At 41.7% G+C, this 235,943-nt stretch overlaps 3 protein-coding genes and 1 pseudogene across 12 annotated transcripts; 1 reads left to right on the top strand and 3 right to left on the bottom strand.

Annotated features, from left to right (window-relative positions):
* Positions 1 to 1,779: 1,779 nt before the first annotated feature.
* On the bottom strand, positions 1,780 to 14,679 carry sh3glb1a (SH3-domain GRB2-like endophilin B1a). The gene is made up of 9 exons (XM_010891174.4): positions 14,372 to 14,679; positions 12,452 to 12,593; positions 10,796 to 10,924; positions 10,038 to 10,171; positions 9,265 to 9,357; positions 5,215 to 5,304; positions 3,939 to 4,039; positions 3,616 to 3,844; positions 1,780 to 3,441 (listed from the first exon to the last, which is right to left on the bottom strand). Exons 1-9 carry the CDS (start codon positions 14,432 to 14,434, stop codon positions 3,334 to 3,336), a joined length of 1,089 nt encoding a protein of 362 aa, XP_010889476.1. The 5' UTR covers positions 14,435 to 14,679; the 3' UTR covers positions 1,780 to 3,333.
* A 5,247-nt stretch (positions 14,680 to 19,926) lies between these two features.
* On the bottom strand, positions 19,927 to 25,865 carry LOC105022606 (annotated as a pseudogene).
* A 9,882-nt stretch (positions 25,866 to 35,747) lies between these two features.
* On the top strand, positions 35,748 to 114,386 carry LOC105022605 (guanine nucleotide exchange factor VAV3). 3 transcript variants are annotated; one of them, XM_020041781.2, is made up of 28 exons: positions 35,748 to 36,230; positions 48,230 to 48,346; positions 70,201 to 70,259; positions 70,346 to 70,414; positions 70,559 to 70,670; positions 70,990 to 71,091; positions 71,660 to 71,728; positions 72,006 to 72,109; positions 72,252 to 72,351; positions 73,362 to 73,457; positions 78,295 to 78,363; positions 79,986 to 80,072; positions 80,472 to 80,557; positions 80,896 to 81,028; positions 84,553 to 84,662; positions 86,237 to 86,338; positions 87,312 to 87,403; positions 90,277 to 90,299; positions 91,250 to 91,283; positions 94,362 to 94,492; positions 96,638 to 96,703; positions 97,882 to 97,916; positions 98,260 to 98,376; positions 100,530 to 100,617; positions 103,034 to 103,163; positions 106,681 to 106,761; positions 108,230 to 108,369; positions 110,400 to 114,386. In XM_020041781.2, the coding sequence occupies exons 1-28, from the start codon at positions 36,024 to 36,026 to the stop codon at positions 110,442 to 110,444; spliced, it is 2,604 nt and encodes an 867-aa protein (XP_019897340.1). In that variant the 5' UTR covers positions 35,748 to 36,023; the 3' UTR covers positions 110,445 to 114,386. The 3 variants fall into 3 exon arrangements, with proteins under 3 accessions (XP_019897340.1, XP_019897339.1, XP_010889475.1); XM_020041780.2 differs by having other exon boundaries at positions 108,230 to 108,381; XM_010891173.4 differs by lacking the exon at positions 106,681 to 106,761 and having other exon boundaries at positions 108,230 to 108,381.
* Positions 114,387 to 134,730: 20,344 nt separating this feature from the next.
* On the bottom strand, positions 134,731 to 230,631 carry ntng1a (netrin g1a). Of its 8 annotated transcripts, XM_020041979.3 has the most exons (8): positions 230,052 to 230,631; positions 194,870 to 195,513; positions 168,057 to 168,229; positions 152,523 to 152,549; positions 145,443 to 145,610; positions 143,234 to 143,368; positions 141,893 to 141,952; positions 134,731 to 137,467 (listed from the first exon to the last, which is right to left on the bottom strand). In XM_020041979.3, the coding sequence occupies exons 1-8, from the start codon at positions 230,295 to 230,297 to the stop codon at positions 137,220 to 137,222; spliced, it is 1,701 nt and encodes a 566-aa protein (XP_019897538.2). In that variant the 5' UTR covers positions 230,298 to 230,631; the 3' UTR covers positions 134,731 to 137,219. The 8 variants fall into 8 exon arrangements, with proteins under 8 accessions (XP_019897538.2, XP_019897539.2, XP_034145285.1 ...); XM_020041980.3 differs by lacking the exon at positions 141,893 to 141,952 and having other exon boundaries at positions 134,732 to 137,467; XM_034289395.1 differs by lacking the exons at positions 141,893 to 141,952; positions 143,234 to 143,368; positions 145,443 to 145,610 and adding exons at positions 147,448 to 147,507; positions 149,027 to 149,071 and having other exon boundaries at positions 134,733 to 137,467.
* Between the last annotated feature and the right edge of the window lie 5,312 nt (positions 230,632 to 235,943).

Genomic DNA, 235,943 nt, shown 5'->3' with positions numbered 1-235,943 from the left:
AAAGATTCTTAGAAATTGACCCAGATTTAGCATCTGTCCTACTACCTTTACTCTGTCTAGCTTGCTAACATTAATCTGAACACTGGCTGAGGATACTGAAGTTCTTATGAATGTCTACTGGATGTTTATCTGACTAAATAAAGTATAACTGACTTCTTACATCACATAGGTACAGCAGATCTTGAGGCCTGGTATGTGCAATGCCAAAATGGTGGGTTTGATTTCCATTGGGGTTTAGCAGTCTCTCTGGAATGGAGTGCCTGCTGAATGACTTACATGTAAAACATTTTTTTTTATTATAGATTATTTTCATATTTTAGAGATGCACAGTAGCAGAAAGAAAATGCATCAAGTGTATTATATTACACACGAAGACAAAAATGCAACAAATTATTTTTGACTTAACATAGACATGCTACCAAAAAGAATGTACAGAAACTATGACAAAAGTTGATATCACCCATGTTTTATAAAAATACATACATCTAAAGAGGAAGTAGAATATTTTAAGCATGCGTTCTCTTTCAGTCTCTGCCATCTTCTCGAAACAATGTTAAGGTTACAACCTTTTCCTTAATAATGTGGTCAAATTAACAATAGTAGAAAGACTTGCAGGAAAGAGATTGTGTGAAAGGCAAATTTGTGATGAAGGTATTTATTTAACCAGAGGGCTAGAGTGATTTACCATTAAATCCAACAGTTTAGATGTCAATGGTACAAATGTTGTACTTAAACTGCTTCTCAAGTAGATTGTTTTCAATGTAGAAAATATGAGGTTTGATCTTAAATCCAGAGTATCATCCTAAAAAAATTAATTAAAAAAAGCTGGTTACAATTTCTATTTAATTCCCAGAAACAAAAAACGATTACAATAACGGATACTTAAGGCACAATCCTTATTATACTTCATAATTACATTTTATTTTAGACAAAATATTAACGTGGAACTGCAAATAGCTGGATTTTTGATGGCCACAGTCTATGGCACATTATAAAAAAATACAAAATGTTACATCATATTGCATATTATATTCTTCAGTTGTACGCTTTATTCAACACTTGAACACTAAATTATTATTTTAAAAAACGCCATGTTAGGATGTTATGGGCATACAATCATCTCAGTGACGAATATTTTGCTTTGAAGAAACTGAATAATTTCTGGTATTGCCTCTAGCTTGTATCTAGGTTCAGGTTCAGGAGCGACAATGCATGTGTGTTGAGACTCTTTGGACTTTTTATAATTTTGGAAAGGCGTTTGCTCTATCTTATCTTATTATTTCGTTAGCAAGCGAAAGAGCGTTGGCGCAAGCGAAAGAGCTACGTCGATCACAGAACCCCTTCGAATCAACTGTGATTTTACTGGAGAAAAGCATTCAGTTTGAAAAATAATGTTCCAGCACAAGTTATATTTTTACAAATATTTATTGATTCCACGGAATGTACCTGATGAGTAGACCATGTCATTATAAATTATACATTGCTGTCCAAACTTTTCTCATCTCCTTTCCTTGATTACCTTTGACCTTTTGTAAAATCCAGTCAAGAGAACCGATACAAAAGACACAAGTGTCCTCTCATCGGTTTCTCCATGGAGTGGAACCTCTAATTGTATCATCGAATGCATTTAAATGAGGCAAAGAGCGAAAAAGAAAATAATTGAGATTAACACTATGTAGTCACAGAACAGTCACATTATTGCCCTCTAGTGGCAAACATGAAATGACACTAACGTTAACAACTTCAGATGTTATGACCAATAAAAACAAAACACTAAAGCAAATTGTTCTTACTTTATTTCATCATATTGCATATATTCTTTACAGTTCTATGATGATAGTTTAACAAATTCCAATAAGCAGCAACAAGCCATTGTATAATTGACCCCCCGACCCCCATAGAGGTGCATGTGTTATGTGAATGTTTGAGGTCATAGGTTTAACAGGGAACGTGGTTGGATACTCACTACATGTTAGTAAAGAAAACTGAAGACCGCCTCTTGCTTTCCATTAAGGCACTGTTACCCATCAAAGTACTGTAAACAAAAGTATTGTAAGCAAAAACACAAGGAGCAAGGACATTTGAACTGGTTTTTCATTTAAGGGCATAATCAAATCAGAATCGGTAATCCTAACAGATGAAACTCCTTCACGTTCTACTACTGAAAGTTTTTAAAAAAGCATTGTGGCTTACCTAAAGATTCTGTGATACTTAAAGTTCATAAAATACTCCAATGTTCCTGGTGAAATTGTTGGCCCGTTTACCAGATCATGTAGATGAAACATTGATTATATTTGGACATTAAAGAGGATTGTTAGAAATATTTTCTCATTGACAAATACTTTATTGTGTAGTTAAAGTACAGGCATTTGTAACTAACACTGACCATACTCTACCCCAGATATTCATCTCCCGATGTCTTCAATAGAAAGTTTTTAAGTAGCACAGAAAACCGTAATGCAATGTCAAACCTTTCCCATTCTGACTGCACACTGTAAATCAAATGGAATTTTCCAGGAAGGTTTTGGAATCCTGAATGTCATAATGGTTCAACTGAAGAAGGTTGTCAATTTCACATGGCACTGGAATTGACACATAGGCAACCAATAGCTAAACCAACAATGACACAAAGGCCATAAAATCCAACTTTAAAAAAAATATATCTTGATTTCCAGTCATTCTAAGCAAATTCAAGTGCTTTTTGTTATGTTGCAAAAACTAAAGAAAACATGCCTACTAGCATTTCAACCCTATAACAAATTGAGACAAAACTGGCAATGAGAATCCTTTCAAAAAGCACTTTAAGATCATCCAAGTTAAGTATATTGTAAACAAAAGGATTGAATGTAAAAATGGCACGTATTGAAGAAGGTTAGCATTTGTCATAAGCTTAGTTGTGGAGGCAGCTCTACTCCAATGGCAGAAACAATGTGACTGGGGAAGGATCAAGGCGAAGCTTCCTGCGGAACTAGATCAAGAGAAATGCTAACCTGCCAAATGCAATGAAGACTGCATTGAGAGCAAAACAGAGACATCGAAGCGGCTTGTATAAACATATTTCCATACATGGCAGGGATAGGATCAGTTCAGTTAATCCATCCAACTAACTGATATTCAATTCAAGATTTTTCATTTTCTGAGAGTTTTGTATGGATTTAGAATTGTCTTGATGAACTGAATAGACAAAATCAGCTCCCATCCCCTAATATACAGTATAAATAGGAGATCCCACTGCCACTTCACCAGGGGCAGGTTGGCTTTCTCCATCATTATAATATAAACTGTGAATCTGCTACTCTAGGATTTTCTCCCACCGACAGCTTTCAGTTAATCTCAGTTCAACAGTTCCAGATAGGTGATGGGCACTTTTCCTTTCTGGCTGCCCCTCTCGCCCATCAGCCAATCAGAGTCCATACCTGGGACACTGCTCACCATAATGACCTGTACCAAAAAGGAAAAAACATCAAATACAGCCATTTGAGTCAGCTGGTAGCAACAATCGAATGGAACAATGGAAAAGAGCAGAGGGGGAGACAGAGCTAACAGACAGACAGACAGGCATGACCACACAATACAGGAGCTTTGGAAAGGGTTCAAAGGTCCTACATTACCCACCTCATCAGCAAGCAGGGAGAGCTCACTGCTGCCTGCAGCGTCATAGTCGTACAGGACGCGGGCCTTGCGGCTGCCACTTGAGCTCCGCAGTTCACTGAAGCCTGTGGAGCCCCGACCAGCGGAGGGACTTGGCAGGGAGGCAGACACTGCGATGGTGGGCACGGAGATACTGGCCCCCCCCGAACAACCGGCCGACTGGTTGTTGTTGGAGGAAAATGTAGACGGGAAGCTGAGAAGTGGAGAGAAGCACCGTTGGTAAAAAAAAAAAAAAGGCGACATATCGTGCCAACACAGAAGAACAAAACGTCCCACTCAGAACATACCTGCCAAGCTGTTTCTGAAGGTCTACCATGTACTGGTAAGACTGGGCATAGTATATTGTCTGGGCCTCCACAAAATCATTCAGACAGCGGAGGTGATGTGCCTATTGTGTGAAAAGGGGGAAGAGAGGGGAGGAAGGGGGTCAGAGGGGGAGAGAGAGACAGCTGTGTCCACCTAACAGGAAAACTCATCTGTAGCACCAACAGGCCTTTAGGAACCCCAAAAAAAGCTGCATTGTTGGCACAGTAAATGACCCTTTCGAGTAGAGACAGCGACTAGATCATGCTTGGGTCTTAAGGTCATGGCCTAGGAAGACAGATGACACCTTGGTCAATGTAGGGCACCAACTATCCTCAATGTCAATTTCTGCTTGCTCATTTTCCTGCTTGTGGATCTTGAGTTAATTACATTTTACCTGCTCTGCAAATTGGGACAATACCTCTGCCTCTCCCAAGTTGTATTGGGGGAGAATCAATGGAACAACTTTGCCAACGAGACATAACATTTTTGCAACAGACATTTTAATACAGAGGATCGTGACCCATGTTCACTTAGAAAAGGAATCAAGGCAAATGCAATTCCACCAAGTTACCCAGTTCAACCTGTGAAGCCAGATTGTAAGTAATACCTCTGACTGTTATGTTATAATAAACAAAGTACACATTGCCTGGATATTCTGGGCAAGGGTTGGGGATTAACGCGTTGACCATCACCGACGTGACTGTCCAAGGTGAATATTAAAGACGAAACAGGTAACTTGCTAACTAGCGAATACTAACTTTTGTTCACTATGTGTCCAATTTTTTCTGAACAAACGCGTGTATTGACCAGTAAACACAGGATGTACCGGTTTATTTGAAACGAGAATTATATAGTGAAAATTCTAACTTTATTAGTTTGGAGTGTTTTAGAGTAGTTTTCCGCTTGCAATGCAGCTTTGCGATAGGGGTACGTACAGTTTCCATTCATGAATTTGTACGATGCTAATGCTAATTATTAACTTAGAGCTGAATAATGGATTGTTTCCAAAAATGACTATGTGCCTGAAGGACCAACTGGTGGTAATGGGACTGTAACCGAAATATGATTTTTGGATGAACGATCCCTTTAAAAGAAGTGCCCCAGTTTGAATCCTTCTTGTTGGTTCTTGAGTTGATGACATAAAGCACGGCCTTAATCACACATGAAATCGTGGAGACAAAACGACAGGAAAAAGAAGGTGCACCATCATGGGAATAGTGTGACGGACTCCGAGAGGTCGGATGAGAGGCTACGTACGTGGGTGCTGCTGACACCCTCCAGGAGCAGCCTGGTGATCTCAGCCTGTCTGTCAAACTCACTCTGCGACATCCTCAGGTCCTGCTCTGCCTGGGGGGAGAGAACACACAGCGTCGGCAGCAGACACAAACACCTTTCAGAGCTAGAGATTCAACTAAATACTTCAACAACACAGTATTTGCTTTGGGAAGCCTAGAACGTTGGATCATGAACCAGTGTGTCAAGCCTGGGTCAAAGGACGTTTCTGAACTTTTATTACAAGCCCATTTTAAAAATGTAAACAACAGAGAGAGAGAGAGAGAGAGAGAAAGACTGACAGACATGAGATACACACCAACAGCTGTAAACCATGTGGCCAGCAGGAGGTAGTGGTCAGTTCAAACATTCCACCCACTTCCTGTGGTCACATCTGTTACATAGCAGTGTGAAAAAGCAACAAGGGTTCTATTAGATACACAGCTGCAGCATCACAACCCACTACATGGAGACCATTAACAGTCCTTCGGTTTTTTTATTGAAGCTATCAAGGTTCTGGAAACGAACGTCAGAAAATATGTGTGCATTTTTTCCAAAACTAAACAGCAAAAAAAAGACAACCTGCTGTCCTTAGTGTCTTGTGTGTGTCTGCTCATCACAGCAGAATAACAGAGACGTAAACACACGGTCACAGTGCCTGTCAGTGTGTTAGTATTCACAAACTGACCAACCAACTGTACCCAAACCACACGACACAATTCCACGACAATGTCAAGCTTCTCTTCATGTTGGCAACGTCCTTCAGGGAAATAGCCAAAAGCTGTACTAACATTTTGCTGGACCCTCATATAGTACAAATACACTATGCTAGGCTAAATGTAGCTTTAAAAAAGGGGCAATAAGGGATTGGTGCCACATTGTTACATTCCTCAAGCCCCCATAATAATCAAAGCTATTTACCCCAAAAAATTTAGAGTTGACTGACCATTGCGTTGTTCGAATCCCAGACTCCCCTCTCAATGTGAAACTTATTTTTATTTTTTTTTCACAAAATGGGTTATTATTGTGCAATCCTCTGCAGGACGTGGTCAGTCAGCCAAATTAGCTGACCAGTCACACTTTTACCAACAATGCTAAAAGGAGGAACTGTGGCCTGCTAAGAAAAACTAGTGTCAAACCGGTGTCAGACCTGTGCTCCGTGGCCATGCAAATGCTTGACTATAAAAAGTTAGCGCTATTTAGCATGTCTCTCTCGTTTTAACTTTTAGTTTGGTCGTTTTAATGACCAGATCTCTTTTATTGAGTAGCACACGGAGGCTCTAACGTGAATTGATGTTGGGATTTGGTTAACACGCTACATGTGACAGTTCATTTACCATATACTTTCTTAGTTTTAACAGAACATACATTTAAACGTCAGGGAAGTTTGTCCGTTTGTGCCATCCCTAATACCTACCTGAAGTTGTCTATTCAGTTAAAATGCTGCCATGTAATATTACCAGTAAACCAATTGTTCCTTGTTCCATTTTGGCCAATCGTGGCTTCTGTTAAGAAGAATGTAAAAGAGATCGCCAGTCAACAATAAAGAAAATTGTACATCAATTCCTGTGCCGACACTTGAATGATTTCACTCCTTTCCTGACAGAATGCAGCAGGCCCGGCAGGAGTCCAGTTCCTGTGTCAACCGCTAATGCAGACACTACAGTGTCACACCATATAATTAGGGGCCCTCTTTACTATACATGGGTCTTATTCCCCTGTAAGACATTCCTTATAAGAACAACCTTGGTTCAAGCAGGATGTGACATCCAGTTGTCTTGTAGAAAAGGCTAGAACTTTGTGCTGCAAAGTACAATAGTACGCATGTCCTTGGCAGAGGATAATCAGTATTGCACTGCACACCTACACTAAGTATTCCACAGACCACCCTGTAGTTTCAATTAGAGCTGCACAACGAGTCAAACTTGACATTGGGCTACATTTATATCAGGACAGACCGCAATATATTCAGATCTTATTGTTGTCTGTTTAAAAAGGTAAAACACAGTCAACCGACTGCTTGCCACTTTGCTTTTCAATCGTCATATTTCTAGGATTCCAGCAGTTCACAAAATAGTTTGGATCTAAATGGCATAAGAATTGCAGGCGCAGTATATTTTGTGCAGAAATCACAATTAGATTTGCAAGTCATGCAACCCTAGTTTCAGTGATACAGGCCGACACACGTGATTCACCTTGAAGAAAAGGCAACTGACCTTCAGCCATGTGACCGGCAGGTCACTGAACATGAGATCGGATTAAACGGACTGAGCAGAAAACAGAACAAGGAGAGGACCACCGGGCTAAAGGAGTCCAACAGGAGAAAGACAAGGGGGGGGAGAGGTGTAGATAGAGAGGTCTAGGGGGGAGGAACCATAGAGGAAGATGAGTTCCTGAGAAACTGGGATGAGGAACTGGCCCCTGTCAAAGTGAGCCATGTGACACTGTGTGTCGGTCATGAGAGGAAAGGTGTAGCCAATGTGAATACCAAAACACAGTGTGCCAATCTAGTGACTGTTGTGGGTCAGGAAACTAAACCAGTCACATGACATCCAGATAACTTTGACCCTACAGAGAGTGCCTCTTGATTAGTTTCTTCTGGCAAGGTTTTTTTGTTTTCGGAAAGGATTAGGGACAGCTGGGCATTTTTTATTAATACAATTTGTCCAAAACAAACTATCAAGTATTTCGATTAACTTGCGAGTCCGCAATAATGAGCAGAACATCTCCCTCTGTATCAAATCAAACCCAGGCAAACCATTTTAAAAAACACATTTACATATAATCTTTCCTCATAATCAGAAGGAATTTTGTGATTTTAGGGACCAGTCCAGTTGAACTATAGGGGGTGCTTAATATTTGTGGGCACCAAGCCCATTGGCCTTTCTATGTGTATATAATATAACATCACCATGGTGTCTCAAACAAACATTTTGGTCTACCAGGCACTGTGGCAGGTTGCTAGATAAAGAAATCTAATCTAACTTTGGTGACTGTGTCTCTTGACAAAAACTGTAGATGTGACAAAAATGTCAGCCACCGCTAAAATCTGACTAATAATAGCAGTTGCCGTTTAAACTACTCTGAAATAACACAAAGTCTGTAAACAAATCAATATCAAAAACCGAGGTGAGGAAATATTCTTCAGCCCAGCTCTTCTATATTTGAGCACTCTCCTATTTCTGGTAGCCTACAAGCAGCCTGGCTGCAACGGCATGCTGTTAAACAAAATAAAACCCAGCTTTAAACAAACGGCAGAAATCCTTTGAACACAGCTATGGCAGATTCTGTGTGTTGCAAATTGCAACGTGCATATTCATTCTTCAGACAAGGTGATAGAACATGGGCATGAGAAACTTAACACAAAGGAAAAGTGCTGACAAACGCTGGACAACAGACAATAGATAAGACGTGGTGGCCGTTACAGATAGATCCCACATACCCTGTCCACACCTACTGCTAGGAACTGTCCATATGACTGTCATAGATTATGTTGATATACCCATGGACCATAGGGGAGGTTGGAACAAACCATACAAGCGTTCCATGTAGAATAAACCTTTCTTATTGGAGGATAATAGACTGTGTAATGGTTGGCTACGATCCCTGACCGCCTACTATGTGTATTAGCATAAAAGACTATGTTAACTTCGTAATTATTGGAGAACTATGGAAGATCAACATCTTGGACTCGTGCTAAATAAAGATTCTCCCCTGACTACGGGTTGCATTCATTTTGTTCATTGATAAAAAATGGACAGAATCTAACAAAGTGTTACCATCCGCTACCGAGCTCTGGGAATCCAATGTTTGAGAATGTTAACTGGTAAAATGTGCAGGCACACACACAACACACAGAGATCTTTTGACAAAAAACAGACTGTAAGAGCTACCAACTTGCAGTTGAATTCAATTAGCCCATGCAATCGCATTAATCGGTGCTAAAGAAACTTGTGCAGTCTAGATTCTCCTTGTCCCGGACAAAATGACAAGCTTTAATATCAAGCCCTGGGTGCAGTAAATCAGACTACTCACCACTGCTCTAGCATCGCCCACTCTGGCTTTCTTTAGTCGGGTTTTTGCGGCGTCCAGATCTAAGCGCTTTACCTGCAGAAGCTTCCGTTCTTTCTGAACACAGAACACAAACAAACAATGAAAGGTTAGATCACAAACTGAATTCAGACATTTGGAATCAAAACGTTTGGCCTTGATAAGACTGTTGATGCCTACGGTATTACCCATGAATCTAAAACAAGTCATCAACAGGGACTAAGTTGAATACATTCTGTTTATTGAACAAATTATGCAGAACTTAGTTAATCTTCAAATATTCTCATTACAGGGTCGATTGATGGACTCTTTGGCCAAGGATTGTGTCTGGCAGTACAAGTGTACTGGGGCCAACAAGCTTCAATCAAATCTGCATGTGAATTATACAATCATGGACATGTCTAGTCTGGTTGACACCCACTCAGTCCTCCTGATTGCAGAGTCTGGAAAGTTCTTTTGATGTTGTCAGCAGTAATTCTAAATGCCTCGATAATGAAGGGAATGTGTTCAGATTGTTGGATAAACCCTTTACCATCTGAACCAAAAACTTTTGAGTGAATATCACCTGAGTCATAACAGTCAGGGAAGGACATGGCTTCTCTGCAAAAAAATATATCAGCTAAGGCCAATTATTCTTAGGACTAAGAAAACTGATTCAACTAATCTACTAATCAAGTTTGTTAGTGGTCAAGCAAAAACAAAAAAACAAACAAATCTGCATAACTTCAGAAATACCAGCTCTTCCCGTCGACACTCACCAGGATGGTTTTGTAGTCGCCTTCTAGAAAGTTCCGGAACGGTGTAAGAAAGTTAACGGCAGCACTCTGGATGAACTCTCTTTCAGCTCCTCCAATCTGTTTCTCTGTCTCGCCACATTTTATAAGAGCGTTTCCTGTAGGCACAGGTCAACCAGTGAGTGGAAAATATTTAACCACACACAGACAGTTCCAGGAGGACACAAACCCAACACGTAAGCTGCTAGTTTTACTTTTCTTTTGGGAAGATGGTGACAGATAACATTTCATTGTTGTTCGAGACATAGACCAAATTGTACAGTCCTTGAAAATAAGTTCCCAAATCAACCCAATCTGTGTTTTTAAACCAAGGACTAGCTTAACTATTGTGCAAAATATGTTTACACAGGAAACTCCACAGGATATCGGGTTTTGCAGCAATCCGTTTTCTTAACAGACAATTCTACCCAAATGCACATAAGGTCTGATGGAATGATTCATAAAACATGCCCGTTATTAGCCAAAAGTTATTCCCAGCCTGCCAGGCGGTAGCTTAGTCGGCTTATTTTACAAACCAATGATCTCCCACTTGTACAAGCAAACACCATTCGCTATTTTTGAATGTTGCTGTGGGACAGCTGAGCGTGCAGTATAGCCGAGTAGTCTTATTTTGCACTGACTGCATAATGGACCCGTCTGGTTACTTTCAGCCCAGCTCATTTGAAGACCAATCTGCATGTTGTTTGCAAATTACAGGATTTCAACAGGTTCAGGATGCTCACCGTAGGCTGTTCCTGGCCCAAACTCATTGCCGGATTCTATCATGGACTGACCAAGCGTCTCATGGTTGTTCATCCGCGAGGGGACCTTTTTCTCCAGTTTCTCGTACAGAAATTCCTCTATTCTGACATCTGAAAATTGTTTAAAGAAAATTCAATTAGAGAGAAAGGAGAGTCACGAGGCAGCAGGACAGAGGAGAAACCCCGTGCTTTATGAGCTGACAGTCAGTTAACAGCATAATCTCCCAGCCATATCCAAGTCTGCCATCTACAAATATATTTATTGGGTTTAATGAGCTGCCTGACCTTCACAAGACCATGCACTAAAGTCATTTTGACAGCGCCAACTACAGAAGTGTGTTGTGCTTTGTGTGGTGTTGGGCCTAGGCCTAACCCTGCAGCAAGCTGTCCGACCCAGCACCAAGGCCTAACCCTGCAGCAGGCTGTCCGACCCAGCACCAAGGCCTAACCCTGCAGCAGGCTGTCCGACCCAGCACCAAGGCCTAACCCTGCAGCAGGCTGTCCGACCCAGCACCAAGGCCTAACCCTGCAGCAGGCTGTCCGACCCAGCACCAAGGCCTAACCCTGCAGCAAGCTGTCCGACCCAGCACCAAGGCCTAACCCTGCAGCAGGCTGTCCGACCCAGCACCAAGGCCTAACCCTGCAGCAGGCTGTCCGACCCAGCACCAAGGCCTAACCCTGCAGCAGGCTGTCCGACCCAGCACCAAGGCCTAACCCTGCAGCAGGCTGTCCGACCCAGCACCAAGGCCTAACCCTGCAGCAGGCTGTCCGACCCAGCACCAAGGCCTAACCCTGCAGCAGGCTGTCCGACCCAGCACCAAGGCCTAACCCTGCAGCAGGCTGTCCGACCCAGCACCACGGTGTGAAGTCAAACAAGTGTCCACAGCTGAGCTCACAGTCACACAGACCCCCTACTGCTATTTCAGTCAATACCCATGAAGAGCACAGCGCGGTTGCTTTGAGGTATTGGCAATGTGTAGCCTAGGCTTAGAATTTATAGACGTTATTCGCATCCAAACGCAGCTCAAAAGCCCAACAACAGATGCCAGGCCTTTAACCTAGGCTAACCTAACTGTCTGGGGCCTTCTTTACTTAGGAGAAACAGGCCATTCAGCCAGTTGTTATTCCTACAACCTGTTTAATGCACATCTGTGTATACTAGATTTCCTCCTGCCGTGATACGTTTTGGGCTACAAATTCAAACAATAATGCTAAATAAAAATAGCACTGTTTACTCTGCAGCATTGTTAACAGCTGAAGTAGGTTAATCGACAGGTCGGTTGAATCCCTTTGAGGGGTGAATTTGTACTGCATTCATGGCTATGTTGCATGCAGTACATACCACTCTACATTGCCATGACAGGATCATCTTGTAAGGCTACTTCACTTTGCAACACCATTTCAAGTTCAACAGTGAAGTTGAATGGAGCTGATTATGGGGGTTAAATCATTTTACCAGGAAAACAATGTTATCAGCATCCCTTGTCCATGCTTTACCCAAAAAGGAAAAGTTATATATAAATTACCATTTCAATACCAGCACTTCATAATAAGCAGTAAAGACACTTAATGTGCCCTACGGTTTAAAATACAGCCAGCCAGCCAGATTACATTGTCAGTTAACATCTAAAGTCTTACTTGGGTTTGGCTGTAGTAGAACCTCGGTCTGCTTCAAGATCCTCTCTGTATTTTGCTTGGTGGATTCTGCTCTGCATAGCAGGTTCTCCAGATGAGCATCCAACTCTGTCTTTTCAGCTTGCCCAAGCTTTTCCTCTGTAAACTGACAAGGAAAAATGACAGGGTGAATCTTTACAGAAGCTATCTGATTAGCTAAACAACAATAAAGGCTTTTGACAAACACACATGTTACTGACTTATTAACCTTGACCAAGTTTTTTAGCAAGCTATTATACCTAGCTTATCCAACAACCAGTGTGTATGAAGTGGCTTGAGCCTTCATCAACACCCTCTATCTTCCCATTTATCCCACTGTAGGACCGCAAGCATGGGTTTGGAAATTTGATTCTGTGTTAATTGCCAAAGCAATATCGCTGTACAATATATGTTGTACCTTCGCTCGCAATTCCAAAACCAAGTACGTTAAAGTAGCATTCGCTGGCTATGAATGTTTCAGCCACTGGGTTGAAAAACTTTGCTTTTAGTATCTATTTTTAAAAAGACCCAAAAACTACTCTAACCACAAACCTTGTGGTCCGTGTTGTCCATTCAAATAACAGACAAGTAATGTGATCTTTTAACGAATGCATAATTTGTTCAATAACTGATCACCTGACTTGTACCTGCTCAGACCACAATGCAGTATGGACTGAGTAGTTGGTAGTCCCACTAATGCTGAGATACACAAAGAGAATGATGAAGAATACATCCCTATACATTAAACATCATAATAGAGTCTATGAGAGCATGGACAAATGCCACAGATGGACAGAGAACCAGATAGCCTATCATAATTTCCACCTCCAACGAGGAAAGGAAGCCCAGTGTGTTCAAGCAGTGGATGCCTATGGAGCGTGAAGGAACTGAGACAATTTTCTGCCAATTTTCAGATTGATGAAACATCTGTACATCAATAAAGTTCTCTGTTCCTAAAACTAAAATGTGTTGTAATAAGCGATTAAAATGGTGGTTAGGAGTGCAGAGTTAACTGAATGATTTCACATAAGCACTTCTGTAAGTATAGCCATTGCTTAACAATATTGCTCAATAGGATGAGACAAGCTCATGTTTGGCTCTGCCCAACCTCTTTCCTAGGTTCGGCCCATTCAGACTCACTAGCCTCCTATTAGAAACAGCTTGTTGGTTACCCTGATAAAATTATATTTTGACTACTTTGGCATAGTCATTGAAGGCTTACACCATTTCAATGAATTCATCTGGATGAGGCTTCCAACCGATTCCTTCTGAAGAACCAGTGTGACATGACTCCAACAGGCTCAGCCAATAAAATTGCAAGTTCCACCCAAGTGACTACATTAAAATGGTGGATGCTTTAAACGGCCTCTAAAACTGTTTATAAGAACTACAATCATTGTTCACCAAGGAGATGGCACAGACTACGTATTCAACGTTCAATGTACAAACTAATTGTGGCCATGTTAGTTCAGAAACCATAACCCGGAAAGAGGGGCGCGGCCCGTAGCAGCCTACACAGACGTGCTGAGTTTGCTTTTCATAACTTTCCGTTAACAGACCTTTATTTACCTGGGAAGTGCACCAAATAAAGTTAGGAATGTAGCTAGAATTAGACGCATCATTATTTATTTTCTAATGAAAAAAAAAATCCAAATGAACTATGTGGGTAGTTAGCTATGCGCTACAGTATCTGCCAGGCCCTAAACAGCATCGGAGTTTCCAAAGTTCATGAGAGCCTCTCAACGTTGTTAGCTAGCTAGCTAGTCAAATATGCGTTACTAACCGTAGTAGTAATTATTAGGACAACCTTTAGACGGCAAACTAACATTAGCACAAACTACGTATTTGACGTTAACTATTTTAGTTAACAATTTTCCACAGAGAAAATGAGAAATGTAAACTTACTTGAACCGCACGACTAAATAAAGTACCAGCGTCGGCTGCTAACCTTTTGACGTTGAAATCCATATTTAGTACTGTGTAGTACTGGTCTGTAGATTAAATTTACGCTATGCTCGAAAGCAGTCCAATTAGTTATCCATATAGAGGAATGGCAAATAGTTTTAAACAATATTTCTCTTGCTACGTAAGTTTCTTCTGGCTTGATTTTTGAGAAGCAGATGAGAATTCAGTGTTTTAGGGAGTTTTCCCGATTGTCGAAGTGTAGCGTTCGTAGGCGGGGATGAATCGTCTTGTTGTCAAATATTTGTTTCAAAACTTTTTTGTACCACTAGGGGTCAGATTTGCCTCAGAGTTCGGCTGTTGCCTTCAATGCCTTTGGCGTCCCAATATTCTTCTGTTGGTCACGTGTACACCTTTTACAACTTCTTAAAAACAACATTTATATTGTGTAAATAGGGCATGTGGGACTTTCCACCATATTTCTTTTATTTCTTTGCAGATTATTGAAGGGGTGCGAAGGAGAAATAATTGGAACAAAGCTCTTTATCTGGGACCAGCAAAAAAAGGTTTTGAGCTGAACTATTGCAAGAGTACATTTTCTGTATTACTTCTAGCACTGACTTTGCTGATAGCTACTTTAATTAGTAAAGTGTACCTCCTACTTGTTTGTGTGGTTGTCCCACCTAGTTATCTTCGTATTTATGCCTTAACTGTAAATCAAATTGGAAAATAACGTCTGCTAAAGGACAAAACAATGTACACGTAAAGGCACTGTGGCAATGCATTGGGTGAATACACTTGATAGGCATCATGCTTCAGCCATATATCTTTGAACAATCAAGACCAGTGCTTGAAGTGAAATGTTAAAGGGGCCAGTGATGTACTGGGGCCAGTGATGTATTGTACAGGTTGATTGATCAACACTGGCTTACCAAATGAATAGACAGTTGCATTGGCCTCAATATCTACCATCAGGAGTAAGCAGGCTATGTGGAAAATGACACGTTGATCATGCTATGTAGAGTCTGTTTCTCATTGTGAGTCTGGTCTAGGCTGAAGTCGGCGGTTTTGTTTGCCCTTTCATCTTTTACAGTGTTTGTGTTGTGGAATACAAAACTCATACACGTATTGTACACGCTCACATCTTTGTTTTTTCCATCCTTGTTGGGACTTAACCCATACTTATCCCTGTTCCTTATTCCTTATAGCCCTAAACCTAACCAAAACCTTTACTATAATCTTAACCTAACTATAACCTTAACTCCATTAACTGAACCTTTATTCCTGAACTTAACCTAACTCTAACACCTAACCAGTAATATATAAACCTAAATGTAACCCCAATTCTGACACTGTGATCAGCTGTTCCTTTCCTACACTGTAAGCTAGAGATGTTTTCCCTAGTGGAGGTTTTTGATTCTAGTATCTTTGTGAGGACCTCAGGTCCCCACATGTTCACCCAGACTTTGATCCCACACCCACCCCTGTGGGTGGACTTCTTCTATATAGGCAGGGTCTCTTTTATGACACAATGGTTCAGCAGAGGCTTCCTGCCAGACAGCTGATAAAGCACAATGTTTTCACTATGGCCATGCCAGGAATACAGGAAGGAGAAGCTCCACAAGATAAGTTTTCATGGAAATAAACCTCTCTGTGTTGCTGGAAATGTTACTAGTATTGGCATAGACTACATAGTGGTCCCAACTCTATTCTTTGACTCTGTTATGGTTTGATTTTGAATACCATTGAGCCTGCTTCAGATGGTGGATATTGAAAACTAGTCGAAATGGACACTTCACATTCACGTACAAGCCCAGGTATAGATTTAGGTGTCCCCTGAAAAAATAAGTACCACGCAATTGAATCTACCACCGTTTTACAGCCAACTCTAGCAACTGTACAGCCAGTAGGAGCTATGCCCAAAGAGATTGCTGTTTTAGCTGAACAGAGCTGGAGGGGAAACAGCCTCCAACCCATTTGAGAGACCATGATGTCTACCCCCACACAGCCTGATCTCATGAGAGATCATCCACGCAACCATTTGTGGCAGCCTACCTGGTTGAACATTTCCAATGAAAACCCCCTTTTTCATCACAGCTTATGGAGATTCTAAAACACAAGGCTCTTCACCAGTCTCTGGAAGATGCCTCACATAGGAGGTACCCCGGGGATCAGAGTGATGCTCTGTTAAATCTCTCATATTGTCCTAGTCATTTAATTAAAAAGAATGCTGGATCGTTCTTCATATCAGTCATCTCAAAGCAGTGGGAGTGGATGAAGCCGAGTCCCACCAGAGGGACTGAGTGACACACAAGCTGCTTCTTTAAGGAAGCTTTGGAAGCCAGTGAATACAGGATGGTGATGCTTAACAGTTTAAGCATCCTGAACGGATCCCATCAATACATTTTTTTTTTTACAGAAAGTGCACATATGATAACTTCACACAATGGAGGATTACTTTTGGATTACAATCTACACACCTTTGAGACCACCAAACCTGATAATTACAGCACTAATTCCCCACCAAACCTACATGCCACAGATGACTGAGCTGGCAATGCACAAGAGGAAGGTGAAGCTACACAGCCTGCACTACCAATTATTTTGTTGGCAATTGTCACTGGTTGGAGAAAATCATTTGCAAACTAATGCAAAGGCTTCAATCACAGGAGAACGTGAAAGACTGCTGTGCCTTTACTCTCACTGAAATATGGCCTGATGAAAAATGCTCCTGACAAAGCTTTAGAACCTGGTGTACCTGGAGGTCCAGAATGTTGCAAGGTAATACCCACTCTACCTGTTGAGAGAATGAAGCTGCATTTATTCAACCACAAGATCAAACTTAAAATGGCCACTACTAAAATATCACCAACATGTATCACGCCACATTAAAGGAAAAACAAATACTGTGTGATGCGTACAGAGGTATCCCTCAACCTCTATTTGGCCAATCAGTTCAGATCTCCCAGTTCCTCTTCCATGCCTATAAACAGCAACTCAGTTGAGAGCCACCCACAGTTAAGACATTGAGTTGGTGGGGAGATAAAGTGAGTGCCAATTTACTATTTATCCTACCATTTCCACAGTTATGACTTTCATATGCGCATGTCTAATTACAAAACTGAAGCATTGTCAATTAATTGCCACAAAACTTGAGGCAACCGATGAGATGTTGATTCCAGCACAGATAGAAAAAGTATTTTTCTATTGCAGGCAACTTTGTAATCTACAATATAATCGATGATGTTAAAAGGTATAATGTTTAGCTGTTTTTTGAGAGCGATATAATGTGAGAGTTATACTTTACAGGGCCAACTAAGAGAAGTTACTTAGGCTATGTTGGATGTATCCTGGAAATATGTAGCTGATTCTTGCATAATTATAAACGAAAAATGAAGGAAGATTTTTGCCATTTATTTTGATTGTGGATTCAATTCCAGTGCCTTTTATATGCCATTACATGAAAGGAACATTTAACACTTGTAAGTGTCATGTATTTCTGTTGACTTAAAATAGGCATTTGCTTTCAAAACACTTTAAATGACACAAGCATACTGGACTCCAAATGGACAGTATCCTATTTGAAATATCAGACGTGCTCCAGGCCTAAGGGGTTTATAATTCTGAAATGCTACCGTGCAGTGGGCATTTTAGTGGTATTTCTCTCTCAAGGCTTTGTCCCTGCTCTAAACATATACTGTACGTTACAACAAGACTCAGAGCTTGAGTTGTAACCTGGAAACTCTGTGCTTACTAACTGCAAGTAGAGCATCAAAAGAAATATTGTCTAATTCTCTGTCATAGCAGAAATGCTTTGAAGCAGTAGATGGATCCGACTTGGAAAAACACCTTTAAGGTCTGGTTACAATTATCTCTGATATAGCCTGTTACCTGCTGTGGCACCTCCTGGGTAAGTGGAAGCGGGTGAGAGGGATCAAATGACTTCCTCTCATTACTCCCTCCCTCACACACCTTTCTCTTTTTACTATTTTTGTGGGACCCTAAACATTATTACCATTCAAAGTCTCAAACTCTAAATCCCCAAAAATTATAATTTTATTCTACTCCTACCCCAACTGTAAGTTCTACCCTTATCCTTAAGCAGAAAATATTATTTTACTCAACACATTTTCCTTGTTTTACTATCTTTTCAAGGGGTTTTGGTCTCAGGAATGTAAAACCTGGACACACACACACAAATTGTGAAATACAAATAAATATAATGAGTTTTAAGATCTTTCTTAAAAATGTCCAGGTTTTTGGAGGATGGAATGTCCAAGATTTCTCTGGATCATTTTGTCAGGTTTTACTATCTTTATTAGGACTTTTGGATCCCACAAGAATAGTAAAACCAGGATCAAACACCCACATACACACACACATAACAGCAACAATGTGATTATGTACAATTTGACCAGTAAAAAAATTGGCACAAACTGATGCTCTTCATGATAACTGGCCTGTGTAGTGCTGCCTGAGATGATTGTTTAGTAGTAACATACAATAAGATACCTAGTGAAATATTTAACATATTTAAAAGATACTGTCAACAAGAAAGTCAAATAGGCAGACACTAATTTAAGCAACCTGAAAAGGAAATTAGTATGATATTAACACACTCTATGTGCCATCAAAATTGTGAATTTCCTCAAGTGATGCAAATACAAGTGTTTTTTAACATTTAATTGGTAGAAACTCTTCAGAATTCATAGCGATTTCCAGTCTTTAGAAGCAACTATTGTTTTACAATCTCAAAAAGACTAGATAGCTAGGGGTTTTTGTCGTTAAATATTTCTGTGTTGCAAGTGTATATCTGAAACACCTGCTATCATTCATAGTTATCTAGGGAGACATGTCTAGCAGTGGATTGACTCATTAAAAATACATGATTTTAGATTTCAATTCTGTTCTAACTACTTTAGCCATGGCCTGTAGATAAAAAGCAACATTGCTTTCTTAAGTCATACCAATCATATAAATAACTCTTACTGAACGATAGTACAGAATCTATGAAATCACATCTGGTAAGTCTGTCGAAAGTATTTCAGTCAAACTGCCCTAAATTACAATGTTTATTGGTAAACCTTCACCACATCTTAGACACCAAAACATGCAAACCAACCATACTATTTACACTGTCTTATATCCCTGTTTTTATATCATCACTCCATGTCAACCATATTTAGGTAATGGCTTCATTTTATGTGGAGAGTATATTCTAAATTATCAGGGGCGACATTGAGAACATATTAATATGAAAGTCAGCAGTTTTAGGAAAACAGAGATAGTCCTTTGAGAGAGGGATAAGTTGCAGTCCTTTTACTTCACCTTCCTGGTAAATCATTGTGTCTCTGTTATTTCACTTCAACAGAACCTATGCCAGACACAGAGAGTACTGAAACCTACTGAAATTCACTTCCTCTTTTGCAAAATAGGTTTCTGTTCTTTAAATCATTGCAAGCCCTCCGTTTCTCTTATCATGGCAGAGATGATTTAAATTCAAACCCAACACAAAACTGGAGGTCCAGTGAGGTGTAATAAATATGTTTATACAACATTTCCTGCACACTGTATGCAAGCACTGAAACAGACAACTACTCACCTTCCCCTTTTTCTTTTATTGCTCTGGACATTTATTTTATTCATTTTAACACAACTTCCATATTTTACACATCCAAACAAATATATTTTGCAACCAGCTGCAGCTTTGAAATAGCAACAAAGTTCCAGCTACATCAGTCAAACTTTATAATGTAACTTTCATAAACTGCTTTCTCAAAGTACAACTCTACATCCAAAGGCCTTACAAAGCCCTTGTTGAAAAACAAACATCACCACTCACATAATTAATTGGCCCTTAAAATGATCCATAACTGCCTTTAAACTGAAGTGAAGAAAATCTAGGACCGCTGTGAGGCAACACATTTTTTAGCCAATTCCAGCAGCACAGGATATCTGAGGGTCCTGCTCTTCCAAGACTCTGGGATTCCCTGAAGACCGGTCTGGACAGACAAGACAGGAGGAAAAGACAAAAGATGTGTAAAACCGCTGAGCTTTCAGAACACACCGAGGTCAAACTCATTACCCAGATGGCAACAATGAACTGGAGACCCAGACCAATAAAAATGTCAAGAAAAGTCATTGTTCTTTTATTGCTTTTTCATTCTGTAGGCTAAACCTTACTGCATATTTGATTGTTTGTCGATGAATAATAATGTATTACTAGAACAAACCGTAATTTAATTATTACGTTTAAATATCCAATTTGAGAAAGAAATACTCAAAATACTAGCTATTTAATTTTCGGACATACTGTATTACTACGCAGTGTTTGGATTAAACTCGATGACTATGCTTTACACCAACCCTACCTGCGCTCCCAAACAGGCCCCTATGAACGAGGCCCTGCTAGCAGTGCATCCCCCGCAGCGCATGGTTCCCCTGACTGCCTCCTCCAGCTGGCTCTGCGTCAGGACTGCGTGCAGCGCTCCCTGGAACGCACCCGGCAGGGCTGGGAGGAACCAGAACAGGTAGAAAGGGAGGGAGGGAAAGGGAGAGGAACTTTAGTCATGTGCCAGGCGGTCGGGGGGATGCCTGGGGAAAACAGAGTCTTCTACCCGTCTCTGTGGAAGCTGTTGGTCCTAACATGTGTTTTAGCTTCAGCCTTACAAGAGCTCCTGCTTCCCACTTCAGACGGAAAGGAAATAAAAGGACGGAGTCATTAATGACAGGATCAAAGGAGAGAGAGGAAGCACCTTCATAGACCAGGGCTAACTAACTAGCTAACGGATGTGCTGATGGAGAGGGTGTGTTTATGTTGCCAAGTCAACAGATTGAACACCCGCTGCTACCACAGTCGTGCTGGCAACACAGCCACCGTCATGGTGTGTGCGCTTTTTAATGTTTGTGTGAGTGTGTTTTGGGCCATTCCCCAGTAGGGACAAATCGATTTCCACTTGAGGGTTTAAGATAAGGGAAAAATATTGGAGTTGTGGTCACTTTCAGGTTTAGGCATTCTCAGGTTTGGTATAATCATTATGGCTTGGTTACATTTATGCATAAAAGTTAAGTTATCGTGGTTAAGGTTAGTGTATAACTGTTAATCTTAGTGTATAACAGTAAGTACATGTATAAGGTGAGGTTTATGGCTAGGGAATAGGCAACATGGATTTCTACTTCAAGGTCAGATCTCAGGTCCTCACAAGGATAGAAAAAGTGTGTGTGGGAGTGTGTGTGTCTGTTATGTGTTTGTGTGTGACATACTGTACCTCATGTGTTGGTGAACACAGCTGGTATCAGTTCTGGGGAAGTCTTATCTGAGTTGTCCTTCACCTGATGGATGTGTGCTGCAGTTGTGAAAAGCAGAGGGAAATGCAATTTGCAATACAGTATGTCTCATATGCAATATTTATTACCTCACTGGTGAGCAAAATCACCCTTCTTCATTAACCATTGAAGATGTGATGTCCATTTACACGCACAGTCCCCACAGTCTGTTGGCAGAGGCAGGATAAGGTTTTCACACTTCTTTACTAATTTGTGTTTTTTTTGCACCACCCAGACACATTTTGTCCACCAGCGCCGTGTCAGTGTCAACCAGCCCACAGCTTCTCACGTAGAATAGGGATGTTTTGTCAGCAATAACTGAACCAATTTACTTAAAGTTTTTGAAAAAGTACAGTATGTCCCATATGTATGTCCCATATGCATTATTTATTACCTCACTGGTGAGCAAAATCACCCTTTCTTCATTAACCAATCGAAGATGTGATGTCCATTTACACGCACAGTCCCCACAGTGTGTTGGCAGAGGCAGGGTAAGGTTTTCACACCTCTTTAATAATTTGTGTATTTCTTAGCACCCACTCACATTTTGTCGACCAGCCCACAGTGTCAACCAGCCCACAGCTTGTCACTTAGAATAGGGATGTTTTGTCAGCAATAATTGAATCAATTGACTTAAAAGTATGCACGTATGCAAGAGAGAGAGAGTGAAGGGAGTTCTTAAAGTAGAAACACAAAGGTTGTCCTTTGCATTGATGTTTTTCTCTCTTTCTCTCTCTCTGTCTCAGAGAAATGCCATGATAAGTTGTTGTGTCCTAAATGTTGCCGACTCCGGAACAGGTGTATTGTGCGCCCGTATCTCCCACAGTATGAACTGCATTACTTTTGACTGTCCTGAATTACACTGTACTGCACTTTTCTTCACTGTACTGGACGGGTCTATGCTGTACTGAGTTCAAATGGGATTGTGAACAACTGAACAATGGCTCTCACCGCAATGTTTTAAGATCCTGACCTGACCTGACCACATGATGATCTCTCCCATGGAGAACAAACATTTCTATGTTGGAATGATTACGCAGCCTTCTGTGACAACCCACCCTGTTCTGCATAGAGCCCTACAAACATATGCACTAAATGGGACACCGGAAGCCATTTGGAATAAATGCACAAACAGAAAGAAGTGTAATGTTTAGAAGCCGGAGTGGCATTAGACACTTACCAACAACAGCCCGGTCCAGATGCTGGGGGTTTTTTCTCTGCGGATCATTGAGCTGGGCCAACACTGAGTCCAGAGCATTTGGGCCAGGACCATTTAGAATGAAATACTCCAGAAACCTTACAACACAAATGCCACAATCTCATATATTATACAATTTACTCAAAATGACTCTGTCACTAAAGACCCCAAAAGGTTCTGTACATGTGTTTATTATGTTCTGATGATGACTTTGTTGTTTTTGTGCTTTTTATGTAACTAGGCACATTTCTATTTCTCTCCTTCAATGTAGGTAGGAGAGCTTGAAATTGTATTTAGGAGGCTTTTTCCGGGTTCATATTTATTTTATTTCCTATAAAGCTAGTACCTTGCTGCAGCCAGAGTCATGGCCACACAAAAATCATTGTTCTGAGTGACCCGTATGGCTGTCTCCACCTTCTCCAGCATCTCAGATCTCCCAGCAAACATTGCCACAACGGCAGCCATCTTAGCGATCCCATCCATCTGACAGTCTACCTCGCATCCTGAAATGGAGAGGTGGCGTAAGAAATGTACCAGGAACATTTAAATATTGATTCCTTTCATCCTTGATCCTGCAGTTCCATTCCATCAACGTCTCAAAGCTCATTAGATGAGGGCCTTTAAGGGCAAGTACCTTGAAAGAATCTCAGAGAATAATATTATGGTACCTGTCTCTTCTTTGCCTGCATCCACGTTTCTGATGAAGGCTTTGAGGCTTGCATGCCTCCAAGGACCATCAATGGGGAGGATGGCTTTAGGACCTGTAAAATTAAATGGGACCTGTAAAATTTGCTAATTAAGTTGCTAGGCAGCAGAATGAACTACAATGGAGATTAGATTAAAGCCATGGCTTTATAATATCCCAAGTGGGAAGTCTCAGTGTATGGAAGATCATTGTTTTTAAATGGAGGTCCCCTGTAACCACAGGGAAAGCAGGGTCTTCTACCCGTCTCTATGGAATCACATGTCTAGTCAATGATAGATTAGCTTTCTTTGATTTTGTTTCTCATCAATTTAACACACAAGAAATGACTGCAGATTGGCCTACCGTGCTTTGGTCTATAAGGATTATTGAGGGGGAGATCATACACAGTGTTTGGACCAAAGAACTTGTAGGTGCGCTTCTTTATGTCCTCCACACACACATCTAGTGATTACACAAACAGAGAGTATGTTAATATACTCCATCATTGACAGGGTAAACACAACAAAACAAACATATATACATATATACAGAAAAAATGAAGAGACCACTGCGCCTTTTTCTTTCCTTTCCAAATAAGATGAAAAGGAATGTTTTGAGTGAGAAACAGAAGGGTTAAAATTAAGAGACCACTGCAATTTCTGTTTCTGTTCCTCACTCAAAACTTTCCTTTTCATATTATTTGGAAAGGAAAGAAAAAGGTGCAGTGGTCTCAAAATGTTTACTGGAGCTGTATATATATGTATACATTTATACATACATTTATATTGAAGTGATATAGAGCAAGATGGGCGGCAGTAAATGGTTGCTGGTTCTTATTCCCAAGCCAACAAGCACAAGATTCCCTGTCGTTCAGCCCCTGAGCAAGAGTAAAGCCTAATTTCTCCTAGATTGTTGTCGTGAAAAAATCTTAGAGTACTTATCTGGTAAAATAACGGATACAAAATATGGTAGCCCATTTGGTATTTGTCCAACTATGCCTCAGTAAGTTACCTCCACATTGGCTGAGTGAGTCTAGCAGTACATAGGCCTGGTCACCGTAACATGTCTGTTCTCCTGTATCTCTGCGGTAGAAAGGGTTAGCAGACTGAGGACGGAACTCTGGACACGGTTCCAGATCGGACAGAACATTCTTCAGTTGCTCTGGGTTGTAGATCCAATGCATGGGCTGAGCTGTAAGAGGGGGATACACAGAAAATGGAGAGTTACTGGACTCATTTTAGTCTTGGTTTTCTCATTTTATTTGGATACATATCTAATCTAATACATTTTAGCTATTTATTTTTAAATATTGCATTTTCTTTATCCCTTGTTGATGGTGGAGGTGGTATACAATATAAACAACCAGCTTGGATCCACTCCACTTATTCACATATTAATAATATTATATATAATATTATATTTAATATATAATATTCAGTCAATATGTATTATTATGATATAATCAGATATAATGATGTTGGACACAAAAAATCTGGGTTTCAGATATTCCATAAAGCAATAATATAATGTTTATTAATTGATTGAACATTGATTATATTTAAAAATAAGGTATCATTTCTATAACAGTTTGTCAGAAGGTTATACTTGGTAAACATCCTCCTGCACTCACCAAATCATCAGTAGCAGATCCTATGCTTAGCAGATGTCTCATAGTGATTAGCACCAAGGCATTACATCAGAGCTACATGCAAGCCAGTCCTGCAGTATCTTATTGGGATATTGTTGTAAATTCAGATATATTATATTATTCACTCTGAAATTAAAGTAGTTTACCTGCGGCGTCTGCCACGGCTGCTCCAATAATTGCCCCTATGGCTCTCTCTGCCACAGCTGAAGCCATCTGTCATTTAATCAAACAGATACATTGGGTGTTTAAAATGGCTTATTGCGCTTTTCTCTTGAAACTGTTTAGCATTGTAGTATTTCTTCTGTTCCATTGTACCAGATGACAAAATATACATTTGTAGTAACTGAAATCTAAATTATTCTGAAGCACTACATATAAGAAAAGGGTACTAACATTTAATATTATTATTTAAAAAACAGGTAATAATATTTAACTCTTTATTTTATAAATTGTTTAATAAAGTAACACGTGTTAGATTCTCGGTACCGTGTCATTAATTATCAACAATATGAATTAAAAACAAAATTGTTCTTACAGTTCTTGACTTGTTATTCTCTCCCCAGAATCTCTCTCATGTTGTGTTTTTGACGTTGTGTGTCATTGGGTTCTGGAGTCCCGCCCTGACTTACAGCAACGGTTATTAGACGGCAGTGATGACTCATGAAAAACGCTACAGTTAAAGAGGTCAAGAAAGGCCTGCAGGGGGCATTGACTCTAGACAGCTACTGTATATTCTATGGCTCGGGGCAATGACTATGAAGTAATAACATTAGATTTACACTCAGCCCCGACACCCATGATACTGACTGTTTACATAAAAAATATGCTGGCTAGTCGACAGAAAGCATGCTGGGTAATTTTGACCCTGCCAGTTGGATTACATAAACAAATTATTAATTGAGTGCATTATTACTTTCATGCTGGGTGGACTTAGCATCTAGGTGGATCTCAGTATTTGGGTTATTTTCTGGAGGCGTGTCTTATTAAGTGCATTGACTTCAAACAGAACCCACTGGCCACCTGTGAGAGAAAATCTAATTCCTGTTCATCATGTTACGATGTACATTAAAATGTTCCTTTGAACCTACTCTCAAACAGCCAGTCGAGCATGTTTTAACAATGTATTTAGAACTACTTTTGTGAGACTCACTCTTACGCTCAAAACATAAATTATCAGATAATCGGCTGGATTTAAGTGAGATATTAATATTGCACCTTTCCTGTAAAGACCATGAAGAGTCAGAGTATGAATAAATAGTAGAAATGTTGAAAAGAAAGCAAGTTTTATAAAGTTCTATCCAGTGCTTCAGTGAGGAGGAGCCAGTAACTGTGCGACGTAACTCTTGCATTAGTTTGACCCTGCTCTCTCTGAGTGAGCAAGCTGCATGCTTAAACAGTCCAACAAACACTTAAGGGAATATATGAGCCAAGACAAATTTTGTCATATTTACCATTATTACCCATAACATTTTACCCATAACATTTTACCCATAACATTACCCATAAAACTGTCTATAATGGTAATACAAAAAGGGGACATTCTCATTTTCTATGTCAAAATCTATTCTGAACATGTGGATAACATACTGGAAGAACCAGGATTATTTGAAATTCATAAAAATGATTATGAAAAAACATTCATTTATGGGGTTTGTCCCCAGTGGGGAAGCATTGCAAGAATATTATGCCACATGACAAAAAAATCTCATGCTTGATGATTTCTACATTGGCTCTTGCCCCAGACGTTAAATCAAAACAGCCCCATTGCCCTTTTTGACAACAATGCTGAGCTGTGGTTGAGAAATAAACAGGGGAATATCGCAGCCAATCACAGCATTAGCGGGTAAGTAATATGGTGAAATATCATCATTTCACTATTGCTGCAGAGACACTTGGCATTTTATGAAATAATCCCATGTCCCCTTCAAACCAGGACCTTCAGCATGCACTGGGACGGTTTGCAGCCGAGTGTGAAGCAGTTGGGATGAGAATCAGTACCTCCAAATCCGAGGCCATGGTCTTCAGTCGGAAAAGGGTGGCTTTCCCACTTCAGGTTGGTGGAGAGTGCCTCAAGTGGAGGAGTTTAAGTATCTAGGGGTCTTGTTCACGAGTGAGGGAAGAATGGAACGGGAGATTGACAGACGGATCGGTGCAGCTTCTGCAGTAATGCGGTCGATGTATCGGTCTGTCGTGGTGAAGAAAGAGCTGAGCCGCAAGGCGAAGCTCTTGATTTACTGGTCAATCTACGTTCCTACTCTCACCTATGGTCATGAGCTTTGGGTCATGACCGAAAGGACAAGATCCAGGATACAGGCGGCCGAAATGAGCTTTCTCCGCAGGGTGGCTAGGCGATCCCTTAGAGGTGAGAAGCTCAGTCACCCGGGAGGAGCTCAGAGTAGAGCCGCTGCTCCTCCACTTCGAGAGGGGTCAGCTGAGGTGGCTTGGGCATCTGTTTCGGATGCCTCCAGAACGCCTTCCTGGGAAGGTGTTCTGGTCCCGTCCCACCGGGAGGAGACCCCGGGGAAGACCTAGGACACACTGGAGGGACTATCTCTCCTGGCTGGCCTGGGAACGCCTCGGTGTCCCCTCAGAAGAGCTGGAGGAAGTGTCTAGGGAGAGGAAATTCTGTGCATCTCTGCTTAGACTGCTGCCCCCGCGACCCGGCCCCGGATAAGCGGAAGATGATGATGATGATGAATCCCATGTTTAGCACATTTATAGTGACAGTTGATGCTTGGACATTGACAATTACCATAATTGGTTAAAACAAATCTGTTTTCATTGACTTGTGGTCTCCTTACACTATGGACAGCCGCAGTACTATCCAGCCGCACTAAACCTGTTTATTTTCCATGTGAAATGGTCATTACTATTCTGGTCATGTTCGGTAAGAAAATGGGAGGAGGAAAGTGGCGCCATTGTTTAAAATTTAGTTTAAGTGTCATGTTGACAGGTCCCAACCCATACCTCAGTTCTCCTTCCTCATGTTGATCAGATGTGAACATCGATCCAAGCGCACAGCAGACGTGTTTGAGTGTTAAAGTAACAACAACCTGGTGCTGTTGGCGTATGTCCGGTCACTGTTCCTCTCTCTGTTGACTGTGTCCCACTCCACTGGTTATTTCAACCTGAAAATTGGATCTTTCTCTCCAGCAAAGTGCCTTGCGGGACAGCATGGTTTCACTAAATCGTTGCACGTTGCGAGATGAACCGAAATTGTTGCTGTATTTCTGGGTAGTAGATCAGCCCGTCTCCCTTCGAGCATGGGCCTCAGTGACTGCAGGCACGTCTGTGCATGTTCATCCACATCGGGACACCTTTTTGCTCGATTGGACCTATTATAGCCTGTGGATCATATAAGGATCCACTCTTACGTCCTGCTCATGGCTCTAGACATGGATGGGCAGTATTATTCATGCATTCCTGTATGGATTTTGCCGTGGCCTACTCCACACCAACACTGTGCCTAAAGTCAAGTCTTTGTCCTACAGGGCTTAAGCTCCCGAGCCAATTCCCTTTTCGGTTCCCCTATTTGCATCTGAGGACTGATGGAGGTTACATGCCAACTGCCTGCTGCTGTGTCATACACACCGATGAACGGCCCTCAAGGGTTCCGGTTATGCAACTGGCTCTTTGTGTTCCTGCCATGCCAGCTCGGGGTAGGAAACCAGGATTTCTGCGAACGCTATCGCCTTGGCAACGGTCGAGGCTTGCCTCACTGGGAACTGTTCAAAGTGTTGACTGCGTACATTCACACCGTGTTGAGCTGGACATCACCTCACACGTGAGAGGTTTCTGGTCAGAATGCATCAACTCCCGGCCCGACATGTGGTGTGCCGTGTCGGCCGGGGCAGGAGCGAGTGAACTGGTAGGCTGCATAAGCCACGTTGCTCTCGGAGTACACTTGTCAGTGCAACCGTTCTCCCCTTGGGGAAGCTGCCAGGGCTGCCACGTTCAATGTTCTGCCTGGCATTTGTGCTCCGATGTGGCACGGCCGGTCCGACAGCTGAAGTTACACCCATCCAGTCACGGAAACAATTTTGCCGCGTGTGCATCATCTCTTCGGGGAGCTTAGTGATTGGCGATTGGTTCGCCCCAACTAGGTGCTGTGTGTCAGGGGCACGAGTTGCACCACCTAAGAGCGTATTTTACGTGAAAACGCTAAGATATCATCTCTATTTTGCTAGAGGCAGACCTTCACCAAAATCATTACTAGCCCAGTTGGCAAAGGGTCGCTTTCCTACAGAATACTGACACAGAGGTCTGGAAATAACGCATGACATGGTCAAATTGGAGCCTTTTAGGGTTAGTATGAAAAGGTTAGAAGGACTGAGATTCAGCCAGTTGAAATGATGACCAAACAGCCCTGTGCAGAACCCTCCCTCTCCTTTTCTCCCTCCCTCACTCCATTTCAGTGTTAGTGTGCTTTCCACCCCGCTGCTCCCCACCTCAGTAGTACACAGCTGATCCCCTCAGGCCACGTAGTTAGGAGACCCTGTATCCCTCTTCCTGAACCCCTCCTATGTCTCCCAACCCACTGGTTATACGGGCTCCTATGGACCAGCCGCATGCTGAGAGCGTTAAGGATACATCAGCACATGACCAATGAGGAGAGAAAACAGAGGAGAGAAACCAATGGCCTCCGTCGTCATGTGTAACACTGCAAGCTCGCAGAGCCATTTAAAACATTATCTGCCCCGTACGACCATGTTTTTAAGAAAGAATGGGAACCGTTATAATAGCCACAGATAAAATATTTTATTTCAATACCAAAAATGTGGTATAATGGAAGATACACACAACATGTTCGATTTTGGATGTAGCTTCGATGAAACCATCCAACCGCCGACCTGTCTGGTGCCCGCGTTCCAGGTTGAGGAGTGAAAGACAAAAAGAGCCGTGCGGTATCGGGTATCAAGACATCATTGTCACTAGATGAAGTATCAGTGTCAGCAAGCGCCAAGGTAATGGTCTCCTTACAGACACAATGCCCAGCTCGGTGGAGAGATGGGTATTGCGGGAATGTGGGCAATGTGACAAGGCCCTGGGGCTCAGGACGACTGAGCTTTAGGGCTTTGATCATCTTGGCTGCCTAGGGGTATGCCACTATGCCATCCTGTGCCAAGCCTCCGACATAGTGGCAAAGACTAAGAGGGACAGCAGAAGGAGAGATCACTGCACATTGACCCTGGTAGGACCATGTTGTGCTCCTCTCTCCCTCTCAGTCTGTCCTTCATGGGCTCTCTGTGTGCCTCAAATCAAATTGTATTTGTCACGTGCTTTATTAACAGGTGGGAAAAGCTAAAACAACTAAGTTTTAAGGTAATAAAATGAATTAATTAGCAAAAGGTAGGTCAGTATTAGGTCAGTTTCACAGACATGGATTAAGCCTAGTCTAGGACAAAAAAATCTAATAAAAATAGAAAACTCCATAGGCTCTGTGCATCAGCGTAGTGAGGAACTTCCGCTTTTGTCTAGAAGTCGGTATTGCAGTTTCCGGTTTACTTACTAATACTCATCCGCATTAGTGAACACCTAAACTCACAACAAGATGAGTGATGCTGTTGTACGAAAAAAATAATAATAATAATGTACGTGACTCATTTAAGTTTCAAGGTACAAGTGGGGCATCATTTTAATCAGGAGAATGTCCTCTCTTTAATAAAATATGGCTTGCGCCATTCAATGACTTCAAACGCTAGACTAGAAATAGTCAGAAAAGGTGATTTTTTTTATATACTTGACAGTAACGCAGGTTTAAGCGCAATTAATACCATATAGGACCAGATGTTTACTTCCTATGCCAGTTGTTATTTTTCAGTTTCGTTGTGAAATGAGGTTACAGTAGTAAAATAAAAGAGGAGACCTGTTTTGGTGCTTTTGTGAGGCTATGGAATTTTAAGCTTCATTCAGGTTAGAAGAGGCTGAACGAAGGTTAGTTTCAATTCACTTGCTATGGGGACGCGCTAGCGTTCCATCTAAGCCAGCGTTCTTTTGCCGTTTTTGAGGCTAGGGTGAATTTGTATGCATTCTATTGTCCTGCCTAATACTACACTAAAAAGGAACACGTTGCTAACTAGCTTAGCCAGTAGCCGGCGTGCACACCACAGTAAACTACTTACCCTTGTAGTTGTGCAGATAACAGATTACTTAAGGCGTGTGATCGCCTTAAGTAAACCGGAAAATGATATGCCGACATCTGGCTAAAGCGGAAGTTCGTCCATACACTAGTGCACAGAGCCAATTGAGCTTGTTTTTTTGGTCCTAGATCTATGTCTGAAAAACCGGCCCTATTTGATTAATGTATGAAGGGTTGTCTTTACATTATTGGGCACAGGGACTGTACCTATTTACTTAGTTTTGCTTATCCCAGTGGATATTTAAACTAGAGGCAGTGGTTTCAAGCTTAATCAACCCAAGTGAAACAATAATGTAACCGAACCTCACATTGTACAGTTTGAGTCTGTATACTTTTGGTACAATAAATGTTAATTTCTTTTAGATAGACCGGACTACACAATTGCATTGGAGTAGCTAAGGCAGAAGTGTAACAATAACAGACAACCTGGACGTAGTGAGGGAACGTCATCCCATGGACTCATGGACCCAGGGAATACCCGGTGTGAGGGCTGAGTAGGGCAAAGAGAATTCATTTCACCTGCTGTCTTGTCTCTGCCATAGTTAAGCACATTCAGGTCAGGAATCCAACAGTGTAGGAACTTACTCTTTGAGAACTGATATGGGGAGAGCAGACGTGAGACACGAGGAGAGGAGAACAACAGAAGCAGCAGTCAATGATCCTCTGAATCGAGATCAGTCCTCCTCAATTCCATTAAGATCATGTGTAGGAGTAGTTAAAGCAGTTTTAGTTTGATTGCCTCTTTCTGATTTCCTTTGTTTATTTTACACAGTTTAGGACCTGAATATTTTGTTATCCTTTTGCAGTCCTGTAGACTACTCCATTGTTTTGAAAATAATTTTTTACCTTAGATATGTCTCTGGACTTTCATTTTAGCCATCACATTTTATTTTGATGTCAACACGGTACTGTGGAAAATGTCTCAGTAGCTAACGTTATCAAGTATCAAGAAACTGCAGAGATTGAACTAAAAATATCACAGCTGCAGAGCTGAAATAAATAAAATCTGTAGACATTACATTTCATTACAGTTCAAAAAACACTCTTGTCCAGAACATCTTACAGTAAGAGGATCCTTTATAATATAGCTAGGTAGGACAATCATAAAATCCAATGGTAGTAAGTAAACCTCAGTGAAGTAGCTATGAGTAAAGAAAGGCACTGCTAGAAGGAAGACAAACACAAATAATGAAAACAAATGTATGCATGTAATCCATCTAAATATTTCCACCTTGCGAATTAATAATTTGTTGAGAAGACAAAGCGATGGCTGTAAACTTAGAAGTAAAAAAAACCTGCAACACGAAAACAAAAATGTTACATTGGTGCAGTAACCAAATTATGACCAACAGGATACATTAGGGAAGAAGGAACTCAAACATGGACATTGATGCGGAACAAAGCTGAGGGCAGTTACAACAAACAGGTGTTTGTGCTCCCAATGAAAGAGCGAGGACTTTGGACCTCACTGGTACGGCAGGTCTACCATGCCGGGATGTGAAAAGGACTTTACATACACATGAAATTCCCCTTGATTTGAGCTGTACTGATGATTTGTTTGTGAGACTGTCAAATCACCTTCTGAGAAATGTTGTTTTTTGAGTGAACATAAGACTGAACTGGACCTTATTAGCCCCACTGAGCCCAAAAAAAACCCCCATTTGTTTCAAATGAGAATTAGGCAGGTCTGCTGGCAATAAATGTAGGCAATTACTGTCAATTTTCCAAAAAAGAGAAGTTTATAGTTCCAGTGGTTAACTATACCACTACATTGCAAAAAGGTTACCCATTACTGAAAACACTATCTACAGTAAGTTTTAACAAAGGTTCACAACTATCAAACTACTGCAAAAGGTAGTTTAATTACTATGTGAATAACACTTAGTTCACGTCTCCCACAGTTATTCTCTACATAGTGCACTATTTTTGTCCCAACAGTGTTGGGATTGTGGTGCCGTTTGGGACTGCATATGGATCACCTCTCCAGTCATCCTGCTTGGCTGCTCTAGTCTAGGGATCCAGAGTCCTTCATACCACTCTATGACATGTAATGCCAGCTGTCTACTGTTAAATGACTTCCCACCCAATCATATACATCTTCATCACAAATGATCAGCGGAGAGAAAGGCAATATTGTTCATATGATTACATTCACTCATCTAGATACATTGGTTATCTTTGTAAAAAAAACGATTTATTCACTGAAAATCACATTGACCAGTGAGATACCTAAACGTTACATGTTGGAATGAGAAAAGAATTTGGAACTATATGGTTTCCTACAACAGGCAGATTCAAGGATTGCACATTTTGTCACAACATTGTTTTGAACATTCGTTTTTGGGCTGGTGATCAATGAAGCATTTTACAAGAAACATCTTTGATGACTCCTGATAAAGATTTTTGTCTAAACTGCATAACTTTGGCTTGAAAATAAGATCTCTAAAGATCTCTAAAGATCTCTGTAGACGGCAAAAAAGTAGCTAAACCCCTTATCATAATTTGTGTATCATCAGATTAATTTTAAAAGCAGTAATGGTTATTATCTAGCTAACACTGTATGGGGGTCCACATAATACGAGTTATAGCAAACATTAACGTTTTTGACAGGTTACCTGTATATTCTAATTTAGACTGAACAGCCATTGGTTCCTTTTTAGTCATTGTCTGTAGAACAATATCGATAACAATGTTGCGACTGTTAACAGTGTTGCAACCATGTATATTGAATTCTTGGTTAACCAATCCCCATACACAATGTTTGCATAATAAACTGTTACCTAGCAGATTTGAGAGCCATGTCAACCTAAATATATTCCCCCAGTAAATAATAGCCTAATATAATGAATTTCACACATAGCAATTATTGGGGGATTTTGGACCTTTCTTTACAAGTCATTTGAACATTCAATATGAATTTGTGCCAGTTTCTTCAAATTTTTCCAAGGCTTAAATGTTACAGCCCTGGGAGAACATTTTTGGTTTTATACAGTGCTGAGGTCAAAACAGTACACACTCCATTATATGTAGCATTGCAGGTCTCGTGAATGATTTAGCTAAAATGGAAGAAGAAAGGAAAGGGAAAGGGGTGCCAAGAGTGACTGAGTGAGAGCAAGACAGACAGAGAGTGGAAAAAAGGGAGAGAGCAGGTGTGTGAGAGAGATGCGTCCCAGAGTTAACTGTGACAGCAGGAACACAGACAGGAACAGGATATCCATGACATTGTGCCTCTGAGCCTATGCAATTTCAGTCTTATCTGAAGAATGACACAGACTTTCCAATACTTCTCAATGCATCACACATACAGTGCTACAGTATTTACTATTGGAGCATTAATTCACCACACAGAAGAGATGAGTAAACTAAAATTCTTAAGTAAAACAGAATCATTTAGTTTGGATCTTGGCTGGAGCCTGTACATTAAAGGTGTTTAACCACATGCGAGAGATTGGCATTTACAGGATCTCCTAGCCTACTAATAAACATCTTTTAATGATGCAGACTTTGACGTCCCCCCCACTGAGTATAACAAATCACCCCATACCTCATATTGACCAACAAACTGTAACATGGTTTGTATATTTAATGTAAATCATTTCCCAGGCCATTAGTTAATAGGTAACAAGGGATGACATCTGAAACAGCAATCTATAGCACAAATAATAATTCTACAATTGTGTGTGCTTATATTTCTCCTATTGCACATTTAACTGTTTGCACATCTCAATATCCCTTTAGACGCCCTCAGAAAATCAGGTCGCAGCCAGGGTCATGGGGTACGGAGAGCCAAAACCTACTTATATTTATTTATAAGCAGCATGCAAATTATTCAAATTAAGTAAAATATATTTTTATTTTACAGATCATCAAATTAAATAGAGTCTCTAGGTCTACATACACTGGTTGTGCCTTATTGGATTATTCGTCCAAGCAAAGATATTCCGCTGACTGATAAGAATACATTCATCCATTGCCATCCATTATTTATAGCTTGATGTCGGACACCAGTGCTGCAGCTGATCAATTTGAATATTTAGCAAAATATCTCTAAAATCAAGGTCTTTGTTGGCGTTCAATTTAACAGACAAAACTCATCCGTAGTAATAATTAAACACATTTTATTAAATTATATTTGTCAGAATGAATTCAAGTAATACAAAATTCAAGCCTAACCAAGAGTTGCGCCTACATTTGTATTGTCACAAGTACATTTTCCAAATCACTAATTTCTTTATGCATGAGTGTTATAATGAGATAATACTGTTACCGTATACAGTAAAAGTCTATAAACTACAGAACACGAGTGGCAAGCGGAAGATGAGAGGCGGGGTGGAAGTCCTATGGAGCAAGCGAGAGAGAGAGAGGAAGAGAGAGAGAGAGAGCACCGACAGTGTTGCGTTACTGTCCGCTATGGAATGGTAGGCTACAGTCATCAATGGACAATAGCATTCACTAGCCTAACCTCTTCCCTTTTATCTTTATTTCTGCTATGACTCGGAGGGAAGCGGAATCAAATTCGGCATAGTTTCGCTTTAATCGTTCGTTTGGTAGATTGAACATGGAGACAACGTTGTTTTAGCGCACTCTATTGATTAGACTCCAGTTGGTTTTCTATTCCTCTCATAAGATTTGTTTGATCGGAAACCTATTGGACTCATAATGATGGAATATTGGAGGCAGTGTGCATTATGGCTGATCAACTGCAAGGTGCTTCCACCCAACCATCGTGTGACATGGGAGTCAGCTCAGGTATTCGACCTGGCTCAGACCCTCCGAGATGGAGTGCTTCTGTGTCAGCTTCTTAACAACCTCCGACCCCAGTCCATCAACCTTAAAGAGATCAACCTCAGACCACAGATGTCTCAGGTAAGATAGAAACGTGTTCATACGTTAATAACAGAGAAAAAGTAAATGGGCTACGCTACAATGCCCAAATGTTTAGGGTTACTGATCATTAAACATGTTTTGCACAAAAGGATAACATGTTGGATCTTCGAATCAAATCAATTGAATTCACTTAGTTTGTTTTCAGTGTTTTGCGAATTGTGTCATATCAGCGACAGTATTATATATGGCAACATCGGAAGTTGTAATCATTTGGGGGCTCAAGGGAAAGCTGTACCGTTATGAATTGCGAGTCCGACCCTGCCTGCCCTCTATGGGTGATGGGAGTTGCACGTTCAGCTCGAGTAGTAGGCATGCTTTCAATACACGCACAAACAAAACTTTTTTGTTAAGTAGTGTAAATAAGTTAAAATACATTTTTATGCTCCACCCCATAGTTTTTTAATATGTCATTTAGATGAATACATTAATAGTGCAAGGAATGGGTTTGCAAAGGGAGGTAAAAGCTTTTTTCTCTCTGACAGTGACTAACATATTTCGTCTTCGTTGTTTTTATCTTCACATTTGTTGTTCCAAATTTTTTTCATGCTTTCATATTAAATTAAGAACCAGTAATGGTATAGCATGACAGTATCTACATGACAGTATCTACAGTTCTTGCTATACAGACTACACAGGTAGCCAGACAGGCAGACAGGTAGTCAGACAGACAGGCAGTCAGTCAGACAGGCAGTTTGACTGTCAGGTATAGATGCTACCCAGTGTGTTGCGTTATTAAAAACAGGCTCCTGGCTACTGCCACGTGTTTACTTCCTCTCTTGGTTGTCAAAGGCCATCTGCTCCAGTCCTGTCCCACTCCAAGCCTGTCACAGCCAGGTCTGGCTCTGGCCTGATTCATTAGAATCCTTTATATCATGGCTAAATCTGTGATTTGGCTAAAAGACAACTCTCAGGGGTAAGAGAGACCAGTCACTCTATGTGACTGGTCTGGATAAACCTTTAGTGCACCTGACGGCCACACACACAACGAAACAAACATCACACACGCTGGCTTGCATGCACATACACAAAAAGACAAACAAAGACGTACAAACTCTCTATGGACTGTGATGAGTGACTAGACCAAACATCCATAAGAGCATTCAATGAATGAACCGCTTTCCACACCAACTCAATGCGTGTATAGGTAAATGACAGACAGTGTAGCTGACAGAATCCATTCAACAATTCTGATCAATATGATATGCTTCTGCAACAGTTTCATAATCGAGCCTGTTTTTGAAATGGTCAGCGTTGACCAACATTTTAGACCATTACAATGTTGCAATAGGGCTGGAATTGTTACTGGAATTTTTATAGCTTTTTATCAAATTTTTATTGATCTAGATTGAGGGAAGTTGAGCTGTGTATTACAGTCAGTGTTGGACAAAACCAACATCTTTATTTTCTAGCTTCTGCATTGTCATAACATAATGACACAGTTTAACAGGCAAATGGGTTGTCTCTTAAGTTTACCCTGCAACATTTTTAGATGTGTGTCTTGATAGATTTAGGCCAGCTTGCATTTCTGATTCAGAAGGAATGATAATGATTCAACAAGGATTATGCATGTTCACAATTAATCTCAGACTACTTTCTGTTTATTGCAAATCGAGAGTTGTTAATATTTCCCTCTCCAAGGCTACACACATACTAGTGTACGTCCTTTTACACATCACACTCAGGGGACCAATCCCCTTTAGTTGGACAAGTCTGTTCAACAACAGAATTTTTAAAAATTTTCTTTGAAGGAGAAAACACAACTTTCTGCCCCAGCCCTGAATGCTCCCTTCTCACAGGTGAAATTTACATAACGGAGGGTTGGTTGAGATGCGTGAAGCCCATAGTGAATAATTAATGAATTCACAGTGGCAGTAGCTATTTTATCATTGGTCGATTAACCCCACATGGGACACTAGGCCTCCCCTCACCCAGTGGGACCCTGGGGACCGGGGAGACACCAAGACAAAGGCCTTGTAGGGCCCAGAGCACAAAGAACCTGTCTAGTGCATCGCCACACCAGAGCCCCCTTCTCTGAGGACACAGAGGCTCTGAAAACAGCAGGCCTGTGGCTATACTAGACACATAATTAAAGCAAAATGTATTAAAGCCCCTAGAGAGTTACGGCAAATTATGAGATCTGGGATAGAGTTATGCAGTATTACAGATTTAGAAACGTGTATTTTGACTGGATTTTGCCTTAACCTGGAAACATATGGCTTGTCCTGAAAGCAGGAAATGGAAACAGAGAGCTTGACTAAATAGATATGAGACTTATTGACATTGCCGTTCTAAGAAAAGCAGAAGTAAATCTGACGTCCACAGAATAACTGAAAGAACATAGAAGTGGTCGTAGATTTTGTTTTCTCATGGGAATGTGTCTGGGTGTGAGAGGAAAGGAGTCATCAGTAACAGGTGCAGGAGAAGTGAGTCAAAAGTGTCCTGTGTCAAAATGTGTGTTTATGTGAGTGTTCCTCTATATGTGTGTGAAAATTAAAACAAGGCTGTGTCAAACTGTGTCTACTTAGAGGAAGTGTAGATGGGCCAATGTCTTCTGACTATGACTTTTACATTTTGTAAGCTGTGGTTTGGTTTCAGCATGAGCAGTACAAACACACACGCATGTGCGCCTGCACACACACACACACACACACACACACACACATACACAATCACACATTCGAGAACATACAGAATAGACCTCTCTTTTTCAGAGACAACAGACTGTCCCTAAGCTTTGACCCGCTGAGGAAGTGAGGAGACTAGAATAGAGGAAGGAAGTGAAACATTGGCCCTAGCTAGGCCCCTCCCACTCCGATTACCACACCAAAAACATTATTTTGTAAGACGACCCAGCTTCGGAGTTGCCATTTGAACATAACTTATCCCTTCAGGATGTATAGAGAAAGAGCAATAGGTTGAAGATTAAAGAGAGAGAAGTAAAGATATAGAGGAAGAGATGATGTCATTACAGGCTGTTTCTGATAAACGTAGAATTCTCCTAAAGTGACAAATTCCAGATTCATATGTTTTTCCGTTACTGAAAGTTTTTGCACTTTTCATTTTAAAAACACCCCGAGAAGCCTTTCATTTGAAATTATGTTGTTTAATTTACTAATGCCAGTTTATTTTGCAATGTCATTATGATATAATGTTGCATTTCTGTAATTCACGACTCATCTGGAAATCAATCAATTAATAAAATGCATTTTACCCCAACAAAGTGCATTTATAAACACCCAGCCTGAAACCCCAAAATGCAAGAAACAACAGGGTTGGTGCCCAGTGACTAGGAAAAACTCCATAAAAGGAGCTTAGGAAGAAATGTAGAGAGGAACCAGGCTCTCAGGGGTGGCCAGTCCTCTTCAGGATGGTGGTGGGGGGTCAGCGGAGTAGCAGACAGAATTGTCAGGTATTGGACAGGGGACAGCTACATGTCCTTCAGACCTGGTAGTCCTGAGATGTCGCCTTTCCATTTAAATCACAGAAACAAGCAAATGAAACAGCACAACATGCCTAAACATAAAACTAATCCTATTTGTATATTTCACTGGATTGACTACTTCGTTGTGGGGTCCCCTTGAAAACAGTGTGGGAACAAATTGCAAGATTTTACTATCTTTTTGGGGACCTCTGATGCCCACATGTAGAATAAAACCAGGATCACTCTCTATTTCTCTCTGTCTCTTTCTCTCTTTCTCTCCCTCTCTCACACATACTGGCCTCTTTCCATCTGACACCAAGGTAACAGGTTCTCTCAATTGTATAGATGGAATACAAATCATGCAGACAAACTTTAACCATTGCACTCACCAACCTCCATTGACCTTAAAGTCATATTACTGCTTCCAAAAATGGGCAGTCATCCTTCACCGGATTTAATTTGGTATTAATCTCTTACCAAAAGTTGCCATCATTTTACTGTCATCTGATAATCCTATGCCATTCAATATATAATATGCAGTATGTATGCCTGTAGCAAGCCAGTTAAATAAATTGCTATGCAATATGAGGAATTATGTACTGTTATTCAATTACATAATTATCAAAAAGGCAGAGGGCTTGATTTGTCTCCAGTCAATGTTTATTGGGTTTTTAAAGCCTACCAGACTGGTTCATTTAATCAGTAATGTACTGAGTGCTTTGTGAAAGCTTTATGTCAATACTGACATGGTTACATTGGAACAATGGATATTGATAATAACAGTTAACTCTATGCACGTCCGTGTCTGTTCCCAATCTGATGGGAAAACACTGAATGAAATACATGACTGTCAGTAGATGTTTTTTCAGTCCATTGACTTCAGACATGGAAGCTCACGCACTGTGTTGGCTGAAAGAATGGCCACCCGCTCTTCCCTAATTTAACATTTATCCAATTATTATTGCGAAATAAACAAAAAGTATTGTTTAGATCAGTGGTTCCCAACCAGGGGTACTAGGACCCCTGGGGGTACTTGGCCTTTCCACAGGGGGTACTTGGAAACACTCATGACACCATAGACTTACTAGTGAAATGAACATGAGGGGGTACTTCAGGGGTACTCCAAGCAGTGCAAATTCTTTTTGGGGGTATGGTAACTGAAAAAGGTTGGGAGCCACTGGTTTAGATTATTGCTATAACAGCCGTCTCTAAGGCTGTGTTTGGTTGTCATCTTTGCATAATAAAATGAAAGTGGAGGCTTTTTTTGCGGGTGTTCTGTGTGAACTCCCCATGTTCTGCCACCAACGTGTTATGTCGTATATAACCCTTTGACACCAGATTTTTGAGGGTTTTATAAGAATCACCAAAAATAATATTTACAAATTTACCAGCAGTGTTTTTTTTCTACTAAACTGAATTGTTGCAGAAAGTATAGAAAGCAGTGCATGATGACCTAGAACAGATTAAAGTTACTTTTCTTACGTTATCGCAAACCAAATAATATACAATTCTACCAATAGTTAGTATTCCAAACAGATCTCAGATCAGTATTTTGTCTGAGATGTCCAGATTATACTTGACAGGGAGAGATGGGGCAAAAGCCTGCAGCGCCACTGCAACCTTTTCTCCACTGGATCCTGAAAAACTTGAGCCAAATTAAATGGGCATCATTTTCTATCCAGCTAAAAATAGATGTGAAAGTAATCTGAGCAGTCAGTGATGGTAATGTTTAAAGCGAAGTGCACTTTAGAGAAGCCTCTGCCTTGCAGTGTGTGCCTGGTGTTTCAAGATGTGCGCTAACACGCTTTCATATCGTGTTTCTCCACTAATTGTGAATGAGGAGGTTCCACTCATAATGGAGGTGATTTACATTTGGACATGTCTGCGGTACAAACATGCTCTATTTAAATAGCTTTTCTGTTTCTCTGGTTGCACTACAAAAGGACAGCTAAATATATAGAGGGACACGTAGGAGTGGTAATAACTACTTACACACACAACACACAGAAACACACATAGACACACAGACACACACACACACACACACACACACATATACACGTACACAGGACATGACACAGAAACACAGACACAAATGCAAGAACACGGGGTCAGACACCAGTTGACCTGTCTGTCTCTCACACACTCCGCAGCTGGCAACACAATTTATAACATTTTATTACGTTGAGAGGAATAGAATGGAGACGGTAGAAGGGGAGGAGTTGGATGAGGATGGAGGATGGGGAGGAGTAGGATGGAGACGGGAGATGGGGAGGAGTTTGATGGAGACGGGAGATGGGGAGGAGTTTGATGGAGACGGGAGATGGGGAGGAGTTGGATGGAGACGGGAGATGGGGAGGAGTTGGATGGAGACGGGAGATGGGGAGGAGTTTGATGGAGACGGGAGATGGGGAGGAGTTGGATGAGGATGGAGGATGGGGAGGAGTTGGATGAGGATGGAGGATGGGGAGGAGTTGGATGAGGATGGAGGATGGGGAGGAGTTGGATGAGGATGGAGGATGGGGAGTTTACTGCATGTGTTTATACATGTGTGAGAATATTCTGGTCGTACTTCTCCCCTTTATTAGAGCGCAGAGGGATTACAGATTGCAGATATTGCATATGTAGTACAGGTCCCTTCATGTAGAACTGAACAGCACAGTGTGAATGGCTACATACCCTGGCCTGGCCAATGATCTACCGTCCTGTACAGTTCTCCATGAAGGACCGTCACTCATTTACAATTTAATTCAAAAGACCATGTACGCCGCATAGGTTAGGAACGCATCGGACCTCTTCTGGCAGTGTGACCCGCAAAGGGGGGAAAGAAAGTGTCATTCAGAATCTGGTCAGGGGTTGCTGATGCTACGACGTGGGGCTGCCTTCAGCACCCACAGCACCCCTGCTTGGGACCTCTCCGTCTTTACTCTTCTAAAGTACTTTAGGCTATAAACGACAAGCACAAAAGAGGCGCTGGAGAAGCACAGTCCCTATATAGAACACCGCTAATGTCAAAGCTAGTTGACATTTACGCAGAATAGGACCCATTTTGGGACACAGTTGATGTACCTGGCCTCAGATCAGCTGACGGAGGCTTAACACTTATCTCTCATTAATAATGTATCAAAACATGGCAGGAAGAGACGTGCCCTGTGGTGCTGTATTAAAGAAGCCTGTACGGTTAAATAAACAACTCAGGGCGAAAGTGATGATCTCCCTCGACCCCCTGTCCTTTCCAAGGTCTCCCTCCCTCCTCTCTCTCTCTCTCTCTCTTTCTGTCTCTCTCCATCTCATTTAAATTCAGCTGTTTTATTGGCATTAGAAATGCCTTTACATTGCTAAAGCAACTAGGCATGAGACAGATATAATAAGTAACAGAAAAAAAAACAAGATTAACATGAATAAAAATGCAATATTGTAAATCAACATTACATTTTCAAGAGAATAACGATGATTCATATCCTATAATGTACAGTGTGGTAATAATGAATGTATGAATAACTTGGGGAAATAAACGAAGAGATCTACAATGCTGTTTGTGCTCCAGTGGTTGTCCTTTAATAATGGCGCTGGCTCGCACGTCTTGCTTCTGTGATTGCAGTATTTCACCTGACATGGTATTATCAATGTTCTATTGGATCTCTGTGGGTCTGTATGAAATATAGGTTTCTAATGTGGGCATATGTTTTGCAGCAAGTTCATTTCCATCTTGTTTTGTGGGCAGTCTGCACACAGAATGTCTTCTCTTGAGTGTCAGGTCTGCCTCTCGCTCTGTAGCCACACGCACAGAGTCTGTACACAGTCAAGGTCTTTGTTAATTTCCAGTCAGTCACAGTGGAGTAGATTACAAGCCATGGCCTAGGAGTGTTTATGGACAGAACACCAGCTGAGGGGGTGTATCTCTGGATTGTGGATCCTGCTGTTTTCGCTCTCGGTCTTCTGGCTGTTTTTGACCCTAAGCTGGACAAGGCTGTAAAATGTGGACAGCTGTTTCTCTGCTGTCAGCACATATTCATTCGCCTACACTTCAGCTCAGGTTTCCTGATCACACAGCTGAGGACAAGTCCCAATGACACTTCCAGTGTATGTAGAGCCGCCCAGGCCTGGGTCCCACTGTAACACAGCCCGTGAGGCCTTTGGAGATCTGGTCCACAGTAGTGCCCTACGAATGGGGTTGAAAGGGTGTCATTGCGGACGTAACCTTGGTGACATGCGGTATATAACTCTAATATGCTCCTACATTATGCCTGAGCAGCCCAACCATGTTCCCTGGGTGTTACCGTCCTTTAGGTTATCTGGCCAGTCCTAATTCAGCACACCTGTATTAGATGGATGAAATCTCGGGTGAAGAATCTACACAGGACTGCCCCGAATTAGGATTTACATGACCATGTACCAACCCTGAACCTCTGCTATCCACATATATTGGTCCCTATGTCATGTCTTGACCCAAACATCTTAAGAGAGACTCATAACACAGTGCGTGTGTGCTAGACGCAGGCATTATGTGATTCCGATTCAAAAACCTGTTGAATGATATGGTGGTAGGCCTTACCGCTGTCGTTGTTCTGTCTGCCTGTGTATTGAGGTTTCACATCCAAACACACCAGGATCCAACACTCCAATATGGCGTATTCATTATGATTCCAGGCTAGAATATCACAGTGACTTGCACTGACTCTTTCTCTAATAAGCTGGGTTGGCTTGTTTAGATGCGTGTCAGAATGACCGGATGGGCAGACAGAACGCGCTCTCACCGGACTCTAATCGCATTCCCCGTAAGACCTCCACATCCTCTGTTCCAGTAGGCCATTTAATCACTGTTAATTGACATTCATTAACCAATCAGAGATCATGTGAGCCTAACTCAGTGTGGCTTTTAATGTGGGAGATCTATGAGAAGATTGAGTGGGATTTGATTAGGCAGTAGCCGATATGCCACGCTGCAACACAACACACGCTGGGGTTTTACAAGGCCCTTCAGACAGGTACTGTGCTGTGGTTGCCATGGAGCTTCGTGGTGTATTGAAAGGAATACATAAGCAGGAAGAAATAGGATCCGCGTTGTGTAGCTGAAGCACACTTCAACTCAACTCATTCAACAGAGCAATAACACATGACTTGAAAAAGCACAATCGGGGACAGCGGCTGAGAGCATTTCACTTTCTCATCGTTTCCGCACGGTGCTTCACATATAAAACAGTACACCTCCGTTCTAAATTGTTGTGCTGAATGCTCTCCAACCAACCACATACAGTACACTCACACGCACACAGGAAACGCTAGTACATTAACCTGGTAAATACACTGGCCCAGTTCTCTGAGAAGTGGTGATGTACCCTGTAATGTAACCAACATTGAAGGCACTAGCAGAAACAGTTCTTTCAAAATAACCCATTTCGTGGCCTAGACATGCATGTGTCAGAGACAAAGACATCCAATTCTGTTATAATGTTACAGCATTGGTCTAGGTCAGAGGGCCTCACTCGTCTGTGGCGCTTGTCCCTCAACTGATCTGCCAGATTCAGATTATAATGACTGGCCAGCCAATTGACTTAGCATCTCTGAATCCTCCCAAAATAAAGTGGGCCAGATAATGCTTGAGGGGAGAGAGGTCAAAAGATGGCAGATGATGAAGATGGAATATTCTAGACAGCAAGTTTGGGAAACTGATGTTAAAGCTGCTGTAATTCTCCTGAGCCCTTCTTTTGACACCAACTTAGCAACTTTCAACTGAACGTTCAAAGTAGCCAAGTTTCAATACATGTCTTAGCACTCAACTCTTCAAGGGTCTCAGAAGACCATGAACTGGCGGCCTAATGAAACAGAAGCTTTTTTCGCAAAGAACAACATAAAGTCACTTGCCAAGCCAAAACCTTTTTACCTGTCAGTTGATGCAAGTTGTTAAAATCTCAGATACAGTGGCCACCAAGTATTGGGAAAGTGAAGACTAATATTTGATGTAGTCACTCATTGCATAAGATTGATGAAACTATAAATAGAGGTAAGACGCACATTAAACATCTTTAGTCAATCTATGTGGCAAACCTACGGTTTACGAGGAATTCATTTTTTAAGCTTTTTCCCAAAACTCTAAACTAAACGCTGCAAAATCTATCTTGCCACACTTTATGTTCTTAAGGCTCATTTGTTTGTCATGACTAGAGAGACTAGCACACAAATGTCTAGGCATGTACATCAAACAGGGCTGTCTGGTCCAGTCTGTTCAAATGTTAAAAATGCTACAGCTCTACCCATGGAGCACTTCTTTAGGTCAAATTACAAAAGGCCTATAGATATGGCCTGGCAAATTACAATTGTACTGCTCACATTCTTTTGGCATTCGAAAGGAACATTGTAATAATGCCAAGGAAAACGATCCTTCGCGGATTCCTACGGCTTAGCTTATAACATTTGATGACAGTGGCATGATATGGGCCTTAGTTTAAACCATAGTTTGAAGTGGGGCTCTCTATACAGCAGGTGACTCATATGGATGAGTTTCCAAGGCAGGAAACAGCTCGTGGTTTGCACTGATCTGGAGCCTCTCTGGTACTACTTACCATAGATTTGCCACTTGCTCTTATAAACACCCTTCACTAACTCGCGCCAGCCTGCTTCACCCCAGCGCTACAGAGGATGATTCAGCCCACTGCGGATGCCGAAGCTCCTCAGGGATGCTCACCGGAGTCTGGGCGGCCGTCTCCAAGATGTACTCGTCAGATGAAACGCCACGCTTACAAGTGTAAACATTCAGTGTTATTTACTGGCTGCCTGTGTGCTCCTCGCTCTGCTTGTCTTATCTGTGTGTTTTCAATCCCAAGGCCTTTCTTGTGAACTTGTCTGTAATGCCTGGTGTGATTTGAGTGCAGCAGAATTGAATATTTCAACGTTTACGTCAGTCGCCATCTTCACAGACAGCTCTGAGCTCATGACGCAGTTCAAAAGGATAGCTAAACACCGGATGAGATGTTACGCGTCCGTGCCTCTCTGAGTGGTTTGACTTTCATGCCGTTTCTAACAATGCATTGTTTACTAGTACTGTAACACTGTTCCACTAACAGAGCCAGTACAACATTGTGAGGTTTGCTCAACATTGACTCCATCTACTGTTGTTGACAGCAGAGCTACAGCATCACACAGAAATGACTGTGATGTTTTAAAAGGAGAATGACTGACAAACACCACTTCCTGTGAATGCCTGTTTGTCAGTCAAGACAAAACGTGAACTGACACCATAACTAGCGACATCAAAATCTGTTTCTGAACTGCTGCTGGGTTACTGCCTGGTACAGGATCTGCTGAACGCAGAGGGTTTGGAAGGTTTGCTGTCATTTTAACAGCCTGTTGTGATAAAGTATTCTATTGTAATGTCTCCATCAGCATAAACCATAAGAGGACTCAATTTCATTAGGATCATAGCCTAGTTAGTGCTGTAGCTGAATGATCTACTGTGCTGATCGGATGTTAAGGATAATCTGTGCTGAGTGACTTGAGTCCATTATTTGACAATGTAGTTGACATACAGTATTGCATTCATTTAAAATAAGGTCGGTTATCCTGCCATTTCCCTAACCCATGTGGAGAAATAATGTGGCAGTCTTCCTTCTTAAGAAAACAGCTTGTACAAAATGCATTGTTACGGAACATTGGAGCTAGTTCTGGTTAATTCTGAGTGTGGTGGATACGCCTCTTCTCATCAGTCGTGTCAGTGTTTGAGCTTAATTAAATCTTGTTTTATTCAGCCAAGGTTACGTGGCACGGTGGCAGGGTTCAGTTCTACTCACTGTCTTAATGTGATGCTTTATGATCAAAGAGGCTTAGAACAGGCCTTGTCTGCATATTGATCTTCATTGGGTTTATTACCTCCAAGGTGGGATGCACACTAGGCAGAAATGTGTGGCAAGTCACAAAAAAAATAATTTCAGCAATAATAATGGACGGAGTGTTTACTTGTTTTTCTGTCAGGATGTCCGGCTGGGGTTTTGAGTAGACAATTGCCCCATCCATTTACAAAACCAAAAAAAGGTCTCTGGACTGTTTATATGTAACTTAGTCATTTTGAAATATACAACAATGGCAGTATGTCTATTGTTTCAGCCAGAGTGACTGGGAATGTTTTCTGGGGCAGCCAAGTTGAAGTGTGAACCAGACGTGAATTTCTCTGAATGTAGTTCAACATTGTTCAAGTTTAGGCCTTCTAGACAGCTTGTTGCACATGGGACCAAACCAGGTTTGGGAAAGTGAGATTGTCTTCTTGGTTCATTTAATTGATTAACCAAATTATTTCTTAGAAAATATGCACAAAAATACCCAAAGTATCAGTATTTCACCAAAGGAGATTCATTCAGTTATTTTGCAAATCTGCTTACATTTCTCAACTTCAGCAAATCCACATTTAATATGAGTACATGCTACAGTATGCAGTGAAGCTAGTCTGTTATCAGAATAAATGGACTTATTTTACTTTGTGTGACTATACTGTCATTGTGTAGAGACAGAATGGTCAGTAATAATCTGTTATAATCTAACAATAACACTGTCCCCTGTTCTCCAGTTCCTGTGCTTGAAGAACATCCGGACATTTCTCTCGGTGTGCGGTGACACGTTTGGCATGAAGAAGAGTGAACTGTTTGAGGCCTTCGACTTGTTTGATGTGCGGGACTTTGGAAAGGTAAGCAATGGGGTACATTCACTGTTCCTTCCTTTGTGAATACCATCTAGGTTCCTATATGTTTTGTTTTGGATATTCAGTCTCTCAAGAAGAAATAATAATGTTATTGCTAGCTGTTCACTGCTTGGAAACACCTAGAGAAGACATGTGCACACTGCAAATGATTATGTTTGGAGATTAAAATGTACTGTAGTTCCTGTTTTATATAAACCATCATTGACTGTACAAGACAATACATGTCACAGTGGATTACTTAAAGAGCACAGTATTGACATTCAGCAGTTGGCTGCTCTTTCTATGTGGACACATCTTCTCTATATTTAGTGACACCGAACTAAACTCAGCTTTCCAGTCATTAAATAGATAACCCTTCAGTTCTGTTGTCATGGGCTGAGCGACCTAGGTTCATTATTGTGAGGTGTGAGTAGCTGTGTTAATAGGCGTGCTTTAATGAAAGAGTTGGGAAGGAGGCTTTGAGATGTGGTCTGGTGTCTTCGGTGCCGAAGCGGACAGAAAGACTTACAGGATGTGTGGCGTGTGCTTCCTTGATAAGGATATGATGTGTGACATATCGGCACGTTTTTTATGTGTGTGTTTACTGTATGTGTAAGAGAGAGAGTTATACAGAGATACTTAGAGCAACAGAGTTTACCAGACAGACAGACAGACCGACAGACATGACTCAACATCTGTCAGGCTCCAGGCAGCACAGCATGCAATGCCTCTATGATAAATAGGGTCCCTTTGCTACAGATGGTTCAGACGAAGTGACTCTACTAACCTTTAACCTCATATGCCACCCGGCCCCACAACCTCTCCCAACCACCCCCAACTTCTCCCAACCACCCCCGAATTCTCACAACCGCCCCCAACCTATCACAACCTCTCACAACCGACCCCAACCTATCACAACCTCTCCCAACCCCCGCCAACATATCACAACCTCTTACAACCACCCCCAACCTATCACAACCTCTCCCAATCAACCCCAACCTATCACAACCTCTCCCAACATCTCCCAACCTCTTAGAATCTTTTTTAATTACATAACCATTATAAAACAGCTTTGCTGCAGGTTATTTGCAAAATAGGATTAGAAAACAAATCCTAAAATTGGTCAGAATCCACATGGTTTTGGATGTTCAATTCAGGATGTGACAAGGTCTGTTGTGATGGTTGTTAAAGTGTTTCAATGATTACTTCTGGGGCTATGATTGTGTGGTTGAGTTAAGTAATTTATAAATAAAACACAATTGGACTGCTGCCAGTCACAAAGACATAGTCTTCCGTACTTCACACACCTACAAGATACAAATCCCCAGAATATTCCATACATGAATCAACAGCTTATTATTAAATATGTATATGCAAATGTGGTTCTTCTTAATCCTTTTCTGCCATAGAAAATTTAAAATGTATGTAGGGGCTGCAAGTAAGATTGCGATATAACCATTCAGGTGTGTAGTGAGATTTCAGTTGCTGTATAAGTAAGGCCATTTTTTTTTTTTTTCATGGAGGGCTGATAGACTGATTAGTTAATTGATCCCACACCCACAATTTCTCCCTGTCTCTCCTCTCTATCTAACCCTTTTCCCTTTCTCTTCACAGCTCCCTCCAACTCGGTCTCTCTCTCCCTGCCTCTCTCCTGCGTTGTCTCTAACTCCCACACTTTCCTTTCCTCTCTACCTTTCAATCTCCCCCTCCCTCTCTCCTTTTCTCTTCTTCACACACTCCCTTATTCAACTGTTACCGTTGGTCGATATGGAATCCATCTGTAATAAATAGCTTTTTTTGTGTGCGGGCACAACTTCTTTCATTCTTCATTCCTAGACAAACAGTTGGGATTGTCTCCCCTACCTTATAGTGCAAAATAGATTTCATTCTTTTGTCTTGGCCCATACATTTAAGTTTAACTCTCAGCAATGCAATATTGATTTTGATCAAGTATAAATCTTCTCCCTTCAAGTCATGTGCGTTGATGGAATTGGACCGCCATTAAAGTAAAAATGGTTGCCAAGGCTACGATCCACGCCGTGCCAGGCTATGGGCGGTGGAGCGTTCCCTATACAGTGCACGTGTTTTTATCCGGGGGTCCAGAGGGTTGTGGTCAAGCGTTGTGAACTACTGTGGGATTAGGGTACCATTTGGACTGCAGGATCTCGGGGGTGTTGGGGGTGGTTGGGAGAAGTTGGGGGTGGTTGGGAGAGTTTAATGGAGCGGAGAGCACAGCAGATAGAACAGGCCGCCTGTCATTCTCCTGTTCCAGGAACCCTGGGAAATTAGGGCTTTAGGTGTTGTCTTCACATGCTGAACAAAAAAGGAACAATGCAAACAGGACAATGCTATTGAATAAAACATCCTCATGTCTTATGTAATTCATAGTAAACCGTGGTTTTGACTGCCTTCAGGACCAAATCTGTGTCTCTCAGTCTTGAACATGGGTTTAAAGGGTTTTCACATGTTATAACAGGACAGTCTCTCTTTACGGGGCATACATGCTTGGTTGAGCATTGCAACGTCTGTCAATTAGATGGACATGTTTGTCATGAACTGTAGCTACAGAACAGAACCATGTTTTTGGGACTGTTGTCTCAGTGCCTGTACCACAGCTGTATGTGCTCTGTGGAAACCGTGTTGGCCTGCTAAAATGAGCTGTTTGTATTTACCATGCGCTCACATCCAAGGACTGGGAAAACACACGCCGATGCAATCTGCAGTTGTTTTTTGGTCTTCATTGCAAAACATCTGTTTAGCACATCTGTCATGTAGAAATACTGGTGTGTATGTGCATGGTATGTGTGTGTATCAGTGGGAGTAAATGGGGGGGGGGGGGGGGTTGAGTCCTGTGTAGCACAGTTGGTAGACCATGTTGCTTGTAACGCCACGGTCATGGGTTTGATTCCCATGGGGGGCCAGAGGGGGAAGAAAATGTATGCGCTCACTACTGTAGGTCCCTCTGAGCTCTGTTAGATGAGTTAACATTAATGCAAATCTAGACATATGGGGGAAGCTCTGAGGGAAGATTTGGAGAGATGAGAACGCTGCTCCAAGATTACCTGTTGAGGATGGTTAAACATTTCATATTGGAGGAACTAAGTGTACTTTAAACCGGTGCTTCCCAACCAGGGGTACTAGGACCCCTGGGGGTACTTGGCCTCTCCACAGGGGGTACTTGAAAACACTCATGACACCATAGACTTACTAGTGAAATGAACATGAGGGGGTACTTCAGGGGTACTCCAAGCAGTGCAAATTGTTTTTGGGGGTACGGTAACTGAAAAAGGTTGGGAGCCACTGCTTTAAAAAAATATAAATACAAGCCTACCATTTTTGCCACATTCATTTCATGCTTGCCAGTTACTATTTATATGGAAACTATCAAACTCCGTTTCACACATACTTTCTAACGTTATCTTATGAGTTATCCTATGAGTAGACTTAACCTTAAGCTCATCAATCACAAGATTCTTTATATATATCTACATCCCGTCAACACTCTCACTTCTTTCTATTTAAAACATCAGCTGATCTGAGATGACTCGTTAGAGCAGCAGAGAACCCAATACCTCAAAGGCTTTGGGTGAGATGGTGGTGTAGACTTTTTTTTTTCAGACACATAAACCACAGCTGCTGATGACGTAGTAGATGATTCAGCCTCTGTAAAACAGCCACAGTTCAGCAAGGGACAGTGATTTTTTTTTGGACATCTTTAAGATGTTTCCTATGGTAGGGTGTGCTGTACTATAGAAAAGGCTACAAAGTTTCCATGCTGTTGTTAGGTCAAACAGTGTTGTGTAAGAATTAAAGATATTTAAATTGGCGACCGTTAAAAAGAAAGGGGTGCAGAGGCACATAGAGACACATTTCCAATGAAAGCGGATGTATTTTTCACTAGATCAAATTCATTATTAGCATTACCTATGCTGTGTTATTTAGTCTTTTTTGCGCTCACTCCACAGTTGTTTCTCATGAGTTGGAATATATTTCATTAGGACGTGCAATAGATATTGTATGTTTACCATTGTTGTGTAAATCTACTCAAACTCTTGCGTTGTCCACGCAAGCATCATTCAGGAAACAAATGGACAGTTCCAGAAGACGGCACATCACCAGCCCTGTCCTTTCTTTTCCTTCTTTTCTCACTTCCTCAGTCCAGTGACCCTGCCACCTTGGTCCTCACAGACACTCAACTGTCACAGAAGACATGAGCGGAATTGTGGACTTGCTAAAAATAAAATCTACGGAGGAGGGATAATTATAAATGTCTTCTCTTGCTTCCTCTTTCTGTCAGTCTCCTGACCACTATCTCATTGACGGGGGCAGTGGTGCCCTTCGACTAGACCTCTACCCGGCACGGTGGGGCCAGCGAATGCTCAGGGGTTCAGTATCAGATAACAGCTGCTGGGTAATGGATACTTATGGGACGGCAAGTGCCATGTGACCCAGCTACTGGGGAGGCAGACAGGCAGGCAGGTAGGTAGTGGGAGGAACAGACCGACAGGCAGACAGACAGGCAGGTAGAAGGTGGGAGGAACAGACCGACAGGCAGACAGACAGACAGACAGGCAGGTAGAAGGTGGGAGGAACAGACCGACAGGCAGACAGACAGGCCAGCAGTGTTGCAGTCGGGGTGTACTGTACACACCCACGTGAGGGACTCACTTATATGGTTCTACACTTTCTAGGAAAAACGCCACCTTAATTATGACCTATTCGTGTTTCATGTCTACAAGTGTTGAGAATTGATGAGCCTCCTATTGAGTGAAGTCATCTTGTTTGCAGTTGATATGGCAATGTCTTTGTGAAAGTGCAAAACATGGGATGACACTGTTGCTGAGTGGTGTCACACAGCAGGACATTTGGACATCTATATTGATCTCAAGGCTGCTTATGTATCAGGTGCGGCTTTTAAAGCATGTACACACACACACACACACACACAGATTCACATAGATACACAGTCACACACACACACACACAAAGCTAAACCCAAAAAGCTTGTGTGTTTTTTCTCTCTGTCCTCCTTCCCAGCTGTGCTCTAGAAACCCAGTCAGTCAATCTGCTCCGGGGCTATCTTCTCTCCTCTTTTCTTTGGTGTTTCACGTCATCAAAGCACCACTCTGATAAATCCTGGATGAGTCCCTCCTTGATCTTTGAGTGAGATATTCTGCTGTCTGTCCCTTAACGTTCTTTCAGCATTCCAGTTGTGTCAAAGCATGGCTGAGAAATTACCAGATGACGGGGAGTGGATTTCACTTCTCACCCTGTATCCATGGAAGACACGGAGTCGAGCGGGAGAAACAGTTGTCATCGGGTAGACTAGACAATAAATCAGGCAGCAGAGAGGAGACCAAGGTCGCCGTGCTCATTTGGAGGCCAGGACAGGGGTGTTAATCCTTGTTTAATGTACCCGGTACAGAGAGGTGAAGGGTAGAGGGGATTCCGAGAAATCTTTCGTCCCCAGATGAGAGCTTTATCGCTGGACAGAGAATCGTCTCATCTCCTCATGGCAGGAAATGGCCAGGAGAGAATTGGAAACTCTCCCTAAAAACGACCAGTTGCACCACTCTGTATTCAGAGACAGAACAGAACACAGTCACATATTACTCCTGTCAGAGTCTAGTTTATTAGGTACGCCCATATAGTTCTGATCACCCTTGGCCTCCCAAAAAGCCTGCCTTAATCTCCAAGGTGTTGGAAACATTCTGCAGGGACGTCCATCCGTGCCGAACGCCACGAAAACATCCTCCACACCGCTACACCACCCCCACCAGCATGTAGCAATGACACCAGGCAGCCATTGTTTTTTGGGGTTTTATTAGGCACCCTGGCACACTCAATAGCTTTCACGATTCCTGACATTCTCGTTCCGATCTCTGTCCATGCTTTTTGTTTGTCATATCGTTCTCGGTAAACCCTAGACTCTATCTTGGATGAAAAGACCAGCAAGGTAGTTGTTTACTGGAACCTGTGTGCCAGGCACCAACGGTCACACCACGGTCCAGGTTGCTTTGGTCACTCATTTTGACCATTGTGTAACCCGGCGACCAGGCTTCATCTCCTGCTTCTGCTTTTCACCACGGTCTCCTCTTCACCTGTACCCCTATGGCACTGAATGTCCATAAAAGCCTGGATGGAAAGCCAGTGAAAATATTTACAGAGTGCGTCCACTCTCATTGACAAGATGTAAGCGACTGGTAGCATTGGGGGTATTTATTTTGGAGTCTACATGCGAGCTGCATGCCTTGATTCATGTATTCTTGTTTTTGTGTCAGTCTGTGTGCATCGTCCGTAGTGGAGGTTTCAGACATGACTAATGCCCTCTGGCTCTATCCTGTCTCCCGTTCCAGGTCACGCTCTCCCTCTGCCTGCATTACTCCTGTATATTGATGTGCATGCGCACGCACGCGCGTGCACGTCTGAATGCGTGTGCCTGCGTGTGCTTCACGTACACACGGTGTGTGCTTATGCTGGGTGTTGAACGTGTATGTGTGTGTTTCACCCCGTTTTAGTCAGCAGGTCAGTGGAACATGGATGGGAATAAACAGTGTAGGAAAGGCAGTTGGACTTCCTTCCTTCCTGACCCAGGCAGTTCTCGCCTGTGTGTGTGTTGTCCTGCTTTCAGGGGGTTTTCTCATGCTTCCTTTGGCCAGGCTGAGGCCCTGGAGGAAAGATGTGTGTGTGTGTTTGTGTGCCTGTGCTGCTCACACACGTGTGAATAAAGACAGGGCTGCTGTCCCTATGATGTAAGGCGGAGCCTTACATCATAACAGCAAACTGTATGCATGATCCATGTTTCAGACATGTTCTCTGATGACAGCAGCAAGCTTTTTTATAGATGAAAATAGCAGTTGCCCACAAACGTCACGAAGAACACAAGATATCCATAGACATTCTTTAAATGATACAAAACCATTTCCATTTGAATCAGTGACACAACATCTTAATTTGCCCAAGAATGTTGAAGAATGTTAACAATTTCAGGGGGTCTGTGCTGCACTGTTCTCTGTGTGGTGAAGACGTTATGGTAGGCTATCTTTCAAAACCTCTTAACAAGTAGCTATGCTGCACTCCCTATTCTTCTGTGACTGTATGTTTGAGTGTGTATGTGTGTGTGTGTGTGTCTGTGTGTCCGTAAAATTGTCACAAGAGACAAGGTTACATCACTGTACACTTTTTGTAGTACAACAATGTTCAACCACTTATTAGGATGTTGGCAGGTTTGTTAGATACGTATGTAGTCATTCTAAGGCAGAGCTATGTGTATTTAAGGAGGGCATAGGATCACACGCTTAAGCAATATTATGACAGAACATAATATTTAAAAATCCATCCAACTTTTTCTGACAGTAAATTTAAGTAGCTTGTTCCTGGCAAATGAAGGATTGGGTAGGTCATGATGGCATTAGCTTTCCAGCTTTCCAATTTTCATTTTATTGTATTATTGTTCTATAATAATGCAGCTATATTAAATGTATATTCTATCAAATCTTGCTATCCAACTTTCACAGTATCTCAATCAATCAGTCAAATGTATTTATAAAGCCCTTTTACATCAGCAGTTGTCACAAAGTGCTTTTACAAAACACCCGGCCTTAAACCCCAAGGACCAAACAACAGTAGTGTTGAAAATCTGCTAATTACCTCACCATCGCTAATGTTTTTATAGAGTTTGTGGTGAAAACCTTGAACAAGAATTGACAATGAGCTTTGCCTCAAAGTGAGCAGAACCCAGTATAAGCCATGTCCATTAATACGTTTTCCTGGTGAAACACTGTGTTTTTAGTGAGTCAGCTCCTGGACAATCCATAGACTTGATTAGATTGTTTCCTTCACTTTCTCTGTACTCCAAGATCTACCGGCTCAGGCTCCATTCCACCCTCCCCTCCTAGATAAACTTGTGAACCAAATAAACAATTTAATCTCCAACATGTTCAACTCCTCCAAACATCTTAAATTCCTTCTGAAGAATCTGTCATGAGGGACACTGGCTCCTCTCATCTTTAAAATAATAAAGAACAGACAAACACAAATGGGATATTACTGGAAACATTTATGCTTTTTGATGAGGTTTTAGAGTCCAGAAGTCATCTGATGCCAATCGTTCCAGGGAGTAGAATAACATCCTACAGGGAACACACTTCTTTAACACGTAGACTAGGCCTACTGCAGTCATGTTTCTAGGATGAGTCTTTTGTCGGATGTGTACTGGTAATGTGGGGATTACTGTGTGCACGTGTGTAAAAGGATGGGGGCTGGTTGGTCGGCGCTGTGTTTGTTCCCGATGTTGGAGCAGCAATGGGTGGCTCTGCTGTCAGTTGAAGTGTGTGGGACATGTAATCCAATCTGTAGCTATTGCACATACTGTAAGCGCCTGCGGTGGTGCTTGGAAGTTTGTGAACCCATTTGAATATTCTATATTTTCTGCATAAATATGACTTAAAACCTCATCCTAAAAGTAGATAAAGAGCCCCTAATTAAACAAACAAGAGAAAAATATTAAACTTGGTGATTTATATACTGAGGGAAATGATCCAACATCTGTGCGTGGCTGTGAGTCTGTGAGTATTTTTGTCAGGTGTTTTCAATCAGGTGTTTTCAGTCAATGGGATGACAATCAGGTGTGTGGGCACCCTGTTTTATTTAAAAAACAGGGATCTATCAAAGTCTGATCTTCACAACACATGTTTGTACAAGTGTACCATGGCATGAACAAAAGAGATTTCTGAGGATCTCAAACATCTCAAAAAGAGTTGGTGATGCTCATCAGGCTGGAAAAGGTTACAAAACCATGTCTAAAGTGTTTGGACTCCACAATCCACAGTCTGACAGATTGTGTACAAACTGAGGAAACTGAAGAGCATTGTTACCCTCCCCAGGAGTGGTTGACCAACAAAGATCACTCCAAGAGCAAGGCATGTAATAGTCTGCGAGGTCACACAGGAACCCAAGGTTACTTCTAAGCAATTAGAAAACACTGCATTCCAGCATAAGAACCTTATTCCATCTGCGAAACATGGTGTTGATAGGATCATGGTTTGGGCCTGTTTGGCCACATCTGGGCCAGGATGGCTTGCCAGCATTGATGGAACAATGAATTCTGAATTATACCAGCGAATTCTAAAGAAAATGTCAGAACATCTGTTCGTGAACTGAATGTCAAGAGAACATGTGTCATGCAGCAAGAGTAAGGTCTGCCTCCAACTATCGTCCTCGACCTTCCCACCAGGCTGGTGAATGCACCTCATTCGCCCAATCCCTTGAACCCTTTCTGGGTGCAAAGTCCTGAACTTAAATATTGAAGAGGGACCTGAAGCAAGCTGTTCATGTGAGCAAACCCAACAACGTCCCAGAGTTTAAGCTGTTTTGAACCAAGGAATGGGCTACAATTCCTCCAAGCCGATGTGTAGGACTGATCAACAGTCACTGGAAACATTTTGTTACAGTTATTGCTGCACAAGGGGGTCACACCAGATACTGAAATAAAATGTTCACACCCTTTTACAGATACGTAATATTAGGATCATTTTCCTCAATAAAGAAATTACCAAATATAATGTTTTTGTCTCATTTGTTTAATGGTGTTCACTTCATCTACTTTCAAGACTTCTGACAATTTACAAGAACATTTTCAAGAAAAACTGACAATGTTTTAGGTCATTTATGCAGAAATATAAAACATTCTAAAGGGTTCACAAACTTTCAAGCACCACTGTATAAACATGAAAGCAGGCAAAAAAGCATATTATGAGGTTGTGTACCACTGGTATGACATCAATTATCCCTTTTGTTTTTAGCTTGGTAGCTGGTTTATAATAGGAATAAGGCATCTCAGGCTTTTGTGGTATATTGCCAATATACCACAACTAAGTGTTGTGCCTCAGAACAGCTCTTAACCGTAGTATATTGGCCATATGCCAATTTTTTTAAAGGAGTAAAAAGCAGTTGGACAACGGATGAAAATACTCTACTGGTGTATTTATTTAGTGAGATAATAATGCTGTTATAATACAATGCTGAAAACAATCCAGAAATATAGTGGTAACACGTGTATTCTGTACCCTTCACCCACAGGAAATAGATTCTTGAAAAAAACTGCCGTTATTTGAACAGCATGCTCATTGCTGATACCATGTGTGACTGCATTAGCACAAAAAAAGACATTTTTGGAGCCTTTTGGTTTAGCATAGTATAATTACATTTTATAGACCATCTTCACTGGTTATAAATGAGCTGTAGAAATAGTTTTAAAATAATAAAATAAAACAAATTAATATTTGAGAGGAATGCTGTGTATTCAGAAGTGAATTGTGAAATGAATGTGGACTAAACTACAGTATCTAGGCGTGTGCGTAAACTATTGAGTAAATGGAAGGGCCGAGGTGTCATGTGATTATGTCTTAAACAAAACATGCTGTGCCAACACAAAAAGCATTCCTCATTTTTTAAGTATTTGGTTTTGGTTTCCCAATTTGACCTTCCTCAAAATAACATCACAAGGTCCATGTGTTTATTCATATTCACTAGTAGTTCCCTCGTGTTCCGAACACAAAAGGAAGATGGAAAATGCACATACATATTTCCATTGCTTGTTTTCTAGTAAAACCCTAACTCATGGAGAAAATGACTCACCTTTCGTGGTGAAAACCATAAAAGCTCTCTTATTAATATGGACGGGCACCCAATCATGACCAACAGAAATGACTTGTACTTGGCTGCAGTGCGTCTGTCCTCTCTGTTTCTTCCAGAGGGCTTCACAGTGTGTCAAAATATGAATGTCTATCCCATAAACAGTAGTAAGATAAGCATGGTGTGGACAGACCTGACCAAACATGGAGAGGCCTTGGTTTTCACTGTCTACCATTGAACAGGAAGGGTGAGATCATCTTTTTCTTCAGACTCAGCAAAGCAAAAAGGGACAAAAGGCAAATGTTGACTTGTTTCTTCTCACACGGCGTTTGCAGTGCACTGAGCCTGGCGAAAGAAACTACAGCGTGACTGAAACATAGCACCTTTTCATTTAACAGTGTTCGCTCTCAACTAAACTTACATAATGGAAATTGCTTTAATGGACTCCCCTTAAGTAGATTGCGGGAACAAGGTTTTAATGAGCTCTCATAAGTCTATACTAATTGCTGCTAACCCAAATAGATTCTAAAATTGACATTGTTATTTTTTGTGAGTCCATTACTTAGTATGTGTTAGAAGTCTAGATTGACCAAGCAGGCTATTCTATCCAATTGTATAATTCTACAACAAAGAATGTTACAAAAATATGTATATACCTACTGTCTATTTACACGCACCAGATTAATAATGACAGAAAATGATCAAAGTCGCCATCCCAGGCTTTAGTCAATAAACTGTATCACACTGTTGTCTTCCATGGATGGTTTTGTAGACTTTAGGATTTATAGGCGTATCCAGCAGTTAGTTCTGACAAACACTGTTAGTGGGATTGACAGATGAGGCTCGTAAAACATTTGACATGTTAACTACCATGAATAACTGCTTCCCAGACAGTGTGAATATCGTATAGCTCTGAGTTGATTGGCTGCTCCCTGGCCGGGGTTAACACTGACTGACAGCCTGACAGCCTGTAGGGAGGTAGAGAAAAACCGATAGGCGGAGAGACAGATGGATGGATGAAAAGATGGAAGGTCGGTCAATGGTTGGACACTCTTGTCGACCCACATTATATTAATTCTAAAATGTCAGGAGAGACCTCTGTATCGAATGAGTGACCTCCCGGCATTTTCAATGTACAGTAACACTTTCCCCCAAAATGTGTTTGTTTCGAACCAAAAAAACAGTTGTCTCTCTGACCTTCATGTCTTTGTGTTTGACTTGGATCTTGCAGACCGTTGGACACATTGTGATCCACTTAGCCACTTACCCACACCCTGACATAAAGGCCTCTGGACTGTCATGAGATAAACCCAGACCTAAATTAAAGTGCAGAGATCCATACTCAGCACTACAGAATCAAAGCCCCCTATAGGAATACACCATATGGATTTCTACTGTACTAACCCTTAAGGAGATGAAATGAATTGTGTAGTCAGGATTCGTGCTCTCTCTTGTTCAGTTAGAATGTCAGTATTTCCACCTCCTCAAATCACTCTACAAGAAGCTACATTCTTGTGGCTTTAAAACAGCAGTACACTAAGTACGCTACTAGAGTTAGTGGTCGTACTGGGATATGGCTCTGGACACAAAATTCTTAAAAAGTCTGTGATTTTTTTTTTTGTACCCCAAATTCCCCTCTGAATAGCCAATTGTTCCATTTGTTTAATGCCGTCCTACAGAGTATAACGTATGTGCTAATATTTCAATCACAGGTTTCAATGAGGATAGAGTTGGGAGATTCTGTAAGACTGGAGATAGTGGTCTTCATTGGATCTGGTGGATGTCCTTAGGGTCTTTTGCATGATCACAGAGCAGTGCTCTTAATGAGAGAGTGATTACTGTCAGCTGTCTGCTTGGTGACTACAGCACAATAGTGAACCGTACTGCTATCATATAATCAGCCTTTCTTCAACAAGAACGCCTAATGTTGTCTCCTGGCAACAAATTCAGAGCCATGAGCCAATCACCAGACTGGATCACAGCAGTATCATACAGAAAAGAGCAAAATGGAACTCAACCCAAACATTTGATACGCCATGCAAACGCATGGCGTATCAAATGCAAATCTCCTTATTGCCCCCCCAGCTAAATTAGCTGAGATTTAGGCTGTTTGTGTGTGTAATTCACATTTTAAGGTGAAAATCTGAATATGATACCAATATATGATACATGTTTATGTTATCGTGATCAATCAATCATTTATTTGAATGGGATGTTTTAGTGTTGCCGTCTAAACCTGAAACGTTTGAGTTGTTGTTTGAACCGGATACACAAGGTACCTCAACAAACTTCTTGCCAGTTACCTCATGAGTGATATGTTGTGTTTTTCCCATGTTTATCTACGCACCATAATCTGTCATTTACTCATTTAATCGTACCTTCTTTCTTGAGTGCCCCAGTCCCTCATGATAAGGAACATTTCCATATTTTTCATTTGTGATTTTCATTTCACAATTATTAACAACTATCCCTTGAATGTGTGGAGTATGGTGTGTTGATGAGTGAAAAACATGTTCATTTAAATGCAAGGAAGTGAGGCACTAACAGTGAAAAATGCGCGGTGTAGACCGTCTATAGGCACTTCACATATTTTGTTGTGCTGGCCTCCCGTTGGAATAGAGTGAATGAATAAAGGATTTCCTGATAACACTTGTTAAGATGGTAATGATAGTAAACAGTGGTTGTGAGCAGGCTTGGAGTTTCGTCATTTTAGGGGCAAGGTCATTTGCCCTTCAGTATCACAAAAATGTTTAAGGCACGAAGGCCACATGCCAGGGCGCAAAGGCCATTGAGTGAAATAAGAAGATCTGGAGCTTACAAATAAACAACTTGAATTGTTGATAAGAAAAAAACATACATAAAGACATGAAAACATACATTATTCACTACTAATATCATATTTTGAATAATAAAGTATTATAACTAATGTTTTTTTTTTTCACATTACCTCAGTTACTCAAACATAAACCGCTAAGTACCCTTTAACATCACAATCACCTGGGCAAATGAGTACGATCTAAAAAAATAATAATGTAGTGACTTATTTGTGCGCGGAGCAAGTCATTTTGGTTTTTGACTCTTTCGCCACAAACGCTGCCATGTCGAGTGATGTTAAACCTAACGTTACTTCTCGAAGCTCTCAGAAAGCGTTCAGGTGTATTCTCTCACTCAGAGGTCGGAACTTTCCCACCTCCCAGTTGCTCATGGTGGCCGTAGGGCGTACAATGATTTTTGAGGCCCCCGAAAATCATTGGAAACTTATGATTGACGGCCATGGCCGTCGTGGCCATCGTGAAATTCCTTTGCTGGTGGTGAGTATAGTACATGTAATCTGTGTGGAAGTGCATATGTTCAAATTGTGCAATACTAAATAGTAACAGAGACAGAATAGTAAATGAATGGTAAAATCTATCAAATTTCAATAAAATGTATTCATGAAGCCCTTTTTACATCAGCAGTTGTCACAAAGTGCTTTTATTAAACACCCGGCCTTAAACCCCAAGGAGCAAACAACAGTAATGTTTTGAATTTCAGTGGTTATGAAAAACCCCATAAGAAGGCTAACATTTAGGAAGAAACCTAGAGAGGACCCAGACTCAGAGGGGTGACAAGTCCTTTTCTGGCTATGCCGGGTGAGATATTACAAATTGTAATAATTAATAAATGCATGTGGGCTGAGTCCAAAGGTGTCAGCACAGTGGCAGCTGAAATCATCAGGTATCGTCTTGATCTGCAAAAAAAGCATTGAATGAATATTAAATGAATAGTAAAAATGCAGGGACAATAACAATAGATTTCCGTGGTTGCCATGGAGTTTGGTAGATGAAGGTTACAGGTCTCCTTATGTAATCAGTTGTTTCATCTGTCCTTCTGTACACCATACTAATTATGTATGTATGAGAACAGCTATATGTACTAAGGAGGTATGTGGGTTTATAGTTGCCATGGAGAGCTCAACAGGTTAACACATTTGGGATTGAGCCCACAAACATGTAATACATCCATTAATGCTCCACCCTCACTAACATGATTACCGAAAAGGTTTTGGAACTTGTTCCTCGTCAGCATGTGATTGAAATCCTGTCCTGGAAGATGGAAGGCTCAAAGGCCTGTGGGTATTTTCACTGTAAAGGAATAGTTCAGTACAGCTCTCCACGCATGTCCACATTGGAATCAGCCGTGATATACAGTCCAGTAGTTGCACAGTAACTTGAGTAATCCCTGCAGACCCAGCGACTGCTACTGATGCAGAACGTACGTCTTCCTGGCCCTCTAATAGCATTCATGGAAACACAATTGTCCTTCTCCAAGCATTATAGCCAGGGTCATTGAATAATGGAGAAAGGAAACTGTCACATGGCTACCTGGTGAACAGGAGCAAAACTCATTAGACAATGGCTGGCTCTGACAGGGCACATTGTCTTCTCTGCAGTGCACTACTTTATATCACAACTCTCTAATGCCCAGATCTAAAGGAGGGAATAATGTGCCATTTGGGATGCAGTTAACATGCCAGTGCAGTTGGGAGAGAAAACAGAGTTAGTCTGCCCTCAACGTTGCTATTGGCACACGCCGCCTGAATCCCAAACAAGCCTGTGTGTGGATCTGAGAGGATTACAGTCAGAGCTAGTGTCGTTTTTACACCGTATATATTCTGATTATTTCTCTGTTTTATTTGGCAGAGAGAAAGCCTCTATCTGGAGAAAGCCTGTGGGCCGGGTCAAACCCATACTGCAGCAGAATATGTTTAACAAAGTCACCTGCCCCGACTACATGTTTCTGGCGTACTATGTCATCTGTGATCATAGCCTTAACACACACAGTGACAGGACTTTATCCTAAATGACACACTATTTCCAGGACTCAAAAAGTAGCAGTAGGGAATATGTAGGAAATAGGCTGAAATCCAGGACAAAAACATCACCACAGAGGTTGAGGGCTGAGTACTCTGTCGTTTCACAGGCGGATGGTTGAGTGATCTCATGTGAGAGGTGGAGTGCTGATTTCTGTAATGCAAGAGGTGTTCTCTCTTGTTCATTATGGAGTGTTGCAAGATGTAATGTTAAGTGTTTGGTCCTGTTGGAGATGTAATGTTAAGTGTTTGGTCCTGTTGGAGATGTAATGTTAGGTGTTTGGTCCTGTTGGAGATGTAATGTTAAGTGTTTGGTCCTGTTGGAGATGTAATGTTAGGTGTTTGGTCCTGTTGGAGATGTAATGTTAGGTGTTTGGTCCTGTTGGAGATGTAATGTTAAGTGTTTGGTCCTGTTGGAGATGTAATGTTAAGTGTTTGGTCCTGTTGGAGATGTAATGTTAAGTGTTTGGTCCTGTTGGAGATGTAATGTTAAGTGTTTGGTCCTGTTGGAGATGTAATGTTAGGTGTTTGGTCCTGTTGGAGATGTAATGTTAGGTGTTTGGTCCTGTTGGAGATGTAATGTTAGGTGTTTGGTCCTGTTGGAGATGTAATGTTAGGTGTTTGGTCCTGTTGGAGATGTAATGTTAGGTGTTTGGTCCTGTTGGAGATGTAATGTTAGGTGTTCTCGCGTGTTAAAGACGGAGTGTCAATGGTCCCATCATATGAGAGGTGGGGTCGACTGTTCTCATGGAAGCTGACAGTAGAATCCAAGTACATGTACGCACAGTGAGATGCTGGTCTCATCTGTTACCAGGCCAAGGGTGTGGCAACGTAGTCAGGCGGGTCCTGCTCTTAAGTCTGCTTTGATGTGCCGGCAAGAATCCTGGACTATGGAGGCCCTGTGCACTCAGACTGTAAGTGGCCCCCTAGGCTGGTTAGATTTCCCCCATTTTGAATTAAATAAACCATTTTTCGCTTTACCACACTTGCATGAGTCGCCCATCTCCTTCCCTATTTACGTACGTGCTGTGATTGCGGTCATCTTAGTTAGTGAGAGCAGACAACTGTAATAGCAGTGGGAACAGTGTGTTAATGTAATATGAATCTAATAAGAAATGGTACGTAAAGTGTTTGACTTTAAAAATGAAGCAGATGAAGAAACCCATGCCACTAGCTTAACTAAACCGGAGTTGAAGCCACTGCTTTAACTTTGTGTGCTACAAAATATTACTTAGAGCTCCTGCGAGTGGCAAAGTCATTAGCTACTCTTGCCATTAGGAAAGCAAAGATAGCTTAAGAAAACAGCTGTAAATGTATATACATCTTTTCTCTACCTATATATTTATAGAAAATACAATTTGAAAAAAAAATAACATTCATTGCCTGTATAGCAACGAAGGATGCAACAAACCAGGAAAGCATTTTGCCAAAGTGTGGGGCGTTGCGCATGCAAAATTCTGGCCAGATACAGCCTCCTTTCCAGACCAGTGAGCAACAGCTCTTTGCTATGTAGTCACACGGTTGTTCTACCCAGGCTATGTTCAACAGCATTTGGTCAGTGGATGTCATGAACAGTCTGAGAAAATATCTGCAGCTTCGCTTACTGTTGTTCTGTGAGAGCTGAAAGCACTGGGTCTGGTTGTGGCAGTGAATAAAGAATACTTGCTGTTTGACCATATTCTAGCTGTGCTTTCTGTCCAGACTGTACAGAACAGTGTTAGAGAACAATAAAGGCTTGGCACTGATGAATGCGTGTGCAGTGTTAGCTGCCTGTGGCTGTCAGAGTGTGTGTTTGGTAATGTTTGTATGCCTTTTTTTCCCCCCAAGATTGATGCTGGGAATGTGTGCCATATGAGAGAGTGTACACTCTGTACAAGTGTCACTGGGTGTGTCTGTGTGTGTGTGTGTCTCTGTGTGTGTGTGTGTGTGTGTCAGGGCTTGCTCCTAGCTGTCCTCTGGGGAAGTAGTAGTCAGTGGGGGATGTTGTGATGCGCCTTGGCGGTGTTGGCGGTGTTGGCGGTGTTGGCGGTGTTGGCGGTGTTGGCGGTGTTGGCGTCCTTGTCGTTGACCTTTAGGTGTCAGACGGGATGGAGTTATTAGCTTATCACATCCCAGCACTGCAGAGAGAGAGTAAGAGAGATGTAGGGAGAGACTAGGGGGATAGTTGGGAGGGTGAAGAGGGAAAGCCAGATGGAGGGAGGGAGTAAAAAGAGGGAGGTAGGGAGAGTTTAGAAGTGCAGGTAACTGAAATTATGTATATTATATATTATCCCAACAACCCTATTGGCTAATGAAGTACTATGGCAATGAGGTGTGACCTGATTGGCAAACACTAGCTCAGTTCTTAAACGATCTTGTTGTAATTGGGCAGCTTATGAGGATGGAGTAGGTTCTAAACAGGAACACACAAACACACCTGCTGAGGCGAAATAAGCTAGTTTTATCACAGTCTCTGGGCATATATGTCTGTGAAAGTCATTTAATCCTGTTTTTATTTCGTTTGGCATTTATTCAAACTGCATGAAATTAAAGGTCAATCATCGGAACCCCTATTCAAGAGTGTCATACCCTGCTCTTGCAGTTACAATGAGACTGTCTGACTGACTATCTATGACTGAGGTCTTCTACTGTCCTGATCTTACTATAGATTAAAGTACTGCATGAGTCAGTCTCTTGGAGCTGCACCCAGAATGCGTAGGCTACATCTGTTCTGAGAACCACCCGATAACCGAGAGACAAACAGACTTCTTTCCACACTCCAACCCAGCCGCATTTATTTAGTTGAGAATGCTGAACCGTTAACCGTGTAAAACATACATTTATTCATACCTCCAGACATATAGTAATTAATCTATCATATTATCAAATTTAGTGTCCTCATTAGAGTGCCTGCTTCTTTGAAGGAGCTTGCATTACAACCCTATGTACAGTATGCTTATGCATTAAAAAAGTGTAAGTCCTCCAACTAATGAACAAATAGCACACATTTCCTCTTTTTTTGTGTGTGTGAAAATAAATGAAATAATCTGTATGGATGTCAACCGTAATATATGTTCATGTCATCTTAGTAATCAACGGTATTACACCTAAAACACATTTTTGGTTTACTACCAGCTTATACAAACATGGTAATATTTAGCAATCACCTTAGTCTGAAGGAAAAATTCAGGCAGCAGAATATTTAAAAATATACATTATCCAAATTGGGCTTGAGTAACCATACTGTTGGCCTCATACAATAAATAAATCATGACATAATATTTATTTGACATAATAATTGACAAATAATGTTAGATCAGAGTCTTTGATTATATGCCAATGACGGCATCCGTCTTCTGTCATCTGTGGTCTGCATTCCATTGACCTCTGAACCACATCTACGATGCTCTGAGATTAATTGTATTCACTGTGTTAATATAACAAGGCCTATCTGAAAGTGCTCTAGTCACGGCCATCTTCTGGCAGACCGCTTTCAAAATAGATAATAACAATATTTGATAATACTGAAACAGCAGATGTGTTTATTTTTTTTTACATTCAAAGAATATGAAAAGAAAACAGTATTCTCTTGTCTGTATAGAAGTGTTGTTTTGTAAGAATGTGCTCACCATTGAAGACACATGGATTGACTCCCAAATGACTCTAGAACATTTGCCCATAAACTGTCCCCAGATCATTCTGAAGAACAGCTCTGAAAACATCCAGCAGCTCCAAAAAAAACCACGCTAACAGCTCTGAAACACCCAGCCTGTCTCAAAAAGGCATTCATTCATAACACCCGATTGTGCCGACACGTACGCACACACACACACCACCTGCTACATAAAAATAACTCCAGCTGGTCCCATGAAGCCCCATTAACCATCCATTGGTCCTATGACATCATTTCCTGTCCGTCAGTCAGTTATTGTCCATACTAATGTGGGGACCTACAGGCTAGAGATGACCTTAAAATCAGATCTTGGATCAGTTCATTGCTGACTTCCTAGTCTTCCATCCCGGAGGAGAGAAGCAGAGCTGACCTTCATAATTTGGCCGAGGGTGTCTCCCAGGACAGGTGCATGCCCTAGAGATGCCAGGTGGACTATTCTGGAGAGATTATGGGTTCACAAAAAAGGAAATGCAACAGAACAGCCACACAGGGTGGGAGAAGAGAAGTGGTGAACATCGCAATGGGGTCCCAGCTTGCAACCTCTTCCCTCTTTCATACCACTGGGTGAACCAGCCGCTGCTTTCAAAGGACACATGCAGACACACTCCAGTGATCACATCTGACGGTCTGACACGCAGCTTCCCCCATCAGCGACCGCGTGGTGTGTTAGTTGCACCCAATTTTACAGGGCTTTCTTCAATGGTAGATATGGTCTGGAGTGATAGTAAAAGAGGAAGCAGTTTTTATTCATAATCTTCTCTTTCCTTCCCCCTCTCGCTCACATGCAGCCAGTCTCTTAACATCTCACGCTCTCTTTCTCTACTGCTCTACCTCACTGTCCCTCTCTGTCCATCTGGTCACCACAGAGGCCACAGTCATGTTGGGGGATGCACTAGACGCTGACATGTCACACACCCAAGAAACCTGACTCATCCCTGTGACCGCTAAAGCATCATCAAACTAACTGCAGGATGTACTGCAAACACCATAATGCACTTCTCTCAACTTCGAGGAACAGAATAGTTCAACTCGTACGGGCTCTAATCTGACTTTTGCACAGCTGTGGAAAAAAGGCCAATTAAAAACTATTGATCACTAAAGATCACAGGGCCACCAACTGATCCTGTGTGTGTTTGTGTGTGTGTGTGTGTGTGTGTTAGAGGTGGGTATTGGCAAGTACCTTGCGATATGATATATATCACGATACACATGTTGTGATTCAATATATCACAATTCATCACAAAATCACAACTGAATCAATATTACTTACTGAAGTGCTAAAGAAAACCTCAAACAATATTAGGCTATATTGTTGAAAGGGCAATAATTAGCTAATCCCCATGAGCAAACCATAATAAAAAAGAACAACTCAATTTGAAATGACATAGAACTTCTAAATGTAACCCTTGAGACCCCAATATAATTCTAGAATGCTGCTGTTGATTACTGAAAATTCACAAAATAAATAATATTTTCTCACACATTTCAAAAACCAGATATAGCACAAAAAACAAAACCAAATTACAATTACACATTAACCTTGTTTTAAAGAGCACGTACTATTCTTTAATTGGACAACACATGAATGTAACTTGGAATAATATAATTAGTTTTCTCCCATTAACAGTCAATAGAAAGAATTAACGTCTAAGTTTGCATAAAACGATTTATTGCGACGAGATTGAGCCAGCAGTCAAATTAGGTCCGTACAGCTAATGATCATTATAAAGTAAGCACAAGGCAAATCTCAAGAAACACGCGTTTTTATAAATGATGAGCAGAAGTATGTGGCGTACATCTTTTGGCAGATGCAGGACATCATCGCGATCAAGTGACAACGTCGTCAGCGAAGCACAACTTAATGCTTTTATGTAATTTAAAAGACGGCAGTCGACAGCATAATAAATAAAGAGAGATCAGAATATCGATACAATATTGCGAAAAAAGGATTCGCGATTTTACATTAAATCGTTGTATTGGCAGGGCACTTGTGCGTGTGCGTGTGTGTGTGTGTGTGTGTGTGTGTGTGTGTGTGTTTCTAACGTGATTTTTAGTAGCGTGGTTGGGAGGAGGGGATGTCTACAGTAGATGAGCTGTGGTGTGACGGATATTGATCAATAATATCTGAGGGGTATTTTATTGTAACTATCTTTGTTTACAGGCTACAAAGATAATAGAAGATATTCCAATATGAACCAAGGACATATATATATATATATATATATATATATATATATATATATATAGCCAATTTAAAAAGCATGTATACTAGGCATTGCATGAAGTTATATATTTGTATACTTCATGTTGGAAAGGCGACAGGTCAATGGCAATGTCATTACTGACAATGTGAAATTACATGTAAATCATTATTATTGACCCCGAGAGTCCTGATAGTAATTATGTTGAAGATAGGCTAACTCCATCAGGTTTTATTTCTACATTTTTACACTAATGTATTTTACCATTTAGATTTTCATTTCATTGCTCTTTTTGATCTACTTACAGTTTTTATCTGAAAAAAAAAATCTTAAATATGTTATGTTATATTTTAAATTATATATACGTGCTTAACTATATGAATTATGCTGGAATGTCACAATCACAATGTACAGGTCTCATTTGATATGATCTAGAACACACTGCCCCCTACTGGCTGAAGTACAAAACTATAAAGATCATTATCCAAGTCTATAATATTTCCATTCATTTCCTTTGCAGGTTATGGACACATTGTCCAAACTGTCCCACACAACGATTTCAGAACAGACTGGAATAAAGTATGTTTTATTAAGCGTTTATTCCAATTTCCATACCAGTAGAACAATGTTTTGTATCATTGCTGATGTATGTTGTTTTTCCACAGGCCTTTTCCTTCAGAGGAGAGTCTGGAAGAAGATGAAGACATCTATAACCACCTGGAAGACCTGATAGAGTATGTGTCTCTTGGTTATTACAGTCTCAATCCTTTTATTTGTTATGTCTCCACACATTTGTGTTCCTGCCTTCCTGACAAATAAGTTCAGGTGTGTTATTATAGCTAATGTAATAACGTGTTGCTCCTGGCTGTGTTTGACAGTGAGAATGGCGTGGAAGATGAGGAGGATCTCTATGACTGCGTCTATGATGATGAAGATGGAGGAGAGATCTATGAAGATCTGATGAAGGCTGAGGCTGTCCCTCCCCCTCAGGTAGATGTTCTATCTGTCTGTCTGTGTAAAAGAGAAATAGTAATTGTTCTCACAATAGGTTCAAAAGGAAAACGACTTGTTAAAGTGTTCTGTTATTAGCTATGTACAATGCATAGCCAGTAATCTTTCTCTCTTTGTCTCAGCTCAACCTCTGCTGTTATATACATTAGTGTTCGGAGAGAGATGTGTAGTATTAGTGGCAGTTGGAGTGTGTCCTTGCTCAGGGGTTCTATCAAACCACATATGGTGTCCATGGATTAATGCTTAAGGCTCTGCTATGACAGCTGTGTTTTGTGTGTGTGTGTGTGTGTTTGTGTAGTTGTTACAGAAGCAGGTAGAGACGGACATCAGGAGCTGCTGTCTGGCGGAGATCAAACAGACTGAGGAGAAGTATACAGAGACTCTAGACTCCATAGAGAAGGTAGTGACCTGTGTTACCGCCAAATATCTCCCCTATCTCTCTGGTGTAGGGTTACCAACAAAAACTTCCCCTATCTCTCTGGTGTAGAGTTACATCCAAACACCTTTCCTTTAGGGCCTCAGGTAGCCAAATGGTTAGGAGTGTTGGACCAGGAACACATTTATGTATTTACCAGCAATAAATCTGTTATAATGACCTTGATCAATTCTCCCCCTACCTCACCAATTTGGAGGTGTTGTGTTCCTGTTTTGCAATTGATACAAAACAATTGAAGACATTTTTAGATTAACATTTCCGCAATTGCTAACTTACATTAACGTAATGGCTGCCCGAAACATTATCTTCCTTTATTCAAGGAGCAGATACAAATATCCACAAGTTCATCGGACTCTAAAAATATAGCTCAAGGAACTCATTTTCAATCATCTCTCAAAGCTTAAGATTTTTCGAATAAATCGCTTGTGTTGTGCCTAAAGTAATTCTGACCTAAATAAAACGCGTGAACTTCCCTGCTTTAGTTGAATCAACCCACTCACCCTCTTTCTAAAGCTCTGTTTTTCCCATCCAGTATTTTATGGCACCTCTGACATCGTTCCTGTCCTCCGAGGAGATGGGGAAAGTGTTTGTCAACATTCCGGTAAGCTGCAGGACAGAAACCCCAATCGACCATCTGTACTTACAGATGAGACTGAGCTACAGATGGTAGATAGACGTAGTAGAGACGCTCTTGGTAAAACTTTTACTGTACATTTGAGTCATTTCGCTGTCACTCCTATTCCCCAGCAGTTTATAGTCAGTACACTTAACTAGTTTAGTCTTAAAGAATTACAGTTATCACCAGCTAACACTTTTCTAAATGTAAAAATCTCAATTATTCACCAGATTTTGTTTATCACTACTTACTGATATTTTAGGACCTGGTGAAAGTTCACAAGAGTTTGATGGTAGAGATACAAGAATCTGTCTGCCACCAATGTGCCCAGAACCTCTATCAGATCTTTATCAACTACAAAGAAAGGTACATTTCCAAAAAACTATCTGAGCCAGTTTGTTCTGTCTGTTTTTCCTCTATCAATCTTGTTCCTTGTTCCTGGTTCTCTCTCTCTGTCTTTCTCTTTTTTCCATCTGAACATATGGAAACATTCTGATATCTGTTCCAGATTGCTAATATATGGGAAATACTGTAGCCATGTAGAAACAGCTATCGTGGCTTTAGATGACATCTGCAAAAACAGGGAAGACGTCCGAATGAAGCTGGAGGTAAAGTCTTCTGAACTTTCCATCATCAGTCAGTGGTCAGCTACTGCTCTCTAGTGTTAGCCCCGGGCATTACATGTCTTAAAATACTGCCAGTGTTGGGGTAGTTAGTGGAAAAAGTAATGCGTTGCATATTACTAGTGGTCACCTGTTACGTTATTAAATTACTTTAATAACTGTCTAAGTCCTAAAGTGAGCCAAGCGAAAGAGTAGGGTAGTCATTATATGGATAGTTGGGGGCAATTTTTATGATTACTGGTGAGGCAAAGTCAATCAAGAATCACATACGCTTTGAAACCATGACGTTTAACTTGACAATAAATGCTACAATAAAGACATGTTTAGCAACATGCACAAATCTCACAACTTTAGTGTTATCCTACTTCTTAACCTGCTGAAGGGAATATTACCTAGCCAAAATCCCTGAATGAGTGCTCTTCCTGCATGCACGTTAATAAACTGAATGAAAGTATTTATGAATACAGATTTTTGCTATTTCCTGGCTTCCCCCCAATGCATAGTTAGAGTTGATGTTTCCTGGCAGCTTCGCTTCCTTGAGAAGTATTCTCTTGGTCTGCCATCAAGCAAAAATGATGTTAGACACTTCTCTAGCCACCAGCATAACAAGTCAACTTTAATCTTTTCCTCCAGCTTGATGGATATTTTAATGAATGGCCCAGTGTTTAACGGATCATGAACCCTGACTGTTAACCGGAGAAGCTTTACTTAAAAAAAAAGTCTGTAATGATATTACCCCAATTTTATTAAGTGACTCATTAATTTACTTTTGTTACGTTTGTAAGTAGTTACCCCCCCAACCTTCCCCATCACAATTCATTCCACGTGGGTTTTTTGTTTTCCTCATTTAAAATATACTTCTCTTTGTTTTCGAAAATGTGTCATTATGTAGTGACAGTTTACATCTCATGCATTAAACATTAAGCATTATGCTCATTTTCCAGGCTTATCCTGATTGACTTACAATTCAACGTACATATGTGCTTTGTTTTCAGGAATGTGCAAAGAGAGCCAACTACGGAAAGTTTACACTGAGAGATCTGCTGGTGGTCCCTATGCAACGGGTACTGAAGTATCATCTACTTCTACAGGTACTGCGTCAATCTTCAGAGAGCGGAGTGTGACCTCCATTCAGCCGTTACCTCAGTGTCATGAACAAAGCTGCAGCGCTGACTGGCGCCACCGGAGGCACACTCATCCATGTTTCAGTCATTAAATGTGTCCCTGATATCTCTGGTGTGGCTGGAAAAGATCTGTGCCGTTTACATGCTTGGTAGAAAGAAAATAACAAGACAATTTCTCAGAATGAGGGAAACAGTCATAGTGTATGTGAATAGCGTTAGAGTGTTAAGGCATTTCTGCAGTTAATCAGTCAAACAGTCAGTCAGCCAAATAAGGGTGCATTCTGTGATTTCTGGCCCTACTGGTTGTAACAGTGGCTCTGTCGAATCACTACTGGTCACAGATATTTCCATGTATAATGTATAGTGTCATGTATGTGCCGATATGTTTCAAACGTGACATTTAATAACTAACTGAGGTAAACAACATCATACAAATCCAGTCAAAAATGGATCCCAGAATGCATCTTTAATTATCCAGTCAGCCAGGCAGTCAGTCAGCCAGTCAATAGGGCTGCCAGTCCATCATTCAGTCAGCTAGGCAGTGTGTTAGTCATTCATTGAGACAGTTAGTCAGTCAGCCAGGCTGTCAGTCAGTCAGCCAGTCATCCATGCAGTCTGTTAGTCAGTCAGACAGTCATCCAGGCAGTCTGTTAGTCAATCAGCCAGTCATCCTTGCAGTCAGTTATACAGTTAGCCAGTCATCCATGCAGTCTGTTAGTCAGTCAGACAGTCATCCAGGCAGTCTGTTAGTCAATCAGCCAGTCATCCTTGCAGTCAGTTATACAGTCAGCCAATCATCCAGGCAGTCAGTCAGCCAGTCATCCAGGCAGTCAGTTATTCAGTCAGCCAGTCATCCAGGCAGTCAGTCTCTAGTCCTGACTCTCCAGGGCTTGTAACTGCATGGGTGGAGAGGTTAACAGTGTGTATGCACCCAAGGGTTTGACAGGCTGTTTAGGTCAGATCCTCACCTCCATCCCTCCCTCCACGCCTCCACTGAGCCCACCTGTCGGGGCATTCTATACCGCTCTGTGGAGCAGGAGGCGCTGTTGCGTAAGAGAGAACCAGTTAAAGCTGTCTGTCGGTCAGGTCTGTGGGTTTACATGTGTGTGTGTGCGTTTGTGTGTGTGACTGTCAGTGCTATGTGCTTTTGTGTGCGGCTTTCTGTCAGGCCTGTGTGTTCATATATGTGTTGTTTATGTGTCTGTCAGGGCTTTGTGTGTGTGTGTGTGTGTGTCTGTCAGAGCTGTGTGGTTGTATATGTATGTGTCTGTCAGGGTTGTGTGGTTGTATATGTGTGTGTCTGTCAGAGCTGTGTGGTTGTATATATGTGTGTCTTTCAGGGCTGTGTGGTTGTATATGTGTGTGTCTGTCAGAGCTGTGTGGTTGTATATGTGTGTGTCTGTCAGGGTTGTGTGGTTGTATATTTGTGTGTCTGTCAGGGTTGTGTGGTTGTATATGTGTGTGTCTGTCAGGGTTGTGTGGTTGTATATGTGTGTGTCCGTCAGGGCTGTGTGGTTGTATATGTGTGTGTCTGTCAGAGCTGTGTGGTTGTATATGTGTGTGTCCGTCAGGGCTTTGTGGTTGTATATGTGTGTGTCTGTCAGGGCTTTGTGGTTGTATATGTGTGTGTCCGTCAGGGCTTTGTGGTTGTATATGTGTGTGTCTTTCAGGGCTTTGTGGTTGTATATATGTGTGTCTTTCAGGGCTGTGTGGTTGTGTAGTATATGTGTGTGTGTCTGTTTATCTGGTGCAGGAGTGCTGCATGGGTCCGCTGGGGACCAGGCCTGGCATGTGACAGGGCCCCGATCCGCTCCAGTGGAGGGAGAACACTACTGGGCTGGAGGGAAGGAGCAGGAAATGGATGGGAGGGAGAACACTACTGGACAGGAGGGAGGGAGCAGGAAGTGGGTGGGAGGGAGAACACTACTGGACTGGAGGGAGGGAGCAGGAAGTGGGTGGGAGGGAGAACACTACTGGACTGGAGGGAGGGAGCAGGAAGTGGGTGGGAGGGAGAACACTACTGGACTGGAGGGAGGGAGCAGGAAGTGGGTGGGAGGGAGAACACTACTGGACTGGAGGGAGGGAGCAGGAAGTGGGTGGGAGGGAGAACACTACTGGACTGGAGGGAGGGAGCAGGAAGTGGGTGGGATGGAGAACACTACTGGACTGGAGGGAGGGAGCAGGAAGTGGGTGGGAGGGAAAAGGGCATAGATTAGGGAGGAGCGGTAAGGAGAATGGAGGGCAGGCGCATTTCTCTTTCTCTGGCTTAATTTCTTTCTATTCCCTCTGTCATTATTTCCTGTGGCTCCCGCTGGTCCCCAGCACATTAGAACCAGAATGCATCAATATGGCGGTAGTGTCACACGTTTACTCCTCTTTCTGTCTATCACTCTCTTCTGTCTGTACTCAAAACTCTCTTCTCTCTGTACTCAATACGAACTGCCCCCCCCCCGCACTCTCTCAAACACGCACGCCCGCCCGCACGCACGCACGCACGCACTCACACGAACACACTCTCTCCTGCTCTCTCGCTCCCCGTTCCACTCTCCCTGAGTCTCTCCAGGCAGGTGTGTGTTAGGAGCAGATGATGAAGAATGGGGTCCTGTCGGGTTGTTGTGATAATAATGCCCAGGTTCAGCTTGAGTGACACCTGGGATTTGGGGAGTGCCAGACAGACAGCTACGGCCCGGGGCGAGGGGCTGGGAAGAGGAGACGGAAAGGAAGCCATTTATCTGGGATGTGTGTTTGTTTGTTGTGTGTGTGTGCATTTGCGCGCGTGCGTGTGTGTGTGTGTGTGTGAAGGACATGCATGGTAACCTTCCTTATCACCCACAACACGGACAGGCACACGGCCTAGATGTCTTGTTTGTGCCGTGCCGGCTACACAAACACACACACACACACGCATTAGGTTTGTTACTGGTATCCAAGTGTTCTATTTCATGTTTGTGTAGTATTGCAGAAATCACTTTAGTAGTGTTGAACTGTATGTGTGGTTTTATAGAGGTGTATATGTGGTAATATAGAGTTACAGTATGCGAGTAGAGGTGTGTGGTAGTATCGGTGTGGTAGTGATATCTGGAGATAAAGAGGTTTAGTATAGAGCTGAATGTGTGGTAGAATAGTGGTAGTATAGAGGTGTGTGGTAGTATAGAGGTGTGTGTGTGGTAGTATAGAGGTGTGTGTGGTTGTATAGTTATATGTGTGGTAATATAGAGGTGTGTGTGGTAGTATAGAGGTGTGTGTGTGGTAGTATAGAGGTGTGTGTGTAGTAGTATAGAGGTGTGTGTGGTAGTATAGTGATATGTTTGGTAATATAGAGGTGTGTGTGGTAGTATGGTGATATGTGTGGTAATATAGAGGTGTGTGGTAGTATAGAGGTGTGTGTGGTAGTATAGAGGTGTGAGTGTCATAGTATAGAGGTGTGCGTGGTAGTATAGAGGTGTGTGTGGTAGTATAGAGGTGTGTGTGGTAGTATAGTGATATGTTTGGTAATATAGAGGTGTGTGTGGTAGTATGGTGATATGTGTGGTAATATAGAGGTGTGTGGTAGTATAGAGGTGTGTGTGGTAGTATAGAGGTGTGAGTGTCATAGTATAGAGGTGTGCGTGGTAGTATAGATGTGTGTGTGGTAGTATAGAGATGTGTGTGGTAGTATAGAGGTGTGTTTGTGTGGTAGTATAGAGGTGTGTGTGGTAGTATAGTGATATGTGTGGTAATATAGAGGTGTGTGTGGTAGTATAGAGGTGTGTGTGGTAGTATAGAGGTGTGTGTGTGGTAGTATAGAGGTGTGTGTGGTAGTATAGTGATATGTGTGGTAATATAGAGGTGTGTGTGGTAGTATAGTGATATGTGTGGTAATATAGAAGTGTGTGTGGTAGTGTAGAGGTGTGCGTGGTAGTATAGAGGTGTGTGTGGTAGTATAGAGATGTGTGTGGTAGTATAGAGGTGTGTGTGTGGTAGTATAGAGGTGTGTGTGGTAGTATAGTGATATGTGTGGTAATATAGAGGTGTGTGTGGTAGTATAGAGGTGTGTGAGGTAGTATAGAGGTGTGTGTGTGGTAGTATAGAGGTGTGTGTGGTAGTATAGTGATATGTTTGGTAATATAGAGGTGTGTGTGGTAGTATAGAGGTGTGTGTGGTAGTATAGAGGTGTGTGTGTGGTAGTATAGAGGTGTGTGTGGTAGTATAGTGATATGTGTGGTAATATAGAGGTGTGTGTGGTAGTATAGTGATATGTGTGGTAATATAGAGGTGTGTGTGGTAGTATAGAGGTGTGAGTGTCATAGTATAGAGGTTTGAGTGGTAGTATAGAGGTGTGAGTGTCGTAGTATAGTGATATGTGTGGTAATATTCCGGTGTGTGTGTGGTAGTATGGTAATATGTGTGGTAATATAGAGGTGTGTGTGGTAGTGTATTGGCATGTATTGTGATTTAGATGTGTGTGTGTGGGGGGGAATGTGCTTCACCAATCTGTTTTTATGATGAAAGTGGTAATTAGCTATCACTCTGTTTTATTTGTCCTTGTTTGTCTTTGTAACCCTGAGGTATTCAATGAAAACAAACAACACCTCACAAACGTCAGCCCGCCCAACATGGAAAACAACACATTTCTTAGTGTGGCAGAACCTAAGTTAACACCTTGTGTCTATGATGTGTAGTGTCAGGTGGAGAGATGGCCTAATATTTACCTGTCATATCCCTGTGGCTAATTAGCCAGCGAGTTAAAACCCAGACAATAAAAGAGCACATCTGAAGACTAGACCGACAGTCACTTTAACATGCTTGTGTTTTGATCCAACAGGAATTAGTTAAACACACTCACGATGCGGGTGACAAGAGCAATTTGCGGCTGGCGCTGGATGCCATGAAGGTAAGAGTTAAAAGATGCCCCTGAATCACATCAAAAAATGAGGAAGTAATTGGGGTGCCAGGTCACTCTCTGATGATGTGACTGTCCTCACCTGAACCACACACATGCACACACGCACACACAAACAAACACACAGAAAATACAAACATACGTACTGTACACACCAGGAGACTGGCACAAATACACACAAACAAGCACAGCAGCAAGGCCGGACTGGCAATGTGAGTGAGTAGCCTAGCGTCAGTATTGATGGAGTTATGTCCCAGACTGCAGGCTATTCATTAGTAACTCAAGCTACAGCACAACAGTAGAACATACGTCTTCAGGGAGTCCAACAGTCTATTTACTGCTATGTATTTAATACTAGACACATTGTTTTCTGCTTGCAGCTGACATATTTAACTCCCAACTGCATTTTCTCTTTTTCCATCTGACAACTATTTCCTTGATTCTACAAAACCGCAACAATTGGTTACAACCTCACAACACGTGATCGCTAAGAACTCCACAACTAATGACTGCGTAGAACCTCAGAACATACAGGAAGATAATGAGGAACCTCACAGAGTACACAGCATTTGCACGTCGCGTAGGGTCACATGGCTCCCAAAAAGGAGACGCTTCTACCAACCTGCTAGCTATTTCAGTACCACGCCACACGCTACAGCACGCTGACATTTCAGTACCACGCCACACGCTACAGCACGCTGACATTTCAGTACCACGCCACACGCTGCAGCACGCTGACTATACACACTGACTGAAACACACCCCACAAACAGAACCACTTTCCCTCAGTGTTCTCCTCAGCAATATTTGAGAAAGTTTTCTAGCAAGATTTTTTATTTTTTTTTACGTTCATCTAGCTCGACAGATTGTTTTTATCATGAAATCTGCACTTTAAAAATCAATTGTCTCTCTAGAGTCTTGGTGTATAGAGTGTTGAAGTAGTGGGTGAATAGAGTTTGACATGTACGAGGAAAGCACTCGAAGTGAGACACGTTGGGATGAAAGAGCAAATTTACTCTGAGGACATCTGCAATGATTTCAATTGGCTAAATGATTCACTTGACATTGATTGGGGGAATCAAGCTAATGCGGTTAATGTTCCTGGAGTATTTCTCTGCATCGTGTCGTACAGTGCGACGGTGCTAGATGATTTTCGGTGCTGATTATCTAGGGCCTTATGATAGATGAGACTTTAAAAAGTGCTACTTGAACCAGGCTCAATCTGTGTTGAGAGGAAGATTTACAAAATGTGCTCTTGCGTAGTCAATTAATCATGTTGTTCAAAGAGAGAGAGAGAGAGAGAGAGAAAGAGAGAGAACATGAACGAGAGAGTGAGAACAAGAGGAAAGGAGAGAGACCTTAGGAATCTGTTGACTGAAGTTGTATTTAGCTCTCTTTTACAGAACTAATGAAGAAATAAGAGTTTAACTTACAGTCCGTGAACCTTTCCAGAAGTGTGTGTGGAAGGGAAACACAAGGAATAGTATCCTGTTTGGTTCACTGTAAACAGCATTTGCTTCTGATTGGATTCTCATATAGTGCATTCCAAAATGTCACCATCTCCAGTCAAGTTGTCATGTGTGGTAATATGTTTTCTTGTCTTTGATGCGTAGGACCTGGCACAGTATGTCAATGAAGTGAAGAGAGACAATGAGACACTGAGAGACATAGCCCAGTATCAGAAATCCATCGAAAACCTTGTAAGCAACACATATTAATAATATAATACTTTTTAAAGAAATGACAATCAGTTTGCCATGCACTTAATTGCCAGGCCGTTATTGTAAATAAGAATGTGTTCTTAATTAACTTAATACATTTTCAAAATTTGGTGAAAATAAAAGTAAAATAAATAAATAACCAATAACAAATTAGTTTAGAATATAAACTACATATAATGTAATAATTAAGCATATTGAATGATTTTGGATTAGATTCAATTAGACATAGACACAATACAGACTATACTATCTTATACTTATTAAGATACAATGGTCAAAGCAGAGCTGATTTATCAGTGATGCCTCTCTCGCTCTTCTCCCTCTTTCTTTTCTCCCTTTATCTCTCTCCTCTCACTCCTTTCTCTCTCTTCACCTCAGAATCAGTCCCTTAGCATTTATGGTAGACCAAAAGGTGACGGAGAAGTACGAGTCACTTCAGTTGACAAACGTGCGAAACAGGACAGGTGAGTTGTCTGTCTTTCTGTCTTGTCTGTCGCTCTGCCTGTCTGTTGTGTGTTTCCATTTGAATCTTTTAATGTCTGATTATATCTCTTAATGGATAGTAGTAACATTCATGAGCAGCTATTTAGAATATTTATTTCTGCAATATAGTGCATTATGTCTCATAACTTCATAACTTTTTATGGATGTGGATTGATATCAGCTATTATATTGCATTAAGAATACCTCAAATGGCATTAAGAAGAATGTATTCAGTTGGTAACCAAATGTTGGTGATTCACTGTGACCTGATGAACCCTCTCAGGCTTCTGAGTTGTTGTCTCTGTGTGTTACACCACAGACACATCTTCCTGTTTGATGCTGCAGTGATCATCTGTAAGAGGAGAGGAGATAACTACGAGATGAAGGAGGTGATCGACCTACACAACTTCAAGATCACCAACAACCCCACGTCCGACAAGGACAACAGAAAGGTCTGTGTCTGTGTGTGTGGGCACGTAAAAGTGTGAACACAAAAAAGAAATAGAGTTTTATCCTTCTTCAATTATTCACACTTTAATTACTATGTTGACTTTGAGGGATTTCTTCATTTCTGAAGCTCAGGGGGTACTGTAAAGCAGGGGCTATGCTATTTATTTATTTATTACAGTTTTTCTCAATTGCTTTGGATCCATTTAGATTCAAAGCAATTGAATCTAAATCAGTTCAAATGGGTTTTTTGTTCACACAAGATTTGAATTTCTTATTCATTTAAGCAAATTGCTTGTGTTTTGTGTGCTACTCTTACAAAAAGAGTGCAATTGTCTAGAATTTGCACAATACCCACATGCTCATGGCTTGCTGATCAAAACTGATGAGTTGATTCTCAATGAAATTGTATTACTCTTCACAATTTCTAAACATTCTTTCATTGTGTGAGCCGTCACATGCAAAATGATCCATTCAATTATCAAAATCTGTCAGGCATACATGTAAATTCCATAAATATCTATGACATGGAATGTTTGTGATGTCTGCTGAATAGGCAAATTACTTGCCAGGTGACATAGTAATGAAATAAGAATCCCAATCTTACCAATCTATTTTGGAAGCATAAATAGAGAGCTTGCCCACAGCACAATCACTATCATTTCTGAACATGAAGGAACAATACAACCCTGAACAAAATGCACGTGGAAGAGAATGTTGTGTAAGAATGGGCATGCAAATGTGAATTTTCTGTTTACATGTAACACATTGCTCCAAAAATAAATGTACTGTATACCTGTATATCCTTTTTCTGTGTACCATGGTATTGTACAGTATTGACTTTTCCCAATAAACTTTTACCTACTGTTGAAATCGTTATCTAAAACGAGTAATACACAATAGCATTCAGCTAGACAAAACTGACATTCTTGTGTAGTACAGTAAGCAGTCAGTGTCAACAAAAAAGTAACACAAAACTAAAGTTTGTATATAATACACATTTCTTGGGTTGACTGACATGGGGGAAAAACAACTAAACATTTTGACAAGTACGGCTCACACGATGACAAAAACAAAGTTTTGATGCATTAATTCAATGTTTTGGGAGAGTTACTACGTTTTGCAGACATGCAGTGTAGTTGTGATGTCCCATAAAACAATTGTAGCGATAACAGTTTGGAGAATGTTTGTTTAAAAAAAAATCCAAAGCGATTGAGAAAAACTGTAATATAACTTTTAGGAAATGTGTAACTAAAAGCAACTCAGACACATTTTCAGAATGTGCCACTTTGTTAGGAGTGTAATCAGATAATTTGAGGGGTTTGAGGGATGGAACAGCTTACATCTCCCCCAGATGGTGTTTTTATTAAACATCACCTTGTGCCTGATGGTATAAACTCACACACATACTCTACGAACACACTCACACCATACAAACCACACACACACGTTTGTTTCTCTACGCTCGTGGAGACATGAAGCCCTAACCCTAGCCCTAAATTGCAACCATAACCAGTAATGCATAAACATAAGTGCAACCCCAATTCTAACGCTAGCAAATATACACATTTACAGGTAGATAATGATACAATAGCTTGCCAGCGGCTGATACAAATTTGGCTGATAATGGCTCTCATTTGTTGAAAAATGAAACACTTATCCAGGGAGAATATCAGCAGCATCTTTTTACCATTACCTGAAAGACAACCTGTGGACTGTGCTACAGGGCTAGAGATCTAGAAACAGATAAGCTCAGATAACGTGCGTTTCTTTACCAACAAACCACACCCTCTCTATTACTGGCCAAGATAATGTTTGACAGGTGGCTAACACCAACCCCTATGCCTCTATAAATGGACCTGCAGCCTTAAGGCGTCTTTAAAGGGCCACGTGGGATTGAATGCATTCATTTGTTGTTGTTTGAATCCCAGATTGCCCTTTTAATGTCTGTTTTTATTGCTTTATGACCACAGCTGCTCAGAGCACTGAGTACAGTACAGTACAGTACAAACAGGCTAAAGAGCCCTCGTAAGAGAGAGAAATCCAGCAGAACACACACTATTACCTCTGAGTCTGCACTTTCGTGTTGTGCTGACATCTGGGTCAGAGTACTTTTTCCCGTCAGCCTCCTCTTTGTAAAAACAAGGAGATGTGGTTGTAGCAGGTTGTTACCAGTGAGGCTGGAGTAATGGCTGGGCTTTGAAGTGGCTAATCGTTAGTGATTAAGTCCTTAAGTGTCTGTCTAGATGTCTGGGCCTGCTTGGACACTGAGTTACCAGAACTCTCTCAGAACTCAACCCTGTCTCTCTCAGTCCACCTTGTCGCTCTCTTTTCTGCACTACCTCTCTCTCCCCTCCAGGTCTATCTCTCCTTCGTCCTCTCCTCCAGGTCTATCTCTCCTTCGTCCTCTCCTCCAGGTCTATCTCTCCTTCATCCTCTCCTCCAGGTCTATCTCTCCTTCATCCTCTCCTCCAGGTCTATCTCTCCTTCGTCCTCTCCTCCAGGTCTATCTCTCCTTCGTCCTCTCCTCCAGGTCTATCTCTCCTTTGTCCTCTCCTCCAGGTCTATCTCTCCTTCATCCTCTCCTCCAGGTCTATCTTTCCTTCGTCCTCTCCTCCAGGTCCATCTCTCATTTGTCCTCTCTCTCCTCTGTCTTTTTTTGTCCTTTATGCATCTTTCAGTTTTCCTCCCACCGTCCCCTCTTTTTTTCATTTTCTTTGACTTTTTATTCATTCTCTACAAAAGTTTGTTAAAATATACTTTTATTTGAATATGCAGTATATCTGGAGATTGACTTTTGGCCAGCCAAGATCTTTCCACTTGTGTTGATGTATAATGAAGAGACATCCAATGAATCTGGAGGATTTTTCTTCTACTTAGACAAGATGTGTCTGTACACTTCAGAATGAAATCTGTTGCTGTCGTCAGCAGCGATATAATCAATGAAGACAAGTGAACCAGTTCTAGTGTCAGTCATCTTGTATAGGGGCCACCACCTCCACCATATTGTAAAGATGAGGTGGTTTACTGTGGCTCTTGTACAGTTCTGTTGTTCCTCCACATTTTTCAATTGCCATTACTCATGCATGCTGATGTTTGTCTCATCTGTCCATGATACCCTTTAACAGTATTCTGCAGAATTATTTTTTTAGCAAACTGTAAGCTGGCACAGCTGTTTTTGAGGCTAACTAGTGGTTGGCAACTTGCAGTCCAGCCTCTGTAGTTCTGCTGAAATCTTGCAGATCATGACAGCTGAAACATCCCTGCCTACCTGTTGTTCCTCAAAAAACTAAAACTGGCTCTTTGGTGAGCATTCTTTGGTCACCCACTGAGGTCAAACAGTACTTGTAATTACTATTCTCACTGGTTATTTCCTTCTTTTTAATGATGTTCAAAACTATTATTTTTGGTGAACCTTAAGTTTTGGGGCTATGATTAATAATTGTTTTTTATGATTAGTGGATTCTCTAGTTCTCGTAATGTCTTCCCTGACTTCTACTGACACATCGTGTTGTTTCTCCTTTCCCAGTGGACCCATGGATTCTACCTCACACACAACCAGGGACAGAGTGGGTTTGAGTTCTTCTTTAAGACCAAGGAGCTGAAGAAGAAGTGGCTGGAACAGTTCGGCATGGCCATGTGAGTGTGTTTCTCTTCGGTGTCACGCCTCAACCTTCTCTCGTGGCAGAGTGTGAGTACACCAGTGTGTGTTCGTGCCTGCATGCAAGCTGTGCGTGCGTGTTTCACTGATTGTGTGCACTGTATTTGACATTGTCACTTTTCCAGTTCTTCAGGTCTGTACAGGTCATGATTAATGCGTGTCACTGCCCTGAACTCTCCTGGCACCCTCTAAAATAACCAAAGACACCCCTCCCCTGCTCCAAAACACCAAAGACAAATAAAACAAGCTGAAGTGACAGCCTGCACAAAGCCAACAGTACCTATTTGTCAGACAAACAAAACTCCTTTTAGTGAACGTTGCCCCTATCCATTATGCTAGCACGGGAACATGCCACCTTGACGAATTCAGTCCAGTGTTGCAACTCTGATTAATGGATAAATCGTATAGCATGCGCGCCCTTTTATAGTTTTGCATTGACACAACAAACTCTGCTGAATATCGCCAAATAGGACGATAGTGTATGGTTACTTAATCAAATGAACCACCTGTGGCTCAGATTTGATATTTGTTCTACACACTGACTTGAGCATTGGGCTGTTTCCCTCCTATCCCATGTGTGACCTCCCACAGCCATCACTGGGGACTTCACTCAGATCTCCTTTAGAATGTGGATATCCACTGATGGATACCACAGCCAATCAGATCTGGTCAGGGGACTGCACAGTGGAGGGTTCTTGTTGTTTCAGAGACTAGGGGAGATCAAAAGATATGCAGTTATTAGAAGCAGTATTGACATTCATACAAACCCATTTGCTATTGGTCTACAGCTAAAACACAATTATTGAATGTTAAGTTGTCTTTCGGAATGTTATGTGCCCATGGTGTTAGAACCAAAAAGGCAAATGTAATGGAGGAAGAACAGGAACGACAGAATTAGAGAAGGAAAAGAAAATGACGCAATGCTGATCGAAGCCTGTGCTTTATTAACTCAGTGGAATTAATGTGTTTGGAGGAAAGAAGGCTGAGAGATACTGTGGAGAGAAAGAAATCGAGGAGAGGTTCAAAATAGTACAGAGAGACTGAGATAGAGAAAGTCAGAGAGAGTCGCTCCTTCAGTTTCTTTGGCACACAATCACTGAGTCCCTTGGCTCCCTGGAGAGATTAAGGACTGATCCGAGTGCTGTTGTTTTGTCACCCTGCTGTTTCATGTTAGCCACTTGCTTTACACACACTGACTGCAACTCAGCTCAGTGAGGAAGAGGCAGAGGAGGAAAAGGAGGAAGAGGGAGGATGAAACATATTTAGAAGGCTAATGTAATAGCAACTTCCTCAGTAACCCTCTGGAGAACATTTTATAATGTGGAGGTGGGCCTCGGGTTTGCTACCGGTCTGGGTTGTTTATGGGTGATTGGTTGAAACAGTGAAGTTTAAATGAGGTAAAAGCCCGGACAATAAAAGAGTATGTTTTGTAAACTGTAGAGCTCCAGCCAAGGATGGGTGAATGCAGTTATCTAAACAGAACAATGTGAAACCATCAATGTACTGTTCCCTTGCCTTTTATTAAAAAAGTATTCACACCCCTTTGTTTTAGATCCAACATCCGTCCAGAGAACGGTACTAGTAACTTTCACGAGTTCAAGATGCACACCTTCGACAGGATCACATCCTGCAGCTCCTGCCACATGCTGCTGAGGTAAAGGGTCACAGACCCACACACACACACACACACACACACTCACACACTCACACACTCACACACTCCCGCCCGCATGCACACAACACATGCTATCACTCCCTCTTACACAGAAAGGACGTTATCAGACTGACCACAAATAACCTGTGTCTGGATCTAATGGCTGGTGATATCTGGATTAGGCTTCAGTAAAACATCAATAATTAGCCCAGGCGTTTATTTGCTTCAGTTACTGAATACAACAGGAACTTTTCAAAGCCCTTTTAGATGTGAAAACATTTACGTTCATGTCAGAGACTTCAATAATTCTGCGTTTGTTCCTACACAACTAAAAAACGATGGAGCATTGGATATGGTGCTGGGCTTCGATGCAGGATTTGAGAAATGAATCAAAGCCTGTGGGTCGAATCTCACCAAAATCTTTTGATTTTCTTCTCTGTTTTCTCAGTTTTTTTGTAACATCAACAGGAGCTTGAAAGAGTGTTGAGGGCTATTTATAGGGACAGTTGGCTGTTTGGAACTACTTTAAATTGTGTGTCACAGTACACTAGGGCTGAGGGAACACTGTGAGAAGACGAAACAGATGAACCTATCCACTCTCTGTCCAGTGGGTCTAAAGCATATGGCCCATAACCATGTGTGCATGTGTGTGTGTGTGTGTGTGTGTGGCTTACCAAGGGAGTTAAAGTCATGCCGGAGAGTCTTTGTTTAACATCACTTTAATGAGCAGTAGCTTCTGGAGTGGTTATGTAAAATAAAATACTGCCGTGGGCTATTTGAGTTTTTACAGGGAGGGGAGAAGCGATGACTGATTGTTTAGCCAGAGACAGGGAAGTTGGACTGGCACCAAGTCACATCATTCAGACTCAGCCTCCTCATTCCTCAAGCTCTTTCTTCATCTCCCCGAACACGCATGAATGTATACACACATACACACATATACTGTATAACGTTAGTTGCTCCTCTCTTTCAGGGGCATCTTTAACCAGGGGTACATGTGCTCCAAGTGTGGCTTTGGAGCCCATAAGGAGTGTCTGGGGAGATTCGGTGGCTGTGGGAAAACAGGTGAAAACCCCTTCCATACACACACACACACACACACACACACACACACACACACACACACACATGCATGCAGGCACATATGCTTAGGAAAACATATTCTCTTAAATTGCATATTTGTTTCTGTTAATATATACCTGACTGTGCATCAAAAAGCTGCTGATAATTAACCCACAGAACAGATCTTATAGTAGCTGTATGGGAATTGTTCACAGCATTGAAGCTGAACCTTTCATAACTCCTGCCATTAAAAGAACATTAAGTACAGCACTCTGTAGACAAATCTTTAAACTATTCAGGGCACGTACACACACACAGAGTCGTGAACAAAGGGGACAGAACATGAGTGATTAGCACAGACTGATGACGACATCCACTCATGGTGACAAACAGGTCCTGCAGAGTTGACTTGCAGTAAGTGGTTCTGTATGTGTCTATGTTTGTATGCTTGAATAGATCAGTCACCAGATATTGAAATGTTTTGTTTTCACATTAGTTACACTATGTCTCCTTTAAAAACTAGGAATAAGTAATAAAAATAAATACATAAAAATATTGAAATTGACACAATTTAAAAGAAAATGTTTATATAATTTCTATACACTTTTTTTTTTTGCCTGATATTAGTTATTTAAATTTAGGCTGGAGTATTTCATCTAATATGGTCACTCTTGGATTGAATGCACTACTACCACAGCTTAAAAACAGACCTGCTTTCTTAATGTCAATGATGAGGCTTTAGAAACTATTACTGCATTTGAAGGTTAATCCTCAACAAAACATCATAAATATAAGTAAAGATATACTTTTCTGCTATATCCAAACATTCATTTTGTTCTTGTCTGTCAGTTTGGCTATAAGGGGGGGGGCAAATGTTGGTAGAGTATTAGAAGGTCCCTCTGGAGGTGTCTGTCAAAACGTAGAACGTTTGCGAGTTAACATTAGAGTAAACGGTCTAGCCAAGGGTATTCTCTTGAAACCTCTAGTGTAGTACTCTATGAGTTGAGCATTGTTACATAAACTCTGCCAAACTGAAACTAAAAAGAACTAAAAAACCTGTCAATCTTCCTGCAAACAACCTCTGATTAAACAGAGTTACTAAAACAAAAACAACTTCATGGTTAAATTTAAATATTCATTTTGAGTGGTTGAAGTTGCTACACTGCATTGTGACAGTAGAACATTTACATAATAAAATGCAGTACAATCAGTACTAGTGGAATGATGGTGTTTCACAGTATAACCTACCAGTGACTGAATGTTATATTCGCCTATTCATTTCAACCCAGATTTGTTGTTGAAATGGCAATGTTGTTTATATTTCGTGGCTGGGGCAAGCTGTGAAACATATTTTCTATAACAAAACATTTTGTTTGTACAGCTGTTGAAAACCAGTGCACAAATACAAAAATAAAGTCAGCATGCTCTAAATGGAGTACAGATTGGATGGAAAGATTTTATTTTAACAAAGTATGCTGCTTGATATTAATTTGTCTTACACATGGGGGTCCTATGTGGAGTGCCTTATTAAAAGGGTTTTGGAAAGGCTTGAAAAAAAATGATAGAAAGCTATGGTAACAGCACTACGACGAGATACACAAGGTCTAGGATTGAACAGTCAGTGCTGGCATTGTTTTTTTCTTTTACATCAATTGCCAACCGAAACACCATAACAAGCTGCCAGCCTATTTTACGGTAATAGCTCACACCATTACATTGTGTACTGTATAAATGTCCTGTTAACCTGGGCTAATTTTTACTGGATCTGGTGCCGTCTCTTCAGCGCGTGTGTGTTGATTGCAGCAAATTACCCTGCTGACAAGCAATGTGGTGAGCGGTGCGTTAACACATTCACCCGCTGCACCTGGACTCAAGCATTCCCTAACTAGACCGGGACCATGATGCCGGAGGGGCTGGAGGAAACTCAGAGGACACTCTGATGGTTTCCCTTATTACACTTCAGTCCCTTTTAGGTGTTGGAGAGTAGACTGGGGAGGTAGGACATCGCAGGCTGGCTCCAAATATTCCCCGTTGTACTTAGCTGCACTGTCTGATGGTGCAATTATCAGGCTTTACTCACTATCAGCTGAGCAGGTTTTACTTTCTTGACTGAGATTGGTTGAACTATAACCTACACGGCAGACTATGTAATGTCTCCGGGTTATTGCGCAGGAGAGGATTCCAGGACAATTAGCAAAACAACAGAAAGCGACCACAACGTCGGCCCAGCTATTGGTAACCCGTTGCTACTTTTTCGAAACACGTCGTAGCAACTGCTGCACATGACAACACACATGGCGGTGTGTGTCCCAGTCTCTCTCCGGGGTGTTCTGCAGACAAAGCTTGTTATTGTTTCTCTCAGGTCCCAATTGGCCCTCTCGCTCCCTCTGCTTGGCGTTGTCAGCCCTGAGAAGAGCCACTTTGTGTAACGGGTCAAAGTTTGATCCAGAACTGCTAACCCGCATGCCAAGGGAGAGCAAGGGGGAGGGAGGGAGGGGGGGGAGGGAGGGGTGATTGTTGATGAGGTGTAGCCCGCCCAGGGGAGCCAATGAACAAACAGAGAACAAAGTCTCAGAGCAGAGCAGTCGTCAGCCCTGCCCCCTGAAGTGGTGTACTCCAGACTCCTGTCAGGTACCTGCAGAGCAGCAAAACAAGCCGAGCCGTAAAGACACCAGACAGCACCTGGAGTTGGTTTCTGCCTCACTAATGAGAGAGTGTTTCTGCAGCGCTGGAACACTGTGTGTGAGAGACTGTGTGTTGTGTAACAGTGTGTGTTTGTGTGTGTGTTTGTGTGTGTGTGTGTGTGTGTGTGTGTGTAGCTGCTATGCGTGCTCCACGTAACCCATTCACCATGCCTGTTTTCAAACCCCTTTCAGATCCAGGCTCTTTTAGAACTCAGGTAAGACTGTGTCTGATTGTGTGTGTGTCTGTGTGTGTGTGTGTGTGTCTTTCCTTTCCCCCTCCAAAGTTCTGCTCTGTTCTGTGCTTACACTTTGAAGACTTTCCCGTCTCTGTGGATATTTCCAAGGAGACTCAAATTGACTTATTTTAGCATGAGTAGATAGTGAATACAGTTCTTATTTCGATGACTTCAGAAACGTTACAGCCGGGGCTTAGCCTATAGCCCCATGTGTTATATTTTGTTGCTGTTTTTAGTCATTCTGAAAATGTTTGATGATAATTCAATTATTTAGAATACTTTTGAATTTTTCTTAAGACGGCTAAGGTAGGATGTGATTATGTAGGTTATAAATAACGGTCAAAACAGGTGATGAAGGTTAGAGCTGCTGATGAAGGTGATCACGGGTGATGGTTCAATGCATTATGCATTAAAACACATATGAGCTTTATGCAGGCTATGTGTGCATGCAGGATAACATTGGATGGTGTGTTAGTGTGCTTTGCACAGCAGAGCAGGCATATTCATATAATCATCCCACATTTCTCTCCGTATTGATCTCACTGCAATAAGACCATTTGTGTATCATGTAATGACTTAGGTGCAATGCAATGCAAGGCCACGTCATTAACCCATTTATCTATTAGCAGTGAGGGAGGTCTGTGAAGGCCTATAGCACGACCATATACATGTTTAGATACATTATCATATAGTATATTATACTGACACAGCATAGGTTAAGGGATGTTCATTAGTATGTATTCCTTTATGTAGGTTAGGGAGAGGAAACGCTGTGTTTCAATGTGCACTGGAAGTAAACCTGGAGAGGAATCTTCTGAAATGACTGATTGTGTTTCTCTGTGTGCCATTTGTGTGTGTGTGTGTGTGTGCGTGTAAGAGAGTGTGCGTGCGCATATGTCACAGTAATCATGGTGTTTCTTCCTTCGCAGGACAAATCCGTGCATGTGCGGTGTCCAGATCCAGGTTAGTGCATTCTGAACACACCATGGCAATGACACCCTTACCTCAGACACATAATCCCCTCTTCTCTCCTTCTCTCTCTCTCTAACCCTCCCTCCCTCCCTCCTACCTTCCCACTCTCTCATTCCTTCTCTGTGAGAACAAACCAAGACAAACCGCAACCTCTCAAATCAGAGAGAGGCAGCTATGTGAGAAGCACAGCTGTAAATTGGACACAGGCTCGGCCTGCGTTCCCCCTTTGTTACAGCGTCGAAAATCCTCATTGACCCACAATGCATTGAGATCAATAGGCACTGCATTTGCCTGGGCCCTGTTGATGGAAATGCATTTCATGCCCTCCGACTCAGTTCTCCTCGCTGACATTTTCTCAAGTACTGGTGGAGGTGTCTGTTGGAGAGCAAGCCGACACATGTTACTGCAAACCCAATAGGCTGGAATCAGATACGAAGGAAGAAATTGAGTTACCCTGTAATCTCAACCTGACGTCTAGATACAGCGTAGCTGGTGAGATGCGTTGTAAAAATAGGCCTGGAAACAACCAGTGTATTGCCGTGGTGCGGTAAACAGGTCTCAGGCCGTTTTATGGAAGTTTATCTCTTCTTCGATTACACTTCTGGAGAATAATGACTCTGTCGGCATGGTTCATATTGGAGGTGTTTTAGGAAAGTTAGGAGAACCTGCCTGAAAGCCAGGCAGACACACACACACACACACACACACACACAGCGTGGCATTGTGGTGCAGCCAGAGAATATTGGCATCATTAGAATGTTCGGACCTGTGTTCCGTTCTGCCTCTGTACCAGAGCCCTCTGGATGTCCCTGGAACGTCATGGTCCCATTTGCTCATGGTCCCCCTGGTAGTCTAACTCAGTCCCTCTCAGGATTCTTCACAAAGCCCAGACTGTAAAAATGTTGTAGTGTCAAGCATGCTCGGTGGCAATTTCAGCCTGTTACAGCCAGCTCTGTTTTCAAACTGTTGCGCAAGGATTGGTGATTTACCTGTGTCATATGAGCTCATTTGCATTTAGATATGAGGGGTGGAAATATTTGTCATGATCCAATGTCAGGCAGCTCTGGTAGAGGTATTTAAGACTAGCCTAAACCTGGTCTAAACAAAAGTACAGCACTGTAGCCCATGTCCAGCCTTGACACACAACCCATACAGGCATGCAATGATGGTCATGCAATTTTGTTATTAACTCCAGATTCAGAAACAAAAAACAAACATCAGTACCGTTTTGTTTTGTGAAAAACGCGGTGCCCTCTCTTCTCGCTGAAGGCTGGTTTTTGTCCAGCTCAATGCAAGTGGCAAGTAACCCAGTCAAGACCACCTGGAAGTATATCTTAATATACGTTTTGTTAAAATCGACCCTGCGTAGAGTATGTGTCCAAACTGTACATCCCTAATGGAAAGACAGATAAGATAATGTTGCTGAATTCATTGTCCTGTGTCCGTTGCTTGTTCCACACTGTACAATTAGAACGAAACTTATTATAGTAATTGGCTTATTTTTTGTGAGAATGTCTGCAGCATACATGGGATGTTTGTTTTTGTCTTTATGTAAAACCATGTTGTTTTGCCATGGAGAATGTTCTGAGTCCCCCGTGAGCTACAAAACCTCAGCAGTCATACATGAAAAAAAAACAAAAAAAAACACCAGGACTGTGTCCATCATTCTCGATATATTTCTGAAACAACCTCGAAACTCAAACCTCTTCTCTGCGAATAAATCTTTACTTTTAGATGATGGATAATAAACCTCTCTCTGTGGTCTTTCTCCACTGCTTGACTTTTTGAAGATTTCCCCTCAATTCAATCTCTCTCCCCCTGTGATCCCTCTCCCCTCTTTTCTCTCTTCCTCTTCCTTTCTGTCTCACTGTCTATTGCTTTCCCTCTTTGCCTCTCTGTCTTTTTGTGAGGACTTTGGTGAATTGGTTACTATTTCCCTCGGTTCTCTTCATGAACAGTCTTGGATGGAGGAAGGCCTTATCAGGCTTATTGGCAGATATCTTTTGTCTTGTGTGGGGTGTGTGGGGGGTTTGTGTGTGGAAGCAAGCGTGAGATTCCCATCCTCAGCCCCGCTAGCTTCTCTAGTTCTTAAACCCTGTATCAAAGTACCCTCTCAGCTCACTGGAGAGCTTCTGTCCATGGCCAAGCAGGCAGCCCACAGCCTGACAGACCAGCTCCTTCTTAGGCAAAGAGGACTTAAAGGTTTAGAGAGGGTTACATTCCCGAAAACTCCCCCTTTTCAACCTCTGTCTTTCTTAGAAAAATAGGAACTTTATAATACAGCTGCATCCCTCTCTTGTCAACCATACGTTTTCTATTCATTCCCTCCGTATCTGTCTGTACTCTCTTCGGAGGAGTTGGAGGTTCCTTCATCACCATGGTCTGGAAATACAACAGTGTTTGGTGGATTGTAAACACAATTTAGTCTGGTTTGAACTTAAGCTCCTTAAAAATAAACACAACAGAGCATATTTTGCCAAGCATATGGTTCAAGTCATTCTATTCAGTCAATCGAGTCAATCAAATGCATTTTATACATACAGTACATTCTTCCATCAGCAGTTGTCACAAAGCACTCAAACAGATGTTTAGCCTTATTCCATAAGCTTTTGAAGCACAGTGGCTAGGTAAAACACCCTACAAAGACAGTATGTGTAGCAGGACCAATTCAGAGAGATGAATAGTAGCAAATGCATGTGATGCTTTGCAGTAAATCCTTGAAATTGGTCTTGCCTTAACAAGAAGTTAGTGCCAAGCAGCCTAGTACTGGAGTAATATCACTAAATTGTATTTTACTTGGCTTTCATTCTACCTTAGCATAACAAAATAACTTTATTACTTCACAATTGGACAATAGTACTGTATGTGTGTTGTTACCTAAGACTCAAGGATAAAGCTATTGTTCATTTTATATTGCCCATGAGTTGGCCTGGTGACAAGAAGGAGGGTGGCCAATGTGCATTGGTTTGCTTATCAATCTTTAGATACACTTTTATAGACACACGTTATCTAAGCGCTAACAAAAAGTACACACACACAATGTTATTGCGGTTGTGTGCTCTCCACTAGGGTTACCTAAGATGTTGGTGACCAGGAACTATTTCGGGGTGCCCAATCCTGTATGCGGCCCGCCCCTCAACATCCAGCAGGGCGACATCATCGAACTGGTCTGTGCTGATCTCCACAGCTCCTGGTGGCAGGTGAGTTGTTTCCGTGTGTGTGTGTGTGTGTGTGTGTGTGTGTGGTCCTGGTCTGACATGTTTTCATTTGTTTTTCCAGAAACTCTCGACCATTGCCCTAACACTAACCTCACCCTCAATAACACAATTGTTATGCCTAACCCCAGTCTTAATGCCTAATCTTAACCTATATTTAACCTTAAGCCCAGACTCTTAACCAAAATCATTTATACTTGCAAAACCCTACCTCTCTGGAGACCCCCGGCCATTCTTAAAATCCTGTTAAGCCTTAATTATAACCCTAAACCTTGCTTGTAAACTGTAAACAGCCTTCTTTGTCTTGGGGACTGGCGAATAACAGACTCTTCATGTTTTACTATCTTTGTAAAGATTCTTGGTCCTAACCAGGATAGTAACCCCCCCCCCACACACACACACACACACACACACACATACAATGAAGCATTAGTCTGGGAGAACAATAACATGCTACAAGGAGCACGTCAGATGATTTTTCATTTGGTTTGGGCGTCACCATCTTTCTTCTACTCTTTACCCTGCCAGTGTGTATTTGTCTCTGTGTGAAGGAGGAGTTCCAGGATCTCTTTCCATAGGTGTCCAGTTATCAGTGTCCTAAAATGTTTGAATCCACCGTGCGTGTGCATATTTGTATGTGTGTTTGTGTCTTTCCAAGTCACACACGTCCCTTCAGGCACTGTCCAGCTTTGTGCTTGTGTGTGTTTTGGGCTGACTGGCAGGCTGGCTGACTGGCTTTGCAATAACAGCAGCCAGGAGAGCTATTTGCTATTTCTGTTGTCTGCTCTGGCTTTGCCCAAGTCCTCTGGGGCCTAGAAATAGCACCTCTCTCTCTCCCTCTCTCTCTCTCCCTCTTTCTCTCTCTCGCTCTCTGTATCACTTTCCCTTTCTTTCTAGTCCTCCCTCTCTCACTCTGTCTAGTTATTTTTTCTTGCCCACCCCCCTTTTTTCACACCATCCACTCTTCACATCTCTCTCATGTCGTCTTTTTCTTTTGTCTGCTCTGGCTTGCACCATTTGGTGTAATAGGTTTTTCACCACTGGCAGTTTACTGGCACAGACTCACTGTAGCTGGCGTCGGGCGAGAGGTGTGGGAATGAGCTTGTGTGTGTGTGTGTGTGTGTGTGTGCCCTTTTTGATAGTCCCACAGATTAATTTCTTTGCATTACAATTTAGTTTAATGCTATTTCGGATGACTTGGGCTGGACAATCCCCTGTAGCTACTGAAAGAGATTTCAATATATTTCTATATTTATTATATATCCTATTCATTTAATGTGACACTCTGCGTAAATTACGGATTTACATCATCAGCTGTAGGCTACTTTATCTACACAACCACCTCGGTGACAGCGGACAAAATTATGGCAAACTCAGTATTCATCACCGTGGTAACCAGCGGACCACATTTCCTGCTCTGGTGCCAGAGTAATAATCGATCACTCTAATTTCATTCCCCCCCTCTGGCTTGTGTCTGTTGGTGTACTCTAACAGGGCAAAGCTTGATAATTATCACAACGCTTATATGAGCCCCATAACCAATCAGAGACTACTCCAAAAACCCAGATAAAAAGCCATTAGACTAGCTGTATCAGGGACACCACAGGATTGCAGTCTTTCAACATCAGATGAGCCCGGTGGGGGAATAAATAGGAAGAAAGCAGGAGATCGGACAGGGAAACATACCTAAATTATTTCTAATGCAGAGGAGAGTCTTTGGGTTTCCACGCTGGAGCTGCGAGCTCACACACACACACACACACACACACACATCGTGTCACTTGGACACTCTAACAACGCTGGTTACAGCATCATGTGTTGACGTGTTTGTGTGTAAAATCAGCCAGGGACTGTGTGTGCTAGAATCCTTTAGTGGTTACCACCAGGAGACAGGGAATTCCTGCTCCTTAACTCATCTCTCATCATGAGGGATTATTTAAACAATAATTAACTTGGCCTGTAAATCTGTACTGCTCTGTGTTGCTGAGCTAATTGTCCCTAAATTTCAGAGACAAAGTCATCCAGCATAATATAACGCAATTATCTCTCCTCCTCCTCTTTCTCTCTCTCTCTCTCTCTCTCTCTCTCTCTCTCAATCTGTTCCTGTCTCACTGTCTGCTATGTTATCAGGGCAAAATCCTAACAACGAGAGAGGTTGGCTTCTTTCCTAGTGACGCAGTGAAGCCGTGCCCATGTGTAAGTTGAGCACCAATTCTCCATGCTCTAGAAGTGTTGTTCGAGCAGAGTGATGGGCTTTGAGTAGGCGGGGAGAACACTGTGTTCTTCCAGCTGGTGAAATAGTTATGGACATGATTGGTAGGTATCAAAATGTGGTCTATTTATTTTGTTTAGTAAATGAGCTGTTAGGAGTTATGCAGAAACAGAAACATATTGCTCCAAGTAGAAGTGTCCTGGGTTAAGGATTTGTGATTTTCAGGTCTCTCAGGCACTCACCTTATTACCCTTTTTTGCTTAAGCTGGGCTGAACTGCATTTGGCTATACATTTAGTGTTTGGTTTGTTAGGTTGTTTACGTTGTGGGATTTTACCTGATTAGTGGTGAAGAAGGGGCTTGCATAGAGCTTTAGCAGCAGTATTTCATTAAACAATTGAATTAGGACGACAGTTTACATACTTCACTGTGTAATTCAAAATGTCTTACGAGTAAAGAAAAAGGCTTCTCCTAGACCAGGGGGAGGCTACCATATTCTACACTGTAAATAGAAAAATAAGCCCAAAAACAGATTGCATTTGAAAATATCAATTATTTCATACCTTAATTACATTGAGATTAATTAGAGTACTTGGGAACAGGTTTCCAAAATGCAATTTCCCAAAAAGTACCTTATAACCTCATATACTTTTACTAAAGGGTTGGAAACATTTGCTAGTTAAGTCTATCTTGTTTATCTGGAATTTCACCTTATACTTTGATTGTATCACTACTCACTTTGTTTCTTCAGAATTCACTCTGCTTTGTTTTTTGTCAGACAAGGGGCATTCACATGTTTTGCAGGTGCATAGATGGACTTTTACAATGACAGAGTAAATGATCTACAGTGTGTTATCTACAGGCTTAGACTGTTGTGAAGATAACAAGCACATTATCCTACATTATTGGGGTCATAACAATCATCAAATCAGCTGTTCACAACAAAACCCAACATGATGTTAAATGTTAGAACCTAGAGTAGCTGGAATTTCATGAAAGATAAATCCAAAAACAAACTTCACAGAATGACTTAATTTGCTATTGGGGAAAGTGAATGTCTTACTGACTTAGATGGATGAAACATCGATATTCAGTTTGGGTGGGATTCATGGGAATAAAGCAACAATGGTTCACATGTTGCCCTTTGTCCTGTTCACCCCCAGGTCCCCAAACCTGTCGACTACTCCACACAACCCTGGTATGTTCTGACCAAACCTTCATGGAAATAGTCCATTACCGTTGATTGTAACTGCAGCACCTAATGATGGATGTAGTAAATTATCATCTTTTCAGAAAATGCGTTGTAGTATGGAATAAGATTTCAGCTGTGTGTGTGTGTGTGTGTGTCTTTGACTGTTTTAGCTACATGTGTATGGTTATATGCCTAGAAATCTTACATATGAACGGTACTAGTCAAAAGTTTGGACACAACCAGTCTCTTGGATTGGTGTGTCCAAACTGTTTGACTGGTTCTGTATACGGTACATAACCTTCCTTCTGGATGCAGCATGTCTGACCAGTCAGTGCCTCTGGGTCTTTAGGTTTGCTGGGCCCATGGAGAGACTGCAGGCCGAGGCGGAGCTGATTAACCGAGGGAACAGCACCTATCTGGTCCGGCACCGGAGCCGCGAGTTCACAGAGTACGCCATCAGCATCAAGTACGTTAGCGTGGGGCGACGCGGCTTGCCAAAAGACAGCCCACCAAGACAAAACCACACAGTACAACACCAAACAGTACTACACCACACAGTACATCATCACACAGTACTACACCACACAGTACTACACCACACAGTACTACACAACACAGTACTACACAACACAGTACGACACCACACAGTACGACACCACACAGTACGACACCACACAGTACTACACCACACAGTACATCATCACACAGTACTACACCACACAGTACTACACCACACAGTACTACACCACACAGTATGACACCACACAGTACTACACCACACAGTACATCATCACACAGTACTACACCACACAGTACTACACCACACAGTACTACACCACACAGTACATCATCACACAGTACATCACCACACAGTACATCACCACACAGTACTACACCACACAGTACATCATCACACAGTACATCATCACACAGTACTACACCACACAGTACTACACCACACAGTACGACACCACACAGAACTACACCAGACAGTACGACACCACAACACAGTACAACACCACACAGTACTACACCACACAGTACTACACCACACAGTACAACACCACACAGTACAACACAACACAGTACAACACAGCAGGTCACTACGCAGCACAACACCACAGAGCACAGCACAGTATAGCATAATGGGGCACAGCACACTCTACAAATAGCCCTCTTCCAGCCTGCATTAATCATTAGCCACACCGGAGAGGAGAACAGACAATACTATATCCCACAGCAACTCAGCGCTAGTGATATACTCAGCTGTATTCTCTGCACAGACTACGATCTGTATACGAAACACTTGCGCATCGTCAAGTAACTTTGGGAAAATTTTCCATGAGTTGAGACGTGCAGGATTTGTGATGGTGATAGCCGTGCTGATAGTGTGCGTGTAGCTTGGCGTGCCATGTAGCAGCGCTGCAAACACATTAAAATCCTCAAGGCGATGTAGATGTGAAAAGAAACTTCTGTGCGTTTTCACTGTAACATATCAGCCATTTCGGGTTGTTTATATGCTGTAGATAGGCAGACGACAGTGCTGTATGTTCAGACAGGTTGAAACAGGCCAATGATATGCAGCTTTTTTGTTTGTGTGCCAAGATGGGTTGCGACACTCCTTCCCTACAGGCTGCCAGTAAAGCTGAGCTAGCTAGAGAGAACTGCTCAGAGGGGCTGCTGGAAACGTTCTCTTTAAACTCCCTTCAACTCCACTTAATTCATCTCCTCCTTTTTCTCTCTCTAACGAAAGCAGAGCTTTTCAATGCCTTCAAGTTCCACCAGAGCTGAAGTCTTAATTGCTTGCGTGCGATGCTTGCCACTGCTGTGCTAGTGAATAGACCCAGAGAGACCGTTATACAGTCTGCTCAAGGTTATTTAAACCTTACAAAGAAAATAAGAGGGATAAAAAAGAAAACTCCACGTATCTGTGTAGAGACGATGTTAAGAAAGTGTTTAAAATAGACAATGCTCTTATATCCTGGACTCCCACGGCACATCTCTGCTGTGCTGCCCTCCTGTCAGCTTGAGCCACAAGACTTCAGCCAAGAGGGCCAAACCAGTCAAATGACGTCTAAATGAAGTTCTGGCATTTCGGTACACAATAGGCCCATCACTAGGGTGGTTGTTTGTGCGTGGAATGTGGATTAGGCTATATTATTAGGGGATTTGGGCTCTGAGAGGGAGATAAGAGGATAATGCGGGAGACTAATAGAGATCTAGAGAGGACAGGGCTCTCTGTGAGATAGACAAATGGGCTGATGCTATATCTCCTCCATACTCCCCCTTTGACCTGGCCCACTCTGCCCTGCTCAGGCCCTCTATATAGGGGCCCTTCCATCAGCCCCCCAGTGCTGTGGATACAAATGGGTGGTATGTATTGGTGCCCCTATCTATTGCCGTCTACATGTGCACAAACACACACACACACACACTCTCTCTCTCTCTCTTTCTCTCTCTCACACACACACACACACACACACGCACCCCTAATCACTCGGGTGTCAGAAAACTTTGGGCTCATGCATTACTGTGGCGGCGGTCTGCCCAGAGGGCTGCTGTGGATCGATCTCAATGATCACCAGAAAATTACACTCATCACTAATTCATGGCCCACAGGTACAACAACGACGTGAAGCACATCAAGATTCTAACCAGGGAGGGCTGCTTCCACATCGCAGAGAACAAGAAGTTCAGGAGTATATTAGTGAGTCTGTCCTTTTTACCCTCGTCACTGCTTATTTTTACATGCATCATTCACAGCATTTCTTTAATTAAATGTCAAAACGTGCATCTTGTTTTTTTTACAGCTTGCTGTGTGGAAATAAGTCTGATTCAAGGCAGTTTACTTGTTTGGACTGCCCCTAGGCCTTTCAGAGAATTATAGACAACCATCAGTCCAGACTGGATAGAATGTGTTCCCTCCCTCTTCACCCTGGGTTATGTTGGCTTTAGCTGGGGTTTACAAATGAGATGTTTACTTAGTCCTAACCATTGTCCCCAGGCTATTGTGAACAGTTTGCCTGCTACAACAACTATGCGAAGTTGGCATTATAGGAGTGACCATATCATTCTTTGGGAGTAACCTCACTGAGACAGTACTCTAATGTTTAAAATTGAAAGGAACACTTGTGGATTACATACGCTCAGCTGCTCCACAACAATCTTTCAAAGTCCCCTGCTCCAATCAAACTTCAGGCAGTGACAAGTTTTCTTAATGATAAAATTGGCATTCTTTTGGAAAAATGACCTCTTCCAGGCAGGTTCATTACAGCTCCAGTTGATTTTAAACTTTTTAATTATCATCCCAATAATAGAGATGGGTACTTTCAGACCTTTAGGTATTTTTAATAGCCATTGCCTAATTTATGAATATCAACATCAGCCACCTTTTGTTTCATTTCATCTGTGTGTTCCGTATATACTCTGACCTTCCCCGTATTGATAAATAATTTAGGCAGATTGTAATTTGTCACCTCATATTCACACCCCAGTGAAACCAGAATCCATCGATGACCCCTGAAGGTCAAATTATTTTGTGGACCACAAGTTGGACCCCCAGCTGAAACTGCCTCTTTAATTACTGTTCTTGTCACACTTTCCTGCATTATTCAACCAGTGCATTAAGAGTAGAATACCTATCTGATTAAATAAAACTATGTGCATCTCATTTGTAAACATTTCAACTGGATGAAATCTTATCAAGTTTAATGGACAGTGTATTCCATTGAGCCAGCTTCGGCCACTAACAGTGTATTTAAAGTAATCACAAGTGTTTACACAGTAATATAGTTAAGAGAAAAAATGACAGGCAGCAGCAGGAGTAGCAAAGACTTAAAGGAAAAACATGAAATCAATCATTCCAGATTTAAACAATACATGGATCTTGTGTATTGTACCCTTCACAGATGTAAATGTAGATGTACCCAACACAGATGTAGATGTACCCAACACAGATGTAGATGTACCCAACACAGATGTAGACGTACCCAACACAGATGTAGACGTACCCAACACAGATGTAGACGTACCCAACACAGATGTAGACATACCCAATACAGATGTAGATGTATCCAACACAGATGTAGACGTACCCAACACAGATGTAGATGCACCCAAACCAGTTGTATACCTACCCAACACAGATGTAGATGTATCCAACACAGATGTAGATGTACCCAACACAGATGTAGATGTATCCAACACAGATGTAGATGTATCCAACACAGATGTAGATATATCCAACACAGATGTAGATATATCCAACACAGATGTAGACGTACCCAACAGATGTAGACGTACCCAACAGATGTATACGTACCCAACACAGATGTAGACGTGCCCAACACAGATGTAGACGTGCCCAACACAGATGTAGACGTACCCAACACAGATGTAGACGTACCCAACACAGATGTAGATGTGCCCAACACAGATGTAGATGTGCCCAACACAGATGTAGATGTGCCCAACACAGATGTATACGTACCCAACACAGATGTATACGTACCCAACACAGATGTATACGTACCCAACACAGATGTATACGTACTCAACACAGATGTAGATGTACCCAACACAGATGTAGATGTACCCAACACAGATGTATACGTACCCAACACAGATGTATACGTACTCAACACAGATGTAGATGTACCCAACACAGATGTAGACGTACCCAACACAGATGTAGATGTACCCAACACAGATGTAGATGTACCCAACACAGATGTAGATGTACCCAACACAGATGTAGATGTACCCAACACAGATGTAGATGTAGATATAACCAACACTGATGTATACGTACTCAACACAGATGTAGATGTACCCAACACAGATGTAGACGTACCCAACACAGATGTAGATGTACCCAACACAGATGTAGATGTACCCAACACAGATGTAGATGTACCCAACACAGATGTAGATGTACCCAACACAGATGTAGATGTAGATATAACCAACACTGATGTAGATGGTTAAAAAGACAGCCCCTCCAGTGGGTTAGGCATGCTTGTTGCTGTTTTCATGCCATTGGTCATTTTGTGTTGAGGCTATTGGGCTAACGTATTTTTGCATGTGTTGTGTATGTGTTTGTGTGTGCGTGTGTGTGTGTGCAGGAGCTGATTGAGTACTACAAACACCATTCCCTGAGGGAAGGCTTCAGAAGTCTGGACACCACCCTGCAGTTCCCTTACAGAGAGCAGGAGAATGCTACCCTGCTTCGCACTAACAGACCTGGAGGAAACAGTGAGTACAGCGCAACACGACGTGACGCTACATATACAAAACTACACTAAAAGAATTACACAGCAATACACAACAATACACCACAAAACATACACAACAATACACTATATACTCAACACTACACTACATATACAACACTACTCTACACTACGTACATACACAACACCTCACTACATATACAGCACTACATAACTTACCGTACACAGTACAATGGACAAAACTAATTGCACAACAATAGATTACGGTATAGAGCAATACTACACTACACAAAACTACACTAGAATACTCAGTGCAGCACAATGTAACGTAACACTACTAAACAATAGCAGACTAAGGACACAAACACATCCCCTCTGCTCCTACAGTACTAAAATATAACCACTAATCTCTGCATCATTAATGTGACTTATTTATCTTGTGATGTGGCTAAACACATGACACTCACGAACAAAACAAAAACTCTGCAAACACATTCCATACTCCATCTCTGTTTCATCAACGTGTCGTTGCATGAATATTCCTGTGCAGTAGGAATTAAAAAGGCTTCATGTGTCCTAACGAACGATGTATCGACTCCTACAAAATATATCTGTTCATTATTATACACATAACAATTTACTTTGCTGTTGCTGCAGAGTGATTTTGGTTCTAATTAAAATCATGGCATCTGTACTAGGCTCCCAGTAGATATAATGACATTCAACCAGAATGTTTTTGACATTCATTTTTAGGTGAGGTCTTTGCTGTGACATTGACTACTGCAGTATTCAAATTATATTCTGCTCTTTTAGCTTTCTAGTGAGGAGATAAAGGTCTAGTGGAAGGCCGAGATACCTAGATCCAAATTCAGTAAAAAAAAAAAAGAAATATAGTATAAGAATAATAAAGAGCTTGTTATGAACTGTATCATGGAGTTTTGGCTAAGAATGGTGTTGCTATGGCGGCAATAGCTGGCTTATCTTGGGTGAAGAGTGTGTGCTGGGTGACATTTCCCTGTGAGCACACCCATGGCGTGTGACTGTCTTGTCTTTCATAACAGAAACACACCTGGAGAGAGGACAGGTGTTTCACAGGATGATTTTGATTGCTCCTATGATTGCAATCTATCATTGGCACACTTCATTTATATTTTTATTTTTCTCTTAGAACATGTTATATGATGATACAAATTACATTTTCAACAGATTTTCTTTTAGAATGTTTGATTGTGAAATTGGCAAGATTGACTCAAAAAAATATTTTACACTTCCTTGCATAACTGGAGGGAGGTCCAATTATCAGCTGTTTTTTTACTCCCAATTAAGATCTAAACAACCAGGTGAGGGAATTTCCCAACTAATCAGTGATCCCAATTGAACAATCAAATACAACTGATGATTGAATATCCGCACACAAATCCTGGCGTTCTGTGAAATGAATTTGACGCCTACACAGTAAATCGTGAATTCTGTATATTCTTGTACTGGTGTGACATTACGGATAATAACTCAAATATTAAATACACCAGGAACAGAAGTGTCGGTGTGCCAGACTCTGGATCCCAGCAGTAAGGAAGGAGTTAAACCTAGAGCCAACGCCGGTGGCAGACCTCCGGCGGTGGAAACTCTCTCTGAGGTTGACGGAGAGTTTATGACGCATCGCAATCAGTGCTGAGATGAGCTTTCATTGTAGCGCCATATGTCACCATGTGAAAAGCACCGGAGAAACTCCCAGGAACAACTGAAGGTCATGCTGGATGTGGGGATGTAAATGCAGAAAACAAAGGGAGATGATTGCAGTCAGCCAGTCTGAAGCTATTTGCTGCCACCCTTCATTTAGCTTGTCACTCAAATGGCTCTGGAATGTCTTCTGGCCTACACATAAACAAACACACAAACAAACAAATATAAGGAAGGATGTAAAATGACTTATAGTCTTGATTTAGGAAAGGGAAGTGAAACCTGTTTGTTTTCACTCATATAGTCATGTCTCCTACCTCTCCTTTGTCCTTGCTCAAAGAATTCAACTCCCTTTTAATTATAAACGACTCATTTATTTTGCAGTTTATATCTACTGGCATGGCTGAAATGCTGATGGCTGTTTTTGCTCCACTGCTGGACCTGATTCTGTATACATATATATCTTTAAACCCTCCTTCTCCTACTTTTGATCCATCCCACGTGGCAAATATTGTTTACTGGGGTTGCTAAGTGATCTGTCTCTTGTGGAGACTAGGTCCTTAAATGGAAACCCTTTGGTATCGTCCAGAGCAATAGATGTTAAAATGCTCATCAGATTTCTGGTCTGATCTTCATTCTGATAGCGATGCCGTGAAGGATAAATAAGGAGAATGCAGCTTCTCATTAGTCACCAGCCAACGTTGGTGTTGGGTCTGTCAATGATGCTCTTCTAATTAGCATGTAGAATGCAGGGCTTTGGCCTGGCCTGTGTGATGTGCCTTACTGGTGTGTGTGTGCATGTGTGTGTGTGTGTAAAGTTTATATTCGTCTGACTGCTGTACTCACACAACAGTCTGTTTGTATGGAAAAGCACCAATTTTGCTCGTGATGAAAACGTCCCTGCGCAGGGCCGTATTCCAGCAGCCGCTAGCCCTGTGATGGTGAGCATGGTAACCGCCTTGCTTGGTGGACATGGGCTCGGTTCCACAGCTCTGCTGTTGGTCAGATGGGGAGTCATATGCTAGCAGGGCCAGGGCCAGAAACAGGGCCAGGGCCAGGGGCTGCCAGTTTAGATAGCAGGTGGATGGGGTGGTGGGGATGATGGGGAAGGGAAAACACACTAAGAAATGCACACACACAGGAACAAAAAAACACTCACAGTAGCATTTTAAATACTTTATCTGAGTCGAGAAATCAAATGTTGAATTGCAAAAATTCCTTCAGAGGCAGTTCATCCACTCAAAGAAACAGTCTGGAGTCTTGGAAAAGAAGCACGTCTTGGGAAACATTTACTTTCAACGCCATTGACATACATTCAGTACCTCTGAAAATATTAATGGGTAGCCTTTGAATAATATACTTTATGCTAAATTATTCAACTTAAAACGAGTTACTGTATGTTATTACCAGGAATCAATTAGTTTGAAAAAGAAATTGACATTAAGAAATCACAGAATATAACTTTTATTCTGTCCTTGAATTTGTTTTCGCATGGAAAGTGGAAAAAAATATATATATCATTTTTGAGGAAGGGTCATCATTAGAATTTTGACCACCTGGTCTCGGGAAGATTGCTGTGGTTTAATAGTGTCAGAGATTCTGTTCATCTCCATTCAAACTGCTCTGTTCTACCGCCAGCTGCTTGGGTTTTTTTTTGTTGCCAGTTGCCTGGGTTGGGATTAAACATGCTTTTCCTTTACTTCTCTCCCCTGTCTTGCCACCCCATTCTCTACCCACTCTCGGCCTGGCTTTCTCTGTTCTCCCTCCCTTCCTCTTTCCCTTTTCTTTTCTTCCTCCCTCCCCCCGCTGTCCCCTCCCCACCCCCCTCCCCTGCCTCTGGACCCCCAACTCTGCCATAGCACCATTGCCTTGCGGGCTGTCTTATGTGTGTCCTGCCGGCTACAGCTTTGTTCCTCCCTCCTCCGCTCCTTTCTGGTCAGGTACAGGTACCTCTTCTTCCTATTTATGCTTCTCCCATTGACTGGCTACTGTGACTACACAGCATGCGTAGTGGGCCTGTTATCATATGACTGTCCTGGATGCTATTACAGACCACAGTCTTATCACTGCCTGGATCAGCTCTCCCTGCCATGCATCTTACCTGTGTGTCTGTAAGCGTAATGGGCATTTGTGCAGTGGGTGTGGGTTTCCCTGTGTGTGTATGTGTGTGTGCGTTTGTATGTGCGTGTATATGTGCGCGTATGAGTGAAGCAGCAAACAAACTCAATGTGGATATATGCATGTGTGTTTCTGCATGTGTTTGTGTATAGGCGTATGTGCAAATCTGTGTGTGTTTGTGTCTCTCAGTGTGTATAGGTAGTGTTTGTTTTTGTGTGTGTGTGTGTTAGCGTCAAGAGGTGGACATACGTCATTAATATTGGTCGGCCAAATTGACTCACTTTGACCGGGTTGTCATATCACGTCCCGGTGACCCTGAATGACAGCCCTGCTTACCAAAACGCCCCATTTAAGTTGTCAGTCCAGTGAGGCGTATTTCCACAGTAGCAGTAGTATTACAGTCCGAACCTGCCACGTAGCCAACAGAGCTAACCAGGGCTCCTGCTTCATGTCAGCCTTTTTCCATTGTTATCTGACTGCGTGCATGACTGCATCTCACAGACAGACAGCAGACCGCTCTCTATCCTGTCTGCACAAGCCGAGGTATTTTATACCTGCCGCAGAGACACACACGCTCTCTCTCACACACACACACACACACACACACACGCACTTCAACCAGAATGCCAACACCTGGCTTTATTTCAGGGGCATGGGAGGATTTGAAGCGTCATAATTAAACAAATCTCTGTTCAATATTCTAAGCCCAGCACCGTAACGTGGAATATAATATATGCAACACAAAATATATATGTCGCTGTTGAGCAACAGGCTTTTATGTGGGGAGGCACAGCCTATGGTGTGTTTAAGATAACATAGCGGCCTCCTAGCAGGCAGCGAGACTGGCGGAGCCTTCAAATGTTCTTCCCTTCAAAACGGCCTGGCTCGTAATTAACCCAGCCAACCCTATGACTCTGGATTAGGCTGTTGACACAATCCAGGCCCCAATCAAAACAGACACTTCATTTGGATGGGATGTGCCCTGGCTTCGTGCAAATAATTTATTTAAATGGCACTGGGCAGGCAAGGAGAAGAGGAGGGAGGAAGAGGGGAGTTATGTGATTACGCACGCCTCCACATCTCCGTCTCGACTGCCTCTGTCTGGGGTGAAAGAGAGGATAACATCCATCTCAGAACGGATCTGTGTGAGAGAGAAAAAGTGTTTTTTGTAGATTTATTATAAAAAATAAAAAAATGATTCATTTGTTTATTTTTTGTTTCTATCCTCCTCTTTCCTCCTTTCTCTCTTTCCACTTCTCTCTCTCTCTCTCTCTCTCTCTCTCTCTTTAGTGTTCACCCCTAAGGTGATAGGGGTAGCGATAGCCCGCTATGACTTCAGCTCCAGAGACACCCGAGAGCTGTCTCTACAGGAGGGGGACGTGGTCAAGATCTACACCAAGACAGGGGCAAATGGCTGGTGGAGAGGAGAGGTCAGCGGCAGGGTGAGCGCCCCCAGATTGGCCATGCTGTGAACTATGTGCAGGATCATCTACTTGGTGAAAGATAGCTGAAAGCATAGCTGCAACCGAACCACACTGCTGTTTTTGGCGACTGACTTGTGCGGCGTTTTTGTTGAAGTTATTTCTCCCGCTCCCGTATGGTGTTATGTGTGTGTGTGTGTGTGTGCGTGTGTGTGTGTTACGCCTGATGCTCTAACATGCTGCGACTTTGAGCTCCTGACACAGGACATCCACTTGGATGAACTGATCACAAAGTTTCACAGAGGTGATGCACATCCAGTAAAGTTGTTGACATTCCTGGACGGGACAATCTGAAAATAACTTTATCCGTTTACTGGCAGGCCAGTCAATCTAATGCTTGCTGCCAAAAAGCAAAGCTTAAAACAAAAGGCCACCATTAGACACTGTATTTTTTTCAGTATCCCAACATAAATATAGGTGGTTTATTTCACATTTCTGCTCTAAATTAAACTCATGTTTTGTAGAATTTATTGTGGCCTGTTTCACACATTAGTGGCGGGTACATATGGTTGTCCTTTTCCAATAGAGCCATTGGTTTCTATAGCCGTTGTGTTCATAGTCTAAAAATAATAGCTGATTGAAAATCGCTATTATTTCTGGATAATGTGGTTTGGAAACGTATGGACCTTTTCTAACATTGATATGCGTACACAAAATTCACAATTTTAATGGTGCATGTGATATGTTGATAACATATTAATGTACATACTATGTATAGGTAAATAAAGCAGCAGTGAAATTACCTTTAAGACCAAAATATAATAATACATACCTATTGTTCGCTAGCCAGCAGTAGCTAGCTATTAACATTTGTAAACCTCAGTCTATTTTCTTTATATATCAATATCTGGGTAGCTAGTTAATAGTCAATACCAAACAGTATAAAAATACATGGTATTATGAAGCCAACAAATATTTGACTAACCAGCTAATACAACATTAACCAACACAAGGAGACTGTCACTATTAGATGAGTTGTCCATACATTAAACAGCTCTCTCTAAGACAGGAAGGCAGGAACAGGAAGGAGCTGGCTTCTGCTGGCTTCATGACCTCACAACATTGATAGCTAGCCGCTACTCACTTAGCAAAAATGTTTAGCCAGCTTTGATGGAACACTTAATTTTGTGTGTGCTGCACTAATTAACAGCATCTCTTTCTTGTAAAAAAGAGCTTGACTGGCTCTTGAGATATTGTCAATATTTCATAAACACTGACATTCGTTGAAAAAATCTATCTAATCTATGCTCATCAATGAAAGTCACCATTATTTGGAAATTATGTTAAAATAACTTTGGTAAACCCTTCAAAAACACTGGTCAACTGCAATGTCTATATAAAATGTGCAAGCCGCCAAACTCTGGGGTAAAAATATGTTGTACATATAAACAGGGACAATCTAAAAAAAGAAAAACTGCAAAATAAATCTGCAATTTCTATCTGAAAGGGATATCTGTCCCTGCTTGATATTCATGGATTGCGCATTGGATTTCTGAATAGGTCCCATTGAAATACATCATCTGTGTGTTTTAGTGTGAATGTGCAGAGATGTGAGTGACAAATAATATGGGATCGTGCGATTGGCTGTGCTGACTGATCTGTTCTCATTTAGCCTGGTGCCTGTCGGTTGACTGTGGTCTAGTGATCACTAAACGCTGCTCTTGTAGGAGAGCACTGCTGCCCCACTTTAGAATGTAATAGATGGGCCAGTGCTAGCTATTAAGTAATGTAAGGCTCTAAGTACCATTGTAGTCGTAGGAATAAAGCGTCTCTCTCTAGTGGATCAGATAATATGAGTAAGTAGGTGGGTGATGGAGGGCAGAGGCTGTTATCCGTGCATAACTGTAGTGTCCGCAACACACTGTCATCTTGAAGGTCCGTGGTGGATGTGTGCTCACCTAATGCCTGCTTCAGTAACAACATCCACATGCACCAACACCAACAGCAGTCTTATCTTTTTTTTCTTTTTGATATCTAAGGTCGGCTGGTTTCCGTCTACCTACGTCGAGGAAGGCGAGGAGTGAAACCTGGAAAAAGAAAACAAACAAGGAAAATGGAAAGAAAGAAGGGAGGAAACGCTGAGGGAACGACAGATAAAGCGAACTGAGACAACTTGGTTTTAGTACTGTACTGGACTCTATGGTTGACACAACAGCTTGCTGCGATGGACCCTCCTTCTCTTGCTGACTCACCCTCTTATTGACTGTTGCCTCAGTGACGTCTCATAATTATTCGGGAGAAAAGGGGTTCCTATATGGACTATGGACACGTTCTCTCTGCTCTGCCACATCAAAAGACTAGCAGCTTGGCTGGCAGCAGGGGGAGGAAATTTGCCAGAACCTAGATCCCGCCGTCGTCGTCCCCTGCCCTCCCCCTCGCCCCTCCCCACCTACCTGGGCCACAGCTACGGCAGGATGAGGAGTTTGAGAGAAGAGACAGAAAGAGGAGGAAGTGATCAGACACACCCCGGGCTTGCCCTGCCCTGCGGTGGCCGTGGCCTGCCTTGGTCTGTCCTGCCTCGGCCTGTGTCTGTCCAACTCACTCTCCTAGGTAGCGAGTGAAGATATGGGTGTGACACACACACACAAACACAGGCTTGGAAGCACCAATCCCCCCGCTGATTACCATCACAACCACTGAACCTGGAACAAACACACACTAAAGATGACAGAGAGGAATGTTCGGGGGTCTCATCACAACCCTGCCCCAGAAACGGAGCGCCGTTGGTTCCCCTCCCCCCTGCACCTCCTCCGCCCCTCTCCCTCCTGTCCAACGTTTCCTCCCAACATGTTCGGTTTCCGTAGCTGTTTGTCTCCTCCTGTTCCTGTCTATCTAGGTGTGTAGTAGGCTGGGTTGAGGAGCTGTCTCTCCGGAGACTGGCTGGGTTGTGAGCTTGTTAGTGTTACCATATGATGGACGCCTGACTCCCCAACTCTCTCTGCTCTTTACACTCTCTCTCTTCCTTCTGACTGAAAACAACATGGAAGACCACTGAATTGCTGTTCTTCTAACTCTCTGTAAAGTATCTCCCTGCCTCTGTATCTTCATCTCCTATTTACAACCCCCCACCCCGAAAGGGGTTTTCCAGTAGAGGTTTCAAGCAGTGTCTTCCTGCTTACTTAATCCTCTAAAGAGGGGGATTTAGCTACAGTGATGACATTACACTGAAACACGCTTAAAAAACACTTCAGCAGGGCGGATCAGGCAATATAATAATATAATAATAATAATAATAATAATAATAATGTTATAGTCACCTTAGATGATAGAGGGTAAATGCCAAGTCCCAGCTCTACCAATATCAATGTTTTTCCCTATGACTTTTTAGTCACTATGTAATGTCACCACAATCTGTCATAGTCTGAACCCCCTCAACAATGACTGGCAGGTTTATGCACTGTCTCAGTTTGTTAATAAGAGCTCTGTGAGGTGGTGGTTAAAGTGGTGGAATCTAAGATGGGGTTTAACCACAGGAGGTGAGCAGCTGGCTAGACTGACATGTGAACATGTGACCACACAAACAGACAAACACATACGCACACGCACACACACACACATCTTTACAGCACAGCCATACCCATCTTCAGTTCAGCCATTCAATATCCACAGATACGCCATTATATGTGACATGAAAACATTAGTATGTGACGTAGATATTATGTGAGTGAAGAACTAGGATGCAAGGTCATTCATGCAGTGTCCATATCCCCTGTGTGGATTCATTTAGCGCCAAACTGAGGACGCCAAGTGAAACACGTAAAGGTCTACCTGAATGTGTCTAGTAAGAAACACTTTATTTTGTTTTCTGTTGTGAATCCTTTTGGCCTGGTGTGCAATAATGAATAGGCTGTTTTCCTGTTATTTTTCTGTGTGTTGATGCTGGTCATTGTGGCACAAGAGGCGTGAATTGAAGTGAATCTGATCTTTGGAATGCTGGGAATTTGCGTTGTTGTTATCATATGTACGTATGTCCCAAAGGATGGCAGAGTAATCTGTGATACAGAATCGGTGTGATGAGAAACTCTAAGGCAGGGGTTCTGAACTCTGAGCTTCGGGACCTGGAGTATTACCTGTTTTCTATTCTACCTGGTAAATCAAGGACCCAGGTCTAAATCAGTCCTGGATTAGTGGGCTAGAATCAAAACCAACCGTACTCCAGCTCCAGAGGGCTAGAGATAAGAACCACTGCTGTAAGGCATAAAGTTGTATCCCCTGTGTGTATTTTTCCCACCGCTATGCCATTGTCGTGCATTTCTCAAGTAAGGGCAGCTCAAATGTCATCCTATTTTTATAATTTTATTTGTGTTGATGTGCAAGCCATCTGGATAATGTCTTGATTTGAGGAAATGTGTAAAGAAAAAAAAAAGAAGAAAAGATGTGTTTTCTTAGATGTGTTTATTTCTGAATGATATGGTTGGAATATGTTGGTGTGTGTACAGGTAGCATTGTCAAGTGCCACTCTCCTCCCAGTATCGGTGCTACTCTGTTTAACCCGGATTGGCTAATGGTTACCACCAGATGGCAGCAGCATAAGTGCTACTTACCTTTGCCACTTTCTGCTTAGCCTCAGCTTCCTTCAACCATGATATATGGTCTCCTTCTTTATCAATGTTGGCCCGGGGATGTTTAAAACACTTAGGGAGGTGCATTTCATCTGATAACCCCTGCACTACAGACGGTACAGAAAGACCAGTTGAGGTTCCAGCGGTGTTTCTATTGTCTTTTAGTTCTTAAGTCTTAATTCATAGCATGGGATCTAATAATATAGTCACCTGCAGAGAAGTGGGAACAGTCTTTCTAAACATGGGATCTATAAACTTCTTTCAAAGACGGGTTCTAGTAACCTTCTTCAGGGGAGAACTTTGATAGTAAAGCATTTGTACTGACTAGGCTTCTTCCTTCCATGTGTGTATTCACTACCCCTGCCAGAACAGAACACAGCCTGAAGGGTATCAGTGATCTGATCTTTACACGATCTTTCCTCACCTGGCAGACCCACTACATCTGTCCATCGCTACCTCTTACTTTCCCCTTCCTCCATCTTTCTCTGTATAGTCCACTAGACATCCCCTCTCTCTCTCTCCTTTGTTTCTGTTTGTTTTTCTGTCTTCTGTCTGTCTCTTTCTCTCTTAGTCCGTATGCTTTCTCTGTCTCTGTCACTCTCCTTCGTCCTTCTCTCTCCCTACATTCTATTTCCCTCTCCACTATATTCTTTTCTTATGTTGGTGAAGTATTCATATAAGGACAGGAGATATCCACTATTATATTATGAAAAGGAGGGAGAGAAGAGGGTGCTCAGTTCATTCTGCTTCTCCATACAATACAGCCACACAGTTCACTTGAATCTATGAAAACAGAAAGAATCCCACTGTCTGGGACCAGCCACTGAAGCTTGCTTCCAAAACAGAAGCCCAAGTCTTTGATCATCAGCAGAGCTGTCTTTACTGTGTCTCAGGCTGGAATTCATTCAAACCCTGCCATGGAAGTATTCATACAGTGTCTTCATTTACAATAGTCACCGCATGCCCACACACTTCTAATTCCGAAAAGCAAACTCAGACCACTGAGAGGGATTGCCCTGATAGTAGTTGTATTTTATATAGGACTGAAAGCCAGTCTGTGAATAGTTTCTGGTTTTTACACAGGACCCAACATCAGTATGTGAGTTGATTCCACGTGGAGGAGATTTACTGTGTGAATGTTGCACTATTGGTTTGATTGCATAAAGCCCTTGGTTGTGGTGATAGTGAACTGTCAAACTGTTGTCACATCCTATATGAAGCCAAAGACGTATACAATACTGTACCTATCTGTACTTGACATTCTAGAGTGTAAACACCATGGTAACCTTCCACTGTGGCCTGACCAATCGCTAGCCATGCAATCTGAGTCACATAGTATTGTATTATACTGTAAATATGAAGAAATCATAATAAAACCCACATGTATATTGCATTTTTATATCATTGCGGAGTCTGTTTTTCTTCCTTTTTTCTACTAGCTGCTTAAAATATTATTGTTTTTAAATGAGGCTGGTCCTTAGTGGATTTCATTAACACATTGGAATTTCGTAACCTCTGGCTGCCTGCACAGCTTAGGACAGAGGAAGCACATCTGTTTTTGAAGCATTTATTTTTTTAATACTCCTGCTCCAGTATTCTAATTGGTTAATTTGTGCTCATCTAACGGGGTAAACATGTAAATGAACGCATGTTCTGTATGCTGTTAGCACAAACCAACCCAGTGACTGAATCAGGCGCAGTGAGTTTGTGTCACACTGTCAATATTGTAATGCAAGTCCTTCATTCCCAAATCCAAGAGAGTGAGGAAAGTGGTGTGACTGTGAATGCATGGCGGACAGGACAGAGCACAGGAAACGTAACTACCAACAGATACCATAACATGCATCGATTGAAGAGTACTGTATACAGTGTAGGAGACAACATGTTTCTGTTTTCTGTGGTAAATCTGCCATCAAATACATACTTGAGGTCGAACATACCTGATCATTATCTAGATGAGGTTGGACATGCCCATTACACCCATTACAAGGCATACATGTATGGAATACATACACATGTACATAAATACATACACATACAGTAAAAGGAACCTACGTTCAGACTAGTTATGACCTCATCTGGAGACATAGTGATCAGGTATGTCCGACCTCATCTGGAGACATAGTGATCAGGTATGTCCGACCTCATCTGGAGACATAGTGATCAGGTATGTCCGACCTCATCTGGATACATAGTGATCAGGTATGTCCGACCTCATCTGAGAACATCACTAATTAATAAGCAGTCTAGACAGCTCAATAAGTTCTGGTAGGCTGGAGAGATTACATCTGGAGAGATTACATCTGGAGAGATTACATCTTTTGGTAGCATTCCCGTTCTGTCATCTGTACATTATTTCATCAATCTGTGCAAATGTACATGTACATATATACATATATGCAAAGACCACACATATATTGAGCAATGATTAAGTGCATTATTAGAATGAAAAGTCCCTAAATGCCTTAATAAAAAAAACATGTATTATTTGTGTGAGAGTAAACTTTATGGAAATGCTTTATTTTGAGTCCCTCAAAAGTGTGCCTGTAATTGCTCTACAAATTGTCTAATGACTATCTGTAACATTTCAACTATCTACTTTCCCTAACCCTTATCTATATCCTTACCCTATCATTTGTTCTAACCCTAACCTTAACCCTTACCATAAACCTTATTCTAAACATAACCCTCAACTTAACAAGCAGTTATTTATCAACTGATCAACTTTTTGAAAGTTTGTTGATAGTATTACTGTCTATAGAACATTTACAGATGGAAATTGGGACTCTCAAAATAAAGTGTGACCTTTTTTAATTATTCTAATTCAGTCAGATTGAGTCAGGTCGAGTTACACATTTCTACACATTTAGAGTGTGTTTGCCTTTTGTCCAGCTGTTGCATTTATTAGAATAGTGTATGACCTTCATATGTTTTATGATTGCTGCTAACACCAAACCAGTGGAAAAGATGTACCATAGGAATGCTCCAGCTTTCTTTGGCATGGTACAGTCAGTAAAGCGTGGGGGTTGGTGGAAACATTTCGTTATCCACCTGCACTCAACTGATTTCGCTGCTTGTATTAGTGAAGGTAGAAGCAAGGTTGTGTCATTGGGTTTGCAAAGCATGTGTGTGCGTATGATAGTGCATAGGTCTGTGCACCTTAAGCGAGGAATCTTTGTGTGCACAGTCATTTGTGTGTGTGTGTGTGTGTGTATTTGGTACATTCATGTGCGTTTGTTTGGTAAGTTAATGTGTGTGTGTAGGGGGCTCCTCTTTAGCCATCTGCTCATTCCCGGGAATGTGGGAGAAAATATGTGATCGAGTCTGAGACACACAGGGCCACACTGCTAGTCTCTGCCAGCCTTACCCATCTCTGCCACCACAGGGGCACAAACAGGCTGGAGCCCCTAGGTCCTCGGCTGACGGTGGGAAGGCCACTGACCGCCGGCCACACTAGCACACCTCAGGACCTCCAGCAGTGACAGGACCACCAGGACAACAGATGGTGGATGGTGACAGACTGGGGCATTGATCTAGCTGCTTCAGTCCAGCCCATACTGACAGACTGGGGCATTGAGCTGCTTCAGTCCTGCCCATACTGACAGACTGGGGCATTGAGCTGCTTCAGTCCTGCCCATACTGACAGACTGGGGCATTGATCTGCTTCAGTCCAGCCCATACTGACAGACTGGGGCATTGTTCTGCTTTAGTCCAGCCCATACTGACAGACTGGGGCATTGAGCTGCTTCAGTCCAGCTCACTGACAGGCTGGGGAATTGATCTTGATTCAGTCCAGCCCAGAAACAGACTGAAGAATTGATCTGATAAATATATTTGGTTTTTATATTTTTATTGTAACGATTATACCCTAAAGAAACTATTTGTTTAAAGAACGTATGCATTGAACTGAAAGGTCCGACGTTTGCTGTTTTTTCAAATTTAAATATTCTGGTAAAACAACTTTCAAGTTTGACAGCATATGAAAACAGAACACGCTACATGATAACATGGTCTATTTTTTGTCCTAATCTTTCACATGCTTTGTCAGATCGCCGACTTTCCTTCCAAGTGTGTCTTCCCATGTAATGGACCATAACAACAAAACAGTTTGGGCTAGAGCCAACTAAATATTGATTTGTTGGATTACATTTTTTTTCTCTGATGCGCACTTCATAGGAACCATTTGAAGGTAGCCATGTCCAGTGCAGTGCTAAAATGAATTACAAAAGCGTGGAAGTAGGTTAAAAGTCAAATATATATATATATATATATATATATATAAAAAAATCTATATGTATCTTATTTCTACAACGTACCTTCCAGAAATAGTATACACATGAACACATTGATCCCTTAAGATACATACATTTGTTCATGTACAAATGCTTCATAATGTGTTTCTATAAGGCCTGTCATTAAAGGCCTATTAAATATAAAAATACATGTAAATTAGCATTAAATAAAATTGCTAAATGATCCATCATGTGACCGAATTCCTGAAATGGGGCGAATGCCACTAGTTTTCAGGAGAGCCGTTTTTAAGAAGAAAAACATGTTCTGGGACATTTTGTCTTTTTTGAAGAAATGCCTTCTTGAAGATGTGAACTTTCATGTGACTTTATAACAAACTAGTATGCAAAGTGTAAATATGAATATGTTCATTCAAAAAAAAATTGTTTTGGTAGCTTAAAACCAACTGGAAATTAAGTGAAAAACTTCAGAGGATTAAGCTGTGTCTTGTCTTCTCTGCTCTGCTTAATAACCTTTTACTTTGGATGTAACTGTCATCACAAACACACAGTATATCTAGCCCTGTTAAATTAATAATACTACATGATATAACGCAGGTACTGTGAAAGGAGACACACACACACACACACACTTAATGTTTACTGACATGGAGATCCAGCCCAACAGCAGAACTCTTGTAGACCAGTGCTGAAATACGGCAGACTTGAATCTTGTCTCTCGCTCTCTTTTCTATCTCTCTCCATTTCCCAATGAAATCCAACAATGTACATATTGTGGAGATATGCTTAATCATGTGGCATGTACCATAATTCAAGTAATAATAATACTGATGATTGTCAACAGGACAACCAGTAGAACAACAATAAACAAATTAATAATATTTAATAGACAATGGACAATACAAATGGCACCAGAAGTGCAGCTTTCCTGCTCTGTAACACATTGTCCCACATTCTATGGCAAACAAAAACCAAATTATCTCTGTTACCTTATCAAACAATTAAGTATTACCATAACAGACAATGTGGTCTCTGTTATATTGTCAGACAATGTAGTCTATATCTGACACCTTATCAGATAATATAGTATTTCAGTTACCTTAACAGACAATGTGGTCTCTGTTATATTGTCAGACAATGTAGTCTTTCTGTTACCTTATCAGACAATGAAGTCTATATCACCTTATCAGACAATATAGTATTTCTGTTACCTTATCAGACAATGTATTCTCTATCTGTTACCTTATCAGACAATGTATTCTCTATCTGTTACCTTATCAGACAATATAGTATTTGTCAACTTATCAGACAATGTAATAGTATTCCCGTTACTTTATCAGACAATATAGTGTTACTGTTACCTTATCAGGCATTTTAGTATTCCTGTTACCTTATCAGACAATGTATTCTCTATCTGTTACCTTATCAGACAATGTATTCTCTATCTGTTACCTTATCAGACAATATAGTATTTGTCAACTTATCAGACAATGTAATAGTATTCCCGTTACTTTATCAGACAATATAGTGTTACTGTTACCTTATCAGGCATTTTAGTATTCCTGTTACCTTATCAGACAATGTATTCTCTATCTGTTACCTTATCAGACAATGTATTGTCTATCTGTTACCTTATCAGACAATATAGTATTCCTGTTACCTTATCAGACAATGTATTCTCTATCTGTTACCTTATCAGACAATGTATTCTCTATCTGTTACCTTATCAGACAATGTATTGTCTATCTGTTACCTTATCAGACAATATAGTATTCCTGTTACCTTATCAGACAATGTATTCTCTATCTGTTACCTTATCAGACAATGTATTCTCTATCTGTTACCTTATCAGACAATGTATTGTCTATCTGTTACCTTATCAGACAATATAGTATTCCTGTTACCTTATCAGACAATGTATTCTCTATCTGTTACCTTATCAGACAATGTAGTATTTGTCAACTTATCAGACAATATAGTATTCCTGTTACCTTATCAGACAATGTATTCTCTATCTGTTATCTAATCAGACATTGTTGTTATCAGGGTTCTAGAAGCTGGCCCAGCATATGACAGAGTGTTAGGGTGATACAGTCTACACTTCCCTGATGGCAGAGAGATGATTTTATCTGCCATAGCTCCCTGTCAACATTCTGTGTGTGTGTGTGTGTGTGTCTTTGTGTTCCCGCATCTGTTTGTGTGTCTGTGTGTTTGTGTAAAATCACAGTGACGTGCCTCCATTAACCTCCACAGGTCTATACTCAGCACCAGGACAGTAGTCTACACTGTGGAGCATTAGGAACCATATATCAGGGGTACAGCTACCATATTTAAGAAGCCTTGTGTCACTATCGATACGGTACAGCTGTTTCTGACTGGGTTAGTTCAGGCCACCCAGTGTTCGTGTGCAGCTGATTGATATGGAGATTTGCCAAGTATTTTCACACAAGTTGGACTCTCTGTTTATGCAGTGTTGATCGTCTCAGGGAAAGGGGAGGGGATTGTGTGTTTGTGTGTGTGTTTGTTCGTGTGTGTGGTCGCTCATGCATTTGTTCGCATTTGTGTCCATGTGTGTATTTCTGTTGGTTTCTGTGTGTGTATTCGTGTGTGTGTGTGTGTTCGTGTGTGTGTTTGCGTGTATTCGTTTGTGTTCGTGTGTGTGTTTGCATGAGTATTCGTGCGTGTGTGCTCGTGTGTGCATGTGCATGTTCGGCTATATATTTACAAGCCAGCGACTGCCACCTAGATGACGACTCCCTTATGGCCTAAGACTGCAATAAACAGAAAAGGGGGTGGGGGAGGGGGGGGGGGGGTGGAACAAGAGAAGGGCAGATATAAAGAGAGATGGAGAGAAGGATGGGAGGTAGGAGGGGGGTGTTAAGATGGTGAGAGAAGGAGTGAGTGAGAGGAATAGAGAATGAGCTGAGCTTAAAGACTTCTGTTACAGAGTCAGTAGGTTGACAACCTCCGTCACCTACATGGTTCCGTTGCAGATCGACTGAAGCTGACATACCTCAGAAAATCATTATATTTCAAAGAAAACTTGTTTTCAAGGTAAACTTACAATTAATATACACTGAACAAAATTATAAACGCCAAACTTTTGTTTTTGCGCCCATTTAACATGAGCCGAACTCAAAGATCTAAGACTTTCTCTATGTACACAAAAGGCATGTTTCTTCCAAATATTGTTCACAAATCTGTCTAAATCTGTCTTAGCGAGCACTTCTCCTTTGCTGAGATAATCCATCCACTTCACAGGTGTGGCATATCAAGATGCTGATTAGACAGCATGATTATTTCACAGGTGTGCCTTAGGCTGGCCACAATAAAAGGCCACTCTAAAATGTGCAGTTCCACTGTATTGGGGGGGCCCGGAGGGGTCCGAAAACCAGTCAGTATCTGGTATTTTTATTATTCAAATGTATTTTGTTTGTCTGGTCCCATTTGCTAGTTATCTATCTAAATATCATTGTCAGAAGTCTCTAACTCCTAATTGTGAATTAATATAATAAGCAGTAGACAAAATGCTCCATGTTGGGAGGATGGTGTAATCTAGCTAGCGTTCTATACGCCTGTTGGGGTAGTATTAGCTAGCTAGCATTATTTATTTACGCAATAAGGAAAACATTTCTAAAGACTGTACTTAGGCACAAGCAGTGTCAGTTGGTACCATTAGACAAGGTAAGCAGCCACTTATGGCTCCTGAAGGCTTAGGGCCCCATGAAAATTCAAACTGAAATACAGTTTCAAAAAAAGTTGTAATACATTGTTTTTTTGTGATTATTTATTGTCTTAAGATCAGATTTTTTTGCTCAGAATGAAGTCATGCCTTCTAATACATTATTTGTTTCAGACCGAACTCACCTCTCTCACTCAAATGGTCTGTCCCATTTTGTTTCTCCCGGCAGCCGCCCGAAAGACGTTGGGTAGTTTACTCAGTCATCCTGAGCCAGCTACACATCACAAGAGATGGGCAGAAAAGTTTTTTTTAATATGAAACGCTCATATGTGAGCAGGACAGAAAAAAGAAGGAAGGAGAAAAATGGCATGAGTGTCAAATACAGTGCGTCTACTACTTACTGAATATGACTGTTTGACAGTTGCATAAGAAAGCGCTATCCCTGACCTGGACCATCACGAATGGACACCAGACAGATGTTAAGAAGACACTGATTCAATTCCATCATGTCATTCTTCTAACATCATGCACATTGATTAGAATGATGCAAATGTTTATTATGATGGTGATAGGCACTGGGCTACTGACAACATCAATAATTAGTGATGTTGACATCTTGGCTCCCCGAGAAAGCTCTGACAGTGTAGTGACACCGAATATAATAGTAAGAACAGGATATGAATAAACTTGATTGATCATGATTAAGAAACTGTACACTTGAACAAAATGGCTGAATGCTTCACTGTAGTCATAACTTATAAGGCAGTATGTACCCTTCAGATAATTATTTTTAAAATAATGTATTTTCCCTACTGAAAGGGGCAGCAATGCAAGTGTCTTTGGAAGTGGCAGTTCCATTCAACAAGAAAGAAGGTATGTTCAAAATGTTTGTAAGGACAATAATGTAAAAAAGTAGACGAGGCTGAGACCTCAACCAGCCTCTGCCTAGGGCCCGGAAATCACTAAAACCGCCACTGGTGATAATACAACGCTATAATTCAGCATTTAGGGGGAAACGGAAAGAGAAAGAGCATGACTTTGGTTTTTGGACATTAGTTAGGCCACACTCTGTGTTGACCCCTCCACATTTAGTGGATTGGTTAAACAGCGAAATGCAAACAAGGGCTTTATTCTGGATGCCTGGTGTAAGCTTCTTTTCCTGTTTGTGATGCACAGGCAACGCAGGGTGGGTGTGATCGGCTGTGACGCACGGTGGATGTGACATGAAGATGCTCGCATGCTCGTGATGTGTGTTCGTGCGTGCGTGAGTGCATGTGCGCGCGCGTGCCCGTATGTGTGTGCGTGCGTGTGTTAGCTGGTCGCGCAAGAAACTGTCCTCCCCATTGAGCGGCAGGACCAACAACCCTGCCACTGTGTACAGCGAACACATTCCAGTAACCAGATGCCGTGGTCCTTGCTTTGCCGTTGAGGGGACGCACAGTATTTAGGCAGATCTACTTCACCGTAGAACCGCCGCGCACGGACACTTCCCTATGCATTGTGCCACATGCAGTATGATGGATCTGTAAGGAAGGAGGTTCTATTAGTGTGTAAGAGTCCTCAGTGATCTTTTCAGGCTCCTCCTCTCACACCTCCCTTGCGCTCCCTCTCTTACTTTTTCCTCACCTCCTCTCTGTCTTGTTCACTTTATCTCCGACCCCCCTCCCCCCATCTCCCTCTCCCAACCACCGGCTGTGCCGTTTGGTACGCGGTGAATCCCGAGTGTACCTGGGCCAGCCTCCAGAAGTATTCCGCTTTCATTTGTCAACCCAGAACATGGTGACATCAGCGCTTCTACCCAGTCGAGTTTTCCTCCTGTCTGAGGTCACGCAGCTTTACTTCTCTGTTGTGACCTCAGCTGCTGCCAACAGCGCAGCGTAGCGATGCATAGCGCTTTGACGAAAATCACAGAAGCATATTAAAGAAGACATGAACGTGGTGTTTAAGAGGGCATTTATCATTGCACACTGCTATCTAGATACGTTAACGTGGTAGCAACGGGACCTCTGTGTACAACAGTTTGTGGATTGTTGCTGTAGGTCTGATCGAGGCGTCACAGTGATACTCAGAGGACATTTTAGAAAAACGACGTGTGGGAAACTTCAGTAAGAACACAGCTCCAAGTCCATCCAGGTTAAGAGGAAGTCACACACATCTAAACATCTAGTTTCCAAAACATTTCTCCCTCTCCACTCCCCTCCTCCCATTCCTCCTGCTCCTGCTCTGCTCCCTCTCCTCTCCACTCCCCTCCTCCCATTCCTCCCGCTCCTGCTCTGCTCCCTTCCCTCTCCACCACTCCCTTTTACTCTCCTCCCCTTCCCCATTCCCTCTTCTGCTGTCCTCGCTCCCCTCTCCTCCACAGCTCCCTCCCCAGCCCTCCTCTCCTATCTCCTCCCCTCTTTCCCCTACTCCCCTCCCTCTCTGTAAAATAACACCCCTGTACTTTTTTTTTTCTCCTTTTCAACTATAGTGGTTCTCAGTATCGAGAGGCCAAATTCTCAAAGGGATGCTCTCTATCGTGACAATATAATAAACTAAGCTAAATTAATTACAATGTTTAGCATCATTCCAGAGTTTAACGAAGGTCTTCGTGGTATCAGTGTGTTTCCTGCAATTACTCAACACCATGAGCATGGATTATAAATGAGGCAATTAAGACCCTGACTGATTCATGCAAAAAAAAGAAAATAAATCCTTTCAAAGAGATGTGCACCCCTCTCTTTAAGCCATTCATGTCATTTTACTGCCTCTCTGACACATGGGTCCCGTTCAAGCCAGATCCTGTCTAGTTTCCCGCCCCTGTAAAGGAGGAGACAACCTCCTTTACAGGGGGTGACGTGGAGAGGTTAAAGGTTAGCTGTTTGTGTGCGGTAGCAGGCTCACTTCATCAAATTGTTACAGAGAGAGAGAAACAACGAGAGAGACTGGAAGTGCAGCCGTTGATTCTTTTTGAGTCTTTCAGCCGCTGATGCTTTTGAGGCAGGTTAACCTGATTAAAAATGTGGGTTTTTAGACTGTTCCCACACACACACAGACACACACACACACACACATACCCAGAGACACTTGGTGCTGGCTGCCAGAGCAGAGAGCATGGCTGTTCCCCAGGAGAGGACCAGGGCTGGGGAGTAGGGGGAACATTAGCTTAATAAGGGCCATCTGGTGGCCATTCATTAACTTGACCATCCTTGAAGTCCCCGACCCGAAATGTCATTTTTCTCTTTGGAGAAAAGTCAGTTAGGTGACATGATGAACTTGGGCCAAATTAGAAAAGACGGAAGACAAGGCAGGACGAAGGAGGACGAAGAGACTGAAAGAGAGCAATAGCGAGAGCGAGGAGAGAGAGAGAAACGTGTGGGTAGAATAAAGAGAGGACTGGAAAAGACAGTGAGATGGACAGAGGAAGAGAAGCAGAGATAGAAAGACTGACAGGGAGCGAGAGAGAAAGAATTCATGGAGCATAAAATCAAAAGGGGTTGTAGTGAGAACCAGAGTGCCAGTGGTATGTGAGTGTTTCTGAACGGGCGGCGTGACTGGGTCCAATGGGAAAGCTTCTAGCTGGTAAATTAGAGTCAACTCAGGTCAGGATGGCAGATCACACTAGCATGTGATACGCCCACCCCCCACACACACTCCGCCTCTCCCCGGCTCTGTTTGTCTGACTCCTCACCACCACCATGAAAACCTGTTACCCCTGGAAGCTGGGCCGTGGTTTTAATCTAACTGTCAGTTCTTATACCATGCATGTGCTCGGCCACAACTCGATCCCAGACCTAGCCACACAGAGAGGTCATGTGCAAACATTTCCATTATATCTAATTAGTGAGTGTTTAAAGCTGGATAAAACAGACACCATCTCATAGCTCCCTTCATGTGTAAATAGACCTTTTAGATTCTCTTTTCTTTTAAAACATGAGGCTCTAAATGGTTAAGATCCCCGCGTCATCACTTTGATCTTAGGGAGAATATTCCTCATCATTTCTCCACTCTCGTCTTCTCTCCAAAGACCTGTTCTTCGCTCTCTTCCCGGTAAAGTCTGGCTCAGCTGCAAAGCCTCTGAATGATGGACTGTTCAATATGAGCTAGGACCAAGCCATAACAGGCACATGAATGGCATCATAATGACAGATGACTGATTGTGTGTAGCGGCAATAAAAGTTAAGGGGGATAAACTATGGGGTTTGCAGCGCTCAACACCATTGTGATTTAGACAATCTATCAAGCAATGCTAGTGCTAAAACAGCATATTTGTCAGCTAATGCCGACAACACGAAACCCCTCCTGTGAGATCAGCGTCACTGTGAAAATGGGTAATGCTGACATTATGACATACAGTGGGGAGAACAGGTATTTGATACACTGACGATTTTGCAGGTTTTCCTACTTACAAAGCATGTAGAGGTCTGTCATTTTTACCATAGGTACTCTTCAACTGTTAGAGACGGAATCTAAAACTAAAATCCAGAAAATCACACTGTACGATTTTTAAGTAATTTATTAGCATTTTATTGCATGACATAAGTATTTGATCACCTACCAACCAGTAAGAATTCCGGCTCTCACAGACCTGTATCAAAAACTACCTGGAAAAACTGTATCACCCATACAACTGTTACTGCCCTTACAGATGAGCCAAAGTGGAGAAAGTCATGTTCCTGTTCCTGTGCCGTAAAGTCATTCTGGGGTAATGTAGATTAGACTACCTGGATCCACCAAGTCAGCCATGGACCATGTGTGTGTTTTTGTTTTACTGACCAAATAAGGATCAAAATTCCTCACAAAGATAATGTAAAAAAACAACAACAATTGCATTTAATTTAACCTTATGTTGGTCACCATGAGAAAAAAGTACATTTCTTGTTAGAGTGTCAGATTAGGCTTAAACTTAAATTAGTGGTAGATGCAGGACATTTGAAAGAGGATAATGACAGGAATGTCTTGCAGGCAACATTGAACGCTACATACTATTCAATGAGAGGTAATACACCTGCACGCTGTCCAAAACGTACCCTTTCCAAACCTTCAGAGCACCATGTCCAGAGGACAAGTCTCCCAGTACACTGTACCAGCCATGTTTACCCCCGTCATAAAGTCAGAAAAAGCCTTTAGATTTAGAATAAGAGTTAGAAATGTAGTACGTTTTAAAGTGTTGTGGTTAGATTTTCTGTTAGAAACATTCAGATTTTCAATGGGAATAATATTTTGGTCCCTCTAAGTATAGAAGAACAGAACTGTGTGTTTGTCTGTGTTTGTGTGTGTGTGTGTGTTTGTGTGTGTGTGTGTGTGGAGCCACAATGCAGACGGGTGTTGTTGTCCATATTTAAACATTATTCCACTTGTGTGTACCGCCAACGAGCCAAACACACACAAAAACACACACGGCTAATCTCTGTCCGTTTCTCTTTTGTTCTGGGGAGAAATGCTGAGAGGTTGTGCTAATGATGCTGCTGATGACCATCTCTGGCCTCATCTGTAGTTAACATGCAGTGTGGTGTATTATTATCCGCCAAAGCCCATCCTCCATCACCCCATTACCTCTGTCTTCCAACACACACACTGATACACGCCATAACTGGGAACATCAAAGGGATTTGTCTGAACCTAACCACCTTCCGAGGTAAAACCGCGCCAGTGAAATTCTAATTCCCAATTCAAAGAGCTCTTTCCCTAGATTTTGTTTTAAAGTGGTCGGCAGTAGCTTCAATTGAAAACAGCAATATACTGTATCTATGAAGTGAATCTGTACCAAAGGGGGAATAGGTAAAAAATAAATGAAAGGGTCTTTGTTTTCCCAGTCTGTTAAGCTGTAATGTGCAGGATAGGTAGCAGACTGGCCCATTAAACACGAGTGCTTGTCTCTGTGACATTTTATCATTGTTGATGTCAGTACAAAGGGATACCAAGGACTTGAATGTCTCCCCCGTTGGTTTACAATGCATCACGCTGAGAGCTTACAGAGATACAGTCGACCAGGGCTAGGCAATTAGATTCAGCCTGTAGGACGATTGAAGGAGCTGATGGTCAAGGGGCCGGAATATGAGTAGAAAGAAGTATATTTGTTTACATGTAAATTGACAACAACTAAGCGCAAAAACAGAATGTGTTTGAAAATAATAATTGTATACCTTAATTATTTTGAGTCCCCATCTCCAACTGTGGGGGTGGAGGGATTGAGATGGATTGTCTGTTACAAACTTTGGCATTCATTTAATCATTACTCAGCCAGTAACATTTTTGCAACTAAATGCATTTCATCATATTTAATATGTTCTCTTAAAAGAACCAGACAACATGCTGGGGACAGTTGGTGGTGGGTTGGCACGGGCGGTGGTGTTGGGCTTCGGAGGGGAGTAGACTTGGAATTTTGTTATTGCCAATGATGCCAATGGAAAGTCCACACCCCCGTGAACTATTGCAAATGTTATTCTGTATGTGCTTCAGAGTCTAATGCATTTACTTTAAGAAATGTCTATTAGTTGAAAACATCATGAACCAAGAGGCTGCTACTATGCTAAATGATAAACTACAACCATTCCATTGCCTGGCCGCTGAGCCAAAAGGAAACATTGATGAAGGCACGCCTACTGGTGAATTTCATTGCCTTCTTCTATGCTTCTATATGTCAAAATTGTCTACACAGTATTGCATTTTTTGGGGTGAATATAGGGACCCAATGTAGCCTATTGGTTGTAGGGTTAGCCCTTGTGCTATGATATGCTTTGTTGTAAGAAAACAGATGCTGGTGGTTTTCGGACTTAGTTCATCTTGGTACAAATACAGTGTGCAGCCTGGTAAACAAGTTTACTCATTTATTGTTCATTTGCCTTACATAACCATTGTGTGAAAGTGATGTACATAAAACGAAGACACTAGTAAATGGAGTTCACTGTTCCTAAGTGGATTTGTAGCATTTTAATTGAAAACATACCAAACAATTTCATAACATTTTAAGTGAGAATGATAAAGCATCACAGAGCGATGGAAATGCCTGTATATTGTAGATGAAGCTGTAATGAGTTTGCAAATTTGAAATGTACTATGGAATCCTCTATGACAGTCCTCTGAAATGAGACCAGTTTTATAATGTCAATAGGTTTATTACCATGTAAGAAAATAAGAAAATATATTTTGTCTTGATAGTATTTGTATTGAGTACTTGATGTTGTTTCCTCAAAAGAGAGTACAACTCATTAATGTGTAACTATTTTTTATTAAACAGAACTTTTAGAACTATGCTTCCATATTTATGGCGATCTCACAGAAAAACATTAGTGTTTAAATTTACAGTAGGTAGAATCTAAATACTAATTTGAAGTCTACAGATGCAACTCTCAACTATGCAACTCTTAACTAAATTAGATGCAAAAGACTTTCAAAAGACACGGATAGAATTGTTCTAGTAACTATATGAATTTTACTGTGTACAAACAATGCATAATTAAGTTTAATGAGAATGCAGTCCTCATCACATAATACACTTCAACACAACAACAGTTCCATTTCAACAGATAGAATGGGTGAATCACCCGTTCACATTGGATCAGGCCCAGGTTTGCTCAGTATATCGACAGTATCAGGTTGTTGACTCTCTCTCAGGTTGAGTACACATCTGTGTGACCTGATGAACAGAGAACAGGAGCAGCGGCAACAGCCGGACCAGAGAAATGGGCGTCTGGCAACAGCAGGACCTGGTCCCTATGTACTCAGGTTGACAGAGTTCTGTAGACATGGTGGAGTAAAGCTAAAACAAGCATCCTTGGCTTGTTTGCCCCACAACCACTTTCTATTTATGACTTTGTCACTTGTGAAAGGTGAACTAGTTTCATAAAGCATTTAAACAACCTCTCTTATCAATAGACACAAAAGCAGAATAATACAACATATAAATAAAACATTATACAACTGTACAACTTTCTAGATTGTCTGTAATGTGCTGTGTACCTTCCCTCATGTGCCTTTACAGCTTATCTGCTACGTTATTTCCCTTTGAAGGCTGCAAGTACAAGTCCACTGTGTGATATTCTGTGATGTCTTCATGGTTGACCCCGCAGCAACACTTAGTGAGACTGTCAGTTCAGCCTCCCTCAGGCCTCCTCGCTTCACTGGCATAAACACGCAGATCACCATGGCAATAGCAAGACCCAATTATCAACACCTAAGGTGGTGAGTTTGTGTAGTCCATCGGTGAGGACCATGTTGTTAGATACGCCGTCGCTACGGGGCCGTTTGATTGTGAAGAGGTGCTTCGGCGAATGCAGAATGTTATTGGTTCAGAGGTTTAGGGGCACGGTAGGAAATCCAACAGTGTCTCTTTGACCTGACTCGTGACATTGACCGAGGGTACAGTACTAGCTTTAAGTCTGACAATCTCCGCTGACGTGTGGCTGTGTAACAGAAACAGGTGTAAAAGCTTCAACATCAACCGGCCTGGCATGTGAAAATCACAGGGTAATGAAAGAGCCAATCATTTTCACATCACGTTCGTGGTACAAACGCCTGGAGCTCCATACTGACAGATCTGAGTGGAGCCATGGAAGCCGTCCAAACTGTTGTATAAAAGCTGGAAGGAGATCTGGAATATCCAGCCCAAATCTTGGAGAACTACTTAACTCATTTCCATTACCAAATATTCATGTAGTGTCTTCATACCTCTGTCTTGGCAGAGGATTGGGGGAAAAAAAATAAACTGTCAGTTTCAGGCAGAAATATTTACCTGTTAAGAAATGCCAGTATGAAAACAACTCAGATGTTTGCATTGGGTCATATGACAAACTTCCCCGCCAACTAAAACATATTTTAGAAAGTTTTCTTAACACAAAAAAGGTCCAGTTAAGCTGTTGATAGAACAGTTATGCAAATATTCACCTGATGTTTCAAGAACCTCACCCATCGGTCAGCATAGCCTACTACTATGAATATCAGACAGTGATCAGAGACACATGCTATATTCATTTGCTATACTTATTATCAGAGTGTGAGTAAGGATCTGGTTTGCCATTACTGTTGTTTTCATGTCTTGTCTGTATCATGTGGGTTACATCAGGAGGCACATAATAAAGGCATTTTTAATTGAACCTGCTTTTCCCTGTGGCCCATATCCCCTAAACGCTTATGTCCACTGTATGTATAATATTTCCACTACCAAGCATGCTTGTTATTTTTCCATGGCAACGGAGAACTAAGCAAACCATCTCGTTTCAAATATGTTGTAGGGTTTTATCTAATATGTGCTTGGGACGTTATCCTAATTTTAGGTCTCCAAATGAAAATGAGCACACGATACAGACGAAAATATGTAGAACGGAATAGATCAAGGTAGTCACACTGTTCTAATAATGTGATGTGACGTTATCCTTAATAAAGTCATCAGAATATGAACAGAAAAGCATTTTTTGGCAATACATTTTCTACCAGAAAATTAGATTGTCATCAATCTTGGTCTAATCTAATAAAATAATAAACCAGAACTAAAATCCTGCGTCATTTGGAAAACTGTGTGATTAGGTGCTCTAAACAAAGCCATGTGTTGAAAGACTGGAAGCATTTAAAGGTTACACATGAAATATTTGTAAATTAAAATCCCCAGAGATTAACTGTTTGGTCAGGCCAGCTGTTGTGTGCATGCTACATATTCCTGTTGTGTTTAGATTGCATTAAATCTAAAGCTTTATTGTGTATTTATAATGATGTGCCACTGACCAATTAAATTACATGTAAAATAAAGATACAGGTTCCTTAAAATCAAGGAAACACATGGAAATGCTTCTCACAGTGGTCCAAATATTAGATACTATGATGATGTTTACACTGGCTATAGCCTGTATACTATATAATCACTGTATATTTTATAATCAATGTAGAAGTATTTATGTCTGTCCAACTCTAACAAACAACCTGTACTCCCCAAGACAGCAGTGGGTGATCACAGATTTCCCACAAGAAATGCTCAACAGTGCCTACCCATAATTCACCATGGTAATGTCATTGCAAATATTCTCAGGTGTGCAGGTCTCTGCAGTCAGTGCAAGTCAGTGTTTTGTGAAAAATGAAGCGTGGAAAATGTTCATTAGTTATCCAAGCGTTACTCAACTGAGATTACTCAGTTAATGCTGAGGCATCCTAACAGGAATGTGGGTCAGATGAGGAGCTTTGTAAAAAAAGTATTGTTTCTGTATACTGTAATTATACCATCCAAAATGATTTCACAGTTACTATTTGTCATAAACTGAAGAAAAACTGAAATGATCAAAACTAGTGCCACCAACATTTATTTCAGGGTTTAACTACTATTAAAAGGCAGCATCAAAACACACAATGTTTGGGTTAATTTCTATCATACAATCAAATGGGTCAGAAATTGAAATAGTTTACAGCCTAAACATGGATTAATGATTAGTTCCTATGGAGAATATATTTACTTGTCAAAGTTTTATATGGACAGATTCAAAAATGATAATCTGAAATGTTATTTCACCCGTTAAATGTAATATGTTGAGCAAAATGTAAGTACTGTTTATACAAAAAAAAATGCCAAAACGAAAATATTTCAATAAAACTACAAACAAAACAGCTTAAACTCAGCTGGTAACAGCAGCATGGTGCTAGCCTGGAGTTAAAACATGTAAAATAAAATTATGTCAAATGGGCGGAGAAATAACTTATAAGTTAGTGTCATTCTATTGGTCACCATCTGGATGTCACTGTCCATGACATGGCAATTAGCTAACTTAAAACGACAAGTCGGTGTGAAATGCTGTTGTACTGAGGTGTTTCCCGCTGGGCACAGCAGACTTGCTTCACCGGGCAGCTGTATCACATCGCCTGCGGGAGCTAACATGGCCAATTTGTTCAATCCCACTTGATTATAATGGAGTGAGGACTGCAGCCTACACAAGATGCAGCCTAATATTGAGGCAAAGTTAGTAAACATGGGAAAGTCCCAATGATACAGACTTGCTTCTCATTGGGAAGAATTTTCACGGCAAAATGGGAGCACAACACAGGGTTCATCAGGTTAATGTCTCGTTGCTGAGCACTGCTGTCCTGTACTAAGAAAAGGAAAGAAGCCAGATAGCGTAGCCAATAACAGGCTATGGTGATGACTAAATTACATTTACTGCAGTGATTTTCATTGAAAAGACACAACTATGGCATTAACAAAAATGTTTTCTTAAAAAAGAAAAAGAAAACTGAAAAAGTTGCTGTGTGCTGTATGCCATTTTGTTTCTTAGGATTGTGGACAATTCAAAATGTTCGGAATTTTTCTATCACTACTAAGCTTATTGTTTTGCTTTGGGGTGTAGTGGATCTTAATTATCCACTTTCATGGTGAAAACCAATACAGTAGTTGAAAATGTAAAACCCCAATATAGTACTGGTGGATGAAGCACTGCTAAACAATGCTGACATGGCAACTGCAGATTTCTCAGAACTACTTTCCTAACTATATGCTTAGATGGCAATATGTTGCCTTAAATAGTATTCAAAACCTTTGTCAGTTACAAGCTAAAAGTATCCCAACGGCAATTCTATGCACTGCATCAAAACAAAAAAAAAACATAATGAACAATTGGTTTTGCCTCAAATTCAGTGACGTCCTTTTCCAGCCACACACAGTCTATTTTTGGGTCAATGCTTACAAGAACAAAGGTTAAACATCAAAACACTAAAGAAGAATTTGGGTGGAACATTCAATCTCTGGCAAGACCTTGCAAAGCACTTATGTGGTTTCATAACACACATTGTAATGTATAAAATACATTTAAAAAACAAATGTTTCAGTATAAATTCAGGTTTTGCCTTCTACGCCTTGTTTGCAGCTCAGTTACCAACAGTATTGAAATGTCAAATTGACACTTGAAGGTAGACATAAACATATATTAAGAGTAACTGTAGCAAACTGTATTTAAAAAAAATTCAGACAATAGAGTGGTCATTCCAAAAAGGATTACAATCTAGTTACACCTACACCCTGGGCTCCATTACCAGAATGATGGAGGCTTTGAAAGCGTGGAGGGAGCTAGGCGTTTGATAAATAAAGACGACTCTTCAGAAAGGAACACAGATCGATGGCTGCTGTCTCTGGCTGGATCTCTGCATTGATTATCACGCAGAGAGAGAAGCATCGAGCTATGGAGGGAAACACAGTAAAAGGTCTCAAGGTCAATATGGCAAGATCCATCCAGCCCAGTCACTCTACACACCACACTAGGCTATGGCCCAACCCACCCTACTGCAGGTTATAATCCAGCCCAAACCCACCCTACTGCAGGTTATAATCCAACCCAAACCCACCCTACTGCAGGTTATAATCCAACCCAAACCCACCCTACTGCAGGTTATAATCCAGCCCAAACCCATCCTACTGCAGGTTATAATCCAACCCAAACCCACCCTACTGCAGGTTATAATCCAGCCCAAACCCATCCTACCGCAGGTTATAATCCAGCCCAAACCCATCCTACTGCAGGTTATAATCCAGCCCAAACCCACCCTACTGTAGGTTATAATCCAGCCCAAACCCATCGTACTGCAGGTTATAATCCAACCCAAACCCACCCTACTGCAGGTTATAATCCAGCCCAAACCCACCCTACTGCAGGTTATAATCCAACCCAAACCCACCCTACTGCAGGTTATAATCCAGCCCAAACCCACCCTACTGCAGGTTATAACCCAGCCCAACCCACCCTACTGCAGGTTATAATCCAACCCAAACCCACCCTACTGCAGGTTATAACCCAGCTCAACCCACCCTACGGCAGGTTATAATCCAGCCCAACCCATCCTACTGCAGGTTATAATCCAACCCAAACCCACCCTACTGCAGGTTATAACCCAGGAAACACCTAATTTAAATGATCATGCAAACTCTACTGGCTGTGATTTTTTGTGTTCATATTGCTCTTTCCAACATGGTTCTAGCAAATTGTGATGAAGAAAGAGTATAGCTTGGCTTGATTTGGCTCAGTTCAACCAATCTCAGTAACTCTAATTACCCAGCTTTCTAATGGCATCTCTTGAGTGCTTTGCCTTTCAGGTATTTTGGTTTAAGAGGCATTTTGTCTCTTTCTCCTCAGTTTGTTTCCCTTGGTATGGTCATTATTACGGAAATGTTTGTGAACCCAGGAAGACAACACAAAAGATCAATATAACCAATAAACAAGAACACATACAAGGAAAATAGACACAGATATAGTCAACAAACATAACACTCCTTTCAATACATTCTGTTAGCATTTACACTTTAAAACAACCCTTAAGCGGACCAACGGTACAGCCGCTAGCTAGCCATTAGCATTGTTTTGCTATTGGAGTGGGATAGTGTTCAGTGATTCTTTCTGTTTGGGTCAGAGAGGAGATAGCAGTGCAACTGTTGAAGGTGAGTTATCTAGGATGAAGTATTCTCCCTGAACGACTAGTCTATTTTAAATCTCAACATAGCCGGCATGCAGACAACTGGGTTGAATGTTTGGTGAAATGCAGGGGACCTTGACAAAACCATGACTTTGACTGGCTTCCCAAAAATGATTTTGGAGTGTCTAAAATGCTTAATAGAAATACAAATGTAAAATAAATCTGAGGTTTTTTGCACATATTCCCTTGTCAACAAAAGCCAGACAACTTCTCTTTCTGAGATAAAAAGAGTAAAACAGCGTTTATTTTTCCATCACAAGTCAGGAAAGAGGTCTAGTGTGTAAACCTGACCATACGTCACCTATGAGTCCACAGTTAAGAGGGCCAGAAGGTTTGGAAATTAACCTCTTCTAGGGATTTGAATATCATTTGGTTGGTCTGTCATGAGAGTAACCCCACACAGGATGTAACACACAAAAGCAAAACACAAATCAGTGACCTTTTTGGAAATCTGCCAGACTGCAATTTAAAGACCTGCATAATTAATAGGCAGCTGATTTGTGTTTGATGAAGAAATAACACATCATTGAAGTCACACATTGTTGTTTAATACGTCTTCATCAGTGAGTAGGCTACACAGCCAAGCTGTTAAACGGATAAAGGGCATAAATACTGTTGTTATTGTTTTGTAAGCAGCCATTTGACTTCACATTTTCTTCTTAGTATATCAGTCATTCTCTGGGTCCTTGTTATGGAAACCCCATTGATTTATTCCATTTCTGTAAATTCTTTAAGAAGTGTTAGACAACATGATATTTAGACAGCATTACTCAGTCATGAAGACAATAACAAATACAAGCCAGGGAAAAACAACCTGTCTTTATATGCATTGGCATTGCGACATTGTTGCAGACCACGTACATTACCTTCCTAGCGTGCCAACGCCTGAAACAACATGGAGAACACATCATAGGTCGGATGTGAGAAAAGCCTCCAACTAAACAAACAATGCTCAAGTTATTACTTAAAGTAACCCAAACTTTTGGATAAAGAAAGAAACAAAGAGCCTCACCAGGAGCTGAGGATAGAATTTTTCAGGTTATAGATGAACTGTCTAGTATCTGACAAGACCCACAATATAAACTTTGAACACAAGATCTCAAGGAGATGTCAATAGCTGTTAATATTTAATTCCACCTCCCTTTCCCACAATGCATTCCACTAAAATAAATCTTTACCGGATTGAATTCAGGATAAATAGCACACAAATATCACTGAGGCTTACAGGACTCTCCAACCTAAGTTGGTCTTTTTAAGCCCCCTCCCTAGGTATTTAAAGGTATTAGCATCACCGTACTGTACGTGTCTGAGAAAATAAAGCAATATTTGACTGTTAGTCTATAAAGTGCATACATATTTCTTGAGTCTTCTGATAGGAAATGATTAACACATCTGTCTCAACTTATTTCTTCAACTTTTATTTACTTCAATTTTTCCAGTGTTAAAGCAACAAGAAAACATTAAGAATGACCTTTGGTGGGATCTTATTACACATTAGTATACTGTATATGTAAACCAATATTCTTTGATGCCAGCACGTTGCCAATAACGAGGAAACGCAAACTGCACAACCAAAAGAGAAAAATAAACCAATGAAGGAAAGAAAATAACAAGTAATAACTGTACTTTAATTTGATCTGAAGTAGATACAGGAACAAGTTGCCTTGATAACACTGTTCGGCAAATAGTACAAAATAAATGATTACGTCTTGTTTGCTCGGTCAATAAAATAAGTCGGAAATACACTGATGATTCTCTAAGCACTTTGTCTGCTGAAGTGAACACTAGGCTCTTTGACCAAGGTCTCAGGAAACGCAGTGGTCTTAAGGTAAAATATGTATACAGGTAGTTTGACTATCTTTTTGGAGGGGAGGATACGGGGCTGTTACACATGTGCGTCACTAACATTGGACAAAAAACCTTTCAACCGACAAGGGTTACAGAGTAACGTTTACAAAAGCACAGGTCTGTGAAGGAAGAGGCTGGGTGGGACCAAGGGGGATGAGGACATGGTGGGAATATAGGATGGGAGGAGAGATAGATAGTGAGACAGATAGATGGAGAGAGAGAAGGGAGACCGAAAGAAGGACAGAAGAACAAGAGAAAGAGAGACAGAGAGATAGATAGATGTGTTGGATTTCCTTATATCCACAATGCACTGACAGCAAAGAATGCCTACATTCCCTTTTTAATTATTCATCCTTAACTTCTCTTTTTATTCATGTTTATTTTTCAAGCCTGTCTTTCCATCACTCAGCAGTGGTGGGAACAGTTCTACAGAGTTCTGCATCGGTCAGTCAGTCCAGCCCAAAAGCGGTTCAGTCCAGCCAGCATCAAACCCCAAAGAACCCTTGGACAGGGGCAGCTGGCAGCAGCTGGCATTGCTAGTTTGAGCTTGCCACTTCTGATTTGTGGCAGGTCCCGTTGCCGTGGCAATAAAAGAGGAAGTGAGCAAAGTGTCTGTCATGTCCAGTCCCTCCATTTGACAGTTATGGGAGAAAGTGTCTGGTATGGCTTTGGTCACTCGTCTCCATTATTGGGCTGCTAAGACTTTTTGTAAAGCAAATGCTCAAGTTAAACTCTTTAAATATCTGGTATTTATTTATATTTTTTATATTTATTTTTAATTCTCATCATATATATATATATATATATATACACATATATATATATACATACTTTTATCTCAAATTAAAGTTGACTTTCATTCTGGCACATTCCCTTCTAGACAGCGAGTGTCCTTGCTCTGTCTGGTGGACAGTTGGTACCGTACAGTAGACTGAGCTCATGGTTGTTATAGTTCTGTTTGTTGTTGTAGTGGGTTATTGGGCAGCACTCTCCACCAATTCAGTGTGGACAGTAGGCCCGTGGTTCTCCGAGCAGGATGGGCTAGGGCCAGTAGGACACTTCTCTAAACAGGGTCGAGCCCAGCAGCAGGACGAGCAGCAAGGTAGGGAGTGATGCTGGAGAGAGGGCGGTTTGTCCGGAGTCGGGACCACCACAGCCCCCGAGCTCTGATTCACAGCGGGGCTTCTCACACAGCAGGCCTGTAAAGGCAGAGGTACACTGGCACCGCAGGTTGTTCAGACACACACCTCCGTTCTGACAGCGCAGGAGCTCGTTGTCACACACTCGGGCTGAGAGAGACAGAGTTAGAGAGATGTGAGACCCACACACACAAACACAGCTGGAGAAGCGCGTGCAATGCTCACTTGCGTGACTTATTCTGTGTTAATGTTATCTTACAAGAAATTCCTATCAAGGTGAAATCAATGAAATAACTTTAGCTAAAACAATTTTAGTTACTTTTCCAGATCTATCGGGATTATTGTACGAATGCATTACATGCAGCAATAGCGATGCAGTAATAACAATACGGCAACATACGAAAATAAGAACATAATTCATAGTGGTTGGTAAAATAAAATAAAATGGATCTCATTTTTGTTGTGTGTGTGTAAATTTAGTTTAGAATAAATGAAAAACAAAACAGAGAAAGATTTAAATATGTTTAACTGAATTTCAAAGAACATTCCTATAACAGGATAATGGAAAACTATGATGCTGTGGATTAGCTGTCACATTGCTGGCCCACAATGCATTGCAATAAAGTAGCAGTTTTATTACAAACATTATTTTGGTGAACAAATTGTACATATCAAGACATTCTGCTGTAGTGAAATAAACTTTGGAATTTATGTTGGTCTTAACAACATTTCGGGCTTTTTGCAATATCTGTGACAATCTAGAATACATACCTTTCTACAAAACAGGTAATTGTAAACCAAAAATATTTGTAATATTTGTACACATTTCACAAAAACAAATTCATTATTAAAATGATGAGTTACACGCTCATTTCCAAAGACAATTAATCTCTTTTGCATAACACAATAGATCATTGTGCCATTCTCTAATTTTCCTCTCCAATTCGAACGTGTTCCTTTTATCATTCCCATTACATTAATTAGCAAAGTGGAGAAGGAGCCATTCGTCATGCGTCAATTTGCCATGCTAGAATAGTACCCCACGTACGGGTCTGTACAATGTGATGAATCGCAGCTCGGCACAAAGTTTTCCCACAGCCTGTGGGCTTTTCCAAAACACTGAACTGACTTTAGATGAGTTGAGTTGAGAGTTAGTTGGAACGGGTATATTTAGATCCGGGGACACCAAGGCCAGTCTATTCCCATTGGAGCCAAGCTGTTAAGCAAGCTGCAGGCAAACAAACCAACCCAGTCCAGCACAGAACTAACAAACCAACCGACAGAGAAAGAGAGAGACAAATACACAGCGATAAACAAGTAGACTAGGGCCAAACCACCTCAACACCACAAAACAAGCCACACATCCTTTTGCTCTTTCATGAAAAGGGAATGCAGCTGTTGAACGTTAACTTTTTTTAAAGCAAATATCACAAAAATAACTGACTCCGACCAGGGGTCACATATTCTTCTCATATCCAGAGCTCAACTTCTCCAAAGGCTGTTTCTCAATATGTAATAGTGTGTCCAACCCAGGTTTGATGAAAACACTACATTCCAGACTCCAGTCATCTAATGTTAATGTTTGACATCGCACGTGACCAAGAATGATTTCTCCTTTACATTGCTAAGAAATCTTTCCCCCCTGTTGTCCAGTTGTTTACTATCGTGGACATGATACTCAGAGACAAGTAACAAGGCATTCCATTCACTGTATGGAGGACATGATATAAGCAGTTCATTTGACCCCTGATCATGACGGTACAAAATTCATTTTTGAGTCAGAAATCTTTCATTACGTCCTCTGTCTGGATCAGCAAATGCTGTCAGGGAAACAGGAAAAGGCATGTCGACTGGCTTCGTAAAGGGACGTGTGTTCCCCTTAAGATCTCGTTGAGCACAATCAAGTGAATTCATTAGAAAGACAAGTTTTACCCCCAGGGTCCCAATGTCCCTGATGTAATCAGCACATGGACAAGACTATTAATTAAACATCAACCTTTCGTTTTGTCCATGCATTTTTATCTTACATTGCCCTTTGCAGAAATATAATTATTTTGCAAAGGAGACTTCATTGTGTTTGGCTTGACAAGAGGATGTCAGGTGCATACAGTAATAATTCCAAGAAATGCTTTGCGGTCAGACATAGGCCCTAGAAAGATGCTATTCCTACCACATAGGTAATGCTTCTTAATGATACCCTATAAATACAATGGGTTTGAAATAGGCCCAGAACTGCAGTGGAAGGGAAAAGGAAGACATTAACCACTTAACACAGGCAGATCAATACCAAAGTGTTTGCAGAAGAGAGTGAGCAGAGCAGTAAATGTGACAGATAAATGAAGTGGTGGTAAACTTGGTCAACAAAGTTCTAAAGACTACATTAGTCAGACCAAAAGAGGTTCAATAGATTTTCACCCTCTTTGCTGCTTTTTCTTTTGAGAGGCCCAGTTTAGAAAATAATTCTATTTGCAGTACAGATCCTTTTTTGATTTCTCTATTCCTATCTGTTTCTGGTAAAAGCTGTTCCATCACTCTCTCCTCTCTTCAATCCTCTCTTCCTCCTCTCTTCCTCCTTTACCTTTTTTCTCTTTTCTGATGTCCTAGGCAAGATGCCAGTCCAGGAGATGGGGCCTTCCTGCTGTGTTTATTGCTCTAGGAAGGTCTGTTCCACCCTGGGACGACAAACACCCACCTCCACGCACGCAGACCAACACACCCACCCGCGGGCGGACACACCCCCAGCCACCCAAACACACAACCACCCACCTACCCACCCGCGCACGCTCAAACACACACAAACCCGGGACGACACAGCCACCCACATGCAGGCCGATAGTGGAGGCCTGAACCCAGATTTTGGAAAATAAATATTTAAGCATCAAGTGGCCGAGAACATGGCTCGGTTGAAATTATTACCAGGAAATAGTTGACCCACACTAAATAAGGCATTCTAAACTGAAGAGCCATTTGAAAATAATCTGGTATACTCAACTGGGACAGGGTGGCAATGCAATCTACACTAATCGTTCCTACCAATCACTCATGTTTACCAATCCCTAAGTGTAAAGAGACCCCGTGCAGAGAATAAACTAGGAGATTTATTGGGTTTGCTTTTGATATGAGGGATAATATTTAGAGAAGTAAACCAATGAGCTAGGTGCGCCGCTGTGAGAATGGGCTCTATTTGACAAGAGATTTGTGTTTTAATTGCATGTTCCAGTCTGCACACATATCCAGTCTAAGATATTCATGTACAGCTGAGTTTTATTTGAATAGAGCCAGGTATAGCATTCACTAATGGAAGAAGGTCTGAAATTGGACTAAAATATAGCCGGTAAATTGAATGAGAACACCTGGCCATTTATAGCAATGAGCAATTAGGATTAACTGCCTTGCTCAGGGGCAGACCAATATATTTTTAATCTAGCTGTCCAGAGGGGATTAATCTAAATCAAACCTTTTGGTTACTGGTCAGATGCTTTAAGGGTCAGGATACTTGCTGGCCCTAAAATATATAATCATGAGAGTTGGAACTGAGTCACTCTGCATGTTTACTCATATACAGATTCAAAGACAGTTGTCTGAGACACACAGTCCTTCACCCTAGCTACAGTATGAATAATTATTGTGCGTTTCTAGTGTGAATAGACTGGTTTGATTGGGCAGGTAAAACATATCTCTCTCCCCATCTTCTCCCCTATTCTGTGTTTCTCCCCCAGACTGGTCTCTGTTACTCCTCTATTCTGTCTCTCTCACACTGTGTTGTCTCTCTGTTTACAACTTTATGCTGTCTCTCTGTCTTTTATCCCTGTCTACTCCTTTATTCTCTCTCAACATCTCTCTCTGTTTACTCCTCTATTCTGTGTCTCTCCATGTCTCATCTCTCTGTTTACCCCTCTATACAGTCTCTCCCCTCAGTCTTGTCTATTTACTCCTCTATCCTCTTTCTCCCTATCTTCTCTCTCTGTTTACTCCTCTATTCTGTCTCTCCCTGTATGCCTCTCTGTATACACCTCTACTATGTCTCTTCTTTACTGTCTTGCCTCTGTGCTTACTCCTCTGTTCTGTGTCGACCGGAACTCTATTGCTCCAGATGTGCTGTTGTGGATGCTGCCAATCAAACTATGATGTACTGCATGTATTAACCCTTCCAGCGCCCCTCCCTGTGTTCACAAAGTACACAGTTAATGATTCGACTTCTCATCCTTCCTATTCCCATCCTTTGAGGATTAGACCTTAAATATGATACCAATAAGTATTTTTTTCTGATCAGTTTGTATCGTGTGTATTGCACTGTTATAGACAGCGGAAGTGTTCATTACATTTTACACTGTTGACAACTTCAAGTGTCTGTCCCTGTTGAAGTTGTCGGCTGTGGCTTCCTGACCCGGTCTAAGGAAAGGATAAGGAAACAGCTTTCTGCTCTGAGCATCAAAGGGAAACAGAAGATCTGCGGTTTAGCACTTAGCACTTAGCAAGCGCTGCTGAAAAGGCATTGTGGTTACGGTGAAAAAGGCACCAAGCTGGAAGCCATCCACAGATGGGAAGTGATGTAGCCAATCACTGCCGACTCACCATCTGGAGGAGGTTCCAATCTAGGAGTGTCCCGTGAGAGGTTGACCTGGCTGTTGTCGCCTGTGGATCAACAATCCCACATGGATTATACCAGGCACTCTGTTATATCAGTTAAATAATTCACTGACTGATGGAATCTCTTCGTTTACTTCGAAATAGAAACCTTTGGGACAAGATTCTGGCACTTGAGGGAAAAACAACATTTTGAACAGCTAAATGCTGCCATTGGCCACCATTATCTGGACATGAGCGCAAACCAGACAGTCATTGCGTAAAGAGGGAAAGGGCTGCTCAAACAGATCACCAGCAGTCCCTATCATGCTATAGCCAGTCAATATTAGCTCAGCTGTTGTTGTTGGTTTCTGCTCTGTGTTGCCACTGAATAACTGAATACTAAGCATCCACATGCAAAGTGTTGTTGATTCAAAGACTACCTCAGCGTCATCTACCAGCAGAATCCAAGAGGAAATATAAAGCACTGCGTTTAAAGACAAAATACCTTGAATTCAGGTAGAATGAAAAAACAAACAAAAAAAATACTGCTCATTCCTGGTTAGTCACTGTTAGTTATGGTCGGATCCATAGGCTGACTGCCTGCAGGAGTTGGGACATTCAAAGCTGCACATGCCTGCATGACCAAGCAAAGGCAGTGAAAAAGAAGGTAGGAAAGAATGAGAATGAAAAAGAGGTAGAGGTTAGAGACAGAAATGCAGGTAGAGGTAACTAAAGACAGATATACTACATGTAGGTGGATACAGAGATAGAGATATAGGTAGAGATATAGAGGTAGAAGTTTACCTCTTTATATAGGTAAAGATACATAGTTAAAGATAGAGGTACAGCTATAGAAGTAGACAGAGAGATAGAGAATTATTGAGCGATAAAGGTAGGGATAGACATTAAGGTAGAGATAGACAGAGATAGACGTATAGACAGACAATGAGGTAGAGATAGACAGAGATAGATGTATAGACAGACAATGAGGTAGAGATAGACAGAGATATATGTAAAGACAGACAATGAGGTAGAGAGAGACAGAGATAGATGTATAGACAGACATTGAGGTAGAGAGAGACATTGATAGATGTATAGACAGACATTGAGGTAGAGATAGACAGAGATGGATGTATAGACAGACAATGAGGTAGAGATAGACAGAGATAGATGTATAGAGACATTGAGGTAGAGACAGGCAGAGATATATGTATAGACAGACAATGAGGTAGAGACAGACATATAGAGATAGCCATCGAAATAGAGATAGACATAAAGATAGACATCGAGATAGAGATATAAGGTGGGGTCCCAGCAGAGCTACAAGAGGGGTGTGGTTTTACTTACATTTGCAGCCATTGTCCCATAAATATCCGGGAAGACATTCTTGACACTTAGCCCCTGTAGTTCCCTCCTTACATTTACAAAATCCTGTGCCATTACAGCGAACACTGTCTGAGCCAAATGGATTACAACTACAGTCTGTAGAAACAAGACAAACACACACACACATACGCTAGAGAACAAGGTGGTGCTTTGGCTTCATACAGCTGCTACACGTGACTCTGTGACTATCATAGATAGGCTCACTAGGTAACAGGAATCTATTTTCAAGCACAATATCAGTTAGCTATCACTAACAGGATAAATGCTACCATTTCAAAAGTAATGAGGTGAAATGTGGAAAGTGGGTGACGGAAGAAGAACTTGAAATTTGAGAACTGTAAGTATTGTTATGATACTTAAAAAAATCTATAATAAATCTATAGATATATAAAGCATCATTAACAGCAAATGCAATGTCTTGGTAATGTATATATGGTAGCAATATTTGTTTAAAGTACAACATTAAGTTGAAACATTTCTCTCTGTGACTTGATCTAAAAGGTGGTGAGAATGACAGAGAGACAGTGGCGATGTACAGAGAGATATGAACATAGAAATGAGACGAGATGTGGAGAAGAAAGGTTTTAAACTTTGTAGAAGATGATTCAGAAAATGTTTGCAATGTGATAAAAGTGGAACGGTAACATTGAAATGGGCATTGCTGCACTGTAAAATGTGTTGTCATTCCTAATCTACGATACTTCAATAAAACTCATTCAGTCCTCACCTGGGAATACTACAGATGTTCTGATAAGTCTACTTTCATTGTAAATTATTTATTTGGCTAATACTATAATGACACCCTGTCGTAATAAAACTGTAATATGTGTTGTATGTATTGTAATATGTGTTGTCATTCCTAATCTATGATACTTCAATAAAACTGATTCAGTCCTCACCTGGGAATACTACAGATGTTCTGATAAGTCTACATTTGTTGTAAATTATTTATTTGGCTAATACTATAACGACACCCTGTCTTAATAAAACATGTTTAACAAAATGAAGCACCACCCATTATTAGCCAAACCAAAAATGATAATATCCTTACCATTGATATGTAAAGCTCTTTCCAAAACTATGCTAAGGAACATACGAGCCAATCAACTCTTCCGCATCTCAGCAGCAGTTCTATCAGAAGAGCTGACTTGACCGTCACATCACACTTCTGTGATGGTGGTAACCCACTGACATGCTCTGATGGGGGAGGGTCAAAGCGTTACGGACAGGGCACATCCTCACTGACTCTGGCTGCTTCCTACATGGCACCCAATTACTTCCAGCAATTACTCCTCTAGTGCACTGGATAGGAAATAGGGCATTATTTGTGACACAGCCTCTAAAGGCGGTTGATGAAAGTCATTAGTATTCCTGGGAAGAGCTGGATTTTAGCATTTCCTGAGGGCCAAATGCAATAGTGCCACCTCCGCCAAGTGTGACTGGACTCCGACACCACAGATGTATGCGTGGAGCGTGAGTGTTTGTTAGATTTCCCCTTGGGCAGAAAGAGGCACCTGGATATGGGACAAAGGGTGGGATTACTAGTCTCTGTGTTCAGCAGATGTGTCCTTGGTGACATGTGTCTGGTGTTCCTGAGCTACCCCAAAACTAACACAGATGAAAAGCCTGTCTTTGCAGGACACTGACTTGACCCTAAGGACATTGGCCTTAAAAAATAGGTGCACGTTTAACTGGTTAGGAACATATTTTAACTTGTTTGTGGTTATTTGGGAAACATCTGGAATGTTCTGCTGCTGTGACCTGCTTGTGAAGTAGACATGCTCAGTACCATTGTTGGCATCATAATGAAATCAAATACTCTGTTTGGGAAAAAATGGGCAGCGGTACGGTTTCTGAGTAATGTTCTTTAAATATAGAGGTTGTGATTCAGATGACTACCAGCTGGTTTAATTATACATTAAGCCCTGTGGAGAAGGAAGTGTGTGATGTGACAATCATATGGACAGAATCAAGTGAAGACAACGGAAACCGGACAGCAAGGAGAAAAGAGAAACATATGATGCAGGAGTCTGGACGTCTGACACGCTAGGGTGAAAGGCGAGATATGACGTGAGGGTTACAGGGTGGCAAAAACAGAATGGGGTCACGTGGTGGGTTAGCTGAAAGAAGCGGAGCTGATGACGACAGTGACGGTGGCGAGGGAACTGACCTATGCACACATTCTCATCTTCCAGCTGAGCGGAGGCATTTCGGAAGTAGCCCTGCTTGCAATCCTGGCAGTGCTGCCCCCTAGTGTTGTGCTTACAGCTCACGCAAATGATGGTGTTTAGCAGCTCGATGTAGCTGCAACGGTTGGAGTGGCCGAAGCATTCGCAGTCTTGTAAAGAAGGAAGGGGGAGAGAGGCCAGGGAGGGGGCGTGTTGAGGTGGGGCTCGACTTGCCTTGTGTGTGGGCTACGGCGAGCGGCGGCGGCGGTGGGAGCCGGGGAGCGTGAGGAAGCACCATCACATGCGAGGTTATGATGGAGAGATGGGGCTGAGACTGAGGCAATGTTATGTTGTGGAGTTAGGGAGGAGGAGGAAGGAGGAAGAGTCTGGCATGGACAGATGCAGCGATTTTCCATGTCAGTTCACTCTGGGCTATGAGAAAAGCATGTTGTTAGGGAGAGTAAGAGACGTTCACTTCAAGCACACCACCATGAAAGGACGGAGAGGGTTCTGGTTCTGGAATGGCACAGAGACTGGGTTACATGGGGACTGGACCACACAGCACTGGACAGGTCAAACAAGATGAGTCGAGTTAGGATGTGATTTTCAATGTGGGCAAGGCATAGGTCCGCACTGTTTTAAATGTCCATCTAGATTAATTCAGGCTTCATTTTCAACACTGTGTGTTGAATTTGAGATTGGGAGCAGGAACCTTTTCAGCACCAGTGTAATCCACAGGTCCTGGTTATTGCATTCACACAGAACTATAATCCTGAATCCCAGAGCATGCAACACACCAATGAAAAATACATCAATACAAATAAATATGTCCTTTATATTGAGAACAAAATGGGTGTTTGGAGAAAGTTAATATGTGTCGCAGCCACCCATCAAGCCCTTTGCATGAGAAGCAGGTGAATGTATAAAGAAATGTTACCAGTGGAGTATGTGCAGTGTTGGCTCCCAAATTAGGGACCAGGCTGTGCCCAATGCCATTTGCCCAGTCAGATGACGTCAGGCACGCATGCCGATCCCAGACGGCCCAGCGGAGCCTCGTGCGTGACACCTGGCCGGCCCAGATCAGCTTTAGAGTTGGGATCAATTTGTCTTCGGGGGTGACTGCTGACACCAACTGTCACGTTGGGCCAGATGTGCTCCTTAAGCCTTTGCACACAGGCAGTGGGACAGACAGCCCTCACTCAGCTGCGGGGGCTTTGGGGAGGGATTAGAGTTATTGCGGTCTGGATTGAGGTCAGGTCTCTCCATCGGCCACCATGACTGCCTCGACAATGAAAGACAGTGGCCCTAGCTGGCCTACTTAAGTTTATCCAAGGAAGAGAATCATGGTCCACGGTCTATTTGATGCCAAGCTACACAGAACTTAATTGGAGCTCTCCGAAGGTTGACTATCTAGACCAATACTCTTCCTGATAAAAAAGAAAAGTAGGGTTACATGATTTATCACGTCTAAAGTATAGTCTTTGAAACATTTTCTAGAGTAGCGGTTCTCAACTCCAGGTCATGGGACAAGGTGTACTGCTGCCTTTTATTCTAGCTCTGGGACACCAGGTGAATGGTTATCTACCAGGGAGAACAGAAGACTAGCAGTAGTCCAGACAGCCAGGCCAGGAGAAGCCAGGTTTCAGTTCAGAATACTAATGCAAGGGATTAGAATGTTAAAGGGTCCTAATTATTCATAGCGTTCAATATGTGTGTTTCCATAGTGGTTGTAATGATCACATCAGATGACACAGCCTGTGCATTAACCAAAAACATATACTGTAGGTACACCAAGTGTCCATACAGTAAAGAAAAGTCCCTTCTGTATGGATACAGGGTGGACAGTTCTTAGTTCGGAGAGATCGTGGATCGGTAACATTAGCAGGTACAGCAGGGTTTTGGTTACGGTATCACAGACATGGGTCTTTCTAGATTCATACAGCGAGGATGTGGCTCTTGACAAGCGTTGCCTCAGGTAGGCACTGTATGAATCTGAGAACCTCCTACCTCGCTTGCTGTTTGCAACTTGAACTGAAGGGACAGTTGACAATGACACTTGAGGAGCTACTGGACGAATTACATCAAAAAAAAAAGAAGACAAAAATAAAACAAATAAATAAAAGCATGATATATTGCGTTCAACATGAACATTTTTTAAGGATTTTTCGAACCGGGCATCATACACATGACTTTTTTTCTACCTTTAATAAATAAAAAAGTAAAATAGCAAAGATGGTCTAATGCGACTTTAAATAAAGAGTGAGTGATCCAACATATATGGTCCTATAAGATATATATAAAACATATCAATTATTCGAGGAATTAATTGCCATAGAAAGTCTTCACTTTCATTCCACTTCATCTAAAGTAGAACTCATTTTTGTGGTATAGAGTTACACAAGAGGTAGGTCAGATGGACCCATGCTCCTGTCAATCTACTCAAGTGTGTCCATTGGAAGAAATCAAGAGCAAAACAAGGCAGTCAGATTAACGGTATTGTTGTGTTTTGCTGTTCCATCCTTTCGACATATGGAAAGCACATTTGTATTAAAGCCCACTGGGATTATTCCCCATAAGTATATTTACTGGTGCGCACGGTGAAGACTAGCCGTCACGGCACATTCCTACCAAACTACTGCCTCCATGCATCTCTCCTCTGTCGGATAACTAACCAACAAACTGGAGGGGAAATAACTCTCTCATGCTGTCCCATGTCCTCAACCTAGGACACATCTACTAGCACAATAGAGCCTCTATATCGCTGTACATCCACTCGGCCAGAGCTCCGGGTAAAAATACAGGGGCAGTTTGTTAGAAAGACATGGCCACAGCCAAAGCACATCTGCACAATGGATTAACTTGAGATTGCCTGAAATCAATCTACATAAACCGCTACGTGAAACCACCCTCTTTTCTTCCACCGAGCTCAGACAGTATTCGAGATTCCCTAGAAGCACCACGCCTTATTAAAAAAGGACGGGACAATCAAACGATATTGAAATGGCATGGGAGAAGAGAAGAAGAGAGAGAGAGAGAGCGAGGAAGAGGGGGGGGGAAAGAGAGGGAAAAAAGACAGAGAATGAGAGAGGGAGACAGAGAGAGATAGGGAGAGAGGGTGGGAGAGAGACCGTGAGGTAGACAGGGAGAAACAGAAGGAGAAAGAGAGGGACGTTGAGAGAAAGACCCTGTGTCTGCCCAGCCCTCATCCGGGCTGCTCAACTGGGGTGAAGTGGAGCGGAGGTGGGGGGGGTAAAGGATGAGAAACACAGCACGTTTCAGCACAAGCATGTGTGCCCACTACGCCGTCAATTCAAATGACTCAATTAAAAATGTCAAAGGCCTCTTTCACAAAAAGCAGATACTGAGGATAAAGGGAAACAACGCAAAGTAGTTCGGTCAATTTTGTTTTAAATAAAAGCCCACAATGATTATAGCTTTCTATACAGATCTACTTTAAGTAGGAAGAGCTCCACCTTGGAGATCTGGTCTCAGCTGTCACGGCTAGTGGAGTCACTGTATGACTACTTTATACCTGAGGCAGATCTGGAAAGAAATATGTTTAATCTTAGTTGGAAATATAGCCTACCTTGGTTTCGGTTAGCAACACCTAGGGATGAGACATTCGGCCGAACTGCATGCAATCAGGAGAAACCATGAGTTATTCAGTACAACGGCTATAGTAGACATCAGATGCACTAACAGTGATAGAGGTGCTGCTAAGGGTTAACTGGTGGGACGTATGCGGACAACTAGACACACATCTGGGGCATGGCTTTGCTAACTCATACCAACATAATGCCTGTACAAGAGGAGGAGCTGCATCCAAACACCGGACCGAAGACAATGTCCCAGAAACATTGTATGTAATTGTGCAGTTTCATGACTGACTTAAATGTGTGCGTTGATGGAAATGATGAGTAAACATAAGCAAAAATGAAATCAAAATAACTGAAATGAACAACTAATCTCTACTTGGGAATCTCTGCTGTGTAGAGGGTTCATAACATGCAGATGGTGGTTTAGAGCAGGGATTCCCAACCTGGGGGGGGTGGGGGGGTGCTACCTTTATTTGATGGATATAATCTACACATAAATCTGTAATGATTTAGGTTACAAACAAGCCGTCAAAAGGGCTGACGCGATGCGTCAGAAAGAGAAGTATTTCCTTCTAAAAGCAGCCAGTCAAAGAAATGTGACATCGGTTCAAATGGAATTATTACTCAGCGTATCCATTTCCGTAAAGAAACTATTGAGACTAAATTGATGTTTCATAATAGTTATACTAGGAAAACAATTTGTAGCGAAACAACATTTTGGGAAAAACGCTGCAAAAAGGTGAGCTCTGTGAGATAAAAGGTTGGGAACCCCTGATTTAACGTATATATAGTATAGCATATATGTACAAATACATACATATATATATATATATATATATAGAAAACAAGTTGTCACGGGCATTTTGTTTAATTCATCAAATTGACTATTCAATCAATATCTAATTACAGTGTATTTCTGGTTGAGGCATAATGATGAATAAATAATGTGGCGTGTCGGGAGTTGGAATGACTGATAGTTGTAGTGTACTGTAACCTCAGAATTACATACAATTCTGTATTTCCATGACGGAGGAAATACTGGCGGTGTTTGGCGGTAGTGGTGGGTGGATTGGTTTGGGGGGGATGGAGTCTTGAATCAAGCAGAGACAGAAAGAAAGGCTTCTGATACATGTCCTAGTATTGTAATCCTCCGCTAAAGCAACAGTCTCCGTGCCGATGACTTCTGCGTGGTCAGGTGATCATCGATGGGCCATTAGTGCCCAGTGGCGTAACTGCAAGCAACCCAACAACCACGTCATTGGACGGTGAGCAGAATGCTACCGTGTGGTGTTTCTGATCATGTGTACTATATAAGGATTGGATGAGGGTAACCGGTAAGGCATTCGGGATACAGTGTCTGGGTATGCATGCACTCAGACACGCAAATAGTGAGTGCAGTCAGAATATGTTGTAGTGCTCGAGTCACTCTCCGAACCTCTCCCTCTGTGACAACTAATAGAGCGCAGAGAAGGTCACTGTCAATTCTGATGGTGTTAGTAATATTTGGTAACGGGCGGCAGGTTATGTACACTATACTATGGGTTTATTAGAGGATTTGGATTGCTTTCAATAGACTATGGTCTGTGCAGACATCGATTTGAAACCGTGATTGCAAGTTCTGATTTGAAATAAGGTGAAAAGAACTAAAAACTAAAAAAAACTAATGAAGAACTGAAATGAAGGAAAAACTTAATTTAATATTGAGAAAGACAAAGGAATATTGTTGAAAAATTTTATACATGTTCTAATACTGTAAAAGACATTTAGCTGTGTTCTGCCTCTGACATTTTACGCACATACCACTGCAGTTGGTTTTCGCCCAACGCCATCCATCAAGTGTCTACAGCACCAACACTGGGTACTATTTAACGCTGTGGGGGTTAAGAGATGTGTTTCTAAGGTGTTTTTAAGATGCTCTGGATAAGAGCATGGTCTTAATGGCTAACATGTAAACGGGAAACGTTTCTGCTGGTAACGAGACAGACAGCCTGCGTCTTGTGAGGGTTTCAATGCCTACATGCCTGGACAGAATGAACCACACAGAGTTGCCCACCGCCGATCAGTCTGTCCCACCCAAAGACAGACAGGCAACAAGGCTGAAAGTGTAATGAACATACACTCCTACTATGTATGACGGCCATTGGTCATGACCTGGCTAGGAGTCAGGCGGTGTCGAGGGAGGACTGAGGGGGTGAAAGGTGGACAGAATGCATATTTATGGAGGACATGCATGCAGCACATAATTCAGTAGCCATGCACAGGCGTAAGACAACACTGAGCACCTAGAGCACTCTGGGTTAGGGTGGAGGGATGTGGTCCACTTGGTTTAATGCTCAGTTTGGATGTTGAATTTCTCTACATTTTTATTACCGAATGATCTCTTTACTCTAGGTTGACCTCGGTTGTGGTAACGGTTGTGGCATAATGTCAACTAGCTAATATGCTGATAGAGTGATACGTTCTGATTGTATGTTCTGATAAAAACCCGTGACCTTCCTGTGTCTCCTCCCCTTCATGAACGCTGTGACATACTTAAAGGACTGGGCGGGTCCGATTGCCGTATTGATCGGACCTATTTAGCCCTTTGAGATCTGCAGTCACGGAGACACAGTCAGGAGTCAGAGAGAGGAACCACTGGGAGACCCCGGGGAGCGGCTCCATCTGACGTCATCTGCGCCTGCAGAGTTTTCCCTCATTACGCAGGGTGCCAGCCAGCACCTGTAGACTGATAGGTGGTTAGATGCGGCAACAACAGAGACCCTTCGTGTAACTTTGATTTCCTCAATGCCAGCTTGCATCTAAATCGCACCCTATCCTCCTCACAGCGGGCGGGTTCAGGGCCGAGGCCCACAGAGCTCCTGCCCAACGCGGCGCGCTCCGCGGCAACTCAGGACGCACGCTTGGTGCGCGTCGGTGTCTGTGTCGGCGGCGCGTGTGTGTCGTCCATTGTTCTTCGGAGGCGCAGTCCCAGCCGGCTGCTGTATAACTCTAACGTTACACCTCTACGCGTCCATCTCAACGCTCTAGGGGCCACTGGCAGATGCTGATAATACCCAACGCTCATATTAAAATGACCTCCCTGACATTATCCCACCACCGAGGTCCAGGCACTTTAATAAACTCTATGCCATTTATTTATAATGCATAGGGGGGAAAACAATGGTGTTTTGTATGCATGCTCAGGTGGCCGGGCTGCTATCTAGGCTTATCTTGTTGAAGGTGAATTAGTCCACCTCCACACATAGCCTCCTAGACAATATAGCCGAGAGCTATTGCCATTTCTTTTACAGAGGAAGAAAACAGGGAATTAAACTAACCCTGGCATAATGAACACTTCCAAACCAATTATGAGTGATCCTTCACTTAATGAATAATGGATGAGCTAAATCAGAAATGAACATTTAAAACCAAGTGGACTTCAGGGAGGAATGTGATAAGGCAAAGCACACGCATCGAGACGTTTCTGCTTTGAATTCATTTACTTACTAACTGGACCAACGTTACTGGGGATACCTGCAAGAGAAAAACCAAAACAGTTATTGGCAAATATACTGGGAAATGATTATTCACATTTCAATTCACTGCAACACATTGTACCGTTGAAGACAGATGTCCTATCAATTTCAACACACTGAATGCAATCTTGCGAACCTCATACACTTTGAGGAAATAAGACTGGCGAAAGCAACACAAACATAATGTCCACAAGCTAGCGCACACACGCGCACGCGCTAACAGACACAACAAACGCTGAAACACTTGATTTGGACAAAAGTTGATACCAACAGTGTCTTGGCCCATGGTGAAGCCAGGACATGTCTTATCAGGATCTCAGTCTGTGGATTCGACCGACCAACCGTCTGATGTACCAGCCCAGCCCGCTTTGAACAGAAACATCCCCATGGCGACCAGATCTTTCACACGACGGGCTGCCCGGCCCTGCATGGATCTCAGGGACTCACAGAGCTTTAAAGACCCGTTTGGTGGCAGGCTGACCAACGTGACTGCCTGGGTCCTAAAAGTCCTCATCATTTGATTTTTCTCTAATCCCACAGTAGTGCAGAATCAATTGGTGGGGAATATTTGGATCATGCTAATGAGAGGTTCATTTAAATGTGTTTTGGGATATTTCGATCCTGTTGATGTGTTGTTTTCCTAATCGGCAGGGGATATTGATGTGCAGTTGAGTCATTCAACCGGTCAGTGCTGGATACTTGGATCATGTTAACGTGGGGTGGGGCATTTTTGTACTCTACTACCCAACTCTAAAGTCATGTCGTTTTACCTATTTTACTGAAATATACAACGTATACCTTACTTTACAATAATATATCCTACTTTACTGAAATATATAACAGTTTACTGTAATGTACTATACCCTAGTTTACTGTAATATACTACTTTAATATAATATACTATGCCCTACTTTATTGTAATGTACCATAATTTACTGTAATATATTAAAACCTAATTTATTGTAACATACCCTACTTTAATGTAATATACTATACGTTTATAAAATATACTTAATTCTACTGTACGTTTCACTTCTTGTGATACATGCAGGTCTATGAAGCCAAGACCAGGGCAAGTTGACCACATGTCCACTACTTTTCAAGGTCCATGGACATCTGGTGGGTCAGGGCTCAGTGGGTGTGGATGCTGGTTACAGAAAATGGAAGGAGGGTAGGTGGCAGGTTTCATGGTAAGTGTCTGTAATAGCTGGGAGAGGTGATATCACCTGTCGACAGCAGAAAGAGAGAGCGAGGCAAGGAAAGGGAGAGCGAAAGGGAGGTGCATGTTTTCACTGTCTTGCTTCAACTAATAGAAAGCTGTGATTTGGGACTAATATAATTTCCCATGACCACTCGCTGGGTTGATTAGAGTATCTGACCAGTTACCGAAAGATTGTTAGATTGAGTCCCAGAGAAGGCGAGATGATTAAATCATGAGAGATTGCATGATGTTGTGTCTAACACAGGGTCTTATAGTCTTATAAAGTCTTTAAAGTCTTATAAACATGTTGTCTGTGCATTAAAACCAAAAAAGTATATACTCATACATACAAGTTTGCGAACCACTGGTTTAGTGTATAATCGATAGGCTACGGATATTACTTTTGCCATTTCTTGATATCTACAATGAATTTAATCATACCCCTGCTTTCACTTATACACACCTTAAAGGTTGTGGTTGTAAATAGCTTTACACACGTTTAAATGCAGCATTTGTAATCCAATAATGATTGAATTGAAAAAAGTGCATTCTAAACTGCATAATCTGTCTGATTCTAATTCTAATCATTGTTCATGCGGTCCTTGGACAGACAGAGAAAGGTGCACCTTGCAACAGCATAGCTGGGATCTTAGCTAAAGAGGAATTCAAGTCTAAGGGAATAGCCTCAACTTCTCCATTGTGTGGTGCTGCACGGCGAAACAATAGTTTTACATTTCAGAAGACCACATAGGTCTTTTTATTGCTCAATATAATTTGTGCTGATTATTTATTTTCCGTTGGCTTATGGGTAACATCATATTCAACCTTTGACTTTTTTTTGAACTGTCATTAATCATTATGAGGGAGAGAAATTAGAAAATATTTTAAATATATTGCATATAGGATTAGGAAATTGAATTACAATGCAGGGTTTCTTTAACTGAAACAAATGAATTGCTTGTAGTTAGCTGAGGTCTTTAATATGAGTGTTTTGATGTATTTCTAATATGTTAAAAGTTGTTATAAGATGCTTTTTTGGCAGAAATTGACTTTATAACAACTTTATAATGAAAAGGGGTTGAGAAATGTGTCCGTGTATTCATTTCTCAAAAATACAGGCTTGTAGCTTTTGACACCAAATTGAATGTGCTCCAATTAACATTTTCAAGGAAATGGCCAGCAATAAAATCGATGAGTGTTAGATATTTGGATCATTTTGATGTTCAGTTATGTTTTAGAAAAACACCAAGTATCTTTAGTGATAATTAGTCAGTTTGGACTGTATTCCTTTCCAAGCACTTCCCCCTGCGAAGGCATCTGTGTCTGTCAATTGCTAGAAAAACCAAACAACGACAACAAGATACGAGTTGTAACAAAAGGAAGGAGAGCCAAACAGCGCTCTACAAATGGGAGAAACAAATAAATACAGCTTTGATAAATAAAAATAAACACTGTCTTACTGTCTTATTTCTTTCTCCGTCTTAAATCTTCCCGAAACACTGCAGAGACAAGGAGACATCTACACTCTGGTTTCTGTTTTTGTCCTTCATTAAATGGAGGCCTTTCAATCGTTCAGTCAACAGTGCTCAGGGCGCCTGGAGGATTTCCAGATCATTCTGCTTCCCTCTAGGAACGGGAATCTTTCTGCAATGGTGTGTGTATTATAGTGTGATCTGGGTCTGCAACTGCACGCACATGCGTGTGTGTGCGTGTATGTGTGTTTGTGCGCAAGCAAGCCCTGGCTGGCCATATGCCATCGATCCACTAACATCATCTAATCTCTCTCTGTCTGATCCCAGCTTGACAGGCAGCAAAGTTAGAAGCCAAATGTATGACCTATTGGAGAGGTGTGTAGATGGCGGGAGGCAGACATCCAGTGAACACTGAACAGGAAGAGGCAGGCTACCAGAGAGAGAGAGGACACCGTCAACAACAGAAGGACACCGCAAAGGCAACCCAGAGGTACACACACACACAAGTTTGTACAGCACCCTCAGAAAATAGAAATTGCATGCTCCCTTGCCCTAACCTTAACCCTAAACCTAACACTAACCCTTACCCTAACCTTAACCTAACCCTAATCTAACCCTAAACCTAACCCTAACCTTAACCTCAATAAAGTAACATTTAGGCTTAACATTACTTAGATGTAATGCCTAACCTTAACCCTAAACTTAACCAACAACGCCTGGACCTTAAAGAAACCCCAATTAGAACTATAAAATAAATTGTAAGTTTGACTCTAAACCTAAACCCTTAGCCAGAAAATGACTTTTGCTGGCAAAAGGTCTCAATGAGTCACATTCTTTCTGGTTTTACTATACATTTGGTCCCCATGAGTCTAGTTAGACCTAAAACACATGTGTGCATAATGTTAACACACACATACACACACAAAAATCATAGTTGAAAATAACTAATGCTGGCTTTAGAGAACAGAAATAATCTGTGAATATCTGTTCTTTTGACTGCATATAGCTGTTACCTTCAGAACATTTTGTAGAAAATAGCCTAAACATGTACAGTATTAATCCTATTAAACAGCAAAAATAAATGTTATAGTGGCAGAGAGAGAGACAGAAAGACATAGAAAGACAAATAGAGACAGACAGAGAAAGAAATACAGACAGATACTAGGTACCCTAATATAAGAAAATGTATTTATGGAAACCCTGTCGGGTTATGGAATAAACTGATTAACATTGTAAATGTTTCAGTTCATATTTCAAAATAAATATTACAAAAGGATTTCGATCTGAGGGTATATGTTTAAGTCAAAATTAATAATCAATTGTTTTTACTTGAAAATTTTCTGTTTAGTTTCATTAATTTCTTTGAGTGCAACAATCAATCCAGAAAGTAGAGATTTAGTATGAGTGCTTTCTGAGTAGGACTGATAACCACATTTCTATTTGGACTCAAATTATATTTCAAAGGTAAATAGCTCTTCAACTGTTAAAGTCAAACAAATATTGTTATAATTTAGATTTTATAATGTGAACTACAGTAGTATTTTGGTCAATTCACACAATATAAAATATGCAAAAAAAACTAAAGAAATTGGGGGGGCTTTCAATCTATATAAGGCAGCTGTGTTCCGTGTTACTTGCTGAGCTTAAAAGGGGCAGTGTGGAAACACATGCACTTAAAGAAGGGTCTGACCAGTAAAGAAATGGAGATGCAATTAGTAGCAACAAAAAGTCTTACAATTACAATGTCTACAGATCCTAATTTTCCAGGATATTTACCCAGCCGGACATTAAGACCCAGGGGACCACATTTCGTGCATGTGTATTCTCTATGTGCAGCTACAGGGATTTAATAAAGTTAAATCAAAGATGAATCAGTGTCTGCAAAATCACTTTATAGTCACAGTACTGTACATTATAAAACAGATTATAATGGCGTCTCATGAATGGCCATGAATATTAGACACATCCATCAAATTGCAGCCTGGGTTTGAGCCCAGGCCATGTCATTTAGCCGGCTGTGGCTGGGAGTCCCAGATGGATGGTGCAAATTGGCCGGCGCCGTCAGGGATTGGGGATGAGACAGTCAGCGTCAATCTCCTCGTCTCTTTACACTCTGGCAACTCCTGGTGTTTGTCGGGCATCCGTGCGCTGGCTGAGACAGGAACCCGTTTCTCCAATGCGTTGGCTTGCACCTTTCATCTTGGTTGAGCGAACGGTGGGATTAAAGCAGAATGGCTTCTAGTGGCATTTGTCAGAGGGTTCTGATGTTAGACTCTATGGAACCTGTCATTTATTTGATGAGATTGGGTATCCATTCACATACAACCCTGAAATATTTTTTTTATTAAGATTTTAAAAAATCACAGCATGTTTTATGAACTGGTCTTCACTATGGAGATTTGGAGGCACTTTTTCAAGCCACCATGTCAAAAGAGCTCTATTAAGTCTGCCAGACAAATGGAATTAAACTTACAAAAAATGAATAAATCCCATGGTACAAAAACAATTGCAATAAAGATATTTAATTTCCCAGCAATGTGGGAATATCCCTGTCTACATGTGGTTGTTTGCCTATGAATTATGCTAATGTGATAACTATCTTCGTGTAGATAAAAATGTTTTTCCCCAAATGTTTCCCAATTATAAATGTTAACTACAATGCAGGTTATATGCCAAGCAAACTCACATTTGGGCAACAGAAACACAACTAAACTAAAAAAGCACAAGTTGTCTCCTGATTTTGTTAAAACGTTGTTGTGGACTAGCAAATGTGTGCATTTAACAGTGAAACACAAAAGGACATAGAAAAGCCAGAAACCTGGATAAAAAGGGTCGCCAGAAAATGCACAAGAAAGTGTAAAAAAAAATAATAATAACAATACGAACCAACTCATAGTACAGCCGAATGAAGGGGAATTATCATTAGTATATACTAAATAATATCAGATAGTATTTTTGCTTACTGAATGTTTCATGGTTTACATTTTGGGCCATATTGCCCGGCCCTATTGATATCAAACGGTCACTGTTATGGTGATTCTGCATGGATCTTTCAATTTACACACCAAATGGCATGCATCCAGCAGCCCTTCCTATTCCAGGTCACAACCAAAGCAACGTTGTCTTTCTATGTAATGAATAACCATCAGGCAGGGAGCAGATGTTGGAGATCGTATGTCACTTCATTACATTCATTTTCAATCACCATCAGTTCCAATCCCCTTCACCTGCCCATCTCCCTATTACTCGCTATAACAGAATATGTATGTGTTTGTGTGTGTATTTGTGTCCCTCCATCTCCATTAAGCTCCATAACAGAATCTAATTGTGCAGTATCGCACAGGAAGAACGTTAGCGTGCTTATGTGTACAGAGTGCTCAGTAGATTTTTATGACCTCCATTTTGTCAGTGGCTCCTTAAGTCGGTCAGAGATCCCAAGTCTGTTTGACGGGGAACGTGGTCTCTTAAGGGTGTTTGCATCCACTCCGATCCAGGTGCAACAGTTTTCCTTACCTCCCTCACCTTGCCCTAACCTGGGCTTGAACAAGAGACCTTCTTTACACATTGTCATCAGACTCCCCAGAGCTCTGTAACCATCACACAAAAGCAGCCACCCTCGAAAAGCAACAGAAACCACTTCTTCAAGGTGTCGGCGCGAGTGACATCACAGCGCACCATTAACTGGCTATCTATTTAAAGCCAGTTAGGGTCCTTCCCAGGCAAAGCTTCACAGCTGTGACAATAAAGAAAATAGACTAAATGTAAAGTTTGGGACTGGGTCCTGCTCATCCCCCAGGAGGCATCCTATCGGAATCTGTTTGATTGGCCAGACATTTGTCCTATCGGTCAGATCATCAACCAACTAAGTGCAAGCGAGAGAAAGGATACCTTTTATCAGTTACATTGGAGAGAACAAGTATTTGATACACTGACGATTTTGCAGGTTTCCCCACTTACGAAGCATGTAGAAGTCTAATTCTTTATCATGGGTACTCTTCAACTGTGAGTGACGGGATCTAAAACAAAAATTCTGAAAATCATATTGTATGATTTTTAAGTAATTGATTTTATTGCATGATATAAGTATTTGATACATCAGAAAAGAAGAACTTAATATTTGGTACAGAAACCTTTGTTTGCAATTACAGAGATCATAGGTTTCCTGTAGTTCTTGACCAGGTTTGCACACACTGCAGCAGGGATTTTGGCCCACTCCTCCATACAGACCTTCTACATGTCCTTCAGGTTTCGGGGCTGTCGCCTCCAAAGATTTTCTATTGGGTTCAGGTCTGGAGACTGGCTAGGCCACTCCTTAGTTGCCCTGGCTGTGTGTTTCGAGTTGTTGTCATGCTGGAAGACCCAGCTACGACCCATTTTCAATGCTCTTACTGAGGGAAGGAGGTTGTTGGCCAAGATCTTGCGATACCTGGCCCCATCCATCCTCCCATCAATACAGTGCAGTCGTCCTGTCCCCTTTGCAGAAAAGCATCCCCAAAGAATGATGTTTCCACCTCCATGCTTCATGGTTGGGATGGTGTTCTTAGGGTTGTACTCATCCTTATTCCTCCAAACACGGTGAGTGGAGTTTAGACCAAAAAGCTAAATTTTTGTCTCATCAGTCCACATGACCTTCTCCCATTCCTCCTCTGGATCATCCAGATGGTCATTGGCAAACTTCAGACGGGCCTGGACATGGTCTGGCTTGAGCAGGGGGACCTTGCGTGCGCTGCAGGATTTTAATCCATGATGGCGTAGTGTGTTACTAATGGTTTTCTTTGAGACTGTGGTCTCAGCTCTCTTCAGGTCATTGACCAGGTCCTGCCGTGAAGTTCTGGGCTGATCCCTCACCTTCCTCATGATCATTGATGCCCCACGAGGTGAGATCTTGCATGGAGCCCCAGACCGAGGGAGATTGACCGTCATCTTGAACTTCTTTCATTTTCTAATAAATGCGCCAACAGTTGTTGCCTTCTCACCAAGCTGCTTGCCTATTGTCCTGTAGCCCATCCCAGCCATGTGCAGGTCTACAATTTTATCCCTGATGTCTTTACACAGCTCTCATACTGGTTTTTAGGTGATCAAATACTTATGTCATGCAATAAAATTCAAATTAATTATAAAAAAAATCATACAATTTGATTTTCTGGATTTTTGTTTTAGATTCCGTCTCTCACAGTTGAAGAGTACCTATGATAAAAATGACAGACTTCTACATGCTTTGTAAGTGGGAAAACCTGCAAAATCGGCAGTATATCAAATACTTGTTCTCCCCACCGTAGGTTGGGATTAGGCTTTCTGAACATGACTGGTCTTGTGTTTCTGTCACTGCACTGATAGTAGAATGCTTTTGTGTGTTTGCTGGGGTCAGCCATAAGAATAACGCCTGTTTGTGTCATTGCAGTAGAGTAGCAGAATGCCGGCAAGTTCTTTCTAACAGAAACCTATCCTGACCTTCACCGTGTTGGTCCAGTGTCCACCTGGACTGTCCACAACAGCTTATCTTCTACAATTCCACCGCAGGCAAAGTTGGTAATTACATTCCCTGGCTGCCATCATTTCAAAGCGATCCATCATCATCCCCATTCTCTCTCCAGTGCAGACAGAAACATGGTGGAAGGTACTGGTAACTGGTGTGTACAGAGGTACGTTTGCCAATCCGTGACAGAAAAAAAAAAAAACACCATACATAATTGGATTGGATTCCTTTTGTGCCAAATTGCATCCGCCACCGGTAACTGATTTGGATAGAGGGGCATTTGCCGATCCGTGCCATGGAAAAGGCACCATACGTAATTTGATTGAATTCCTCTGGAGCCAAATTACATCCTCTCCCCAGTGTGAAAACTCTGAACACTCGCCCACCTTCATCTAAAACTAGTGGAATAGATCTGTATTGAAGGTGGCAAGAGCAGAGTTTGGAGGCACCGTTAAGATTCCGGGAATGAGGCGCACGGAAACGGAATCCTGTGGCGGAAGAAACAAATATTTGAAAGAAAGATTACCGTGGCAGCTGCAAAGAGCGAGATGTAGGAAAGGCAATGTAAACAAGCCTGGTCTCTAGGGGAAGACCGAGCGGATAAAACAAAACCAAGAGACAGAGCAAAAATGGAGGGAGAGAAGGAAAGAGAGGGATGGAGAGAGAGAACTAGTGAAAGAGAAAAAGCGGGAAGGGGGGGGAGAAGAGAGAACAGAGAAAAATAGAGAAAAAATAAATAAGCATAAAAAATGAGAGAGGATGTAGAGAATAAGAGAGAGAAATGGAGAGTGAATAGAGAGAAAATGGAGAGAGAGAAATAATGAAGTGATAAAGGAGTGGGCGCAGGATCAGCAGAATGAGGGAAGAATGCTAATGGAAAAGAGGGACTACAGTTAGAACCTAAACAAGACACACAAAGGAGGAGGAGGGGGGTGAGATGGAGGGGGCTCTGTGTTGGGATATAGAATTAGACAGTATAATTCAATAACGCACGGAGGGAAAAAGGAAGGGTGAAGCAAATGGGTAAACCGGGGGGGGCGGGGGCGCGCAGAGTGCTCTTCTAAGTTCATCCCTGTGCAGATATAATGGCCATCTAGGCCTTTCAATACCACTACTAACAGTGCCCAGGGCTCCGCTCCAGAGACACGGCTGCAGTCACCCTTCATCAAAGTACCTAGGGCTGTTGAACAAGGTCTATCGGCGTTGATGGCTTTAAATTAAATAGTACCTAGCGTGTTGTACTGTACATACATGCAGGTGCTATAATGTAGAAAGAAATACTGTATTTATTTAGTTAACTTGTTCGACCGGAGTACTGTCTCTATACACACTGATGGGTAGGAGGAGGGTTTGGACCTTTTTATGACTGTGTGTCATTTGGAAGTTAGAAGAGATCTGGGTCAATGGTTCTACTGTGTTCACAGAAAGCATACAGTAATGGAACAGATACCTGGAGGTGACCCTACTCTGATAACCACCTGGAGTTGACCCTACTCTGATAACCACCTGGAGGTGACCCTACTCTGATAACCACCTGGAGTTGACCCTACTCTGATAACCACCTGGAGGTGACCCTACTCTGATAACCACCTGGAGGTGACCCTACTCTGATAACCACCTGGAGGTGACCCTACTCTGATAACCACCTGGAGTTGACCCCACTCTGATAACCACCTGGAGGTGACCTCACTCTGATAACCACCTGGAGTTGACCCCACTCTGATAACCACCTGGAGGTGACCTCACTCTGATAACCACCTGGAGTTGGCCCCACTCTGATAACCACCTGGAGTTGACCCCACTCTGATAACCACCTGGAGTTGACCCTACTCTGACAACCACCTGGAGTTGACCCTACTCTGACAACCACCTGGAGTTGACCCTACTCTGATATTGGGTCAGATCTGAATTACCCAGCCTTTACCAATATATAAGGTTATGACTAAAGATAATACTGACCCTAAATCTGTAATTCAGGACCCCCCCACAACCCACCTCACCAGGGCCCACTGTTCCATATAGTTTATGGTCTCCATTACCAGGATCCTCCCGTAAGCTCTCTAGTTCACTTTACCCAGCTCGTTTAACAGAGGATGTACATGTAGCTATAGTTGTAGAGTTTGGAAGTCACATGAAAGCTGATATCATGTTCGTCAGCTTTGGCTTACTATTCCCCACTCACCGGGGTCTCTAAAGAGAAGTAAACTAATCCCTCAAAATATACTGGGGTTTGTGTGTGTGTGTGTGTGTGTCCATGACTTTGATCTGAGCTAATTCAAAACTCTTTCCTTCCTGGTTAGATGTAAGGGTTTACATTTGGCTCCTAATCCTTGGTAAAAACCAGAGGATTTAGAGATCAGAGCTGTGTTCGATACGACCGAGGTGTGTTCGACGCGGCCGAAGTGCGTTCGACACGGCCGAGGTGCGTTCGACGCGGCCGAGGTGCGTTCGACGCGGCCGAGGTGCGTTCGACGCGGCCGAGGTGCGTTCGCCGCGGCCGAGATGCATTCGATAGGAACAGAAGTACACCATAACAGTACTAACATCCCTCACACAGGGTTTTACTCACTCTTTTAGTTGGGTTACAGATAGATTAACCAAATTGGTAAATTGACACTCATTAAGGAAAAATTGCTATGTGCGCATTCAATGTAAAGTTTAACACAGAGTTAAAAAAAACACTGATAACAATCAGTAACAGATTGTGAAGCGGCATTGATAACAATCATACAGATTATTGGGATATTTCTATCAGAAAGGCAATACTGTATAGTCTGCGTATGCGATACTGCTTTCAAGAGGCCATCATTTCAAGCGGTCTACTTTATACCTGATGTGTATCCATGACAACAGTGATCTCCTCATGTTCTCTGTGGATAGATCTGAACACTTGAACACTCACAGGGTTGTTTTACCGACATTGGTTCAACAGCACATCATAATCCGATTTAAAATCACTCACAAATGTCACTGTCCTAACAAAAGACGTATGGAATGATAAATACCCATTTAGCCTTTCACTTGCCTTACCATTTCAAGCCTCAGAAAGCTAGGTTTACACCCGGTAAGCTGCCTCCAGAACAGTCTGTTCAGCCTTACAGCTCACAGAACTGTCCCTTTTCTTTCTAGGGTCTAGTTTCTTTTATTTTAGTCAGAAAGGCTTGAGACCCACTCTCTACTCTCCTACTCCAAACCTTTCCTCTTAGAACCCATTGGCCCATTAAAATGAACTGCCATGTGGGATTCTCCAACTGATCCCTCTGCTTCTCAGATAAACAGTAATGGGTAGGGAGACAGAGAGAGAGAGAGAGAGAGAGAGAGAGGGAGAGACAGCGAGAGAATGGAAGAAAATTCCAGGGGCCCAGCTCACCGTTCTGTAACAGTGATGCCTTCCTCCAATCCCTTCATCTCCCATCTTTTCCCTTGTCCATTACTTCACCTTTACTTCACCATTACTTCACCTTGCCCGCTCACTCCATCGGGAAGAACAACTCGTCTTCTCTTGTACTTGGATGATGGTAGATTTCTATAGCATTACTGTGCTCTGTAAGATGATTGATCAACCTCATTACCGCTCATACAAACAGTTCAATCTTAATTGAATGTTTCAATTTTGACAAATGTGTCTGTATAAGACCTCCATATGCTTAATAGAAGAACATTTGGGAATTGTCCAGTCTGAAATTTAAACTGCAAATTTCTATCATCATTGAACATTTTCTTTATTCCCTGTGTTGTTATATTTTGTTATTCCAGGCAGACCACTGTGTTATGTTTATTCAATCTGGGAAGAAGACCATTCTTATTCTTATGTCTTTATTCCAGGAGGAAGATCTTATGTTGTATATTTCTTTATTCCTAAAGAACCCTGTATTCTTGTTTCCTTATTCCAGTAGTTTTTACCAGTAGTGTATGTGGTCCCCATCATGTTTCTTTATTCCAGGAGAAAGACCCTGTGTTCATATGTTTCTTTATTCCTGGAGGAAGACCTTGTGTTTTATGTTTCTTTATTCCAGGAGGAAGACCTTGTGTTCTTACGTTTCTTTATTCCGGTAGGAATCACTCACCTGTGTTTTTATGTTTTTACAGGGATATTGCATTATGGATTTTTTCCGACACAAAGTATAATAACGAGTTTTATGGTAAGGCTGTCTTTTATCATTAAGGTCATGAAGGCTGTGTGTGTGTGTGCGTTTTCCACACACAGCAAACTATGTTGGCTTTTTAATAATGTGCTGTCAATTTCAGTCTCAGAATGACCATTTTGCTGATCTTCCATACCTCTCTCCACCTGGGAGGGAAAATACATTACCACCCTGCTGGAGAAAGACCTCCACCCAACTGCAATAACAGGCCAGCCTCTGATAAAACCTGTCGGGCTTAGGAATGCCAAAACAATCAAAATATCCACATGTCTTCAGCATGTTCTCTCTGGTCCTGTTTCTCAGGGTATTCCGTAACCAACCTTATTATGAAAAAAAAACTTCCTCAATACGGAGCCATATGCCTTTTTTTTTTATGTCTGGCCAACTAGACTCAGAGGGGAGGCAGAGAAGAAGCAGGCACCTGACACCATCTGGGCAACCATGGGGTCTTCTGAAAGACACGCACACACACACTCCTAAATGAGATCCCTGAGGTGGAATAACCAGCTATTCTAACTGGTTGTTAAAGGCTGCCAACACCCTTGGCCTCAGGCCTTATATAAGACATGTGACCTGTTAGGAAAATGGCGAGAGAGACCTCATTCTGTTTAGTAAAAATAATGGCTGTGAACAAATACAAAAGCATTAATGCTTGACTGGATGTTTACTTTATACATTAATAACTAATCACACACTATCTGATTTAAAACTTGACCAGACACATTCAAAGTATTGGGGCCACATCCTGGGGAAAGAACAGCATCATTTGTTCCCTTGAAATGTTTGTTTACCGCAGTAGCTAGATATTGGGAGGGGGATAAAAAGATGACAAGGAGATGTGAAGGATTAAGTTCTACTGTAGTAAAAAGACATCAGAGGTCCCTGGACTACATTTCCCTCACACAGGCTTGAGATCCAGAAGGATATAGCCTAGCACTGAGCTCAAAGATATACAGAGGATATAAAAAGTCTACACACCCCTGTTAAAATGAGGCAAAGATAAATCATGTCAGAGCTTTTCCCACTTGTAATGTGACCTATAATGTGAAAAATTCAATTGAAAAACAAACTGAAATCTTCTAGGGGGAAAAATGAAAAATAAAAACCTTAACAATTACCTGATTGCAGAAGTGTGCACACCCTCTTATAACTGGAGGTGTGGCTATGTTCAGAATTAACCAATCACACTCAAACTCATGTTAAATAGAAGTCATTACACACCTGCCATAATTTAAAGTGACTCTGATTAATCACAAATAAAGTTCAGATGTTCTAGTAGGATTTTCCTTACATTTTAATGCACAACAGAGACATTACTAAGAACTGGACGTCCCTCGAAAATTGAAGAAAAGATGAGAAGAAACTGGTCAGGGAGGCTTCCAAGAGGCCTACAGCAACATTAAAGGAACTGCAGGAATTTCTGGCAAGTACTGGCTGTGTGCAACATGTGACAACTATCTCCCGTATTCTTCATATGAATGGGCTATGGGGTAGGGTGGCAAGACAGAAGCCTTTTCTTACAAAGAAAAACATCCAAGCCCAGCTGAAGTTTGCAAAAACAAACATCAAGTCCCCTTAAACCACGTGGGAAAATGTGTTATGATCTGATGAAACCAGGGTTGAAAATGTTGGGCATAATTCCAAAAGGTATGTTTGGTGCAAAAACAACACTGCACATCACCCAAAGAACACCATACCCACAGTGAAGCATGGTGGTGGCTGCATCATGCTTTGGGGCTGTTTTTCTTCAGGAGGCAATTATGAACCGTTCCAAATACCCGGCAATTTTGGCACAAAACCTTCAGGCGTCCGTTAGAAAGTTCACCTTTTAGAACGACAACGACCCAAAGCACACATCCAAATCCACAAAGGCTTCACCAGAAGAAGATTAACGCTTTGGAATGGCCCAGCTAGAGCCCAGACCTGAATCCAATTGAACATCTGTGGGGTGATCTGAAGAGGGCTCTGCACAGGAGATTTCCTTGCAATCTGACTGATTTGGAGAGCTTTTGCAAAGAAGAGTGGGCAGATATTGTCACGTCAAGATGTGCCATGCGAATAGACTCCTACCCAAAAAGACTGAGTCAAAAAAGACTTATGCAACCAGGTTAGTGTTTTTTCTTTTTTTTCCTTAAAGATTTCAGTTTGTTTTTCAATTGAATTGTTCACGTTATAGGTCACATTTAAGGTGGAAAAAGTTCTGACATGATTTATCTTTTTGTCAAAAGTTTTTTACATCACAAGAACCTGGCATTTTAGGGGTGTGTAGACTTTTTATATCCACTGTACCTCACCACTGACCAGAAAGACAGCCCATTACAAACCAGAAAGATATAGCCCACCACTGACCTCAAATATACAGTCAATCAATGACCTCAAAGATATAGCCCACTACTGAAAAAAAATACAGCTCTGGAAAAAAATAAGAGACCACTGCCCCTTTCATTTCATTTCCAAAATATGTGGAAAAGGAAAGTTTTGTGAAAGGAATAGAAGCGTTCAATTTGCAGTGGTCTCTTAATTTTAACCCTTCTGTTGCTCACTCAAAACCTTCCTTTTCAACCTTTTTGTAAAGGAAAGAAAAAGGTGCAGTGATCTCTTAATTTTTTTCTGGAGCTGCATATTGCTTATCATTGATCTCAAAGACATAGCGCACAACTGACCTCAAAGATGTGGCCCACCACTGACCTAAAAGATATAGCCCACCACTGACCTCAAATATATAGCCAATCACTGACCTGAAAGATATAGCCCGCCACTGACCTCAAAGATATAGCCCGCCACTGACCTCAAAGATATAGCCCGCCACTGACCTCAAAGATATAGCCCGCCACTGACCTCAAAGATATAGCCCGCCACTGACCCAAACGATATAGCCTGCCACTGATCTCAGATATATAGCCCACCACTGACCTCAAAGATATAGCCCACAACTGACCTCAAATATATACTGTAGCCCATAACTGACCTCAAAGATATAGCCCACCACTGACCTCAAAGATATAGCCCACCACTGACCTCAAAGATATAGCCCACCACTGACCTCAAAGATATAGCCCACCACTGACCAAGCTGGTGCAGAAATAAATAGTGAGATAATGCCTGTATATGCCATGGGGGTGAAAATACGAGTAAAATGCACGAGTTATTGTACCTATATGACAGAGAACAAGTGTGTACAGTATATAATACGTGTGTGTCGGTAACTTACAGGTATTGGCTGTGCCCTTGGGGATGGGCAGGTAGGAGCCAGCGCTCCATGCCCGGCCCTGGTAGTTCCTCTTACAGCGGCCACAGTCCGGACCCGTGGTGTTGTGCTCACACTCACAATTCAGCTTCTCCTTGTCAAACACACAGCTGTTGGCGTGAAGGTTACATTTGCACCTGTAAATATGAAAAAAAAAACATAGGAAGAGAGAAACTTAAATTAACAGTGGTGGAATTTGGATTGGACAAGGACAGACATCTATGTTCCAAGAATGCACACACTACAAAGGATTAAGAGAGTCTGCATCATTCATTTCCTTCTCCTTTCTTCCGCCGAAACATGTGACTTATTTTTCCCACAATTGTCCCACTGTAAAATGTGTGATTTCAGTAAGGTCAAATTTAACCAAGTGAAAGTGAGAGAACAAGAGAGAGGGGGAAGGAGAGAGAGGAGATGTAGAGAGTGAATAGACTAAATGAAACAGGGGTGGAAATGTTCTACATGGGGGTGGTTAGAAAGTCATGTCTACTCAAAGTGACCACTGGGGACATTAAAACCTCATGAAATGTATGCATCTCTAATCATCAAATCCCCTTCCTGTCTAAAAATAAAAATGGTGTGCATTGATTTTTTTACGAAGAGCCAAGAGGGTTGCATACACACACTGATCTCTATCTAACCTAGGAGAAAGAGAAATTGAGGTGGTATTCTGAGCATATACACTGGGAACGCTACACCTCTCGTGGGACTGTGGGAACACCGTCATATCGTGCATCCATTGGTGTGTCCATGCAACTCACTCCGAGAGTGATCCTCACTCAGCTTTCCCCAATTATGTCTCTACGACAACGTGGAAACACATACCAAAAAACAACCAACAGCAGTTTTATTCTGATAGACTTCTTTATTATGATTTTTTGCCTTGAAATAAGTATATTATTACTCTTAAGAGCAACTCCTAAGAAGATCAGCAGAAAACACAACAAACACAAAACTCAATCATGTAAATTGGTGTTACCCTCGTGGGTGTATGCTGTATCAGGTGAAAAAAACTCTCTTAATATCTTCTACTGGGAACAGGGTTACAGTTCACAGGTTTATTTTGCTAACATCCACATATTTGTCTTTCAATTAACATGGGTACCATAATCAACTGATTGGAGCTGTTTGAAATGTTTATGAAAAAAATAATACTTAAAATAAATTTATTCAATACGGGGAAACACTTAACTTGAACCTACAACATTTCTGTGTATTGCTTTCAGATTTGGTTTTGAATGGCAATCTCCAAAACACACAGTAACCTTATGACATGGTGGGAGGAGTTTTGCTGAGCAACATATCCAAAATAATATCTGAACATGAAAAAGTTAATGCTTCTGACAGAAAGAGTAATGTAGTATGCATACATATGCTTCAATATATATAGTATGCATAAAATATGCTTAATACAGTGTATACATGGTGTTGTTATGAGGTGACATTATGTTACATAAGTTAATTCAGAAAAATGGGTTTCTGATTGAAAGTGGATAGCTTGTGATCTCATACACAAGTGAACAACACCCAAATTGCAGAAGTTTCTGTTGATCTTGAAGATTTGACGGTTATAAAATGTAGGTGGTTTTAAATGTCGAATGCTCACCATTCGCCATATGCACGGCCCACACTTCATGTCTTTCGATGTAGAAGTTTACCCTTCAAACTCTTTTGTATGAATCTATGAATATATTTTCATTATTTTATAATTAACAGCTGCACACACTGAACCATGATCTCAAGATATGGTTAATTTCTCTGCAAGAAATACTGTATATTTCAATATTATTGCTGAACGTCTGTTACCGTAGATGGTTAGCTGATTGGAAGGTGGTGGCAGGTTGCTTAGTGGTTAAAGTGTTGGGCAACTAACCAGGAGGTTAAGGATTCGAATCCTGGAGCTGACAAAGTGAGAAAAGAAAGGCACTTTTGAAAGGCACTTAACTGAATTGCTCCTGTAGGACTCGTAATGTCTTCTAAATGACTAGAATGTAAATACTGTATCTTAGCTAACTTGCTAATGATTTCTAGTCTTAATCTAGCTGGAAAGAAAAAAAAAAGGCTGTGAATAATAGATAATAATTATAGATAATAAATACATACGTGAAATATTGTGAAATACATGCCATCAGTGAAGACCATAACAGTTTTGGGATTTGAATACTGTTATCTTATGAACACACGAAAGGCATGGACCAATGTTGGAGAAATTCTGAAAAATTTGCTTTGGAACTGGAATAATATATTGATTCCAAGAGGGGTATGAACGGAGGATGTCATTCAGGGTCCCTTGGGTTGCATGTTGGGGGTTTGTTGCTACACCAAGAAAATATCTTTACTGATATTAATTTGCCTTTTGGGAAAATTTTGACCAGACATTCCACAATAGTGTTTGAGCACTCATGATCTACAGCATTGCTGTTAGGAAAGGTACACAGTCTTATAGTTTAAATGTTTATTCAACATATTATTGTGTTTCTTACATAAACACTTAAATGTTTATTACATTGCATGAAGTGTTACATTTCATTTTCTGAATTAGCTGTCCAGGTTTATAGCTATATAAAACTGAAGGTTAGATCAGAAGTTTTGTGTGTTCTGAGGTAACATCATTGCAAATCGCTAGGGGATTATGGGATACAGACTGACTAAAAAACAGCCCCCTAAAGAAAGTAATTCATGTCAAAATTCCACCGGGCCTATCAGAGGGTAAGACCAAGCATATCATCTACGTTTCCAGCTTCTAAGCTAACCAAAAAATCTGTAGTTCATAGGGATTTCATGATCTCTGACAGTGATGGGCAGTGACTTTGAAAGCCAACATTAGGCTACAGCCCAGCAGAACCTACTGTTAGTTTAGCTAACTACAGCAGATGCTAACAAAATAAAAAAATTGACTAAACACTTGTGTACTGTAAGGCACCTGGCTTTGCTAAAATGTCCCATGACTCTAGTAAAAAATGACAGTTAGCCATAAACATTGATGTGTCGTAATCATGGAGACAGGTAATTACAATGTATTACCTCTATTGTTGGCAGTGCTTGACGATTAACAAAACCGTGCACTAGAATATCAACAAGTACTGTAAAGCACTTCAATATTTCATCACTAGGTATCTTTGCTAACAGTCTATTTAAATTACAAATGTACAAACCCAGAAACCACTGCTTCAGGAGAGTGGCCAGTCTAAAAGGATGTGGAGAGCATTGAGGCTTAGATGGTTGTCCACAACAGTGGTTCTCTGTCTGTCTCCTAGGGAACACTTGGGGTTTTAATGCAGAACTACACACCTGGTTCTAATGATGAAAGCTTGATGATGACTAGGCAGTAAAATAATCAGATGGGGGAGAAATAACCTATATATATATAATTATTGCCCGATCCTTGATGCATTTCAAACCTTACTTCCTTCCACTGTGTGGTCAGTTTTCCTGTGTGCTTTTTTATTGTCCCATCCATTTTTGACAGTATTTTGCCCCATCCATTTTTCCTTCTATCCTGCTCCAGTCCCTGCTGCAGAGAAATAACCCCATAACATGATATTACCACCTCCATGCTTTACTGTAAGATTGGTGTTATTTGGATGGTGAGCAGTATTGGATTTTTGCCAGACATATCATTTGGCATTGATGCCAAAAAATTCACTTTTAGTCTCACCACCATAACACCTTTTTCCACGTGGCCTTAGAATCTTCAAGGTGCGTTTTGGCAAAGCTCAGTCGTGACTGCATGTGGCCTTTCTTGAGGAGAGGCTTTTTTCTTGCAACCCTCCCATACAAGCCACATTTGTGGAAAATGTGTGATATTGTTGTCACATGCACACAATGACCACTCTTTGTCATGAATTCCTGCAACTGCTTCAGAGTTGCTGTAGGCCTCTTGGTAGCCTCTGACCAGTTTCCTCCTGGCTCTTTCTTCCAGTTTGGAGCCACATCTTGACTCAGGGAGGGTCTGTGTTGTACCAAATACCTTCCACTTCTTAATAGACTTCACTGTGCTTCTAGGCACTGATAAAGCCTTTGATTTTTTTTTTGTATCCATCTCCTGTGTCTGTCCACAACTTTATCCCGGAGATCTTTTGACAATGCCATGCCACCCATAGTTGATTGTTTTCTTCAGTAGCACTACCAAGGACTGAATTGCTTCAGGAAAAGCTTGTTTCATGCTGAGCTAATCAAAATGACCACAGCTGATCACAGTTGAAAGTCAAGTATTGAGAAGGTGATTAACTACACCTGGTTGGGTTTACAAGTCATTTTTAGAAGGGGGGTGATTCTTTTTCCAACTCAATGATTCTGTTTTTAATTTATTTTATTTTTTCTGACAAGTTGGTATTATATCTTTCACTTGGATATTATAAGTTGTAAATACAGCTGAATATATATATATATTTTTTTTTCTGTTTTCATTTCAGGCTGCAAAGCAACAAAATGTGATTATTTTATAGGGGAGTGATTCTTTTCTATACCCACTGTAGCTATCAAATGATTGCTTGCTCTGTCCTCTGGAGTAGCTGAACTGCATATTCCTGATTTGATCCCTCCCTTCTACCCATATTATCCAATGGGTTTTGAAAAGTCAACACCTGAGAAATTGAGGAAAGGCAATCTCTTACACAGTTTCTTTCGTTCCCCACCTCCTTCCCAAAGCAGGAGCATTGAAGGAACCTCCCCTTTAATCCAGCATACTTTCAAAAATAGGCACAGTGAGGAGGAAACATGGAAAGAAGCAGTATCGGAATACCTTGAAGAGTTTAATGATTATAGTAATATGATTATATTATTAACAAAGATTTTATGGTGTTCAAAAGACCTGCATGAGAAAAATGTGTGTCACATGACACGTTGAATGAAATGGAGTGTCATGTTCTAGCTACCAAAAGTGGAGATATACCATTGTGCCTATCAATACACAAAACAAATAATATAAAATAACAAAATCTGTCTAACTGCATATCACATTGGCCCGCAGCATTACACACTGAAAGACCAACACCTAGTTAAAGTTGAAAGAAAAAACCAGCATCTACTCAACGTCTTCGTTCCACACTGGGAGCAGTAGGGAGGGTGCTGCTGACAAATGATCATGGCAGGGACAACCCAGCCCAACCTTGCTAACACTCACAATGTGGTGAGAGACTCTAGTGGCAGCTGGCCGTTTATCCTTCCATGCCTCCACTGCATCTCACAGTGCCAGCTCTAAGACGCTTAGCCCGATCCAGCAGATAAATACGGCTCACAAGGAACAACAACCCTAAACCAATCAGCCAACTTTGATCTATCCTAGCAGCTCTCCACTCATCTCCTCTGGAGGTGGTGGCATGGCTGATTCTTCAATCTCTGATTCCAGGCCGCCTTCTCCGTCATCCACTGATTAGGGCCCAAAATGCTTTCTCTTGATGCCCGGCCCCGTCTCTCACTCTCCCCCTCTCTCGGTCTCCCTCTTTCTTCCGAATGCCTTTGAGATCAGCCATTCCCTTGCATGAATATGGGCGGCCATTATTAAACCTATTATGGCTGAATGTGTCAGAGGGGGACATGCAGCGCTGTGGCGTTGTGGAGGTGTCGTAGGAATTGATGTGTATCATGCTCCAAAGTGCTTCAGGGTGATGAACGATCCGGCCGTCCCTGCAGGTATACACGCTCAGCATAAATGATGGGTCATTATTTTCCACAGGCTCGACAATTTGCATCTCATTACCCAGAAGGCTGCTGGGTGGCGACGGTTGCGGTGGCGATGGGAGACATCGGGACTACAATTTGCCTCGCGCAAAAAGTATCAACAAGCAGCCCTGATGTTAACAGACACCTGTCTGTCTTTCTGACTTCCCTTTCGTCTGTCGCTCCGTCTGCCTGTCCTTCCGAATAACCGGTCTTGGATAAGATGAGTGTTTAACACAAGCAGAATGTTAAATGCGGGTAGGTTGTGCGCTGGTTAAACTGCATTAGTTGACATTCATGCAGCTACCTTTCTTTCTCATCTTTGTGACTGTTGGGGGGTCTGAGCCAGAGGCTCCACAGGGAGGAGAGCCTTTTGTGGTATAACCTTCAGGTCCCCTCAACACTGGAGACATTTTAATCATCAGGCAGAAATGATACCGCCACGCGCTGCTGGCATAATGAAGACGAGACCGTCGAGGGCCTGTGGGCTTCCTAGCCTTGTGTGTGTGCGTTTGTGTGTGTGCGTTTGTGTGTGCGCGTTTGTGTGTGTGTGTGCCCATGGCCTTTGGGTTTGTTAGCCGCCAGTGCTGTGTGGAAATCAGACCCAGGCTCCAGTCCGGGTGTCGAGGGAGACACAAGGTGCACGGGAAGGCTTAAAGGAATAATGCTGTAAATGTGTATTTAATCAGATTTTAATGGCTACACTCCTCCCTGGGGCCCTGTCGCTTTCACCGCCTGTCTTCGGTTAATACAAACCATCATACTTTAGACTGGAGCATTCCGTTATGGATGTGACATCGCTGCGAGCTCTTACAGACTTTGATGTCCGATGTTTGGCCATAAACGTTGTGTTCTGATGGTGGCGTTTATGCATTCACTCTGGTTGATTAAGGTTAGTGTTTGTTTGTTTTTTTTATAAAGATTTTAAAATATATGATTTCCTAGCAAAAACAGGAAATTAACGGAATATGTTCTAGGCTGAAGATACGTTTCTCACCAGCTATTGATGTGTATGGAAGTGGTATTCCAATCCCAGGGAACATGGGCAAATGTGAGGCATTACATTAAAGGGATCTCCAGGGACTCTTGACCGTTCCTTTTCTTCTTCTTTTTACTTTCTCTGTCTGTGTTTTTGTGTCTATCCCTCTCTCCTACTCTCCGTATTTTGTGTCTTTCTGTTCCTTGTCACAAAATAAATATTCATAGTGGTAAGGCAGTGTTTTGTTTTCGTGTGGTACTTTCAAAGGGCTATCGCTTAAGGCCAGTTTGGATAGAAAACCACTGTCTGTCTGCAGCTCTGCTAGAGGTCATGTATCCATGAAAGGATATGTATTCATGAAATTACCCAGAAGACTGTGCTCAAATTGCTCAGACAGGTTAACGTGTTTGAGTGGGGGTGGAGGGGATCATATTGGGTTTTGTATCTTTTTCATCTGAAACTTCAGACTTCCACACACAGTTTCTCACATCTGACAAAAAGTTTTGCGTTCTCCTTGAGATGAAGCAGACAGACTAAACTGTACACCACTGATTTATTTATTTATCTTTTAGAAAACAGACAAGCGGCAAAGCTATGATGCAAGCGGAGCCGAGCTTAAACCGAGCTCGCCTGAAGCACTGACCTCCAAGTAACGGAATTCTGATTGGCACTGACCACGCTGCATACTGCATTCTTCTCAAACCAACGTTATCAGCAAAAACAAAACAAGATAGCACAAACCTAAGTTTCCAGGACAATTGCTCTTCTTTTTCATTTAATCTATTATCAGTTTTAGAAAGACACAGGCAATTTGAACCAAACAAGCAATTTTTCTCTCAACCACCATTTTCTCGCTGCCATGGCTTTATAGGCAGACGTATAAGTAACTAATTAATCATAATTAGCTAGAAACGAACCTTCCACATGGTCATGTAATGGTGCTGACGCTACCAAATTGAGCAGAGTGAATCAAACATGGCCCTTAAGAGGGTTAAGAAACTGAAGCAATAAAATTAAATCAAATGTGCAGGTGTTGTAGTAATCAAGCAAATTGGGTCAAATACCCCATGAATAAATATTGGTTTGTGTCAGCATTTTAATGGCCCCTGTACTTAAGTGACAACAATAGTAAAGGGGAGGGAAAAAACGCTCATGCTCTGACTTGATTATGCAAATGCCAAATTGAAATAGAATTACAGAAGTGAATACTAACGAGGAGTGAATATGTGCACAGGTAATTTGTTTGGGCAGACACGACAGAGTCTGAATATTACTGAAAACCTTATCAGCCAACCTATGCACAAAAATGTACAACATTGGCACTTGCAGCAAGAAAAGTGGTCCCCCCTGTATAACCTTTCTATTGTCCCTAAAATGGCCATAATGCAAAATTTTCACATACACAATCAAGGACTTTAGAGCGTTTTTACACTAGCATAATTTTATTTAGATGAACCAGATCTGTTGCCAAATCTGCATCTGAGATTTATAGTGTGAAATGGGTCAAAATGACAATTGTAGCACGTCATCTTCTGAGGCAATGTGGGACACTTTTCAGACTGCGATTGATGAGGTAACGTGGGACACTTTTCAGACTGTGATTGCTGAGGTAATGTGGGACACTTTTCAGACTGTGATTGCTGAGGCAACGTGGACCCCTTTCAGGTCCCCAGGACCAGGATTGGGAAACACTGCCCCAACCATTATCATTGCCCTACCTTAACCTAAACTTAACATCAATAGCCTAAGCTTTATCCCTAAATTTAACAAAATCCTAACTCCTTAATCTACGCCTGAATTTAAGTCTAATTCTAAGTTTAAGGAACACACTTGTCACAAACACACACAGTCTAACTCAGCCATACACTGATGAGCCAAAACATTATGACCACCTGCCTAATATGTTGTTGGTCCTCCATGTGCCGCCAAAACAGCATCCACCCACCGAGGCACGGACTCTAGAAGAGCCCTGAAGGTGTCCTGTGGTCTCTGGCACCAAGCCATTAGCAGCAGATCCTTCAAGTCCTGTCAGTTACGAGGTGGAACCACAGTGCTTCGGACTTGTTGGTCCAGCACGTCCCACAGATGCTCAGTCGGATCGAGATTAAGGGGAATTTGGAGGTCAGGGCAACACACTGAACTCTTCATCATTAACATTTTCTGTGACTTTACTGTGCCACAGTGGACCTTCTGTCGATTCGGACCAGATGGGATAGGCTTGGTTGCCCTCGCACATCAATGAGCCTTGGACGCCCAACACCCTGTCGCCGGTTTGGGTCTGTCCCTCCTTGGACAACTGTCGGTTGGTACTCACCCCGTAAGCCTTGTTGTTTCAGAGATGCTCTGACCCAATTATCGGGCCATAGCAATTTGGCCCTTTTCAAAGTCCCTCAGGTCTTTACTCCAGCCCATTTCTCCTGCATCCAACCCATTGACTACGAGAACTGATTGTTCGCTTACAATGTAATCAACCCAGACGTTGACATGTGCTCTTGTTAGTAGATGATCAGCATTAATCGCTTCCCTGTGAGTGGTCATAATGTTTTGGCTCATCAGTGTATCAGTGTACTGGCAGTAAAAAATGAGGACGGTAAAAATTTCCCCATTAATCGCATTTTCTTGGGTTAACCAGCTTGGATACACACACACCCACACAGATTCTCGATGCTTCAGCTCACATTAGCTCAGAACTGATCTCCCTCTTGCCAGTGTATTACCTGGTGATTGCCTCCTGAAGAAACCTTCCTCCGGCCTGAAGTGCAATGTATGAAGTGAGAAGCAGGCTGTAGCTCTCCTAGGATAGCTATTAGCTAAAAAAAAAAAAAAGCATTCTAAGGTAATTTTTACTCTACGGATATTGTTGCTACTCAATGGTAATTTTTACTATTCTAGAGTTACTCTTCTTGTAGGGTTATTGTTACTCTAGGGATATTTTTACTCCACTATGATTATTGTTACTACTCTAGGATTATTGTTTCTACTCCAGGATTATTGTAACTACTCTAGGATTATTGTGACTACTCTATGGATATTTTTACTACTCTAGGGTTACTTTTACTATAGGGTTATTGCTCCTATAGAGAAACGTTAGCACTTTAGAGTTAGGATAGAAGGATAGACAGCTGTGTTTAAAAGCAATGACTTTTCAATATATTTATCAGCTTTTAATTACATAATGTATTGTGCACCTCATGAATTTGTGGAGTTTAAAATGTTCCATAGCAGAAGAAAAAAAACCCTGGCATGGTCAAACCTAGTTCATATTAAATACAGTTACCCAATAGCATGGTCTGGTTCAGCTCATATTCAATACAGTTATTATCCAACAGCATGGTCTAACCTAGCTCATATTTAGAATATTTCATTTGCTCCATTAGTCATGCGATGCGAATATCCAATTAAGTGGAATACAAGTGAAAAACCCTGCAGCTGAAATAAGGCACTCAGCTTAAGACGTGTTCCTCCAAATGATCTTAATGAGCAGTTCAAGTCAGAGGAGAACACAGAAATGGGACAGGCTTTGTTTGGTAACAAACCCTTTAAAACACTAATACTTCATCTAAACTACATTGACAGAAAGTTGAGTTTACCGGTATATTTCAATGTGTGAAATACTACAAAAAATATAACTTTTTTAAGTGATGCCATCCATTGTGAAAGCTGTGAGGTTTGTGCCATTACTAATGCATGATGTGTGACATGTTATCCAAGCAGCAGTCAATCAAGAGGTCTTTACTCTGGCTGACATGCCAACCCAGGTCAATAGAATCGAGTGCTTGGTGACTCTGATACCTCATCTCTCTCTGCTAAAATACTATTGAATTCAGAGCTGCTAAGGACAGAGACAAAGAATGAACAAGGGGCTGAGGTCCAATGCTAACACCAGTCACAACAGCAGGGTAGGATTTCAAGGATGGAAGTTAAGGCTTCCCCAGTAGAAAAAGTAACCGAGCATGTCATTTCCACAAGGAACGTAAATGATATGTGTCTTTAGGAGCGGGACTAAAAGAGTGAAAAGGCATTGACCAATTAGGGCCTGTAGGCCTGAGGATACGCCATTGGATACACCAATGTAGTTCTCTGTGTGTGTGTGTGTGTGTGGAAGAACAAAGAGGGTAAAAAAGAAAACCGGGAGAGTAAAAATGTTGGTTTAATTAAAGTGAAAGTGCAGTGGATTTTTAACATAGCATAAGGGCTACATCTCTTTGTCAGGGATGTTTAAGGTCATTGAAAGCCTCTGATTGGGCTAACTGGAGTGGGGGAACAAGGCTCTCTGATTGGCCAAGGGGCATGGTTTTGCTACCAGACTGCCTTAGGAGAATTCTAGGGCATGATGTCATTGTTCACGGCATCCTTCTCTTTTCTTTCAATCCCAATCCTATTATGTGACCATGTTCTGATTGAAGGCTAGGCCGTCGATGGATGGACATAACAGCTGTATATGCGTGCCTGAGTGTCTGTTTGTTTGTCTGATGCTGTGGAGCATCTGAAATTCTGTTTTTATGACTGAACAATCACATTACCCAACCGCTCAATATTCTCCCTTGAAGTCTGGAAGTAGATCTGAATGAAAGATCTGACAGGAACTGTCGATTTCGTTTTACTGTATGATCTGGACACACACACCCACACACCCACACATCTACAACACACAACAAAAACAACAACAACAACAACTGTAAACCCAGTTCAGCATTCCGAAAAAACTATCTTAACTTCCATGTAGGCAAAACACTGTGCCATATGGCTGTTTCTTCCCCTTATCAATGGACAGAGATGACACACGATCTACCGGGTCATAGCAATGCCGACAGATTGGGGGCTGGGCTGGCTGGAGTGACGTGCACTGAGCAGGACTGAGCCGGTCAAATCTACCGTTTGTTGATTTTTCAAAACATGTTCGCGATCTCCATGATATACCGGTATGACAGAGCCCTCCAGGTTCATAAGAATGCCCCGTTCTACAGCTTAGTTCACGGGAAATAATCTAAAGAATAACATATTTATGTCTTTATGATCTCTGTTCTAATGGCTGTTGGGAGTACACGAAATGTCCACCCGTGACGTGACGCAGGCGCGCACACGCACACGCCCCTTGATAGGTTTCTTCATAGCAGATCTGTCGCTAATGAGCGGAGGAGAGGGGGGAGGAGAGCGGGGGAGGAGAGGGGGAGGAGAGCGGGAGGGCACTGGAAGTGAAGGAGAGGTCAATGAGGGTATTTCTCATGAATACCTGACAGCGCTGACTATTAGGAGGGGTGAGGCAGGCTGGAGAGGAGGGGTGAGGGCGGGGGGCGTCAGTGGTGACGTTGGGAAAAGGGGAGGGAGGAGACAGGGCTGGGGAGCAGGGGCATAGGTAAAGGAGGCAGAAGGCTGGGGTAAGAAATGGGAGGGAACCAGGGCGGGTAAAATGTCTAACAGGCCCATCCATTAATTAAATGGGTCTGCGCATGAATGTTAAATGTGTTCAATGCACCTCAGACAGGAAAGAAGAGAGAAAATAGCCTGAGATATGAACGACTACTGCTCAGTGTTCCCTTAGGATACAATGGAGGGAATTGACTGTCTTCATGTGAATAAGTGGTATTATAGGAAACCAGACAGCAAATGGCTGCACTGTAGGCTATGCTATCCTGAGCTCCGTGACAGAGGTTTTCTCCTGCAGGACTGAAACTAGCCAAGAAACATGTATTTAAATAGTCAATTAAAGTTCCAGAGTGATACTGTGGGGAATGCTGATGGCTCTGTTCTGTACAGCGGTTGTCTCATTGAATTCAGGTCTTGTAGAGGTGAGGGGGTTACAGGGTATTTTGGTCATCTCAGGCTGATAGAAGAGTATCCCAAATGACATCCTTTTTTCCTACAGGCCTCACGAAATGGGCCCTGGACAAAACTAGTGCACTTCATAAAGAAGGGGCTTGGAATTGAGACACATTCTCGATCTTCCCTTCCATATGTGATCCAACTTGTATCTACTGTATGGTCGACAACATATGGCTCAGAAACTCTGTGCTGGTAAACCCACTATGTGGGAGGACTTGTCATTCGGGGCACACTTGAGCATCTCAGCACCCAAACCCAAGAAAGAAAATTTCTATTACATTGTCCGGGTGAGCTGCTAATGTCACAGCGTCGCACCCCACAACTGAGAAATCAATGCAATATATATATAAATATATTGAATTCTGTTACCAGAAACTAGATTCACAATGCTCAAATAAGATTGTTACCAGTATTTCTTAAGGATCTCGTTAAAATGCAACAAAATGTGTTGGTGTTTTTTTTTTGTCTTCTTACTTATTGAAAGGTATAGCAGGGAAGAGAGATTGACAGAGTTCAGTCCAAATCCAGCTAGCTTACTGTGCCTGTTATTGGTATGTGAGAGAGAGTGATATGCTGGGAGGAAGGGGGAGGAAGGGGGGAGGAAGGAGGGCTATTGAGAGGAGTGAGGAGAATGTCAATGCTATCTTGTGTGCTGGCGAAAATACCTGAATATTTCCCACCAGATATTCTGTTTCAGTTCTGTACCGGTGTAAGGCTGAAAGTCACCTCTCAGTAATTTAATGACCTCATAGTACTGAATGTGTTCACCTCTACTGGCCCAGTGCAGCAAATAACAAGGTAACAAGAATGGGCAAGGATATTTCACTTTCTGAACTTTAAAGACAATTTTGACCTACCAGCATAACATTTGGTTTAAAGGAAATGTTACATTTTATTTCAAATAAAACGTTAACCAGGGATGTTTCAGTTAGCTGACACACAGCGGTTCCATGTGGACAAAGGTTCCATCCCACTCAAATGAGGCCAGGGACAAGTCTATTCAGTTTCACATCATCGAGATGCTTTTACATCTACCTTTTACTGCTGCAGTGCCTGAGTGATATGTGGAATTACACGTGAACGTAGCTAGACCCTTAGCACCACCATTTCCTGCTCCTGACGCATTTTTGCACCACACACAGCTTTCACTCTGCCCCTGTCAAAATGTGAACAAGGGGAGCTACTGGTTGGTAATGATACCTGGTTTAAAACGACATCACACGCGATGTAAATACAGGGAAATGGCTTCACGCCATTGCCTTTCAGTTTGGATTTCATTCCTTGTTCCCTACTGTTTGTATAGTGGGTTTTTTTCTCTTTCAAAACCTTATGTCAAAGAAAGCATGATTATTTATATGACGGACAGGTATATATTAACCAATCGTGACACGTGACAAAAGAATTGACAGAATACTATCACAGTAATGCTTGACATGCTATCTTCCCGCCTCAGCATTGTCTCACTGGGGTGGGCGCGAGAAAGAGACAGACAGAGGAAAAAAGAGAAAGACAGAGAGGAAAAGAGAGAGAAACAGAGAGAAAAAGGAGAGCGAGAGGAAATAACAAAGAATGTATGATGATGTGACAAGGAGTGTAAATAGAATGCCTAGTAGTTGTTCCAATTCCTCATTCCAACTTTAGTAAAAGTCATTTTCTGCTGTTACAGTGTGACGCCATGCATCTTGGCAAATTGCTTGTGTCTGGGTTCAGTAACGAGTCTTGTTCCTTTGGGCTTTCCCAAATTCTCCCTCTTGGCTGTTATGATTACATAACATAATCACCTAATTCAAACAGTCTTTGCACAGCCAAATCCAATTCAAACCTACACGTCAAAGATATTTTTCTGTGTCTGTTCGGAACTTGCATGTATTACAGGCGCTGAAACTTTACAAACCAAGCCAAGACTCTAACCTAGCCAATATGTAGTTATACTATAACCTCTCCTCAGATTAGGCAATGCATTTCAGTTGGAAATCATGTACAGTAGACCATAATTTAGAAGTGGGTTATGGAATCAAAGACTAATTAAAGAAGCAGATTAATAGTTGATAATTTATCCAGTGACTAACGTTCATCAAGAGGTTTTGGTTTTCATACTTTAGACCAGCAATACATATGCTACCTCCAAACCCTTAAGGTCTAGGGGTTCAGGGTGGTTTATGGTCACAACTTGGTTTAGGGTCACAACCTGGTTTAGGGTCACAACCTGGTTTAGGGTCACAACCCTGATAGAGCACTGAACATTGGACCGCGCGTGTGTGTCTATAAAAGGTGTCCACAAAAGACACTAAACTAATTAAATCTTTGTCGTATCATAATTAACATTGTTTTAAAGATTCAACATCATTTTTCAAGTTAAAAGGTTGGTTAGAAAATGTTTTCCCAATGCTAAACCTACTGCTATCCCAGTAGTTTGCAAGGGCTGCTTTAAAGGGATTTAACTAACCTTACATGTCACAATGTTTTGAATAATTTACAGATTGCCACGTCCTACGAAAGACCGATGAACAATAAAATACAAGAGGATGTTAGCTGCTGATACTTCCAGAAGGCAAAGTGTAGAGTTGCAACCCTGATATACAAGGAGCCAGACAGCATCCCAGGTTAGCCCGCAGGTCGTCATTCCTCCACCCCTAGGGGACAGGAAGCCCAGTGTCCAGGCAGTGGAAGCCAATAGGACAAGATAGAACAGAGACAGCATTCTGACAAGATTCTCACCAACAAAAAATCTGATCGTAATTCAGTTCTGTTGCAAAAGTGGAACGTGTTAAGAACAGATCATGGGACTATGTGATATAGACTTGGCTTAGGGAAAACGGGTGCAGTGCAAACTGAGTAACTGCACAAGCACACAAAGTAAGCATTCTCCACTGGAAAAGTTCTAGAACACGCCAGCCTAATCTCGCTAGCTTGTGGTTTGGCTCTGTCCAACTCTTTCCTAGGTTCTGCCTGCTGGGCTTTACCGGTCTCCCAAGGAACAACAGACAAACCTCTGGTCATTCGGTCTGAACGGCGATGGTGCATAAAGTCGGCAACCCGTGTGTACTTATCACAGGTAACTCATTTGCTAAGTGTTTAGCAGTAGCTAGTGTTCTGTAATGAATAGATAGACGCAATATGTTGCTTAAAGAAAAGGTGCGATGCTGCAGGACAACAAAATCAAATCCCTGTCTCTTGTGGCCGGTAAGGTTCAGTTGTTAGAGCAAATAAGCCAGTCAGCTTGGGTTTAAATATCCAAGCCATTGCTCTTGGACTCTCCCTCAATCTTCATCGTCTTTCTGACAATGTTCAGTTTTTTTTTTTTTCATAATGGAATGCAATTACGAAAGAAGTTGGACAGCCCCACTCCATAAATAAATCCAGTATACTTCCGATTGATAAAAAAATATATATCTGTATCCCTCATCTCCACATTTCAATTTTACTAGGGCGGGCGTATGAATGACTACAGTAGGGTACTGTATCATGGTGACAGCACAAAGGCTTTTAAAAACCCCCAGAACTAGGCCAGTTAAAAAGACGTAGTCTATCATCGGCTGGTTGTCATGTTCCAGTAATTTTCAACTGTGATAATTATCCAACAAAGTAGGTAGTAAGATTTACAGCAATTTACTTCCTGACTGCAAATGCATTGTGGGACATACAAGATCAAAAATAAGAAGCACTGTCAGATATGGATGCTGAAGAAATGTATCTTTATTTCTGGATTTAGATGAATAACTAAACCATTTTAATATTCCTCAAAAGTACTTTTCAACCAATTTATTTAAAATGAAAATGGTTTATTTTTTAGGTATACATTTTTTATAAATAAACGGAAAAACATAAATATGGTGCCTGCTGAAGGGTTTCCCTCTCAGTGACCCTTGTTTCATAGTCTGTTCTTAGCGCAAATGAGTTCCATGTACCCCTTTTCACCTCACAGAGAGTCAATGTATTTTGCCCCCATATCATTAATAATGGATCAAACAAGAAAAATAAGAGAAAAAATTATGAACAAAAAAAACTGACAGGCATTTTTAATGTAAGCTAATTAACCATGTGAACTAAGGAATGATTGGCACGGAACGCATCGGCATGTGACACACATCTGCTACGACACACAGTGACAGACCCGCCCCTTTTCAAGACCTGATAGCAGTGGGAGCCAGGACACAGACAGACACAGACGGAAGGAGGAGGTCCAACCATGCCCATAGCCACATGCAGACGACTAGGACCTGTCAGCTGGAACTGCTAGATATACCGTATGTATGTACTGTGTGTGTGTGTGGGGTGGGGGTGGTAGCGGTGTTTGTGTTTGTGTGTACGCGCTATTCTCTGGTGGTGCTGCCAAGCAATAGACCTCACATTCCACACCTCCTCCTTCCTCCATCCCCTCTCCCCCGCTCTGTTCTTCCTTCATGGTTCACAGGTGTAGTGCTTCAGGAGGTTTCCATGCAGGGAATATCCAATTAGAGAGTCGGGGATGTGGATGCCAGCTTCAGTACGCTATTAAAGCCTCTTCCCCCAGACACACACATATCGTACACAAGCAGATCTGGATATTGAAAAGCAAAGTCTGTGTGAGTCAATGTTGTTGAATGGCATGAGTGAGCCTGTGGAGGTGTCGTTATTTGTAAACTGGCAAAAGCGCTTTGCTTCCATTATTGTGTGGAGATGGGGAGGGAAGGAGGGAGGGAGAAAGAGAGAGAGACGGAACAGAGGGAGGGAGGGAGGATGTAACAACCACACAGACAGAGATTGAGAATGGATTGTTAGAGAATGGACTGGAAGACAGACCAATAGCGGTGTGTCTGTGTGTGTGTTTGAGGAGATGGAGCCATTTGCTACTTGTTGAGGCCTTGTAATAAACCGTACCTGGAAGACAGGACAGACAGGCAGTAACTGGGCTGATGCACACACACACACACACACACACACACACACACACACACACACACAATCACATAGGAACCACCTGCCAGACTTTATCACAGAGAGTGATGCTCCTTGTCAACTGTTTCCATCAGAGGCTTATTGTATAACTTCTCTGCTTCTCCAGCCATGGCTGTAGATGACGGAAAACAACAACACAGAGGTTCTCTCTCGTCTGTCTGAGTTTGCACAAGGGATTATCAGCCCCTCATAATATTCACCTCACACTCAAAGTCTGGTGTCTGCATACACCCACTTCATCTGATCCATCTCACCTCGTATCTAACACGGATAGCTTTAGAACCTTCAACTCAAATAGGTTCCAGGTACTGTATAAGAAAAGAGAAAGGGATTATGGAAATCCTCCCTGGTTCAATGTGAAAGGTTTGTTTGGAGCCCAGAGTCTAGCTGACAGAGCCCAGAAGTCAGGAGCGAGGCTAAAACAGAGAAAGATCAAAGCAACCACAGCACAGGGTGAAATCACCATTGAAACCGGGCCCACTGGATTCAGAAGGGGAGTCAAGGTTGATGCACCGGTTGATGCACTGGAAAAGAGAAACAGAGAGAGAGGCAGATAGAGAGAGAAAAACGGAGTGTTTGCTTGTGAGAGAGTCTGACGACTTGAGCACTATCAATCACAGTGGTGGATATTAATCTGGCCCACAGCAGGCCAACCCCAGAGAGTATCACAGGTAAGAATGTAAACCCTTCACCCCCGAAGAGGAGGATCCATGCTGCATAAATGACAGGGGGGCAACCGCTTCCTGCACACACCAAATAACTTCCCCCTCCTCTCCCCATCCCTCTCTCCTCGTTTCTTACCCTCCACCCACCATCGCGCTCCCTTTTTTTTCCTCCCCAAAGAAGGATTGCGTTACATCGGCACCTTGCACAGCGTCTAGGTTAAGTGTGTATTTGTACATATTTAATTGTTTCCTACGCCAAGCTGACACGGGGAAATTGTGTTTGCGGGACAGGGAGATGACGGGATGATAAATGAGGTGACAAAACCAATTGGGTGTGTGATTACGCATCATCCCCAGGCCTCACCCAGAGTCCTGGTTGATGAGTCACCTCAGACGCAGACAGGATATGCATTACCCGCTAATTGTCAGCACTAAATAGAGGACACCTACAATATGATAAGCAACAACACATGCTCGGGCACACCCATGCAAACACCCACACTGACACACACATGTACCCACACGGTCACACAAACAGAATGATAGCTAACTTGTGCAGTTTTTGTGCACAAAACCAGAGCCGTCATTAATAATGAAATCCCACCTGGGTGATAATATTGTTATCATTGTTAACGTGGCCCCAGATGGGTTATTGACCACTATTTAGACTAATGTATAACTGATTAACCCATTCTGTAGGTTTGTGGTCTTCGGAATAAACTAATGAAAACTGCTGATGATAAAAAGCTGAAATGCAGACTACAGCACTGGGTTAAAAGGTGGCATGGGGAAAGTATGGAGAGATAGAGAGGGAGAGAGAGAGAGAGAGAGAACAGAGAAAGAAAGACGTGTGGAATGACTTATTCAGCAGAGGAAGTGAGAAGGCAGAAACATGAAATTAGCACAAATGGATTATCTGTCCACGATGGGCAGGCCTAAGAGCAAGCCAAGCAAGGGAGAAGAGCGAGAAGAGAAAAAAGATTTACTACTCCATCGCTGGCTGGAATGCCTACTCTGGGGAGGTTCAATAGAGCCATCACTCAATATACTGCTGATCCATGGGCTGTATTCAAACTACAGAGCTATAACTATTACTTGATAAAAACTAGGTAATAACAGAATAATAAGCTACATTGAAATGTGTTCATGACCATTACTCAGGATACAGCCCCCCAGGCATGTGGTTTTAGCTAATAAGGATATAGATGAAACAACTCCAGCTATGCTCTGCGTATTAGTGCCAGGACGTAATAACCAATAAGGAATTCAGCATTATCGAAGCACTACAACAAGCGAAGATCACTTAAGAGTAACATAGCTCCCAATCATCCTGGAATGGTTGTGTATATATGAAGTGCTATAATGCAGTTTGTTGACAACCATTACCCAAACATTAGGATACTGAAAAACGCACGAGGTCCAGATTTCTGGGAGTTTGACCTAAAAAAAGAAAAAGAAATACATATCCCGGCTTTAGCGGTGTTTATTAGTCCAGGAGTCAGTCCTTTGATCGGTCAGAGACAGGCTGCTCAGCAATATGCTGTTTCAGAGATAGACGGGCTCAACGTGCAGAAGATAGGGCACGGCTAGGACAACATTTAGCACACTCTCTCTCTCTTTCTCTCTCCCACTCTTTGCAGCCAAGGATACAGGGACTGACAGAAAAAGTTATGTCTGTCCAGCAATCAATTTATCCCATTGAATTACCTGTCTATCCCAGCATAACGGTTCTGAACCTGCTAGGTCTTTACTGACCTTCCTTCCCATCCTGCCTTGCAGCGTATGTCTGGGTGGGAAATTGAATTGCATCTCCCAGGGGCTGGGTGGCAAATTGGGGAAACAAACTTTTTTTTTTTTTTTTTTTTCTGAGCAGACTTATTTTTAAGGGAATGATGTTGGTTAGAGGAGGGCTTTTCAAACGGAGGTCTGAGGCTCCCTCTGGGTCCAGAGGGTGGCGCCAGGGGGTCCGTGAATGTGAAATAAACATTGGTTATACTGATAGTTTCCTATTAATATTCTGTTTCTCCCACATTTCTCACCCCGCACAACAGGGTTAGTTGGAACATTATTTCTGATAGCGCTCTGGGAACCCAACCTGCAGTAGCCCTCAAACCTAATTATTATTATTTAGATGGTAGATTGGGAGATGCCCAGCCATAACTTACTACGGTCCAAAAAGGCAACAGCCGGCCTTGCCCAGGATTACCCTTGGTAGTCAATCCGCAAGACAGCTGCATGTGTCTAACAAGAACTTAAAGGGGAAATATTTATATATGTTTTGTAAGCGGCCCTACCCTTATATTATTTGGGTTTCTTTTAACCAATTCAAATTGCCCCAAAAATGAATGGGTATGTTCGTATTGGGGGACCAAATTCTTTATTTCACTGAGAGTGGGGAAACTCAGTCGTTGAATCAAAAGCTTACATCCAGAACTCTAAAAACTCAGGTTCCAGAACTCATTGGAACCTGTTGTGTTGAAGCTTTTCTGTAAACGCCAGGCACATACTATACATGACAGTGCTGGCTTGTATGGTCTGTGGCTGGGTGTCTTGGTGGGATCTGAGGTTTAGTGATGGGGAAGTGAGGTGTTTTCATGTATAATTCAGAGGAGGTACTGAAGGCTATCAGAGTGTTACAGGAGACCGCCACCCTCCCTCTGCCATTCCCTCTGCTGTTCCCTTTACTGCCACAGGAGACCTCGACCCTCCTTCTGCTGTTTCCTTAGCTGTTACAGGAGACTGCCACCCTCCCTCAGCCATTATATCAGACTGCCACCCTCCCTTGGCTATTCCCTCTACTGTTACAGGAAAAAGCCCTATGCTGTTACAGGAGACTGCCACCCCCCCTCTGCAGTTCCCTCCGCTGTTACAGGAAGCAGAAACTCTCCCTCTGATGTTCACTCTACTCTTTCAGGAGACAGACAACCTACCTTTGCAGATATTCCACTGTTAGAAGAGCCGCCCTCCCTCCCCCTGCTACAGAACACAGATCATTCAGGAAGCTGCATCCTCAATGCCTTTAATTACAACTTATTGATCACAAAAAAGGAGATAGAAAGAGGCAGAGAGAGCTAGAGAAAGAGGACTATAGGTAAAGTGCATGGAGAGAATAGAGAGAAACAAACCTAATATGCCAGTCAGACAGTAAGAAAATTAGAAAATGTCCTCCCATCTTACTGCCCCTCCCCCCTCTGTCTAAAGGTATTTTCCTGCTGCTGATACAGTAAGGGGTGACAAATTAATTTCCGTCAATTGCCTACATGCATTATTCACATTATCTCATGACTCCACGCTTCATTTTGATTTTTAATGTTGTGTATCGATCCTAACTCCTTCAATGCCTTTGGTCTCGTCATTCATAATTAAATATAATGAAAATCAGCCATGAATAACACATGGTGTAAGTTTCCAGAAAACAACTTTCACTCCAGAGAGCCAGACTAGAGGTCTAAGTCTCCAACCACCTTGATCTCATTCATTTTATTTCATGCCCTGACTAACCAGCCATGGCCATATAAGCAGGGAACCCTATAGCATTACTTTTTTTTAAAGATTGGCATAGATCTTGCGGCACGCTATGTTTAGAGTAGTGAACTAGAGGGGTACCAACTGATGAACAAAGCTGAAAGTAACTAATTGCACTGACATTTTAATTGCACTTTTGGGACAGAACCCTTTGTTTTACGGCCACATTTTATCCAACCAATATCTAAGCTAAATGTGGAAGTTAACACTAGAAGTGCTGAGCCATTCACACCTACTAGAAGCATCGTCAGGGGTCATTTTGACCCATGCATGTTTTGAATGGGAGGGTGTGGCATTTCATCGCCGGAAGAAGGACATTTGACCAAGAGGCATTTCAGTGGTTCAGTGCTTCTTAATTTCAGTATGTTTAAGAAAAAGACTAGATTGGAATTGTTTTGCAATGCACAATAATGTAGCCTAACTTCGCAACATTATTATTAGACAAAGGCGTTTCAGTCGACTCTGATCAACAGAACAAAAGCACCCGAGCATGTGTAAAATATTTTTGCTAGTAAAGTCGAATTTTGTCATTTTCAACCATATTTCCTAATTAGATAATGCGCATTAAAATGTATGGATATAAATATATGTTGTCCCATTGCATAAACGTTGAAACCCCGTTATACTTAGTTACACGACCAAGAAATCTATTACTGGAGGCTCGCTGTTTTCTTGGCAACATATTATATAGGTCAAACAATATTAGGCTATTTAATATGCTTTTAATCAATTTATTCATTTATTTGGCATATTTCCCACAGGACATTTTGGCTGTTGATATTTTCTTCTGCATGACAACTACTGCACACATGATACCGCCTGCATTTGTTGGCTCACGTAAACCCTGACATGCATGAACGAACTCATGCGCACGCGCACACACACACAAACACACACACACAGACACACACTCTAATCAATACCAAAACAATGCACCATCTGGTGGCAAATAAGCAATTTTTAGGAGAATTACAGCTTAAAAATAAAATAAAAATGGCGAATAGCGCATCTCGCAGAAATGTGGGTAAAATAACTTTAAATTTGCTTTTCCAGTGGTTATTTTTACATAAAAAATACTGGGGGATAAAGCATGCATATCTACGAGCATTCCTAAAATAAGCTTCCTGTAAGTTTATTGAGTGTCGTGAAAAATCTTTTTTTAGGTACAGTTGTGCTCATAGGTTTGCAGACCCTGGTAGAAGTTGTGACATTTTGGCATTGGTTTTGAAAATATGACTGATCATGCAAAAAAACAGTCTTTTATTTAAGGATATTGATCATATAAAGCCATTTATTATCACATAGTTGTTTGTCTCAGTTTTTTATATCATAATGATAACAGAAATCACCCAAATGGCCCTGATCAAAAGTTGAATGTTTGGCCTTGTTACAGACACACAAGGTGACACACACAGGTGAAAATGTCAATTAAAGGTGAATTTCCCACATCTGTAGTTTTAAAATAGCAATTATGGTCTGTGTATAAATAGTCAATGCGTTTGTTCTCATGTGGATGCACTGAGCAGGCTAGATACTGAGCTATAGGGAGCAGAAAAGAACTGTCAAAAGACCTGCGTAACAAAAGGTAATGGAACATAATAAAGATGGAAAAGGATATAAAAAGATATCCAAAGCTTTGCAAATGCCAGTCAGTACTGTTCAATTACTAATTAAGATGTGGAAAATTCTGGGATGTCTTGATACCAAGCCAAGGTCAGGTAGATCAAGAAAGATTTCAGCCAAAACTGCCAGAAGAAAAACCCACAGGTAACCTCTGGAAAAGATAACAGGCTGCTCTGGAAAGTATTGTGCTCCTGTTCCCAGGAGCACAATACGACGATCAAAACTGAGCTGCATGGTCGAGTTGCCAGAAAGAAGCCTTTACTGCGCCAATGCCACAAAAAAGCCTGGTTACATTTTGCCAAGAAGAATGGGCAGCTATATAACCCCTGCAATAATTCAGGGCCTCACAGACAACTATTACAAAAGACTGCACGCTGTCATTGATACTAAAGGGGGCAATACACAACATTAAAACTAAGGATCAATTCATTTTTATCTTTGTGGCCATGTTTTGTTTTATGATTGTGCCATTTTGTTATGACCTACAGTAGAATGTGAATCCCATAAGAAATAAAAGACATGTGCTTTGCCTGCTCACTTTGCCTGCAAACTTTTATGCAAACTGTACCTCTGGGTCAAATTGATCCCTTCTGGCTTGTCTAGTGTTAAGTGGGCCATGTTCCTATTAAGAGTAGTCGAAACACACATTTAGGCACACAGAAACGTGCGTGCACTTGCTGTAATTAGGATAAGATCATGCCAGCCAAGACCAAAATAGAAATTATAACATCCTTGATGAAATAAATACATCCTGTGAAATGTTATACTGCATGGAAGCCTGCCACCTAAATGTTTTTTGTGTTCATTTTAAAATAAAAATGTATTTCATTTTAATAAATGACGTATTATTATACATGATGCCTGTACCATGTCCTCAGAGTGATAAAGAAAAAAAAAAAACTGTAATCTCCCAGGTCGTTCAGGGTCCGGTGAAGTAGTTACCTTAGTTAAGTAGCTTACTACTATGTATAACGTTGAAGCATGGGGGCAGGACACATGCGCAGGAAGAACCGAGGAAACTTGATAAAAATCCTTTAGACATAACAAAATTGAAACAGACACACAAAAACAGAACAACATCACAGTTGGTATGGGAATCCAACAAAGACCAACAAGACACACTAGGAAAATAAATATTTAAACAGGGACACTCATCAGGAACACTGGCTGGCCACTCTGGGCTGTGGTGTCATTGTCACTGAGGGGAGTGTGTGTCTGGGAACGGGTTTAGAATGAAAGGGGAGGTAGTTGCTTCTGATGGGATCCTTCCTTTCAGAGAAAGCAGGAGAACATATCTCAGAAACAGAATCGTCTTTCTTCGTTAAGTACTTCAACGATTATCCAGATGTTTTCTCCCAGATGTTTTCTTGGCGCTGCTATTGCTAGACATCATATAGGGTTAGAATACACAATAGGTAAAGATTACACATTATCTACAGGAGTTGAAATGGATGTATGTGCAATAACATAAGTGATGAGCATATGGAATTATAGAAAAGTGAGCAGTATGAGTGGAATGGACTATACATGACAGCTGATGTTTAGATTTACACTTGCATTCAGATAGTCCATTAGATGGATATATCTAAATGGGAGATGGGCAGAGTTTCAGGACTTATATAGCGCAGCTATTTAATTAGCAGTTTTTATGGTTCAAAGTTGTCTTGATGTCGCTGGCGTAGTCCTGGTAGACTTTGTCAAGCAGACGGCCGGTAGCTGAGGGACACAGCACATCTTTGTCCCAACATGCATTGCATTTGTTTCATTTATTGAATAAATATTCTGGTCACAAATAGAAACAGCATTCAATATCACAGGGAATGGGCGCATACGGCTATGACACCACAAAATACAGTGAACCCTGCTGTGCATTTCAGAATACTACATTAACTGGTTTTGATTAAACTGGTTCAAATGATTTAGCTGACTTCACATTTCTCCAGAATACACCAATAAACATAACTACAGGAACCATCTTTCACATTAATGACTGTATGTAAGTTCAAATGATGAGGCAGGCTCCATTTTTCAAAACCCAGCCACCCCACTCCAGTTTGAATGTTCTGCATAGCGCTCCGTGATCCATCACGCATGAAGAGTAAAAAAAAAAAAAAAAAAAAAGAACAATTAAGCATTTATTTCCCCCTCCCCTTCAACCACATTTAGATGAGCCACATTGGAAATCACAGAGTGTTACAACCACTCCTGTTAAGTCAATGCCCCAGCGTCTCTTCAGCTCTTTAAACTGCATAACGACACAGGGAAACATTGTGCAGCTTTGTTACTATTAGCGAACAGAGTAATATCATCTTGTGTTCATGTCGTTGTATGCCTCTCCAGAGACATCATACATTAAACACTAATTAAAACAAGTGTGGTGACCCAACGTGTTCCGATTGCTTTTACCTCAGATCCACCTTCCATCAGCTAATAAACAGCTGAGCCAGTCGCTGCTCACCAAATTAAAGCAATGTCTTAGCTAGAGAGCGGAGAGGAACATTGATAATTAGGGAAGCTGACAGCTGGAAGAGATTATCTCTCAAAAGCAGTGAACTACATAGGGACTAGGGTTGCATTTGGGCCCAGATAGCCTCTTCAGGGTTTTCAGTTAGCAGAAAAAGATGCCTGTAAATATATACAGTATGCGGCACCAAGTAGGAAAGATGATATCTTAAAAAGCAGTTCCATTACCAAGTGTTGTCAAAGGAATTGGTTAAGGAAGAAAGCCTTTATGCTGGTAATTCTTGGCTCTAAATAAGGAAATCTCCATATAGCAGATGTAGGTATTCTAGATGTAGGTGAATTATAGTGAAGTTGATGGATTGCAAAGATAAGTTCTGTGCCAGTTTGGTGCTTTATATAAAAAATCCAATTCATTTCTATCAGTGTAGCATGTCAGCGCCTATCTGACACACACTATAAGAATTCACAGTGTATTCTTGGCAGGTGGACCAGGGCTGAGATATGTATATTAACTATGTATTATTTTTTGGAGAATGTCTATTTCATTTAAGTCGAATAAAATCCTGTTCTATCTATCCAGTATCACAAAATGCATAAATATGCACTCATTCAAGTGCAAAAACAAGAAAAATAGTATGGCAATATTGACTTGATAATAAAAAACAAAACAATGCAGCCTCCTACTAAGGCACAAAATATAATAAAAAAAGTGAACCCAGTCAACCTCAACTGCAATGGAAAACAAATTAAATCTTTGTCAGGAATAAGATTCCATACACTGGAACTTCATTGTGAAAGTAAGAAAACGGTAACACAAAGATATCGTCCGTTTTGAACTGCATACTGACAATAACAAAGATTTCATCTATTTGATGAGAAATATGAAAGATGTATCAGTAATCAAAGAAAGCACATAGATGAACAAAAAAAAAAAACATGACTACCTTGTAGAAGAATATCGTGAGACCTCACCTACTTGGTCTCTGACCAAATCATGGACACGATAACAAGGTGTAGAGGGAACGTCACTTTGCATGTGCTGGGGTTTCCTCTCGACCGGATAAAGGAAACAACGTGTTTGCCCACAGTCAGGACCTTACCTGCCCTGCACCTTGATGTCGGAGATGGCGTAGAAGTATCTGGACAGGTTGTTCTCATCCACCATGGTGGCCCCGGTGGCTGGTCGGAGGAGCCGGACCCTCAGGTCTGTGATGGTGAAGAAGTCCCTGAGGTTCTTGGTGGTGTCCAGCTGACCATACAGGGAGGCCATGTTGTGGAGGCGTGGCCCGGCAAACAATGCGAAGCGATCCTTGATCTCGAAGCGTACTGTCTTGTCATACTTCCACACATAGCCCCTGGAGTATTCCTCAGTGCAGATGATGTCTAAGAGGGTATGCTGGGTAAGGTCCTGGACAGTCTTGGGTTCCATGGTAAAGGCGTCTAAACAGTCTGTGGCATAAAACTGGTAGGGTTGCCAGGTCTTACCATAGTCCAGCGACTTCTCCAGAACCATTTGTTCTGGGCGGCCGGACTCGAAAGTAACCACGATGTCGTCGGTCAGCTCAACGGTTTTGTTCCATGACAGCGTAATGTTAACCAGGAGAGGCTTGGGGTACTTCTTCCAGGAACTAGACTGCCAGAAAGTTGTGGGGTTGCGACCTTCAAAGTCAAACATGAGCTCTGGAGGATGGGCCAAGTCCTCATTTTGGGCATCACATTCGTTGTTACACATGTATGGATTTTCCTAAAAAATACAAAGAGAAATAGAGAAAGAAAGAATAATTTTAGATTCCAAACAGTATCCAATAACAGAAACAGACGCCGAGGTCTGTGTAGCAAAGGCTGTGCGGCAGTACACAGAGGCCTAGAACCACTGTGACACAGCATAAATCTAATAGTAATTGATGTGCTTGTTGGGTTCAGGGCTCCAGCTGTGGTGCGGGATGAATCTAGATGAGAGACTTGCCTATTAGAAAACACCCAGAGACACATACATTTTTTATGGGGACGTTTCCCACTGACTCGTACCTCAGATTTTGTAATAGTCACACTGCAAAAACCAAAGTTAAACAGGGTCAAAGTTAAACAGGGTCAACGTTAGACAGGGTCAACGTTAGACAGGGTCAAAGTTTGACAGAGTCAACATTACACAGGGTCAAAGTTAGACAGGTTCAAAGTCGAACAGGGTTAAAGGCAGACAGGGTCAAAGTAGCTAGGAATAGTATGTGCCTAATATGCTTGTTAGCAGCAAGTATAAATCGAAGATCAATCTATGAAGAGGAGCATTAACCACCATATTTCCAGTCATTTTCTTGCCTGAAAAGTGTCTTGATCTAAACTGATCATGGCCGGGAAATGCAAGAGGTGTACCTTTTTGTTATTCTGACATTAAAGGACGAAAAACATACCGTCCAACTTCCAGTTAAAGTCAAGGTTATAGAGCCAGAGAGAGAAAGAGAAAGAGCGAGTCAGAGTATGGTAAGAACTAAACTTACAGAAACTCCCCACAACAACCCAGCCCGGCTCTATTTCCTTATACCTCGCTCTTTTGAAGAGTCTAGCAGGCATGTGAAAAGGGAGTGTCTGTGAGGGTTTCAGACCTTGGTGAACCACATCAGATTCATCAACAGCCGTCGCCCCGAAAACGACCTCTTCCAAACATTTGTACGGTTTACCACAAATCATTACACCACGATGTTTCTCCCCCCTAGGGCTGGGATACAGCTCCAACCTGGCGTCTGCCGCTCAACCATCACTCCCTGGCAGACTAAGAGGGGAGGGAGGAGGCATTTTATGAAGGTCTTTTCAACAGAGACGCTACTCCAATTTATCAGGACAAGATAATCCGCCACCTGATTAGGTAGGAGATGTCAGTGTCGGCGTGGGCAGCCCTCGCTCTGTCTGTGATGTAGGACAGGAAAGAAAGGCAGAGAGTGGTGTTGAGAGAAAGACACAGAAAGAGAGAGGGCTGGGAGAAGTAAAAAGGAAAAGAGAGAGAGGGTAGAAAAAAAACCGGATCCCGCTAATAAGCTTTAGGTTTTTCCTTGTCCTCCAAGGCAAGGTGAGGATGAAACATGGCTGTGCTGGGTATTTAGCCTTGTAACTGGCCCAGAGTCACATTAATATCCTGTCTAGCCAATCCCCCACAGTCCTCTGAGCGCTAGACAATGGGAACCAAGGAGTGAGCAGTGAGCGATGAAAGGAGGATTGGCAGAGGAAATTTCCATTTGGGCTTCAATGGACAACACACTCCCAGAGGTTAGAGTTGCCAGTACCTACCAGCTGGTACACCACATTGTGCCCACAGACAGGAATGGAATAGGGGTTCTTAGCTGGAGGTTACTGGGTCCCCGGGATTCCAACAGGACTATAAAACAATTGTGGGAAACATGCCCTGGTATGTACTTCGGACCGGATTATTCAAAAGGAGTGGCACAGTCTGGTTTCCCCCGTGGGATTGAATTCAAGAAGAGGGCCATTACTTAATCACGGCGGAGTGCATAACGTCTCCTGTTTTCCACAGTATTTGCTATGTTGAAACTGAAAGGTCAGGACAATATACTGGATTTAACATTGGATGGAGACACGTATTATAATGTGATATAGATATTATGCTGTACGCATCATCAAACGATCACTCTGTCTGTGCCCTCTGCAACCTACAACAAGATCACATTACATTCAAAATCCTATGTTCCCTAACCTGAACCTAACCTGAATTATAACCCCATATTTATTAACGTTTATCCAAAACCTGCGCCTTATGACACAATGCCCCATTTGGCCCGACAAGATCAAAATTGTCTTGTTTACAATATCATAAAACATGTACACACAAATACACTATTTTCTTTCATCAATCAGGTAAAGATGTATCCTTATCGATTTCAATCAACAGGGGCCGGAAATCTACTGTGTGGCACCTGGCAACCTTGGCTAGCCGCGGAGATGTCTGAACACACAGGTTGAAACCTTTCATTACCGTCTCCTCCATACTCACTTAACAACAAAATACAGCCTTATGAAGATCAATAACCTCAGATAGCAGATAAAGCGCTGAGTACTGCAGCCCCGCGGAAATCAATGGTGAGACTTCTTTTTTTAGGGCTGGGAGAGCTCTATTAGCAGATTCATGGTATAGCGGTACATTCAAATAATTGCAGCTAGCAAAGCTCTGTTGCTACTCAGCTGCGCCCGATCCAGCCGTAATTACCGAAGATGTTGCTATTAATGCTAATCTGATGAGCTAGCATTCGCTAATGAGGGATGGGCCAGCGGGGACAGATGACAGTGATGACTGACTGCAACTACTGTCTGTCTGCAGAGGGCGGCAGAGCGGAGAGGTCACACTAAATTGGTGCTAACCGTGTCTGCCGTCCTTAAAAACAAACTAGGTTGATCTAATCCCTGGCGTCAGTGATGAAAGGAGATATGCTGCAGAGAAGTATGCATATGTATAGGTGTGTGTGTGTTGGTGTGTGTACTCAGTTCATGTTCTTGTTTCTAATTCCAGTTCCTGTTCCTATTTACAATGTTCTGCCTAATTTCACCTCTTGACTGAGACAAAAAAAATAAAACACCCTGGTAATGAATCACAGTAATTCCAGACTTTTCTTTTGTTGTCTTGTTCCCTCGTTCCTCTCCAAGGAAGTGGTTTTCTCATGGTCGGCCAACCAATGCTTTCCAGGCCGACACATAATGGATGGAACAATTTGCCTAACACCCACTGGGGAGAGATGGAAGAGGTGTTTTCTATTATTTGAAACACTTTGTTTTGTCTAGAACAATCAGTTAACAAATATTTGTCTCTATTTCAACTAGCGACACAAGTTGATAAATATCCAGACTTCTGCTTGAAAAGTAACCAGTATCATTCCAGAAAAGACACAACAAAAAATAATATCACATGTAAAGATGAAAATCAAATTTCCTTGTCTCAGGCATCTGAATATTTATCACAGTGGAGTGGAATATTTATCACAATTTCAAAGAGAAATAATATGATGATGTCTAGAGTTGATCGTTGGTCTGAGTGAGATGATACACACTGTATGTATTTCATTAGATTGACATGTGTATATTAAGTAAAAAAAAAAAATTATACAGATATTTTCTAACCAACCCCATCCCCATTTTAAGTATGTCCTGTCTGTACTACACTTGTCTAATGATCTGTGTTATGTCATGTTTAATGTTTTCTCGGACCCCAGAGTTTCTGCTGCTTTAAGCAGTATCTAATGGGAATCCTAGTAAAATCCTAAATGCTCTGGGCCATACAGCATGGTATTTTGGCAAACAGAGGGAGGCTAGTGTTAAAGTGAATACGATTTGGCCGAGCAGCCCCGACAACCCAGGACGACCCATTACATGATTACTGATAGAAGATGCGACTTGGGGAATATCAATTTAGTGGCCACTGACAGGCAGGAGTGATGTATGGACCCCGACCAATCAAAGCAATCCTTTTGTGTGACAGATGTTTCTGACCCAGATCACAGACTGCTCCCTCACATAATCCATCCGGCCTCTGCTCGGTCTCACACTCCCTCTTTCTTTTACTGATCACAATAATGCAAACCAATCAAAGTCCAGATCAATTATTTCCTAAAAAGCACATAATCCAATCATGTTATTCAACAAACTCCCTTGACACTTCTTAAAAAAAATAAAAACGGACTTGTTTTATGTGGCATTCAGATGAATTGTCTAACGCCTCCAATTACAGACACAATGTCGTGTCCTCTATTCTAATTAATTATTGTCTTTTGCTCATCTCCACTGTGATAAATATTCAGATGCCTGAGACAGGCAAATTCAAATGACTGAAACATTTCCCTGCTCGCCACGTGGAATGTTAAGTGTTTCAGGTCATGTAAGATGGAGCGTTTGGATGACAGTTGGCTGACATCTGGCCAAGGTCCCTCTCGCTGAACGAGGAAAGGAATCCACAGACCCATCATGTTTTCTTGTCCCTGCCTCCCCTCTTTCCTTCGCACCCTCCTGCCAAACTAATTATTTACTCTCCCAATGCACAAATCTCCCTCCACTGCTTCTTTCTCGGTCCGTCCTTTGGTCCCTCATCCCTTTATCCCTCTCCCCGTAGCCAGGTTGGGGTTAAACCAATCCTTCCGGAATTAATGACACCTTGTGTGTGAGGATAGATTTTTTTTCCAAGGCCCACAGGCTTGACTGAAGCGGTACTCTCTCTCTCTCCTCACTCTGCCTGCCTCATTTTCTCTCCTTGCTCCTCACTTCTTTTTCTCTCTTTCCTCTATTTCTCTCCCTCTCTCTCTGTACTTCTTTCTCACCCCCCCGCCCCCACACCTTCCTACCATCCCCTCTCTGCATCCCTGCAGGCCATGCCACCTTTGTGAAGCCTCTCTCCTGGTGTTTGAAGCTTGCTGGGTGACACAGACACTTGGGCTTAACCCCGAGGCCATGTGAATATTGGATGTTGTCGCCCAGATTACAGTGAGGTAAGAGACACCCAGCAAAACCCTGTCAAGGATTACAATTACATTTTCAAACAGTGCCGGGTGAGGCTGGGGTCAACATGGCTAGATGGTGGTCAGTGAGGAAATAAGCGAAAGAGGACAAATATTCAACCCTACACACTCAAACAAAAAAGTCATTATCTATGTAATATTTCCAGGGATGATACTTGATCCTTTGGTTTTACGCAATGTACTGTAACATGCATAACAGATTTTTAGGACGTTTCTGCACAACAAGCATTTTACAGTGGATTAAATACAGACGTTTTATGAAAACCTAACTTTCATCAAGGTTTAACATACTATATAATTGGTTTCTCTCTTTTGTAATCATTATCCTTATTTAAAATGATAACATCCATAACGGTAGATGTAATGAGAATATTGTATCCTTGCTTCAGAAACTTATGTTTTTACCACACTATGTGTGCTTGTTCTATAAAGTTTTCTTTAGACTTTAACTAAAGCAATTGATGAAATCTTGAAAAAAATATTCTTAAAAGCAAGATAATGTTTGAATATATATGCTGAAATGCATTTCACATACAATGGATTACTATTTGTTTAGGAACATTTGGGATCATCTGTGAATGATTCTTCAGGGTACAGAGTTATTATTTCCAGGCCCCAGAATTAATTTAGATTTCATCCAGTGTCCAGTTTGGGAAAAGATAGTATAGGTACCTGTCATTTCCAAATTTGGCTGCAATATTACAGACATACATAAATAATACCAACAAACTACACTACACTTCTACATAAACTACACAAACCATACAGTACGTAGGCCTATATAAAAACCAAAAAAAATGTAACTATTCAAACTCTATTCAAATGGAGCAGTTCAAATGTACTATGCCACCTGCTGACCTTGGGATATGATGTCAATGTCAAAGTGAAACGTCGATAACAGGAGGAAACCTTTCTATTCGTTTTTTGCTTCTTAAAGTAACAATTTAATTACAGTATTTTCTAAATCATTGTTATTGTGGTCACCCAAAATCTGTAACGTTGGAACCAGCCAAGGAGAGAGAGAGAGAACCTAATATGGAACTAATGTTGTGTTGGTTGCTAGCAGTGGAGGGAAATACAATACCCACCTAATGCTGTATCTATGTATTATTGTATAGCATCTAGCCTTGCTGCAGAGTAATTGTGTGTGTGTGTGTGTGTGTGTGTGTGTTGGGCTGGGGATCCTCATTGCAGTGCAGGTGATCCCACCAACTGTGAGAGTTATGAAGCAAGACCATGTGTAAATGTCTCTCATTCCCCTCATCACACTACACAGCTGACCATTTAGCGAATTCATGAGCCTTAAAACAATGTGGGGAAGCTCCCACAGTGCATTTACAGGATATAAAAACAAAGGTATATTCTATTATCTTTTATATGCCGCTGACTGCTCTGCAGGGGGCACTTGCGATATGGATGGCAGATATGACAGTACAGCCACATCCCGCTTAACAGATGGTATATTTCTCAGAAACAAGGTGAGACTTTCAACACGCCCAACCCCTATTTTATCCATATCTCCACTCAACATCAAAGACACAGGTGTTCTATTATGCACACTACTTTATATTCTCAATAAAAAAAGGGTGGTGCAGGGTAGCATGAGAAGTCAATAGTATCCTCTCCAACTATAAAGTCGGTAACAGCATTTCTGGATTGTGAGAATCCCCAGGAACATAACGGTTCGGAACATAACGGTTCAAAACAACCCGTGTGTATCGTATGCTGCATGTTGCGGTAAATTGGGCACAGGGACATGATAAGCTTAGTCACTTAACTGCAGGTTCTTGGTGGACAACTGTGACAGCGGGGGACGGTGCTGGTAGACTAAGGCTTAGTTCCTCAAATGGTGTGTGGTATTGTATACAACTAATTCAGATGTAGATCTCTGCTGATACAGTGGGGAGAACAAGTATTTGATACACTGCCGATTTTGCAGGTTTTCCTACTTACAAAGCATGTAGAGGTCTGTAATTTTTATCATAGGTACACTTCAACTGTGAGAGACGAACCTAAAAACAAAAATCCATAAAATCACATTGTATGATTTTTAAATAATTGATTTGCATTTAATTGCATGACATAAGTATTTGATACATCAGAAAAGCAGAACTTAATATTTGGTACAGAAACCTTTGTTTGCAATTACAGAGATCATACGTTTCCTGTAGTTCTTGACCAGGTTTGCACACACTGCAGCAGGGATTTTGGCCCACTCCTCCATACAGACCTTCTCCAGATCCTTCAGGTTTCGGGGCTGTCGCTGGGCAATACGGACTTTCAGCTCCCTCCAAAGATTTTCTATTGGGTTCAGGTCTGGAGATCTCGCAATACATGGCCCCATCCATCCTCCCCCTAATACGGTGCAGTCTCCAATTCCTCCTGTGGATCATCTAGATGGTCAATGGCAAACTTCAGACAGACCTGCATATGCGCTGGCTTGAGCAGGGGGACCTTGCGTGGTCCCAGCTCTCTTCAGGTCATTGACCAGGTCCTGCCGTGTAGTTCTGGCCTGATCCCTCACCTTCCTCATGATCATTGATGCCCCACGAGATGAGATCTTGCATGGAGCCCCAGACCAAGGGAGATTGACCGTCATCTTGAACTTCTTCCATTTTCTAATAATTGCGCCAACAGTTGTTGCCTTCTCACCAAGCTGCTTGCCTATTGTCCTGTAGCCCATCCCAGCCTTGTGCAGGTCTACAATTTTATCCCTGATGTCCTTACACAGCTCTCTGGTCTTGACCACTGAGGAGAGGTTAGAGTCTGTTTGATTGTGTGGACAGGTGTCTTTTATACAGGTAACGAGTTCAAACAGGTGCAGTAAATACAGGTAATGAGTGGAGGACAGGAGGGCTTCTTAAAGAAAAACTAACAGGTCTGCGAGAGCCGGAATTCTTATTGGTTGGTTGGTGATCAAATCCTTATGTCATGCAATAAAATGCAAATTAATTATTTAAAAATCATACAATGTGATTTTCTGGATTTTTGTTTTAGATTCCGTCTCTCACAGTTGAAGTGTACCTATGGTAAAAATTACAGACCTCTACATAGTTTGTAAATAAGAAAACCTGCAAAATCGGCTGTGTATCAAATACTTGTTCTCCCCACTGTATCATATGCCCTTCACTTCTTTCTGGGTTCGTTGTCAGGGACAGCGGTGTCGTCAAAATGGCATACTTGAAGACAAGTTCTTTGCATTGGAGGCAGTGGAGCCCATAAAGCCTGCACAACTGTTCTTATTATTAGCAAGCGCTGACAGATTACACCTTCTGTTCCTGTACCACCCTGTTATATCACTGCTCCATGCTGTTCTCCTTTTTGTCAATGTGCCTTTTCTTAGTCATTAAGTATATTTTTTCCATCTCTCTTGCTGTTGTTAAAATTGATATTTTCTAACTTTCTTGGATGCTCAAGAACCTCAAGGGGTGCCACGCCCCTGCTTGATGTACAGTACATGAGTTTACAGGATGATGTCTGTTTTGTAACAATAAATATTCACTGTTTGCAATTACTTAGCAAGACACAGAGCAAAAAATGTACAGACCATAAAGATTGCACATTTGTATGGGGTATGGTTGCTATACGCTTAATTCACCCCTTGGCTATTGGCTTAATTTTCCCAAAGGCAAACCTTTTTACTATTTGCCCACACATTATGAATTTGCAATTTAATACTCTTTTTTAACTTTTTTAAAAAAACAAATAAAAGATATACTTTGCTTGAGAAACAACCGTTTTATAATATTAGTATTTTAATACTTTCTGCCTGCTCTACCCTTAGAATTCATATAGCGATCTCCCATTGTGTCTGCATTTAGAAATTATTTTTAAAATAATGCTAGCATCCTGATCACACTGCTTTCAATTAGAAAAAAACATTTGAATGGAAAAATGTTGACAATAAACATTCATAATTATTTATCTTGTTCACATGAAAGAAAACAAAACATTTTAGATTTATTTTTGTGTGAGGAGAATTGTATGCAATGAAGTGATTACATGTTCCTTCTATGCCTTACATAATTAGGATAAATCTAGGTTTTACTTTTGAACTCACAGAAACAGTAGAGTGTATTGTTTTGCTGTATACTGAGTCATACCATTATTGTAGGAAACAATATGAAAGCCCTGAAGCCAAAGGCCAAAAAACAAGACTTTTGGAATGATCTTCTCTGAAAACATTTGCATCTTTTTTGATTACAACTTAGTATCCTGGTTCTATAACTCAGTGAAAGAAGTATGACTGACAGGAGCCAATCAACCCCATCACCTGCCGAAAACATCTGCAAATAAAGCTTCAAAATTGTAAGTAAACTTGACATTCCTAATGTAAGAAAAAAACAAAAACAAACCAGTTCAATTCTGTTCTAGGTGAGATAGTTAAAAAAAAAATAGGGGCCAATTAAAAGAATAGAACATTAACATGTCCAGAGCTTGTGACTAATTACCCATCACTCCACTTCACTGCACATATGTGCTCGGGTATTCAAAGCAGCCCTTAAGGCTATCAAAGAATGGTCAGTGAATAATAAAATCAACTGATCATTGAATGAATGGCTGCAGTAACCAACACATTGTCTTATAAACACAAATGGGGGACCATGACAAATGAGTCAAAACAGCAATTAATTTGAACATTATATAAGTTTTAGCAAAGTTTTAGGTATCTTTTTATTATTATTTCAGTCATTAAAATGAGACACTAAGTAGTTAGTGTCTAGATACTTAGTCAAACTAGATACTAAGTCATTCAGGGACAACAAATCCAAGTCACCATGTATTTTCTTTTTGTTGGGTTTTAGTGCTTTTGTATCAGGGCATTCGTACAGCCTATATAAAAAAAGGTAGATATGTGCAGCTTTCTGCACCAAGGCCAGTACAGTACAGCAAGGTTTAGTTCCCAGACGTTCTTCTCAGATAAATCCCTGGTGATTTAAGACTGACAGAGAGACTGCACTTCTAGCTGCTTTCTCTCTCTCTCTCCCTTATTTACTCTCAGTCTCTCCCTCTCAGTCTCAGTCTCTCCCTGACCCTCTCTGTCTCTCCCTCTCTCTCTCTCTCAGCCTCTCCCTTATTTACTCTCAGTCTCTCCCTCTCAGTCTCAGTCTCTCCCTGACCCTCTCTGTCTCTCCCTCTCTCTCTCTCTCAGCCTCTCCCTTATTTACTCTCTCAGACTCTCCCTCTCAGTCTTAGTCTCTCCCTGATCCTCTCTGTCTCTCCTTCTGTCTCTCTCTCAGCCTCTCCCTCTCTCAGCCTCTCCCTCTCTCAGCCTCTCCCTCTCTCAGCCTCTCCCTCTCTCAGCCTCTCCCTCTCTCAGCCTCTCCCTCTCTCAGCCTCTCCCTCAGTCAGCATCTCCCTCAGTCAGCATCTCCCTCTGTCAGCCTCAAACTCTCAATTACTCCCTCTCTCAGTCGCTCTCTCAATCTCTCCCTCTCAACCTCAGTCTCTCTCTCACAGTCTCTCCTTTCTTTCACCTTATGTCTCTTTCCACCTCCCCCACTCTCCCTCTGTCTCCATCTGAGTGAGGTATGTTGCTGTAATAATGCTACATCCTGTCTAAGCCTGCCAGAAAGATGTGACTGTCACCTTGACCGAGCCTTGGGACTGAGCACTCCTTTCGAGAATTACCACTGTTACCACATTGGTCAGTTAGGCACACACTCTCAGTGTTATGTCTAGATAACTTAACCTGGGCCATAAGAGAACAGATTGTGGGAGCTAAACACTAGGTCCAATGAATCCAGAAATATTATTTGAACAAAATGTAAGCAATATCGGGACTCTTGATCAGCGAAGCACGGTGGCGGTGCACTTCAAGGTGGCTCGTTATAATACCGGCTGTCTGAGGTACATCAGTATCAAACCTGTTAAGGTTCATAGGAGGAGGAAAATATTGATCATGTATTACTGAGAAGAGAACTGCATTGCATTCACATACAGAGGGAGAGGAAGAAAGACAGGAAGAAGAGAAAGGGGAAGCGGGAGGGGGACTTTCTCCCATGTGTGCCAGGTTCCAGGTTGAGTTCATGTTACAGTAATTGTAGGGCAGGTCAGGCATAGTTAAGTAAGTCTGGGTCTAGCTGATGCAAAACTTGAATTACATGAAAACATCTGATTCCCCAGTAAAATGCTTCCGTTAACTGCTTACTTGACGGTTAACGTCATCTGAGACATTGGCTTTTCAAGGACAAACTCATATTTTAATGTAATATTAAATATCAATAGTATTGTGTGTGTGTGTGTGTGTGATATATATATATTTTTTTGTTAAGCAACTGTTAAGGTCATACATCTGGTAGACATCTTGCCGCTATGTCTGATTGTATATGGAAATTCATATCTGCATGTACATTTTGGTCAAAATTCACACAGGCACACAAGTGTGCTACACACAACTGTATAAATGTAAAAAAAAAGAATGTGTCAAACACTTCACACTAATTAGCATTTTCAAGTCACATGTGTATATTGAAGAATCCATTCTAATTAATGACTGGTCTGTGACTAGTCCCTATGTGTCCAGACAGCGGTATATGTAGCTCTGAATAGTGATCTTTGGGGCAGTGAATATGAGGGGAAGGGGGCAGGGTTGTTGGAGGTGTCAAAAGAAATCCAATCAGTAGTTTGGCTCTTAACCCGTCAGGGCGCCCTTTAACTGTAGTGATTCATAATGTTTCTGTTTTCTGAGACAAGATGTCGGATATGTCTTCAGTATTACGATGTTTTGAAAGCACTTTTTTGAAAACCCTCGGCATCATTTTAAGACGATTAAAATCAATAGGGTTCTAAAGATAGAGTAGTGCCGACATTCCCAGCGTGAATCCTCAATTGCTTTGGTTGATACTTTAAATTCAGCCTGTGCCACCTCTGTCTGTGGGATCACTGAAGGTCTCTTTAGCCATTCTACTGGGAGGGTTAGGCTGTTTTTTTTTCTGCAGTTTTTAACACTCACTCTAAGAGAATGATTGACAGATGACTCTGGGGAAAAAGATCTCAGTCCTTTCTCCTCTCCGAGGCTTGCTGGATCACCACACTAACACAGTCAGACTGACATGGAGGAGGACGCCTCACGTCAAGTCATTTTCTAGCATTGCATTGTTAACGCCAACGCACATGGTCACACAACCAAACAGAGAAACACACACAAACACACAGCACTATTCAATTCAAACATAATCAAAGACACTGAGATGTAGAATCCTTATGTCCAAGGCCAGAAGCAGTTACCGATTCAAAACATCTACGCCATTCAACAGAGATCCCACAAAACATTCTGACCTCATACAATCTAACTGCCACACGACAGCAGCTGCAGTGTGTGATGCCACTTCTGTGCAACCACATATCCTAGGAATGACGCTCACACACAGGTCGTCTCTACGTGATTTATATTCAGTACAAACAGTATCATTGCTAATATGTTGCTATGTTGCTCTTTCGCTATTGGGCAACGGTGGCCCTTAACAAGCATTGCGCTTCTATGTCGGTAATGCAACATTCTGATCGCTGATGTGCGTTATATTACATAACAAGGCCAGGTTCTAATGGTAACTGACCTGACCATGTGTTAATACTCAACGTAATCACGTTGTACAAATGATGTCAATATGAACTGAATTCCGAAGACACCGGGCTGCTTTTGTCAGTGACACAATAATGTTGACCATCTAAAAGCGGCATGGATGACATCATAGCACTTGGAGGGAGTCTGGATTACGCATCCCTTCACTACCTCCCCGACAAGCTCTCCCTCCCCCCTCTCCTTCTCGGTCCGACTCTCCCTCCCTCCCTCCCACACACACACACACACACACACACACACACCTACACACACGCACACGCACACACACACACAGCAGCCATTAAACCAAGTTTAAAAGGGATATAGGGAACAGATATCTAATCAACCCCACTTAGTCCAAATAAAATCGTAATTGAGCACTTTGTTACAAATGAATGAATTAAACCAATAGATTCAGACTAATGAGAGCACACAGAAAACCACAGAGAAAGATATAGTAACACTGAAAAGTAATTTCAGGTTGGCAGGATTAGTACTGGGTTGATGGTTGGTCGGACGATTAATTGTTTGATTTTGTTTCCCCATGAAAGTGGGATCCTAAAAAAATGGAAGACACGCTGACTGACTCAATCTATGATCCAATCGTTTTCAAAAACTAGATGAAATGCAATCGTTGTTTTACTTCACTACTATTGTACAAGTGACAGACGCTCTGAAAAGGAATTTGGGGGGGGATAGATATTGTATAATAAAAGTTTGATGTAAAGTTGAAACCTAGTCTATGTGAATTTGACTTAATGTGCTTTCAGGCTTGTGAAATTAGATTTTCTCTAAAGGCTGTTGTAATCCAACTATCCAACTAGCTTTTTCCATTCAGTCGATAGTAAGCTGTACCATGATCATTTTAGTATGACTGAGACTAATCTAAGATAATCGTTTGAATCCTCACAGGAGCAGAACTTAGATGGGAATGGAATAATTTTACAAGTTAGGTTACATAAACAGACCCTAAATATAGTGGTAAGGGGAAGACCCTTTAGCATTTCTGGTATTTCTGATTTGACCAAGCATGATATCTTCACATATGGTTTAACAGTACAGCACAGAATTTTGTCCCATATTATGCGTGTGCAATGACAAATTTATATAGTAACTCTACTAACTTGTTAGAAGCATTTCAAGTTTTTTTCTGTTGTTGTTGTCTCTAGTTATATGATTTGCTCAATAGTAACTTAATGCTGAGTGATAACAATGCTGAGTGATAGAAAACTAAATGTTCTCCTTTCTTATTAGGCCAGACAAAACCCAAAACTCCAAAACTACAGTGCCAACATAAAAAATATTTAAATGAAATAAAAATCTAATAATGTATTGAATTACATAATAATGGATACAATACCAAGTTTAGCCAAGACTAGCCAATTGCTATTTAAAAAAAAATCTGATTGTCCGACTTCATCATGCTATGCTCAAGTGGTAAATTCACAGCAGAACTAAGGGTTGTATTTAGCAAATAAAAGATAATAGATACATACGTAGCCTATCATTGCTGTTGTCTGGCACATAAACATACATCAACATGTCTAAAAGAAGATCCAGAAGTTCCACACTCTATATGGACACTGATGTAATAGTACCAAGACAAAAACACATTTACCCTATGAACCTAGTACGCCTCTTCCACTTTAGATAACTTTTGTAGGGCATTTTGATGACATCTCAAAAAAGTATCAATGTAGGCTGTAGTTAGGAAAGTTCTGGCACTTTCTTATAGCCTGGAACTGTCGTTGCCTAGAACTTAAGATCTATGCCAGCTATGGAACATAAAATGTCATCTCCAAAGTGTTGAGGATTCCAATCATCTCCTCGCCCACCTTGTTTGTTGATGCCCTTGCTGTTCTGTTGCTCTACTGTCTTCGATCTTATCGTTTATTATCAAACTATTCCCCGGTATGTCTTGTCCTGTCGTTCCGTCTCACTCCCACACCTAGACTAGACAGAGCACAGAGAGAGACGCTGTTCACTTTTGGATACGACTGGCACAGATGACAGTACAAGGACGGAAACCAGGAGAGTTTGGGATCTCTATCTTTCTCTCTATTTCTTTCTTCCTCTCTCGTCCTCTCTCTCTCTCTCTCTCTCTCTCTCTTTTGCCACAGGGGGAGGTGGTTACAAATGCTCAGTTCCAATGCTAAGACCTTGACATCTCTCTGACGCTACAGCTACACTGGCAAAGCAGCAGGGCAGGCAGCCATCATCTCTGCTGCTCGGCACTGTGGCCCACTTCAACCTCCAACACACCCAACACCCCTGAGTTAGCATGCATACCATGAGCATAGACTTAAAGGCCCTCTTAGACTGTAGTGAGTTAGAGAAGTAAATACACAAACACTGCATCTAGGGAGAGTTGCTTTAAAACACATTTTATCCTGAAGTAAATAAGGTGTCAACAAGGATCCTAACACACATCAGGCAACACATTTCATGAATATCTTTGAAAAGGTTCCCAGACACACAACCCACTCTCACTCAGAGTGGATTACCAGGACGGAAGGGCTGTCTGGAATGCTCTCATTCTCACGGATGTCATATTTGCAGTGCTAACAGTCAGTGATGCTATGTGCTCTTCTTCCTCAGCCTGGTCTGTCCTTAACCTCCGTTGTATCACCTCGTCTCCTGACCTCTAACCCACTGTCCGTCTCAGGCTACCGCCAGGCAGACGTGGCGTGGGGTGTGGGAGGTGTGTATGAATATGCACACACAAGTATACACTCAGCTTGTAAACGCGATATTCTTTCTGGTTGGCCCCTTAGAAAACTGTTTATATCAACCATGCGACACATTTACAATGACGTCACTGGTGGTAGGCCAATGAATAGGCCAAGTGAGGCGTTGACTTTGGTAGTGACTTGGGTGAGGTATCTGCCAGATCACATATTTCGGTTGGGTTGGTAGATGTTGAGGAGTGAGATGAGGTAGAGGGGGGTTTGCCAAAAAATGATGCACATGTGTGCGTGTGTGTGTCGGGGGCAGTACTGTGCACAGGGTTCTGGTTGAGCCCTACCTACGCACACGGCTGGTGGGGGGCGGTAAATGTGTATACATGAGAGCATGCATGCGTGTGTTCCAGTGGGTACATGCTTGGGCGTGTGTATACATGAGAGCATGTATGTATGTGTGGGTAGTGCAAATACAACTCATTACTTCACTTGTCTGAGGCATGCCCAAGTGAGAGGGTTAGCATTGCAGGACATCCAGCTTTCAAAAAAGATAACAGAACAAACTTAGCAAGCTAGGCAAATATCCCTGTTACTCCTGGTTGCCCAAAGCAAAAGCTAACATTGCGACAGCAGCTCACAACATGTCTCACCCCTCGGGCTTTGCTTAAACATACTGGGTCCAAACATGACCAACAACAGTACTGCAAAGGTACGTGATACAGAAACATCCCAAAAGTCTGTGTAAATACGTTGTGTCAAATAAAAATGAAAATCAGTTACAGAATTGTTTGCGTGTTTGGGAAAGCTCTTTAAATGAAATTATATATCGAATCAACAACTGACTACCAATCAGTAGTAGTACTCAAAATCATTTTTCAATATTGTTAGTTAGAAAAAGGTTTGTGTGTTAAAACATTGCTCAGAGGAAGTAGCCATACATTCACAGCCCTAAATGACAGTGTTTGGAGATACAGACATAGTCAATCTTTTGACGAAGGGGCGCTGGGAATAAGCAGACAGTTGACACATGCTCATCGGATTAATTTGTGTGTCTTGCTGGTGGTTGGATTTCAATTTTGACAGCACTGATTCTAACTTATTGTTTCAAACGTTAACACTGACCCTTCTCTGCCTTACATTCACGGGACAGTTATAAAACAGTGTCACATTCCACTGTATGGTTTCACATAAGGCATTCTGGTGCTTCAATATTGGTAAACTAGTAAAACCTCCTGCTACAGTTTTCTCTGAATGATTCGGGATCTTTCACGCAACACCAATATTTAAAATGATTAGAAGTTTCTATATGATAAAAATATCGAGCCCCTTTTGATTACCTTTTTTTCCTGGGAGTTATTAAGCTTCCAATTTGAGGGCATGAAAAGGCTTGAGATACTGTATTTGATTGCTTTGTAAAGGCTTAGATCTTCTGGAACATTGGCGTTGGTCACCTAAGTAACAAAGGTTCTGTGTGTGCCTCAGAGAATTCCGACTGGGAGAAATGAGCAGAGAGAGAGGAAACATGATAAAAAAACGGGCAGAGTGAGGGATGGGGTCAAACAAGGTTCATAGGGATGTGAGAGAATGCGAGAGCATGTGTGCGCCAAGCTGTCGCAGTGTCTTCATCCAGTAACTCCGGACCCTTACCAGAATAGGTGGCTGCTAGCCATAACAGAAGACACAGACGTGTCCTGTAAAACTGTATATGTAACACTCTTCCTCTTCATCCTCTTCCTCAATCTTCCTCTGATCGAGACGTTACCGAAGTCACGGACCCAACCTCTAATCCAGATGCACTGATGCCTTGTTCCCCACCCCCCAACCCGCCTGTTAAGGTGAAAGGTCATGACTATGGTCAACCATGTGACACTAGACTGCCTATCCACCATCACCAAGCGCAATTGATGGCCCGCTTCCCCTGTCTGCTTTCTGTGGTGTGTGTAAGAAGGGACAGTGGGTCCCCTGATGTCACTTGACTACACAATGCTGAGTATACATTTCAAACATTATCTTAGATATCTACACAGGGCCACAGTGTCTTACGGCCAAAATGAGCACTGAAGACTAATGCATTGTCATTATGTCGCAGCAATCTAATCTCATGATTGCATTGCTGCTGATTTAAACGCACAGAGCTGGATAAAACTTGGACACGTGAGTTCCATCAATAATCACTACATTCTTTACCATGGATGACATTTTAAAGAGATAATATATTTGGGATGATACTGTTTGGTAAAAAGATCCTGCGTATCTCCACAACAAATATCAGTAATAGTAGAAGCTACATGACAGACAACTGACAGAATGCCATCTCAAATATAAAGTGGCTCAGTAAACAGTTTGGATAATGTCATATAAAAACGTGCTAATTCAACACATATCTTTTTGTTCAGAGTACAGTCGGGAAATAACACTAGGTAAATTAAATATAATGACTGCATTCTGAGAATACTCATTTGTTAGCAGTAAACTAATAAAACAAAGTCAGCCTTTGTGACAGCTGTCAAGGAGACAGGAATTATCAGGTGGGTATTTGATTGTTGCGCTGAAGGTAGGCAGAGGAGCCAGACAACTGGGATTTAGACTGGATATTGGATGTTAACACCACCCGCAATATATTAATTCGCAAAACAGCCCAAATAATCCAGGACTGACAACCATGAACAAATGAAATATAATGTATTTTTTATGGCTTTAGTACTATTTTCACAAATATGTGATTATAAAAACATCCAACTGGACGAACACATCCAACTGGACAAACCACACAAACATTGACTCTAAACTTGAGTTTGAATATATTGGTATAAATCAGTAAAACAGCATAAAGATTAATCAGATGAACCAATAGTAAAAGACAACAACTGGTATCTTTCAAATTTGCTCTTTCAATGTAATTTGCTACAACACTCTAAAATATGCAACATTACACTGTTTTCATTCTGGAGGTCACACAGGATTTAGACCCACTGTTAATGGTACAGGGACAGCGAAACTGAGAATTTGGGCATATTAACCAACCAAGCACAATTTCTTTATTACAATACACTTTGTGTAGTAGATTCAGAATAGTAATCATCACAATATTGAATTAGAATTCTGAATAACACTCTGCATGTTGCCAATTTACAGACATACATGATAATCAATGATGTAGTTATTTCAATATACAGTACAACATGTATTAAGTGTGGCGACATTGTGTTGTATTTAAAAAAAATGCTAAGGGATTTGAAACCACTGCCTCTATCAACCAGTGATAGATACCAGTGATAGATCAACCAGTGATATATACCGGTGATAAATCAACCAGTGATAGATACCAGTGATAGATCAACCAGTGAGATATATGGTTTTTTTTTTGGTAGCACTTATTTGGCAAGATGGAAATAGAGAGGTAATAACTAGGTTATTTCCAGGAAACAACTGGGTAATGACATGGTAACTACACATCAATAGTAAACATGTTCTTACGGAAAAAAAGTTGGTAACTGCAGGGAACGTTGTGGGGAAAACTCTTTGTAACTGAGACGGCAACACAAGGCAAGAGCATGCTAGTTACCCATTTATCGTTTGTTTCTTTATGCTGAAATAAAAATGAAACTTTAAGGGAAGTTCCACAAAACAATACAGGTTGAAAACTGCTACAACCACGTCAGAATGTGGCAATTGCCAATCAACAGTTGATATGTTGCATTACCTCACTCAGTATTTCATTACTTTCAATCCTGAGAAATAAAGTGCTACCATATTTTTCATATACACTGAAAAAACTGGAAATACTTCAAAGGGATGAAAGCAGGTAAACACAACATTTTGTAAAGAATTGCTCTTCACTTGAGTGACAGCTGATGACAACATGCAATAAGGAACCAATTTCTCATCTCTCAAAATATGTGATTCCTTATCAGCACTTTCCTGTATGACGTTTCATCAAAGCCTTGCATGTCATCTATAATGATTAAAATGCAGCAGTAAGGAGAGCCTTTTTATAACCTATATCGGCATTAAATCTTTAACAGTGAGTCATTATTGCATTCTTAAAACAAAAAATGTATGAAAAAGAAATAGGATGGAAAGGGAGAGTATAACCTGCTGATAGTGAAGCACATTGTCAACTGTTCCATAACACTGACTCCGTGTGACACACCAATATGTCTGCCAAGTGAATGAGCAAATGTGATTGGACAGGTGGGGATGCCTGTATAACTCAAGGACAGAACACGGTCCTAGACGAAGGGATTGGAATATCCCGGTGGTTTCAGGGTCAAATGACTTGAGGACAATGGATGTTTCATAGAAACTTTATGGTAGAGGACAGGGGATCACTGGCAGCACTGAAAAACCATCATTATAATGTCACATAGTTATGTTACAATGAGAATCTGAAGCGAAGTGCCATTAACAGGGGTTAGGCCTACCTACAGTATATAAACTATGTGAACGTTCTAATGCTACCAGCCATATGCTGCTGTACTGTACATTTCCCTGCGCCTACACTACCCAGGCGTCATCGCCGAAGTGGCTTGACTTTTCACTGTGGACCAGCTAAGTTGCTGAGGAGAGGCTCTCCCAAGGTATGCAGCACTCTGTTAGCAGAGTACAGGTCTGTCTGACACCTTGTTTCAGCAGCCAGCCTTACAGATTCCTGGTCCGAATTAAACTAATATGTGATGAAACTACAACAACAGCGGATTGATGATCACACATATACTATGCTCCCCTCCCCCCTCCCTCCCTCCCTCCCTCCCCTACTCCCTCCCCTCTTTCTTCCTCCTCCTTCCCTTTTCCTTCTTCCATCCTCCCTCAGCTGCTCCAATTAAAAAGGAGTGCTTAAAAATCATCCCAGTCATCAGTACAAGAAGCCGACGAGACAGTTATAAAGTGACATGTTTTATTGCCGTGTGATTATCTGCTTGCAACAGCTTTCAGGAAACTAACACATTGGACTGAATGTAATAACCCCCATGAATGTTTTTTGAAAAGTTATTAAAAAAAAAGAAAAGAAAAAACTATAGTTGCATAATTCTTCTGTTTGGGAGTGAAATGTGACTCAGAATATGTTAAATGAACTTACGTTATTTTGTTTAATTACTACCACTTTCCACTGTGTCTCCCATTTATACAACATTAATTAAAGGTTTTGGAAATAATAAGTGGCAAATAACGCATTCATTAATTATTCTGAAGTTATTCTTGCTAGTTAGAGAACATGTAGTACAACAAATAGTCCTGTCATTCATATAATTACCAGATCTAGGGGAAAGGTACGAAAGCATGAATTCAGCTGTTAGTAAAAATTATGTAGAATATTTTCTTGTCAGAATGAATTTATACTTGAACAAACGCAAATATAGTGTGAATGTGTAATAAGTGTATACGTGTGAATGTGTAATCTACTCAGCATGTACAAAACATGGTAGGCATATGGTGAAATAGCATTCATTTGCTAGTCAAAATACGGTTTCAATAGAAAATAGATAAATGTGAATGTGCTGTTTACCAGTGCTATCTGTTGGTGTAGTTATTACGGGGGGCATTGAGTACTGGCACCTGGCAAATTAAATGCCAAATAGCCCTTTTCAGCATTCACTTGTAATTAATAAAGACAGGCACATAACATGGGAATGATCAACCTTGGTGTTTCAGAAATAACTATTGTTTGAAAAAGTGTCTTTTCATTTTCTAAAAATATTACTGTAATCTCTGTTCGCCATTTTGTTAGAGAAACACTATCCACGTTCTCTTAAACTTATGGAATTTAATGAACAGAACGATAAAAAGGAAGTCGAATCTACTGCGAGAATTGTGTTTAGGAGATGTATTTCTAATGCACAAATGTATCTTTGCTAACATTAGTAACAGCTTTAGAGACGTATTCAAGACGACACAAGATGTTATCAATGACAAAACTATCTCTAACATGTACTGACAATTAAATAAATGAAATAACATTTTGTAACACAACCAAACTCAAAAGGGTCCAAGTGGGTGGGGCTAATTATCCACTCCAGTGTCTGTCAACTTCAACAATAGTCTATGCATTAACACGTCAAACAAATTGATGAAATAAGTTGTCCTCCTGTCTGTACAGTCAAACCGTAATCACAGATAATTTGTTGTCTTCTATTTGCTTATATGTGTCAATACATGTAGCACTGATAGAAGTGCCTGTTTAAAAGGCTGGATGGGTTGTTGCAGTGGGGATGATTGGTAGGCAAAGCCAGTTGACAAGGGGCTTATGGTGAAATCATGTCACCGTGGTGCTACATGGCGCTTTGACACACACACACACAAAGTCGTTCATCCATTCTTCGAAAGCAACCAAGAGTTCAAAAGAATTACCATCAATCCGGTGAATTAGAGGCTCCCTACAGGCAGGCCTTAAGATCATTACCGGCACACAGGTCTCTGGGGGACTCAGGAGAAGACTGGGTTTTCTTATCATTGTGACAGAAAATGAAATAATTCCCGATTACATTAGTGTTATTGCGTACAGTGTGTTAAGTGCATATTTAATTGAGGGTAAACTAATCATAATCATTTCTGCACTGACACTGATGATAATAAGAATCACAACGAGAAGATTATTACCAAGAAAACATGTCAAACCACAGTGATATGGGGGCAAAGCTGGTCTCTATCGATACACCCAGGATAATACAGGATCAAACCACTAGAGCTGGGGGGAGGGGGGGGGGTGGAAAGGCCCCATAAGACTTCAGTCACATGTGGCAATGAACCATTTCTCTTGCACAGCTGAACGGGGGAACATACTTCTAATCTTCCTCGTCCAAAAAAAAAGAGGAGAGGACAGGGGGGTGAGCGGTCATTGCCCTGGGATAACTTCTGACCAATCACAGTACGCAAACTTATTGAAACAAAATGTTTGCAAACTGTCCATATTACCCGGTGAAGCATATCCCGAAAACAAAACAAATGGACGCAATCCATGAACAATTGGTGACCATGCACCCACTTTCAAGTATGAATGAACATTTACACACACGTGACTCAGGGTCAGACCACTGCAGTTTCATTAGGAGAGGGTGAAATGTAACACACCATTATCAATTCCACCCCCAGTCTCACACAGGCAAGAGGGAGCATTCGACGAGAGGAAAAACACTACATTAGGATATCTAATTAGGATTATTAGTGGCGTAATTTATTAAACAGGGAATGAAACCAATTGCTTAGTCGTTTCTGAGCCAAATGAAAAACGAATTCAGAATTACTGACTGGCTGGCTCAGCAAAGAGCGAGGGACTTTCATAAGGGTTGTTTTATACACAGTCTAGAGTCTTGTATCAAGCCCTCAGAAAATGACAAGAGTGCAAATGAATGAGCTCTGTGAGGTTGAATGGCTGCACTAACCTCATGGTGAGCTGCTAAATGACTATGTAATGCAGTGTAGCTTAGCAGCAGGAGCAGAAAGGAGTATAAGTGGTTACAATGAACACTGATTAAAAATATAGCATCCACAAATGACTAGATGTGTACTGTAGTTCAGAGTGAAGTAGTCTCAACAAATTTGATTCAGTATCACCAGCATAGTAATGGCGTCTAATTCTACAGAACGGCTTTCAGGATGAACACATAATCCATTGCTTAATATGGCTCCATAAGCATCATTTGCATTCAAAAGTGCCAGTTTCGCTGTCAACACGACACCAAGCCAGGGAAACAATGGGAAGTGTTTTGACAGGAAGAGGACAGAAGGGAGGGACGAGTTCGAAAGAAAGAGAAGGAATGACTCATAATATCCCTCTATCCATCCATCCATACCAAATGAGATGGGAAAACAAAGCTCAGTAGAGGTATTTAGGAGAGTCTAAAGAAGCTTGATAACTTTGGCCCGTTTCCACAGAGACACTTACGCCTCCCTCAAGCACATCAGCTCCGCTGGTTACGGAAAGTACTGCCAATGGTGAGTCAGGGACAAAATACCCCGCAACGACTACGGACTCCGGACCAGCTTTGAGGCAACTGCCGAAGAGGCCTGACCAGATGCTGTGTGGTGGCGAGACTGCGAGAGTGAACACGTTCAGTTAACATTTAGAAGCGTTAAAGAGAGCCTTCAAAGAGAGCGTCCCGGAGCTATGTCGGACGCCTAGTTCATTTCCATAATCAGTTCATTTACACTCTCAGTGCGAATACAAACAGAGGCAGTCACATCATACTTCACCCAGTGCTTTGAAAGTACGGGATGCATTCAGTCACACGCAAACGTTTGGACCTCTTCAGCATGTAACACGGGGACAATTGGCTCTGTTTTGTACAGGGAAGAAATGTCTCCCCAACAATGGATTTCCAGCTGGTATAGCAGCTCTAATAAACTTCCCAGCAGTTATTATAAAGCCATAGGAAATAAAAGAGGAACAGCTAATTAGGACCGGCAAAGGGCTCTAGTCAGACAGTAACCTTAAGAGGACAGAATGAAGGCAGTTTAAATGCAACGTACAGCATGTCCTTCCTGGCCTCCCTATAGGGCCACAGCCCTGCACACACCGCAGGCCCATACTCAATTCACCCATTCCACTCTGTCCTGACCAGGGTGATAAAAAGCGAACCAATATCACAGGCAGCCGGCCACACGAGACCACGAGTTGGTCACTCCATCCCCTGGCTTAGGTGTTACGGCCAGGCCCCTCTCCCCCATATGTCGCGCTCGCCCTCTCCCTCCCTCTCTCTGTCTCTCCCATCTCCATCCCTTTCTCTGGAAACTTCCTCCCTCTGTCTGTCTCTTTCTCTCTCTCTCTCTCTGTTTAATCAAGCGGACTACTCATTAGAAGCAGGCTCTTGGGTCACTCTAAAATTGGGAAGATAGTCTCAGAGTCTCGCTGGTGCGATAACTGCAGATTTATGTCAAAATTAAGAGTTAATAGGTGCCCTGGTTTTCTGCTCTTTAATTAAGCAAAGCAGAGGTTTTTTTTTTTCTTCTTGTACGCTGACTACCACTGACTGAGCCTCCCTCCCAGGAACAGATGCAAGCCTATGAGGCAACTTGGAAACCCACACAGGAAATTTGTTTTTTAATTATAACCCAAGCCATTGTGTGAAAACTTTGTTTACAATTAAAATCTGCATAAACCCATAAGGGGTAATCAAATACAATATAATTTTACGGATGAAAAAAAAGAGAGAAAACAACAAATTCTATGGCTTTTGACTTGGTACATGTCAATCATTTAGATTCCAAAACAGCCCATCCAGCCCCCACTCCCCTCGGTATGTGGACAGCTGTGGAAAGATTATGCCGATGTCAAGGAACAAAATGCATCACTGATCAATTCCAGTCAAATGTCATTATCCATCGGAGGTCCAGTGCAGCAAAGTATTCAGCATTTGATTTCCACTTCTAATTGCATTGTTATTGATTTTAAATGGGCCCTGGCCCTGCCAGACACAACAGATCATTGTATTTCTTTACTGTCAGTCATGGTGATCCAAGGGCCCCTCTAAGTCTTTTCTTTGTCAGCTGTTTCACCTGGCCTGCCTCTCTCTCACGTCTCAGACAGCCAAGAAAAGAGCCTGTTGGCCAGCTATGGGGAGGAAACAACCTCAGAAAAAAACAACAGAGGAAAAAAGAAACAAAAATAAAAATGCTTCTTCTGCCGCTTTTCAAAGAGAATTGTTTCCTAAGAACGCTTCTCTCGGTTTCTCTCTTGAAAATGGGTAGAGCCATTAATTCTACACCATCTGTCCACTCCAAGTAAAAGAGAGGGGGGGGGGCTGGGTTTATTCGTTCAGCTGCATTGTGTATGTCGTCACTGGTCTGGCAGGTTGTATAGTCCACTGCCCATTTAGAGCAATTTACTTGTATATCAATAGGAAACTTCTCTCACTTGGGCAAAGTCACAGACCAGGAGGGTTGTCCTCAATTTAGGAAAATAAGGCTGACTTAACATCAATCTATCTTTAACCATGAACACACACACACAGATATTGTATAAACATACTACAGAGTAGATACTGTGTGCACACATAGGTATTAATTCCCTCACTCAATCTCTCTCACACAGACACAGACAAACACTTGCAATTCTTCCATTAGCTAGTTCATGTGTTTGAGATCGAAAGGCTGACTGGTTGAGATCAAAAAGAAAAAGAGCATCCATGCTGTCTTCTCTCAGCCTCTCCTCTTCCTTCCCACTGCCCCCCCCATCCCTCTCTCCATCCCCCCCCCCATCTCCCTCCATCTTCCCCCTCCCTCCACCTCCCTCCATGCCTCCCTTTCCATCCCTCGCTCCCACTACACAGTAGTCTGTGAACGGCTGCCATTGATTTGAATGAGGCGTGTAATCACTGGCCACTTAACATGCGTGTACTAATCTTTCTCCATACCCCATTAGCTGTGCATCCATCCACATACTAATAAATGGAGCTGTTTCATAAGCCCTTCTCATATTTACATCCATCAATGAGTCATCTTGATCCGTCCTCTCGATTCTCTGAGAAGCCATTCTGGGTGTGTGTGTGTGTGTGTGTGTGTGTGGGTGTGTGTGTGTGGGTGTGTGTGTGTGTGTGTGCCTCTGCCCATATGTGTGAGTACGTGTGCTCTGTGTGCTTGAGTTTGTACGCATGCATTTGGGTGCATGTTTTCTGTATACCTCTTGCTGACATGTGGTATATTGTGAAGTCAGTACCGCCTTCCTCCAGCAGAGCGGAGTGAACATGGCCCGTTAACACAGAGGGGACATCCGCCTCAGAAGCACTAACAGCAATTAACAGTCAATGGATCCCTAAGCCCTGCTTCAGAAGGCCCAGTGCTGTATCACTGCTATTCTTAGAAGCCATACACAGTGGGGGTTTCAGACCATCATTCTCCATGCGTGATGAACTGTGAAACGTAACAAAAGCCTTATTACCACAAGAGAGATTTGGGCTCACGTTGCATTAAAGAGGGAGAATGGAAACCCTTAGGAAAATGGAATATTTAAAAAGAAATCCCTGCGTCACAGAAATCTAACTGATGATTTAACCAAATGGTTTGCCAGCATTATTCATGCCTTCTATGTTCCATTGGGAGAAAAGGGCTGAACATATTTCCTTGGAGACAATATGGGTATTCAACTAGTCAACAGCAAGGCATGTCCAAGGCAGACAGTCACTGTAAATCTCTATGTTAATTCCAAGACTATAATGTGTATTTCCAAACTGATGAGGAATTGTTATTTTTTTAAATCACTGCTGCGAAAATAAGCCATGTTAGTGTCTTTTATATTCTACAGCAGATTATTTGTCATTCCATCCATGTGTACAGTCGGCTCTTTAGCCAATTTGGATAGGCATCACACTCCTGGTATCTCTTCTGTTCAAATATATAATTTGACGTTGAAAACAAGACAAGCCATACAGCAGAGATAATGGGAAATGTCTGCGGTTTGATTCTGTTGTCCGCATCACTCTCTCAAAAGACACCCTATTCACTTACATAGTCAAATATTTTTTACCAAATCCCTAAGGGCTGTTGCACAAAATGAACTATAATATAGGGACCAGGGAGTCATTTAAGATGCAGCCTCTTATATTATAGCAGAAGGCAACAGTACACTGATGAAAACCTGACAGACAGCATCATGGGAGAGGAAAGGAGGAAGCACTCTCTTATCTTGTTGTGGCAGAATTCGCCGGGATACTTCTTCTGTGTCTGACTGCTACAAGTTCAACCCAGGGAATCTGGTACATCAGGATATAACCTCAGAATGTTTGCCATTCTGCACAAATCTCTAGTTGCATGCCTGCAGTTCTGACCTGAAGACATGCAGGGATGAATAATAACAAATATTGAAACTTCTCCCCGATACGCATTTTCTCCCTTCTGCCATGCGCTACAATATCACTGGTACTCTGTACGTAAGTCCATTTTGATAAAAAAGGATCCATGACCACCAAAATAGGAAGTTCATAAGAGCACACGCTGCAAAGAAATTACTGTCAAAAAGGTTTTGATTCTAGTGAGTGGTGATTTCTTTTTATTTTGGGGCATTAAGTTTTCTGTATTTGAAAACCTTACCCTAAACGTATTCCTAATGCCAGTACTGTCGTGACTAATCTCAAACTTAAGTTAACCATAGCCGTTAAGCTTAAATGCAATTCTTAATCAGGCTTTGTTCATAGCGTAATAGTGAGTCATTAAGGACCAAAAGGACTTAGGATATGTTGATAGCAAATGTAATTACATCAATTTACATTCATGCACAACGTAATAGTGCTTCACAAAATAGTCCCATACGAACATAATCCCTGAGAGGTATGGCTGGAAGCTATTTGAAACTATTTAAAAACACGTTCACAGATAAAACGAGGGATATTTTCTTGGGCCAAGTGACCCTGCTAATTTCTGCTACCATATGCACTCAGATCTACATGTTTGTGTTCACTACATGGCAGGTGTCTCATTCCGCTGCGCCGTGTCCCATTTCCCCAGGGCACGTGGTCACGAGCAGTGCACTACATAGGTCATGGGGTACCACTTGGGTCACAGTTAATGTCACACCACTTAGACAGCGGACGCTCCGCCTCTTCTCTCCTCGTCGCCATGGACTCGTCCGGACGATGTAGACTTGTCTGGACCACACATGGCTGAGCTGGCAAGGCCCTGACACGCCATTAAAAGAGGATACGTGAAGATGTCCTATATGCACCTGATAATGGCTTTCTATCACGTAACACAGCCTTCCTGACCTGAGCGGTTGGATAAGGTACCGTAGGTGTCAGGAGAACGAATTAAATTATAGAAACACTTCTACACACAGAATTGACCAGTGATAACTAACCTTGATTTTTCAGCGGATCATATCTTGTATTGATTTGGGAGTAAATTAACTATTGTAAAGGCAGTGTCTGTGTTAACAACAGTGTTGACTGTGGGAGTATGATTGTGTCAGTTCACAGAGTGCAAATCCCAGCATGCTCTTCTGCAGAATAGAAAGTGTTTTGTATCGGTGTTTAATATCTGTGTTTCATATCTGTGTTTCATATCTGTGTCCTACACAACAACATATGACATACCATTTTTTAAACAAATCCAATCAGATATAGATTTTATTTTAAGTTAAAATGGTTTAGGCGTCTCCAGACAATGTTTTGACCTGGCACTCATCTGAAAACAGTTTACAGGTGAATTAAAACCTGTCCTATTTTTGTCTGAATTTCAATAGGAAGTACACAAACTGCAACTCTGAAGGCATAATGTGAAATCCAGGTAGGGTTGCAACATTCTAAACATTTAAAAATAACCCCACTTTAAAAAGGAAAGTGAATAAGCAGGAAGTATCCTGAAAATGTGCAACCCTACTCAAAGTCCTAGACACTTTTTGTAAGGAGAGCCAGGCCACTTTTAGAAAGGAGAGCCAGGCTTCTCAGTATAAAGGGTTTAATAATATGAGAGACAATTGCATTCATCTCTTTATCACTGAGAAAGTGTCAGAACTTAAAACACTGCAAAGCATGGACCCACATTCACACTGGACCAGTGTTACATTCAGCACTATCAATGCTGATTCAACACTGGATTGTTTGCTGTTGTTACGGTCAAGCTTGCCACCTTCAGCCACACACAATGCTTTTGCTCAAGACGTACAATTGAAACATGAAGCTCGTAGTCCACCCCTAAACCTAATGGTCTGCGTGTGACCTTAAAGTCTGGTCAAGTTCTGGTCAAACATTACACTCTCAATATTATTACTTAGGTAATATGATTGTGCTTATTGCACATTTTGGTTTTATTTGCCTATTGTGAGATGTGTTTTGGGGAAATCAAACCGTTTCAAATCCAAAAGGATCTTGTCTGTGCAGTTTAAGATAACCTGAGAAAAAACACAATCAAACATGTTTTGTTGTAGGTTTTAAGTGAATTATGTACACATAAAATAAATGTACTACTGTAGATGACGTTATGGTACATTGATTGCTTGTTTGGGGTAATCTAGATAGTGATCCTAAATCAAACCATTACTTACAACTACCAACTCTAAGGGGGAAATGAAACAAACATGTTGTTCACTTTGAAGTGCTGGGAGTGGTGATCCAGAACTCTCTAGTGGTTCAGTACAAGTATTTCAACAGGCCATTGATTTGGTTCAGGCTGACAGAGATGAAAGAGAAAACACATAAATGGATAAAGTCTACTTAATACGCGTCTGATGTTCAACAGTTCTATTGAATAAGTAATTAGTTTTTCAATGCTGTTAAAATGCTAATATTATCCAGAGTCCAGCCTCGTTTAAGGATGTCAGCACTTTTGAAAAGCTTCTTTGTGTGTCTTATTTTCCAGTCCTCCCCTCGTGAAAGTAGAATGAATAAACTATTTGACTAAACCAAACGTGACCGTTTGTCTGAGAAACAACACTGCAGACCCAGGTAAACCCTTTCTCCCTCACTCCCCGTGAATTCAGTCAAGCTGCATATTTAACTCTGAAAAAAAGGCATATTGTTGCTGACAGCACACTGGTTTCTTCAGGAAATGTCATGTGTGAGCCTCTTGAGGGATGGCAGGGAGCCATAAGGGGTGGCAGACTTAAAACAACCCCTGTCAGACTGAAGAGCTGGGTAATCATGATCAGTTGAGGGAAAGGTCACCATTGTATATCAAAATACAAACCAAGCCGAGCGGCACTCTCTCATTGGTTAACAAAACATATTTACTGATGCTTGAGCCGTACCGGTCTAGACGCTTTCACATCACAATTGTCTACGTTTAGAAATACAATAATCATTTTCCGATGCCATTTCTCAGGTATTAGAGCAGCTGATTAAATGAGTGAATGGTTAAATGAATGGATGGATGAATACATGATCACCTATATCATTTTCTGTCTCACAATATTCGAATAGATTGTTCTCTTTCTCTAGTGTCCATCAGTCACATGAGATAACCTGGGCTGTGACATGCTGTAGTATGTACCCTTATTGCACGCTGAGTCAATAATGAAGAACATGCTATATTAGTGAGATGCCTTTGTCCCTGTCTGTCACCTAGAATTACAGTTAATGACCTAACATCTTATAACGTTAGGCCAGCTGGTGCCTGCTCGGTACAGAAGGCCATTTTAATCATCTCAGTTGTTGTTTCCTAATTTAGTTTTGATTGGCTATTAAATCCATCACAGCAATCTGGAAGTCCAGTTCTAACCATCATCAGCACTTCCTGGTTGTGAATTGAGGCAAGAAGCAACCATTAATGATGGACATTTCACATTATTTTAAAACTCCACAGCGAGTTGTCAAACCAACACAAAATGTAACTTTGCTAGCTATCCTTTCCGATTGCACCAGCCAATGTGGGGGGGGGGGGATAACCATTGACAAAGTATATAAGAGAGTAGAAAGTGGCTAAAGTACTGTTGATATTAATAAGAGATGCCCTGAGATGTCACAGTCCAATGGAGATCCAACTATATTGATACATAGTTATCGACATAGGCGCCGGCCACTGAATTATTTCATGCCCAGTTAGTCACGGTTTCTTGACCAGTCATATTACCTAAAATGCAGAGGGCAGTGGTTCACCGAATACACTTCAGTTTTGCAAATCTCTGGTGGTTTATGGGAAACCGTGCAAGAGAAATCTAATATGTGCCACAATAGAACAGATTCAGTTACAAAAAAGGGCTTTCTGGTGAGAGTTGCATTGATCGGGCCTGGTTTTGTTGAACTTCTGTGCCTGTTATTGCTACTAAAGGAAGGGAAACTAGCATAAATTAGGTAGGGAAACTATCTTGATACACCAACAAATACAATGTAATTCAAAAGCTTGATGTTGTATTAAATAAATATATATACCGCATATCCTTGTAATAATGTTACTATAAATTATTTATATACATAACCCTGTTATTTTGTGGTAATATTACCCCCTTTGTGATGCACAATCCGTGTTTACGGTCATGCCTCATCGCAGCAACTCAAATGTTCGGGAGATTCGATCAGAACATTTCCTTTCCAATCACACTTCGCCAAGCTCATTTAAGCATTCAAAAAGAATACCTCACAGAAGTAGTAAAGTATTAATTACTTTTTGAGTATTTGAGTGACAGAACCCATGCCAACACACACACACAGTAAAAGTTATTTAGTTTATGCAACATGTGTTTACCTTATCCTGTACGAAAAGGAAAAAAGGATTAAGACCAATTCGCAGGAAGATTAATGCAAGTATAAAATACTGCAACTAATTAAAAATGCTTAATCATGGTTCCTCTCTACTTGAAGATACCACAGGCCTCAGAAATCCCAGTTGATGGATGAAATAAGCCGGAAATCCAAATTCCTCCCACCATGTTTTCTAGGAAACCCTAGCAACGTAGCGTTCAGAGCAAGTCATTCCATCTGAATATCCTATAAAACCATGAAAAGCTCTTCGGAACACTCCCCACCTTTAAACCCCTCCAGAGATATGCGACTGAAGCGCCAACTTCTCACACTCCCTGCCCTTTCCTAGCTGTCGCAGGCAACTCATAGTCCATAACTAGAGGGGACAGAGAAATCTAATATCACGGCAGAACTGTGTCTTATAGTTCACCAGGGGTCAAGTTATTGCTCCGGCAAAGGTCACTGGACTGCGAGTGGAATAAAAGGCGTCTCAGAGTAGATGATGGGCCTGCATCGGATTATACACACGCACGCACTGGCGTACACGCACAATCTGGCTGGCTGCCAGGATCGCTGACCCCCGGGATGATGACAGGAATCTCAGATCAGCATGCTCTTATGAACAGAGCACCACATCCGGAGGACTTTCTGTCTATTTCTCTTTCAGACTCTCTCTGTCTCTCTATATCTTTCTAACCCTGTCTCTCTCTCCTGGTCTCTCTCCTGGTCTCTCTCTCCTGGTCTCTCTCTCCTGGTCTCTCTGTCCCGGTCTCTCTCCTGGTCTCTCTCTCCTGGTCTCTCTGTCCCGGTCTCTCTCCTGGTCTCTCTCTCTCCCTGTCTCTCGCTCTCCCTGTCTCTCGCTCTCCCTGTCCACAGGCAGTGATGTGGTGCCTGACAACTCCACAAACACACAGGAAGCAGACAGGCAGTCCTTGAATACTAGGGCTAGAGCCGGCTGTTGCCTGCAAGCTGCGGTATATGAGCCCAAATCAATTAACAGCCATTGAATTCTCAGATAGCCTGATGCTAATGGTAATTGCCCGAATACAGAGTGATCATACTCATAATAAAAACTGCTATTACCATCAGAAGCAGTGTATTGGCATCACAGTTCCAGCCATTTCAACAGTAATTGCTCAAACATTGATTTACTGAGTCCTGATACTGCCAAGTACATGTAAACCAACTACAAAGAATGAATGGCCCCGAAGAGAGATGATTCATTTTCTGATAACATTGTGGCTGTAATGTCCTTGTTGATTTGTGACTGGTGGTCCTGAGGCAGAGTGGGGAACCAGCTAATGAGTGACGTGGGGTTGTTAGAATGAATGACTCCACTCGTATAAAGGCCAGTGGCGTCACTCTGACAGCCAGCAGGAAAGAAAGTTTACAGAAAAAACAATAGCTGCGCGAATGCTAACTTTAATGCAATGAAAGATCACTGGACTATAAAATACGCAGCAAGGAATAGAATGAGATTATTGAACCACTGGCTATGAAATTAAGCGAACAAACAAACGTATACACACACACACACACACGCACAGAGAAAACATCTAACTAAAAATGCAATACTCCTCTGTCCAAGTCTGGACCAATGCACAATCAGGGTCAAATTGAATCAATTAGGGTGCTCACTACCTCAAGGGGGTTGGGGAAGATTACCCAATTTTGACGCTGACCCAAAGATGAAGCAGCACAGCCATTTTAAAGGCAACCTTGGGAGCCTGTTATGGAGTCAGCGTTTTCAAATGTGCCTCTGATATGTCTGGCTGAATAATGTATCCTATGAATAAAACACATTGGCTACAAAACATATTGAATAATTCACTTTTCAAAGCCCCTGAATACAAGACATTAGCTCTGCAGTCACTGGGCATTTTATTCATAGACCTAGTCACCCCCAACCCCACCCACCCTCTCTTTCCCTCCCTTTTTCTCTCCTTCTCCATCTCCCCCTCCCTCCCACTCTCCTCTTGGCTGACAGTGGCTGTCTATTTGTATTCATCAACTCACTACTTTCTTGGAACCTCTCACTATTTATCTAAAGAGCTCTTGAGTGCTATTTGTTCTAATGTAATGTTTGATGGCTTGGTACACATACACACTAAAAAACACACACTCAAACCCCAAAACAGATCCATCTTTGAATGCCAGCGTGTCACAAAATGAACCTGTCAGCTGTGATTTCCAAAGCTGAAGAGCCCAAATGAGGAGGAGGCCCTTGTCTAATTAAATACTTTACCCTATACACCCCTTTACAAAAGACAGGCGTGCCGCTTTATTCCTGAAAGCAACGTGCTAACTTTCAAGTGGTTTTCTCTTGCATGCTGATAATTTCCCAATGCTAATGACACTACATTTTACACAAATACTCTTTTAATCAGCATCTGTGTAAATCAACGACTACCAGCAGAAGAGAATGAGTGCATATGGAAAGCTAAGGGTGTCAGTGTAATCCCAAAAAACGCCTGAATCACCTATCATAATTTTTTCATAGCAAAATTAATTTAAAAAATTGACATTGATGTGCTTTCATTTGTCACATACATCAGGGCATCACTGCTAAGCCAGCGTCAGGACACATCCATGTCAGTGTGCATTTACTGTAAGAGGTTAGAAACTGCTAGGCTGAGTATCAGTCACTTGAGCTTCCATGACATTCTCTGTACTCCATGTAATATGCCTAAGAGTCTTCAGTCTGACAGCTATCCTCCAATCACAATGATTATGCAAATATTTCTCACGCTCCAAAGAATGCTTTGGTATCCATGAGGTTTTGTTTGTTTGTCCAGAACAAACCAGCCTGTCTCAATTTGCTAATGTCTACATTTCAACATAAGCCTAAACAAAAAAAGCATTCAATGGAACACACAAAAACATCTTAGTTGTAATTTTAAGCCTCACAATATTCAAACTTGCCTAGCTAACATCTGAACGTTTTGTGTCATTACATTTTTTAATGTTCATCCCACCAGGTTTTCTAATCCCAATGCTTTGCATGTTGCCTTGAAAACAATATTGTTTTTCCAACAAACAATGATCCAGCAGCATAAACATAAATCAAAACGTAAATCAAACATAAATCCAGCAACATATTGTTGCTATTACTGAACGGCCAGTTTCTTTGTCAATAGCAAGAGACTAAACAAACTGTTACTAAGACTAATAAACTGCAGTGAGGTGACTATAAATGCCAAATGTCTGCTAATAGAGCTACAACTTATTTTATTTTTATTGATATATTTAGATTAGTTCCCATTACTTAAACCAGCAGAATATAAACGAGATTATGAATTCAATACAAATGTCCATGAGTCAAAAGCCCCATTTGTATGTGTACATAACTACAGTGGGTTTACAGAAAAGGAATGGGCCTGTCGGGAGAGGAGGTAAAGGTACACTTAAAAAAGAAAGGAGCCAAAACTTACCAGGGCGCAGTATGTCTCCGGGGGATCTCCACAGGTGATGTTGGGCGGGTCCACCGAAACCTTTAGGTACTTGGTCATGTCCATAGCCTCGGGCTGGCAGGCCATGTAATCCCAGGTGAGTCCGTCATCTGTGTACACCTGAGACTTGCACACGTCGTAGTGTCCCCAGGCTGCGGGGTAGTGCTGCATGGTCTGGCACACACTGGCCCACAGAGCCTGCAGCATCAACACCAAAGGGAAACGCATCGCTGCTCCCTCTCAGACACCTGGGGTCTCCAGCAGAAATGGACGGCCGCTTTCTCGACGAGGAATCCCTCTCCTTTCCCTCTCCCGAATCACAGGGGCCGAGGGAAAAGGCCTGGGCCGGTGAGTCTACGAAATAATCCAACCTTTGTGGAGACAGGAGCCAAGGAACTGTGGCAGCATGCCAACCTCCCTGTTAACAGCTTGGTGAGGGGGAGACGAAGGGAGCGACAAAAGGAAGGGGGGCACCGCTTGTTTTGGTCCGGAGTTCTCTCCCTCCGTTCCGAGCCTCTCCCCGGTGTCTCTCTCTCTGGCCGTGCGGGAACGGGGGTGGGGGGGGTTGGGGCGGGGGGGGGATGGGACACGGTACACTGAGGTCACGGCGCGACTGGCCTGTCGACCAGATAAGAAAAGGGGGAGAGGACGGAGGGAGGAGGTACAGGGGAGGAGAGCGGCGAGAGGCGATAGCTAAGAGCCGGAGGCCCTGGAGGAAAGCAGCCTTTTGACACGCCGATGGAGAGATGAGTGACAGGCCGTTCAGCTTTGTTTGCCGTCAATCATGCTGCAGTTCCAACCCGCTTCTGCACCCAGGGCTCTGTAGGGAACAAGGAGAGGAGAGGGTGAATGCCCGGCGTGCGCCGACGCGCATGCGTATATGCGTGTGCACACGCGCGTGGAGGGAACCGTCCCTCCACGCGCCCCTCCACGCGCGTGACATTAGCAGGCAGAAGCCAGAGTCTAACGGAAGAGATCCTTGGTATGGGATTACCAGGTCGGCCATATACATCACAGACCGGGATTGGATTACCAAGGCCATGAAGGTGAATTGGATCCTGATGCTTTTCACACTAAACCACACCTCACCTTCCTGGCTCAGTAACACTCCCTAGACACAGCAGGAGCACCAACAGCTAAATCTTCGTGTCTTAAAAAGAGACATTTATAGTGAAGGCTTCCCTTCACATTTCCTCCATCTTATAATTGAACCCCAATTAATTAGAAAGATTTACACTTTGAAGTTTGAAGATTATTGCAATGCACAACAACACCCAGTGCTTATGATCTTGCACAGAATGCTAACAAAAACCTGCTGCGCTTATAAAAATACTTTCCATAGCAAGAGAAAGGAAAAAAGGTTCCTTGTGATCTCAAATGATAAGTTGCCTGTAAACACTCCACACTGAAAACATTTCTCTACTCACTATTCACCATGAGACAGACGAGAGTACAGTGAGTCAGAAGGTCCATGGAATGGCTTCAGAAAACACAAGACCATTTTATTAAATGCATCATCACAAAGCCAGCTCCATTGACAAAGCAGCAGAAGACAAGTATAGGAAAAACAAAATTGGTCTATAATGGTTCAGCCATTTTGCACTTTTCAAATCCTTTAATTATCAACTAAGAACTGTCGCTAGATGTCGTTTTATATTTAATTAAAAACGACAGAGAAAAAAAACGACTGAGAAAAAAGTTTTAATTGGATAAAGGCATTGTAAACTCAAAATAACTTTTTAAGAAAAATGTGAATGTATAATTTTGTATTCCAAAGCAGCTTCTCAGACCTGGGGAATTCAGAAGTGACATGAGGTCCAGCCCTTAAATGAATCAGTTTTAAAACAGTTTTATTTCAAAGCAGACTTTGGTTGACCCAGCTGAGTATTCTAGGGAATCACCATGCCAATTCACTTTTAACATGAAGGTCCTGAACCAACCAGAGAAATCAGTCACCCCCGCAAAAGAAAATTCAGACATTTGAAATGGATTGCACAGCATTCCGGAAAAAACAACTCAAGCAATGCTGACACGGGCAGCAAATAAGCAACTAAATCATTTTAAAAACACAATATAGTGTAAAGACATCCACGTCAAAATACAAAGACAGCAGAACATCCCCGAAATCATCTTCCACCAAAATATCTATATTTCCCAGTTAGCTTTAGCTTAACCTTTATATTAACCACCAAAATGAATGTCCAGCTTTCCAAATTTTCTGACACAAATACACACATGAACACACTAAGTGATATTAAACACAAACAAGGAAGCAGATTAACCGAGCCTGTGCTAGCCAATATAGACACATTTCACAGGCAGGTAGCCATTTTGCCCAGCCAACTAGTTTCTTGGCTTTGCCGGCGGTACAGCAGGTAATTGATGATGGCCTTAGCCAGTAACGCTGTGAGGGATAGAGAAGTAGACATTTTAGTGCTGCATAATCAATCAGCCCAGTCAATGGGCCTGCTGACCCAACACACACCTTCTACTCCTGAGTGATCAATTAGTCTGCTACACGCCCACAGGTTGAATGTATGGTACAGGCCTAACTGCCAAGCGTACTAGGCAAAGGAATACAATGTCTTTTCCCTAAAAGAACAATATTTTGTCATTTATTGTAGAATGTTATTCACTCGCCAATGAAGTGAGACGGTAGTCCAATTTTAACCTAAAGCACAGGAAATCATAACTAATCTAAAAGTATAACTTGTAAAAATCCATCATGCCAATCATGATGACCATTATCCACAGGTATGGGAGGAGACTTGGTCCACAAAAAAGAGAGGGTAGAGAGTAAGAAATAGGAGAACTTTAAAAGACAAAGTGAAAAAGCAAGAGAGAGAGAGAATGTGGGAGGGAAATAGAGGAAGGGAGAGAGGTGACAGAATGGGAGTGATAATGGAGACAGAAAGAGAGAGAGAGAGAGAGAGAGAGAGAGAGAGAAGGGGATAGGAAGTTGACAGGGGAGCTTGAGAGTAAGGAGTGAAAGGTGAAGAGGAGAAAAGAATAGGAGGGGAAGACCTTAACTGGTGAAGAGCAGGAATGTCATTGGAGGGGACGTGGGCAGGTAAAATTAAGCCAATTATCTAGCAGAACTACTGGCACCACAGCTCAATGCCATTAATAGACATAATATTAGCATGTTAAGGAGAAGTGTTGGACTTGGCCAGTGGTCTGTTTCAGCAAGGTTAACCTGACTGGCTAACAATGTGGCAGAATGAAGGAGATGGGCTTGAAAGACTGGGACTCGGGTATTCAAGCTAGATAAGGGGAGCCGCGACAGAGATACCCAGGAAAAATAAGGCAAGAACGGACAGTGATAGATCTGTTGGGGCAAGGATCTAGATACCCAGGCTAGATAATAGATCTGGTGGGGCAGGAATAGAGATAATCAGGGTAGATAATAGACAGGTTGGAGCATGGATAGAGCAGGGATAGAGATACCCAGGCTAGATAATAGATAGGGTGGAGCAGGGATAGAGATACCCAGGCTAGATAATAGATAGGGTGGAGCAGGGATAGAGATACCCAGGCTAGATAATAGATAAGGTGGAGACGGGATAGAGATACCCAGGCTAGATAATAGATAAGGTGGAGCAGGGATAGAGGTACCCAGGCTAGATAATAGATAAGGGGGAGCAGGGATAGAGATACCCAGGCTAGATAATAGATAAGGTGGAGCAGGGATAGAGGTACCCAGGCTAGATAATAAATAGGGTGGAGCAGGGATAGAGGTACCCAGGCTAGATAATAGATAAGGGAGAGCAGGGATAGTTTCCCAACCCGGCATTAAATTATTTAAATAATTAACAAAATATTAAACTACAAAGAAACATGTACATGTGAAGTCTGAAAGTGGGAGTGCAATGGAGATGCATGGATGAATGGAACATGAGTAGGTGCGCACATAATCAAAGTGTAGATAATGTGGTGGCTGATGCGCTTTTGTTAAGCTATATTTGTGTGTTTTTGTTTTCGGCCCTTTTTTGGCCCTGATTTTTATGGGAGGGGGTGTTACATCCCTCTCGCTCTCCCTGTCCTTCTGTGTTTGTGCTTTTATTTGCTGATTGGGGACAGGTGGAGCTGAGAGGGCCATTAAGGTGACCAGTTGCACCTGGGTTTGGAGGCAGCCAGGAGATATAAGTTCCAGGTGCCCAGTCCTCCCTCTCTCCACAAGCACCATTTTGTTTTGTGCTTTGGTTGATTGGTTTTTGATTAGGTGCACCATTCAACACCCACACATTTTACATTCATCCATGCATCTCCATTACATTCCTGGTATGCCCAATTTAACACTTCTAAGGTTAGTTTTTCTTTGTAGTTTTGGATCTTCTAAATTATTTAATAAAGATTTTTGTTACTCCTTTAATGCCAACGTGTCGACTCCTTTGCATGTCACCATCTAAGAGCCGGGTTGTGACAGATAGAGTTACCCAGGCTAGATAACAGATACGATGGAGCAGGGATAGAGATACCCAGGCTAGATAATAGATAAAGTGGAGCAGGGATAGAGATACGATGGAGCAGGGATAGAGATACCCAGGCTAGATAATAGATAAAATGGAGCAGGGATAGAGATACCCAGGCTAGATAATATTTGAGGTGGGAGAGGGACAGAGATACCCAGGCTAGATAATATTTGAGGTGGGAGAGGGACAGAGATACCCAGGCTAGATAATAGAAAAGGCGACCAGGGCACATTGTAGATCATAACAGCCAGGTCATTATCGCTTTGTACATTTCAGACACCGGTCCTTCCTCTCATTATGAGTCCAGTGTAACAGGCAGAGCAGAGGAGAGGAGTGTGCTGTGCATTTTAACTGACACCTGGGCTATTTGAGGCAGGTCGCCTGCTTCCTCCTTCTATCGATCAAGGACAAGGAGGGGACACTGAAGACCAAAAAGGTTTCATAGAGTATGTGAAAGATGTTTTATCTCCAGATGGAGACACTACGATCTTCAGAAGTGATGATTAGTTTCACTTTCTGATAAACATACATTGTAGGTGATAATCCTTTAACAAAGAAAATAAATAAATATGTTACTACATTATTATGTGGTCCTGGAAAAAGAATACGATGTCTTATGTATGCAGTGAATGACTTGTATTTAGCTGCTTTAAGGTAACCTAGGTGTACAACACATGCTGCCTGCCTTATGCAGGGCACATAGACAGGAGTGTATTTTTGGGTCATAGGACTCCACCAATGAGGCAATGCTGAGGTCGGTTTTATATTTAAACCCATTAATGTTTTACAGGTCCACATGACCTGCTAGAGAGCTCTTGCTTTCTCTTAGGCTTTTGAAACACCCCCCAGCGTCTACTTCCATATCATCCCTGCGGCCAGTAGAGCATGGATGACTGTTTAAAATGTGGCAGGGAAAGACATGCATGCCTAGCAAAACTGGCAGCAACTACAGGAGTAACTTCAGACTGACTCACGTGTATGAAGGTAACAGCCCAACGTTTCCAGATGTATTAAATAATAACAATATAGGTTCAACTGTTATTATTTCCACTACTTGATATTTAGAATGTTATAAATCTGCTTTTGATTGGCCAGCTAATCCTCTTCAGGAATATGAGATCATACTCTACTCTAATGCTGTCTTTGTATAAGATATGTTTATAAGATAAGGCCTATATTTTACAAATTCCAGTTGGTACTTATGACCTTGCTTCATCAAAACATCTCCACTGGAGTCTAGACAGAATTGAAGATAAAGGCTTCTTGCTAAGCTTTCTAATCACACTACTCACTTAACCAGGAAATACTGTCTGGCACATATGCCGTGGAGGAAAGCACATTCCCCACCCAACAACCATGACTGAGCCTACAAAATCATGGTCTACCACAAAGAATGTGCAAT

Source organism: Esox lucius, chromosome 21, assembly GCF_011004845.1.
Source record: "Esox lucius isolate fEsoLuc1 chromosome 21, fEsoLuc1.pri, whole genome shotgun sequence".
Lineage (NCBI taxonomy): Eukaryota > Metazoa > Chordata > Actinopteri > Esociformes > Esocidae > Esox > Esox lucius.
The sequence above is the reverse complement of the archived record's forward strand: the minus strand, read 5'-3'. Positions and strand labels throughout refer to the sequence as shown.

Coding starts and splice junctions, on each gene's coding strand:
- sh3glb1a (XM_010891174.4), bottom strand. CDS start 14,434: ATGGATTTCAACGTCAAAAGGTTAGCAGCCGACGCTGGTACTTTATTT. Junction 10,925..12,451: donor TCTACTACAGCCAAACCCAA/GTAAGACTTTAG, acceptor AACAATTTTCAG/ATGTCAGAATAGAGGAATTT. Junction 5,305..9,264: donor TGGGCGATGCTAGAGCAGTG/GTGAGTAGTCTG, acceptor CTCTCCCCCCAG/GCAGAGCAGGACCTGAGGAT.
- LOC105022605 (XM_020041780.2), top strand. CDS start 36,024: ATGATGGAATATTGGAGGCAGTGTGCATTATGGCTGATCAACTGCAAG. Junction 71,729..72,005: donor AAGTGTTTGTCAACATTCCG/GTAAGCTGCAGG, acceptor CTGATATTTTAG/GACCTGGTGAAAGTTCACAA. Junction 90,300..91,249: donor CAGGCTCTTTTAGAACTCAG/GTAAGACTGTGT, acceptor CTTCCTTCGCAG/GACAAATCCGTGCATGTGCG.
- ntng1a (XM_020041979.3), bottom strand. CDS start 230,297: ATGCGTTTCCCTTTGGTGTTGATGCTGCAGGCTCTGTGGGCCAGTGTG. Junction 195,514..230,051: donor CGGAGACATACTGCGCCCTG/GTAAGTTTTGGC, acceptor TGTATTTTTTAG/GAAAATCCATACATGTGTAA. Junction 168,230..194,869: donor GACATCAAGGTGCAGGGCAG/GTAAGGTCCTGA, acceptor TCATATTTACAG/GTGCAAATGTAACCTTCACG.